At 43.4% G+C, this 243,793-nt stretch overlaps 9 protein-coding genes, 2 long non-coding RNA genes and 1 pseudogene across 38 annotated transcripts; 4 read left to right on the forward strand and 8 right to left on the reverse strand.

Annotated features, from left to right (window-relative positions):
- Positions 1–9,687: 9,687 nt before the first annotated feature.
- LOC119517173 lies at positions 9,688–18,316 on the reverse strand (annotated as a pseudogene).
- A 2,193-nt stretch (positions 18,317–20,509) lies between these two features.
- On the forward strand, positions 20,510–25,132 carry LOC119517858. The gene is made up of 3 exons (XR_005213644.1): positions 20,510–21,806; positions 22,383–22,421; positions 24,112–25,132. It is a non-coding gene; the product is annotated as an uncharacterized LOC119517858 (long non-coding RNA).
- A 1,383-nt stretch (positions 25,133–26,515) lies between these two features.
- On the reverse strand, positions 26,516–33,695 carry AZGP1 (alpha-2-glycoprotein 1, zinc-binding). The gene is made up of 4 exons (XM_037814897.1): positions 33,538–33,695; positions 31,271–31,528; positions 28,109–28,396; positions 26,516–27,185 (listed from the first exon to the last, which is right to left on the reverse strand). The coding sequence occupies exons 1-4, from the start codon at positions 33,611–33,613 to the stop codon at positions 26,890–26,892; spliced, it is 918 nt and encodes a 305-aa protein (XP_037670825.1). The 5' UTR covers positions 33,614–33,695; the 3' UTR covers positions 26,516–26,889.
- A 677-nt stretch (positions 33,696–34,372) lies between these two features.
- LOC119517842 (gap junction gamma-3 protein-like) lies at positions 34,373–35,597 on the reverse strand. Its single transcript, XM_037814905.1, has one exon. It carries the CDS (start codon positions 35,595–35,597, stop codon positions 34,842–34,844), a length of 756 nt encoding a protein of 251 aa, XP_037670833.1. The 3' UTR covers positions 34,373–34,841.
- A 39,569-nt stretch (positions 35,598–75,166) lies between these two features.
- On the reverse strand, positions 75,167–84,483 carry LOC119517841 (gap junction gamma-3 protein-like). Of its 3 annotated transcripts, none has more exons than XM_037814903.1 (3): positions 84,439–84,483; positions 76,772–77,538; positions 75,167–76,440 (listed from the first exon to the last, which is right to left on the reverse strand). In XM_037814903.1, exons 2-3 carry the CDS (start codon positions 77,535–77,537, stop codon positions 76,430–76,432), a joined length of 777 nt encoding a protein of 258 aa, XP_037670831.1. In that variant the 5' UTR covers position 77,538; positions 84,439–84,483; the 3' UTR covers positions 75,167–76,429. The 3 variants fall into 3 exon arrangements, with proteins under 3 accessions (XP_037670831.1, XP_037670830.1, XP_037670832.1); XM_037814902.1 differs by lacking the exon at positions 84,439–84,483 and adding an exon at positions 79,816–79,936; XM_037814904.1 differs by lacking the exon at positions 84,439–84,483 and adding an exon at positions 79,816–79,936 and having other exon boundaries at positions 75,167–76,471.
- Positions 84,484–87,436: 2,953 nt separating this feature from the next.
- Positions 87,437–95,170, forward strand: TRIM4 (tripartite motif containing 4). Its single transcript, XM_037814848.1, has 6 exons — positions 87,437–88,237; positions 88,890–88,985; positions 89,599–89,829; positions 91,782–91,804; positions 91,999–92,096; positions 93,824–95,170. Exons 1-6 carry the CDS (start codon positions 87,452–87,454, stop codon positions 94,408–94,410), a joined length of 1,821 nt encoding a protein of 606 aa, XP_037670776.1. The 5' UTR covers positions 87,437–87,451; the 3' UTR covers positions 94,411–95,170.
- A 23,213-nt stretch (positions 95,171–118,383) lies between these two features.
- LOC119517838 (olfactory receptor 1F12-like) lies at positions 118,384–119,409 on the forward strand. The gene has a single exon (XM_037814898.1). It carries the CDS (start codon positions 118,384–118,386, stop codon positions 119,284–119,286), a length of 903 nt encoding a protein of 300 aa, XP_037670826.1. The 3' UTR covers positions 119,287–119,409.
- Positions 119,410–131,922: 12,513 nt separating this feature from the next.
- LOC119517821 (zinc finger and SCAN domain-containing protein 25) lies at positions 131,923–143,424 on the reverse strand. 3 transcript variants are annotated; one of them, XM_037814860.1, is made up of 7 exons: positions 142,931–143,424; positions 142,314–142,409; positions 140,982–141,410; positions 139,869–140,070; positions 139,144–139,235; positions 137,663–137,789; positions 131,923–134,239 (listed from the first exon to the last, which is right to left on the reverse strand). In XM_037814860.1, the coding sequence occupies exons 3-7, from the start codon at positions 141,366–141,368 to the stop codon at positions 133,392–133,394; spliced, it is 1,656 nt and encodes a 551-aa protein (XP_037670788.1). In that variant the 5' UTR covers positions 141,369–141,410; positions 142,314–142,409; positions 142,931–143,424; the 3' UTR covers positions 131,923–133,391. The 3 variants fall into 3 exon arrangements, with proteins under 3 accessions (XP_037670788.1, XP_037670789.1, XP_037670787.1); XM_037814861.1 differs by lacking the exon at positions 142,314–142,409 and having other exon boundaries at positions 143,057–143,424; XM_037814859.1 differs by lacking the exon at positions 142,314–142,409.
- Positions 143,425–144,461: 1,037 nt separating this feature from the next.
- TMEM225B (transmembrane protein 225B) lies at positions 144,462–167,753 on the reverse strand. The gene is made up of 6 exons (XM_037814908.1): positions 167,380–167,753; positions 158,921–159,005; positions 156,081–156,291; positions 154,125–154,271; positions 153,206–153,343; positions 144,462–146,489 (listed from the first exon to the last, which is right to left on the reverse strand). The coding sequence occupies exons 2-6, from the start codon at positions 158,930–158,932 to the stop codon at positions 146,317–146,319; spliced, it is 681 nt and encodes a 226-aa protein (XP_037670836.1). The 5' UTR covers positions 158,933–159,005; positions 167,380–167,753; the 3' UTR covers positions 144,462–146,316.
- Positions 167,754–172,611: 4,858 nt separating this feature from the next.
- ZNF655 (zinc finger protein 655) lies at positions 172,612–204,343 on the reverse strand. 16 transcript variants are annotated; one of them, XR_005213633.1, is made up of 7 exons: positions 203,871–204,005; positions 202,891–203,053; positions 201,561–201,646; positions 201,019–201,145; positions 199,850–200,042; positions 187,295–187,444; positions 174,127–174,265 (listed from the first exon to the last, which is right to left on the reverse strand). XR_005213633.1 is itself a non-coding variant. In XM_037814893.1 (5 exons), exons 1-5 carry the CDS (start codon positions 204,205–204,207, stop codon positions 195,144–195,146), a joined length of 771 nt encoding a protein of 256 aa, XP_037670821.1. In that variant the 5' UTR covers positions 204,208–204,343; the 3' UTR covers positions 195,109–195,143. The 16 variants fall into 16 exon arrangements, 11 of the variants coding, with proteins under 11 accessions (XP_037670815.1, XP_037670817.1, XP_037670814.1 ...); XR_005213634.1 differs by having other exon boundaries at positions 202,891–203,033; positions 203,871–203,994; XR_005213632.1 differs by lacking the exon at positions 201,561–201,646 and having other exon boundaries at positions 202,891–203,033; positions 203,871–204,343.
- Positions 204,344–209,166: 4,823 nt separating this feature from the next.
- On the forward strand, positions 209,167–214,372 carry LOC119517860. The gene is made up of 2 exons (XR_005213646.1): positions 209,167–209,906; positions 212,510–214,372. It is a non-coding gene; the product is annotated as an uncharacterized LOC119517860 (long non-coding RNA).
- Positions 214,373–224,480: 10,108 nt separating this feature from the next.
- ZKSCAN5 (zinc finger with KRAB and SCAN domains 5) lies at positions 224,481–243,189 on the reverse strand. 9 transcript variants are annotated; one of them, XM_037814816.1, is made up of 7 exons: positions 243,150–243,189; positions 241,427–241,946; positions 236,346–236,484; positions 233,659–233,750; positions 233,225–233,360; positions 228,341–228,937; positions 224,481–226,169 (listed from the first exon to the last, which is right to left on the reverse strand). In XM_037814816.1, exons 2-7 carry the CDS (start codon positions 241,838–241,840, stop codon positions 225,046–225,048), a joined length of 2,502 nt encoding a protein of 833 aa, XP_037670744.1. In that variant the 5' UTR covers positions 241,841–241,946; positions 243,150–243,189; the 3' UTR covers positions 224,481–225,045. The 9 variants fall into 9 exon arrangements, with proteins under 9 accessions (XP_037670744.1, XP_037670745.1, XP_037670741.1 ...); XM_037814817.1 differs by having other exon boundaries at positions 241,427–241,949; positions 243,150–243,165; XM_037814813.1 differs by lacking the exon at positions 243,150–243,189 and adding an exon at positions 242,582–242,733 and having other exon boundaries at positions 241,427–241,949.
- Between the last annotated feature and the right edge of the window lie 604 nt (positions 243,190–243,793).

Here is a 243,793-nt window from a genome sequence, read left to right on the forward strand (position 1 = left end):
TGATATTGGATGTACTTAACCTTTTTATGCCAGAGTTTCTTTGCATCAATGAAGATGGTATTGATATCTACCTTACAAGATTGTTGTGAGGATTAAGGGTAAATGCTTGCAACAGTGCCTAACAGAGGAATCCCTATAAATAATAGGGTGACAGTAGCATTTTACCAAGGACTTTTTTTTTTTTTTTAAATCATCATTTTATTGAGATATATTCACATACCACGCAGTCATACAAAACAAATTGTACTTTCGATTGTTTACAGTACCATTACATAGTTGTACATTCATCACCTAAATCAATCCCTGACACCTTCATTAGCACACACACAAAAATAACAAGAATAATAATTAGAGTGAAAAAGAGCAATTGAAGTAAAAAAGAACACTGAGTACCTTTGTCTGTTTGTTTGCTTCCCCTACTTTTCTACACATCCATCCATAAACTAGACAAAGTGGAGTTTGGTCCTTATGGCATTCCCAATCCCACTGTCACCCCTCATAAGCTACATTTTTATACAACTGTCTTCGAGATTCATGGGTTCTGGGTTGTAGTTTAATAGTTTCAGGTATCCACCACCAGCTACCCCAATTCTTTAGAACCTAAAAAAGGTTGTCTAAAGTGTGCGTAAGAGTGCCCACCAGAGTGATCTCTCGGCTCGTTTTGGAATCTCTCTGCCACTGAAGCTTATTTCATTTCCTTTCACATCCCCCTTTTGGTCAAGAAGATGTTCTCCATCCCACGATGCCGGGTCTACATTCCTCCCCGGGAGTCATATTCCACGTTGCCAGGGAGATTCACTTCCCTGGGTGTCTGATCCCACGTAGGGGGGAGGGCAGTGATTTCACCTTTCAAGTTTGCTTAGCCAGAGAGAGAGGGCCACATCTGAGCAACAAAGAGGCATTCAGGAGGAGACTCTTAGGCACAAATATAGGGAGGCCTAGCCTCTCCTTTGCAGCAACCGTCTTCCCAAGGGTAAAACTTATGGTAGAGGGCTCAACCCATCAAACCACCAGTCCCCTATGTCTGTTTACCAAGGACTTTTATGTACACTAGCTTATTCCAACTAGAGTCCAGGTATCCCAAAATTGATGTCTATGCTGATTCTATTAAACCGTGCACCATTTTTATTTTCAAGAAGCATTGCAACCCTTAAGGGTGGTCAGAAACTGACTACCGTATTTGTGCTGGCACTTGTTATTTGGAGCTTCTTAAACAGAACATAGATTGCATTCTAAACCCAGTGATGATTCAGTATTAAGTGAAGGGGACTGCTTTACCCCACAAAAGAATTTACATGGGCCAAAGGAAATGAAAAAACACCTCCCTGATGTACATCTGGACTACAGTTAACTGTGGATAATAAGACAGGGATGGGGAATGACAATGTCCTATTAGAACTTTGGAATGATATATAAGGCAAGTAATTTGCAGATCTTAGCCACATGTTTGATGTTTGTTCCAGACAGGGATGCTCCTGTGTGGAGGACAGCGAAAAGCAAAAGTCATAAACTCACCATGGATGAGCTCTATTTGCTTGGATCAGAACCGTCTTGGTTAATGGGTTCTGGTCATGCTCTAGACTTTCGCAGTGCTGGAAGTGGAAGAACTTCACTCGCTGTTTTTTCATTACAATTGTATCTTAATTCAAATGGATTTTGTGAAGCAACAACGTAGGTCGCTGGTGCTGACCTGCTTTGTCTCAGAGCCTAAAGCCAAAGCCCCTTTCTCAGGCTTCCTTGCTCCACAGTTCCCATGCCTTTCACCTCATTGAATCTTGCACCCACACCTCCATCCCCTAAATGCCCATGGGTAAGGAGAGAGAGAAAGGGATGTGCTATCATTGGTCACATCAATCATGGCAAATTCCTACCTGATTCTAAAGGTTTGCATTTACAGGTGATTTGAACAGATACGCTGTGAATGAAAGCTGCAGCTATCTCTGTAGTGTGGGAAACTAAAAAAAAAAAAAGATGTTTGGGGGCAGATTAGTGTTTCCCAAATCATTTCTCTTCTGCCTTCTGGAGGAGGTGGGGTTCCTGGTTGTGGAACATTCCATCCCCCCATCCTCCCCTATTATTCATTTAATTTTTGTCCCCATTTTTCTACTCAACTGTCCTTACACTGGATAAAGGGAGTGTGAGCCACAAGGTTTTCACAATCACACAGTCACACTGTGAAAGCTATATAATTATACACTTGTCTTCAAGAATCAAGGTTATTGGGTTGCAGTTCAATAATTTCAGATATTTCCTACTAGCTATTCCAATACACTAAAAACTAACAAGGGATATCTATACAACGCATAAGAATAACTTCCAGAATGTTCTCTCGACTTCATTTGAAATCTTTCAGCCACTGAAACTTTATTTTGTTTCATTTCTCTTCCTCCTTTGGTCAAGAAGTCTTTCTCAATCCCACAGTGCCAGGTCCAGGCTCATACCGGGAGTCATGTCCCACATAGTGGGGTGGGCAGTGAGTTTACCTGCAGAGTTGGCTTAGAGAGAGGCCACATCTGAGCAACAAAAAAGGTTCTCTGGGGGTGACTCTTAGGCACAATTATAAGAAGACCTAGTCTCTCCTTTGCAGTAACAAGCTTCATAAGGGCAAGCCCCAAGATCGAGGGCTCGGCCTTCTAACTTGGTAGGCCCATTGCTTGTGAGAATATCAGTAATTCCCAAGATGGGGAAGTTTAATATTTCCACATTTTCCCCCAGTCCCTCAAGGGGGCTTTGCAAATACAGTTTTATTCTCTGCCCAAATTACTCTGGGATCTATCAGGGCTTCATACTAACCTGTACAAACCAAGCAGATCTCACTCCCTATTCAAAGTTCCATGTAATTCTGTCATTTGAATAAACTGGCCATACATGTTAAATTATTAATGTGCTACAGAAAATAAAGATTTTGCATCAAATAAACATCTTTTCCCTTGGTCTCACATAGAAGTTGAAGTTTTGAAACACCATCAATATTGCCCTTTACCCTTTAGTCTGATTTACCTGATTCCTGACCAGGTCCGTTTTGTTCATATCCCTAATTGAAGTCTGATCTCTTTTTCAGCCTCTTTAACATTTGCTGTATGGGGTAATGCTGAATTTCACAGCTGCTGAACTCTGGCTCTGAGTCTCAGGTGTCACACAGATACCCAAATTTCCAGGGACTGACCAGGTTATATGCAAAGAGCTCATCGTCTCAGAATTTGGAAATAACCATTATAGTTCAGGAATAAATGTAACTGTTGTAAAAGCTTACAATCTAGGAACCTTTACCATAAGCCTTGCCCTGATAACCTATGCTCTCAGATTTAATTCTCAGAGTTTGCACATTATAGTTAGTCCATATTAGTGACGTGTTATAATGTTTGTCTTTTCATTTCTGGTTTATTTCACTCAACATACTGTCCTCAATGTCCTTTCACCTAGTTGCATACCTCAGAAATTCATTCTTTCTTGTAGCTGCTCAATATTCCATTGTGATGTATATGGCACAGTTTGCCATTCCCATTCATCAGTCAGTGTACCCTTAGGACACTTTCATCCATTGCTAATTGTGAATACTGCCACCATAAACACCAGTGTGCAAATATCCTAAATAACCAGCTTTTAATGAACATATTTCCTCTGTGAATTGAGGTGTGCTTCTAATCTCTGTGCCTGGAAATTTGGTTACTTACTGCTATTGGTATTCCAAAACCATTTTCACTCCAAAGGAATCTGTAACTATATACCCTCCGAAGATAGCATCAGAAAGGTTATCTATACTTCCCACAACCCGGAGGTGATGTAGCAATGGGACCCGGTGATGGCAGTGGCCAGCTGTAAATAAGAGGGGCCAAGGGCTTTGGGGTCACCAGTAATGCTTGCTGATGAGCCCTGGATTCAGAACCTGTCCTGGACATCCTAGAGAGACCCTGGATGTTAGAACTGGAGGGACTGTGGAGAAGATCAACTCTTCTCCTTTGGGTTCGAGGAGAAGTGAGGGCTTTTGTGCCTGAGAACTCTTATACCCACCTGCTTTGAGTACTGGGTAGTGATATTGAAGATATTGGTGAAAGATACATATTCTGGTGACATTTGTGAATTTCATGTGTATCCCAAGTGTTCAGTTATCACCCGCCTGTGCCTGCCACATGAGGTCACGTTAGTGTTAATTCCTGTTTTGCAATAAGGCCATGCTGCCACTGCCCAAATGACCAAAATTTCCAGGGTTCCTAAAACTCTCCTGCAGGTTCACAGTGACTCTTAGTCACTGCTTGCCTACTGAGACCTCCTGGGAGGACAGAAACTGTTTTTTATGTGTGTGAATCCTCTAAAATTGCTTTTACTAATTACATCAAGGAAACAGAGCTAAACAACCTTGTTCTCTAAAATCTTAGACTTTAAGTTACTTTGCTAAATGAAATCCTTGCAATCACATTCTGCTCTCGCCTGAGGAATCTGCGTTACGTGAGTCAATTTCACCCAGAGAAGCAGTCTTGATTTCCACCCCAGGTATAGGAAGTCAGAGAGGGGTTTTCAAATACAGTATTCTACGCGTGTCTTTACTTTTTAGGTTCCAAGGAAAGCAGACTGTGATTTCCTAGCAGAAGCTAAAACCATGATTCAACTGGGACATGAGCAAGGTCACATGACCCCTCTCCTTCTGGGTGATGCCTGCTTTCTTAGCAGTGACGCCCCCTGCCCCAGTGTGTTCTTCCCACCTCCTAGACAAAGACTGCTAAGTTACCCAGTTACTAAACTGCTCTTCCTTCTTGCCGGTGAAGGCTTTCTACTCCCCCTTACTGAGGAATGCTACTCGCTCTCATGGTGTGTGGCAACTTGTTGCAGCATGTTGAATACATCTAAACTGTTGGACTGCGGTTGTGTTCCTGGTGATCTCTACCAGATTGGCTTTGTCAGTTTCAGCCTCTCTAAGATATACGCAGGTCCCTGCCTGGTGCCACGTGGCACTGCGGTTTTATGTCAGTGTCCCAGAGTGGCCATAGCCACTAAGACGCTCTGGAAGCCTTGCAGGTACGTGCCTGTCAGGGCAGCCTGTCCCTCACTTGCTGCCAGAAAACAGAGAATTCGTATCTCCTGGCCATCCACTGAGATATGACCCTGCCCTAAGTTATTACTCTTTAGAACATAATAGTCAGAGAGGGGGAGAAGAACAAGAAAATTGTATTCTTTATTCCGAATCCTGGAATAGGCATCTAAGGTAGACATTTCAAAATGGTATGTGGGCATCTTTTTTTTAGGTTTGAGGATCTTATGGCCTTCCTTTAACCTTCTAGGGTGATACCTTCCAGTGTCAAAAATCACTCTGGGGAGGGTGATCATTTCCTCTTCCTTGGTGCCAGCTGCCTGCTAGGACAGGGCTAGAAGCTTGGCACTCTGCATTTTAAAGGAACTTAATGAAGGTAAGTGAGTTCGGAACCCTTGTCCCTAGGCTTTCCTCTCAGTACCACTTAGGTCTCGGTAAACCTATTTATTGTTTTTCTAAAACTTCTTTCCTTTTAAGTATCCAACTTTGTTCTTATATATGTTAAAATTTTTAGAAGTGATGATATTTTGGAGGTTAAAACTTCTTTCCTTTTAAATATCCAACTTTGTTCTTATATATGTTAAAATTTTTAGAAGTGATGATATTTTGGAGGTTAGGATGTTAAAATGTTTAGAATGGCATTTTTTTTTTCTGAAATTAAGTAACTCAAACTGAAATCTTAACATAGACATCTAATGACTGGGAGAGGGGTTGCTACCCTTACCTTAAAGTCTGTGTTTTCTCTGGGATGATAAAATGACTCTGCCACAGAGCATTGCTTTGTTGTTGATGTCAAAGAGGACCGAGAGCTTGTGCAAGCGTGACATAGGTGGCTGTGCAACCTGATGCAAAATCCAGCAAAATAAGATAACTGTGGCTTTTCCATTCTTTCTCTTTCATGCCCTATATACATTTTTGACATAATTTAACTTCTTAATTATAGTGAGTTTGGAGGGTATGTATCCAAGGCCAACATTTCTTAGTATAATATGAATTGATTTAAAAAGTGACATTTGTTAAATTTTCACCCATCTGGTCCAGGTAGGAGAGAAGTTAGGGAAGACTGTAAATTGGAGGCTGGGATGTGTGGATGTACCCTGGGTTGTTTGGAAGTCACCTTGGTGATCAGTACAAAGTGTCCAACACCATCCCCTTCCTCAGGAGCAGGATTTTCAGTTTCTCAGTCTGCTGTCAGCTCCTAGCTGGAGTGAGGAGCATGGCATAGGCCCTGGCCTTGCGAGGAATCAAGAATGAAGGGTTTCTGAAGATGCTTATGCAGAGAGTGCAGGTAGTGGCAGTTGGGGCTGAGCGAAACAGCAATTTTACCAAATTCTGGGTGGGAAGTTCTCTTCGACATATTTCATGGGCTGTCAAGGTCTTGTCTTTCATGAACTCTTGCTGGAGTTCTTTAACCCTTCTTCATACCATCTCTCTTTTAAGGTTTCTCTGTCTTGTTCATCACAATCTCCTGTTCTTAGGTTCTCCTTGATATTTTTCCTTGTTAAAATTTCCACATGTGTCTGATAGGTATCTTTGGTAGAATTTAGATTAATGCCCCCAACCCATTTCTCATTTATAATTATTTATAGCAATCACCTTTCCACCCTTTTACTCCTTTTTATTTTCTATCTTCTGCTCAGCCTGCCTTCCTTGACTCCTTCCTTACCCCTTTACCGTGTCTATCTGTGCTTTCTCTCTCCACCTCGCTTCTTTCTTGGACCTTCTCTAAATTTGCCAGACAATTTTGTAGATTCCAAAGCCTTGTATAAGGAGCAAATTGAAATTTGTATCACGTATACCTCCTCCTCCTTCTCCTCCATCTGTCAGATGGCGGGACCAAGGCAAATCAAGTGACATTGACTCTATAGCAGGAACTCTTACAGGAATCCATATGAGAGAAATTCCAAAGGAATGTCTCCCAAGACTAAGTTTAGAGAATGTTGTAAAAAAGACATGTTAGAGTGATAGGAGGAAACCATTCCTGGAGAAACTTAAGAAATATATTTCCTGCAATAGACATTTCAAGAAATAGAGAGTCATTGATTAAGAAATTCTCACTGGACAGGGAGATAATTTATGTAATGAGCTGGGGAAATTTTTCAGTGTAAACTCCATTTTTACTAAAATCCAAGAATTGTTTTAAGAGAGAAACCTATTAAATGTGGTGAGAGTGCTAACAGCTTTAATAGGAATTTAGATCTTGTCCAGTATGACAGAGTATACCTCAAGGAGAGACCATATAAAGGATGTCTGTGTACTTCTAGCTTTACCTTGGACTGGACTCAACATTGGAGAGTCCACCTTGGAAAGAAGCCCTTAGATTCTAGCGATTGTGTTATGACCTAGTCAGAGCTCCAGTCTCAACCCACATGTGCCAGGTATATAGGAAACATCGAACCAGGACTCAGAAAACCCACAGTGGGGAGAAACATTGCTAGTGTTTTGAAAGTATGGAGAGTGTCAACTTTTTATTAGTCATCTATGGCCAATTAACAAATCACCCAACAATTTAGTGGCTTAAAACACCATTTATTATTTCACAGTTTCTTCGAGTCAGGAATCTGGGAGTGGCTTAGGAGGATGATTCTGACTCAGTCTCTTATGAGGCTGAAATCAAGGTGTCAGCTGAAGCTGCAGTCATCTGAGGCCTGACTAAGGCTGGAGGATACTCTTTTAAGTTTGTGTGGCTGTTGGCCAAAGGCTTCAGGTCCTCACCATGTGGCTCTCTCCCTAGAGCTGCTCAAAATGTGGGTACTAGCTTCCCCTCGAGTGACAGGGCAATGGCGGGGGGCAGTGCAGAGACTGCAGTGCCGTTTCTAACTTAATCCCGGAAGTGACATACCATCACTTCTGCCACATTCTGTTGGTCACACAGACCAACCCAGGTACAGTGGGAGAGAGGACTACATAAAGTGTGACTACCAGGAGGCAGGATCATTGGGGACTATCTTGGAGGTTGGCTACCACAACCTCAAGTCTCTTTCAATACCAGGAAAAACATAATGGGCTGAGACCTTGCAAAGGCAAGGAATATTGGGGGGCTTCAGCGTGAGTTGCCATTTAATGCCATTGGATGATTGACATCAGAATGAACCCTTATGGGAAAGCTTTCTGGAAGTACCTGGACATATGTCTACATCAAAAGATGACACTAGAGGAAAACCCTGGGTAATTCATTTGGGAAAAGTTTTAGCCAATGCCCAAACCTTATCCAGCATCACAAGATTCAGTCAAGTCACAACCCTCCCGAAGGGAATGGCTGTGGCCAAGCCCCAAGGCATTCATTAAGGCTTCTTCCACAACTGAAAATTCACTCTGGTAGAAATCCCTTAAATGTGGCAACTGTGGGAATGCTTTACTGGTCATGACTGAAGCCTAAAGAAACAATAGAAAAGCCATGCTAGAGAGAAATACCTTAAATCTAAAGAAGGTTCAAGTCTTCACTTGATTTTAAACAATTCACACTGGAAGGAAATTTTGTCACCCAAATATGAGAGAAAGCCTTCCCTCCTACCTCAGCTCTTGCCATAGTAGAATGCTTCTACTGGAATTGCAGATTTGTGAACAATTGTTGCATTCCATCTGATCAGTAGGAGTTTGGATTTGGCAATTCTATGCCTTAAGTATCTTCTTTGGTTTTTGATTGTAGTCCTTCTCCCTCAGGACAGTAGCCACATAGCTGTTGAGCACTGAAGATATATCTAATCCAAATCAAGGTGTGCTTTGATGTAAAATACACACTGGATTTCTAAGACTTTGTATTAAAAAATGTAAAATGTATCACTAGTAATTTTTAAATTCTAGAACATTTAAAATTTCATATGTGTTTGCATTGTATTTCCATCAGAAGGTGCTATTTTGGTTCCTTTTGGTCCTTCTCACAGGTGAGTCAGAATGATGATAAAACCTGCATGCTTATTGGTGCTAGACACTTTACATGTATTATCTTTTTAAATTTGTGCATCAGTCTTAGGAGGAAGGTGGTAATATTACCACCCTGCTTACAGCTGAGGAAACTAAGGAGCAGGAGGAGAAATAACTTGCCCAGGATCATGTGGGAACTGGGAGAGCCAGGCTTGGCTGGGGACTAACTAGTTCTAGACTAGCTTGTGTGCTCAGTCACAGCTTATAAGCTGCCTCAGACAGAGTTTCAGTAACCAAAGCCTCAATGCCTTGCTTGGTAACTAGAATGCCAGTTTTATTACTTTTTAGGGAAAGATAGTCCTACGTTGAGAATGGAGATTGAGCAGTTTCCTTTCTTCAGTAGGGAAATCTACCCAGAACACTAAAGTCAGAAATTGTGCTTAATTAAAAATGGAATTCAAGCATGAGGAGGAAGGTGTTTCAAAGGTTTATTTTAAATCAGTACATGTTAGAAGTTGATCTCTCTGTCCCACTATTTCTCACCTCTTGGGTTCTTTGCCTCAAAAGATCTATTGCCTATTTATTAAAGTATTTATAAAAGTATCTGGGTCCAAAAACAGTTCTGGATTAATCCAAGCTCTGCTGTCACATCAGCTTGAATGTCAATGTTTTACCGAATTCCAGTAGGCTCATTGCATCAGTTTGGGTCCTTTGAGGAAGAAATGGCAAGATGCAATAGAAGTGTGTGTGATTTTTTTGAGAAATGCCGTGCAGAGCCCGAGTAGGCAGAGTGGGAGTCAGTCGTGGATGCAGCTCTGCTGCCTATGAAAGGGGAGGGCAGAGTCTAGGGCTCAGTGCAGCCCTGCAAAGTCTTGGCCAGGGCATTGGGGGGGGTTCAGTGCAGAGACTGCCTGTGACAGTGTTGGGGGAAAGGGCTGAGCCCCCCTTGCCATGCCAGGGCATCCTGGGATGCACATGGCCCCGGTGTGGATGCTGCGGTTGTTCCCAAGGGATAGTCCCACTCTTGAAGGGACAGCTGAGCAAGACAGCCCCCAGCTGCCACAGGCAGGCTTTCATTCTTCATTTTAATACCTGCTGCAACTTTAAACCTTAATTTTTTTCTTTATCATAATATCCCTACTTCTCCCTGTACCCACTTACTCCCCCACAATCACATTCCTGTTTATAGAATCCCAGTGGACTAGACCATGTCCTGATTGGATCAAATTGGCTCCAGGGTTTTATTTTGTTCTGTTTTGACCTTGGCATTTTGGATCTTTTAACCTTGTTCCTTTTCCAGCTGTGCTGATAGATCCCCTGGCTCAACTTTTGCAGTTGGAGACTCTTCCTGGGGCTGGGGAAATGTTGGGAAATCATTTAGAGTTTTATTTCTAAGCTAGCCTGAGAAACCAACCAGAAGAACAAATAACCTGAACATATGTCCACCTTTGGGGCAGAGCATCCTAAGTTCTCTTCCTTTAGCAGTTCCAAAGAGCAGGAATTGGGAAGGATGCCCCCAGAAATCACCTGAGGCATTGAGCCCTGGGTGGGTGGAGGGAGTGCAGAAAGGACCTCTGGAACCGGGCACTTTTCCTAAAAGGGGGGCTCCTATTTAGAATGTGGCAAATATTAGAGGAGCTTTCAAAGACTTTTGGTAAGTGCACAGGGTCCCTTGTCTGGCACGGTCAGCCACTGGAGATTGTTCAGGAAGAAGAGATGCCGCTCCCTTGTGGAGTGGACCACCTCGCTGGAGAGCCACCCCAGGCATACACAAGACTTTTCACCTTAACCCAGGATAGCAGACAAGCACATCTGCCCGCATGACCTCTCCCAAGCCTCATTCATTCATTCATTCATTAGTGCTTTAGCAGTTAGTACCATGCTGGCTGCTCAGGCTTTTGGGTGATTTGCGTTGACCAATGACACTATCACTCAGTGGGAGGTGAAGCCTCCACTGTTAAGTTGGAGAAATGACTGGGCAGGATGAAGCCAGCTTGTGAAGGGTCTTTAGTATTCATCTCAACTTCAGAGAGGGAAGTGGCACGATCTTCTATGTGCTTTCAGAGAGATTGAGGGTGATTGGAAAGGAGTGAGCCTCAGGATGACTCTGCAGTACTTGACTGAGGGATAGTGAGACAGGAGCAGTCTGGGTGGAAAAGGGGTGCCAGATTTAGGGCATAATTGGCTGTATGGGATGAAAGGGGGCCAGGAAGCAATGGTTGTAGTTTGGGTGGTTGGGATTGAGATGGGGAAACAAGCCAGGAGGAAGGTGAGGAGCAGGAAGAGAATGGGAGATTTTTGTTTATTTTCTGTGGGGATTGGGTGGGGTGGAGGGAGATTGTGTGGAATTTGGACTTGTGATTTCTGGGGTGTCTTTAGAACATCCGGGAGCAGAGGCTGGGGGGACAGATGAGAAAAAGGAGTGGGACTCTGAGGTCTAGGATACTGGAGTAGATGAGATCATTCGGAGAGGCAGGGACATGAGAGAAGGGTGCTGAAGCTGGAAAATGGAAAAAGAAGTCAAGTGTCCCCTCCACCCACCTAAATTGCTTTAAGGTTGCTTAAAATCTGGGGCAACATATAGCTCCATCACTGTACTGAAGAGAGCCACCTACAGATAAGAGTGAGACAGACTGAGTGAGGCTGCGGAGAATGGAGCTCAGGACTACAACGGGAAGAAACACCAAAGTCAATGACCTTTCCCCAGAAAGGCTCTGCTAAGAAGGTCTGAAACCTCCTTTCTTCTTGGGGCTTGATTTGCAGATCAGAAATCTAGTCTAGCCAGCAGACTCTTGGCAATAGTGTGTGAGCTGACCTCATAATTATAGAAGGGAACAGACAAAGATAGCTAAGAGAAAAGTCCTCTTCCATCCTTTGTCAGGGCTCCCTGCCAACCCCACAGGTTCCTAAAGGTACTGGGAGAATGCCCTGAGGCCCTTAGCAAGATTACATGGTGCTCTCTCTTGGCCACAATTCGCAACTGCAACTGAGCCTGCAGCCTAAGGCAGAACAGCCAAGAGGGCAGCCCAGAATGGAGATCTCCACTGAAGGGCCATCCCCAATCCAACCTCAGAATCCACAGGCTAAATTAGAAACCTAGGCTTCAGGTTTCTGTTCAGCAGAGTTCAGCAGCCACAGTGTGACATCAGGGTTACAGATGGGCAGTTCCAGAAGGGGCAAAGAATAGGTGCAAAAATGAAGAACTGAATAAGAAACATTGAACTCCCCGGTCAGATTTGGAAGGTAAACTTAGAATGATGTGCAGGTCCAAGGGCATCCCAGAGACAGAATGGAGGCAGTACTTATTTTGAAAATATTTAAGCATCACCATAATGTTTCCACTCTTCCTTTGAGCTATCATTGTACATATAGTGTTTGCCAATGAGGCAGCTCTACTTTGAAGAAATGTAGTCTGTCCAGGTGATTCCTGGGCAGCCTTACAGATTAGAAGAAATGTTATTTTTCATTCCTTTCTTAACTTATCTACTAAAGTATTTATTGGCCTCCTACTAGACATTCAAACTCTCTGGGGTGGGTCAGGGAGAGGAAAATTCTTAAACAGATTATATCAACACAATGGTAGAACTATCTACCGGATATTACCATGAAACCTTTGTGACCTTTCACAGTTTAAGCAGCCTATGGAGACTTGGGTTTTTCATTTGTAGAATAGGAATACTTATTACTAGTAGAAAAGATTCTGTTTTGGGCTTCTAACCTTTTTTTACTGCCTCCCGCTTCACCTGGCCCTGTCTTGCTTTCAGGCAAGGCTCCTTGCAGAAGCTTGAGCATTTATCGCAATATAAAATGCAGGAATACCTCAAATTGCGAAATCTGCCTTGTGGCAGGCTATATTAGTTAGCACATAGCATCAACTGTTGTAATTGAGACTCCAAGTAAGTCTCAGAGGCTTAAGCAAGATAGAGGTTTATTTCTTTCACATTTATAAGGTCTGGATTGGCAGTTCTGGGCTGGTTTGGCAGTTCCGCTTTCTGCTCCTCTTTCCATCTCATGGTCTGAGACGGAGCCAGGCGTTGCATCCACATCCCTGGAGGAGGGTGGAGGAAGGAGGACTCACCCCTTCCTTTTAAGGGTCTGACCTGGAAATAGTATCCATCCCTTCTGCTCACATCCCAATGGCCAGAACTTACTCACTTGGCCATACCTAGCCAAAAGGAGGCTGGGAAATGTAGTCTTTATTCAGGGAAACCATAGATCCATTAAAATTGGTGGTCTTATTACCTTGAGAGAAAAGGGGGAGAATGGTCATTGGTGACAGTGAGCCCAAGGGCAGCTTCTCCTGAATCCTGGTAGGGTAAATGTGGAATGAGGGGCTTTTCAGTGTTTCTCTTTCTTTGCATCAGTTCATAGACTGCCTGGGTCCTGGAGACCTTGTCCAGGAAAGAGCTGTTCAAATAGCTTCTGGGATTGTTGACCACTGAAGGTCCTTCTTCCTTTTCCATGGGGGATGAGGAGGGAGGAGAACCTATGTACCCCACACATTGCTCAAAAGTGCACCTTGTCCCCGGGCAGCTGTGCCCTATTTGTCTGGCCCCGGGAGTCCCTCCTGGCTCTTGTTGACATGCCTGGGGCTTGGGAGGCACAGTCTCAGAGAGCCCCACCATGTTTGGGGGATGGAGAGAGAATGAAGCAACTCTGCCAGAAATTCTGTGGCAGGATCCAGGCATTGGTATTTTTTAAAAAGCTGGTGGGGAATTCTCATATACAACCAGGGATGGAAACAACAGAGCCTTCCTCAGCTCCTCCTGTCCCTTGGTGCTCCTAGGGTCCAGGAATAGAAGCAAAGGAGGAAAAGTCTTCGATGACAGAGAAAGATCCAGAAACTGAGGACTTGGCTGTTTGGGGAGGTGACAGGAAATGGTTAAGGCCCGCCTATGAAGCTGTAGATGCTCTCCCCTCTTTTGAGACTTGGCTGGGACAGCACAAGGTGGGCTGGGCATTAGCCCCTTCCCCCTACTCACTGCCACCCAAGACAGCTGATACTCCCGGGAGAATTTGAAACAGCGTGCTCAAGGGCAGACATTTAGGATTCCCACAGTGCGAGTCCCACCTCCCCAGTGTAGAAGTCGGACTCAAATTCCCAGCTGGAGTGTGGGCATGTACCTTGGCTCTGTGATCATGTGTGTCCACATGAGATTTCAGTTCAGAAGGGAGCAAGATGAGTGAACAGACCCTGGGCAGAGCCTTGCACTGTGCAGATGGGGCTCTGACAGAGGTCCTCGGCATCAGGGGCAGCGGTGGCAGCACCAGGCAAGGTCCTGAGGCAGCAGGCGCTGGTACCAGTGGCAAGAGCCATGCCTGACAAGTGAATGAGTGTCTCTCACCTCTTTCTGAACAGCACAAGTGACCTTAGAAAGCTGTCAGTCTGTTCACCATTGCCCCCATCCCACTGCTGCCACTTTATATATTATAGACCAGTATTTTAGTCCCTCTTCCTTTTTAAACCCTCAAATGAGAAAGTATTATTGCTGTTTTATACAACTGAGCAGTTGTTAACAATTTCATTACTTTGGGGGATTATTTTTATTCTTCCTGGAGTATATCCTTAAGAAGTTCCTTTAAAAATATTTGAAATTCATGTAATATAAAAAGACTAATTTCCGTAAAACATAAATAGCTCCTGCCAATCAATAAGAGAACCAAATCAATAGGAATATGGGCAAAGAACATGTATAAACATTTCCCAGGAAAGGAAATACAAATGATTCCTAACTATTTGAAAAAATTCTCAGACTTACTCATATTAAGACACATGTAAATTATAACAATGCTGTGATACCATTTTCCACACACTTCATGGTCAATGATCAAACAGTTTGATAACACAGCATATGAGCAAGGGTGTGAGAGTGTGGGGACTTTGCTGGTGGCAGTGTAAATCAGTAATCCCCTCTGGGGTCAATTTGACATATATCATTTGACCCAAGAGCACTGTGTTAATTATTATATTGATATTTGGTAATGAGATTATCATATCTGTATTTTTATATTATTATATCTTGATATCTGGTAGGAAAGCCCTTCCCACTCCCACTTTATTTCCATTTGTTTCCTTAACTGTAAAACTGGGATAATATTAGGGTTTACCTCATAAGGTGAGGAGTAAATGAATTAATACAGTAGTTTTGAACAGTCCCTAGCTTAAAAAGCCCTTCTTTATCTGACTAACAATGACAATGATAATAATTACTATGGCTCACAATTGTTGAATGTTTACTCTTAGGTGGCTCTAAAGAGTGTTACCTGACTGAATCCTCATCACAGAGTCTGGGGTGAGTCCTAGTATTCCTCTATTTTACAGAAAAGAAAACTGAGCAGAGAGAGATGACACATTATAAGTGCAGAGCTTCCAGCCAAACCCATCAAATCTTACAGCAGAGTCCTCTTGCCTAACTAGTAACCCATATTAATTCGTATATACACATTTTCTGTATCCTTCTTCCTTTTTATTGGTTAATATTATATTAAGAATTTATTCCCCTATCTAAAGACAAATTGTTCTCAAGAAGGATAGAACAATTATTTCAGAAAGCAACTTAGTAATATGTATCAAGAAGCTTTAAAAAAGTGCAGGTGTGAAGATATTTGTTACAGCAGTATTTAAGCCATCAAAACCTGGAAACCAAAGAAACGTTCAACATAGAGAAATGTTTTTGTTAAGTTATGGAACATAAATTCAATGGAGTATTATTCCTGGAGAAAGAGTGCTTCCACAGAATATGCGGTAACCCAGGGAAATAATTAAGATGTAAATTGCACTGGTGAAATTGTATATATGTTTTTAAAGTCAATTATAGAAGAAACAAAAATGTTGAAAATGATTATGTTCAAGTGATGGCATGTTGTCAAGGCTTTCTTCCTTCTATTTTTCTTTATTATGCAAATTTTCCTTAATTAACGTGCAATCTTTTATAACACATTTTAATTTTAAACTATGTATTCAGTAGTGCGGTTTGGTGAATAACTTCATACTTACATAGCCCCAAAAAGTACTTTTTAAATACTTTTCATTTCCTCTTTTTTTTTTTTAATCTTCATTTTATTGAGATATATTCACATACCACGCAGTCATACAAAACAAATCGTACTTTCGATTGTTTTCGATTGTTTACAGTACCATCACCCAAATCAATCCCTGGCACCTTCATTAGCACACACACAAAAATAACAAGAATAATAATTAGAGTGAAAAAGAGCAATTGAAGTAAAAAAGAACACTGGGTACCTTTGTCTGTTTGTTTCCTTCCCCTATTTTTCTACTCATCCATCCATAAACTAGACAAAGTGGAGTGTGGTCCTTATGGCTTTCCCAATCCCATTGTCACCCCTCATAAGCTACATTTTTATACAACTGTCTTCGAGATTCATGGGTTCTGGGTTGTAGTTTGATAGTTTCAGATATCCACCACCAGCTACCCCAATTCTTTAGAACCTAAAAAGGGTTGTCTAAAGTGTGCGTAAGAGTGCCCACCAGAGTGACCTCTCGGCTCCTTTTGGAATCTCTCTGCCACTGAAGCTTATTTCATTTCCTTTCACATCCCCCTTTTGGTCAAGAAGATGTTCTCCGTCCCACGATGCCGGGTCTACATTCCTCCCCGGGAGTCATATTCCACGTTGCCAGGGAGATTCACTCCCCTGGGTGTCTGATCCCACGTAGCGGGGAGGGCAGTGATTTCACCTTTCAAGTTGGCTTAGCTAGAGAGACTCATTTCCTCTTTATATAGGAGTCTGAATGAGTCTGATTTCTGGGAAAGAACAAGTACGATGGAAAAAATACATGTAATCAGAAATTTCTTCTTTTATTTCTGTTTTTTAATATATATATTTTTTTGTCAGAGGAGTTCATAGGTTTACAGAAAAATCATGCCAAAAATACAGCGTCCCCATATATGCCTCCCCTGTTATTACTATTAGTGTGGTATTTTTGTTATAATTGATAAAAGAATGATATTATAATTGTGCTATTAACTGTAGTCCATGGTTTACATTAGAGTTCATGGTTTACATTGTACAGTCCTATGTTTCATGTTTTTTTTTTTTTTCAATATTTATTCAAGAGACATATGTAGAACCTAAAATTTCCTCTTTGGAAAATTCCCTTGGAAAAGTTTACGTAATGTGGAGTGGTAATGGTAGAACAACTTTGTGGAACTGGTTCCACAGTTTTCTTTTTTCTCACAACCCCACAGTTTGATACCAGTGACGTTCTCTGTCAGGAATTGATTGAGAACAAGAAACAGAACCCAGACCAGGTGGCGAGAGCAAACAGGGATGTGTATTTAATGGACACGGGAGATCTTACACTACCCAGGAAAGGAAGGATTCCCTTAGGGGAATGGGACCCAGAAATTGCAAAGCATTTAGCAGCCAAGAAAGACTCCCTTGCCGCTGTCCCACCTCTGTCTGTGTGTCCGTCTTTGTCTGGGCCTGCAGGATCTATCTCAGGTTTCTACTATGCACCTATTCCTTTCTTCTCCCTCTGGGCACACCAGCCTCAACCCCTGCCCAGACATGGGGCAGACACACATCCAGCTTACCCGGCTTGCCTCTCTTCCCTGCTTGTGCACCTGGCAGAGACAGCAGCATTGTTGGTCCCACATCCCGAGTCCCGAATAGAGAATTGGTTTGGCCCATTGGGTGAAGGGGTCCACCCACCTGGCCCTATCCACTGCCTGAGGAATGGGTCTTGCAATCTACCCCTGTTCACGGGGGCTGGGCACGTGGTCTCCAGGGAGGCACAAGAGTGGTTGGTTGGGCAGAGGGGCTAGAGTGGCTAATGGTGGCTCTTGGTAACTGGGGCAGGGGTGTGGCTGGAGGGAAAAGACACACCTAGGAGGTTCCCCCAGGCCCCTGTACCTTCTCCCCAGGCCCAGGAGCACAAGCTCTAAAAGGGTAAAGGAGGACAGAGCCCACTGACCCCAAACATGGTCTTTAGCAAGTGGATTTCTCAGAAGGGCAGGACAGGATGCTGGTTACACTACCAGGGTAGGGGTTTCTAAGGCATAGAAAGACCAAAGGCATGTTGACCCCATACAGATGGTACTGCACCCCCAGGGTTGCCCCCCAAGGGCCAGTTGAACCCCCAGCTGTGCCACATAGGCCCAGAGAAGCCTATGGCTTCTGACAGCATCTCTCCTTCTCTATTCTTTGAGGACCAGGGCCTCCTCCTCCTCCTTTGCCTTTCCTGGTTCTTCCCAGTGCCAGACCACATTGATATAGAGTAAATGCCAAGTAGAGGGCACTGGGCACGGCCACCAGGATGACTTAGAAGGCCAAGAAGTGCAGCAGGGAGAGTGGATGGATGGCATTGAAGCAGACAGCCTTGCAACCCGGCTGCTGGGTGTTACACTCAAATTCACTCTGCTCATTGCCATGGATCCTGGGCCCCCTGGCAGCCAGCAGCATGATGTAATCCCAGGAGCCGGAGATTCTGGGCAGAGAGTCAGCTCTCCTCAGCCAAACCCGCCACACATCCTGTTATTGGGCAGAGGAAACAGGTTATCACAAGCGACTGATGTAACTTCAGTGGATCCTGGGCTGTGGGGATTATTTGGCTTGAGTCCTATCAGGAACCCTCCTTCTCCTTCCAGTATACAATGGGGTATTGGCTTTTGATCCCAAGAAAAAACTGCAGAAAAGACTGCCTCTCTATGCTATGAGGCTTCTCACATTTCTCTCAAGCTATCCAGGTCACCTTCCCTTAGGGTTACCTACAGGGGACAGGTGGTAGGAGGCACCCACCTTGCTGACTGGCCAGACAGGTGTGGCCCCATTCAAGGATGAGTCAAGAGAAAAAATAAGCCCTCTGTAGAATGTGACTGTGACATTAAAAATAGCATTCAATGGCCTGGAAACTGGGAGAAAGCTTATCTCTGAAAACATTTTTGTAAAAACAACAGCAACAAAAAAAAAGGCGAAAATTTTGGAAGACATCTGCTTAATGCCTGTAAGTGCAATTGGCTATATCATCTATTTCATATGTATAGGAACCATAAAAGAAATTCAGACTCAGATGCAGGCAGATATGAACAGGTAGTCTGGATGAAATTTATAAATAGGAAGGAAATCCAGAATGTAAGAATGGAAGTTAGATCCATCTTGGGAAGAGTAAAGAACATGGAAGAAAGTCAAATAGTCAACTCAAGGGAAGGAGAGATAAAATTAAGAAACTACTCCCAGGGCCCCCTCTATCCACCTGGTCCTGGGCTCCCTCCTCCCTGCTCTCTGCTCCTGTCACTCACCTGGAGGCTTGAGCAGGGGCTTCAGTCCACAGGTGGAAGGGCCGAGAAAGGAGTCCTCACACTAGAGTGCACCAGAATCCTGGCTCTTCCCCACGGCTTGCCTCCTGCCACCACCACTTCCTCCTCTTTGCCTTTTCATTCTGGGAAGCTTAGTCAGAAGAAAGAAGCATGGTAGCTGTAGGCAACCGAGCTGCTTATGAATGCAGCAGAATCATGGTGTCCTGAGAAAGGGATGGGCTGGAGAGTTAACTCTTGGAGTCTGCACAGGGACAGGGAGGGTGCCAGGGAAAGATAGCTGGTAGGAGAGCTTTGGCAGTGTTAGGTCTCAGAGCCCAGGACCTGGATGGAGCCTGGCCAGTGTGACGGCCTCTAGTTACCTGCCTAACCTTCCAGCCTTTGCTTCTGAACATCCTGTGTCCTTCTTTAGTCCTCTTCCAGCTACCATGTTCTCTCTTCATCATTTCTGAGCAGAACTTCTAGAGAAATGATCAGTACTGGCTATTGCCAATTCTTAAGTCACCATCATTTTTCAAGCTACTGCAAGTTGGCTTCCTTTGGTTTCCTGGTCCCCACCTCACCCCTGACCCCAAGCAACATCTGGGCAGAGAGGAGACCTGGGTGGGAGGCGCCTTTGAGCTGAGGCAGGAGGATATGGAGAGCCTCTTACTCAGGTTTCTGAAGAGGAGAGGTGAATATTAGGCTAAAGGTGGGTCATTGGTTGCAAAGAATAACCTATCTAAACCAGGACACCAGAGGCTCATGAACTCTGAGGAGAATGTCCATTCATTCTTAGGTATTTTATTCTTTTTAAGTCTATGTGAATGTGTTACTTAGTTCTTTAATATTTTCTGTTTACTGTTGACATATAGGAAATCTACAGATTTTTCTTTATTTGCTTACCATCCACATTTCTGAACTCTCTTGTGTAGCTAGTGAATTTGCCATTGGTGTTCTTGGGCTTTCTAATTAGGAAACTATATCATGTGCTAATAAGTGTTATTAATTTCATTATTTTCAATATTTGAGCTTCTCATTCTCCCTTGTATTAAGGAATTAACTAGAATTTTGGAAATAATATTGAAGAACAGTGAAATAGGCATTCGGTTTTATTCCTAACGCTAATGGGAAGGCTGTAATGTGTCCCTGTAAGTATGGTAGTTGCTTTTTGACCTTGTATCTATACTTTCCCAGGTGTAAGAGGCACTGTTGGTTTGCCTATCAAGAAAACATTTTTCTCCTCACTATTTTTTTTTTTCCTACAAAGCCCCCTCTGATGTATTCAGGAATTGAGAGAAAACTGTTGATCTCAAGAAAGAGGTATGTATGTAGCTAGTGAGATGAAAAGGGAAGTTGGTGGTGTGGGGATTGGGGGATGTTTTGGGGGGAGATTTCCTTCTATAGTAAACTGTTGGCGTTGTCTTACCCTCCCACCCTCTCCTTGCTTCTAGGCTTTGGACACAATTTGTGAGGACATGATACTAAGTGCTGCAACCATTTTGTGACCAGTAGGGGCCCCCCCACAAAATCATAGAGAAACCGGCCCAGAGCTGGTCAGGAACCACATGAGAAAAACCACCTACGAATGTTTAAGCCATCTTTAGTCAGGCCCACCATCCCTTGCAGCTGAAAAGCTTTCCTGATGGACACTTTTTGTCAAGGAAGCATTCTTCTGTCACCAGTTTTCTGAGCTGTGCCTTAAGTAGGCACTGCAAGTTGAAGTACAAAGCCAAATATGGGCCCTTAAAACAGAGCAGGTGAGAGCTAGGAGTATTGGGTGAGAAATGCAGAAATGGAGCAACAACATCATGGCAAAGGGGAGGCTAGTCCCAAGGTGGGAATTATGTTTTCATCCAGTATGATTTGTAGATCAGAGCTTTTTAGAGGTTCATAGAGAAGCAGAAGATCCCCATTTACAAAATTGTGGGAGCCCTCAGGAATGCCCTCGGGAGGGAGCTTCCGTCATTACTTTCTGTGCCACATTTAACCAGGATTCAGTGCATGTTCATGACGCCCAGATGAGAATCTCTGGTCAAGACCTTTTCTTGAGCTCCAGACACAAATGTAGTCACGTTACTTCTTGCTTAAAACCTCAAAGTTTCCCACATTCCTTGGATAAACTATGAATGACTCATCTATCCCCATAAATTCCCAATGGTCTACTTCTCCAGCTCATCTCTTGCACGTCCCCCCACTGCCCTTCCCTAACCCATGAAAACAATCTCAGTTCCCCCAGTGCCCAAGCCCTCTTTGCCTAGCTAACTTCTTCCCTTCCTTTTCCCTAATTCTAGACTCTGAAGCTATTCCTGCTTTATGCTCCCTCAGTTTCCTAAATTCCCCTACCAAGTGATTGATCATATTTTATGGCATTTTATGGCTGCTGGTTCTTCATTTGGTTGTATCCCATCACAGTAGATGTTTTTGGCTTCCTAAACTCCTTTCTCTCTTTCTTCTGGAGAGTGATTCTCCCTCTTTGTGAAGAGTTTCAGGAGGACTGCCAGGCGCTCCACCCGTCATGGAGTGAGCGCAGGGCCCACCCCAGGCTGGTCCACCTCTCCTGGGACTGTGCAGGTGGAGCTGAGCAACCGTGAGGAGCAACAAATGACCAACCGACTGACTGACCGAGGCTGGAGCCCGTTTCTCTGAGCGGCATTGAGGTAAGGAGAGTGCCGATCCTCTCCTGCTGATGCACCCCCCACGCTGCCCTGGTTTCTGCCCCTCAGAGAGTTTTTCCTTTGAATCTGTGACCCACTAAACATTTTCCAATAAAGTCTGTTTTTGGAACAAATGTTTTTTAAAAACATCATTAGTTGCCATTTGCAATCTAAACTCCTTACTGAGGCCTCCAGGGCTGTACATGACCTGTTCTGGCTCCTGCCTACCTTTTCAAGGTTATCTCTTATCACACTTGTCCTGTTCTAGATGCTCCAGCCCCACTCAGTCTTTTGAACACACCCAAGATTGTTCCTGTCCCAGGGACATTTGCCCTGCCTTCTGTCCAGAATGCTCTCTCCCAGATCGTCCCATGAGGGCATTGTTTAGATTGGAACTCAAATGTCATCTCCTTAGAAAGGACTTTTTTCACCTGCTTGTTCAATCACTTTTGGCCTCATCACCCCTCTTTTATTTTTCATAGTACATTCTTCATTTACTTACATATTTATGGCCTTCATCCCTCCTCTAGAAAATAAATTATTTGAAACCAAGAATTTTTTTTTCTTTCTCATTCACAGCAATATCCACCAGTGCTTAGAACAATAATCAGGCCCATGGTAGGTGCTCATTCAATATTTGTTGAATGTATGAAAGAAGGAAGAAGGGGGATCACTAGTGTTAGACGCTGCTGAGAGGCTGAGTGGGATGAGGATAGAAGGAGGTTTGTTGGCTTTGATAACCTGGAGCCCATGTCAATAGATGAAGGCAATTTAAGTTACACTGGGGCGGTTAAAGAGGTAAAAGCAGATGGTGAAGTGGAGACGGTGGCTGTGGACAACTCTTTTGTTGAGTTTGGCTGTGAAGCAAAAAAAAAAAAAAAAAAAAAAAAAGAATGGAGATGGCGTGATAGCTGGAGGGGAAAATGGTGTCATGGGAGGTTTGGTTTGGGTTAGTTTTAAAGTGGGAGAGACTAAAACATGTTCATATTCTGGTGATGAAGGACAGGAACAGAATACCCAGAAGAAGGAGGTCCTTGATTAGGAGAGAGAGGATCAGGTCCAGGATGGGAAGTGGAGGGGTTGTTGAGGAAGGGGAGTCTGCTGGCAGCCAAGTGGAGGGAAGAGTTCGGTGTGTATGTCAGTGTGTTTATAGTTTTGGAGGTGGGAATACGCGAGATTCTAGCCTGATGTATCCAGGTTTCTCGATGCAGTATCAGCGTCCCTCCTTCCTACCACATTGACTCATCTACTCTTCTGTATTTGGGTTCAAAATTTTGCTCGACCTAAGCTCCTTGTAGACGAATATTAGATTTACCGTGATCTAGTGCATTTCCTAGAACATATTCTATATGCAGAAGATACAGAACATTTAACTCTGAGTTTCTAAGTGTGTGTAATCTCCATAATAAAAAATTATGTGATTTTTGGGAAAATTCTATTGTCACTGCTCAGTAAGTGATTTTATGTGGGAAACTAGAGGGTGAGAGTCTTATGAAGATGTGGGGGTTCTGGACCCATCACATTTTGCCTCTTTGGCCAGAGGCAAGTGATTCTGAGCTCTTGTTTTATGGCTAGTTCTGGGTTCCGGATGATATCAATTAATCTCAAAGACAGTTGCCAAATTTGCAAATGCAATTAATTTAAAACCATTTTCATTTAGAAACGAAAATGAGCCACACATCCCTTTACAGTAGGAGATGGGAACATGAGATCTTAGGAAGCTAGACTAATAAAGATGGAGTATTACAGTAGCAGAGATATTGGATATGATAGCTTCAGCATTTATATTCCAGTTATACCATCACAGTTATCTCTACTTTGGGGTGATGGGCTTTCTGCAGGGAGTCTGTCACCCACCCTCTAATCCACTGTACTCATTAATATCTAGCTGATATTCCTGAATCACAGTTCTGATCATGTCATTCTCCTGTCAAAATCATCAGCTGTTACCCTCAGAATAAAGAACAAACACCCCAGCATGGACTCAAAATTCTCCTCAGTTTGAACCCATGCCACCTTCATGACCTTATTTATTATTGTGTGAAATGATCTACCTCTTTCATTTCCCTGTTATATCAACACCAACCTCAGTGCCGTGTCACTGGGAGATGTTCAATAAATATTTGCTGAATGAATGAATGAATGAATGAATGAATGGATTGGCCACAACTCTGAAACAGGGCAATGGGAAAACTCTGAATTGGAATTTAGGAATTGGCAAATATGGTTTCTATGCCCTCCCTACTTTTTCTCTCCCTCTGTCCTTCCTTGTGTTTCTTTACTTTTTTTTCTCTCTTTCTTTTCTTAGGAGAGGAACAAGTAAGAGACTAGATGATTGTGTGGCCTGATAGGAAAACCCAACATGCTTGGATACCATGAAGATTGGCTTCACTCAAATGCCACCTCTTCTTTGTCACCTTCCCTGATATGTCAATATGAACGAAATCTCAGCAGTGAAGAGTACATGTTGGAGGTGGTGATCAGGAAAGGGGTTGTGGGAGGAGGTGGGATTGGAGCTGGACCTTGAACCGTGGATATTGCTTCAATAAACAGAAGTGGGGTGAACTCTGTGCAGGAAAGGGCTGCATCTGCCTTGTTCTGCTGGGTCTCCTGGCCTTATTAGGGTAGTGAGCATAAAGTAAACAGTATAAAATTTTTGAATGAATCATATATAAATGAGCAAAGACAATGGGAAAAAAAACCACTTAATATGTCTGATGAACATAAGGTCCACTTGCCAGGAACAGAGAGTGCTAGTGGGAAATGAGAGCACACATGGAGGGCTCAGCCAAGCTGATGACAGCCTTGAAGCGGGGAAGGGAAGTCCTGGTTAGTGCTGCCTGTGTAACTGAGTGCACTCCACCTATCTGGTGTGGCTGGTGGGCCATTCGCTGAGGAGTCCTTCAGGGAGAGACAAGGTGGTACTGAGGAACTGGGGAAGTGTTAAAGGAGGAGATAATTTTGTGGCAATGAGGCTCTACCAGAGTGGGGCATCCTCAAATTGCACTTGAAGTTGGTCCTGCCTATGGGAGAATCTCGGTTCCCGCAGTGCAGGCAGGAGGTGAGCATGGAAAGACCCACATTTGGTTCTCTTGGACCCTTTCTCCTCCCTGGATTGAGGCAGGGTAGGGCCCATGGCCTAGCCCCCCAGTCACATCACCTCCCTGGTGACCTTGCTCACTGCCATCGCTTCAGAACTTGTCAGGAACGATCTTCCTACCTCTTCTTGGCCAGTTCCTGGGCCTTCACAGCTGCACTGACTGAAGTTCCTGCAGGAAGCTTTCTCTGGAAATCTGAGTGGCTTTGTGTCCCACCCCGCCTTTCTCACACCTGACCTGGCTTCAGGATTTCTGTGGGTTCCTCGCCCCCCTCAGCTCTGCCCCACCTCTCCTGTCCCAGGTGGAGCTGCATCTCACCTCCTAGCCTGCCTTAGCCATGGCCTGTCAACACTGGCTTTTATCGACATGACTTTTGAGTTCCTTATTGATCTGAAATTTTATCATGTTAAATGTCACCTATTTGTTCAAAGTGTCATAATATGAAGTTTTGAAATAGCCATTGCTCTGTTTTTACCTTGTAACTATTTGGTTTTACTTCCCTGGAGCATTCTCAGCGTTCACAGAGGAATTGTTATTAAAAAATTGTTTTTTGTTTTTACCCAGAAGAAGGGAATATGAATTTCAGGTAGACCAAAGAAAATATGTCTCAGTTTTTCAAATTGGATGCAAAGTTTCAGAAGCAAAGATTTAACCTTCAAATTTCAGCTTACAAGAAGGATAAAATGGTCAGCTCAGAATTCTGAAGGCTGGGAATGATTTCCTTAAGGAACTCGGCTTGGAACACTGACTTTAGGGTGCTCTGGAGTAGGAAAGATGAAGACAGGATGTAGAGGAAGTTCTTGTCACCCAAGGAGGAAAAAAACAGTCATAGGTGGTTAAGGCTTAGGGTGAGTGGAGTGAAAAGGCCGATGCATGGGTTCTGCTCTGCCTTTGGGTTTTATTCTGTGAGTGGTGCGGTGACTCAGGTAAAAAATGGATTTGGAGGAAGTCCAGGAACTGTAGGGCCAATTCTTGCTTCCTGAGAATAAACATTCCTGAGGAGACCAAAGCCTCTGAAATAAGCCAGGTTGTTGTGTGGCCCTGAGGCCAACGTACTGTGGGAAAGGATGAGGAGCTGGGCCAGGGAACCAAGGAGCGCTGAGGAACTGAGGTTGGGTTGTATTAGAGAAGTCACAAAGATCTAGAACTTCATGGGTAGAGGGACCAGAGCCACGTCTGTGGACACCAGCAGTGGACACCTGAACCATGCCAGTCTTCAGGGGTCCCTCATCTCAAGATGGCCCGAGAACACTGCTTCCCTTGGCCACACCGAGGACCCAAAGACAGATCATCTACACCCGGACATCATTTGGGAAGGACGAGGGTGAGAGACAAAACCTTGTCAAGGGGAGAAAATGGAAATGTGAGAAGTTATTTGTTGGAGAGTGTTAAAAATGGAAGAGAGGGAAGATATAATTAACAGGCAAGACTCTGTGTTTTCAACCTCTTTTCTTGGAGGCCCAAGAAAACCTGAGTTCAGTGAAAGGAAATGAAGACAGGAACTTTTCTTTTGCACAGCTGAGTTGTAGGGTATAAAATTGGACCTGAGTGCAGTCATATTTGTATCTTGAGTGTCATTCCTGGAGGGGGAATTGCTAGATCTTCACACTGACCTTTGTTTGAAGGCATTTTTATTCTGAGAATTTCAGATGGTCAAATGTTTTGGGGGACAGGACAAATGAACAGATCTAATCACATTTTACAGTGTTGCAGAGTTTAAAAACACCTTTCTAAATCGTGTGCTAGGCAAGGTAATTATTGTTAACTTGATTTTACAGATTAGACGATGGAAGCTGTGGGAGTTCAGCGATTTGGCAGCAAGGGGCAGCTCAGAGCTGGGCACTCACGTCTTCTGTTTCCAAAGCTGCAGCCTGTCCCCTCACACTGCCTGCCCGGACCTCACTGATGATGTTGATGGCGATTTCTAGAGTTTGTCTTTCTCATGTCAGGCAGTAGGGTGGCTACTGGGGCTGAGTCCTCGACTGACTTTAACCCTGAGGTTTCTTTGCCTTGTTCAATGCCACAGTGAGGGGCTGGGCCAGGCTGCTGTGCTCCACGTGGCAGAGGTAGGGGACTGTGTGTTGGGTTGGGACTTCCGCCATCGCCAGTGTCTGGTAAGTGCCGTCTCCACTGGGAAGAACATCTCCCAGTGAATCCCACTCCTGAGCTTCACTGCCTCGAGTCCAGCTCAGAGTGATCTCTTCTGGGTAGAAGGCGTAGACCAGGCACTTGAGTATCGTTTTTTCTGGGTTCACATGACTAGTGAACAATACCAAGGGAGGATCTGTGAAGGGAGAGATTGTGGATAGTGAGGGATTCAGGTGGCCTTCTCCCCACTTGCCTCTCTTCCCATCCCTCTCTCCTTGGATATCAGTGATCTGCACAGAATTAGTTCTGAGCTCTGTCTTTGCTTCCTCCAAGGAAGCTTTTTGAAGAACGGGGAAGGCTGAGGGGTTCCCTGAGCCTTCCCTGCTGGATCAGGGAATGTTTGTGGCTGCTCATTGTCATGCCCCTCCCCCTACCCATCTGTAGACTTCTGATGGCTACAAGTTGTAGAAGCTCCCACAGACTTTTCTATTTGTTTCCCAAACCTCTGAGTAGGTTTTGATGCTCCCTTTCTTCTGTCTGAGCCCAGCCTGTGAGTTCTACTTGAGGCTTTCCGTCGGCCTCTTACCTTCTCCATCCCTCAGCTCTCATCCTCTTTACTTCTTAAATCAAAGTCTCAATTTGCATCAACCAATCCTGCTCACACTTGCTCCTTTTCATTTTTCCATGACGGACATAGTACATACCTGCCTTCCCTCCATAGCCCAGCCAGGGACATACAATTGTGGAGGGGAACGACTATGGGATTGGCAATCTGAAATATGGAATTCGGGTCCCAGTTGTGCCACTTTTGAACAGTGTTACCTGTCTTCTCTGAACCCCAGTTCCAAATCTGTAAATTGGGTAGCATTTAGGGAAGTTCTCCCGTTCAGTCAGTGGCTTTCTGGGCTCACCCTCCCAGATGTGATGCATGTACATTTTGAACCCCACGTCTTGTCCTCCCAGTGAAGGAATGACTCCTAGGAGCTGAAGCTGAAGGGAATAAGGGATTTCTCAGAATGGACTACAGCAGTGTGAGTTGTTTCCCTGAGCTCAGATAGTGACCACCTTGGTCTTTCTCAGCCCAGTGTTGGGGAGCTGGATGTAGGAAGCAGGGGGTACCTTTTCGGTCCAGGAGAGAACCGCCGTGCTTCAGGTACCTCCGCAGCATACTGGGGCATTCCTCCTCCAGGTAGGCCTTGGCCCGCTGCGGATAGACCGCTTCTGCCTCCCATTTCTGCTTGGTGTTCACGGCGGCTGGGTCCAAGGGAACCCAGGCTGGCAGTTCTTTGTTGAATTCGATGAAGTCCTGTCCATCGTAGCCGTACCTCCAAAATGCTCCACTGAGTGTGTTATTCTGGAGCTCACAGCCGAACATTCCCTGGAAGGTGTGAGACCCTGCATCCTCCCCTGGCCCCACAGGAAGTGATCAGCCTGACAGCGGCTTGTTTCCCCACCCAGTTTGCAACCCCTTCGGGGGAAAGGATTTTTTTTTTTTTATCTTCATTTTATTGAGATATATTCACATACCACGCAGTCATACAAAACAAATCATACATTCGATTGTTCACAGTACCATTACATAGTTGTACATTCATCACCTAAATCAATCCTTGACACCTTCATTAGCACACACACAAAAATAACAAGAATAATAATTAAAGTGAAAAAGAGCAATTAAAGTAAAAAAGAACACTGGGTGCCTTTGTCTGTTTGTTTGTTTCTTTCCTTCCCCTATTTTTCTACTCATCCATCCATAAACTAGACAAAGTGGAGTATGGTCCTTATGGCTTTCCCAATCCCATTGTCACCCCTCATAAGCTACATTTTTATACAATTGTCTTTGAGATTCATGGGTTCTGGGTTGTAGTTTGATAGTTTCAGGTATCCACCACCAGCTACCCCAATTCTTTGGAACCTAAAAAGGGTTGTCTAAAGTGTGTGTAAGAGTGCCCACCAGAGTGACCTCTTGGCTCCTTTTGGAATCTCTCTGCGGAGGAAAGGATTTTGAAATCCAAGCATGTCATCTTTTTATCTTGGCTATTGACAGAAAGGAAAAACTCTGGTTTGGTGTTTTTTTGAAATATCTTCCTTCCAGCCAGGAATTTAAGAGATCTGTAAACTCTGGAGAGACTTCCATCCCTTCTGCCTCATCTCATTGAATGAAGCTTATTTGTTGGAATATACTATGAGTTCTTAGGAATGCAACCCAACCAGAATGAAGGGCATTTCCAAGTTAAATAGAAATTAGTTTTGATTTTCTATAGTTTTTGGGAATGTCTTCTATTCTGGCAATTCTGTGTTGTTACTGTCTTTATCCCAAATCTCTAAAGCTCCACCTCCCTTACCCCTTTGTACCACCTCTCAGAGATTGACCCTGGTGGGGCCAGGGGTCACAAGTTGTTCATTTTGGTTCTGGAAAAGTAGATGTTTTCCGAAAGCCAATATGTAGTATTAGCCCAGCTCCCAGACTCAGGCTATCTGGGCTCAAATCCCAGATCTCCCTCAGCTCCACCCTTGCTTGTTGCATGCACTTGAGCCATTAACCCCTCCATACTTCAGTTGTTCCTTTCTGAAATGGGAAAGACAATAGTATCTATTGGAGATGGGGATTGTGAGCATGAGTGTGTAAATGTGTGATCCAGGCCCATAGTAAGTGCTCAGTAAACTCTGTGTACTACCATTGTGTAATACCCTACTGTCTTCTCTTTATGCCTTTCCCCTCTATTCATAATTACTCCCATCAACATTTCTATTCCAGCCAGTCAAAATTTCTTCCAGGGTCTGCCCCAGCCATTTTCCTTATCAGGGCCTCCCTTTCCACATCCTTATGATTTCTGCCTGACTCTTGCCTCCTTTTGGAAACCTTATCTCATCGGGATACAAATTCCATGTAGTTTCTTGGGCAGTTTTGTACTCAGAAGCCCAGCTTTTAAAACCCTCCCTGTAATGATTTCACATCAGCTCCTCACCAGGCCTGAGGTTGGCTGCCCTGGGGTGCGGGTGGTGGCGACCGGCAGTGTGGTTCAAGAGAAAGTGTGCCTGCCTGCCTGGAGGACACCCAGACTCCTGGCTCTGCTTGGCTCTGCCCCCAGCAAGTTCCCCCTGAAGGAGAGATGACTTCTTCTGTACCTGTCCCTCACACGCAGGAGCATCGTCCTGATTCCACGTGACTCTACCAGCCTGTGGCTTTGAATCTGACAGAGACGGCTTTGATTTGTGCTAGGTGTTTCTCTCTATTCATTCAACAAACTTCTGTGCAGAAAGTATTATTGGCTCCAAACTGTCCTGAGCCATGGGTGGGTGGGTGGGGGACGGGGATCTCTAGATAGACTCTACCAACCCACATGGAATTTACACAGATGAGTTGCATTTAGTTTCATTCTCATGAAAGCTCTGGGAGGCAGCCTGAATGCTCCAATTTTTGCACATGCAGTTCAGCAATCAACTTGTTCACAGTCAAACAGTGAGCACCTTGAGTCGACCTGATTTGAACTCAGGTCTGAATAAAGCAGGCTAGAACCGGGAGAAAGGGGAGAGGAAATACCTTGAGCAAGGATGGTTAATCAAGGTCAGGGGGGCCTGTACTGTGCAGATACCCTGCCTGGGGCTACCCACCTACACAGAGCACCAGGCGGCAGGAGACCTGCCCAAATGCACTGTCCACCACCAGGCCCCGCCCTGGAGGGGAGTGAGGGTAGGAGGAAGAGCTCGGAACTAGTAAGGGGGTGGGGGGAGTGGGTAGAGCTAAGCGATGAAAGCAGATTGCCCCAATGCTGCGGGGCCTCTAACCCCTCACGTCTTTCTTGGCGAGGTGCCCTCACGTTCCGCTCACCTGCTTACTCTGTGCTGTGCCGTGCCCTTGGATTCTTCCTTGCAGCATGGACAATAACCTATAACCCTGAATCCGGCAACATGAAGACTCGAAGGCAGGAGCACTTTCCACCCAACTTTCCTGGACAGTGGTGAGCCTCACACCTTCTACTTTTGGAGCCACCCCAGAAAAGTGGGGAGTGGAGCCAAGATGTCAGAATGGGCCTGACTCTGAAAGTACTTCCTGTGGGGGTTGAGGTGGAATGAGGGAGGGGAGATGATGGGGAAGGAGAAGAGCAGAAGTGTTGTGGGGTGGGGGGAAATACAGGAACGCCTGCGGATGTTGGCTTGCATCTGCTGTTCATCCTTTAGGTGGGAACTGCTTTCCTCCTGCCGACCCCTTTCCCTCACAATCGTGGGGCGGTCTCTGGAGCGAGGACCAGCCACCCCTCAGTCCCTCAGTGCACTGACCTCTGTCCTTGTAGTAGTCAATGATGTCATTCAGGGTCACCATGAAGATTTCCTCTCTGGCCTCCTGAAGCTGGCTCTCCTTCTTCCAGTCCTCCATTCCTTCCACCTGGCTCCAGGGGCCCAGGGGCTCGGCCTTCCTGCCTTTGCTATCGTAGTGGAAGAAGGGCTGGTCGTTGAGGTGCGCGGTGGCCTGAAACCTGGGGGAGCCTTCAGTGGGCCTGGACAGCCCAGTGTAGCGAAAGGTCAGAGAGTAAGACCCTGCGAAGGAGGAGAGGACTTTGGGGTATGGAGTCGGCCAGGAGAGTCCCACCAGGGGCAGCAGAGGCCTAACAAGGAAGACCCGGTCACTGGGGCCTCTTCCTCTCCTGCTGTCCCTCCCCTGCTGTCAGCCTCCTGCCACCAGAGGCTCACTGGAGAGAAAGGCTGTATTTTTATTCAGGGGGACATTTCAGAGACCTGTCTGCGTCTGCTCTGCATTATTTCCTCTTCTTGGCACATAGGAAGATATTTCTCAGCCTCCTTGTAGGTACATTAGGACCCGGTAACATAGTAATGTTTTCCCACTTTCCAATATCCCCCAAGTCTTGCAAGTTGTAAGCAATTCTGCACATACCCGCATGTACTCTCTTAGCCCTGTGCCTTTGTTGTCTTTCCCCAGGTTAACTTTGTGGGAAGTTGTGTCCCGAGAGACAAACATTAATGAACAGTTAACTTTGTCAGCAGTCATTGTGTGCAGTTGCTTAATTCGTGCCTTCTTCATCCATCCCCACCATAAAGCCCTGCCTTCCCCTCTGATCAATGCAGACCGCCATAGCAAGGAATTGCTCAATCTCCTCCTGCCACCAAGGATGAAGACCCCATATGAGCCCCCAGTAAACGCTCCATCTTACTCGCCAGGCTGGACTTGTCCGAGTCATTCCTTGGTCCGTCATACCCCTCGCAGATCAGAGGAAGGCGGACTCATACTCAGCCCCTCGCCTCACTCGGAACAGTGGAACAGACCCTGTGACTGAGTTTTGGTGAAAGGGATCGTGAGTGGAAGTGATGTCCTTGTGTGGGTCCAAGGCCTGGAGGAGCTGACTTTCCCCGTCTGTCTTGCTTGACTTTGAGTGATGACCAAAGGCCGCAGGAGGAGACAGCCCAGATCCCCAAGTCACCCTGGAGGAGAGGAAAGGTGCCCGATCTGCACTGGACTTCACATGAGGGAGAAAGAGATGTCTGTTGAGTGAAGTTGCTAAGAGCTTTATGTGTTACTGGAGCATCTTCTGGTCTAAGCTGAGAAATACAGATAGTTGGAAGGTGCAGGATGAGAATATACTAGAAAACCAAGGAAATGACCCAGACAGGCTATGCATAGGGCAAGACAGTGATGGATCTCGGAATTCCCAGGGCCAGATCTTGAATTTGGTAGGAGATGGCGGGTGGGTGTGGGCTGTTTCCTCTCATCCGTAATTAACTCCCGATGGGACTCACGTGGTGCCAACAGGGATTATTGTGGTTGGGGTCAGAGGGCAGATTCTTAGTTCAAGTACTGAAATTATTTTTGCTATTTAGTTTCAAATTGAAGTTGTTATAAAACTAACAAAATGCACATTCAGACAGTTTGTAACTATAACCCATTTTACCCTTGCACAGAGTTTACAGATCAATAGCTTCCAATTATTCTTCTTGAAAATCTCTGCCATAAACAGCCTCATTCCCTGTCCTGGAATTGACCCTGGGTTTCCCCAGCTGCAGCTGCCTCCTCTTCTGGTCACTCACCTGCAGGCCCACTGCAGACCTGTGGGGCTGTGGGGCCAGGACATGTGTTTCCTTCTAGCACCATCTCTCCAGCTAGGCAGCCTTCACATCTGCCCCCTGGGATCACTCTAGGTCCCACAGAATTGCCCAGTGCATGTGAGTATTGGAAGGAGGAAGGGACGAGACTAGGAGACCCTCTGCTTTGTGCTTCCTGCCCTGTCTTGGCTGTAACACCCCACGCGGGTCATTTCACCTCACCAGTCCTTCTTTATTATTTGTTTCCTTCTTCTAATGTATAAACTAAGGGTTTTAGAGCACCGATTCTTTAAAGTCTTATTTTGCTTGAGTTCAAATGCTCCCTGAATGGTTCTAGAAGTGTGTGAGCTAAGTTAGTTGACAGCCTCAGATATGCATTACTACAATAATTACGGATTCCAAGCTGCGTGGGGTTTGCTGCAACCCGTCTAGCCTGTTCTTTACCTTCCTGCCCAAACTTCCCCAGTACCCATCCCTATTTCCCCACTTACGGCCTTGGTTGTCCTGGGGGGCTGTGGAACCCAAGAGGAGGGTCCAGCACAGCAGGACAGGCACCAGTGTCCCCATCGTGCCTGCCCGGAAGGTGCTGGGCTTCTCTGGGTCTTGGAGCTCAGAGCAGATGACTGGGAGCTGGAGCCAGGTGTAGTTACAGGATTGGCTGGGCTTAGAGCCCAGCCCAGGGGAGGAGAATCTAAAGGTCAATGAGTGTGACAGGATGGGCCTTGCACCTGACAGTGAGAAAAAAGAAAAACACCCAACCAAGGGGCGTGTTGGCAAGTCCCCCAAGCCAGGCTGGGCAGGGCTCATGATCAGTGCGTCTATAGGCAGGAGAATTAGAATAGGAGGTGCACCTCAGGGGACATATGGGGCTCAGCTTTCCTCCGAGTGTACTGCAACCTCTTTCTCCCCATCACAATTAATCATTGTTTTCCAAACAGATGGGAAGCTGCCTGAGTTTAAGCAAAGCAAGGCAGCCACAGATGGAGAAGGTCTTTTCCCTCCTATGATTTAGGTAAAATCTCCAGAGAGTGACCAGATGACTCTGGTACCCTTAAGTTCCACAGAGTAAAGCCTTCCCTGCAAGGGCATCTTGTCTGGGCTTCACGAGACTGGATGGCAGCAGAGTGATTGCTTCCCCAGCCAAGGGGATGTCCCGCTTCCCCTCCCAATGCATGCATGTCCTCGTGGTGTGCTGCAAGTCTGGACCCGACACCTGGTTCCATAGTTTCTTTTTTTTCGCAACCCTACAGCTTTATACCAGTGACGTCTGTTAACTGGGAACAAGAAGGAGAGCCCAGTGAAGGTGGGGAGAGCAAATAAGGACGTTTAATTAATGGACACGGGGATCTTATGCTACCCAGGAAAGGAAGGATTCCCTTCCAGGCAGTGGGACCAGGAGTTGGAAAGCATTCAGCAGTGAAGACGGGCACCCTTGCTTCTGTCCCACCTCTGTCTGTGTGTCAGTCTTTGTCTGGGCCTGCAGGATCTGTCTCGTTTCTACAATTCACCTATTCTTTCTTCTCCCTCCGGGCACACCAGTCTCAACCCCACCCCGGACATGGTGCAGGCTCACATCCAGCTCACCTGGCTTGCCTCTCTTCCCTGCTCGTGCACCTGGCAGAGACGGCAGCATTGTTGGGCCCACACCCTGAGTTCCAAATAGAGAATTGGTTTGGCCCATTGGGTGAAGGGGTCCACCCACCTGACCCTATCCACTGCTGGAGGAGTGGGGTCATGCAGTGTTCCCCTATTCACGGGGACTGGGCACGTGGTCTCCAGGGAGGCACAAGGCTGGTCAGGCAGAGGGGCTAGAGTGGCTGATGGAAGCTTTTGGTGCTGCTGGGGCAGGAGTGTGGCTGGAGGGAAAAGACACACCTAGGAGGTTCCCCAGGCCCCTATACCTTCTCCTGAGGCCCAAGAGCACAAGCTCCAAAAACATGAAGGAGAAACAGAGCCAGCTGACCCCAAACATGGTCTTTAGGAAGATGGACTTTTCTGAGGGGCAAGATGGGGAGCAGGTTACACTATAAGGGCAGGGGATTGCATGGCATTCAAAGACCAAAGGCATGTGGACCCCATACAGATGGTACTGCACCCCCAGGGTTGCCCCCTCAAGGACCAGTCGAGCCCCCAGCTGTGCCACATAGGCCCAGAGCTGCTTGCAGGTTCTGACTGCATCTTTGCTCCTCTCCCCTTTGAGGATCAGGGTGTCTTCCTCCTCCTTTGCCTTTCCCGGATCTTCCCAGTGCCAGACCACATGATACAGGGTAAAAGCCAAGTAGAGGGCACCGGGCACGGCCACCAGGATGACCTGGAAGGCCCAGAAGCGCAGCGGGGAGAGCGGGCGCATGGCATCGAAGCAGGCGGCCTTGCAACCCGGCTGCTGGGTGTTACACTGGAATTCGCTCTGCTCGTCGCCGTAGACCCCGGGTCCCCCAGCAGCCAGCAGCGCCACACGGAACGCCAGGAGCACGGGGAGCAGGAGCCGCCCCACGGGGGTGGAGTGCCGGCTCTCCTCGGCTAACAGGCGCCTCAGGAACCCGCCACACATCCTGTTATGGGGCAGAGGACAAAGGTTATCACAAGTGACTGATGTAACTTCAATGGATCCCGAGGCTGCTGGGGATTCTTTGACTTGAGTCCTATCAGCAACCCTCCTCTTGCCTTTTGTATACAACCGGGAATGGTCTTTTGTGCCTTTGTTGCCAAGGATCCAGGGGAAGAACTGCAGAGAAATACTGCCTCTCTAGCCTATGAGACATCTCCCATTGACCTCAGGCTGTCCAGGTCACCTCCCCTTGGGACTTCCTACTGGGGATAGGTGGTGGGAGGCACCCACCCTGCTACTGGGGGTCCTTGAGCCTTGATAGATCTGGCCCCATGTAAGGATGAGTCAGAAAAAATACAGTTCCATTTGAATTTGACTGTGTCATTAAACAGAGGGTTCAGTGTCATGAAAACTCAGAGAAACATATCTGAAAACATTTTTTGTTAAAACAACAAAACAATAAAATGAAAAATCTGGAAGGCATCTGCTTATTGCCTTCAGAATGCAATGGGATATATCATCTATTTAATATATATGTAACTATAACAGAACTTCAGGCTCAGATGCAGGCAGATAGGAACAGGTAGTCTGCATGAAACTTACAAATAGCAAGGAAATCCAGACACAGCAAAGAATGGAAGTTTGATCCATCTTGGGGAGAGTAAAGAACCAGAAAAACATGGAAGAAAGTCGATTAATCAACTCAAGGGAAGGAAAAACAAAATTGAGAAACAACTCCCAGGGCCCCCTCCACCTACCCCGGCCTGGGCTCCCTCCTCCTTGCTCTCTGCTCCCCTCACTCACCTGGAGGCTTGAGCAGGGGCTTCAGTCCACAGGTGGAAGTGCAGAGGAAGGGGTCCTCACACTAGAGTGCACCAGAACCCCAGCTCTTCCCCGGGGGCCTGCCTTTTGCTCCCACCCACATACTCCTCCTCCCCTTTTCATTCCAGGCAGCCTTTGCTGTTTATGAATGCAGCGGAGTCATGGTGTCCTGAGAAAGGGATGGGCTAGGGAGTTACTCTTGGGATCTGCAGGGAGGGTGCCTGGGAGGGGATAGGCGGGCAGAGAGCTTTGACAGTGATCACAGGATAACATCTCTACTGAGGAATCTGATATTGAGGACACTGACTCCTCTCTATCCGGCTCTCATAGACCACCTGATGCCTTCTTTTCTGATAGTGAAGAACCAGTTATTCCTTCTGATATAGAAGCATATTCAGCAGAACTGTTACCTAAAAACACTCAAGTACAATTTCCAAATGATAAAAAGTGGAAAGGCCTTCCTATAATAACTGGTACAGATGATTCCTATCCTTTGAGTCCTATATTAGAAGATGATACTGAACGAGAAGCTAAACAGTTAAAGGAACTGTGAATATTTTCAAGAAAGCAGTAAGGCCCTCTCAACCTTCTTAGATGTAGATAACATGTAGCCATCCAGACCTCTGTTTTATTTTATTTTTTTATTTTTATTTTTTTCCATTTTTTTATTTTGATATAAATTCAAAATTATAGGAACAGTTGCAAAAACAATACTAACCCCATACACAAAATTCCATCGTACCCTGACCCCCCTCCCCTGATAGCTCAATCCACCAACTTTAACCTGCTGTCACATCGCTATTTCTTTCCCTCCCTATCTATCATCCATCATCTATTGCTCTGTCTTCTGAACATATGAGAGCTAGCTGCACACATCCTTGAACATACACTATAATTCACGTATACACTTCCCATGAACAAGAACATTATTTTATGCAATCCCATCAAGCGCAGCTAAGAAGTACAAGAGATTCAACAATGATATGAAGCTTGCATTCTATATTACCTTTTCCTTATGTCTCAACTGTGTCTCTTTGAGCCACCTGTCCTCTATCCTCCAATCCCATCCAAGTTCATCCTTGGCATTCAATTGTCATCTAGTTAGACTGTCTTTTTTTTTTTTCAGTTGTGGAAACATATATACAGCCTAAATCTTCCCATTCCACCCCCTCCCTAGCCTTCCATTAGTGGGATTAATCACATTTAGAATGTTGTAATGCTCTTTCCCACCATCCATTACTAGAAATTTCCCTTCACCTCAGACAGCAACCCTTCACTCATTTCTTAACTTCCCATTGCCCCTTCCCCCATTTCTCTTAACCCAAACTCTACTTTTCATCTCTATGGTTATATTCTCTGATAATTTCTTTGTTTTTACTATGGGGCTTAAAATTAACCTCTTAAATCCCTATCAGTCTTGTTTTGATACCACCTTCACTTCAATAGGACACATAAACTATGTTCCTATACTCCTCCATTCCCCCACCTTTATATAGTTGTCTAAAATTACATATTTTACATTGAGTTCAAAACCACTGATTTGTCATTAGAGTTTGTGTATTTTATATCATGTAGGAAGTAAATAGTGGAGTTACAGTTCAAAAATTATTGACTTCTATTTGTATTCCATTGTGGTTGGAGAATGTGCTTTGAGTATATTCAATTTTTTTTTTTTTTTATTTCTTGAGGCTTGTTTCATGTCCCAGCTTATGTTCCCTTCTGGAGAAAGATCCGTGATCACTGGAGAAAAATGAGTGTCCTGGTGATTTGGGATGTAAGGTACTATATACGTCAGTTAAAATTCTCTATATCTCTTTCTCCTTTCTTTGTTTTTCTGTTGGTAGGGCTCCCTCTAGTATCTGAAGTAGGGCGGGTCTTTTATTGGAAAACTCTCTCAGCATTTGTTTGTCTGTGAAAAATTTAAGCTCTCCCTCAAATTTGAAGGAGAGTTTTGCTGGATAAAGTATTCTTGGTTGGAAATTTTTCTCTCTCAGAATTTTAAATATATCATGCCACTGCCTTCTCGCCTCCATGGTGGCCACTGAGTAGTCACACTTAGTTTTATGCTGTTTCCTTTGTATGTGGTGAATTGCTTTTCTGTTGCTGCTTTCAGAACTTTGCTCCTTCTCTTCAGTATTTGAGAGTCTGATCAGAATATGTCTCGGAGTGGGTTTATATGGATTTATTCTATTTGGAGTTCACTGGGCATTTATGCTTTGTGTATTTATATTGTGTAGAAGGTTTGGGACATTTTCCCCAACAATTTCTTTGAATACTCTTTCTAGACCTTTACCCTTCTCTTCCCCTTCTGGGACACCAATGAGTCTTAAGTTTGGACGTTTTATTTTATCTATTGTATCCCTGAGATCTATTTCAATTTTTTTTAATTTTTTTCTCCATTCTTTCTTTTGTTCTTTCATTTTCTGTTCCGTGGACTTCTAGTACACTGAGATGTTGTTCAGCTTCCTCTAGTCTTGTATTGTGAATATCCAGAGTCTTTTTAATTTGGCCAACAGTTTCTTTTATTTCCACAAGATCTTCTATTTTTTATTTACTCTTGCAAAGTCTTCTTTATGTTGTTCTAGGGTCTTCTTTATGTCACTTATATCCTGGGTGATGTTCTTGATGTCCTTTAAATCCTTTGCCATGTTTTTGTTCCTCGATTGTAGTTCTTTGATTAATTGTGTGAGGTACAGTGTTTCTTCTGATATCTTGATTTGTGTGTTTGGAGTTGGATTCTCCATATTGTCTGGTTTTATCATATGCATTAAGATTTTCTGTTGTTTTTGGCCTCTTGGCATTTGCTTTGCTTGATAGGGTTCTTTCAAGTTGTAAACAAAAAAAAAATACCTATCTAATTTTTCAGAAACACAGTTTGGTGACGTACACTTTCTCTAACTAACCAGAAGATGGCGTCTGTGAGTCACTTATACCCCTCAAGTCAGTTCTCCACCTTGTCCCCGCAGTGTGTGGGGAAATGATTCTTGTGGGGTTCAGCTGGAGAGCTCAGTTTGGGTGTGTTGCTGGAGCCGTCCGCCCTGAATGTGGGGCGTGTGTACGGGTGGCCAGGGAGGAAGGACAGCTTTAATATTCAAATCCCCCAGGTTCCCGGAGATTCAAGGCCACCGCAAGAGTCTAAGCCTTCATTTCAGTTCAGCCCCAGACCCTCTCTCTCACTGTCCCACAAACCACTGGACTTGGCGTAGTGTCTCTGGGTTCTCCGAGCGGGTCCCCCACCCAGCCGTGATCCTCCAGGACCTCTGCCAAGGGAATGCCTTGCTACGTCACCAGTCTGCACCATCCCTCAAGGGAAGCCCCGGGCCGCCGGGCCGTGCCGGCTCACTTTCAGCCTGATGCAAAGATGGCCAAATGGGGCGTCTCCACACCCCCCTCCTTGCACAGTTCCTCCTTCCCAGCTCTGAGACAACTGGTGGGGCTCTGGGCTGTGGGCACGGCCCCGGGCAGGAGTTTATCCAGCCCTCCAGGGATCCAGCTGTTAGCTGTGAGGTTTCTTTCAGCTTCTGGCTCTCCCCTCCATTCCCCTGGCCCCAAGGGTATCTGCAGTGGGCTGTCTTCCAGGCCAGACATCGAGAGGCCAGCCCAGCCCCTTCTTGCTGTGTTTTACTGCGTGGTTCCCACTATCTCTGCTGCAGCCACTCCTGGGTTTTTCCCTTTTTTTTTTTTTTTTCTTTTAAAAGAGCCCATCAGTCTCCAAACACCAAACCCCAGCTTCCCCAGACCGCCACGCAGCTGCAGGTCTTCCAGCCAGCTCACTCACTCGTTTCAGAATGCAGACTCCCAGTTTCACCAAGTATACGGCCCCTTTGGAACTAGCAGACCTCGTCCAGCTGGCACATCACTGTAACCGGTATTCTGGGTCACCCTCTGGTTTTTATCTAATGTTTTTCACGGAGGTGTTTTTTCGCCCTGTCTCACCTAGCCACCATCTTAGTTTCTCCAGACCTCTGTTTTAAGAGGAAACAGGATGGGGCTGCAGTTCTTACTTTGGTCAGAGATAAGTCGTAAGTATTGTAGCAAGGTTGAATACAGTCCTAATCAAATGTATGTTTATCAACATGATGTAATGGCTAAACTAATCATAGAATGAAATAGGAAAATGGTATTAGCAAGTTAGAGATAAGTAATAGTAATCTCTGTTCTAATTTTTAGATTTTATATAAATAAAAAGTATGTTATATTGCTCTTCCAGAAGTCATAGCTTAATTATTAGAAATTTTATCAGTAGAGTTTTATAGGCATTCAAGTCTACATCTCTGAGAACACTGTGGACACCCTCCCTTGATCTGGAACCACTCATGGACCATGACGCTTTGTTTACCACTCGTGGTTCAAATGTAAAAATAGGATATTATTTGATTGAATGTAAATAAAAACTGCTATAAATACTATATAACTCAGACAAGGGGGAGCTCTCTGATCTCATGTCCAGCTGTGTCTGGAGGAGCAGGAGCTCCCAGGTTTGGTAATGTATCCATTAAATTTTACATTGTGTGATGGTTAGGTTCATGTGTCAACTTGGCCAGGTGATAGTACTCAGCTGTCTGGTCAAGCAAGCACTGGCCTAACAATTGTTGTGAAGACAAGGACATTTGTGGCTGGTTAAGAAACCAACAGGCTGGTTTATTAAGTTATCAGTCAATTGGCTGCAGCTGTGACTGATGACTCACTGAAGGGCAGGTCTTCTGCAATGAGAGAACGCAATTGGCTGGATTTAATCCAGTTAATCAGTTGAAGACTTATAAGCGAGACAGATAGAGGACCTTCACTTCTCCTTTGGCTGCCCAGTGAAGCGTTTCCTGAGGAGTTTGTCAAACACATTCGTTGAAGATCCCAGTTCATTTCCTGAGGAGTTCGTCAAAGTTGCCAGTTCGTTTCCTGAGTAGTTCATCAGACATCTTCCTTGGAGTTGACAGTTTGCTGAGTGCCCTACAGAATTTGGACTCATCCATACCCAGTTGCATGAGTCACTTTTATAAATTTATAGTCATAGATATCTCTCATTGATTCTGTTTCCCTAGAGAACCCTAATACACATTGTAAACTTGTTCCTTTTACCTTAAGTGCTCCTTTAATAAAAATATGTTGAGGTTGAATTCTTGTCTTGAATGCTCTTCACTTTAAAAGTATTGTCTGTTCCTATACTCTTACTTGAGTGGGAGGTTACTTGATGAAGACCAAACCGACTGAATCATGACCTGATAAGGCTCAGGCCTTTTCTAACAGAGATCATAGGTTTGAGGTGTAAAGAGACAAACCTGTGACACAGTATCAGGTCTCAGAACCCAGGACCCCGGTGGGGCCTGGCCAGTGTGAAGGAATGTGGCCTCCAGTCACATGCCTAAGCTTTCAACTGTGCTTCCAAACATCCTGTGTTCTTTAGTCCTCTTCTTGCTACCATGTTCTCTCGTCTTCATTACTCAGCAGAACTTTAGAAAAAAAAGGTCAACACTGGCCTTTGACAATTCTTACATCACCATCACTTCTCAAGCCATTCATTCCTAGGTATTTTATTCCTTTTAATATGTTGCTTTTTTCTTTAATATTTCCTTTTTAGTTTCAGCATATAGGAAATCTATTGATTTTTGTATATTTTCCATCCACATTTCTGAATTCTGTGTTTTAGTGAAATTACCACTGGTTTTCTTGGGCTTTCTAATTAGGAAAGCATATCATCTACTAATAATTGATATTAATTTCATTATTTTTAATATTTGAGCATCTCATTCTCCCTTGTCTTAACTAGAACTTCTAGAGTAATTTTGAAGAATAGTGAAATAGGCATTCGGTTTTATTCCTAATGTTTATGGGAAGGTTGTAATGTGTCCCTGTAAGTATGATAGTTGCTTTTTTATATATTGTATCTATGCTTTTCCAAGAGTAACAGGCATTGTTGTTTCTGCTACCAAGAAAACATTTTTTTCCTCTCTCTTTTTTTGCTATAAAGCCTTCTCAGATGTTTTCAGGAGTTGACAGAAAACTGTTGATCTCAAGAAAGAGGGTTTCATTCCAGGGTATATTCAGAGCTAGTGAGTTACAAAGGGATGTTGGTGGGGTGGGGGTTGGAGGGTGTTTCAGGGGAAGTAAAAGGTTGGCATTTGGGGAAGAAGACCATTTGGTCATTATCTTACCTTCCTACCCCCTCCTTGCTTCTCAACTTTGAGAACAGTTTTTGAGAGCAGATTCTAAAACTTGCTGCAACTATTTTGTGAGCAATACGGGGGAGCCCCCTCCCCCAAATCATAGAGAAGCTTGCCCAGAGCTGGTCAGGAACCACATGAGAAAAACTCTTTCTTAATATTTAAGCCATCTTTGGTCACATGTTGTATGTCTTACAGCTGAAAAGCTTTCCTGATGGACATGTTTTGTCAAGGGCTTTCTTTTGTCACCAGTTTTCTGAGTTGTGCCTTAAGTAGGCATTGAGAGCTGAAGCTCAAGCCAAACATGGGCTCTTGAACCAGAGCAGCTGAGAGCTGGGAGTATTGGGTGAGAAATGGAGAAATGGAGCACATACATTGTGGCAAAGGAGAGGCTAGTCCCAAGGTAGGAATTACGTTTCCATCCAGTATGGGTCATAAGTGAGAGCCTTTTGGATGTTCATAGTGAAGCAGAACATCCCCACTTCCAAAATTGTAGGAGCCCCATGGAATGCCCTCAGAAGGGAGCTCCCGTCATTACCTTGTGTCCCATGTTTAGCCGGTAATTGATGTATGTTCATGAGCCCCAGAGGAGAATCTGGTGCAGACCTTTACCTGATCCCCAGATCCAAATATAATCTGGAGCCCTGGAGGTTTCCACTGTTCCAACGGCGATGCCCTTTGGCCCAGCAGTTACGGCCAGTGCCCCTGTCGGTAGCAGCAGTGTGTTTACAGGACTAGTTCATGCTGTAATTTTGACTGTGGTCCTGGTGTCCCAATTCTGAGCCTGGGTTCTCCCTCCTCTCCACTGACTCTTGAGTTATCTGATAAATATATTCATTTCTGCTTAAGTCAGAGATGGATTCTGTTTCTAGCAACTGAGGATTCAAATTCACATAGGAAGTGGAAAAGGATTGTTTTCAGGCAACATTTGCTCAGGGAAATGGGTTGGAAGCTACCTGGGACTGCTTCTCAGGCCAGACAGGAGCTAAAGGAGTGGAAATACAGGTGGTTAGGTACATTCGTGCAGGTTGTGGTATGTAGTGGTGGGTAAAATAGCTGCCTGAGCTATCTCCTGGTCAACCAGCATGAAATGTTCATCGAAGGCTAAATTTTAGGTCCCTGTTGGCTGATGCCATAGAACCATGTAAAGAGCATGAATTCAAGGACCAAGGGGTAGGAAGGTTGAGTCTAAAAGTATTGTAAGACTAAACTAAAAAGAGAGGGAGAGAGAACGATAAATTCAAAAGCAGAAATTATTGACTCGAAGTACAGTCTCAGAACCAAGGAACTTCTATGATGATATGAAAAGAATCTCATCTTTTTCAGCTGCACAGGTGAAACAAAAATCTAATCGTGCAGAGTTTGATCAAGATATTCCTAGCCTACAACTTCATATGATTGGTACTGGTAGTGGATGCTAACAAGACCCTCATCAGGGAACGAATTCAAATCTGGAGGGTATAGGGGACTAGGAAAGACTTCATGAAAAGTGTTGTGGTTGAGCAGGACATTGAACAGGGGTAGAATTTCTGTAGGCAGATATGGGGCAGATTTCCTAAGGACAGGGGTTGTGTCTGTCGTGTTCATTTCTCTGTCCCTAAGTGCCTGTCTCTCTGCCAGCATAGAGGAGACAATCAAGAAATACTTAAAAATAGATCAATGGATAAACGAACAAAGCAAAAAAAAAAAAAAAAAAAAAAAAAAGAGAGAGGGATGGCATCAGACATATTTGAGGGTTATTGTGGCCAATTTGGTGGAAATAGATTTAATGAAGGAGATTGAGGGATTGGGTATGTGGGTGTGAAAAATTCAAAAGGGAGATTGAAGTCAGATTTTGCAGAGCCCCAACCCTGTGTGTTTGAGGAACATTCCACTGTCGTGTCTTTTCCCTCTGCCTGTGTTCTCTGTATGCAACCAGGCCAGCAGCTCTTAACCTTTTTTGTGCCATCTACTTTTTTGCCAGGTATTCCCAGAATAATTTTTTTTAATCTTCATTTTATTGAGATATATTCACATACCACGCAGTCATACAAAACAAATCGTACATTCGATTGTTCACAGTACCATTACATAGTTGTACATTCATTACCAAAATCAATCCCCGACACCCTCATTACCATACACACAAAAGTAACCAGAATAATAATTAAAGTGAAAAAGAGCAACTAAAGTAAAAAAGAACACTGGGCGCCCTTGTCTGTTTGTTTGTTTGTTTGTTTCCTTCCCCCACCTTTCCACTCATCCAACCACAAACTAGACAAAGGGGAGTGTGATCCCCATGGCCTCCCCAATCCCATTGTCACCCCTCATAAGCTACATTTTTATACAATTGTCTTCAAGATTCATGGGTTCTGGGTTGTAGTTTGATAGTTTCAGGCATCTACCATCAGCTACCCCAATTCTTTGGAACCTAAAAAGGGTTGTCTAAAGTGTGCGTAAGAGTGTCCACCAGAGTGACCTCTCGGCTCCTTTTGGAATCTCTCTGCCACTGAAGCTTATTTCATTTCCTTTCACATCCCCCTTTTGGTCAAGAAGATGTTCTCCATCCCACGATGCCAGGTCTACACCAGAATAATTTTTAATGAATAAAATAAAACACTTAGGAGACAGAGGAAACCAGTTACATGGAAACATAAGTCTACTCGTGCATACTTGGACTGTTTGCAGAGGGGTCCCCCGGGTACAGGGTAACATTTTATTGTAAAGGGACAGAGAAGTTTATAAAGGAGGAGAAAATTTGTGACATTGAGGCTCTCCCCGCATGGGGCATCGTCAAATGTCAGATTGCACTTGAAGCTGGCCCTGCCTGCAGGTGAATCTGTCAATGGTGCTGTGTGGGGTGGGTTCAAGCAAAGCAAGCAGGAAGTGTCCATGGTAAGATCCGGTTTTGGTTCTCTTGGACCCCTTTATCCTCCCAGGATTGAGGCAAGGCAGAGCCCATGTGCCCTGCTAAGGTCCAGAGCCTTGTGGCTCTCAGTCACCTCCCTGTGACCTTCCCTCACAGTGCACCTGGGAGGTACAACGTCCTCTCTCTTCTGGACAAGCTTTCTTAGACCTTCACCGCAGCTTTGAAATCTGAATCCCTCCAGGAAGTTTTCTCTGGCATCTGAGTGACTCCGGGCCCTTCCCTTCTTCCTCTTCGCCTGGCCAGAAACCCCCTTCTGCATCCCTGCCCCCTCTTGTTTCCGGGGTCAGGCTGGATCTCCCTTCCAATTTGCCTTTGGCCTGCCCTGTTCATGTTGACTTTTGGGTTTCCTTATTGATCTGGAATTGATCCTGTTACTTGTTGTTCTTTATCTGGTCAAATGGTCACACATTGTTTTGAAATATTTCTGGCTATGTTGTGTTCTGTTTTGTTTTCCTTCTGAGCAGGAAGGAAAAATCTGTCAAAGACAAGACATTCCACATATTGCCTACCCAATAATGTGTAAGAAAAAAAACACTAGCCCGTGAGTGACCTAAAGGACCATGGGGCTAGCCCAGGCTGGCCTCTCCCTGAAGAGCACGGACCAAGGACAGAATCAGAACTCGGGCCCATCCTGGGTCTCAGGAGTGGATGCAATGTCCCTTCCCCTTCCATCCTTACCTCGAACCCGGAGCTTTGGAAAGTACTTTTAGTGGGTCATGTAAGATTCTGAGAAGGACCATTCCCTGCCTCCAAGCCCTCATCTTTTCCTTCCATTGGGCCGTCTACCCTCTTCTGGCAGCTGGCCTGGCTTCGTCTCGTGCTGTACCCATTGCATCAACTCCATCTCTATTTTTTATTTTTATATTTAATTTCACCATTCATGTTATTTTTTCATGTTCCATACTAATTTATTCATGTTTACTTTATAGTAAAGCTGTAAAAACAGTTGAGGCTGGAGTCAAATTTTTGTTTAAAATAAACTTCAGGAGAGGCGGGGCAGGATGGTGGACTGGTGAGCTGTATGTTTTAGTTACTCCTCCAGGAAAGTAGGTAGAAAGCCAGGAACTGCGTGGACTGGACACCAAAGAGCAATCTGACTTTGGGCATACTTCATACAACACTCATGAAAATGTGGAACTGCTGAGATCAGCGAAATCTGTAAGTTTTTGCGGCCAGGGGACACGCACCCTCCCTGCCAGGCTCAGTCCCGTGGGAGGAGGGGCTGTCAGCTCTGGGAAGGAGAAGGGAGAACTGCAGTGGCAGCCCTTATCGGAAACTCATTCTACTGATCCAAACTCCAACCATAGATAGACTGAGACCAGACACCAGAGAATCTGAGAGCAGCCAGCCCAGCAGAGAGGAGACAGGCATAGAAAAAAACAACACGAAAAACTCCAAAATAAAAGCAGAGGATTTTTGGAGTTCTGGTGAACATAGAAAGGGGAAGGGCAGAGCTCAGGCCCTGAGGCTCATATGCAAATCCCGAAAAAAAGCTGATCTCTCTGCCCTGTGGACCTTTCCTTAATGGCCCTAATTGCTTTGTCTCTTAGCATTTCAATAACCCATTAGATCTCTGAGGAGGGCCCCCCCCTTTTTTTTAATCCTTTTTTCTTTTTCTAAAACAATTACTCTAAGAAGCCCAATACAGAAAGCTTCAAAGACTTGCAATTTGGGCAGGTCAAGACAAGAGCAGAACTAAGAGAGCTCTGAGACAAAAGGCAATAATCCAGTGGCTGAGAAAATTCACTAAACACCACAACTTCCCAAGAAAAGGGGGGTGTCCGCTCACAGCCATCATCCTGGTGGACAGGAAACACTCCTGCCCATCGCCAGCCCCATAGCCCAGAGCTTCCCCAGACAACCCAGTGTGACAGAAGTGCTTCAAATAACAGGCACACACCACAAAACTGGGCATGGACATTAGTCTTCCCTGCAACCTCAGCTGATTGTCCCAGAGTTGGGAAGGTGTAGCAGTGTGAATTAACAAAGCCCCATTCAGCCATCATTTGAGCAGACTGGGAGCCTCCCTACACAGCCCAGCAGCCCAGAACTGCCCTGGGGGGACGGCACTCACCTGTGACATAGCACAGTCATCCCTCAACAGAGGACCAGGGGGTGCACAGCCTGGAAGAGGGGCCCACTTTCAAGTCTCAGGAGCCATACGCCAATACCTAGGACTTGTGGGTCAGCGGCAGAGACAAACTGTGGCAGGACTGAACTGAAGGATTAGACTATTGCAGCAGCTTTAAAACTCCAGGATCACCAGGGAGATCTGATTGTTAGAGCCACCCCCCTCCCTGCCCAGAAAACACGCCCCATATACAGGGTGGGAAACACCAACTACACACGCAAGCTTGGTACACCAATTGGACCCCACAAGACTCACTCCCCCACTCACCGCAAAAGCTAGGCAGGGGAGAACTGGCTTGTGGAGAACAGGTGGCTCGTGGAAGCCACCTGCTGGTTAGTTAGAGAAAGTGTACTCCACGAAGCTGTAGATCTGATAACTTAGAGATAAGGACTTCAATTGGTCTACAAATCCTAAAAGAACCCTATCAAGTTCAGCAAATGCCAAGAGGCCAAAAACAACAGAAAATTATAAAGCATATGAAAAAACCAGACAATATGGATAACCCAAGCCCAAGCACCCAAATCAAAATATCAGAAGAGACACAGCACCTAGAGCAGCTACTCAAAGAACTAAAGATGAACAATGAGACCATAGTACGGGATACAAAGGAAATCAAGAAGACCCTAGAAGAGCATAAAGAAGACATTGCAAGACTAAATAAAAAAATGGATGATCTTATGGAAATTAAAGAAACTGTTGACCAAATTAAAAAGATTCTGGACACTCATAGTACAAGACTAGAGGAAGTTGAACAACGAATCAGTGACCTCGAAGATGACAGAATGGAAAATGAAAGCATAAAAGAAAGAATGGGGAAAAAAATTGAAAAAATTGAAACGGACCTCAGGGATATGATAGATAATATAAAACGTCCGAATATAAGACTCATTGGTGTTCCAGAAGGGGAAGAAAAGGGTAATGGTCTAGGAAGAGTATTCAAAGAAATTGTTGGGGAAAACTTCCCAAATCTTCTAAACAACATAAATACACAAATCATAAATGCTCAGCGAACTCCAAATAGAATAAATCCAAATAAACCCACTCCGAGACATATTCTGATCACACTGTCAAACACAGAAGAGAAGGAGCAAGTTCTGAAAGCAGCAAGAGAAAAGCAATTCACCACATACAAAGGAAACAGCATAAGACTAAGTAGTGACTACTCAGCAGCCACCATGGAGGCGAGAAGGCAGTGGCACAATATATTTAAAATTCTGAGTGAGAAAAATTTCCAGCCAAGAATACTTTATCCAGCAAAGCTCTCCTTCAAATTTGAGGGAGAGCTTAAATTTTTCACAGACAAACAAATGCTGAGAGAATTTGCTAACAAGAGACCTGCCCTACTGGAGATACTAAAGGGAGCCCTACAGACAGAGAAACAAAGAAAGGACAGAGAGACTTGGAGAAAGGTTCAGTACTAAAGAGATTCAGTATAGGTACAATAAAGGATATTAATAGACAGAGGGGAAAAATATGACAAACATAAACCAAAGGATAAGATGGCTGATTCAAGAAATGACTTCACAGTTATAACGTGAATGTAAATGGATTAAACTCCCCAATTAAAAGATATAGATTCGCAGAATGGATCAAAAAAAATGAACCATCAATATGTTGCATACAAGAGACCCATCTTAGACACAGGGACACAAAGAAATTGAAAGTGAAAGGATGGAAAAAAATATTTCATGCAAGCTACAGCCAAAAGAAAGCAGGTGTAGCAATATTAATCTCAGATAAAATAGACTTTAAATGCAGGGATGTTCTGAGAGACAAAGAAGGCCACTACATACTAATAAAAGGGGCAATTCAACAAAAAGAAATAACAATCATAAATGTCTATGCACCCAATCAAGGTGCCACAAAATACATGAGAGAAACACTGGCAAAACTAAAGGAAGCAATTGATGTTTCCACAATAATTGTGGGAGACTTCAACACATCACTCTCTCCTATAGATAGATCAACCAGACAGAGGACCAATAAGGAAATTGAAAACCTAAACAATCTGATAAATGAATTAGATTTAACAGACATATACAGAACATTACATCCCAAATCACCAGGATACACATACTTTTCTAGTGCTCACGGAACTTTCTCCAGAGTAGATCATATGCTGGGACATAAAACAAGCCTCAATAAATTTAAAAAGATTGAAATTATTCAAAGCACATTCTCTGACCACAATGGAATACAATTAGAAGTCAATAACCATCAGAGACTTAGAAAATTCACAAATACCTGGAGGTTAAACAACACACTCCTAAACAATCAGTGGGTTAAAGAAGAAATAGCAAGAGAAATTGCTAAATATATAGAGATGAATGAAAATGAGAACACAACATACCAAAACCTATGGGATGCAGCAAAAGCAGTGCTAAGGGGGAAATTTATAGCACTAAACGCATATATTAAAAAGGAAGGAAGAGCCAAAATTAAAGAACTAATGGATCAACTGAAGAAGCTAGAAAATGAACAGCAAACCAATCCTAAACCAAGTAGAAGAAAAGAAATAACAAGGATTAAAGCAGAAATAAATGACATAGAGAACAAAAAAACAATAGAGAGGATAAATGTCACCAAAAGTTGGTTCTTTGAGAAGATCAACAAGATTGACAAGCCCCTAGCTACACTGACAAAATCAAAAAGAGAGAAGACCCACATAAACAAAATAATGAATGAAAAAGGTGACATAACTGCAGATTCTGAAGAAATTAAAAAAAATTATAAGAGGATACTATGAACAACTGTATGGCAACAAACTGGATAATGTAGAGGAAATGGACAATTTCCTGGAAACATATGAACAACCTAGACTGACCAGAGAAGAAATAGAAGACCTCAACCAACCCATCACAAGCAAAGAGATCCAATCAGTCATCAAAAATCTTCCCACAAATAAATGCCCAGGGCCAGATGGCTTCACAGGGGAATTCTACCAAACTTTCCAGAAAGAACTGACACCAATCTTACTCAAACTCTTTCAAAACATTGAAGAAAATGGAACACTACCTAACTCATTTTATGAAGTTAACATCAATCTAATACCAAAACCAGGCAAAGATGCTACAAAAAAGGAAAACTACCGCCAATCTCCCTAATGAATATAGATGCAAAAATCCTCAACAAAATACTTGCAAATCGAATCCAAAGACACATTAAAAAAATCATACACCATGACCAAGTGGGGCTCATTCCAGGCATGCAAGGATGGTTCAACATAAGAAAATCAATCAATGTATTACAACACATTAAAACTTCAAAAGGGGAAAATCAAATGATCATCTCAATAGATGCTGAAAAAGCATTTGACAAAATCCAACATCCGTTTTTGATAAAAACACTTCAAAAGGTAGGAATTGAAGGAAACTTCCTCAACATGATAAAGAGCATATATGAAAAACCCACAGCCAGCATAGTACTCAATGGTGAGAGACTGAAAGCCTTCTCTCTAAGATCAGGAACAAGACAAGGATGCCCGCTGTCACCACTGTTATTCAACATTGTGCTGGAAGTGCTAGCCAGGGCAATCCGGCAAGACAAAGAAATAAAAGGCATCCAAATTGGAAAAGAAGAAGTTAAACTGTCGTTGTTTGCAGATGATGTGATCTTATATCTGGAAGACCCTGAGAAATCGACGATACAGCTACTAGAGCTAATAAACAAATTTAGCAGAGTAGCAGGATACAAGATTAATGCACATAAGTCAGTAATGTTTCTATATGCTAGAAATGAACAAACTGAAGAGACACTCAAGAAAAAGATACCATTTTCAATAGCAACTAAAAAAATCAAGTACCTAGGAATAAACTTAACCAAAGATGTAAAAGACCTATACAAAGAAAACTACATAACTCTACTAAAAGAGATAGAAGGGGACCTTAAAAGATGGAAAAATATTCCATGTTTATGGATAGGAAGGCTAAATGTCATTAAGATGTCAATTCTACCCAAACTCATCTACAGATTCAATGCAATCCCAATCAAAATCCCAACAACCTACTTTGCAGACTTGGAAAAGCTAGTCATCAAATTTATTTGGAAAGGGAAGATGCCTCGAATTGCTAAAGACACTCTAAAAAAGAAAAACGAAGTGGGAGGACTTACACTCCCTGACTTTGAAGCTTATTATAAAGCCACAGTTGTCAAAACAGCATGGTACTGGCACAAAGATAGACATATAGATCAATGGAATCGAATTGAGAATTCAGAGATAGACCCTCAGATCTATGGCCGACTGATCTTTGATAAGGCCCCCAAAGTCACTGAACTGAGTCATAATGGTCTTTTCAACAAATGGGGCTGGGAGAGTTGGATATCCATATCCAAAAGAATGAAAGAGGACCCCTACCTCACCCCCTACACAAAAATTAACTCAAAATGGACCAAAGATCTCAATATAAAAGAAAGTACCATAAAACTCCTAGAAGATAATTTAGGAAAACATCTTCAAGACCTTGTATTAGGCAGACACTTCCTAGACTTTACACCCAAAGCACAAGCAAGAAAAGAAAAAATAGATAAATGGGAACTCCTCAAGCTTAGAAGTTTCTGCACCTCAAAGGAATTTCTCAAAAAGGTAAAGAGGCAGCCAACTCAATGGGAAAAAATTTTTGGAAACCATGTATCTGACAAAAGACTGATATCTTGCATATACAAAGAAATCCTACAACTCAATGACAATAGTACAGACAGCCCAATTATAAAATGGGCAAAAGATATGAAAAGACAGTTCTCTGAAGAGGAAATACAAATGGCCAAGAAACACATGAAAAAATGTTCAGCTTCACTAGCTATTAGAGAGATGCAAATTAAGACCACAATGAGATACCATCTAACACCGATTAGAGTGGCTGCCATTAAACAAACAGGAAACTACAAATGCTGGAGGGGATGTGGAGAAATTGGAACTCTTATTCATTGTTGGTGGGACTGTATAATGGTTCAGCCACTCTGGAAGTCAGTCCGGCAGTTCCTTAGAAAACTAGATGTAGAGTTACCATTCGATTCAGCGATTGCACTTCTCGGTATATACCCGGAAGATCGGAAAGCAGTGACACAAACAGATATCTGCACGCCAGTGTTCATAGCAGCATTATTCACAATTGCCAAGAGATGGAAACAACCCAAATGTCCTTCAACAGATGAGTGGATAAATAAAATGTGGTATATACACATGATGGAATACTACGCAGCAGTAAGAAGGAACAATCTCGTGAAACATATGACAACATGGATGAATCTTGAAGACATAATGCTGAACGAAATAAGCCAGGCACAAAAAGAGAAATATTATATGCTACCACTAATGTGAACTTTGAAAAATGTAAAACAAATGGCTTATAATGTAGAATGTAGGGGAACTAGCAATAGAGAGCAATTAAGGAAGGGGGAACAATAATCCAAGAAGAACAGATAAGCTATTTAACGTTCTGGGGATGCCCAGGAATGACTATGGTCTGTTAATTTCTGATAGATATAGTAGGAACAAGTTTACAGAAATGTTGCTATATTAGGTAACTTTCTTGGGGTAAAGTAGGAACAGGTTGGAAGTAAAGCAGTTATCTTAGGTTAGTTGTCTTTTTCTTACTTCCTTGTTATGGTCTCCTTGAAATGTTCTTTTATTGTATGTTTTTTTTTTTTTTAATTTTTTTTCATATAGTTGATTTAAAAAAGGGGAAAGTTAAAAAAAAACAAGGAAAAAAATATGTAGTGCCCCCTTGAGGAGCCTGTGGAGAATGCAGGGGTATTGGCCTACCCCACCTCGATGGTTGCTAACATGACCACAGACATAGGGGACTGATGGTTTGATGGGTTGAGCCCTCTGCCATAGGTTTTACCCTTGGGAAGACGGTTGCTGCAAAGGAGAGGCTAGGCCTCCCTATAATTGTGCCTAAGAGTCTCCTCCCGAATGCCTCTTTGTTGCTCAGATGTGGCCCTCTCTCTCTAGCTAAGCCAACTCGAAAGGTGAAATCACTGCCCTCCCCCCTACGTGGGATCAGACACCCAGGGGAGTGAATCTCCCTGGCAACGTGGAATATGACTCCCGGGGAGGAATGTAGACCCGGCATCGTGGGACGGAGAACATCTTCTTGACCAAAAGGGGGATGTGAAAGGAAATGAAATAAGCTTCAGTGGCAGAGAGATTCCAAAAGGAGCCGAGAGGTCACTCTGGTGGGCACTCTTACACACACTTTAGACAACCCTTTTTAGGTTCTAAAGAATTGGGGTAGCTGGTGGTGGATACCTGAAACTATCAAACTACAACCCAGAACCCATGAATCTCGAAGACAATTGTATAAAAATGTAGCTTATGAGGGGTGACAATGGGATTGGGAGGGCCATAAGGACCACACTCCACTTTGTCTAGTTTATGGATGGATGAGTAGAAAAATAGGGGAAGGAAACAAACAAACAAACAGACAAAGGTACCCAGTGTTCTTTTTTACTTCAATTGCTCTTTTTCACTTTAATTATTATTCTTGTTATTTTTTGTGTGTGTGGTAATGAAGGTGTCAGGGATTGATTTTGGTGATCAATGTACAACTATGTAATGGTACTGTCAACAATCGAATGTACGATTTGTTTTGTATGACTGCGTGGTATGTGAATATATCTCAATAAAATGAAGATTAAAAATAAAATAAAATAAAATAAACTTCAACCTTGTCACCTCTGATTACCTTATCTTTTGCAGTTTTCCCTTCTGCTTTTTTCCCCGTCAGTCATGTCCTGGTGAAAATTCTTTGCTTAAGAGATTAGGTATTTTTTCAATGCCTGGTATATGCAAAGTCGTGTGGCTTCTTAAACATTTTTCTTTCTTCCTTTTTCGCTCAATGATTTTCACATCTTTTACCTGATTGTTTGGGAAGCATTTCATGTCTCTAAAGAAAAAGCTTCCTGATGTTTCAATGTTAGGCATTATAAAGCCCATTTCCTTGAAGATATCCTTGAGTGATTTAGCCTCTCTTCTTTCCCAACCCCACCACGCACAAGCCCATCTCTCATCATCCATCCTCCTAGCATCATATTATAATTTTGGTTACATCTATATTTATTGTTTTTATTATTATTAAGAGAAGCTCAGAGAGGACTCACAGAAGCTCAGAGAGGAAGCCACTGGAACCAGAAGCTGAAAGCAACAAAACCCAGAGTAAAGGACCGGCAGACGCTGGCCAAGTGCCTTCGCATGTGACAGAGGTGACATGGATGCCAGTAGCCTGTCTTCAGAGTCCACATATCATCCTGTTGATGTCTTAACTGGGACATTTTCATGGCCTAAGAACTGTAAATTTGTAAGCTAATAAATCCCTTTTGTAAAAGCCAACCCATTTCTGGTATATTGCATTCCAGCCCATAGCTATAGCAAACTGATGTCTGTTCATCACTGAGTATCCGTGTTCAAGAGGGAGGGATAGGGAGATGGAAAGCTGGTTTGAAACTCTGAGTGGATGCAGGAGTGTGTTAACTGTAAGAATTGGTATACATATAGCCCATTGCTATAGCAAACTGAAACAGCTTGTAAAATTTTTCTTTTCTCCAGCTTTTTGAAATTTCCTAATGATATGCTTTAGTATGAATCTATCCCTTCTCTATTCGTTGTTTATGGAACTTCTATGTGTAGCTGTTGGACCTCTCAAACTGTTTAATTTTCTTATCTGTTCTCTCCTATTTTATTTTATTTATTTATTTCTCTCTTTTCTTTTCTTTCTTTTTTTTTTTTTTTTCAGTAGTTCCTGGGAGATTTCCTTAGCTATATGATGATCTTTCTAATAAGTTTCTAAAATTCTGCTTTCATATGCTTAATTTCCAAGAACATTCTCTGAGTATTCATTTTTTAGAAAAGTATGCTCTTCTTATTTCCTGGTTGATTTCCCCATACCTTAATCTCTCTGGGTATATTGGTTTTAGCTTTTTTTTTTTTTTAAAAAAGAAGAAATTGTCTTCTTCTTGCATGAACTGCTTCCTTTGTTGCTCTCTGTTTGCTTAGGTCTGTATCGTTCTTGTCCAGCCCTTTCCCCTGATGTCTGTTCATCACTGAGTATCCGTGTTCAAGAGGGAGGGATAGGGAGACAGAAAGCTGGTTTGAAACTTTGAGTGGATGCAGGAGTGCGTTAACTGTAAGAATTAGTATACATAGAGCTGACCATTTAGTTGGGGGAAGCTTCAATGTCTTTATCTGTAGATCTTTTCCTTTTGGGTCAATTAGGTTCCCCAGAGGGAATTCTTCCAATCATGTGCCTGGAAGAGGGTCTGCAAGAAGGCCTGGTGGCCAGTGTTCTGGGGAGCCAGTGAGGAAAGAGGGCTGGGGGCCAAGGGAGTCTCCACATACACTAACTTAGTTTCCCTGCACCTGTTTTCTGTTTGGTATTTCTGCTTTCAGCCCTGCCGGACTTCCCCACTCCAGAGACCCTCTGTTTTACCCCCTCTAAAAAGGAATCTTCAATCTTACAGCAATGTCTTATAGCAATTCCCCAGCTGTTCTGAGATGGGAAATAGGATCTGGGAATCCAGCAGCTTCTTAAACACACTTTCAACTTGTCCTTCTTACTTATCCCTCCTTTTCCCCAGCACTTCCAGAGGTACCTTGTGCTGCCATTTCCTGAGGTATAAATCAGTTTGGTTTTAAGTTTTCCCCATTTTCAGTTTAGGATCAGGTCTCCCAGTTCTGTTAAGTCCATTGCCACTTCCAAAATTGTATTGCTGTGGTCTCCTCATCCACATTCCCAGACCTTATGGGTTTGTGCCTTAAAAAAAACAAATTAACAAACAACCCTTTACTCTTATATTAGTGGGATGGAGTGAAAGTAAATGCATATATTCAGTCTGCCATCTTTATTGGGAATCTCTAACCATTTTCCATTTATAACTCAAATGTTTTTATTGAAACAGATTTTGCTTCATTTGTTTGTAATATCTGGCTTATTATTTTTATTAACAGATAAAATTATTACTATTAATTAAGATTAATTCAATTATCAAAATTATTAATTCAATTCTTTGGGTGAAATATATTTTATTTTTTAAAATCAATTTAGACATTTCTCAGCTTAAGCTAGATTGACTTTCAGAGCTTGGAAAGGCCTGAATTTTCTGTTCAGGCCTTTTATGAACCAAATACACCACTAGATCCATGACCTCCACCATAGAGCCCAGAGTTGTCAGGCAGTGGGAGAGGAAAGTCTTAACTAAAGACAGCAGCATGATGTTTCATCTTCTGTTGTGTTCCTAGAGTTTCTGCTGAACTACTCAAAAAACTTATCCTCATTACAGTGAGCTGTGATTTGGTCTTGCATCATACCAGGAAAAAGTCCTTCAGTAATCTATTTCATCCAAGGTTGCTCTGCTGCTGGGAAACTGCTGGAACCATTTTTAGGCATTACTTCTGCTTGGATCAGGAAGTTGGCTTTGTTGAACTGAGGGGTTTGGGGATGGGTGCACACTGGGAGAAGGCCCTGCTGAGGCTCTCCTGGAGCTTATTAGGTAACTTCTTCCTCCTTCCCTGCTTCTGGTGGAGCAAAGGGAGAGGAACAGGGGTGGGAGGGTCAGAAGGTGGCTGTTGGAGAGGCGATCTGCCACAGGCCTGCAGCTTCCCTTCACCTTTGGGTAGGTGGGCCAAAACTGCAAGCCTTGTCTGGTGGTCCTGGGGCCATTTCTCAGGTTGTGTTTGCAGGAAGCAACCTTGAGGGATGAGGTAATGTACCCCCTTGGCAAAAGGGCAGGCTTGCTTACAGCTCACTGTAAAAGCCTGGACTCCCTGTGCTCCTTGGCTGCAATGCAAAGCCTCCGTGGGCCTGCTGTCATCACTGGGCCCCTCAGAGCCACCCTCTGGGATTTGGGGGACTCAGGGGCACCGTGACCTTCACGACGCTCTTGCTTCTTGCTGTGGCCTGACAAAGGGCCCTTTGCCTCTGACCCAGAGCACTCCTGTCCTCTGCTGACATCCATGAAAACAGCAGCTGGAAGCTAAAATATTATTAGCTTGCAACCAAGGATAAGTTCCAGGCTTGGACAAGCACCTGCCCCATGGGAAGGTCCCACGCCCCTCCCCTGTCAGCTCTGGGGTCCCCACTCGGAGGGCGACTTTGCATGTGAAGCTGATCAACCGTCTGTCTGCGCCCCAGCCCCTCCGAGGAAGGCCAGTGCAATTTCAGGAAACCCCGGTGCACTCCCATGCGGCCCCCGCTGCCAGCCTCTTGGACACCGGAGCCAAATTCAATCCCGTGGCGACTGGAGCCCGAGCCCGGAAGAAATGATATAAATCTGGTCGCCTGGTGGCGCCGGATGGCCGGGGCGCGGCGGATTTGAATGTCGACGCCGGGCAGATAAGCCCTATTTCATCACCTACCTGGCGACTGTTGCAGAACCTGTCTCTGCTCCATCTTCTCTGTGCCCACCATGTGCTCACCATGTGCCCACGCCCAGCTCCTTTTCTCCAGGTCCGGACCCCTCTTGATTACAGCCCGTCTGTCCAGGGAGCCTCGCTGCCGCGGCCCCCGCTCCCCCGACAGCGGCCCGAGTCAGAGGTAATATCACGTATTGCCACAAGGGGGAGCCTATCAGTTGCCTGGGAGAGGAAAATCAGATTTGCAGCCGTTTCTTGCCCTTGGTATTTTATGAAGACTGAGGCAACCAGACACAACAACATTCATAGATATTCCCAAACCATGTAAACATGATTTTAAATCTTACTTAGATTATTTGCAACTTTTCTTTCCTACCTGCCCAGTGGAGTGATTGCAGAGTGATTACTTGCTCTCCTTTTACCATGCTACTATCATCTCCATCCCATATCCCTGATGCCCTGTCTCCACCACTTGCTTCCAGTAATTCTCCATTGCTTTCCCCTCCCTGAACCCCCACTATCTGGAGTCAGTGCAATACCTTCTTAGGGCTTCAGCCTCTTCCTCCTGATTATCTGAAATAGTATCTTCAACTAGAATTTAACCCAATATAGCAAGAGCCAGTTATGGATCCAGATTTTGCAGACAGTGTGCCTGGGTCCAAATCCCAGCTCCACCACCATCAGCTAATTTTGTGACCTTGAGCAAATGCACTATTTCCTCTGTGCTTCAATTTCTTTGTCCCTAAAATGGCTATTATAATACTAGCTTTGTCATAGAGTTTTTGTGAGAATTAAATGACATAACATGTACTTGGTATATGGTGCTTGCTCAATAAACACCATCTAGTATAATCACCTGGTGTCCCACTCTTCGTGTTTTTTGTCTGTCACCCCTTACCCATGGCTTCTAACCATTTTTCTTTTCCAGGCAGTGTCCTTCTGGGTCCCCTATGCCTTAATCATTCCTACTTACAAGACATAGTCCAGGCCATTTTCCTGATCTCTCCTCCTGGAAGTCTTATTTCATTTGTGATCCAATTCTCTGCAGATTTAGGGACATTTTGTTCTTACTCTCTACCTTCCATCCCTTATTCTGTACCTTGATATCAACCACTCACCAGGCCCGAGGAACTGGCCTCTGGTCTTGCTCTGCATCTTGCAGTCAGTATAACCCATGCACATTACTGTTTTGGAGTCTGTTTGCTTATGTGTAAAAGGGCCTGGAGGACCCTACAGGCTCCAAATGACTGTAACAGTCTATGGGAAGGAACCCAGCCCTCACTGAGCAGCTAACATGGGCTATGGACTATGGGCTGTATTTACTGAGTGAGTTCTAAATGCCGAGCCATGACCTTGGCAATGGTGGCACAGAGCAAATCAGAGAGACCCCATCCCCACCTTCATGAGGCTTGCATGAAATTATTAAATTTAATTTTCACAATGGTGAGAGGACCCATTGATGCAAGTGCAGCCCAGATAATTAAGTCACTTGCTTACTGTCAAATAGCTAGTGACTGCAGGAGCCACGAGCTGGAGCCCTTTCCACTCAACATCCCTGGATGGTGGTGAGCCTGACACCTTCTAAAGTGGGAGCCACCCCAGACAGGTAGGGAGTGGAGCTGAGCAGTCAGAATGGGCCTGACTCTGACATCACTTCCTGTGGGAGTTGAGGTGGAGTGAGGATGGAGGAGGTGATAGGGAAGGAGGAAAGCAGATGTGTTTGTTGTGGGGTGGGGGGAAATGCAGAAATGTCTTTGGATTTCTTTGTGGGTCTTTCCTTGATCCTTTGGGGCGCTGATTATTCTCTTCCTGCTAACCCTCATTGCCCACTCACATGGGGGCTGCCGTTTGAGCTTGTGAAAAGAGCGTATCTCTAACTTCCATCCACTATCCTCAGCTCACTGGCTGTCACTTTCCTTGTAATAGCCCTTGATGTCTTCAGGGTCACCATGAAGACTTCCTCCCTCACCTTCTGAACTTGGTTCTCCTCCCACTCTCCACCCCCAGCACCTGGTTTAGCCTTCCTGCTTCACAATCATGGAAAACCAGGGAAGCTTCACCGGGCTAGACAATCTGCTACAGACAAAAGTCAGAGAGTAACACCCTGAAAAAGAGGAGAAGACTTTGAGGTGTTCAGTCAACTGGGGAGTCCCACTGTGGGGCAGCCGAGCATCAAGAGGTAAGACTTGGTCATTGGAGTCAACGACTTCCCACAACCTCCTGGTCTCCAGCCTTCCCTTCCGGTCAGCCTCCCTGAACTGCATCGTACATGGGCAGAACGGCTCTACTTTATATGGTAGAACGTGCAGAAAGGAGTGTGTACTAGAAAATTCAGGTAGTGGACCAAATGGGATCAGCATGGAATGAAACGAATCTGCTGCCTCTGTATTACCAATTCTTTTAAGTTTAACTTGTTGCTAAGTCAATTCTTTTTGATCTAGTGGTAAGAAATGCATATGCTGATGATTTATAAATGTTACAAATTTAAGATCTGCACAATCTTTAAAAAATCATTAGCTTACATTTTTGTTTCCTTCAAATTTCTGTGTGATGACAGGCCTGGGACTAGCTCTAGCTGCCTTCTCCCTGTATCGTGTGAGATCCCAGGCCCGGAGCAGTTGTATTTGACTCTGTGGGGAGGTGTTTCCCTTCTAACTTTGACAGTCCCCCTCGGCTGGCCCTTCGTCCATCCTTGTCCCTGTGGCGCTGGCTCTCCCTCTAAACAGGAGGATATGTCTGGCTGTGGAAAAGAGGGAGGGAGAGGGAGAGAGAGATCTCTGGTCTCATCAGTCTTGGGGTGCCGAGGTCCAGGGCCTCCACATTTCCTTACACTCCTCCACCTCGGGCAACCCTTGCCCCCTGGGTGCCCTGCAGCTCCAGGTCTTGGCACATGCTGTCAACAGATGGCTGTGGGAGGAGGCCCTTCTCATCTGGTGGGAAGAGGAGAGACAAGGCGGGCATTGTTGGCGGAATAAAGAAGTGGAACGAGGGCTCACTGCCCCTTGGGGGCTTCATTCCTGGCACCAATCCTCAGAACGTTATTATGAAAGAGAAGTTTGTCTTGGTGCTTCAGGGTCTTGTCAGAAGCTTAGACATAGTTAGAGGCAGAATCCAGCTCCTCCAGCCCCGAGCACTAATCTTAGCCTCCCGAAACCCACACTGACCCGCGGGCTGTGGACCTGTATAAAGGGACCCATTGAGAAATCTGGAGAAATTCCTGCAGCTTTGAAAAATGCCCCTATTCCTCAGCCCTGCACATCTCCCGCTTCCCACCCTCAACTCAGACATTTAGAGAAGGACTTGGGTCAGCCCCAGAGGGTGGGGTCGCAGCTCTCGGTTTCCAAGGAGATGATGACATGCCTGAGCTAAGATGCGTAGCCACACGTGATTCGGGGACCCCGCTTTGAAAAGCAGTGCTTAGCAGAGGGATAAGTCTGCCTCTGGGGCCAGACTGTCTCGGATCCTTTTCTGCCTCTTCCACGCACCGGCTGAGGGATCTTTGCAAGTGATTTAACCTTGCTGTATCTTCCCTTCCTCACTCATCTATACAATGATGATAATATTAATATCTAGTGCATAAGACTGGAATGAAGATGAGTTAGCATTTGCAAAGGGCTTAGAAAAGCATCTGGCCTGTAGTAAGTTAAGCCCTATTTATATTTTAGCTATTATTCTCTTTCCATTAATACTCCTTCCTGAAGTTTTGTTGTGAAAGACTTTTGGGGGGTAGGGACTGAAAGGCCTGCGTTTAGAGAACAGGCTCAGACCAGTGGAAGGGATATTTTGAAACAGGGACCAGTAGCTCAGGACTCTCAGATGCCAGCGGAGTAGATGGGGCCACTAGCCTTTATGCCTTGGCTTTAATCAGAGAGGAGTTTTAGATTCTCCCTGCCCTTCCCCACTCATCTACCTTCTCATAACTTTCTAGGAAAATCAGGTAACTGAACCCCAGGAGTCATTTCCCATGCTTCTGAAAGTACTTAGAGAGGAATATACTTGGCAGTTGACTAAACCCTCATCCTGATTATTGACCGGTGGAGGAAAGCTATTAACGTGGTGTCACAACCCACCTTAGCCTTTGGACCAAGAACAAGCCAGATCCTCCCCTGGGGAGGTGCGATGGCCTTTAACCTCTGTCCCGGTCAAGCAGGCGGCTATGTGAAATCGCTACGGAGGGGAGGGGGCCCGGGCCCTGGGCCCCCACACATGGCCAAGGCAAGTGGGTAGTGCCCACCTGCACACACACTCGGCCAAGGTAGAAAGTTATAAACAACACTGCATCCCAGGAGGAAGGCCAGAGATCAGGGGCGTCCTCAAAGAATTAAGGAATGCGGGGGGGGGGGGGGGGTCGCCATCATAAGCCCATTTAATTTACCTGTCCGAGCCCTGCAAAAAGAGAATGGATGATAGCAGATGACAGTGGACTGCTGCAGACTTAACCAGAGCCCCGATTTTCAGCTGCTGGGCCAGATGTAGTGTATTTAATAGATCAAAATAATAGTCTTTGTGTGTGGTAACTTTTGCTCTGATTCACGTCAGAAAAATGTCTAATCATTATTATTGATTTTGTGAAAAATTCAAATTTCAACATAAATTCTCTTATCTGTCTGAGTAGGTCACAAATAAGTTTTTCCTTTCCTTAGAGCTTCAAATTTAGGTTTTCATGCTCAGTGTGAGATCAGTAAGAAGCGGTAAATCAACTGGCACTTTCTTTGGTCTTTGATTATTGCACATTTGGCAAGCATTTCTTCTCGTTTCAAGAAAATCTTGAATTGGAATCGACAGTACAGTGAATCTTTGCAAAACTCTCCTGCAACTCAACCAATAAGCATTGGTAAAGAACACAAAATCATTAAATCCACTGTCTTCTGTTTGTTTCAAGGGTTCCACAAACTGGTGATGAGTTAGCATTTTCAGGTATATACTGTATTCATGACACTTTTCTTAGATTCTGCTTCAGAAAATTGAGCACAAACTTTTCAATAGATGTCATATGGTAGAATACAACAAAAGGGGAACATCCATTTCATATTTTAAAACTCCAGTAGATTCAGATTTTAATTTTTTTCTAATTTAGCTAGAGCACAGTCCATCATGACAGAAAATATTAATTTTTATTTCTAGCTGAAATTCTTTGATAGTTGTAAAAAAACAAGGTCTATGCCATGAATTTGATTTTTTTTAAGCCATGAATTGACAACATTTATTCATAAATTTGGAAGTATATTGAGATAAAAAGTACCCAATGTGTTAACTGGGCAGTGTCTCTTCCATCACATGATTCATCTAAAGCTAAAGAAAAGTTCTTGTAATTTTTCAAATTTTGAATTAAGTGATCCTTGGTATTATTAGAAAGGTCTTGGACTATTGCCAATTGTTGGGTGGCTGAATTAATGATCTTATTCATTTTTTGATGAAATATCTTCTTAAGACTTTTTGTTATAATTTTCTAACAAAATTTCCACAAATGAGATTGCAGTTTATTTTACCATCCTTCCATCTAAAAATGGTTTTCTCTTGTGTGCAAGAATCCATGTTGTTTTACAGCTGGCCAAAGTTACAAGCTCCAGTCCTATTTAAAAATCATTAGAAAATTTTGTTAGACATTTAATTGTGATTTTAGATGACTAATTTTGTTGATGCTTTTTTGTCTATTGAGAGGAAACTTCTTATCAAATACACAATGTATTTGCTGAAAATGTCCCTTAATATATAGTCCACTTTATCTTTTTTTTATATATATATACAACAAACAGCTTTTGAATTTTTCTCTGCCACAGCAAATTACAGCTGCCATTCATTGTGAAATATGAGACATACATATTTGCTTCTGGTCTTTTTTTCTTTATTGTTCTTGTCCTAGTACTAGATTTTTTTTTTTTTTTCTTATTAAGGAATAAAGAAAGTATAGAAAGGTCCTCAACATTTCAATTTAGAATTTTAAATAATTCACCAAGGAAATATTGATATTTAGAAAAAAAGGCCCAAACTCCTCTTACATACAGAAATTGGGAGGAAATGTCTTCATTTGGTGGGGATGAGGGGTCAGGGACAGGATAGCATCAGACAGTGTCCCTAGAAAGCTGCAATAACATTCTGACCCCAAGTCATGCCACATGTGTGTGTGTGTGTGTGTGTGTGTGTGTGTGTGTGTGTGTGTGCGCGCTATTTATGTCCCAGCCTCTCTTCTCAGCTGCCGTGGGAACTCAAGGGCAGGCTGGGTTTACTCATCTCTGGGTCTGAGGCTCTATAGAGCTCAGTGACTAGCACATGAAATAGTACTAGATTCTCTATCTCCACTTGATTCTGCATCAGTAGTATGCCTTCAATTTAAATTTTAAAATTTATCCATGCTTACTTTTTTAATCCATAAAAATAATTTTAGTATTTTATAATTAAAATAATAAGTATTTCAATTTAATTTCCCTTATGATTTATTAAGTATCACTGTAACTTGTGCTGTCTGCATAAAATATTCAATAAACACATTCGACATACATTTTCAGTGTGGAGAAAATAAGTTGAGCTGAATCAATCCTTTGACACTGACTAGATCGGTGAGGTGTGTATGTGAATTACTAGGAACATTTCAAACACTGGACTCCTGCACCACAATGCAATAATAGCACATGCAACGCAATAGTTAAAGCAAGTTTAGTCCTACCGAAACAGTAAGTTGTGTTTAACAGGAAAATATTTGACGGGGTTTCCAATTTTAACTTAAAATTAATTATACATAAATAAATTTTAAAATCCAGTATTCCCATTTGCACTAGCCACATTTCAAATGCTCAATAGCCACATGTGGTTGTGGTGACTACATTGAATACTACAGATATAGAGTAAAATAGAAGATTAATCTAGTGATCCTTGGTGATTCATTGCACTCAGTAACCAAAGAAAAACATTATTTTCAAGCATATGTGGAGTATTTAAGAAAACAGAGCAAATGTTAGGTCACAGAGTAAGCCTCAACACAATTAAAGGACTGGTATCATGGAGATTTTGTTCTTTCTCATATCATGATACAATTAATATAAAAAAAGATAAGTAGAAAACACCCATACCTTTGGAAATTTAAAAACATACTTCTACACATCTCATGGAATCCAGAAGAAATAATGATGAGAAATAGAAAATAATTTAAATGGAGTGATAACAATTCTACATATCAATTCTCTATCATATCTTTATGACCTCAGGATAGGGAAGAGTTTCTTAAGACACAGAAAGTACACACTATAAGAAAAAAATGGAAGGATTTGACTATGTGAATAACTTTTGTTCATCAAGATGCTCCACGTTAAGAGTGGAAAGCCAAGTCTCTTGACTTGAGAAGATATTTGAAAAATACATGACTGAACAAAGAATAATACATAAAAACTCCTAAAAATCCTTTAGAAAAAGAAAAACAACCCAGAACAGACATTATACTGGTTTCCTATGGTTGCTTTAAAAAATTACCACAAGCTTAGTGACTTAAAACAACACAAATTCATTCCCTTCCAGTTGTGGACGTCAGAAGTCTAAAATCAAAGTGTTGCCAGGACTGCATTCCTCATGAAGTTCTCCTTGCCTTTTCTGACTTCTAGAGGCCACCAGCATTCCACAGCTTGTGGCCTCTTCCTCACATGACTCCAACCTCTTGCATCTATCATCACATCTTCTACTGAACTCTCTGATCTACTGTCTTCGTCTTACAAAGAATCCTGTGATTATATCCAGCCCCTCCAGACAATCCAGGGTGATCTCTCCATCTCAAGATCCTTAGCTTAATCACATCTGTAAAGTCTCTTTTTCCATATAAGGTAACATTCATAGACTCTGGGGATTAGGATGTGGACATTTTGGGGAGGAGGTCTTTATATAGCCTACCACAGGCATTTTAAAGAAAAGGAAGCATAAATGTCCCCAAAACATGTGAAAAAAGTGGAACAACATCATTAATAATCAGAAAACTGCAACTTAAAATCAAAGTGAGTACAATCACTTCAGTATCTACTCTCCCAGACAACATGTCCATCTTTCAACAAAAATTAAAAGACAAGAAAAAATACAGTCTGAAGAGATGAAGCAATCATTAGAACTAGACATCTAAATGACACAAAATCCCTGATAATTCCAACTATCAGACAGCAAATTTAAGATGATTAATTAATGTAGTAAAGATGCTAAAGGAAAAGGTAGACCATACAATATCAGATAAGTAATTTCAGCAAAGAGATGGAAAGTGTAAGAAATAATAAAATGGAAACTATAGATATAAAAAACATGGTAATGGAGATGAAGATTGCCTTTGATGGGCCCATCAGTAGATTCAACACAGCTGAGGAAAGAATCAGTAAACTTGAAGGTAAGTGAATAGAGATTACCCAAACTGAGCACAAAGGGAAAAAAAGAATGATAAAAACAGAACAGAGCATCAAGAGTGATGGGGAAATAGCAAAGGGTCTACATAAGTGTAAACGGAATCCCAAAGGGTGAAGATAGAATGAAACAAAATAAATATTTAAAGAAATAATGACTGAGAATTTTCCAAATTAGAGACACCAACCCATAGATCCAAGAAGTCAGAGAACACCAAGCAGGCTAAATTAAAAACAAACAAACAAACAAAAACAACAAAAAACCTTGGCATGTCATATTCAAATTGCTGACAACCAAAGACAAAGAGAAAATCCTGAAGGCAGCCAGAGAGAAAAGACACAATATCTATAGAGGAACACAGATAGGAATTACAGCAGACTTCTCATCAGAAGTTATGCAATCAAGAAGACAACAGAGTAACACCTTTTAAGTACTAAAAAGTTCTCTGCTGGAGCCACTTCTGGAACCAAATTACCCCAAAATTTAGAGCTTTAAAACAACAATTAGCATTTTTCATCTCACATGGTTTCTGTGCATCAGAAATTTGGGAGTGGCTTAACTAGATGGTTCTAACTTGGGGTCTTTCATTACACTACTGTCACCTGAAGGCTTCACTGGGGCTGGAGAATCTACTTCCAAGATGACTCATTCACATGAAAAGGCAAGTTGGTACCAATTGGTGGCAGGAAGTCTCAATTCTTTACCACATGGACCTCTCCATAGAGCTGCTCAAGAAAGCTCACACCATGGGAGCTGACATCCCTATCTGTAAAATGAAAAGGTTGAATCAGAAGGTCTTTAAATGTCTCTTTCAACTCTAATATTTTTTGGTTTTAGAAACAATTAAATTAGAATAAATAGTAAGAACAAAATGGTATGGGGAGAAACAGAAATGGATAATTTGAAGGACTGTTTAAAGATCCTGGGAGAGAGAAGGGGGAAAAAGCTGAGCAAATATGAATCATAAAGTACAGGGAATGAGAAGGCAACTTAAATTAGGCACAAAATTATGACTTTATAATTATTCTTGATAGCTAGTGATTTTCTTTGTCAGGAGAATTTACACTGTTTGGGCCCTTTTATTTTGTACATAAATTGTAGATGAGGATTGTCAAGTTGCACAAACACACACACACACACACACACACATTGGTATTGTGATTGGAAAGGCTTGAAATCCCTGGAATGAAGAGGGAAGTACAAACTATTGACTGTGATCAAAGAGAAAATGATAGAAGAATGATAACTGAAATCAGTTAGTGATGTGCAACATGAAGAGAACAGAATAAATGGAACAGGAAAATAGAGATTTTTTTTCATTGAAGAATAATTGAGACTCCAATTCTGGGTAAGATGGAGTAAGCACACTCCATTCTATTTCTCCCACTGAATGCAGCTATAAAACCTGGACATAATGCATGCATCACCTATTTGAGGACTCTGAAAAATAAATAAAAGTAAACAATAGCTGGCAATTAGAAAATAAAACCAGAATTCAAGGTACCACCAAACTGGCATTTTCTTTTCTTTTTTTCTCTCACTAATATGGACTACTTGTTTTCTTAACAGGACTTAAAGCAGCACAGACAGAAAGAGCTCCAGGAGAAGCCCTCTAATTCTGGCTCCAGGAGCAAGAAAGTAGATTTCTAACACTGAAATAGAGAGGGGGAAAGCCCCCATTTTTCTTTTTATTTTCTTCCTTCTCACATACCACAGCAGGTAGACAGTCCTGTGACAGTGGTGGCAGCAGTGGTGGTGGGACGCACAGGTGTCTAAACCTGAGTGAGGGGAAGTTTCCTCCCTGATCTTTAGATATGTGATCCCAAGAGGGTGGGATGAACCTCCATTGCTCTTTTTCCTCTCTCTCTGTCCTCTAGCTGGTACGCCATGGATACAGACATAGTTGCAGAAATGTGCAGCACAGCAGGATAACTTAAGACTTAGTTTTTTTGTTTGTTTGTTTGTTTGTTTTTTTATCTTCATACCACGCAGTCACACAAAACAAACCGTACCTTCGACTGTCCACAGTACCATTACATAGTTGTACATTCATCACCCAAATCAATCCCTGGCACCTTCATTAGCACACACACAAAAATAACAAGAATAATAATTAGAGTGAAAAAGAGCAATCAAAGCAAAAAAGAACACTGGGTACCTTTGTCTGTTTGTTTCCTTCCCCTATTTTTCTACTCATCCATCCATAAACTAGACAAAGTGGAGTGTGGTCCTTATGGCTTTCCCAATCCCATTGTCACTCCTCATAAGATACATTTCCACACAACTGTCTTCGAGATTCATGGGTTCTGGGTTGTAGTTTGATAGTTTCAGGTATCCACCACCAGCTACCCCAATTCTTTGGAACCTAAAAAGGGTTGTCTAAAGTGTGAGTAAGAGTGCCCACCAGAGTGGCCTCTTGGCTCCTTTTGGAATCTCTCTGCTACTGAAGCTTATTTCATTTCCTTTCACATCCCCCTTTTGGTCAAGAAGATGTTCTCCATCCCATGATGCCGGGTCTACATTCCTCCCCGGGAGTCATATTCCACGTTGCCAGGGAAATTCACTCCCCTGGGTGTCTGATCCCACATAGGGGGGAGGGCAGTGATTTCACCTTTCAAGTTGGCTTAGCCAGAGAGAGAGGGCCACATCTGAGCAACAAAGAGGCATTCGGGAGGAGGCTCTTAGGCACAGTTATAGGGAGGCCTAGCCTCTCCTTTGCAGCAACCGTCTTCCCAAGGGTAAAACTTATGGTAGAGGGCTCAACCCATCAAACCACCAGTCCCCTATGTCTGTGGTCATGTTAGCAACCATGGAGGTGGGGTAGGCGAATACCCCTGCATTCTCCACAGGCTCCTCAAGGGGGCACTGCATCTTTTTTTTTTTCCTTGTTTTTCTTTTCTTTTTTTTTTTTTAACTTTCCCTTCTTTTTTAAATCAACTGTATGAAAAAAAAGTTAAAAAGAAAACAAACGTACAATAAAAGAACATTTCAAAGAGACCGTAACAGGGGAGTAAGAAAAAGACAACTAACCTAAGATAACTGCTTAACTTCCAACATGTTCCTACTTTACCCCAAGAAAGTTACATAATATAGCAACATTTCTGTGAACTAAGACTTAGTTTTATGGCCAGTGGACTGAAGAGGGGGAGGCCCAGGAAACTGGAAAATGCTGGGATGATTGTGGAGAGGAAGAAGCTCAAAAAAGTGAACCCCACAGAGTTGTCAATGAATTCCTGGGCCCACCCCAAGTGACACATGATGAATTTAACCCTAAATAGCATACCAAAGACTTTGAGAACTGAACCACACATCGAGTTGTCAGGTCCTACACCACCACCCAAGTCCCAGACTGGCCACTGGGTGGATCTCACATGGGACCCTTGGGAATAGCACCACAGAAACTTTGAAATTGAACTGTCATTGGAACCACAACCCACAGAAGGCGGACCAGAACTTGCAACTTGAATCCAACTGGGTCAATTGCCTGCTAAGAGAAACATCAACATTCCCCATTGGATTTAAACAAGACCCAGAGTGTCATAACAATATTCAAAATGTTCAGGATAAAATCCATTTGAAAAATAGTCAGCAGATGCCAAAGCTGAGGTGTCACAGATGTTGGAATTATCAGACAGACTTGAAAGCAGCTATTCAAATGGAAAAATAGAAAGACTCAGAAAAAAATAGAAGATACAAAGAAAAACTAAATGAAAATTTTAGAACAAAAATACAGTAACCAAAATTAATAAGTCATTGGATGGACTCAATAGAAAAATGGAGATAAAAGAGAAAAGAATCAGTGAACCTATATTACCCAATCTGAAAAACCGAGAAAAAGTAATTAGAAAAAAATAAGCACAATTTCAATGACCCGTGACATAATACCAAAAGGTCTGACATTCGGATCATCAGAGTCCAAGAAGGAAAGGAGAAAGAGTGTAGTGCAGAAAAAGCATTTGAGGAAATAATGGTTGAAAACTCCCCCAATTTAGCAAAAGACATAAACCTACAGATTCAAGCTCAGTGAACTCCAAATAGAATAAACCCAGGGAAATCTACACCCAGACATGTCATAAGCAGCTGCTAAAAATTAAGATGAAGGAAAACTCTTGAAAGCAGTCATTAAAAAAAAAAAAAAGATGTACTTTTAAAAGGAAACACAGATCTAAATGACTACATATTTTTATTATAATCCATGGAGACCAGAAGGAAGTGGCACAACACTTTTAAAGTGCTCAATGTAAAGAACAGTCAACCCAGAATTCTATATCCAATGAAAATATCCTTCAAAAATGAAGGCAAAATAAAGACATTCTGATGAAGTGAAACAAAGAGGATTTGTTGCCAGCAGACCTGTTCTAAAACAATTGCTAAATGTAGTTTTTCAGACAGAAGGAATATGCTACTAGAGAAAAACTTGGAATGTCACAAATGAAGGAACAGCAACAGAAAAGATAAACATTTGGGTAATTCTTTTGGACTACTATTCTTTTATTGATATCTTTAAAATATGTTTCATAGTCGAAATCAAAAGTTATAATGTTCTGATGGATTTCAATGTAAATGGATGTTTTACCAAAAGACAACAATAAATAAAAGTGGGAGGATAAAGGGACTTATGTGGTGGTAAGAATTCAATATTCACTTGACGTGGTAAAATACTAATTCTATGTAGACTGTTAAAAGGTAATTGGGTATATTTTATACTTTGGATTGTAATCCAGTACTATGTTATTTATTTTCTTGCTCAAGTTGCTACAGCTTTGGCCACTGAGAGTCCTTTCAGTTGGCTTCTGTGACCCTTTGACATACCTCCTTCATTGTGGGTTTTTTAGCATTTTCTGACTTCATGGCACTACAAGGAATTCCCTGTATCAACCCTAAAATCAGACATTTTTCCAAAGAGTCCCAGGTCCTTTTATTAAAGGATGGTGTTAGAAACCAAGTTCTGGGTACTGGGTGTGCTTGTTGCTACTGGGGTGTCATTGCTTCTGGGTCCTCCTAGCTGACAGAGCAAGGAAATACATGAGTGTACACTCGACTGTGTTTATCATCATATTTAAAACTAGTTCCCTCTCCCTCTCTCTACATATATCTATACTCAGCTAAATGTGAGTTCACACTGATTTCTCCAATTTTTAACCAATACAACATGTATCATTCTCATCATCCCCTCTTGCTTGTCTGTAACCTCCCATTCCAACAGGGAGAAATCTTCCACCATCTATTTATTTAATTGTTCAATTCCCGGAAACACTCCAGTTGTTTCCCATACCCTGTGGAACAACATTACCAACCAGATCACAGTGCTTTTGTACAGTTCCTTTTGCCATTAATCTTACAGTCTACACACAGACTTTGGAAATAACTTTCCAAAGTTATTTAGTTCAGCAATTTTTCTCACATTCCCTTCAGTGAGGTTATTTCATACATTTGTAACACAGTTAGATTCTTTTGTCATAATCTGTATTCCATCTTGGGATCCCTCCACCTTCTAATTTTTTTTTAAATTTGTATACATTAAGGTTCACTCTTTATGGTGGAAACTTCCACAGATTTTAACAAATGCATAGTGCCATGTATCCACATTACAGTTTCACATAGAATATTTCACCACCCTAAAAAAGTTCCCTGTGCTTCATTTCTTCAACCTTCTTCCCTCCTTAAACTCCTGGAAACCAGTTGTCCATTTACTGACTCTATAGTTTTGCCTTTTCCAGAATGTCATATAAATGGAGTCATATAGGATGTAGCCTTTAAAAATGGCTTCTTTCACTTAGCAATATGTATTTAAGGTTCATCCATGTTTTTGCCTGGCTTGAGAGAGCATTCTTTTTTATCACTGAAGAGTACTGAATTGTGTGGATGTACCAGTACATTTATCTATTCACCTATTGAAGGACATCTTTGTTGCTTTCAGTTTTTGTCGCTTATGATTAAAGCTGATGTAAACATTCATGTGCAAGTTTCATGTGGATCTAAGTTTCCAAATCAGTTGGGTAGGAGCCTGATTGATGAGTTGTATGGTAAGATTACTGGCATAAGGATAAACAAAGACCAATAGGATGGAATTGAAAATCCAGAAATAACCCTTACAATTATGGTCAATTGATTTTTAATAAGTTTGCCAAGACTATTCAATGGGGAAAAATAGTCTCCAACAAATGGTACTGGGACAACTGGATAGCCACATGCAAAAGAATGAATTTGGACCCCTACATCATACTACATACATAAATTATCTAAAACTAGATCAAAGACCTAAATGTATGGCTTAAAACTATAAAACTCTTAAAAGGAAACATACATGTAAATCTTCATGACCTTAGATTTGGCAACAGTTTTTAAAATAAGAGACCAAAAGACAGGAAACCAAAGAAAAAACAGATAAATTGGACTTCATGGAAATTTCTTTTGCGCATCAAAAGCTTACTCAAGAGGTGGCAGTATTCACAATTTGCAATGGATAGAGGCGGCCTAAGGGTACATCAACTGATGAACAGAATGGTGAACTATGGTGTATGCATACAATTGAATACTGAGCAGCAGCAAGAAGAAATGAAACTGTGAGACACACAACTAGGTGAATGGATCTTGAGGACAGCATTTTGAGTGAAGTATGCCAGAAACAAAAAGAAAAACATTATAATGCTTCACTAATATGGACTAACTATAATGTGTAAACTCTGAGAATTGAATCTTAGAGCCCAGCTTATCAGGAGAATGCTTATTGTAATGGTCCCTAGATTGTAAGCGCTTACAGTAGTCACATCTATTCCTGAGTTGTAATGGTTAGCTCCAAATTCTGAGATGCTGAGCTTTTTGTATATAACCTGGTCGGTCTCTGGAACTTTGGGTATCTGTGTGACACCTGAGCTATGAATGTCAGTGTTACCTCATACAGCAACTGTTAAGAAAAGCTGAAAAAGAGTTCAGACCTCAATTAGAGATGTGAATGAAGCGGATCTGGTTAGGACTAAGGCAAATCAGGCCAAAGGGTAAAGGACAATATTGACTGTGTTTTAAAACTTCAACGGCTGTGTGAGACCAAGGGAAGAGATGTTTATTTGGTGCACGATATATATTTTCTGCAGCACACTAAATAATTTAACTTGTATGGTCAGTTTATTCAAACACCATAATTATGTGGAACTTTGAATAGGAAGTGAGATCTGGTAGGTTTGTACAGATTAGTGTGAAATTCTATTACATTCCAAAGTAATTCAGGCAGAGAATGAGGATATATTTGCAGGGCACCCCTGGGGAACTGGGGAAGATTGTGGAAATGTTGGACTACCCCACCTGGGCTGTTACTGGTTTTCTCGCAAACCTTGAGGACTGACAGTTTGGGAGGATGAGCCCTCAATCCTGGGGCTTGCCCTTATGAAGCTTGTTACTGCAAAGGAGAGGCTGAGCCTTCTTATAACTGTGCCTAAGAGTCTCCCCCAGAGAACCTCTTTGTTGCTCAGATGTGGCCTCTCTCTCTCTAAACCCACGCAGCAGGTGATCCCACTGCCCTCCCCCCTATGTGAGACATGACTCCCAGGGGTATAAATCTTCCTGGTAATGTGGGACATGATTCCAGGGGATGAGCCTGGACCCAGCATCATGGGATTGAGAGAATCTTCTTGACCAAAAGAGGAAAGAGAAATGAAACAAAATAAAGTTTCAGTGGCTGAGAGATTTCAAATGGAGTCGAGAGGTCACTCTGGAGGGCATTCTTATGTGCTGTATATCCCTTTTTAGTTTTTAGTGCATTGGAATAGCTAGAAGGAAATACCGGAAACTGTCGAACTGCAACCCTGAATAACTATGTAGCTTACATGGTGTGACTGTGTGACTGTGAAAACCCTGTGGCTCACACTCCCTTTGTCCAGTGTATGGATGGATGAATAGAAATAAGGGGACAAAAACTAAATGAAAAATAGGGTGGGATGGGAGATGGGATGTTTTGGGTGGTCTTTTTTACTTTTATTTATTATTATCATTATTTTTTGAGTAAGGGAAATGTTCAAAAGTTGATTCTGGTGATGAATACACAACTATATGATGGTACACTGTGGATGATTGTAGGGTGTGTAAATATATCTCAATAAAATTGCATAAAAACAAAAGCTCAAGAAAGCTAAATGACAAGCCACAGAATGGGAAAAAATATTTGCAAATAATATATTGGATAAGGATCTAGTATCCAGAATATGTAAGGAACTCTTACAACACAACAAAAAGACAAGCCTAATTAAAAACACAGCAAAAGATTTGAATAGATATATACCTAAGAGATATGCAAATGGACAATAAGCACATACATAGATGTTCACTGTCATTAGCCATCAGGGACATGCATATCAAAATGATGAGATACCTCTTCATAACCACTAGGATGGCTATAATTTAAGAAAATTAAAAAATAACAAATGTTGGCAAGGATGTGGAGAAATTGGAACCCAGCTGCTGTGGAAAACTGTTTTGTCAGTCCCCCCAAAAAGTTAACCATGGAGTTAACTTATAACCCAGCAATTCCTCTTCTAGATTTTACCCAAGAGAATGGAAAGCATGTGTTTTCACAAAGACTTGTATACAAATATTCATAGCCACATTATTCATAATAGCCAAAAAGCAGAAGCAACCCAAGTGTCTATGGCCTGAAGAATGAATAAACAAAATGTGGTATATCCATACAATGGAATATTATTCAGCTATAAAAATGAAGTGCTGGTAAATGCTACAACATGGATGAACCCTGAAGACATTATGCTAAGTAAAAGAAGCCAGACACAAAAGGCCACCTATTGTATGATTCATTTATATGAAATGTCCAGAATAGGCAAATCCATAGAGACAGGCACTGGGTTAGTGGTTGTCAGGGTTGGAGGAAGGGGGAAGATGCTTAATATGGACAAGAGGTTTCTTCTGGGGTAACAAAAATGTTTTGGAATTATATAGTAGTAATGGATGCACAACATCCGAATGTTCTATAGGTCAGTAAATTATTCATTTAAAAATGTTTAATTTTAAGTTAGGTGAATTATACCACAGTAAAAAAAAATTTTAATGGGGGGCATCCATCAAGGAGGGACTCTGAAAGATGGCATTTGCTTTTTCCTTGGTCAACTCCTGCTAGGCTCTGGCTACAGTCAGCAAGCAGCAATTTATGAAACACTTGTGCAGTGGGAAGAAGAAATATTATTTTACTAGTTGTTGCCAACCTGTCCCTTGGGGAACCAAATGTCTTTCCTGAGGAAAGAACCTCCCTAACTCAGTAAGGAATAACTTGGGATTCAGAAGGAGAAAGCAAAACAAGGAACTGCTCTACGTTGAGAACTGAAGGGCGACAAAGAACCAAGAGGGGGTTCTGCAATAAGGGGGAAGAAATGACGGAGAGACTCAGGGAAAGAGAGGCCTGATGTTCAGATTGAAATCATCTGCTGAGTCACACTGCAATGGAGTCAACCTCCATTGCCACTACCCATGAGTCAGCAGTAAAAGTCCACTGCCTTTTCTGAGTGGTATTGCGTTATGGGGTTATACTGAGTTGCTGCTGTGCTGGAGACAGTGGGACAGCTGCAGTGTCTCATGCAGGGAATAAGAATTCAGCAGAAATCAGACCTCTCAGTGGGCACGGGGACATAAGCCCCTGGATTCACAGTAACCTTCCCAAGGGTGGGTATCTGAATAAATCTCATCTAGATATTAAAGGGCATTGGTTTACAGATGCTTGAAGACCAGAGTTCCTGGCTCTGACATACGCTGGAAGGTTGCGGGGAGGGGACATTCACGGGTTACAGGCCTCTATCGGTGGGCAGAGCAACAGAAAAATGGAGTCACTGAGACAGGAGAGAGCACTGTCTTCGGCAACCAGAATGCCAGTGGTCGGTGTCTGCTGAGCAGGGCAGGACAGGCACTGCTTCACCGAGCCTTCTGCTGGTGGACTCTGGAAACAAGCCCCAGAGAATTCTGGTAAGAAGCCACCATCAGGAGCTCTTCAGGGAAATGCCTTAGATAATGTGGACCACCATGGCTCTTCAGAGATCCTTCAACAGCTTCTAACTTGTCTTAGGCGTCAATCCCCACTTACTGGATGTTGGGAAGAAGATCCAATCAGAGGAAACCTGCAGAGGCAAGCCACGTGTCTTCATAACTCTGCAATAGTAGAGAATCAAGCATGAGCTGAGACTTGTTTTAGGTGGGAAGAGACCTAAATGGAAGGGCAAGAGGTTCTCAATCACTCTGACCCTGGTCTGTTGGAAGGAATCTTCAAATTGGTGGGGAAGGGAATTGGAGATAGGATGGGGCAGTGGTCAGAACACATCTGACTGGAGTCTGGTTTTCTATTCCATATCATGTGGAAGTTGTACTTCCTAGAAGGGTGAGGAATCTGCCCTGGGAAGGAGATCATCAGGACAGAGAAGGAAGAAAGAGGGTCACCAGTGTCCATCTCACCTGCTTCTGGGAGCTGCTCTTTTGTTTCCACTACTGGGCATTTAGTTGATTCCTTGTGTCTTCTGCGGCCCTTTAAAGTCAGGAAGAAGTTTAATTTGTGCTTCTGTGTCTTCCACCATCTCCCCAGGCCCAGGAGCACAAGCTCCAGAAGGGTTAAGGAGAGACAGAGCCCACTGACCCCAAACATGGTCTTTAGGAAGATGGACTTCTCAGAGGAGCGGGACAAGAAGCACGTAATACTACCAAAGCAAGGCTCTTTGCGACAAGCAGAGGAGCCAGGCATGTGGACCCCATACAGATGGTACTGCACCCCCAGGGTTGCCCCCTCAAGGACCAGTCGAGCCCCCAGCTGTGCCACATAGGCCCAGAGCTGCTTGCAGCTTCCGGCTGCATCTTTGCTCCTCTCCCCTTCGAGGATCAGGGTGTCTTCCTCCTCCTTTGCCTTTCCCGGATCTTCCCAGTGCCAGACCACATGATACAGGGTAAAAGCCAAGTAGAGGGCACCGGGCACGGCCACCAGGATGACCTGGAAGGCCCAGAAGCGCAGCGGGGAGAGCGGGCGCATGGCATCGAAGCAGGCGGCCTTGCAACCCGGCTGCTGGGTGTTACACTGGAATTCGCTCTGCTCGTCGCCGTAGACCCCGGGTCCCCCAGCAGCCAGCAGTGCCACACGGAATGCCAGGAGCACGGGGAGCAGGAGCCGCCCCACGGGGGTGGAGTGCCGGCTTTCCTCGGCCAACAGGCGCCTCAGGAACCTGCCACACATCCTGTTATGGGGCAGAGGACAGCGATCGTCATAGGTGTGTTGCTCACGGACCTTGAGAGTGAGCTCCAGGCCACCTCTTCACCCCTAATTTAAGGATGGGTCAGGCAAGCCTTTTTGCTCCTCTCCAAGATCTGGCTGATCAGATACCAAGACCGTGATTGATTGCACTACTTGCTAGTTAATCAAATCATTTATGTAAAATAATGATAGTGTGTGGGGGTGTAGGTCTCTGTTTTCTGTCTTTGCCTTCTGGATGCTCGAGTGGAGAGGAACTCGATGACCATCTCGGCATGGGAGGAGACGAGGGTCTGTCTTTTCCTCCTTCCCTCTCATCCTTTCCCAAAGGCTAAATAGTAAGAGACCAGAGTGGCATTTTTGATTACTTGTCCTTTGAAAATCTGCTACCCCAGGTGATGGCTGCCAGGCCTGGGACTACTGCCAGCTTCAGGTACATGAACCCAGTGCTGACGTGGGGGAAATGGGCATTCTCTTGCCGTCTGCTTTTCTCTGTTCCATGCCCCGTGGGTGCTCATAGGTGTGGCTGGGATGCCCTGTGGGCCAGTCACAGAGGCCAGACTGAGACGCAGTGAGCTTTGGGGGCTTAGCAGAGAGGATGTGGATGAAGCAAACAGCAAGTCACAGGGCTTTTTTCTTTCTTTTCTTTTTTTTTTCAAGTCTGATGGTCTTTAGGAACAGCTTAGGAAATAACACTTCGAAGAAACTCAGTGGAGTTTACCAGTTAAGTGCAATGGTGTTTGGAGCCTAAACCAGAGCTGACTGTATAAAAATTCAAAATCTGACTCTCCTTTGCCATCACTCCTTGGGCCCATGTTTCCCTCGCGGTGGGTGAGAGATGACCATGGTCAGGGGCAGGTTTCAGAAATATCTCAATTTCCTGGTCAAAATGCCCTCAAGCCCAAGTTTGCGATCTTCATCCTCATCCTCCTCAGCTGCCTTCCTCAAGCCCCAGCAGTGGTTTCAAGGGTCCCTATTTTGGTGCAAACACTTCCACACCCGCCTCCCCTCTCAGAAGACCACACAGACCTCATTCCACAGAGAAAACAGACTCAGGTGGGAACCCCCTCAGCCTACTCCTTCTTATCTTCATGGTTTCCTTCCTTCTCCAAGATCTTAGAGGAAGAGCTTGTCCAACACCTGTCCATGCCAAATATTCTCCCTTCCAAACCTGCGTCCTTGCGTCTCTCCTTTCCTGCTTCTTCAAGGATTTGGTCCCCAAATGATCATTGCTCTCGTTCAGGCCTGAGCTTCCCCTGTGACTCTGGGTATGTTTAGGGATCTCCCTGTCAACTCTGTTGACGCCAACCTGAATTTCTAAGCCAATGTGGCAGCGAATAAGACATGGCCGATTGGTCTCACGTCAGCTTCCCAATTACACTATCCAGGAAGAGGCACAAACGAATTTGCAACAGGCCTCACTGTTCTATACTACAGATGAGCAGAGACAAACAGATATGCCAAAGCTTAGGCAGAAACGTCACTCCCAAGCAGTCAGAAAAGAGGGACTGAAATGCTTCCAGGGGACTGTTCTAAGGATCTGAATGGACCAGAGAAATGTCGCCATTCGCAACTGGGGGGAGCCCTATTTTGAACCACGGGGAGCCCTTGGTTACTCTGCTGGCACCTCAGTCCCTACCTTCCCAGCTCCACTGCAGACCAAGACGGCTCAGAAGAAGATCATGCCTCTGGAAATCACATTGTATAAAAACGGGTTAAAATCTATTTTTGGTCCCTACAAAGATGCAAAATTGGATTCATGGATAAAGATGGCCAATGAAAGATGCAGAGGTGTCCCCTCAGATTTATCCCCTCTCATTCTCAATACTTGGCAAAAATGAGATTAAAAGGATTTTTTAAATGTATAAACCTGCTACAAATAGGGTAGATGAAGGCTCTGCAGTGGCAGAGTCAAAATTCACCTTGAAGACAATAGAACAGATTCTGAGGAAAATCAAATTGGGGTGCTGGAAAACATACCTGGCAAACTCTTCTAGAACTCGGAGGAAGAAAATGAATAACTGAAAATAATTATAATAGAGAGAGATGACTAGATATGGAAACAAAGTCTGTTTCCTAATTTAAAAATTAAGACAGCAATAAAAGAAAACCACTGGCTGACTCAGCAGCTGAGAAAGCACTTAGAGAAGTGCCTGAGGGGAGCGAGGGAAGTAGTTTCTCAATAAATGAAGTTTTGTTTTGGGGGGGAATTGAGCTCCACAGAGAACAAAAAGGAAGGAATCCCAGTGCTGGTGACACTAACCTTTAGACTCAGGGTTTCTCAGCCTCTGAACTGTTGACATTTTGAGCTGATCATTCTGCGTGGGGAGTGGGGCGGTGGTGGCTGTCCTGTTCGTTGTAGGATGTTTAGCAGCGTCCCCGGCCTCTACCCGCTAGATGCCAATACCTGCTGCTCCTTCCTCACCCCCACTGTGACAACCAAAAATGTCTCCAGATATTGCTAAATGTTTCTTGGGGATGGAGTGGGGGAGGGCAATTCACCCCCAGTCGAGAAGCACTGCTTTAGGGGAGCATTGGCAGTCACTGCTCTGTTCTTGGCCTCAGTTACCAGCGCTGCAAAGCAAGCTCTCCATGCCAGACCATCTCAAGGGCTCTTCCAGCCTTCCATTTGGAGGGGAAATGATAATCTGCCCTGCTCCCCACTTCCAGGCTGGTATCACCCCCTCCCTATACCAGCTCTGCCTGTGAGGGTGCCCGCCAGCCCGGCCTGCCCCATAAATCTACAGGGTTCCTGGACTCAGGGGAGGCGGCCCTGGTCTCCTGGGGAATTACCCCACTAAATGTTAATTTGGTAAATTCTCAAGTCGTGCTCTCAGCCTCATATCCTTTCAAAGTGCAGGCCCTGCACCCTCTAGACACATTTCTGGCACATTCCCAGCAGACCTGGGAATGGAACATAGAGCAAGCCTGGCATGTCTGGCTCCTCTTTCTCTCCCATGTCCACCCAGGCCCCTTGCCAAGACACCCAAATGTCCTTTAGAGGCTCTCAGAGCTGAGCTGAGGTCTCCAGAGGCCACAATGGAGCTTTGAGGGAGGGGGGTCTAAAGCCAGACAAGAGGACTTGCCTGAGAACCTCTGAATCTGGAGCCCCCAGACCTTCCCTGTCCTTTACCAGTGCCTGTTATTTCCAAAATAACACTTATTCTGCACACATTCAGAAACCTTGTGCAGGGTTGGGACAAAGTCGTGCTCATCACCCAAAGCCTGGGGATCAAAGGGAGTTTCCTACATAACTAGAGCAGCACCCACTTCATCCCCTGCTTTGCTGGGACCCTGCGGTCTCCCCCATCTGCTCCGGCCGCCCCAGCCCACCTGCTCATTCTCTGAGATCCACCCCCACGTGGGCCAGGGCGGGTCTGGGGGGCTGAGGCCGAGAAGGAAAGTAGGAGGCTTCTGTAGCCCCCGGCTCAGCACTGTAGAGCCCTGGCAAGAATTTGGTCAGGGAAGCAACAGCTGTGCATGCAAGAGCTGACAGAGGGAAGAAAGCCCAGAGCTTGTGGAGATTTTCAAGTATGTAAGCAGATTAAAAAAAAAAAAAAAAAAATTCAGCATGACTTTGGTAAGAGTTTTTTTTTCTAAGCCTCTCGTTCTTTTGGAGAGAATTTTCAGGATTCCATTGGTGGCAGAATCCATCTCTGAGAGTTAAGGTGGAGGGGGCTTAGAAGGGCTTGACCCAGGCTCATTGCTGCCCTCTCACCCCACCTGGCCTGGAAAACATTCTAGATTCTTCTACTCAAACTGCGGTCCCTGGATCAGCAGCACGGGCAGCACCAGGAATGCAGACTCTCAGGCCGCACCCCAGACTCACTAAATCGCATCTGAACGTTAATGATGGCCCCCAGTGATCTGTGTGCACCTTAAAGCTTGAGAAGCTTCTCCAGAGCCCAGGGCAGCCCCCGCCCGGCGCCCACCAGCCCAGCTGCTCACCCCCCGCACTCACCTGGGAGCTCCCAGCAGAAGTGCCCGCAGCAGGGAGGGCAGCCGAGGGAAGGGCGCTCTCGCCTGGGCCCGCCGAGCCCCAGCTCTTCCCAGGGTCTGCCTCCTGCCGCCACCCACTCCTTCCCCTCCCCTCCTCATTCCTGGCAGCCTTAGGGAAGGGTGAAAGGATTGCCACGGGGCAGCAGGCAGCGGCTGGGGTTAAAGATGGTCTCCGGAGAACAGCTCCGGTCATGAGGGTGAGGGGGCTGTTTTCTAAGTGCAACAGGGACACACGGACAGTCCGAAAGGGGAGCGAGGGCTTCGGTGTGTTTTCCGTTGGGGGGGCTTGCAGGCAGCAACAGATAGAACTTCCAGGGGTTTGGATCTCTGCCAAACCCCCACTCTCCTCCCTGAAGTACCCAAAGTATAGGATTACCCACAGACATGTGTGTGTGTGCGCGCGTAAGGCAGGTATTTTCTCATGTGCAAACCTTGCGCGTAGCTCTAGTGGATGCTGGAGCTGACTGTCTCTGGTCTGTGGCAATGTCAGTTCCTTCCGAGGCCCCCTGCTGGCCATCGAGAGTCGGACACGTGAGTCGGGGCTGGGGATAGAGCCGTGAAGCTGCAGCAGGTCTGTCTTATAATGCAAACTGGCCGATTACTTCCCAAGCACCATGTCCTGTACACAGCCTCCACACCTGATTACATTTGGGCATTGATATCTCATCTGGATTAACTTTGGCAACGTGAGCAGGTACAGCTGATTAAATCAATACTGCGAGGTGGGCTAAGTGGGAGCCGGTTAAACCGCCACCTCCCCGTGGCTCAGTAGCCACAAAGCAATACCACTGCCTGGGGGCATAAAGCAGTGGGGGAAACCTTTGGAGAACGCCATCGTGAGAATACCGTGTGGCCTGCCAAGAGCTCCTGTAACAGCCTGGTCTGGCCTGTAAGAAACCCGGATGGTTCATGGAGGCTGATGTTGGATTATCGGGCACTAAACAAAAGTGTGCCGCCTCCACAAGCTGCAGTGCCGCATATTGCCCAGGAGAGGCTCTGGGCACCTACCACTTTGATTTGGACCAGGCCAATGCGTTCTTTACATAACCGGAGCCCCCAAAAGCCAAGACCAGTTTGCTCTCACAGAGGAAGGAGTCAGTGCACCTTTCAAGCTCTCTGGAAAGGACACCTCCACGGCCCGGCAGTCTGTCATGGATAATATCTCTTCTGAGGAATCTGATATTGAGGACACTGACTCCTCTCCATCCGGCTCTCATAGACCACCTGATGTTTTCTGTTCTGATAGTGAAGAACCAGTTATTCCTTCTGATATAGAAGCACATTCAGCAGAACTTTTACTTAAAAACACTCAAGTACAATTTCCAAATGATAAAAATTGGAAAGTCCTTACTTAATAACTGGGACAGATGATTCATATCCTTCAAGTCCTATATTAGAAGATTATATTGAAGGTGAAGCTAAACAGTTAAAAACTGAATATTTTCAAGAAAGCAGAAAGGCCTTGCCAACCTTCTTAGATATAAATAACATGTAACCATCTAGTCTTCTGTGTAAAAAGAAAACAGGATGGGGCTGCAGCTGTTACTTTAATCATAGATAAGTGGTAAGTAATGTAGCAAGGTTGAATACAGTCCTAATCAAATGTATGTTTATCAACATGATGTAATAGCTAAAGTAATCATAGAATGAAATAAGAAAACTACATTAATAAGTTAGAGATACGTAATAGTAATCTCTTTTCTAATTTTTTAAATTTTATAAGTAAAATATATGTTATATTGCTCTTACAAGATGTCGCAGCTTAATTAGTAGAAACATTATCAGCAGAGTTTTGCAGACATTCAAGGCTAAGTCTCTGATAACACTGTGGATACCTCCTTTGATCTTGAATTACTCATTGATCAAGATGCTTCGTGAATCACTCGTGGATCAGGACGCTTCGTTTACCACTCGTGGTTCAAATGTAACAATAAAATATGATTTGATTGAATGTAAATCAAAAGTGCTATAAATACTCTGTAACTCAGACAAGGGGGAGCTCTCAGATCTCATGTCCAGCTGTGTCTGGAGGAGCTGGGGCTCCCAGGCTTGGCAATGTATCAGTTAATTTTTACATTGTAAACTTGTTCCTTTTACCTGAAGTGCTCCTTTAGTAAAAATGTGTTAAAGGTGAATTCTTGTCTTGAGTGCTCTTTACTTTTAATCTGTTGTCTGGCCCTAGACTCTTATTTGAGAGGGAGGTTACTTGATGAAGCCCAAACCAACTGAATCATGACCTGATAAGGCTCAGGCCTTTTCTAATGGAGATCAAAGGTTTGAGGTGTAAAGAGATAAACCTTAAATAACAGTTCAGAGCCATACAGTTACTACTCAGAGTAACATAACAAATACAGAACCATATAGCTGTTAATGTTTCCGACAGCTACCCAAAAGCATGGAACACCTGCTCTAAATCAGACAGAATGCTGTGTGTATCCCTGACCAAACAGAACACAGGACATGGCCGCGACGCAGGCTAGAATAGGGCACTGTGGGTAGCCAGGGGCCTTGGCCAGTTCAGATGGAGAGTCAGCAGCCAGCCACAGAAGCCAGATGGAGAGCAGGAAGGAGGGGCCGAGCCATAGGGGGACCAAACCCTACCAGCTGCAATAGCCAGATAGAGGGAGAAAGGAAGGGTTAATCCAGGGTGGGGGGGGGGATGGGAATTTCCTGAAGCCTAGCAACAGGCTAACATACGAGACCTGGACATAGCTCAACCGGATGCGGCCCCTCTCTTGGGGCCCGCCGCGCTGACCTCCCCAGTGTGCATTCCTTCTTACCAACCTCTGCTATTTCCCCATGTGTGCTGGCTTTTTCAAATAAACTTGACTGCTTGCTACTATTCCTCTTTCTTGAGACAAGAAAATGAGGCTGCACTGGAGCTCACCTCGGGGGCCACCCGGGTTCTGGCAACAGCAGGACATGTAAAAGCAAAAGATTCACTACGGCACGATCCTTTCCTGGAATGGGGACGCTGCCTCCCCCCCGTACGGCGGCATCTGATGCAGTTGCTGTGCTTTATATTGCTGTTGAGAAATTCTCAGGCAACGTTCCCCTGCAAACCTGACCCAAGGGTAGTCGTGGACAAATGGCAGATCCAATTGTAAGGGTCAACAAGGTGTGCAGGGGTGGAGTGTAAGGCAGATATTTGCTCATGGGCAAAACTTGCAATCCCCTTCCACCCCCCGTTCTTCCTGTTTTCTGGAAACAGGACAGAATGTATTCCAAAGGTCCTGGCCAAGCCCCAAGGAACGAGGGTATGTTTACTTAATTAGAAGGCACCCAGTGTGCAGAGTGGATAATGCTGGTTTAAACTCTGCCCTTTGACCGTGAGGGATGGAGTTGTTTTGTACAAAGCCCCTGCATATGTGCACAGAGAGGTCTCATACATTTTCCTAAATATGACAAACAAGTCTTGTGTTCTTGCACGGACTGGTTGTGTGCCTTCTTTGCTCTTCTCCTATACATCCCCATGTAACCCGTGCACAGTGCAGTGCTATTCGGAGTCCAGCTGCCCCCCTGGACTGGGTACCCTATCTGTAGGCTTCCTCAAATAAATGATTATATGATCCACCTGGGTCTTCTCAAAGTGTTCTCCGGGCTCCTAAGCGGGGCGGTAACACCCTAGAGCCGGAGGCTGTGTTTCTACAGCAGTGCAGTGTGTGCATGGGCATGCGTGTTGACTTCATCTCCCCAGGCAGCACCCAGCCTGTGTGAGAAACAGCACAGCAGGATGGGAGCCTGCTCCATGTCCCCTCCGGATCCCAAGGGGCCCTGCCTGTCTCCACCAGGCCAGTGAGAACTGCGATGCCTGCGCCTCACAGTCACTCCTGTCCCCACTGCTCCACCCAGGATCTCCTCCAGAGAAATGAGCAAGAAGGGGAAGGGCAAGTGGATGGGAAAACACCCCCCTGCTCATGCAGTGTACGGCGGGGTTTACTCTATGACCTGAAACAGCAACCAGAGTCAACAGTGGCCTCTTCGGTCCTCCATCCCAGATGTTGCCCCTGGCTCAGGCACAATGCTTGGTCACAGAACTCCTCTCTGTCCCAGGCACAACCACTTCCTGGGCACATTTGCAGCCCCATGACCCAGGACCACAGCAGGTGTCCACCACCCACATCTCATGCCCTTCCCCAGGCCTTTCCAGGATGCTGGTAGCCTCTTATTTAAGGTCCAAAAGATCTGCTGCCAACATTTGGCTCTTGAGATCCCTGCAGGATTTGAGATGTCCTAATTCTCAGGTGCTCTGCACGGATCTTCAAGAACTGGGGTTTGAGAACATTTCCCAGGCAATGGCGCTCTCCCACAGCCTAAGGGTGGCTGCCTCAGTGGCCCTGGGTAGCCTCTTGTCCTTCCCATTGCTCCCAGAGGAGGGCAGCTTTCAGGGAGTCCTAGGAAAAATCAAGGTGAATCTCCTCCTGGCACCTCTCTCTCTCAAGCAGACAAAAAACGGAGAAATATCATGTCAGGAGAACATCCTGCTAAAACAATGTTGAGAGCTTACACAAATTTTAAGATAAATCTCAATGCACATATATAAACTTGGCAGGGCATGAACAGACCATCATTGAATAGATAATTCAAAGCCTGTGAATGTTCAGTCTGGGTACCAAAGAAATGCTCAATAAAATATAAAAGAAATACTGTTTTTACCCACGGTGTCAGAAGATGCTACTTGCCTGCCCAACTTGCATTCTCTCCTTTTTCCTTGTTAAGGGAACCCTGATTTTATTTCATTTTCTTTAATTAATTAATGTACCCAGTTAACAGACTACATTTCCAAGAATCCCTTGCAGTTAGGGGTGACCCATTAGATACAAGCGAAACTTGCTGGGTGGGATCTCCGGAAAACACACCTTGGACCAGGAGCCTTGTGGGCAGAAGCCATATTTGTGGAATCCTGGGTCCGCAATGTTACTGAGGAGCTGCCACCAGCTCTGGACTGCTCACCTCCGTGTTATTTCATGTGATAGAGGAAAAATCTTATCTTTAAACTATACTTATACTTAAACTATACTTAAACTAGCACCTAGTTTAAGCCACTACCCAACAAAAATCAGCAAACGTTTTAAAATTGTAATTCCTAAAGCTGGTGGGAAGGTGATAGAACATGCATGCATTCATGTAGATTGCACGTTGTGATGCAAATTGGTCCAATCTTTTGATGAATGCTAGGGAAATATTTATCATAAGCCTTAATTATGTTCATATTATTTGAACCTTTAATTCCAAAAATAGATGTGTTCTGATGTACAATTGTTGCAAATACTCTATGAGCATTTGAAAGGATCCTGTGTTCTCTCTTCAGGACACACACACACATACGCTTACACATAGTTGTGTGTGTAAATTAGCTTTAACATATTATGACATTTAGCTCTTCTGTAACTGACTTTTCCCCTTTAATTTTCCATGGACCGAGAAAGGTGAATTAAAGTCTACTTCTACTAGTGTATTTCTATCTATTTCTCCTAGTATCTCCTATAATTTTTCATAATGAATATTTTAACTATCTTATTTTTACAGTCGTGATTCTTATTCATTGTAAATTGCTCTTTTAAAAAAATTATAAAGTGCTCTTCTTTTCCCTCTTTGGTACAACTTGGTCTGATGTTAATGAAACTGCCCAAAACCCTTTAGTAGCAACTTCTCTACTCTGTAACTTTTCCTTTCTGTAACTTCCTTTTGAGTTTGTTTTGCAGGCAGGCCTCGTGACGGAAAGTTATATAACCAGGCTTGTGTACTTAGACGACCTCTGAGACCCCAGGAACAAAAAAATCATCTCCCTGGGAACCAAAGTGGTGTGAATCAAGAGACCCACGCACCCACCCCCAAGCAAAGCCAATGCACGAGGTCCTTCAACGAGGAAAATCCAGTCGGGAGCCTCCTTACCATATATGGACCTGGCCAATCAAACCGTGCGAAATCCACTTCCCCATAGCCGCACGCACCTCCCAGCCCCATCAGATCCCGTAGTCTCCTGGCGGGTCGACTTCCCGATCAGGCTCTTTCTTTTCTCAAAACCCCGACGCCATAGCGTGGACTCCTGTGCGCGTGGGGCAGCGAGCCCCTTGCCCGGCGACACCCTGGCGGAGCGGGAACCCAGCGACCCCGGGCCTGGGGCCCTGGGGACGGCCCACCGCCCACCGTCCGGGGAAGGGCCGCAGCCGAGTCCGGATCCGAACAAGAGAGAAACTGCACGTTCCGCGGCCAGGGCCCGGCGCAACCCGCGGGTGTTCCGCTTCTCCCGGTGCCGCCAGCAGCCGACGCCCGCTGCCGAGCCGAGCAGCGCCACGAAGGCCGAGGACCTCCGGGAGGAGGTGACCTGCTCCATCTGCCTGGACTACTTCGAGGACCCGGTGTGCACCGAGTGCAGCCACAACTTCTGCCGCGACTGCCTGCAGCGCAGCTGGGCGCACGGCGGCCCCTTCTCCTGCCCCGAGTGCCGGCAGCTGTCGGAGCCGGGCGCGCTGCGGCCCAACCGCGCCCTGGCCAGGCTGACGGAGAAGACGCGGCGGCTGCGCCTGGACCCCGCGCCCCGGGACCTGTGCGGCCGCCACGGGGAGCCGCTGCGGCTCTTCTGCGAGGACGACCAGCGGCCAGTGTGCGTGGTGTGCCGGGAGTCGCTGGAGCACCAGGGGCACGCCATGGCGCCCCTCGACGAGGCCCTGCAGAGCTACCGGGTGAGCTGGCCGTCGGGATGCTGCTGTTCCACTTAATTCTCATAAAAGACCCGCGAGGCGGCTCTGAGGCCCGGTTGAAGGATGGAAAAACCTCCCGCGGCTCCAAGAATTTAAGCAGCCTTCGGATCTCTGAGCTGGGGTTGAAACTGGGTTTAGGGGACAGGGTGCGAACCTCAGTAACCATTTGCCGATTGAGTCACCTAGATGTACCATAATTTAGTTATTTGAGCACTTTGCATTGATGGAGAGTGAAAAATGCTGCAGGGAACATTCTTAGAGATACTGATTATTTTTGCTAATGTATTATTGGATAGATTATTAGAAGTAGCATTATGCATATTTTCAAGTTTGTTAAATACTGACAGTTGCCCTTCAAAAAGATGGTACCTTTTTACCCTCCCCCTGTTAGGGTGCTAGAGTCCTCCTCCTTTGCCAATACTAGATATTAATCATCTTAACAATTTGGCATTGTTGCCCAGTTAATCAGCAAACTCATGTGATTTTATGATGATTTCAGGCCAGAAGAGCTGTCTGGTTTAGGCCTTGAGAGTCTTCAGCATTTTCTTAGTCTCACTTCCTGGCTGTTTCCGGTGACTTTTAGAAGCTGCTTGGAGAGATGTTTTTTCTTACTGGTGTCTGTTTCTGCTGGCAGGAGAAACTCCTGAAGTGTCATGTTAATCTAGTGACCAAGATGAAGAAAGCTTTGCAATTAAAAAGCCTGGCGGAGAAGAACACTGCTGATTGCCAGGTGAGAGGGGGCTGGTGGGCACTTCTCACCCCCAGGGCCCTTTGGGTCTGGATCGTTTAGGGGGCTGGGCCGGAAGGAGCTTGCAGGGTGCGGTCATCTGTCAGGCCCCGTGCAGGTGAGGGAGCATCTGTTCCTCAGGACCTGTGGCTTTGGGCGCCTGTGAGTTCCCACCTTTTCCTAAATATACTTCCTGGGTGGGGGTTGGCGTCAGGCTGGAAAGAAACAGATGAATGGACTTTGCTTTCAGGGAGGCGAGAGTCCAGCTGGGAGGTAGGATTCTTCAGATAAATCTTGAATCCTAAGATTTAACAAGCTTAAGGGTAGGCGTTTTGAGGGTTGAATAAAATAATAGATATGAAAATGCACTTTAGTTAAAAGGTATGCAGAAAAGGCGTAGTAGAGACTCAAATATTACAATGAGTGAATTCGTATTATAACGACTATTACAAAGGTATCAGGTAGGTGTGAATTAAGGGGCTGAGGATGTTTGTGGGAGGTCAGGAGGAGGTGATTATTCTGGAAAGGTCTCTAGGCTTTTGGGGAGTCCTGCCCAAGGGACTTAGGAGCAGAGGCCAAGCAGGACAAGGAATGCGCAAATCTCGTGTGGCTGTAGGAGACCATGAAGAATCAGCGAAGGACGTTGAGCGCCGAGTTTGCAAAGCTGCACCAGTTTCTGGCTGAAGAAGAGCAACTGTATCTTCAGAAACTGACCAAAGAAGAAGAAGAGACCAAGAAGAAACTGAAGGAGAACAAGTTAAACCTCGAGCACAAGATCAGCTCCTTGAAGAAGCTCATCTCCGAGCTGGGAGAGAAGAGGCAGAGCTCCACCCTGGAGCTGCTCCAGGTGAGACAGGCAGGGCTGGGGCTGCCCTCGGTCCTCACAGACTTGGTTGATGTCAGAGGCTGGGGGCCTTCTTCTCTTTAGATGCGAACATCCTTCCTGGTGAGCGGGCTTAATAGAAGAGGTGTCTTCTGTTTGTTGACCGTGGTGTTACCACTGCAGTTATAAAGTTAGAGTTAAAGATTCAGCCTTCCAGGAGGCTCATTGACCATGCAGAGGAAATTAACGTGAAATTTGATTGTGCTGAGCCCAGATAATAAGACACTTGAGATTCAGGTGGTCTGATACTTGATTTAGGATCTGAAGCACAGCCTTTTCCATTCATCTTATTATACATTTATAATTCTTTATTAAAACAGTAAAATGCTGTGAGTGCAAAACCACTAAGCAGATCATTGTTTACACGTGCTTTTAAGAGAAATCTGTTCTCTTTCTCACTGATTTTTAGTCATTACAGCCATAGCATCTGCTTCCAGTGGCTTCCTCCTTAAGCATCTGTGGGTTCTCACTTGGCTTCTTCGGGGCAAACTCTGGGCTTCACCTCTTAGCATCTCCAAACATCTGGATCTGTATCGGTTCTGTATCTGTATTATCTCTGTGCATCTCTGAGCTCTCTTCAAAATGTCTCTGCCTTTTATCCCCTCACAGAGGAAGCCAGTGAACTAATCAAGACCCACCTTGAATGGGCAGGGTCACATCTCCATGGAAATAATCTAATCAAAAGGTTCCACCCACAATAGGTCTGCCCCCACAAGATTGGATTAAAAGAAGAATGTGGCTTTCGTAGGGTACATAATAGAGTCCCACCAGCACACTGTTTTGTTTTGTTTCCATTTATTCCTTCACTTTTACCCCAGACCCCATTCCCATTCTTCTTTCCCTTCCCCTACCCTATAGAAAACATTTTCTTGCGTTTAATATTATCCTTTTTTTGCCTGTGCTTTTGCAGAATATGTAGTATTGCTTGGATTTATGTACTTTTAATTTATGCGATGATACAGAGTTCCTGTTTCATTGTGTCTTGCTTTTTACTTATAAGCACTATGTTTTTCAGCTCCATTCTCGTTGCTATGGGTACGTTTAATCCGAGTGTACATGGGCACACTCCTGTTGCTATGGCTACATTTCATCCACCTACAGTCACACACCTGTTGCTTGTATGTTTAATCCCATGTGCAATCTCATGTTTTACTGGTTCCTCTTCTAGTAATCGAGACCTTGTTCGCTCCACACCACTCCGCTACAAATAATGCTGCAATGAAATCATTACTCTCTTCTCTTCTCTTTGTTGTTTCTTTCCTTTTTAGCTCTTAGTTGGTCAATATTCTACTAGAAAATTTGCAGTTATAGTTTTAAGTGAGATGGATCTTTAGTTTTTTCTTATATTGTCCTTTAATGGCTTGGGAAACAAGGGTATGCTGGCCTCTTAAATTCAGTTGGGAAATTTTTCTATTTTTCTCTTCTCTGTCACAACTTAATCTAAGACAGGGATATTTTTAGTTCCCTAAAGTTTAGTAAAACTCACCTGTGTGAAAAACTCTTGAGCCTGTGCCTTATAAAAGTATCCCTTATCATTATAATAAAAACTGATCTCGTAAGACAAATCAAAGGGAAGGATAAGAGCCAAGGTCAAAGCTGGGGCCCCTGGGAGCATGAAGAGCATCCCAGAAGATGACTCTGTGACTGAGAATGAAGGAAGACATGGGAGGAGGAGGTCCAAAGCCGGGAGGGAGCAATGTCATAGTGCCAGGGACACAGACTAGGGCTTCACGGAAGGGACTGGTCAGTATTGTCAGACAGAGGGGGTCACCTGATCGAAAGGACCACACTGTGTCAGGATGAGATCGGACGAGACATTAGCAGAAGCAGTCAGTGGAGAGCACCTGGTCACCAAGTGGAGTCCAGGTCTCGGGGGGAAAGCCCACCACTTACACATTTCTCGGTTCTCTCTGCAGAATCCCAAAGATGTGCTGACCAGGTATGTGGTCCCGCTCTCTTAGGGGAGTGCGTGGGGAGAAGCCAGGTCTGGGCTCCGCAGGTGGATGTGGGCACACTCTGAGGGGCCGGTGGAGGAGGGATGGGGGCAGGAGCGAGCTGAACTTTGGGCTTGGGACCTTGGGGTGGGAGTGGGGTCTGGGCTCCCCAACCTCTCTCCTCCTGTGCTCCTGTTAGGAGTGAGGAGCAGGATGTGGAGCCTGCCCTTGACATGCTGACGGTGAAGACCATGTGCCAGATCCCAGTGATGAAGGAGATGCTGAAGCGGTTCCAAGGCGAGTGGGACTTCTAGGGCTTGAGGCTCCCTGGAAGTCTCTCAGATAAGAGAATAAACAGTGGGATGGAGAAGTCTAGAAAGGAAAGAGGAAACGGCAGTGTTCTGGTTCGCTAATGCTGCCTTTACACACAAGACCAGAAATGGATTGGCTTTTATAAAGGGGATTTATTAGGTTACAGATTTACAGTTCCAAGGCCATAAAAGTGTCCAAACTAAGGCATCAACAAGAGGAGACCTTCACTGAAGAAAGGCCAATGGCGTCCGGAGCACCTCTGTCAGCTGGGAAGGCATATGGCTGGCGTCTACTGGTCCTTTGCTCCCAGGTTCTGGTTTCAAAGGGGCTTTCTCCAATGTTTCTGGGTTTCTGTCTCTCTTAGCTGCTCTCTCTCAGCTCCTGTGCATCTATGGTTATTCTCCCAGGGCATTTCTCTCCAAGCGTCTGTGGGTCCTGTCTCAGCTTCTCCGGGGCAAACTCTGGGCTTTATCTCTTAGCTTTGCATCTCCAAACATCCTTCTTTCTGCATCTCCCAGCATCTCCAAGCATCTTGGCAGTGTTGGCCCCTGAGCTCTCTTAAGTACTCCAGTGAACTAAACAAGAACCCACCCTGAATGGGTGGGGTAGCACCTCCACAGAAATAATCTAACCAAAAGGTCTCACCCAAAGTTGGGTGAGTCACTTCTCCATGGAAACATTCAATCAAAAGTTTCCACCCAAAAAGATTGTATTAAAAGATCATGGCTCTTTTGGGGTCCATAACAGCTTCACACCGGCACAGGCGGCTAACAAGAATGTCAGGAAAACAGCGTCATGACTGCCTAGGAATAAATGCTTCATTGAAGAAGCATTTATTTAACACACACTGTTTGCTACAGGGTACTATTGATACAAAAAGTAAAAGATCTGTTCTCTTCTTTCTAATAATTCATTAGCAAATGGGGGAGACTGACACATATCACTTCCTGTAACTGTGGGATCCGGTGTTGATCAGGGCAGGAGGAAGTTACAACACCATCCGGGTGGGAGATGCCGAAGGCCTCGGACGGCAGTGGCGGTGGGGATGGAGAGAATGGAAAGGATCTGAGTGATAGTTCGGAGGTAGAAGTGCTAGGACTGGGTGATTACTAGGTCATCATGGGTCAGAGGGAAAGAGGAGTGAAAGATAACCTCAGGATCTCAACATTTGCGTATTTGGGCGGAGGCAGTGCCCTTGGACCTTAGAAAGTGTGGAAACCAAGACGCGTGTGAGGGGTGGGGATCAGTCCCAAGAGGGTGGAAGGGACCTCGGGCCAGTGCGTTTGGTCTTGAGCTGTCTGTCGGAGGCTTGTGGAGATGCCCAGTAAACAACTGGAACTGTGACGAGGGGGCTCGACGGTGCTCACATCCGTGCACCTACAGGGAGAGCCGCCTGATAGCAAATCGGAATTTATTAGTCTCTCTCCAGACTTCATGCTGACGCTGAAGGCTTGGCCATGAAATAATGAGCTCTCCATTTTCCAGGTTTCAGGTCTTTTAGAGCAGAAGGGAGAAGACGGGGATCTCAGGGTACTAAAGGCCATGGGGCACCCTGCTGAGAATGAGTGAAGAGACAGCGAGGAAGCAATTTCCCAACAGGACTTGGTGGGAGGAGAAGGAGGAAACAGAAGCTGGAAAAGATGGGGTGTTCCTGGAGGAGGGTTAGGGGTAAGCTGTTGCATCATTTACTTAAGCTCTCATTTTCTCTGCAGTGGCTGTAACCTTCGCGGAAGGCACAGCTCATCCGGAACTTTCCTTCTCTCGGGAAGGGAGATATGCAAAAAACAGGCAGTCATCCAAGCCTTGGCCACTCATTTTCACACCATGGGGCTACTTTAGTGAATGGCGAGAGCCTCAGAGGAACACACACTTTGTGGAGAGATTTCAACACCTTCCTTGTGTTATGGGAAAAAACGTTTTCACCTCAGGAAAATATTACTGGGAAGTTGAGAGCCAAGATAGCCTGGACACCGCTGTCGGGGTGTGTCAGGAGGACGCCACGTGGATCTCTGACAGTTTAAAAATGTGTCCCTGCGTGGGAATCTGGGCCCTTCGTTGGAGCGCATGTGGATATTGTCCCCTAACAGGCTCCCCTGAAACTCCGACCAAGCAAGAGCCACCTCTGCGGCGGGTGGGCATTTTCCTGGACTACGAGGCTGGGGATGTCTCATTCTACAATGCGGCGGATGGAACGCACCTGCACACTTTTTCTTGTCAGTTCATTTCATGCATCCGGCCCTTTTTTTGGTTAAGTCCATTGGCGGCTTTAGTCATCCCACCAGTGACTGACAGGAAATGAGGCAGCTCTGCCCCTGCCCAAGAACCCCTCCCTGTACCCCAGCCTGGGGATGCACACATCTGTGGCTCTCTTCTTCATGTCACACGTACGAATCCTTTCAGATTCAGGTGTCATGTTTTGCCCGCTCCCTGGATGTCCCGTGCACAGACAGGCGTGGCACCCCGCTGTATGCCTTCCCAGTGGCTGTGCACCCTCTGTCATGGGTTTGTCTCTTTACACTTCAAACCTGTGATCACACTTAGAAAAGGCCTGAGCCTCTCCAGATCATGGTTCAGTAGATTTGGGCTTCAAGCATCCTCCCACTCAAGATAAGAAAGAGTGTAGGACGGGCAATGATTTAAAAAGCACTCAAGACAAGAATTCAAGTTCTGTATATATTTACTAAAGGGGCACCTAAGATAAAACAAAGGTTTACAAAGTAATAATGAATGGATGTATTACCAAGCCTGGGAACTCCAGCCCCTCAGAGTCGCAGCTGAATGTGAGATAAGAGTTCCTTCCAGCCTAAATCACGGGATATCTAGAACCTTTGACTAAGACTTTAACCTCAAGCAGGGGAGTCATACTCTATTTTTATGCTTAATCTGTTGAATTTAAGCTCACCCTTTATCAAAATCAAAGAATGTATATTCAGCATTATCAGAGATGTAAACTTAACCTTGAATGTCTGTGATACTTTACTGAAAGTACTTCTATGACTTTTGTAAGAGCAATGTAATATACCTTTTACTTATATTAAAAGTAAAAATTAAAACTATAATTCACTTATTAAATTTATTTCATTCTATAATTAGTTTAACCATTACATCATGTTGATAAGCATACATTTGATGAAAACTGTATTCAGCCTTGTTACATTACTTATGACTTATTTATGATTGAAGTAACAGCTACGGCCCCATCCTGTTTTCTTTTTACACAGAGCACCAGATGGACACATGTTATCTATCATCTAAGGAGGCTGGAAAGGCTTTCTGCATATTTTTAAATATTCACAGCTTTTACTAGGCTCTGCGTGACTGTCTCTCACTTTTCCTTTTCTTGCTTGGGCTGCTTACTTCTCCTTCAGTTACAATTTTCTAATATAGGACTCAGGATATGAATCATCTGTCCCAGCTATTATAATAAAGTTTTTCCATTTTCTACTTGTTTGGAAATTGTACATGAGTATTTTTGGGTAAATGTTCTGTTAGGGAAACGTTAATATCAGATAGACTAATTGGCTCTTCACTATCAGAATGGAAGGCATCAGGTGGTGTATGAGAGCAGCAAGGCTCCACAGCTGTCTGATCCTAACATAGAGCGAAGAAGTCGGCGTCTTCATTTTCAGATCCCTCGGTAGAGATACTGCCCTGCAACACCTGCTTGTTCTTTGCCTCCTGCTCCTCCTAGTTGAAGCCCCTTTGGTATGCAGCCTCTGTGTGCTTTAGGAGAATTGGTCCCACGGGAGGCAATTCTTTCCATACTTGGTTCTTTAAAAGCAAGTCCCGAAGTCCAGCTGACATGCAGGAGCTGGAGAGCCTTAAGTAGAAGGGAGGAGTATATCTCCTTAAATTATTTGGATTTCTTCTTTCTTTCCCCTTCCCTCCTGTTTATTTATTCAGTCCTTTATATCAATGTGGGCTCATGGATATTCATCTTATGCTTTAGATTTTAGTCTAATGCCACGTTAATTATTTTGCTGCTTAAATTGCTCCAGCTTTGGCCATGAGGCACTCTTTCAGGTTGGCACATGTGTCCCTTTAACATGCCCCCATTTCTTTTGTTTTTGAGCATTTCCTTACTTTCTGGCACTAGAAGATGCCCCGGACTTATGTTGTATTTTCCCTGCCCCAGTCCTAGAATCAGTCATTTCTCCAAGGAGCTTGGTTCCTTTTTTTTGGAGAATGGTGTGTAGACAACAAGATCTGGGTGCCAGGGTGGTCACTGCTGCTGGGGTATCATTGATGGCAGACCCTCTCAGCAACAGAGACAGGAAGCAGGTAAGTGTACTACCTGTGTGCAGACACAGCTCTATGATTATTCCAGTTTCTATTCATCTGTATTTATATTCATCTAAACATGAATTTGTATTGATGTCTCCAACTCTAATCCAGTGCCAAGGTGTTTGTTCTGATTGTCCCTTCTTGCTTATCTGCAATTTCCCTCTCTGATAAGTGAGAAACCTGGCTCTTACCACCCACCGTCCTTTTCCTTATTAGGTGAGACCTGAAGGCGAGAGGGGGCTGCAGTGGGAGAAATGCCTTTCCCTCAGGGGGGATAAGGCTCTGCTAAAGTCTTCTCTCCTGGAGGCTAGGCCTTTGTTATGGAGAATGCCCTGGGCATATTTCCCAGTTACTTCTGTTTTCCTCCCCTTGCCAGAGTCTTGAGGATATCTTTCTTGGTTCTTCACAGTGAGAATCTGGTGGGACTCCTGGAAGTAAAACCCCTGAATATGTGCCCCCACAAATCCTGTGGCCCCTACTTACACTTAGCCTACAGCAATTTGTCAAAATCACCATTTAAATACTCCTACCTGTTTATGGCTCCAGTGGATTCTGCTTCAGGTAACCAGATCTCAGCTGTGACTCTGGATTCTCTCGTCTTTCCAGATGGTGTGTGTCAGTTGGCCTGGGACCTCGGTTCCCTGACGGATCAAAGAAAAGTCGTTGATTTTTGTTTGTTCAGCTTTTTCTTGTAAGGATGGGAATGACAGCTTCCAAGTTCTTTACATGTTGGGGCTGAAACTGGAAGTTTTCTATCCTGTTATATTTAAAATGGGTTTCTGGTAGACTACATATAGTTGAGTCTTGCCTTTTTAATCCAGTGTGACAATCTCTTTTGACTGGTATTCTTACACCATTCACATTTAACATTATTATCAAAATAGTTGGATTTAAATCTACTGTCTTGATTGCTGTTTTCTATTTACTGCATTTATTGTTTCTTTTTTCTTCTTTTTCTGCCATCTCTAGTTTTATTGAGCATTTTTAATGAAATCAATTTTATCTCCCCTATTTACACATTATTTATAACTCTTTTTAAAAAATTTTGGTCACTTAACTACAGTTTACAAATACATTTTGAAATAATCTGAGCCTACCTTCATATTCTGTTACGTCACATGCAATGAAAAGAGCTTATAATAGTACATCCCCAATTCCCAGCCCTTGTTCTATTGTTGTCATACGTTCACTTTTACATATGCAATAAAAGCATTGTTACTATTAATGCTTTAAACTCTTAACTTGCTTTGAGTATCTCCTAATGTTGAAAAGTGTAAGGGAGTATGAGATGATTAACACAAGTGAAAAGGAGACATAAGGAGAAGCCTAGGAAGCTGAAGACTCAAAAGAGATTTTGGAAAGATATTTGTCATAGAACACCAAGGCTAATAACTCAGAGCTATAGGCTATTCTCAAGCAGTCAAGAAAGGTTCTCAAGAAAGAGTGCAAAAACCAAAGCTTCTCTGGAGTCTGGATGCCAAGAGTCCAGGCTTCAATTCTTATCGACCTGGGCTCCTTTCAGGGGAAAAAGAAAGAATGCGAGAAATAGGTGGTCCTGAAAGGAAGGTTTTCAGAATCAAAAGGAACCCAGGTTTCCTGAATGGACTTGAAAGGATGGCTTACCTGCTATTCCTCACAATTGGTGTCATAGTGTAGACCAAAGGAATAAAAAGTTAATTCTGTTGACAGATCATCCCACTTTTGGTTTTTAATTTTACCATGACACACACACTTTCAGATCTTGCTTCTTTAGCTATTGTGAAAACCTCTGCCTTTTAATTGACTGTTTAGTCCATTTATAGTTAATGTAATTATTGATATGATTGGGTTTAATTCTGTCAACTTGTTTTTTTTGTTTTTTTTTTTGTTTGTTTGTTTGTTTTTCTGCTTTGTTTTCCCCCCTCTTACACTTCCTGCCTTCTTTGGGGTTAATAAAATATACTTTAGCTTTTATTTTATTTCTTCTATTAGGGTTTTAAAGAGTTATATTTCTTTTTAAAAATAATTTTAAGTGATTTATCTAGGTCTAATAATATGCATCCGTAACTTTTCAAAGCCCACTTAACAGTTAATATTATACAGCTTTACACTTCACACCTGACACTTTTTTCTTCCACTGTATAGTGTCAGTTCCCACTATACACTTCTCATATTTACTATACCTTTGACTCTACACTTCACACTTTTCAAACATATAATTACACACTAACAAAAGTATTATTACCTTTACACATCCTTCCATTGTTTTTTGTGTCAGTATTGTATATTTACTTCTACAAATGGTGTAAACCTTCTCTTTACAATGTTGTTATTTTTCATTTAAACAGCTAGTTGTTTTATAAAGAAACTAGAAGAAAACACATAGTATATTTTATGTTTACCCACTCATTTACCATTTTTTGTACTCTTTGTACTTTCTAGTAGATTTTGTTTAACTTCCAGCATTTTTTCCCTCAATCTGAAAAGCCTTTTTAGCATTTCTTGTTGTGTAGGTCTGTTGGCACTGAAATCTCTGAGCTTTAATTTATCTGAAATGTCTTTATTTCATAAATTGAATTCTTGTAAATTTATTGACACTTTGTTATGTCCCAGAATATGGTCTGTCTTGATAAATGTTCTGTTTACACGTGAAGAAGGCATATTCTGTTAATGTTGAGTGGAGTGTTTTACAAATGTCAATTAGGTCAAGTTAGTTGATAATATTCCATTATTTCTTCAAATATATTTTCTGTCCCTCCTCTGTCCCCTTTCTTTTGGGACTCCAATTATATGTATTTTAGAATACATAAAGTTGTTAACTCACAGATGTTCATTTTCCCCCCACTGGCTTTATTTTGGATAGTTTCAAGCATGTCACTGGAGCTTCCAACTGTCATGTGTCCCCACCATATAGAAATGCCTGTGAGAATGAGATCAACACATAGACCCAAGCCAAGGTGAGAGGTGGAAAAAAAAAGCACTGACAGCATTGAAATTACTGGATCTAATTGATTCGGAGATCAGTTCTATCCCAATCATTTCTGAGATTCCACACCCTTCCCCTAGAGTGGTATAAGTTTAGTTTTATGCTACTTGCATTTGAAGAGTATTAATGAACACAAACCCTTGACATAGTTGGATATATTTGTTTAATTGTTTTAACTGTAAGTCCCATGGGGGATGGGACTAGGCTCGCTTGTTACTCACTGTACATTTGCTGCCTGATACAGTGCTTGGGAAACAGCAGGTGCTTATCAAGTATTTGTCAAATAAATGAAGGAATGAATTATACAAATATCATAGCTGCCTTAAATAGAGAAATAGATATTATATTCTTACAAAAAGGAGAGCACTGGGTAAAAATGTTAGACTATAGGTTTTGAAAAAAAAAAAAAAAAAGATGAGACAAGGAATCTACTCAAAGGGTAAGCAATGTTATTGAGCCAAGACAAGCTCAGTGAGGTGAAACATTTTAGTGTCTGAGTTGAGACAGAGAAACAAAGACTAGCTTAGCATATCTTCGTGAAGGAAAGGGGGGGGCAGGGTATAGGAATGAGATGAGAGCAAATATGGAGATGTAGGGATATGCCCTTTTCTTCTTTTGCTTCTGTATCTGAAATCTCTTGACATGTTATATCAATGTGGTCTATACAATTGACATATGACCAACAGCTAGGGTGGGAAACACTAGTGATGATGGCCTGCTTCCACTTGTTGACTTCTTTTCTACAATATGGCACACCGGAAAATGGGTTCTGGTGGGCAATGGAGACTGGATCTCTCTGTGACTCTGTCTTCTCAAATGATTTGGATGGAAAAGAGCTAGAGAGATCTGGGTTCCAAGGGGAAGCACAAGCCAGGGACTCTAGGAATAATTTCTTTCCAAGGTTAATTGGCCCCTGGAGAGAATATTCCCATGTTATTGTCAGAGCTAGACTACCTGAAATATCTCATTCTCCTGACCCCTATAAACAAACTCCAAGGAAGGTCCTTGGGGATGCTCACCTCAGAGCACACAGCCCAGTCTAATTGGCATCTGGAGTAATGGCCTCCGGAAGAGACCCAGGATGGGGCCTCTGGGCAGGAATCCCTGATGCCAGGTATTGAGTGTCCTGATTGGCCTCAGCTGACATCACAGGTCCTCTGGGTGGGGGGGATGTTTCCTTTCTCACAATCTTGAAGGTGCTCCTCTCCCCTCAAGATTGGCTCAGGTCAGGTCAAGTCTGTCCTGATCTCAAGCCCTGTGATTGCCACTGAGGAAACATTCGCAGTCCAGAAGAGGCTTATTCTAAAAGCACCAGTGCTAGAGCCAAGTTCATATTTATTAAGTAGGGAAGGGGGTGTCAAGCTAGGAAGAAAGTGCCTTGAGTGATCTAAAGAGCAGAAAATCCAAAACATTTTCCTTTGTCTCAGGACACATTGATGATTAAGCTGGTATTAGATTTAGCTTCTTAATCAGGTAACATTAGTGGAAATTCCAATTGCCCAGGCTCTCACTGCCATCTCCGGCTGGAGAAGTGGCTCAGATACATGATCAGAGCCTGAAGGAGCATATGCATGATTCACAAGCCCAAGTAGTGGAGTCAAAGAAGTTCCGTCACTAAAAGTGGCCTGATGTGTCCTGATGGAGTTCAAACTCTGAGTACAGCTCACAAGAGCAGGACAGAATTACATGCACTGTTGTTCCTGCTGACGCTCGGTCGCAGGGATAACTGGTGCAAACATACGATGTCTGCGTCATGGTCAGTGTCCTCTGTGTGCCCCCTCCCTCCCAGGAAATGGAGAGTTCCAGGGTTAGAGAAGGAAGTCTGATGAGACCTCAGAAAAGCCTTGTTCTGATCATCAGGAGCCAATGTGTGAGCTGGTGAGAACCCGTCCTGCCCGCTCACTTCACTGCTCTCCCTGTGCCCACAAGTCTCTATGGGGGAAATTCCAGGTAAGATAACGGCAGGGGCTGTGGTGTCCTGGGAACCTCTAGTAGATTCTAGGGCATCTCTGGCATTGTCAGCTTTCTGCCCATCCCTTAAGTTAGTGGGTGATATCTGGGCAGCCCATGGGGAAAGCCTCCCGAGAAAGCAGAGAAAAAGTCACTTGCAGACCACAAATCAGAATGGGGACCTATCAGGAGAGTTGCCTAAGGGAGGGAAAGAGACATGAGTTGGATGGTGAAAGGCTTATATTTACGGAGAGTTCCAAGAAAGATGCACAGTAATGAGGAAAGAGATAGGGTAGCAAATGGAGATTGAAGCAAAAGGGAGATGAGTGGCTGTCTCAACTGAATCTGATCCTTGGGAAAGTTGGCTCTTGTCTTTTTTACTGACACAAGAAGCTGAGTTTGAAATAGCAGTGTGAGGTAACAGCCAAAAAGATGGGCTCCTGGGCTGCCTTAGTAGAAAGAGGGAGAGATAATAGATGTGATCTCTGTCTTAGTGGTAAAATTACACTTTGAAGAATGCATCCAGTTCTGAGTTCTTTGACATAAAAAGACTTTAGTTACCAATAAAGTATCAATAATGGCTCATCAATTGCAACAAATGTCCACACTCATGCAAGTTGTTACTAATAGGAGAAATTATATGCATGGGTGGGGTGTGTGGGAATGCTCTGAACTTTCTGTGCTATTTTTCTGTAAACCTAAAACTGCTCTAAAAGTAAAGTTTATTATTTTTGTAAAAAGTAAGTAGATAATCTGGAATGCATGAAGTTCTAGGAAGAGATGTAATAATAATAATAATAATAATAATAATAATAATGGAAGTAAATAAGTAATCTGGAATGCATGAAGGAAGAGATGTTTAGGAGGAAAAACACCAAGAGGGAGAGGGTGGATATTTTGGGAATCAATATAGATTCTTGCTTTTGAGTCCTGCTTCACTATGGAGATCAAACTCTCCTTCTGATTAGTGTTCATTTAGGAATTGGATAAAGGGTGGATTGGGAAGTTTGGCTAATGAAATGTTATAATACTAGTTTTATCTGCGTGACCCACGATTTAATGACTCTCAGGTCTACCTGGGGCACATCTCTTGTTTGTCTTTAGGTACGTGCATAGGGTGGCTTTGTTCTGTGCCATATACATCGCATTAAACCATACTTAATCTCCAAATAAAGACAATACCAAAGTCATTCTTCCACCTAACATGATACAACTATCCCACATACAACCAAAAACATGCTAACCTTTTCCCAAAAAGATGATAAAAAACCACACTAACCATTTCTCCACAGGAGGATATAAAATCCTTTTTCTGTCTTCAGGTGACATTCATATATATATATTTTATTTTTCATAAATGTCAGTAAAAAAGACAATGGTTTCTGCCCTTATGAAACAGCATTCTTTAAACATATACATACCTCTCTTTGGTCTGCCTTGGACCTACCATATCCTCAGCATACTAACTTTTATTATTTTACAGGCTGAAAATATCTTTCACTTTTCTGATTTGGAATTAGCCTTGTGATTTGGAATCAGAATGATTTGGATTAGAGTCCCGGATCCATCACTTGCTAATGGTATGATACATGGCAATTCACTTGACCTCTCTAAGCCTCAGTGATCTCAGATGTTTAATGGGGAAAATAGGGTTATCTGAGGTTCTGTGGCTGTTAGTTGTGAATATTAGTCTCAAGCAACAGAAACTGACTCTGAATGATATAAGCAGAAAAGAACTTTATGGAGGGGATATTGGGAAGCCTGAGAAAGGCATATGGCTTCCAGAAGCTGGAGTCCACAGCCCTCAGCTGACAGCAAACAGGGAAGCTGGGACCTCAGTCCTGCAACCACAAGGAACTTAATTCTGCCCCAAATCTGAATGAACAAGTAAATGGATCCTCCCCTACAGCATTCAGAAAGTAACACCGTCCTTGATGTTATCCCAGTGAGACCTGTGAGGGACTTCTGACCTATAGAAACATTAAATAATAAATTCACATTGTTTAAGCTGCTAGGTTTATGGTAATTTGTTACAACAGCAATAGAAATCTAATACAAGAAAAAAGGGCAGAAATAATTAGAATAAGCACACTCATAGAATCAAAATCTACAAATCAGAATCAAGGGACAGGGTGTTAAAGATTAGGGTAGGGAGTTAAAGATTAAAATGTACAGGGTTCCTATTTGGATCAATGGAAAGGTTTTGTAATGGATGGCGGTAATGGTAGCACAGCATTGTGAACATAATTAACAGCACTGATATATATTCTGAATGTGGTTAAAAGGGAAAATTTTATGTTTATATACGGTACTAGAATAAAATTAAAAAAAAAATCCATGGAACTGCACAATACAAATAGTTAACCCTAAGTTAAACCATGAACTGTAGTCAATAGTACTATTATGAAAATATGCTTTCATCAATTGTAACAAATGTACCATTAAATGTACCAATTAAATGCAAAGTGTTAATAATAGGATGGTATATGGGAATCCTGTATTTCATGCATGATTGGTCTGTAAACCCAGAACTTCTCTACTTAAAAAAAAAACACAACAATTTTTAAAAATGAATAAAGGGAAACAGACACGATTGTCTCAATAGATGCCAAAAAATCTTTTACAAAATCCAGTACCTATTCATGATAAAAACAAACAAACCAACTAACAAAACCTTTTGACAGGCTTGGAATAGAAGGGAGCCTCCTTAACCCAATGAAGGGTGTGCTTGTTTGGAGCTGTTATGCTCCCCAGAAAAGGCCATGTTCTTTTAATCCATTCTTGTGGGTGCAGACCTACTGTGGGTGGGACCTTTTGACTAGGTTGTTTCAATTGAGATGTGACCCACTCAGTTCAAGGTGGGTCTTAATCCTTTACTGGAGTCCTTTACGAGGATAAAAGACAGAAAAAGCCCTGAGAGCTCAGAGAGAGAAACACCTGAGAGAGAGAGCGCATGGAGGGAGAAAAGCAAGAGAGGACCCACAGAAGCTCAGAGAGAAGCCACTGGAATTAGAAGCTGAAAGCAACGAAGCCCCGGAGAGAAGGACAAGCAGGTGTCAGCCATGTGCCTTCCCTTGTGACCGAGGCGTGCCGGATGCCAGAGGCCTTTCTTCAGAGTCCAGGGACCATCTTGATGATGCCTTATTTGGGACATTTTCATGGCCTTAGAACTGCAATTTTTTTTTTTTTTTTTTAGATATCATAAGTTTTATTCATCTGGTGGTACTTGATGCTCACAGGGCACCATACAACAAATTTTAAAAATACAATATGAAAAAAATCTAACAGCCAAAGAGATCTATTCCATTAGAGGGCAATGACCCACAGAAAAACCAGCAAAAGCCCACAGAAAAACCCACCCTTGGTCCCCTTAAGAACATTAATTTCTTCCTGTTTAAAGTTTGGCTTTAAGAAACACCAAAAGAAAGTGCAAAAGAAAAAGTCTTTGAAAGAAGACATTTAAAAGTCCACATAGCGTCTTTTACCTAAGTATATCACAAAATGCTTTCCTTATTCAATAAGCAAATAATTCAAACATCTGTGAGCCTCTATTTGGTACCAGTTTTTAAGGCCATAGCCTTCAGTATTGCCCTCACCTCTCTATCCTAAATTATTTGCATCAGTAAAAAGTCACTTAAAGTGTAGTACTCTCCTTTGTTCCACTCTGCCACTATAAAAAATCCGTTTTCCATAAATAGCTGTGGTCCAATCAAACTAAAGCGATTCAACTACCAGAATTGAAAATATAACTAAAATTTCCCAAATTTTGGCTTTGAAATTTCATTGTGTTCCTCAATTCTCATGATCAGTAATTAAAGAAGGTCATTTGACCTCAACTATAGAGAACAGCGAGATTTAAAGTTACATGGAATCTACTATTACGAAAACTTCTAAGAATAGAGAGAAGGTTTTGGACTTGGAATTTGTTTAAATTTTCTGCACACTGACAGATGTTGTCAGAAAGTTATGTCAAAGAAGGAATAAAGAGTTACAGGTTCTGAGTGGAGAGTCAACTACCATTCAAAGTCAATTTTCTAGAAGTCAGCCAATTAGTTTATCATCTAAGCTACCAAAACAGAGCTCCAAGTATTAATAGTATGAAACACAAACTTCCTCGTCCCAGTATAAGCGATTTACTTACAGTGGGAGTCTCGTGTGCTAACACAATCTCATTTTCCACTAGAGTTCACAGAAGTACTAACATAGGGAGACAAAACAAAACACCTATGAATAAAAGACTAAGAAATTTTTGGCCATAAAATTTGGAAAAGCTGAAATATACCTAAATGCCAAGTACTGCTTTAATCTTTGATTCCTCTAGAATTAAATGGTATTTCAGTTTATGCTCAACATTTATAGATCAATTTATTTAATTACTATATGCAAAACGAATCAACCTAGCCATTTTAGCTGCTGCTATTGTGTAATATCACAGGACTTAAGTGGTATGTGACTACTCCCCCTTTTCCATTACAATGCATTTGTCAAGGGTAAGGAGCAAGTCATAGGCACCTTTGCATTCCCTGCACCTAAGCACAGTGGCTTGCATACAGTGGGTGCTCAGCTGGTATTTGTTGAATGCATGGTTGAATATTGGCTTATGACATGGGAAAGTGCCCAAGATTGTCTTCTTATTCTACGAGCATTACCTAGGGAGCCTCACTCCACTAAGTAGAAACCAGTTATGAAGCACCTTGCGCAATTTCTAAACGCACCCTTGTCAAGAGTTGAACACGACTTGAATCATTTCGTTTAATCAAACATGTTTGTAAAGCATTTTGAGAAATCAAGGATGAACTGTGCTATAAGTGCAAAATAATATTTTCAAGACAGTTCAGCAAAAATGCTATTTTTCTATGATGATGGAACAGCTGTGCTAGTTTGTGGTAAATAGTCCCAAGGCTAATCTTCTCACTGCCATTATTAACAGAACAACGGGTTTCTATTACTTTTGACAAAGACGTCATCACTTTATATAGTTAGCATTCTTTTTAGCTACTAGAACTGTAAAATTTTAAACTAATAAATCCCCATCGTAAAAGCCAACCCATTTCTGGTATGTTGCGTTCTAGCAGCTTTAGCAAAGAGAAACAAATGGCATCTAAAAAAAACTCCCAGCAAACATCAGACATAATGATGAAACACTGCATGCTTCCCCATACCATGAGGAATAAGGAAATATGCCTGCTTTTACCACTTCTGTTCAGGTAAGAAGAAATAAAAGGCATCCGGATTGGAAAGGAAGAAGTAAAGCTGTCTTTTTTTGATCCTGTATGTAGAGATCCCAAGGAAAACACACACACATTCACACACACACACACACACACAAATCCATTAGAACTGATTAAACAAGTAAGGCAATGTCACAGGATGCAATATCAATATAAAAACTCAATTGTAGGCAATACTCTGCAAAATAATGTACAGATTACATGCAATCCTTATCAAAATCCCAAATGACTTATTTGCAGAAATTGGCAAGTTGATCCTAAAATTTATATGGAAAGTCAGGGGACCCAGAATAGCCAAAACAATCCTGAAAAAGAACAGTGTTGGAGGACTCACACTTCCTGGTTTCAAAACTTACTACAAAGCTATAGTAATCAAGAAGGTGTGGTACTGGTATAGGAACAGACATATAGACTAATGGAATATGATTGAGAGTCCAGAAATAAACCCTCACATTTACAGTCAATTGATTTTTAACAAGGGTATCAAGACAAATCAATGGGGAAAATAATAGTCTCTTCAACAAATGATGAGACAAATGATAATGAGATAAATGATAATGAGACAATTGGATATTCACATGCAAAAGGACTCTTGCTTCACACCATATTCAAAATGGATGAAATACCTAAATTGTTTATTTGCTTTAATGACTTTTTATATGCATGCTCTTCATTTTAACTCATCAAAGAGTACTTTTTTCAATGATTATTTGTAGGAAGAATATACTATTTGCAAAAAAGGTATGATAATTCTTTGTACTCTTCATTCTTTAATCCTTTTGATTTGTTTCCACAACTCTTGCCTACCAGTTTTCACCTTGTTCCCAGTATTTGCTGCTATGACCTGGGGAGACTGATGGGACTTTTGCTGGAGGAACCCTTCTACCACTAATTATTGCTTTTCCTTATATAGCAGTCACTGCGGTGGTTACACCAACATCCATTATACAATAGTCAAGAAAATGATGGATAATATCATCTAAAAATGCTAAGTCACAGGTTGGGTTTCAAGAGACGTAGACTCGGATGGAGTTTAGTGTGCAGGATGTTTACTGGGATCGATACCCTTGTAAGGGAGGAGTAATAGGAAGCAGAAGTGTGCAAAGGAAAAAGTCAAGCGGGAACGCAGGTCCAGTAACAGCTCAACTGATCCAGTGGGGGGGCTCTGGAGTTAGAATGGCCCTTCAGCATCATTCTGGGTTGGGCCAAGATGACCAGACCTTTGTACTTCTGAATCATCAGTCATTGCATGTGCGCTGCCCTGGGAAGGGGTGTGACCTTGGGCGAAGTGGCTCTCTGAGCTGAGACAATCCTTGAAGGGATTGACAGATGATGTCTACTGGAAGCACTTCTAGCAGCTGGGGTAGCAAGTCCTTTATTAAAAGAGGATCTGTGCAGCACATCACAATATCCATTTATAGACCATCTCTTAAACTCTAAGATCCACTTCTTCATATAAATGCTCCTTATCTCCCTCCTCCACTATGCTAGACTTTCTTCAGATTCAGCCAGCCACTCTGCTGGTCTCAGAGGCTTACCTCATGGTGTGAACCAGACCTTCATCCTAGAGGGATCTGAGCCCTTAATCACCATGCTGTCCTCAAAGTTTGCTGCCCTTGCTCACTGTAGTGGTTTGGAGCTGTATGTACCCCAGAAAAACATGTTCTTAAACTTAATCCATTCCTGTGGATGTGAACCCATTGTAAGTAACCTTTTGATGAGGTTACTTCAATTAAGGTGTGGCCCAGGCCAATCAGGATCAGTCTCAGTGCTGTTACTGGAGTCCTTTATAAGCAGAATGAAATTCAGACAGAGAGAGAAGGCCACAGAAGGAGCAGCCAGAGGCTGAAATCAATGGAGCCTGGAAGAGAAGAGAGAGACCAGAAGAGACCACCATGTGGACTGCCATGTGACAGAGAAGCCAAGGACCAAGGATCACCGGCAGTCACCCCCAGAACACCAGTCTTCTGGAATAACGCATAGCTGTGATGATACTTTGATTTGGACTTTCTTTTAGCCTCAGAACTGTGAGCTATTACGCTCCTGTTGTTTAAACCAACTCACTGCATGGTATTCACTTGAGCAGCCCAGGAAACCAAAACACCTACTTATTGTCAAATTGAACAGAGGAGTACTAATTGTTGCACAAGTGGATTACCTGAGTGCCAAACATATTCCTCCCTTCCTCCATTGTGTAACAGCAGTCCGACCTCCTTCTGATGATCAGGGTCAACTAGGTAGCCTTGGTGAGAGGGAACTTGTGCTGTTGGACCCAGGCAGAGCCTTCATCCTGCCATCTTGACCACTTTGGTTATGTGTCCATGGTTCTAACACTGGGATGTCCAATGGCAGAGGCTGGCTGACATGAGCAGTCCAAGTCATTTTGTCTACTAGGATGTTTCATCCCTACTCCATGGTGGGTGCTAATATGTGACACAAAGAACATCACCCTTGCTCCAACTCCCATCTGTTCATCCACATGCTTCTCCCTCAATCTCTTTTGCTCAATCTTCCAATATTTCTCCTTCCAAGCCTCTGACCAGCTGGCTAAGCCATTTATCACTACCCAGGAGTCCATATATATTCAGACCACTTTTCTTTAGGCTTAGCTGTTTAAGAAACTACCAAGCTATTTTCCAAGTGACTGCACCTATGCATTCTCACCAGTAATGGATGAGGGCACCCATTTCTCCACATCTTTGCCAACATTGCTATTGTCTGTCTTAATTGTTATAGTCATTCAAGTGGTTGACGCAGAGACAGAATAAAGGAGAGGAGTCAAGGGAAGAATGTACACAAGCAGAGTAGGAGAAAACTAATTCAGAGTGCATTGGGTTAACCACCTGAAGCTCAAAGACATCTTTCATCATAATCATTAGAAGTAAAGCATCTTTGTTAGGATAGAATTGAAATTCTTTCCCCCAAAATTCTTGGTCTTGTTGAAAGAAATAAAGTGAAAACAAAACTCATCAATAACCATGTCCCCATCCCTGTAAACACTGGGCTTTATTTTTGAAAAGCAGGCGGGATTGTGTGAACTGCACACTGAGAGTGGAAGATGCAGGGCCAGGAAAAGAAAAATCAGACAGCGCCTCACAGAAATGACTCCGCAAAGTAGAGCCAAAACCCTAAGTCTGTGGAGAGGGGAGGAAGTCAGCAGGAAGTAACAGCAGATGTCTAACATCCCCACTTCTGAAGAAATAAAGTGGAGCGGGTGTCTTGAACCTATATGGAAGGCCAGGACTACCAGGAGTGCAGAGAGTATTTGTAAAGCATTTAGAATTCTAATCCCTTGTTCTGGACTAGAGAGGACTTGGGGACTATTTCTACCCTGAGGCTGCACATCTGAGGCTCTGTGCCTCGATGGAAAAGACCAATGAAAAAAATATGTTTGGCTGTCACTCACTTCACCCCGAGGTCCCACTGCTTCATCAGAGTCCCTGGAAAGCACCCCAAGGACCATCCCCTTTTAGAGTAAAGGATCCTCCCAACTGTGTAAATATAAGCCAAGGCCACGCATGTCTGCACAGACTAATGAGGCTTGGCAGATGTTGCATCACTGGATTCGGGGATGAGATGACTGAGTCATAAAATTTCAGTGTTGGGGATCATCAAAGATAGTTCCAATATCAAGCCTTCTAAAGACCAAGATAGAAGGACCCTGAGAGGGTGCTGCAGCCCTCACATGCTCAGAGACCACAGCGGTCATGGACCTTGCCCTCTAAGGTTCATGAGCTGCCCCTAACCTTCCATGTCCCTTAGAATCACCCACAGGACCATGCAACCCTGCTTGAGGAAATGCAGCCAGGATCATTTCAGGAAACAGTCACTCACATCCTCTTACAATTCAATGGGTGAACATCAATGCAGAAAGAAAAATGTAATCGAGCTTCTGTTTTCTACTAATTGACCCCCTGTTCTACTCCTCATCCTAGTTAGTTCACAGGCTAAGTCCTTGGAAAGGGACTCACAGGGTGACCAACTCATTCCCATTTCCCTGGGTCCCACATCCCAGGAAATCCTTCCATCCCAGACAAATCAGGAATGTTGGTCACCAATTTCAAGGCTTCAACATTATATTCCTTCTTTTTTTTTAGGGAAGCGCAGCCTACACTCTGAGGCAAAATAAATCTTGGAATTCCAGGATGATAATGGTTATGACAATGAACAAAGCTGGATGATAGAAATGAATGATAAGCAAGGCCAGATGGTGAGGATGAGGTGTTTGGTGAGGGTGGATGGCTGAATGAAGAGGAGGAGAGAGAAGAGGATAAAGAGAAGGAAATGGAGGGAGAGAGAATGAGGAGGGAGAAGAATGGAAGAAAGGGGAGAGGATGACGAGGAAGCCAAGAGAAGGAGGTAGGATACAGGAAGTGGAGTAATAACACTCTCTAGTCTAAGGTGGCAAGAATGAAAAATGATGACCTTTTATTGAGCCCCTTTCATTAAAAAGTTAATTTGCATACTTTCATTATTTAAATTCTATTATTGACTCCACAAATATGTATTCTTTTTCTCCATGCCATAGAATAATGAAGTAAGTTTCAATAAGGTCAAATAACTTGTCAATTACAAAATGGTTGAACCAATATTAGAGCCCCTTAGACTTGAAGTAGACCTCTCATTAAACATGTTTTTTCTTCTGCAGGAAACAAGCTTCTTCTAAATTTAGAGCTGAGCCCTGGATTTTTTGGAAACAGCAGATTACTGTTTAGTGTCATAACCCTCATTTTCTTGGTATCAATCGTTGGAGTCTCCAGGAAATTCCTCTAATTTATCGCCCTCAACAGGGATATTAGCTTGAAGCTCTTCATCTTCTCTCCCCTTCCCACTCCGATATCCTATGACAAGCTAATACCTCCCTACCACAAAAATCCTGGTGTGCAAAATGAAGGGCTTCCATGACCACAGACTGGCAACACGAGACTGTGAATTACCATTCCCAGATGCCTGGGTTGGCAGCCATTCTCCTCTTGTTAAGGACATTCTAAGATGCAAAGCCACAAGCAAATAAAATAAATAGTAATTAGGACAGGGACTACATATGGTCATATGAGCACCACCTTGGAGGAGAAAGGAGTGGGAGCAGAGTTGGAAAGAGATTGTGGAGAGGATGATGATGATGGTGAGATGGTGAAGGCTTGGGTGATAAATAAAGCAGTTATGTAATGCACCTGCCTGTCTTTTCACCCACCAGTGTGGTCATTACTCGCATAAATAAACCACCTGTGGTTGAAACCACATTGCTTCCCTTGTGCTGTCTGTCATCATCACTGTGGAGTGAAGTGGAGGGAGCAGAATTGAGGGATGATTAATTTCTTTAAGGCTATTATGGTGATAACAGAAATCTGGGGAAGTTGCTTTTTCTTTAATGTCTTTATTAGACACAATAAAATTTGGCTTCCAAATGCAAATGCCTCCAAAGCTGGGGGAAATTTTTACTGAAATCCCAAAGACTGGGAATTATCAATCTGAGACACAACTGCCTCAGAAAGCAGCAAAATGGAAGTGAGATAGAAGAAAAATAGTAAAGCTAACACATTAAAATAGCCGTCAACTTAAACTTTGGAGTTCAGATGATAGAATAAGCAAGATGAATTCCCTGGACTAAAGTTAAAAAATTGTGACGATTTCCCCTAAAGACAAAAGTAACAAATTAAACCCCTGAAGGCAATAACTTTCCCTTGCAAAACCCTAAGGAGACGATGTGTCTGGAGCCCAGGAGAATGAGGCCCCGCGGGTACCAAGTCAATTACTGCACATTTATCTCTAACAACTACCATAGGGAATTGCAAATTATCCAAGCGGGAGGCCCACATACCTTTTCTGGGAGTCAGGGAATGGACCCCTGCTCTCCTCGCCACCGTATTCACCCAGCCCACACCCCACCCCACCCCCAGCCACACACCAGATTTGCTTCCCATCTTGCTTTCCATGGGCCATGGGGTTGTGTATCTGGCTCCAGCCTGCTGGTGAGCTTTCTGCTTCTCCTTAGGAGAGGAGGAGCAACCCAGGATGGGTCAGGTTCCCCAGATGGGGTTGATAGAAGTCAGACAGGTCAGTGCCCATGTAGGGGCAGGAGGAGGCATTTGTCCCCTAAAACCCCAAAATGTACCAGCTCAAAGACACCCCCTTCTCTTCTCACTTCTCAAAGACAAGTGGAACTTGAGACCCGCAAAGGACCTGGGAACGCCCCAGGAATGTAACCCCATCATTTAACAGAGAAAGCAGAGTGCAGGGCTCCTAAAATCACAAGGATTCAATTCCTGGACAACCTCCCTCGAGCCCTGCCCTCTTTTCCTACCATGGAGGCTCATCCAGCCATTATGGCAATTCCAACTCTTACCCAGTGATTCCAACCCTTTTGAATGCTTTCCCTGGGCAGACGCATCTGAAACACATTCACTGGTGCTAAGACAGGCTCAGAAGCAGAGCGGGTGACTGCCTACAGTGGGCTAATTTCACATTTTGATGCACGTAAGAACGTAGCAGGGAAAAAACTAGTGGAACTTAAACCTCCAACTTTCCCAATTACTCTCCAAATTAACATCTTTTTCTGGGTCTATGTACAAACATTCTGGCATAGATGTCATCTTCCTGTGCCTGCCATCTTGTGTTCTGCTTTAAAATCTATCTCATAGACAAATATCCAGAAATCAACATATTCTTTCATTTTTAATCTCTGTATAGTATTCCCTATCATAGTTTGCAAAGCTATTCTCCCATTGTTTCGAATGTTTGGTTGTTGCAAAATCTTTAAATTTAGGAATAACATGGCACCAAAATAACGGAGAACATCCATCCTTATTCTTTCAGGGAAAAACTTAAGGCTTCTCCAATAAATATAATGTCGACTCATATGTATATATACAGTTTATTGTATTTTTAAAAACACTCTTAATGTCTTCAGAATTTAAATCGGTAAGGAGATGGTAAATTTATCTGAATGCCTTATCAGGCTCTAATTACTTTATTTTAATATTTTGTTTGTGATAAAATAGGTTAATGGAGTTATCTGAATTTAACTGCTAATTCTTTTAATGTGATGTTCTTAGTTTGCAGATTTTTTATTTGGGGCATTTGCCTTTATATGTCCATAAATGAAATTGGCCTAAAATATTCTTTATGTTGTTTTTGTGAAGTTTGACAATAAAATCATATTTGCCCCAAAATGAACTGAAAATAATAATGTAGTAATAATTACAGCCAACATTTATTGAGTACTTACTGTGCAGTCACATTACATATTTTTTTCTCTTATTTAATCCCCACAACAATGTCTGTAAGCAGGTATTATCACTATACCGATTTTAGGAATTAATATGCCATCATTTTCCATTATTCATTGTTTATTACTGAATGAATTATTGGTTCTCAGAAAATTAGAAACATTTCTTCATTGGAGTCAGATGTCTTTTTAGAAACTATTTAATAACTTTTTATTTCTCTATTGGTATTATATTCATGTTCTCTAATTCCTTTTATATCTTTGGCAGATATTTTATATGTTTTTGTAAGTAGCCACCCATTAGTATTTGATGATAAAATGTATTAGCATATCATTGAGAATACTGTTCAACTTAAGTGTGAGTCTTTTGTATTAAGCTATTAAATATGTTTTCCAAATCCTGACTTAATTTTAATTTTCTTTCTCGTTCATTAGAACAATTGTTTATCTTCCCCCCCAAAAAAAAGAATCAACTGTCAGTTTTCTACTGAATTGTTTTTGTTTTTCTACTTGGTTTGTTTTTGTTTTTAGTTTTATTATCTATATTTTGCCAGCACCTTTAATTTGTTATTTGTTTTCTAAATTCTTTGAGCAGGGTTAATTTTGGGTGAGTGGTTGGAAAAAATTAAACATGAGGTTCCCAAAGCCAAAGGCATGCATTCTCGTTCACCCGCCCCCTCCCCTCCCCGGGGCTTTGACCCAGGAGTTCCAGTGCTCAAGATGCTGCAAGCTCCGGAGGTGTGGAGGTCACCAGAGAGAGGTGTGGGACTGCTGGTGGAATGAGAAAACAGGGTCGACCCTGTGCTTGGAGTTCTGAATGGAGGTACGTGTGGCTTTGTGGGGTGCTCCCTAGGTGGGGAGCCTGTACAGTGAGGGGCTGAGAGTTGACACCAGGCGGCTCACAGTCCTGGAGATGAATGGTGTGGAGTCACATGGGGAGAAAGCGGTCCCCTTCTGAGTGCCCTCTCAGGCCTTCCCAGAGAAATGCTCGACTGGTGCTCAGGTTCCCCAACTCCTTTAAGGCTTTACAGTCTCCGTTTTCAACCAAGACAAAGTAGGTTTCAGACTTAGAACGTTCTGCAGGTAATGGTAGCTCGCTAAAATATAACAACTGATACTATTGCTTTCTTATTTATCACAGTGCTCTTGTTTCCTTTTTTTAATAAAAGAATTTCAATGAACAAAGTTAGTGGATTAAAGAAAAGTATTAAGAAAATAATAGTACAGGTGATGAGTAAACATGATCGGAGTTTGGGAAACACTAGGTTGGTATCAAGTTAAGGAGAACTATCACTAAAGTTTCACCCAGTTTTAAAGAAAGAAAGTTGGAAAGCACTGAATGTCTCCTGTAGACCAGGCACAGTTTCAGAAACCAGGGATATAGTGATACATAAAAACAAAGTTCCTATTCTTGTGAGCATATATTCTAGAGAAATAGATCGATAGATCGATCGATAGACAGACATACAGCAAACAAACCAATAAATAGTTCTGAGAATAAAAATAAAGCAAGATAAGTGATAAGACAGAGTCAGGAAGGTGCTTGGCGGAACCCCGAATGAAGAAAACAGTTGAGCAGGACTCGGAATGATGTGAAGGACCCAGGAAAGAGCATTCCAGGCAGAAGGGACACCAAGTGCAAAGGCACTGAGGTAGAAACGTGCTTGATGTGTCAAGGGTCGGTGAGCTGGCCAATGTGGCTGGCCTACGGAAAGTGAGCAGGCAGTGAGATCCGGTGAGATCAGGTGAGAGAGCGGATCAGGTGTGGTCTTGTAGGAGATAGAAATGTGGACATTATTAAAGCCTTGGGATGGATGATAACACTTAAGGAACGAGTTTGAATAGAGAAGAGATGAGGTCTGGGGAGTCGCTGGGGCAGCCCAGCTGCTGGGGGTCAGAAGAATGAGAGGAACCAGCAAAGGGTACCAAGAATGAGTAACTAGTGAGGAGGAGAGGAGCCGAGACAGTGGTGCCCCAGAAGCAAGTGAAGAACGAGTTTCAAGGAGGAGGGAGCAACCAACTGTGCCAACTCCTGCTCGTTAGGGTGTGCTCAGATGACAACTGAGGGCTAACCATCAGATTTAGCAATGGTGGCCTTGACAAGAGAAGTTTCTGGATTAGTGGGGAAGCCTGGAAAAGGGGGTTCTTGCAGGTATGGGTAGAGGGAATTGGAGAATGAGTTTAGACCACGTTGTGAGGACAACTGCGGAAAAGGGGAACAGAGAGATGGGCTGAATGGCTAGAGGGGAAGGCAGGGTCAAGAATGGATTTTCACCACTGGAGATGTCTATGCTGAAGGGAATGATCCAGGAGAAAGGGGAAAGTTCCTGGGTTTAAGTTAGACTCTCTTAGTTTTGGTTTGCATAAAATAGAAGTACTTGGAAAGAGTGTTTTCCTAACAAGTCAGAAAAAGTAACGAGAAAATGTTCTTTTCCCATATCTCTGGGGAAAGAAGGGGGCTGGACAGAAAAGAAAGGGCAGCGTCACCCCTGGGGAGGAGTATTAGTCGAAGACAGCCTTTGATGCCACAAACAACACAGCCCTGTTCACACATGCTTGTCAGCCTCAGAATGTCCACTGGAGCCACACAAACGAGTCCTCTCTCCAGTCTATGCTCTCTCCCTTCCACAATGTCCCTTCCCCATCCAACCTGCTCCACATTCCCTTCCTCCTGCTCCAACCCTGGACACTCCAGGACTCCCTGATCCCCAAGTTAATTTTACTCAATTAAAATTAAAATTAATTTAATTGTTCTTCAGTCTTTTTGAGAAAAAGCAGTGGATTTGAAAGAACCCTGCTTTGAAACCAGACTGAACCAGAGTCAAATCCTGGTGTCTTTGGGGGGAAATTATTTAAACCCTCTAAGTTTCAGTTTACAAATCAGTAAAATAAGAATAATAATGTCCACCTTAGGTAGGTTGTTGTACATGAAATGAAATGCCTGCAAAGCCTAGCCCAGGTGTGCACACTGGATGCTCAATGAAGGCCTGCTTCCTGGCGAAAGGGCTGTTTTCCTATGTAGAATTTTTACATTCGACTAGAAGCTTCCTGGGAATGACAAGATGTCCTTTATTGTTTTCTGATCTCTTACACCAACTGGCAAAGAGCTCCTGAAATCAGGACTGATCAGGTAAAGATCTCGATCATGTACTTTTCACCAAATAGATTTCTCTCCTCTTAGGCTCCTGCATTTCTAGCTTATGGTTGCCCTACCCAGAGAGTCCTACCCTTGTATCCCCAAATGTTTGAATCCTTAAAAAAGAAATCACCAAAACATTAAGTCAAAATGAGTCATCCATCTTCCATACTAAGGAATAGCTCACAACACAGTCCAAGATCTCCACTAGGGCCTGTGAGGCTGAATTCTCCATCCCTATTATACCCTGCCCAATTGCACTGGTAAGTTCCTTTACTTCCAGCATGCTCTACCTCAGCAAAATGGTGGCATGAGCAAAGCCAGCCTCCCAAGATCCCTTTCCTCTTTTTGCCTCCTGCCCAGTTCCTAAGCAGGCCCAGAATCCCACCTCTAGAGCTCTCCCAGACTGATTTCCCCCAACCCCCATCTCCATCCCCCATCAGCATGCTAACTCCAGTCCTTTCCTTCTTCCCTTCCTCTTTATGGACTCACATTCTCACAGGACCCAAATCCCAACCATGTGTTGTGAAGCAATAAAAAATAAATTACAGTACTGCTAATGAGGCTTCTCACTGAACTATTATGAATTCCAGTTGAGTGGGGTCCCTGTGTTGCCCTGCTGCTGTCTGTTTCATTGGCCAGTGTGACACCTGTAGTTTTTCTTTGTTATCTGCAGGGACAATTCTTCCCCATCTCTGACCACCCTCCAGAGCAAGTCCCTTCCTGGGTAAGCCCAGACAGAAGGGCTGGCTGAGCTGTGCCAGTCGGCAGGCCCTTCTGCCCAGGCCTGCACTGACCCACTCCATCCCCAAAGCATCATCGCCAGGACCAAGGCGTCCCAGAGTCAGAGATGAGTGGCAGCCAGAGCCCCCTGAACCCTGGACTCTACATGGTGGGGGGAACAAGAGAGGAAAACCATCTGGAGGGGAAGGAGTTCTGTTAGGTACAAACGATACCTGCTGGTCCTATGGCATGTGCCTCATAATTCCAGAATTCTGTATTGGAAGGACCTGTGGGTGGCAATCATGTTGGAAGTGGGAGGGGATACATTTCTATAGCTCTTTATTTATTATTGAGACAACATCAGTTACTCATATCAAAGAACATGAGTGTGATGGAAATTAGAAGGGTTAAAACACCCTAAGCCACCCCCTCTTTGTTGCCACCACTGAGTGTATGGCCATTATGTTACAAGGTCTCTTCTTTCAGGGGTGGAAGACGGAGATTTGTGGGGCTCAGGATCAGCAGCATTTTTGTGGTGAAAGAGTTAAAACCCTGGTTTTGGGGTCTTGGGGGCCACAGGACTTCTTGGTTGAGGCTTTTCCTTTGATGGGTGAGGAGCCTTCATTGGGGTTTGTACAAAATGAACATAGAGATGTGAGCAGACATGGGTTGAGAAATTGCATGAGGGAAGGAAGGAACCCCATCCCCTCTGTAGTCTGTGACTGGCCTGGATCTCCCAGCAGGACCAGTCAACCATGGAAATTGGAAACCACACAAGTGCCCCTGAGTTCATCCTTCTAGGGTTCTTCAGTCAGTCAGAGAAGCAGGAGCTGATCTTCGGGCTCTTTCTTGTCATGTACCTGGTCGGCACAGCAGGGAACTTGCGCATCATCTTTGCCATTGGCTCGGACTCCCATCTCCACACGCCCATGTACTTCTTCCTCAGCAACCTCTCCCTGGTGGATTTCTGCTTCATCTCCGCCACAGTCCCCAAGATGCTTGTGAATATCCAGATGCAGACCCAGTCCATCTCCTATGGTGGCTGCCTCACCCAGATCTACTTCTGCGTTTTGCTTGCCAACCTGGACAACTTCCTCCTGACAGCAATGGCTTATGACTGTTATGTGGCCATCTGCCACCCCCTGCCCTACTCCACCATGATGAGCCTACAAATCTGTGCCCTGACGCTGGGCAGCTCCTGGCTCATCGCCAACTTCCACTCCCTGCTGCACACTCTCCTTGTGGCCCGGCTGGAGTTCTGTGCCAGCAACGTCATCCCTTACTTCTTTTGTGACCTCGTCCCTCTGCTCCAGCTGTCCTGTTCCAGCACCCAGCTCAACCAGCTCACAATTCTGCTGGTGGGGGGCTTGATCGTCCTCATTCCCTTCCTTGGCATTCTCGTCTCCTACATCTACATTGTGTCCACTGTGCTCAAGGTCCCATCTGCCCGGGACAAGCAAAAGGCCTTTTCCACCTGCAGCTCCCACCTCACTGTAGTCATTCTCTTCTACGGGACCATCACAGGGGTCTACCTGAGCCCCTCATCCTCCCACTCCGTTGAGAAGGGCTCACTGGCTTCGGTGATGCACATGGTAGTGACCCCCATGCTGAATCCGTTCATCTACTGCCTGCGGAACAAGGACATGAGGGAGCTCTAAGGAAACTGTTCAGCATGAAGGTTTTATCTTGTGGGTTGTGAGGCAGCACGGTTGCCCCTCAGGGCCTTTGTGCTGAGAGAGGATGAACCTCAGAGATAGGCTCCACACACAGAGGGTGAGAAGAACGCACGCCTCATTGTCCTAGATGGTCAACATGGCAGGGGAACCCCTCATTGCTGAAATAACTAGAGAATTTGTAGGTTCCTAACTTCTTGGTCCCTGCCCAGGCTACTAAGAGGGAAATGAACTCTCCCCCTAAAGACTCAGAACCCTGTAAACAGATGCAAATTAGCTTTGCAGCTCTCCTGGAGGGGGCTGGGAAGGTTTTACATTCCACAGGAACAAGGTAAACTCACAGGAGCCCATGACCTGTGCTTACAGCCTGTGCCAAAAAGATGTCTTCTGAAAGTTCTCATACCTGCTCCCCCACAGTTCCTCAAATCCCTTAACTATCATGCATCACAATATTCAAACTGGCACACGTGACTTCTACCAGAGATGTTTTACTTCTTCTGCACCCCACCTCCCCAGTAACCATCTTCACGTTCAGGGTTGAATGTGTCTCTGGAGACAGGCTTGATGGCCGTCCTTGAAGCTCCTCCACTCTTGGCCTTGGATCCTGCTGGATGGGGCTCGATAACCCTAATACTTGTATCAGGAATACCTTCAGTGAATGTCTCACCACTGACTCAGCTGAGCACCTGAGAAGGCTCCCTGCCCACACTGTCCCACTTAGGTGTTTTAGGTTTTCTTAGGAAAGAAAGGTTGCCATCCACATGATGAGATGAGACGGGAGGCCAGACCTAGAGTTGGTTCCCGAGATATGAAGACTATAAAGGAGATGGGCCATAATACCCCTCCTCAATATGCTTCTCTACAAGTTCACTAAGAGAAGGAGACAAGGGATAAAGGCCTCATAAAAATGAGTTTATGGCTGGAGAAGTTGTAACTGTCCAATAGGATAATGTCCTAGGCTGCCTGAGATCTTTGCAAGGGGTGTGGTAGAAGAAACAGCATTCCACAGAAAGTCATAACCACTGGCTCCTGGTCCAGGCTCCTCCAGTTACTAGCCATTTGACTCTACTCTAGTCAGTCAGAAACTCACCTTTCTAAGACACACACTGTGATTTTAGCCCCTTCTTATGTTATTCTAGCAGACCCATCTTGCCCATTTCTATTGATCCAAATTCTGCTGATTCTTCAGGGCTTAGATCAAATACCACGTCCTTCATGGAGCCACCCTCAAGTCTCCACTGCTAAAAGAAGGTCTTCTCTCCCCTCTGGAACGCCACAGAACTTTGAGGGGTGGCAGACGGAGATCTGTGAATTCTATTACATCCCTTTTCATACTCTGCTTTGCATTATTCATGTTCACCCCCAACTCCACCCCAGTCAGGATTGTTAGGTCTTCTAAGTTGTATAAAAGATCCTGTTCATCTTAATAACCCTCTCCCTAGAAGAACCTATCACAGTATCTAGTATAAAATAATGACCCAATAAAAGTAGGCTGCTTAGATGTTGCTGATGACAACGATGATGAGGACAATAATGGTGATAGCAAAATTGGAGAAAAGAACACTTAAGGTCTTTCTCCTCATGATTTTGCCTTAACATATTCCTTTTATGTCTCTCCAACCCCATCCAAGGACAAAAAGAGTTATTTATATGGTTGGACAGAGCCCAAGTAGTTCATTGGCCCATATTTTATGAAGGGCAGGGTTACTGTGCCTTGAAGGCTCAGGATCCAGGGATAAAACTCCCTTCCTTCCAGCCTGGTCCGTTCTAATCCCACATGGCTGGCTGGAGTCCCCACTTGGTATCCAGTTACCTCTTTCTCTCTCTCTCTCTACACACACACACACACACACACACACACACACACACACACACACACACACACACACACACACCTGAACAAGCAGGTCCTCAATTCAGATATGGGGTGAGAGTGGGGAGAGGGCAAGCCTAAACTATTTTCCATCCTACCTTTTACCAGTGAGCCCAGTGATGGAGGATTTGGGCTGTGGCTCACATACTAATAAATGGTACCTTGACCCTCCCTCTGTATTGTCTTTTGAGCATATTGTTTACCTCAGGAGTTGGGATGATTGACAGGGCAGGATTCAGCCTTTCCTGGGTCTCTAACCATAAAACCACAAAAACAGTAACAAAATCTCATCTCGAACCTATAAAAATGATGTGGAAAAAAGTTGACTTCAATATGGGGAAGAGATCTTTCTTTAATATGCATTTGCTGTAATGGTGAATAATGCAATGATGAGACCCCAAGGTTAAAAAAAAAAAAAAGGAATTGGACATGAAATAGAAGAAGCAGTTTGAATAAACATGAAACACCTTCAAGTGACCTTGCCCACTGGTGAGCTGAGGCGGCTTTCTGGCTCAGGTCCTCTCCCCGGCAGGGCTTAGGTAAGGTAGTTCTTCCCTCGTGGCCCTAGTCCTGGCCTGGAGGCTGAGGGGTTCAGGGGCTGGAATGTTCTCATCCTCATCCTGCACACAGTGCATCTATACAAGGTGCAGAAACTCAGTGGCTCCTACAGACTCAGAAACTTAAAAAGCAACCCCATGACCACACCAGAATTATCATTTCTATTTTAAAAATCAATAGTTTTAAATGAAAGAAAGAAATGAATTAGTTTCATTATCCACATCAAAAAATAACATTAAGGATCACTAGTAAGGAAGAGGACGCATCTTCAAGAATAACGAGGATTATAATAATAATGATGATGACGATAATAAATAGTGTGTGTACAGTGAGTGCCAAGTCCTGTAACATTTTCTCTCCAATACTTTTTCTGTTAACCTCAGGTGCATCCTCCATACCACAGGGCCAAAGGTACATTCATTTAACAAAGATAATTTGAACTCAAGGGTCTATTATGTCCCAGGCACTGGACACAGTTTCCACTTTCACACAGCTGATGTTCAGGGAGTACGGAAGGAGAGCAGAAAAATAAATAAATAAATAAATTTCTAGTATGACATATCTAGGTGCTCTAAAGAAGAATAAATCTGGGTGAGGGAATCAGGGATTGATAGGAAGTGTTGTGTACCAGTTACCCACTGCTGCGTAACAAACCACCCCAAACTTACTGGCTTAAAACAACAACAATCACGTATTTTTACCTCCCTCAGTTCTGGGGGTGGCGGGGCTCAGCCAGGCAGTTCTCTCTCACACGGTTGTGTCGAATGAGGGCTGGGAACTGGGGTTAGCTCAAAGGATTCCTCACTCACTTGTCTACTGGTTGACGCTGGCTGTCAGCTGGCACCACAGCTAGGACTGTGTCTGGGATGTGTGACCGGCCGCTGTGCCTTGGGCTTCCTGACGGCCTGGTGGTTGTGTTCCCAGGGCGAGCATCCCGAGCATCTCCCGTGATGACCAGCCTCAGAAGTTACACAGCATCACTGCCTTCACATTTTATTTGTTAGAAGTGAGTCCCGAAGCCCAGACCATATGCAAGAGGAGGGGAACTGGACTCCATCTCCTGATGGGAAGAGTGTCAAAGAACTTGCAGACATGTTTTAAAACCATCCCGGGTAGTTAGGGAAAGTCTGTCAGAACAGAAACTCAAATGAAGAGAGGGAGAAAGCTGCATAAAGGTCTGGAGGAATGTGCCGGTTTGAATGCATTTTGTCCCCCAAACGCCATTATCTTTGATGTAGTCTTGTGGGACAGGCTTTTGGTGCTGATTAGATTTGCTTGGAATGTACCCCACCCAGCTGTGGGTGGTGGCTCTGGTGGGATGTTCCCATGGAGGCATGGCCCTGCCCATTCAGGGTGGGCCTTGATCTGGGGAGCCATATAAACATGCTGACTCAAAGAGACTGGACAGAGTGCAGCTGGGAGTAATGTTTTGAAGAGGAGCAAGCTTGCTAGAGAGGAACGTCCTGGCAGAAAGCCGTTTTGAGGCCGGAGCTTTGAAGCAGACGTCAGCTGCCTTCCTAGCTAACAGAGGTTTTCCGGACGCCGTTGGCCATCCTCTGGTGAAGGTACCCGATTGCTGAGGTGTTACCTTGGACGCTTTGTGGCCTTAAGACTGTAACTGTGTAGCCAAATAAACCCCCTTTTTATAAAAGCCAATCCATCTCTGGTGTTTTGCATTCCGCAGCATTAGCAAACTAGAACAAGGAAGAATATTCTAGGCAAAGAGAACCACAAGAGCAAACCGTGAAGCGGGGCATGCTTGGCATGTACAGCAAAGAACTGTTAGCTAAGTAAGGACTCTGGCTTTTACTCGGAGAAAGGAAGACTTTGAAACATTCTGAACACAGAAGTTAAAGAATCCGATTTATATTTTTAAAAGATTGTCTGTGGAGAAAGGCCACTGGCATTTGGCAAACCTTAGTTAGCTGGGAAGGCATGTGGCTGGCATCTGCTTACTCCAAGTTTGCATTTCAAAATGGCATTCGCCAAAATGTCAGCATCAGCTTTCAAGCGCCGTCTTCAGGGTGTCTCTCTCAGCTGCAGCACTGAGTTCCTTCTGTTTGTCAGCTCTTTTATAAGGCTCCAGTGATTCGGTTAAGACCCACCCTGAATGGGTAGGGTAACAATTCCATGGAAATTATCCAATCAAAGGTCTTGCCTACAGTTGATTGAGTCACATCTCCATGGAAACAATCAGTAGATTCCAACCTAATCAACACTAATATGTCTGCCCCCACAAGATTGCATTAAAGAATATGGAGTTTTGGGGGACATAATACATCCACATCAGCACACTAAGCTAAGAGATGAAGCCCAGAGATTGCCTCAGAGAAGCTGTATTAGTTAGGGCTCTCTAGGGAAACAGAATCAACAAGAGATCTATAAATATAAGATTTTATAAAAGTGTGTCAACAACTGTGGGTATGCACAAGTCCAAATTCCATAGGGCAGGCAGCAAACTGGCAACTCCAATGAAGATGTTCAAGAAACTCCTCAGGCAGCCAACAGGCAATTTCAATGAACGTGTTCAATGAACTCCTCAGGAAACGAACTGGCAACTTCGATGAACTCTTCAGGAAATGCTTTGCTGGTTAGCCAAAGAAGAAGTGAAGGTCCTCTGTCTGTCTCCCTTAAAAGTCTTCGACCAATTGGATTAAATTCAGTTGACTGAATTCTCTCATTGTGGAAGACATACCCTTCATTGATGTAATCAGTCACAGCAGCAGCCAATTGACTGATGATTTAATAAACCAGCCTTCTGGTTTATTAACCAGCCACAAATGTCCTTGCAGTAACAATTAGACCAGTGCTTGCTTGACCAGACACCTGGACACCATCATCTGGCCAAGCTGACACATGAACCTAATCATCACAGTAGCTAAGAGAGAACCCCTCAGATGCTTAGAGAGAAACGCCCTGGGAGAACAAACAAGGATTCACAGGAGCTGAGAGAGAGACGCTAAGAGAGACAGAAGCCCAGAGATGTTTTGGAGAAAGCCATTTTGAAACCAGAACCCAGGAGCAAATGACCAGCAGATGCCAGCCACCTGCTTTCCCAACTGACAGAGGTGTTCCAGACACCACTGGCCTTCCTTCAGTGAAGGTATCTCTTGTTGATGCCTTAGTTTGGACACTTTTATGGCCTTAGAACTGTAAATTTGTAACCTAATAAACCCTTTATAAAAGCCAAAAAAAAAAAAAAAAAAGATTGTCTGGTTCTATTTTCATTCCTGTGTACAGTACCTTAAAATTACAGTGATTAAGCATAACCTAATTGTTTGTTTAAATTATTGAAATCCATTTGTACCCTGTAAGGAGGGACTTAAAAGTCCATGTGTGCAGAAAGTACACTGATTGCTCCATCATAAGGAAAAAGCCCAGTGAACACGGCTGTGGGAGGGGAAAGAGGAAACAAAGCTAGTCAGATGTGAGTTGTATCTGTTGTAATAAAAAAAAGATTATCTGGTTCTAATTGTACTTAATGTGGTTATATAAGTTAACATCCTTGTTTCTAGTTAACTATACATGAAAATATTAAATGATAAAGGAGCATGATATATGCAACCTACTCACATATGCTTAGAAAAAAGATAAATAGGTAGATAGATAGATAGATATAGACAGATATATAGAGATGACAGAATGATACAACAAATGTGGCAAAATGGTAAAAGTTGGTAAACATGGGTATCTGGGTAGGGGGTATATTGGAATTTTCTGTATTTTTTTTTTTTATGTTTACTTGTTTCCTAGAAGTTTGAGATTATTTCAAAATAGAATTTTTTTTAAGATTATCTGGTTCTTCATTGTGAAGAGGCTATAGAGGGAAAGAACAGAAGCAGGGAAACTAATTAGGAAGTTAATAAAATTGTCCAGGAGAGAATATGGTGTCTTGGACCTATCTGAAAGTTTTGGAGGTAGTGAGAAGTTGCCAGAGTATTTATTTTGAAAGTAGAGCCAACAGGATTTGCTGATGGTTTGGATGTGGAGTATGAGAGAGAGGTATCTAGGCTTTTTGGCCTGATCAACTGGGAGAATGGAGTGCCCATTCACAAAGACGAGGAAAAATAGATTTCGATGATGGTGAGAGAATGAAGAGTTTGGTTTTGTACGTGCTAAGTTTGAGATGCCTATTTGATAGTCCAGTAAAATAATCCAGTATAAAATCTTCAAGTAGGTATTTGTGTACATGAGTTAGGATTTCAGGGAGAGCAAAAACCCATTAGAATTTGGCTTCCCCTCATTAAGCACTGACACTGCTCTCACCAATGGGTATTTTCCTATTGTTATGGTATATCTTCAGAATAAATGCATATATATGAGGCTACACAAGTTTGCATTCCCATCAGCAATACCTAAGAGTTCCTGTCACCCCCACAACCTCACCAAGAGCGTGCACTGTCAAGTTTTAAAATTTTTGCCAATCTGACAGGTAAGAAATATCCCAGTGCAGTTTAATTTGCAGTTCTCTTATTATGAGCAAGTTGAACATCTTTTCATACGTTTAAGAGCCATTTTTATACATTTTTGTGAATTCAAGTTTTGCCACTTTTTGTATAGTTTTTGGTCTTTTTTTTTGGATTATTTTTAAAAAGTTACTTGTATATTACGGATATTAACCCTTAAATTGTGCTATCTATATGTTGCAAATATTTTCTTCCAGTCTGTCATTTGTCTTTGCTTATTGTATTTCTTGCTATGCAAAAATTTATTTTTATGTACGAATTCATTACTCTTTTCTTTTATTGCATCTGGGGTTTGAGTCAGTTTAAAACCCTTTCCCTACATCCAGGTTATGGAGGACTTCATCCATGTTGTCTTCTAGACTTACATAGTTTCATTCTCACATTTAGATCCCAGATCCATCTGGAGTTTATTTTTGAATACAGTGTGAGAAATGCATCAATTTTTGTTTTTTTCCAGTTGGTTATCCAAGTTATCCCAACAGCACTAAAAAAAATTGATTTCTGCACCAGTGAATTAAAATATCATCTTTAAGTCATACTAGATTTTTATTTGTAGTTGGGTCAATTTCTGAGTCTTTCATTTTATTCCACTGGTCTATTTATAGGCTAGAACCACATCGTTTTACCTGTTGTTTTTTTCATCACTTATTTCCCTTTTCTCCCACCCACACCTTAGTCTGGGCAGCAGGAACACTTAGAAATGAAGCCTAGAAGGATCTGGTGAGAAGACTGACTCTCAGTGACACGCTACTTATCAGTCTACTTTTCCTGTTCATATAACATGCCAAGCCCTTTGACTGAAGTCAGTGAACTTTCTAAATGATATAGCTTGGGTTTCCCTCAAATTTTCACAGCCGTAGAGAAAGTATAGCTCCGAGAGGTGGGAGTCAAAGAGAGAAAGCAAATAAAGACTTCTACCACCTCTCTTCTCCTGGTCTCTATCTAAGACCTAATCCACCACCTTCTCAAGAGACTGCATGAAGGGAGGACACACGTGGGAAGCTCTCAGGTTTGCCACCATTGCCCAGTCTTTGGCCACTTTAGATGGTGGTGCTGCGGCTGGAGCACATGGCGGAGACGGCAGTCATTTCACCGGAACCTACGTGTGCTCCCAGAAAACCAAACTGCTTCCCTTATGTCCCTCTGCTTCTTCAGCACAACACCTGCATCACCCAACCCTTTCCATCCTCACTCTCCTAGCAGCTTAAATTCCCACAAACACAATGAAGAATATTGCCTCTCTCTAACCCCAACCCACACACATCATAACAGATTTTTATAGGAGATTTTACTTGTCAATACTGGGGACAGGTTGGACAAGATGGATCTCTTGAAGTATGTGCTTTACTGAGATAATAAACAACAACAAAAAGGCAAGATAAGAATAAGAAATTGCAGGAAACCAAGTGAGTGGCTTGTGGAATTCTGATAAGTGGATTCAGTATAAGTGCAATTGGTGGCCCAACAGCTAGAGACAATGGCCAGAGGGGAGAGGCAATTGGGATGACTCCTAGTGCTCTTTCTTTCCAAGGCACTCAAATGAACGCCTTCTAAGTATGAAAAAAAGGTAAAAATCCAAGCCTTTCATTCATTCAGATATTTGTCTGTGTGCCTTGAAGACCTCTTAGCATGAAGGAAAAAAGCTTGTGAGGCAGGATAGAATAGGGCATCCGGGCTGTGGTCCCAAGTCTTCTATCCCACTTCAAAAGAGTTAATGCAGAGCTGAGAACTTCAGCCAAACACCTCATGGGACAACAATTTCCCCTAAAGCTCGGAAGCCTCCCCAAACAATAAAAGTTTGTAAAATCATGGGCCCAAGGCAAATTCCTACTTAATAACAGAAAGCATGGGGTCATAAAGGTTGTTATACATCCGCCCAAAGACAAATTTTAGACATGCAAGAGCAGGTCACAAGTTCTGATAACTGTGATAACTATCTCCAACTAGAACAAAGAAGACACCAGGTGTTCAAAGGTTGAGATAAGAAAACCAGTGTAAAACTTCCCTTCATAACAAGCTAACCCACTGCCACTCAGTGCGAGCTTCTCCCTTGAACACATCCACTTTATCTCTTTAATGTGCATTCTTTCTCTTTTTCTTTAATAAACTTTACTACTTATTCCTACTGGCCCCTCGTCTCTGAATTCTTTCTGTGGTGAGAATCCCAAACCTGGAATGGGGTTCTGCCTGGCACTGTCACCAGCAGGGCACCGGTTACAGTTGTACCTGGTTGTAGAGAGTTTAAGTGGTCCCCACTAAGCATGCGTGTTTCTAGGGAAGATTAATTTAGGCCCCAAGCAAAAGCTCACTGTGACGGACAGGCTTTGTGGCAGGTTCTTGCCTGGAGAGGGACTTGTACAGTGGGTTCCCAAAGCAACGGTGCTAGAGCTGGTTGCCTACATAGGAACTACCCTAAGTTGTTTGTTATAGCTTTCCAGGACCCCATCCTGAGATTCTACTTCAAGAGCTCCTGGCCCTGTTTGGAAATATTACATTTAACTTAAGTGATCTAGGCTGGGGTTTTAAGCTTAGCAGGAAACAGCTTCAGTCCTTGGAATCCGAGTCCTTTCTTTCAATAGCTAAATCATCCAGCTCACGTCAGATATTATTCTGATAGCTAAGAAAAGTGGTTCTCAGCCTGGGCCGATATCCACCCCCCACCCCGTCCAGGGGACATTGGACAATGCCTGGAAACATCTTTGGTTGTCACTTGTCACAACTGGGGGGAGGGGAAGGGTGCTTGCTACCAGCAACTAGTGGATAGGAGCCAGGGATGCTGCTAAATATCCTATAATGCACAGGACAGCCCCCACAGCAAAGAATTATGAGGCCCAAAATGTCAATAGTGCTGGGGTTGAGAAACCCCGGCAGAATTTAAAAGAGCATAAATGCAAGAGAACCACATTCCTGCCAATTATTTTCCCCATCTCAGAAGGGGATAAAGTCAACCTTGTGTTGCAGGGTGGAGAGGGATGGGCTTGAAACCAGCTTATTTCCTAAAAAAAGCAAAAGTTCTTCTTGTTCCTCAGCTGGGATAAAACAGATAAGGGGATATTTAAGAATCAAAGTAATACCTTAACATTCTGTCATCAACAGTAACAAATGTACCACACCAATACTAGGGGTCAACAATGGAGGGGATAAGGGATTATTATTTTGGAGTAGTGACAATGTTCTAAAATTCATTGTGGTGATGATTGCACAACTATGTGATGATACTGGGAGCCACTGATTGTATACTTTGGTACTTTGGATGGATTGTATGGTGTGTGAATATGTATCAATAAAACTGCATTTAAAAAAATGCATTGAATGAAAAAAAAAAGAAAAAGAATTGTTAGCCTGCACACAACTGTCATTTTCAGAGGGAATTAAACAAAAATAGCTCCCCAGGGAAAGACTTGGGCAGAAAGTTTCCTGGCTCAACCACTACCCAGAAGAAAAGAACTTTCTCTTTCCCAGGTCATATCTCAGGAGGGCCAGCCTTTCCCTCTCCCCTTTTGGGGCACCTGCCCACCCCACCACGGTAGCAGGACTGAAGGGAGTTTCACAGCCGTGTGAAGGAACTGTAGACCTGCAGGCGCACCCAAGTGCTACACACAAGGTGACCAGATGTCCCCGCTTACACTGGAGAGTTCCAGTTCACACCATTGACCTCGCATAATTAAGAGCACCCCTTTCACTCTGAAAAGGGGCAGGAAATGTATGAGATGAGCCACGAACATCTTGTAGCAGAAAGCAAAGAAGCTGTCCAAGATGACTAGGGTTGTGTCAAAAGGAATCAGCCAACTCTAAGAGGCTCCCACTGGGCAAAGGAGAAATGCTTTGCACATCAATAAGAACAGTAACTGCAATGGATTGATTGTTTTCAAATGTTTACATCCATGAGTGCATTATGATTGAAAAAATAATCGCTGATCACCTTTCCAGAAAGCAAAGCAAACTACTCATTATTGTGAAAAATGGTAAATACAGGGAAGGAAGAATCAAGCACTTCTCCTGCCTTTCCTGTATGAACCATATCTAAGGGTAACCCAATAGTAAATGAGGAAAACTTCTTACAAAAGTATTCCAGCTAGCAGTCATTCACAGGATTAATGAAATAAACAGCTCTAGGCTCCTAACAACATATAAAGAGAAACAACCAGACATGCCAACTATAGTGTGTTCTTGCCAACAGGTGAAACATGAAACTGGGTACACGTCTGTAAGTTTTTAGTTTATATAGAGGAAAGAGAAACATGTCAAACAATGTCCTGGGAAAGCAAACAGCGAAAACTCCACAGAATAATCCAGTTCTTTCCATGAGTTAATTTTAAGGGGAAAAAAAGGATGGGAACTCTAGATTGTAAGATCTGGAAGACAAAGCAACAAATTACCATGTATGGATCTTATCTCGATCCTAATTCAAAGAATTTTTTTAAATTATGTTTTTTAATAAACAGCAATAGGATATTTTGACAATAAGGAACTGTCCATTTTTTTAGGTATGGTAACAGTATTGTGGTTATTTTAGAGTCCCTGCTTTGCAAAGGTACACACTGAAATGTTTATAAAGAAACAACATCTAGGATTTGCTTCAAAAATACTTTAGTGGGGGAGGTAGAGAGACGGGGTGAGACAGAAATGAAACAAGATTGGCCATGAGTTTATAATAAAGTTGAATGATGAATTCAGGAAGATTCACTTATATTTGCTTGAAATTTTTCTATTATAAAAAAATAAAGAATAGAAAAATAAAGAAGACAATAAAATATTTGTTGGCGTTTTAATAGCTGCCAAAAAGTGTCTTCCACAGGTCCAGAGGAAAAATTCCCTTTTAACTGAGGCATTTTTGAGAAACTGTTCAAAAGCTGTAGCCTCGAAGCAGAGAGAAGAGTCCAAGTGGGAAAGAAGGCAAGGCCGGGGCCTGACCGTGGCTTCTGTGAAGAGATCCCAACTGGGTGAAAACCCAGAGTCCTTTTTGGCTAAATGTGGGTCCAAAGAGAACCTACTGTTCCATCCAGGAAAATAGACCACTGAGGAGCAACTCCCCACCTGCCGTGCCCGGTGACCTCCCTGCCTAGCCATGGAACGTGGACCTCCTCAGAGAAGGCCAAACTCGGGCCAAGGCAGCCCCGACGAGCTACAGCCCAGGAGCCAGACGCTTAGGGAACACAACCCATTTGGGTCTGCCTGGCACTTGGCTGTAGGCCTTGACTGGTTTCTTCAGAAAGTGGGAAAAAAGAGCTGATTTGGCACACGGACCTCAGCACCACTGAGGAGTGACAAAAGCTCTCCGTGGATGTCTCAGATACACTTAGACCCCGGGTTCTGCAGCCTAGTGGGGGCAGCTGATCGACCAGGAGTGTCATTTGCTAAGGCAAAATTAAATGCAACGGGGGCTGCCAAGAAATGGGTGGTAAAATCCTAAGTGCCCAAGCGGACTGAGTAATACAACTCTGTGGTAAGGTCATCACTCTATCTTATTTACAATGGAAAATGGAAAAAAGTCTCAATAAAAGAAAATAATATTAAGCAGTACCAGAGACAAACCCCATCTTGCAACCATATAGCACACTGTCAAGGAAAGAAAAAATAAAGAGTACTCAGGAGCCAGTGTCCGAAGGCACAGCATTACAGCGACGCTGAGGCGCAGTCCATGCTAGATACACAGTTCTGGAACTTTAAGCAGAAAGGGAAAGTCTTCAAGTGGCGGTAAAATAATATAAGGCTTAAACACAGTTACAAATACTGCATCTTCCCATTTTTTAAGAAATGCATATATATTTTTAATAGCTACAAATAGTTTGTTTTTCCTGCAAAACAGGAAAACACTCATGCAAAACAGGGTGCTACCTCCCCAACGTCTCCAGTTGGTGTCCAGGACTGAGACTGTCCCGATGATGAGGGTGTGGGCACACCAAGGACAAAGACCATCCAGGAACAAGGGGTAAGTGCTGAATGCATCTCAGGCAAGAAGCTAACAGGATCAGGGATGCGACTCGGATCCCAGGTCTAGAGGATTCATGGGGCCCATGGGTTCCACCGTGGGTCCTGAAGATCAAATCCATCCGCTAATGTGGACACTCCATGAGGGCAGGGATGTTTCTCCCTGTTTTGTTCGCTGATGTACCAAGCACCTAGAGGGGTTCCTGGCACAGAGTAGGGCCTCAATAAATACTTGTAGACTGAATCAAAGGAAAATACAGAGAAAAGCATTTTATATACTGTAAAGTGCCATAAAATGTAGGGTGTTAATATTCATTCATCGTTCAGACTCACTTGATTAGATCTTTTTAAAGGATTGTTTTTTTTTAAAATACTCTCATGTTTATCCAGTCACCAGTAGCAAAATATTCATTTCCTAATAGTTGATGTGTTGACAGGCTGTTATAGTATGAGAAATAATGGGACAGAGGAATTTTACAGATGAGGGTCAAGTGTTAGTCAGGGCAGAGGGAGCTAAAAATAAAGTTAAATAAATGAGGCTGCCTGAGAGAAGATCCCAGCTGGGGAGCGAAGGATCCAGCAAATAGCAGAGGGTCTGGGGTCAGGGCAGAACAGGCAAACACAGCACCATCACAAAAATTTAGAATCCTGCGATTACGTGTTTCCCGTCTGTGTCCACTGCGACGACAAAAGCTCCGTGAGAACCAAATCTCTTTGGTCTCATTCACCACTGTAGCCCAGTGCCAGGCACAAAGCAGGTGTTCAATAAATATTTGTTAAATGAAAAAGAGAGTGGGGGAGGAAGGGAGAGAGTCTGAAGCTAGCAATCTTGCAGGCAGGATACAGCCCCTCCAAAAAATGAGGTTCAAGCTGCCAACCTGCGATAGAATTTTGCGTTTATCACCAGGTTTCCTCAGGAGATTGAGATAAATGTCACACTGGAGGAGGAGGAAGTCCTCAACCTGAACTGCCCCAAAAGATAGTAAGAAAAAGTGTTAGCATCACTTGCATAAGAGACGTGAGAAGCCGTGCTCTCCGGAAACTCTAAATAAACCAGGACTTGCCCCTTCCTCTGTTTGAGAGTGGGTGGAAAGAAAATGGGTCAAAGTGCCTTCCTGAACCCTTTCAAGCCCCACCCCCTGCCAAGCCCTTCAGTGAGTAAAGACAGATGACACCCTCCAGTGAGGTTTCCCTCCACTTGATGGTCCTGCCTTCTCCAGTACCTTCCGTGAACAAAAAGAAAAAGCTGGGGAGGGGGCATTTCAGCAGGGTGCCCTCACTGCGCCTGGGGTCTCCTGGCGATGCTGAGTTTTCTGGTGCCGGTTGAGGATGGACCTCTGGTTGAAGCTTCTCCCACAAGCAGGGCAGTGGTAGGGTTTCTCTCCGGTGTGGATCCTCTGGTGTCTGACCAGGCGCTCCCCTTTACTGAAGCGTTTCCCGCACACCTGGCACCCGTATGGCTTCTCCCCTGTGTGCGCCCGCCGGTGCACGGCCAGGTTGGCGTTCCTGCTGAAGCTCTTGCCACACTCACAGGTGTAGGGTTTCTCCCCGGTATGAGTTCTCCGATGCACCTGAAGATGCTGCCTCCGACTGAAGCTTTTCCAGCAGTCGCTGCACTTGTAGGGTTTCTCTCCTGTGTGACTCCGCTGGTGGACCTCGAGGTGGTGCCTCTGACTGAAGGTTTTCCAGCACTCGCTACATACATAGGGTCTCTTTCCCAAGTGGGTTCTCTGGTGCTTCATGAGGTACTCTCTCAGGGTGAAGCCTTTCCCACACTCCACACAGCCAAAGGACTTCTCTTCTTCATGGGTTCGCTGGTGTCTGACAAGATTTGAACTCCGACTGAAGCCTTTCCCACACTCAGGGCACTGGAAAGGCTTCCAGAAGGAGCTGTGGGATTTGAGATCATCGGGCAGGGGTATGACGCCATGCTGAGGAGGAGGAAGCCCCGGCAGGTTTCCCGCAGAGCTACTGGGCTGCTGCTCACAGGTTCTTCCAAGCTCAGGGCTCTGGAGAGCGGCTTCCCCAAACCTCTCTGACGTCATTCCAGCAAGTGCCCCTTTAAGGTCTTCCTGCTGGGCTTTCACCCCCTTCTCCTTGCTCCCAAGGCCTACAGGGAGAAAGGAGATTCAGATTGGCACTGCATTGCTCTGAAAGCCAATTTCTACATTAGAACTTTGCTTCTAAGGGTGTCCCATTAACAATTCCTTCACTTTCACTGACCCTAAGCTTGGCTACCTTTCATTTCTTTCCATCTCCACGACTTTCTACAGAAGTGGCTGCCAAGTTTTAATGTCTTCCCACTTCCTACTAATTCAGACTTTTGTTTCCTTCAAAATCTAACTCCTGTACACCATGGATGATTGTAAGGTATGTGAATATATCTCAATAAAACCGATTTTAAAAAAAATCTAACTATTTCCTCCAAGAAACATCCTCTGATAATTCTGATTATTCCCTTACCCTGAGTCTCTTTGACACTTACATATCCAATAAGCACATTATTTCATTTGCCCTTATTTATATGCAACCTTCTAAGTGCTAAGTTATATGCATCTTGCCTTTTCCAACTGATTATAAATCTATTCCAGTAATGATGAACTACCTGCAGCAACCCGTATTCTCCATACGCTTTCTCAACCCTCTGTCCCTGCTCACACTGCTCCCTCCGCTGAACCAATCCGGGGTTCCCGGGAGCCTCACACAGGCACTGGCTCAGGGCTGATGCTCATTACTCTGGATGAATGGATGAACCCAGTTTGTCGCCAAGGTCCCTGTACCACGTGCCTCTGGAATAGCTTAGTTATTGGGGCTGCAATGACCATAAACATCACTGAAATGCCCCAACTTCACCCTTCTGTCTTCACTGTGATCCCTCTTATACTCTCTCTAAATTGACCAAACAATTGTTTATAGAAGAACGTAGGAAAGAAAGGGAGGAGAGAGGGATAGAAAGGTATTGGGGAGCAAAGAGGCCAAGAGGAATAAAAAGAGAAATGACAGTCAGTGCTTAAAGTTGGAAAGAGCCCTTTCGGGCAAGACCATCAGAAGACAAAAAGAAAGCCGACATGATAAGCTTCCCGATTTGATAAAATATGAAGTATGCAGCTATCACGTATGATTTACTTTTGGGTTTAATAAACTTTTCATGAAAGTAAAGGGTACAAAACATAAACACAGAGCTCAAAGAATTTTCATCGTGAATACAACCACGTAAACAGCATCCAGTTCAAGAAACAGATCATTACCAGTCCCCAGAGGTCCCTGGCCCATCCCTCCCAGTCCCTACAACCTGCTCCAAAGGGTGACACACTCCTGACTTGTAGTGCTGAAAAGTACTTTTTGCCTGTTCTTGAATTTTAGGTAACTGATTCATACATTGTTTCTGGCTTCTGCTGTTCAATGTTACTTTGGTGGTTTGGAGATACATACTCCAGAAAAAACTTGTTCTTAATCCATTCCTGTGGGTGTGAACCCTTGGAAACAGGAGCTTCTGATGGGTCTTAATCCTGTTACTAAAGGCCTTAGAGGGAAGGTCAGAGTGGGAAAAACCACAGAGGGAGCAGCCAGAAGCCGAAAGTCAACGGAACCCGGGAGAAAAGGGAGAGGCCGGGAGAGGCCACTGTGTGCCTCGGCATGTAACAGAGGAGCCCAGGAGCCCCAGGAAGCCAATCTCCAGGAGAAAAGCACCTCCTTGTGAAGCCTTAATTTGGACTTCTCCTAGCTTCAAAACCATGAGATGATAAATTCCCACTGTTTAAGCCAACCCACTGCATGGTATTTGCTTTAGCAATGAGGAAACTAAAACAATTATTCTTGTAAGATTATCCATGTTGTATGTATTATTTTACACTGATATAAGAATATATCACAAGCTATTAATTTGACTGATGTTCATTTGAGTAGTTTCCAGTATTGGGATGTTATGAATAGGGAATTTAAAACTAAATGTATGTGGAAATGTAACCCATAACATTCTCTGACATTTGCTCTATAACTACTTGTTAAATCGTACTTTGGAAAGTTATCACTTTTATGTATATATGTTATATTTCACAATAAAAAATATTGTAAAAAAAACAAAAAACTAAATGTAATGCATGAGCCTTAACTGGACCCAGAGGAAGTGTGAATATGTGCTAGATGTTATACATTATGGAATTCATGTTTATTTTCTTAGGCAGAACTATGATACTGCGGCCATACTGAGAATGTCATTTCAGAGCTGCAGGAAGTAGTTAAGGGTAAAAGATGAAGGATGATGATGTCTCCAAGTTTCAAATCACTCAGAAACACACATACTATTAATAAATGAAGTAAATATGGCAAAATGTTAACGATTGTTGAATCTAGATAAAGGAATAAGTGTGTTCACTGTATTAGTCTTTTAACTTTTCTGTATGTTTGAAAATGTTTTCAATCAATGTTCAGAATATAAGGTTGGGGGGAAATTTTAAATAAAAGAATACGTAGGCACAAATAAAGATCCCAGAAGAAAGACGCATTAGTAGAAAGAGAATGGAGGAAGGAGTCAGAGCTCTGGTTTTGAATGTGGGAATGACTAAAGAACAGTTGTGTGACCATGGAAAATCAAATTAACCTTTCTGCATTCTAGTTTCTTCATCTTCAAAGTGAATTATACATTCGTCAAGGCTGTTGTATGCAAGAGCAGGAGTGCAATGGCAGGTGATATTATTTCAACCCTCAGACCAGGGACCTGATTTCTAGCTACTTCCGATGATCCTCTGCTTGGATATCAGACTCAACAAACAGAACCCTTTATTCTCCCTCTCTCCCTTACGAAAAATTTTCCCTTCCTTTCTGTCAGCAGCACCAGCATTTTGAGTACCCTCGCCAGAATCTTACACTCCTCTTTGACACTTCTCCTTCCTTTCCTTTGACAAGTCTCTGACCAAATCTTCATAGTGACTAGTAGAATTCTGGGTACACAGTAAGTGTCAAATAAATATTTTGGAATGCATAAGTGAAGGTGAAGAGCCAAGTGCATGTGATAATAATTCATCATGGAATAATGGAATGGGCCCCAGGGTGGGGGTGGCAGGTTGGGGAACCTGGGTCCAGTGTGAAGTGCCCCAACAGAAAGCTACTACCACTACCAAGGGGCCTGCATGCAGCAGGCGCTCAGCAAATACCTGTTGAATGAACACGGAGAGGTGATACATCCTCTGCTGTTTTTCTCTTGCTCTCAAGCCCTCAGTAAGCGTCAATCATGGACACAGAGTGGGTGACAAAGAATCCTAAGGACCGACCTGTCTCATTTTGACCCAAATAATGCCTCATGTTTTCCTGCTCACTGTCTGGTTCTTCTCTTAATTCAGGAATGCATCTGGCCAGCTCCTTATACTTCTTGGTCCATGTTCTTTCTTTCGGGCCCATTTACTCCTCTGTCCATGAAATCCCCTTCCTTTGTCAGCAGTAACAGGTTCTGAAGTCTCTGGGCTATGACAAGAACCTGATCTGTGGCTTTTTGAACTCCTTGTTTCTTTTCCGTGGGGTGAAAACAGAGTCTTACCTGGAGATGAGGCCCCACAGGCCTCTGGCTCCACATATTCACCGAAGCAGTCGATCTGGGCTGGGGTCACATGCCTCCACTCCTCCTCGGGGAAAGCCAGGGCCATATCTTTAAATGGCCCAAGCCCCTGAAACCAAAGGAGCTTGCTATGGATAAAGAAATAATCCCCAGTCCAGATGCAGAACACAGGGTTCAACATTCTAGGGAAAAGCAGAACGTGAAGGCAGAAGCAACCTGGGTCCCTGGATGGCCTTGGGAGCAGAACTGCCTCTAGGGAGTTTAACAGGAGGAGAGACTTGATTGAGCCTCGTATTTCTGATTCTCCACTGCAGCGGCTAACTACCACCAGACCCAATTTCCACATTGCAATCACCCCCACTCAATCCTCAAGCTCGATGGAGCCTGGGGGTGCCATTTATCCCATCATCTAGAATGGATTTTCCCTCAAGCTAAGTAAACATGTGGGCAATGCTAGTCTTAAAAATAAGTGCATTCTTCCTCTTCTGGAACTGTTAAATAATTTACAGATCTAAGTAAAACAACAAATATCCTTCCAAAAAAACAAAAAACAAAAAACCAAAAACCAAGTGCATTCTTGTTCATAAGACCATGAATAAGAACTATTACAGGAGAAGGGGAGGGTCTGACCAAATTTAAAAATGCTTGATATCTTTGTCATTCTTCATCTCCTCCAAACCACATACCTGGAAGAGAAGAATGGGAAATGACACTGGCACCAAACCTTGCTCAAATACTGCTTTAGCTATGTTAGATTCGACTACCTTCTTTCTTCTGCCAAACTGCATCTTTTCTCCTTCAAGGAACTCTTCAGTTTGAGACTCATCCCCTTCCAAAAGGCACCCCGCTGGAAATCAGTGAGCACCAGCTCTCGGGTTATCCTGGAGATAACCTCACCCCTCCCTGGTAACACAGTCGGCACCCCATGGGAGAGATTTAACCTGCGGCAAGAGTGCCCACCCATGTTTTGGTTACTCCCACTTGTGGCAAGGAGACAAATGCTAACAAGGCCCAAACTCCCGGGATGGCCAGAGGACAGGCCGCTCTGCCCAGCGCGCCTGAGTCAGCCACATTCCTGCTGACACCAGCTGGGTGGGGGGATCCAGAGGAGGAGCCGTGGCAGAAGCATCCAGAAAGGACACCCAGAAAGGGTTATTTATCTCCTGGCCCACCACCAAAGTGGAGATCCCACCTGTGAGATTATCAATAGTCTTTCTCCTCTCAGTTATAAGAGTAACATCAGTGAGTCAACCTATGGCACAGGGTCCAGGCATAAGGTCAATGAAAATTAACAACTGAGGACAGCAAAGTAGAGAAAACAAAGCAGCCATGTGCATCAGAGCTAGAAAGGGAGAAGGACCCAACCATGTGCCTGGCGCTTTGTTGTGCAGAGAAATCCTGGGGAGGGGGAAGCTCACTCAAAGCAACATCACGATCTCCGGAAAGGCAGACTCACGGCTCACCTGGGATCCAGCGGTAAGGAACCCAGCTGCCAGCTCTTGGTCTCTGGTATTTACAGTGGGGAGGCCAGGACCAGCCTGAAGGAGAGGCAGCGCTGAGCAGGGGAAAAAGCATGAGAACAATTAGCTGTGCTCTGCAGTTTGCTCACTCAAAGGTGTCCACTGCCTGACACACAGAACCAGGGACCATGAGGAGACACCAGCCAGCAATCACTCTGATGCATCCTTTTCCATACCCGTGGGTTTGGGTGTCCCCTAACCCACACTCAGCTGGGAAGATGGCCCCAACCCAGTGTGCCATATCCCTTTAGGACTATTCATGCTCCCAAGTCACACTCTGGGGAGAATGCTTTTGAGATTCAGTAAAAAACAAAATCACATCTTACTCTTAAGGCTACGGTTTGTCTGCCTACCTTTAAAATTATCCCTTCATATGTCAGCTGCATATTTCCTGGTGATTTCTAGAAGTGATGTGAGGGAAAGGAGAGGAGGGGAAATGATAAGAGAACATGATCCCAGATATCCCTGTAAAAACCAGGGAGTCAAGGGATAGAAAACAATTTTACTTCATCTGTTTCCTACTAAAGTGGAGGGAGTAGCCAGGAACTCGTAATTATACCTTTCAGGTAACTTAGCTTATTAATTGGTGGGTTTCCAAAGGAAAAGGGGTGGGGAGAGAGCAAAGCAGAGTTTTCTGTGCTCTCACTTCCTGACTGCTTGCATCTTACCCTGGTCCTGGAAGGCCTGTGGCCCATCTCCAAGGTTCTGGCTGAGCTGCTCCTCGGTGCCTGGGTCTAGGCTTTGAACTCCTTCCCCCTGGGGCATCCCCCACTCAGGCTTGACCTCCACTGGCTCCAGGTGGACATCTGGTTCCCAAGGGCCTCTGCAATGTGCTCTCTCCTCCTGCTGTCCTGGCACATGGCAAGGAACCTAAGAACAGTTCCCAACACTATTAGAATGAGGTCTGTTATAGAGGGAGTTGAGTTAACACCTAATGAGAGAATCAAGAAGAGAACCACTCCAGCTACAGGGAGAGGAATGAAAAGCAGGCTCAGCTCTTCCCTAACATCAGTGAGGAGGCATCCAAGAAAAAGAAGCTAATCTCTTAATCAGGCTCTGAGCAGCTCTTCTCTCTCCATGGCATTTTATAAGGACCCCATCTGCCTGTCTTGACACTGATCAAATTCCACCACAAATAACATCATAGGGCTCAAATATTGTTTGGTTAAGGGGAACTTTAGCACAATGCACACAAAGCTGGGGGAAAACATTTTCCCAGTTGGAGAGGCTAAAAGTAAAAGACACAAAGGCCAGACTCTCTGCTGTGAAAAAAAGTTGCTCTGAAAAGAGCAAGGAAAATTCAGAGGACTTTCTCACAGAGACACACTCACATAAACAAGAACCTTTCTGGTCCATTTTTTAACTCCTGAATTAGGAATAATAAAAAATAATAATAACAATAAATCCCTTAGGATTACATAGGAAGTCAGCAAGGGATGCAGTGGGGACAGTGAGCATCAATGAATCTACAAGGGACCTTGAAAACAATCACAGCTACCTTCCTTGGGCCTGAGGCCCCCAAGGAAAGCAGGGCCGAGCCTCTGCCCTGATGACCAAAAATGAGCTAAACGCCCTTCCACACCCCCGCACCTTCCCTGGGAATGAATGGCTTTTCTTGCTGGAAACTCTACAACCCTCCAAATAACACCTCAGGGAGTCTGGGAACAGAGGAGACAGACTCTACACTACATCCACTCCCAGTGCTTCCTCAAACCTTTCAATTCCTTAAAACCCCCTTCCCACACGGACAAAACCAAACCTGGAGACCCCTCCTCACCCACCGCCTTGGCCTCCAGTGCTCTCTCGGTCAAATCCTCCATCATGGTCACCATGGCCCTGCTGCTCTCCGGGCAGTGCTCCCGAATCCAGGCATAGAACTCCCGGGGCAGGATGGTCAGGAACTGCTCCAGCACCAGCAGCTCCAGGATCTGCTCCTTGGTGTGCAGCTCGGGCCGCAGCCACTGGCGGCAGAGCTCTTGGAGCTCTCGGAGAGCTTCCTGGGGCCCAGCCGCTTCCTGGTAGCGGAACTGCCGGAACCTCAGACGAAAAGTCTCAGGACTAGAGTCGTCCCTTCCCCTTCCCCACAGCAATTCTTTCTCCAGTTTCACTACAGGAACACTCATTTGCTGTTGGGGGTCTTCAGCCATCCCTGGATGCTCTTTAAGCATCTTCACGCTCCCTCTGAGAAGACTGAAGATCTGTTAAAAAGACTGGACAGACAATGATAACAGCATAAATGACCCTTTTGAGAACACAAAACACCTGAAAGGTCAATCCGTCCCAGTTCTGTCCCTACATTTATGACTAATCAGCTGGAGAACACGGGAGTTACCCTCTACGAGTCATTTCCAAAAGACTGAACGTATATACCGAGTCATGTCAATTCAGTTAGTATTTTCTAAGTACCTATTACATGCAGAAGGTAAATTAAAAATGTGTAGGATTTGGCTTAGGATCTCATTGGGGAGACAACACATCAGAAAATGGCATAAGATGGGTTATAATTTAGTTAGTCACTAGGACCGATTCTTCCCACACTAAAGGAAATATATATCCAATGCATATATATGCCAGGCACTCAGAAGCTACAAATATAGTAGAGAACCAGACAGACACAGTGCTTGTCCTCTTGGAGCTTATAAACAAGTGCAGTAGACAGAAACAACAAATGTCAGCAAGTAAATAAAAATTATAGATGGGGATAAATTCTAGAAAGAAAAAAAAAATGGGCTGCTCTGTTATTGGAGGATGATGGACATGAGAAGGCTTTTCTGAGGGGATGGCACTGAGCCTAAGACCCAAAGGATGACAATGAGCCAGGCACTCAAAGAGCATCCCAGGCAAAAGCCTCAAGGCTAGAAATTACTTGACATGTCTGAAAACAGGCTGAAGTCTAGGTGCTTCAGCATCGTGGTTCAGGGGCAAAGCTGCATGAAAAGATGGAGGAGAAGCAGAAACCAGTTTATCCGGGACCTGGGCTACAGTGAGGGATTATGAACTTTCTTATCTCTTATATTAGTAAGAAGCTGCACATGAACAGAGAATAGATTAGAGGGAGCAAGGAGGGAAGCAGCACTCAACAGTGGTCCAAGCAGAAGATGAAAGGGGCTTACTTAGATTAGGATGGTGGCAAAAAGCAAAGTCAAGACATATTTTGGAAGTAGAATTGACAAACGTGCTGGTGACCTGGATGTGATGGTGTGCTTGGCCTAAAGAAAACAATGGAGCGACATACATACCATTATTACAATTGACAGAAACATTGTGAACTTGTACAAGCTTTATCATTTAGAAAGCCTGTGAACACATACTTTCATTAATACTTAAAACAACTCTGTATCATGAGTACTACTCCTGCTATTTTTCAGATAAAAAAAAATTGAGGATGGAAGAGGTTGGATGGATGGCTCAGGTCTGCCTCCCAAATTACATGGTATAGATAAGAAACACAGGAAGAAAAAAGATTAGCGTAGGTCCAAGTATTCACGAGAAAGAGAAGAGGGTTGTACTAGACTGCAGGATGAGTACAATTTACCTCCGTGGTAGGGGAAGGAGTACCTAGGCTGGTGAGACAGACTGGAAGCTGAAAGGAAAGAGCCTGCAAGAAAAGGGAAAGAGAACCCTAATGGAAACAGAATGAGAACTAGCAGGAAGTAACAGAGAACTAGCAGGGGGCACGTCCAAAGCGTCCGCTTAATAGTCTATTGGGGGTGTGTGTGTGTGTGTTTACCTATCTATTTATATTTTGCAGTCTATTCATTCCGTCTGCTGCAGCGATTGAGATTTCTCCTTCATGCTTTTGCAGCTAAACATAACTCTGCTACCGCATTTATCACACTCTAGTGCAAACGTTTACCAACGTGTCTCCATCGACCAGATGCCCAGAAGCAGGAAAGGTCCTCATTCATCTTTGTCTCTCTGGCCCTTGGCAAAGAAAAGGTGCTCCGCAGTTATTCTTTAAATGAGTGTCCTGCGCCTCGTTCTAAAATGACTTCTTTCACTTTTCAAGGAGTTCCGCTCGGCTTCGGGATTCCCTCGGCTTGGTGACCGCCCGCGTGAAGCCGACCCCGGCCGGGCGGGATCAGCGTCGCTCCTGCCTGGGCCTGCTGCGGCGCGGCCCCTCCGGTTCCCGCCCCCGAGGGCCTCCGCGCCGGGAGAGGGGCTCCCGGCTCTGCTCCAAGGGGTGCCCCCGCCCGTCCCCGCTGCGCCGGCCGCAGCCCTCACCCGGCTCTCGCCCCGGACCCCACCGCACGGCCCGGTTCACCCGCGCCCTCGGTGGACCGGAAGTGAGCCGGACGCTGTCAGGCAGGTTTGTCAGGAGAGAGCCCCTTCCGTTTCCTCTCTAGGAATCCCGGAGGTCGGCGCGTCTCGGTGGTCGCTCGCCCCGCGTGCGGTCGGTGCGTGGCCGGGGTCTCTCCCCGCCGCGGCGCACAGCGGTCCCCGAGACTCTGGGCCGCCGGGCTCCTTCCCGCCTCCGCGCCGCGGCACCTGCATTCCCTCCGTTGCAAGGACTCGGGTACGGGCTCTCCCTGTAGGTGCTTCAGACGCCAGGCAGTCAAGTGTTTGTTTCGCGCCTCGGGTGCAGGGTGAGGGAGGGAAGCACCGAGTAATGTGGGGTCTCGTATGCAGGGCCTCGACCCGGTGGAGCGTGTCTATGTGTGTTGTGGGGATAGGGTCAGGGAGGGCTTCCTGGAGGAGCTGGCGCTTGGGCTCAGTTTTGAAGGGTGGACCAAAAAGTGAGCTGAGCGTCCCCAGCAGAGCAGCGCCCGGAGCCCGGCGCGGGAGGAGGAATCCAGGGCGTTTCCACACGGTTAGAGCTACCGGGGCAGCCGGGCAAATTAGGGGTTTCAGATGATACCCCAAAGCAAAGTCACTGAAGGGGTTAAAGGTGGGAAGTAACATTTTATAAAGATTCTTCTAAGAAACCTGCCAGAAACCCTGAGGAAGAGGGGAGGACAGTGAGGAAAACGAAATTAAATAGTGCACCCCAGGAGAGAAAGGATGAGACAGAACTGAGGCAGGCAGTGAGAAGAGGGGGGAGTGCGAGGAGGGTTTAGATAGGGAAACTGGGGGGTAAAATTGGCAAGGTTTGAGGATTGATTAGACTGGAGAATGGAGCAATTAGTAAATAACAAAGGCCACATCTCATATCAATGGGAGAAGAATGAAATTTTGAAAACAGATAACTGGTTATCTGGAAAGAGAAAGTTGTATTCATACCTTATACCACATACGGGGGCAAACTGCCAATGGATCAAAGATTAAAATGTAAGACATGAAACATTTATTAAAGTGGAATTCTTTTACAACATCCAAATGGCAAAGTTCTAATTATAACAGATCCAGGAGGATACTGTGGAAGGGGAGTAAGGTATGGGGAGTACTCTCGGTGTCCCAGTGCAAGGGCTCCTCCTGCTATTGCTACAGGGATGGATTATGTGTAGTTCCCATATGGCTGGGATTCTGCAGAGTCTCATATTCTAACTTGGTTTGGAGGGGCTCATACTACCATCCCTTCCTTCCTTCCATTCACCACCAGTCATTGTTATCAAGGATATTGCCATCTGCCTTCCAAGGTGATCTTCCTTAAATCTTCCACTTTATGGCCTGTCATGTACTTTCCATGCCCTTCTTTGCCTCCCCAACTCTCATACCCCACCATGTTTGTTCCCAATCCTGTTCGTAGCCATTCCTTCTGAGGGTGGGGGAGGGTGTGTAGGTCCCTCCAAACTTGTTAATATTTGCTAATGATTTCTGGAAATCTTCCACCACTAGAGCCCCACTTTATTCTCTGAACAACCTCACTGTATCCACCATGCCAACCTGCCAGTTGTGACTTCCCATACGGATTCTGCTGGTTTGAGCGTGATTTGGGCAAAAGAATTACACATTTTGGAGCTGGCAGATTTTCCAGATTTTCTCTGATCCCCCTTTTACTGCTGCTTGTGGGCTCCAGTATGTTTTTTAAGGAGGAGGGAGATTTAGAACTAGGCTGTCACCATGTCCCTGTAAGAAACTCCCAAGATAACTTTTGGCGAGAAATGTAACAGGAAACTCCAAAACGTCAAAGTAGAACACCTGGTGGGTGTTAGTTTTTCAGGTGTCTGTGTCTTTGGTCCCAAGCTTGGGTGTGAAGATGTGGAGAGCAGGCACTGATTCTGCTACCTCTGTGTACCCCATAACACCCCCCATGGTTCACTGCACAAGCTCAACCTTTAATGAGCACTATTTAACAGTGATGGCAGAGCGCACTTGACTCTAGCCATACCCATCACATCCCTTCTCCTCCGGGACATACATGGCTTAGGATCCAAGAGTTCTTTCCACGTATGTGTTCTTTAAAGGAAGTGAGGAGCCATTGTTGCTTGGTGTCTTTGGGATGGGGGTGGATATGAGGCCAACAGAGTGCTTGGATCACTTTTCTAACCTCTCTCACTGCCCCAGAAGCATCTGGACTTCTCAGCTACTGTCATCCTAGCTGGCAAGCTGAGTGCTCCCCAGACACTGTGAGCAGGAGCACCTGAAGGATGGTAAGCCCACATGCTGATGGGCTAGCTCACCTGTGCTTTCCCTAGATGCATGATCTCCCTGGGCCAAGGCTTCCAGACCTGGGAGGTCAATTCTGGGAAAGCCTTCAACTTTAAACACCCCCAACCCCTCCCCTCAACATACATTTAAGAAAAATTTCCTGCAATGAATCAACATTTTTTGTCTAGAGGCATCACTTTTTTTTTTAATGTTGTTTATTCAAACACTTTATGCGGTGGCTGTATCCTGTCCAGTTTTTGTTTACAAAAGCTACTTTACCTGATAGTCTCAGAATATCCCTCCACCCTCCCCTGCTCTCCAGGCTGGGTTTTTGAGGCATAAATGTAAGAGAATGTAAGAGTAGCCCTTCTTTTCTTGAAAACACCAGTTCCCCCTCCCCCCCATTCACTCAGAAGAGTTCAAAGAATTTTTAACAAATATCGGGTAAGAGCAGGTATGGGGAAGTGGAGGGTTGAGCTGGCACTCAGGAAGCTCATCAAAGGTAGCAGAGACTGGGGGTGGGGGGAGCTACAAATACGCACGCACACGGGCACTCGCGCTACTTGCGGAGGGACAGAAAGGCCTGGGCTAGATAACAGTTTCTTCCTTCAGTAGCGTCTCCTTTTGTATAGAGCTCAGTTCTCCTCCCAGACTCTCCTGCGTCTCCAGGTGTGGGATCCCCCGGGTCTCCTCAATCCTCTGGGAGATGGGCAACAGATTGCAGCTGAGGCAGGTCACTTCTTCAAAGAGGCAGATGGCACCTCGGCAACAGCAAAAGTTTGGGTCAGGTCAGAGAAAGTATTGAGCTCCATGTCCTAAAGGTCAGGAATTCTCTCCTCCAAGGTGACTTCCTCTGACTCTGAACCTGCTCTCCCTACTTTTCCCCTCCAACCCAGAGTATCACAGAGACACAAGGGAAAAGAGATTGCTTCAAAGGACAAGAAATACAAATAGGTAAAAATCCCAGAAACATCGCCAGCACTAGAAGGAATCCTAGCAATTGTCTAACCCAATAATAGGTGAGAAAAGCAAGGTTTAGGGAGAGGAAAGTTACATATAAAGTTCAGGTCTCTTTATGCCCAACTCAAGACTCTCAGTAAATAAAGAGAAGGTACAAATAGCTAGGGGAAAAAAAAAACAGAAGGACACAATTACAAAGCTTTTTGAAAATCATTAAAGAAGACAGAAAGAAAGAGGGAGAAAATACCATGTCCATGGATAAGAAGTCTCAATATTATTTTTTTTCAAATGCAGCTTCTCCCTAAATTGACCATAGAGTTAGTGTAATTACAAACAAATTTTTTTAATGAAATATCACAACCTGATTCTAAAATTTATATGTAAGAACAAAAGGCCAAGAATAGCCAAGATACTTTTGAAGAACAAGTGGGAGGGTTTTTCCTACCAGATATCAAGATATTTAATATTATAAATATTATAAAGCTACTGTAACTGAAAAAGTGTGGTTTGGGCACTAGGATAGACAGAAATCAATGGAACAGGGAAATCTGCTTACTGTCAGAAATGGCCCTGCAGATCAGTGCCAAAAGGATAGACTAGTCAATAAATGGGACTATGACAACTTGGTGTGCATTTGAAAAACAAAATGAAAATGGATCCCCACCTCACACCATAAGTCAATTCAAGATGGATTGAAGATTGAAATATGGAGGGCAAAAACTACAAAATTTTAGAAGATGATATAACAAAATGTCTTTAAGATCTCAAAAAGAAAAGATTTCTTAATATGCAAAAAATAAAGATAAAACCGTTTAAATGAAAATATCAATAAATATAACTACAGTAAATTTAACAATTCCAGTTCCTCAAAAGACCACATAAAGGAAGTAAGGAAGAACACCTACACCTAACAAAAGAGTAATATCTAAAATATATGAAGAGGGGAGAGGATCTAAGATGGCGGCATAGAGAGCAGTGGACTCCAAGTAGTCCCCTTGGAACAACTGAAAAAAAAAAAACAGAAAAAACTAGTAAATAAGCCAGAATAACTGCGGGGGGGACAAACGTGACCGTCCACTCATCATACACCAACCTGAATTGGGAGGAATGCCCGAGATCACAGCATAAAATCTGTAAGTAAAAACTGTAGATCTGGATCTCTGGAAGGTGGCGGTAGGAGAAACAGGACAAAAAAACACCTCCATGAAAAATACTAGATAAACACCAGAAAGTCACCCAGAATACCAGTTCCAGTGATGCACCAGCTGGACAAGGTTTGCTAAATCCACAGGGACCGTGCACTTGGTGAAACTGGGAGTCTGCGTTCTGAAGCGAGTGAGTAAGCCTGCTGGATATCCAGCAGCCATGCTGCAGTGTGGGGAAACCATGGGTTGGCGTTTGGAGTCAGACTAGTTCTTTTTAAAAATCCAAAAGCAGCTGCAGATATGGCAGCAAGAACCGCACAGGGAAGCTCAGCAGGAATGACGTCTCCACTACCTGTGAGTACGCCTCAGTATCTGGCATCGACAATAGCCTTTTGCGCACCCACTGCTAATTGTCTTGGAGTGAGGCAGGCAGAGGTTAGCCAAAAGGGGAGAAAAAAACATGCCCTTTATAGCCATCTTCCCAGTGGGCTGGGAACACTCTTGCCCGGTGCTGGCGCCACAGCCCAGGCTGCGCCAAAAACCCAATACGATGGGAAATGTTTACAGCAGTGCGCACACATGCCACAATATCTGGCGTGGACAATAGCCTTTTGCGCACCTGCAACTAATTGTCCTGGAGCTAGGAAGGCAAAGCAGTGCTAAAAGGGAAATTAACACACCCCATTCAGCCATCCTTTCAGTGGGCTGGGAATGCCCCTACAAAGCCCTGCAGCCCAGAACTTCCCTTGAGGGTCGGCACGCACTTGTGATGTGGCACAACCTTCCATCAGCAGAGGCCCTAGAAGGGCACGGCTTGGAAGAGGGACCCACTCGGAAATCCCAGGGACCATACACCATTACCAGGACTTGTGGGTCAGCGGCAGAGACAATCTGTGGCAAGACTGAACTGAAGGATTAGACTCTTGCAACAGCTTTAAATCTCCAGGAACACCTGGGAGGTTTGATTGTTAAAGCCACCCTCACTCCCTAACCGCTCAGACACACACCTCACATTCAGGGTGGACAGCACCAAGTACACACACACAAAACTGGTGCACCAATTGGACCCCACAAGAATTGGACCCCCACACACCACAAAGACAAAGTTGGGGAGAACTGGCTTGAGGGGAATAGGTGGCTCACAGATGCCAGCTGCTGGTTAGTTAGAGAAAGGGTACACCACCAAGCTATAGATCTGACAAATTCAAGAGAAGTCTTTGAATTAGCATACATATCCTAAAAGAACCCTATCAAGTTAAGCAAATGCCAAGAGGCCAAAAACAACAGAAAATTTTAAAGCATATGAAAAAACCAGACGATATGGATAACCCAAACCCAAACACCCAAATCAAAATATCAGAGGAGACGCAGTACTTGAAGCAATTAATCAAAAAACTAAAGACAAACAACGAGACCATGGCACAGGATATAAAAAAAACATGAAAAGCCTAGAAGAACATAAAGAAACTGCAAAAGTAAATAAAAAAAATAGATGAACTTATGGAAATAAAAGAAACTGTCAACCAAATTAAAAAGATTCTGGATACTCATAGTACAAGACTAGAAGAAACTGAACAACAAATCAATGACCTGGAGTATGACAAAATGGTAAATGAAAGAACAAAAGAAAGAATGGGGAAAAAATCAAAAAAATCAAAATGGACCTCAGGGGTATGATAGATAAAATAAAATGCCCAAATATAAGACTCATTGGTGTCCCAGAAGGGGAAGAGAAGGGTAAAGGTCTAGAAAGAGTTTTCAAAGAAATTGTTGGGGAAAATTTCCCAAACCTTCTGCACAACATAAATACATAAAGCATAAGTGCCCAGCAAATTCCAAATAGAATAAATCCAAATAAACCCACTCTGAGACATATTCTGATCAGACTGTCAAATACTGAAGAGAAGGAGCAAGTTTTGAAAGCAGCAAGAGAAAAGCAATTCACCACAAACAAAGGAAAAAACATAAGACTAAGTAGTGACTACTCTGCAGCCACCATGGAGGCAAGAAGGCAGTGGCATGACATTTAAAATTCTGAGAGAGAGAAATTGCCAACTAAGAATTCTTTATCCAGCAAAGCTCTCCTTCAAATTTGAGGGAGAGCTTAAATTTTTCACAGACAAACAAATGCTGAGAGATTTTGCTAATAAAAGTCCTGCCCTACTTGAGATACTAAAAGGAGCCCTACTGACAGAGAAACAAAGAAAGGAGAGAGAGATATGGACAAAGGTTCCATAATATTAGATGAAGGTGCATTTTTTTAAGCCATGTAGTAACCACTGAATATAAGTTTGGCTTTATTATCGTCATAGTCATCATAAGACACAACCCTATATTAAATTATTTTTAATTCCATATTTCAGAGAGGAATAAACAGACATTGCAGAATGGTGACATTATGAAGGAGAAAACATACTTGGTATCACATCCTATTCCATACTACCATTTCTTTCACTCTATTTCAAATGGATAACTCAGGTTTATGGTATGGCGTTCTTTCTGAAACACTAGAAGTCAGAAGATGAAGATACTTGCCTCACTTTTCTGACTTGCTGATTGTAAGTGTGGTCATCTCACTTAACTCGTAAGATGACTGTTAGTTTCCTAATTGATAAAACAGGAATTAGACTAAGAATAATTAAAAACTTTTAAATTTAAGTCTGAAAATATAGACTTCTTTTGAAAATCCAAAGGAATACTCTTATCCTTTTTGAGACCATTGAAAAATGTGTATTCTCAATTATGTTTTATTGGTTGGTGTAGATTAGATGCCATTGTCTGGAGATAGGCATGAGATATATAGAGCAAAAGCATATAGGGAGCAGTGTTGGTGAAAATGTCTATTTATATAGGAGAGACATCTGTTATGGTAGTCATTGAACCACTAAATTTAAGTGGCAATTATTAATTTCTATTTCATACACTGAAACAAAAGAACATTAATTATGGACCCAAGATTTGCTATTTATTGTATAGTTAATGGAAAATACCGAAGCATTTTAGCTTCTGAGTTCAGATAGAGGGTTTGGCAAAAAAAAAGTCTATTTACTCTCTGATCCCTAAGCCTGTATAGTTTACAGTGAGAATTCCTATAAACAAAACAAAATTATCTCAATGGATTTAGTTCCTTGCTTCAGATAAAAATAATTTGAATAGCAAGGGTTATGTGTAGGCATGTTTGTAAATATACAAAGGAGGAAGAAGGGGAAGTATTGATCTGCATTCAGATTTATTCTGCAACCTATGTATGGTGAGAACAGTGCAACAATATCCTCATCTGTAAAATTTATAACACGGCCACTATTTTGTGATATCAAATAAGATGACTATAAATATCTGAAAATTAAATACTATTCTGAAACTTTAAAAAAAATAATAGGGGGCATATAGGGAAAAAATATACCTATTGCAAACTAATTACAGTTAGTAGTATTTAACATTCTTTCATCAACAGTAACAAATGTACTATACCAATACTATGAGTCAGCAATGGAGGGGGGTTAGTTAGAGGTATGGGAGGATTTGAGTTTCCTTTTTTTTGTCTGTATTTCTTTTCTGGAGTAATGAAAATGTTCTAAAAATTGAAAAAAAAATTGTGGTGATGGATGCACAGCTGTGTGATGGTACCAGGGCAATTGACTGTTTGATTGTACACTTTGGATCTTTGGATAATTGTATGGTATGTGAACAATCTCAATAAATAAAAAAATTTTAAATTAAAAAAAAAAGAAAATATATAAAGAGCTCCTACAAATCCAACATGAAAAATATTCAAAAAAGTAGGCAAAACACTAAATAGGAACTTCTTAGAAGAAGAGCTTCATAAAAGATGTTCAATCTGATTAATAATCAGGGAAATACATGTAAATACCAACTATGATTGGCAAATTTTAAAAATCGGACAATTTCATGTGTTGACAAGGAGATGAAGCAACAGGAACTCTTTTGCCCTGACAACAGGAATGTAAATTGTTACAACCTCTTGGGAAATCTATTTGGCACCATCTAGAAAACTTGAAAACGTGCAGAATCTAGAGCCAGCAACTCCATTCCTAGGCCTATGTCCCAGAGAGCCTCTTTCACCTGCGCAGGAGGCATGTATAGAAATGTTCACGGCAGTGTTATTTATCATACGAAAGAAAAAAATGGAAACCACCAATGTCCACTTACAGGAAAAAGAATAAGTTGTGAAATAGTTAGACAATGAATAGGTAGAAAAAATAATTGAACTTCAGTTCCTCTTTTTAATATGGAGGAATCTCAGGGATATAATGTTGGGCAAATAGCAAGTTCCAGAAGAATACATATAGTATGATTCCATTTATATAGAGTTAAAAAGCATGCAAAACTAAATAATGTATTGTTTACAGAAAAGGTGTGTATGTGTGTGTGTAGTAAAATATAACTAGCATAAATTTCAGAATAACTGGTTATCTCTGGAGGGAAGGGGAGAGAAGAGGATAAGATCAGGAACAACCACATGAGAAGGGGGCAGTCTTCAAAGATACTGTAATGTTATAACATATTTCACTGATTTTAAGAAGCCAATTTTGAGCATGTGTCTTACAAGCTATAGCATCTTAGAATTATACCTGGCATCCATTTTTCCTTCTCAGTGGTACATAAAATAATGGTGTAATGAACAAACAATGGATTTGATGAAATATGGCTGGTTCTTAATCTACATGGTGGAAATGTGGGTGTTGAGTTTATTTTTTAATTGGTTATATCTCACAGATATGTTATAAATATTCCTTTTTATACATTCAAGGTATAATAGAAACAATTTAAAACAGAGTCTGATCATTATTCAGGTTAATACAAGGGGGAGAGGATTAGGAGTGGGGACAAAATTTGACAAGATTAAGAATTTAGATGGGATGGTATTTAAAGATAAAGGGGTCAGGGTGAGGAATAAGATCATGGATTTCAAGATAAAGATAGAGATAGGAATAGATGGCCTTGGGAACCTGGATGGTGCAAGGCAGAGTAGGAAAATTTGGAAAAGAGCTTGGTTCTAAAGTCGAGAAGGATAAGAATGGGAAGAACAAGGGTGGGAAACAGGATTGGGGCTCCGGAGCTGTGCTGTCCAAAAGAACTTTCTGCAATGGTGGAGATTTCCATGTCGGCCCTGTCCAACGTGGTACCACAGGGCACACAGGGTTATTGAACACGTGAAATGTGGCCAGTGTGACTGAGCAATTGAATTTTTTATTTTATGTCCCCTGAATTAAGTTTAAATAGCCACAAGTGGCCAGAGGCTACGGTTCTGGGCAGCGCAGCTCTGGAGAGTCCTTGGAGAAGACATCACGAGAGAGGCTCTGATTTGAGACGGAGGGCACGGAGAGGGGCTGCAGCCCCCCGACACTCACCAGCCACCACGAACAGAAAGATGCCAAGACCCAGGGCGTAGTAAGGCCACTGCACCGAGAACTGCGGGGGGCTGGGCTTCGTCCTCAGCTCCCGCATCTCCAGGGCGTGCAGCAGCAAGGCCAGGAGGGCACAGGCCCCTGTGGGGTCACAGGAGGTGCCCTTGCTCTCTGCCCACGATTCACGCTCTCTCTCCCTGCTTCCTCCGGTTTATCCCGACAGAGCCACTTGGCCCAGAGCCCGTGAGGCTCCTGCTGGGAGCCGGTCACTCCACCCCACACGCCTGTCCCTCCCTCCTGCCCAATCAACTCAAAGCCCATGTGCCTCCTCGCCCAGGCCCCCGTCTCCTGAAGTCCCCTCCCTGGACACCCTCCGTGACTGTGCCCAGGGCTCACTTCAGGCTGGGCCCTCTGGGTTGGTGCTTTGGGTGAAACGCAACCTGATTTTCCCTCTGTGGGTAGGGAGCCTCCCAGGGTAGGGCTTGGTGACCCTCTTAAAGCTGAAAGGTTCCAAAGGGCAGGGATGGTCTCCTCTATTCATTCATTCCAAACGTGTTTCTATTCCACTGTTCTATGCCAGAGTCGATGCCGGTCACTGGGAGAGATAGTGGGAGGGAGACCCCCACAACTGACCCCAGCCAGTGTGGTTAGGGCTGTGCTGGCTGGATGTGGGAGTGCTGGGGAGACCCCCCACCCCACCCCAGAAGAGGGTCCGTAAACTCTGAGAGGGCAGCTGCGGGGTGGGTTCCTTGGGAAGGGGCTTCACGGGGCAACCGAGGGGAGCGGCCTAAAAAATGTGCCTTTCTTGAAATCCTTGACATGGCCACAGCCAGGGACCCACCACGCGCCTTCCTGGGACCCCTCCTCAGGCCCCTCAGGAGGGGGGCGGCCCCAGCACAGGGCCGGCCTGGCTGCCCCGCACCTGTGAGGAAGCTGACGGAGGCTGACACAAGATGGTGCTTCCGGATCCTCGGGAAGAGCTGAGACGCAAAGGACACCATGAGGAAGGTCGTGAGGCAGGACAGGATGACGGCGGAGAGCAGGAAAATCCGGCCAAGGAGGATGTAAACTGCAGGGGAGGGAGAGCCGGGGCTGGAGCTGGGGACCCCGACCCGCGGTGGGGCAGAGCCCTGCAGAGCCCGGGGTAGGGACAGCCCCTGGGGCCTCCAGCACCCACAGCGCCCAGAGCAGAGCCTCGGAACCAGGGTTCTCACCCTGCTGCTTCACCCGAGAACACGCTAGCCTTGCCATTGCATTCCCAACAACACGGAATTACACGAGAAAAAAAAAATGAGGTTGACCGTTTTAGATGCTGAAATCATTCATTGATTCTTAATAAATAATATGAAATGCATGTGTTTGTATCAAACAATTCACGAGGGGAAAACAGCGGTTTTAATAAACAACATAGAATGAGACCACGTGATAAAACGTGGTGCACGTGAACAGTGACGAATCACATCCACATTGGTTATGCTCAAAAAAAACTCACCCATGAAAACCCAGAACTTTGTGAGGCCAAATCGTTCTGAACTCAGGGAATTTCCCATGCCCTTATTTAAGTTTTCTGGTTAATAAAAGGTAATGGAACAGATGGGCCCAAAATAGCAGAGCCCCCAATCTGTTAGTGGGGACTTATTCTCCAACTGTTGGCCTGACTCAGGCTCATGTTAGAATGAGTTTGCACGTCCACCTGAGCAGGCAGCAAGGGACAGCTGGGGTGGGACACAGAGGCAAAGATGTTTGTGGTTAAAGGGGGAGGACTTAAGTTGTGTATCTGTTACTAGAATAAAAAAAAAATTTTTTTAAGCCATAGAACTGTACAACACAGTGAGCCCTAATGTCAACTACAGACTATAGTTAATAGTATGATTATAATATTCTTTCATCAATTGTAAGAAAGGCAACACACTTAATGCAAGGTGTTAATAATAGGGAAAACTGTGGGCAGGGGAGGGGCAGTTATATGGGAAGTTGGTATTTTCTGCACGATTTTTCTTTAAACCTACAAGTTTTCTAATAAAATGTTTTTTTTTAATTTTTTTAAAAAAGAGGTGTTTACAGAGTCACGCCTTGCTGAAGACCCAGCTATTCTAGAATCCATCCAGTGGTTCTTGGCCCCCACAGGGGTCATTTGGCAAGTCGGGAGATATTCTTGGTTGTTGCAGCTGGGGATGGGAGTGCTCTTGGCATCTGGTGGGCCGAGGCCAGGGATGCTGCTAACCATCCTGAAAGGCACACAGCAGCCCCCAAAAGCAAAGAATTATCTGGCCCAGCTGTCAGCAGGGCCAGGGATGAGAAACCCAGGATTAAACTAAAGTCACCCGGGCTGGCCCATCCTCCCCAAGGCGGCCCCTCCCATTACCAGGAGATGCCGCTACATCTTTTCCAAGGAAACATCCTCACAACCATTAAAAGTTCCTTGTAAAACATGGTTTCCAGAACCTTCACGGTCCTTGGAACTCATGCACTTGTGTACATCCCTTTAAAATATGGGACCCAGGTCTGAACACAGTGTCTGCAAAGCTGCCACATGTAGTTGGACAGATGTGTGGCCAGGGGGACAAGTGGGGGGCTGAAATCCAGCCTCCAATTTGCTCACTGGACTGTTTTCCCCGACGAGGGGCTGTGTCCACCCAACAGGGTGCTGGCTAGAAATAAACTGCACCGCCGACGGGGTTTGCCCCCGTCTCCATCGGTCAACCTGACGTTACCAACCCCTTGCCAGTCTCCTACTTTTTGCAACCCCCGAGGAGCGGAGACTCAGAGGAAAAGCCCTCTCGGGCTTGTTCAGTTCTCTCCTCTCTGCCTCCAACCCGTCCCCTGTCATCCCCCAGACCCCAAGCCTTCTCCCCACCCCCTCCTCCATCCTCCTTACTGGACAAGGGTCGAGGCTTCCAGCACTTGATATGGAAGCAGTTCTCAAACAGGCCGCTGAAATACTCTTCCTGCGACTCCTCATTCATGAGCCGCACCCAGAAGGGGAAGATGGAGACCAGCAGGATGAGCAGGTAGCCCAGGGAGGTCAGGGTGGGGGCTATGGCCCAGGTGCATCCCTTCAGGTCCCTGTCCTCTAAAGTCAGCATCACCTGTGTACGGGAAAAGGGGTCGTGATTTAGAGAATGCAAAGACAAGCCACAGACTGGGAGAAAGTATTTGCATAGCACACATTTGGCAAAGGACTTGTATCCAAAATATACAAAGGACTCTTAAAACTCAATGATAAGAAAATAAACAAGCTGTGCCAGTTTTGATGTATTATGTCTCCCAAAACACCATTATCTTTGATGCAATCTTGTGGGGGCAGACATATTAGTGTTGATTAGGTTGGATTCTTTGATTGAGTGTTTCCATGGAGATGTGACTCAATCAACTGTGGATGAGACCTCTGATTGGATAATTTCCATGGAGGTGTTACCCCAACCATTCAGGGTGGGTCTTTATTAAGTCACTGGAGTCCTATAAAAAGAGTTTACAGAAAGAAGGAGCTGAGAGCAACTGAGAGTGACATTTTGGAGAGCAGCTGCAGCTAAGAGAGGACAAAACGTCCCAAGAGCAACATTTTGGAGAATGCCATTTTGAAACGCCACCTGGGAGCAAGCAGATGCCATCCACGTGCCTTCCCAGCTAACAGAGGTTTTCCGGACGGCAATGGCCATCCTTCAGTGAAGGTACCTGATTGTTGATGCCTTACCTTGGACACTTAATGGCCTTAAGACTATAACTTTGTAACCAAATAAACCCCCTTTATAAAAGCCAATCCTTTTCCGGTGTTTGCAAAATAGCAAAATTAGAAAACCGGAACACAAGCCAATTACAAAATGGGCAAAAGACCTGGACACCTCACTGAAGGAGAAATACAGATGGCAAATCAGCATATGATGCTCATATATGTCATTATGGAATTGCAAATTAAAGCAACAGTGAGATAGCACTGCTCACCTATTAGAATGGCTAAAATCCAAAACACTGGGAAGACCAAATGCTGGCCACGTTGTGCAGCAACAGGGACCCTCACTCACTGCTGGGGGAAATGCAAAAGGGTCCAGCCATTCTGGAAGGCAGCCCAGACGGCTAAACAGGCTCCCCATACAATCCGGCAAGTGCGTTCCTAGGTACTGACCCAAAGGAGCTGAAAGCTTTTGTCCACACAACAACCTGCAGACAAATGTTTACGGAGGTTTTATTCTCGATTGCCCAAAGTTGGAAGCAATCAAGATGCCCTTTGATGGGTGAAGGATAAACAAACCATGGTTCCCCATATATTGGAGTATTGTTCAGTGATAGGAAGAAATGAGTTATCAAGCTATGAAAAGACATGGAGGAACCTCAAATGCAGACTGCCACCCAAAGGAAGCCAGTCTGAAAAGGTTACAAACTGTATGATTCCAACACTATGACACTGGGGAAAAGGCAAAACGATAGAGACAGTTAAAGGGAGCTTGGGGAAGTTGCTAAAACTCTCGGGACCTTGGTTTCCCCATAAGGAAAAGGTCAGCTAAAAACCTTACCATGAGGACTACTTGAAATCATGGCAGGGCTCAGGGGCTTAGGGGCTCTGTTAAAGTCGGGGAGAGGGGCTTCTCCTCAGCTTAAGGGCAAATTTATTCAGGTCGTCTGCTTTGCCCTCAACCTTCGCTGAGCCGGGCAGTCCTAAGGAACGAGTTTTCTGGAGATGGTGAGTGAGGAGCAGGGAAAGGGGAGGAGCTGGTTTGAAGCTGGACATGCAGATGAGGGGCACCCAAGACAAGAGCCCAAGGGGGCTGTGCCAGGCAGCACCCAGGTTTTCAAGCTGTGCATGGTAAGTGCAGAAGACAAGACACTGGGGGTAAGGGGCGCTTCTCTCTCCTCTCCCCACCCCCTGAAAACACCCATGCCCAGTGGGGACATGCACTGCAGCTACGGGGGAGGGGAGAGCTGCTGATCACCAGCAGAACAGGCCTAAAGACCAAGGGCAGGAGGTGTGGCTCCCCCTCCTGTGCCCCCCCCCCATATGCTATTTATAAATGGGTAAATACTGTTCCTCTCTGAATGCTACCCGAATAATGTGGAAATATTCTAACGCACTTTCTCTTACCTTTCCACCATTCGCTGGTTTCTCCCCTTCCCACCCAAAACCCTTTCTCTTTCCCTGTCTCTACACCTCCCTTTTCCATCTTTCATCCACTCTCCAGGCCATGCCGATGAGTCCCCCAATGTCAGGGCCTCAGTTTCCTTAGTTTAAACATGACGAAGTCAGTTGGCCCAGAAGGCACTGAAGGGCTCTTCTAGCTCGAAAACTTAGGAGTCCTGGCTCCACCCTGGCTCCCACCCCTCGAGGGGATGGAGCACGCCGGGCACTCTCAGTCCAAGGTCTGTACCTGTCCTAAGTTCTCCACCTGACCTGTCTCCAAAGGACCTCAGCTTTGTCCCAGTTTCAGCCCTTCCCTCACTCACCCAAACTCTAGATTTCTCTTTCTTTCCCACACTTCCCTTTCATCACCCTTCTTCATCTTCTCAGTTCTTCTTTCATTAAGTTCCCCAACCATCCCTCCTTCCCACTCCCACGGCCACCACACCTGGAACCAGCCCCCCCCCCACCTCCACGACCTGGCTCCTCCTCCTGGTGGACCCTCTCTGCCCCTCAGCCATTTCAATCCCACCTCTCCTGAAAAGGGCAGCTGTCCCAAGCCACCAGCCATCATCCATCCCCTCAACCAAAATTAACTGTGCACTTACTGGACGTGCCATGCCTGGAAGATGCTGACCCCGGGGGACTCAAGGATGAAAAACCAAACGGAAGCGTCCTAGTTCTTGGTAACTTCTGGGGGTGGGGGAGAGAGATACACACAAATGAGTCACAATAGAACAATGCCTACCCCCCTGGGGTATTGTGGTATTGACTGCCACCAGGCACAGGCCAGGGCTCCACATCCTGCCTTTCGCCACCTGCCCATCACACCCTCCAGTGATGACTCTTGCCCTCCCTTCTCCCCACACCAGGCCAAGGCCCTGCCGGGAGCAGCCAGCGGTGCTGGTCCTGGACGGCTGTGCCTCCAGGGTACACAATTTAAAATCCACACTGACAGAGGCCAGAAAAGGATCACAGACACTTTCAAATAAAAAGGCATTTATAGATCACTTTGTACTGATGAAGAAATGGGGACCCAGAGAGAGGGAGTGACTGGTCCAAGATCACATAATTAGTGAATACCTTGCAGGGAGGAGAACCCTGCATTGCTGCATGCTCGGTTCCCCAGCTTCCAGGGGCCAGCATTTCAGTTCAGTGGAACCAGTGAATTTTTCTAATAAATATGTGTGGGTGCACATGCAAGAAAAGGAGAGAGAATTGAGGGGAACACAGGATTACCAACTTTATATTTTGCCAAAGGCATTCAAAACAAAACAAGAACAATTTCCAGCTACTATCTAATTATTATTTTAAAAGGGACATATAGGCTCTAGTCGACCAAGATGGCAGTGTAAGATGCTTTAGGGTGCTGATCCCCACAGAAGCTTTCAACAATGAGAAAAAAATGGCCTAGTCATCTTCCTCATAACTCCAGAGAACAGGTGAAGGATTATAGTAACTAGGTGAGTGCCGAATCAGGAACACACAGCTTTAAAACAGTAGGAGGAGAGCATGGCACCCTTGCCACCACCACCCCACTGTGGCACAGTGTGGAGACACCCCATGATCCCACTGTAGGTCCCTGGCCTTGTTCTGGAGGGAGAATAACCCCTATGTGTATACTGGGTGTCCATACACCAGTGAAAATACACCTGGCGGCAGCCCGAAGGACTGAACCAGGACACTCATCTCTGGCTCACCATCCCAGAACTTGCCCTGAAGGCAGAAGCAGTTTGAAGATAGCTAATGCAGTGTAAGAAATACTTGTCGAAGAGGTCTAAGGCAAAGAATTCCCAGCTTTAAGAAATACAAAAGAGCATCTGGGGCAGGGGGAGGGGATCTATTCCATAGGCAGTAGAGGGGACATTAGAATTTCTGTAAATGTGAAAATTCCTAAGGCCACCAGGGAGCACAGGCCTAGGACAAGACTTAGGATCATAAAAGGGAGTGACTCTGTACTTCACCCTCACCTTGTGTTGATCTTCTTGATAGAAGGGTTAAACTCTGAGGGAGAACACCAGCCAGCTCAGGGCCAATTTGTAGAGGCTGTAAAGGGTGTTTCTGTGTGTTGGTTTGTTTGCTTTTGTTAGCTCCTGGCACTCAAGGAACTCTTCATCATATCATACTGAGTATACAAACTTGAGGAACAGACAGCTAGGGAACCAAATCCCAGAGTTAACACTTTAAAGTATTACAGTGTACAGTATGCAACAAAAGATTACAAGACAAACAAATGGGAAATGATGGAGCATTCAAAGGAACACACTAAATAACTAAAAAACCATCAATGATGAAGACCTAACTTTGGACATACCAGACAAAGATTTTTAAAAAATGATCTTCAAAATGCTCAAGGAGATATAGGACACCATGTAGAAAGAACTAAAGGATATCAGGAAAACAATGAATGAACAATATGAGAATCTCAATACAGAGATTGAAATTTTTAAAAGGAACTGAACAGAAATGGTGGAACAGGAGAGCATAACAATGGAAATTTTCAAAAAATTCCCTAGAGGGTTTAACAGCAGATTGGACTGGCCAGAAGAAAGAATCAGTGTATTTGAAGACAAGATCATTGAAATGATTCTGGCTGAGGAGGAGAAAGAAAAAAGAATGAAAAAAAAGTGAACAGAGTCTAAGAGATCCACGGGACAACATCAAGCATACAAATATACACATTACGGGAGTCCTAGAAGGAGAAGTGAAAAGGGGAAGAAGGAATATCCAAAGAAATAATGGCAGGAAACTTCTCAAATTTAACAAAAGACATGAATATATACACTCAAGAAGTTCAGTGGACCCAAAACAGGATAAAGTTAAAGAGAACCACTCTCAGACACACAGTACTCGAACTATCAAATACCACGGACAAGGAGAGAGTTCTGACAGCTGCAAGAGAAAAGCAACATGTTATGTTAGAGGGGTCCCAATAAGATTAAACATTGATTTCTCATCAGAAACCATGCAGGCAAGAATGGGATGAAATATTTAAAGCACTGAAAGAAAAAATTGCCAACAAAGAATTCCGTATCCAGTGAGAATGTCTTTCAAAAATGAGGGACAGATAAAGTCATTCCCAGATAAACAAAAGCTGAGACAGTTTATCACCACTAGATCTGCACTACAAGCTATGCTAAAGGAAGTTCTTCAGAATGAAAGGAAAGGACACCAGACAGTGGATCAAAGTGGCATAAGGAAATAAAGAGCTCCAGTAAGAAAACCATAGGGTAATTATAAATACCAGTACTACTGTATTGTAATTTTTCGTATGTAACTCCATTTTTCACTTCTTACAGGTTCTAAAATGCAAATGCACAAAAAGTAATGATAAATCTGTGATTTTGGACATACAATGTACTAAGATATTGTGGGAAAATGGCCTGAGCTTGGAATGTCCTTGACATATTCAAGGGTGCGGACATTGGAACACCAAGTCCTGCCCGGACGGAACCCTGTCCAGGGCAGCACCCGCATTGTTTATGCAAGCAGCATGCAAGTCTCGAATGGCGTGTCCCTGGCTCCCTATCTTGCTAACTTCCCTATCTTGCCTTCTCCGGCCTGTTAGCAACTCCTCTATTTCCTGTGATAAAACGAAGCTAATAAATATGATGTGGAACAAGCAGAGGCACTTTTTGCCAGCTAGGCTCTGAGTCCCCTGCTCCCATCTTTCCTGCAACTGTTATTCTGTTTCTTAAATTCTGCGTTGCCTCCCGACAACAAGATATATTTTGTAATATGTACAACAAAAAGGTGGAGGGGTAGAAAGATACAGGGAAAGTGTATGGCTATGCTATTGAAATTAAGTTGGTATCAAATCAAACATGATTGTTATAGATTTAGGATGTTAAATTTAAGTCCCACGGTAACCATGAAGAAAATGTATGAAAAATATATAGAGAAAGAAATGAAAACAGACTCGAAATGGTACAATACAAAAGAGCAAATAAATTTGAAAGTAGGCACTAATGGAAGAACTGAGGAACAAAAAAAGGTATATGACTTACAAAGAACAAATAGAAATATGGCAGAAGTCCTGCATTATCAGGAGTTACTTTAAATTTAAACAGATTAAATTCTCCAGTCAAAAGCAGAGATTGGCAAAATGCATTAAAAAAAAGCACGACTCTTAATATATCCTATATACAGGAGTCTCACCTTAAATTCAAAGACAATAGGATGAAAGTAAAAGGATGAAAGAAAATACACCATGCAAATAGTAACCAAAAGAGAGCTGGGGTAGCTATACTAATGTCAGATAAAATAGACTTTAAATCAAAAACTGTAAGGAGGGACAAAGAAGGTCACTATATACTAATAAACGGGTCTATTCAACAAGAAGATATAATGATTATAAATGCATATACACCACTTTCAATAATGCATAGAACATTTAGTCAGAAGATCAGTAAGGAAACAGAAATAGAAATAGAATGATACTGTAAACCAACTAGAACTAACAGACATACACAGATCACTTCACCCAACAGCAGCAGAATAAACATTCTTCTTCAATGCATATGGATCATTCTCCAGTATAGAAAATATGTTAGGTCACAAAACAACTCTCAATAAATTCAACAATATTGAAATCATACAATGTGTCTTCTCCAACCACATTGGATTGAAGCTATAAATCAATAACAGAGAGAGAACCAGAAAATTCACAAATACATAGAAATTAAACAACACAATCATAAACAACCAATGGGTCCAAGAAGAAATCACAAGGGAAATCAGGTAATATCTTGAGGAATAAGAAAATGAAAACACAACATAAAATTTATAGGATGCAGCAAAGGCAGTGCTGAGAGGCGAACTTATAGCTCTAAATCCTTACATGAAAAAAGAAGAACAATCTCAAATCAGACATCTAACCTCACAATGGGAGGATCTAGACAAAGAAGAAAAAACTAAACCCAATGCAAGCAGAAGGAAGGAAATAACAAAGATTAGAGATAAATGAAATAGTGAACTAAAAAACAACAGAAACAATGAAACCAAAAGTTGGTTCTTTGAAAAGATCAATAAAATCAACAAATCTTTGGCCAGATTGACAAAGAAGAAGAAAAGGAGAAAGGACAAAAATAAGGAAAACAGAAATCAAAGGGGAGACCAGATAGCTTTGCCAGACATTCCAAGAAGAATTAACACCAATCCTCAAACTTCTCCCAAAAAATTGAAGAGGAGAGAAAACTCCCTAAATCATTCTATGAGACCAACATCACCATGATACCAAAGCCAGATAAAGATACTATGAGAAAAGAAAATTACAGACCAATATCTCTTATGAATATAGATGCAAAAATCCTAAACAAAATACTACAAACCAATTCCAACAGCACATTAAAAGAACTATACACCATGATCAAGTGAGATTTATCCCAGGTTGCAAGAGTGGTTCAACACAAGAAAAACAATTAATGTAATACACCCCATTAATAGAACAAAGGGGAAAAACACACGATCATCTCAATTGATGCAGAAGAGGCATGTGACAAAATCTAGCAATGCTTCTTAATAAAAACATCTAGAAAACTAGGATAGAACGAGACTTTCTCAACACGATAAAGGCATATATGAAAAACCCACAGATAACATCATATTCAATGGCAAAAGGCTGAAAGCTTTCCTTCTAAGATTAGGAACAAGATAAGCATGCCCACTGTCACCACTGCTATTCAACATTGTATTGGAAGTACTAGCCAGAGGAATTAGGCAAGAAAAAGAAATAAAAGGCATCCAAATTAAGAAAGGAAAAGAGTAAAATTTTCCCATTTGCAGATGTCATGATCCTAAACACAGAAAATCCTGAAAAAATCACAACAAAGCTCCTATAGTTAATAAACATGTTCAGCAAAATGGCAAAGTACAAGATCAACTTGCAAAAAAAATTAGTAGTGTTTCTGTATACTAATAATGAACATTCTGTAAATGAAACAAAGAAAAAATTTCCATTTACAATAACACTTAAAGAATCAAATACCTAGGAATAAATTTAACCAAGGATATAAAAGACTTATAAGTGGAAAACTACAATACTCTGCTAAAATAAATTTTAAATTACCTAAATAAATGGAAGGACATTCCATGTTCATCAACTGGAAGACTAAATATTGTTAAGATGCTAATTCTACACAAAATGATTTACGGATTCAACACAATCCCAATCAAAATTCCAACGGCCTTCTTTGCAGAAATCAAAATCAAATTTACATGGAAGGATAAAGAGCCCTGAACAGCCAAGACCATCTTGAAAAAGAAAAATAATATTGGAGGACTCACACCTCTCTAATTTAAAATTTATTACAAAGCTACATTATGTTAAAACAGCATGGCACTGGCAGAAGGACAGATGTATAAATCAGTGGAATCAAATTGATAGTTCAGAAAAAGACCCTCACATCTATGGCCAAGCGATTTTTGACAAGGGTGCCAAGACCACTCAATGGGGAAAGAATAGTCTCTTCAACAAATGATGCTGGGAAAACTGGATATCTATATGCAAAAGAATGAAAGTGGACCCCTACCTCATACCACATACACAAAGTAACTCCAAATGGATCAAAGACCTAACAAAAGAACCAAAACTATAAAACTCCTGGAAGAAAACATAGGGAAGTATCTTTGGGACCTTGTTGTCAGGCAATGGTTTCTTAAACGTTACACCAAAAGCAGAGCAACAAGAGAAAAAAATGATAAATGGGAGTTCATCAAAATTAAAAACATTTATTCATCAAAGGACTTCATTATGAAAATAAAAATTCAACCTACAGAATGGGAGAAAATATTTGGAAACCACCTATCTGATAATGGTTAATATCCAGAATATATAAAGAGATGGTGCAACTCAACAACAAAAAAAACGACAAATGTTTCAATTAAAAAATGGGCAAAAGATCTGAATAGATATTTCTCCAAAGAACATATACAAATGGCCAAAAAGCCATGAAAAGATGCCTAACATCAATTAGCCATTAGGGAAATGTAAATCAAAACCACAATGAGATACCATTTCATACCCACTAGAATGGCTATACTATTAAAAAAAAATGAAAAAATGGCAAGTGCTGAAGAAGATGTGGACAAAAAGGTGTACTTGTTCATTGATGGTGGGATGTAAAATGGTGTAGCCACTGTGGAAACCTCTCTGATGTGGTTTCTCAGAAAGTTGAGTATAGTCTTACCATATTACCTGGCAATCTCCCCTGTAGGTATATGCCCAAAAGAATTGAAAGCAGGAGCTCAAAGAGATATTTGTAAACTGATGTTCATAGTAGCATTATTCACAATTACCAAAAGATGGAAGCAACCCAAGTGTCCATTGCCCCAAGGGTGGGATAAGGAAGGGATAAGCAAAATGGAATATTATTATCCATAAAAAGGATTGAAGTTCTGATCCATGTGATGATATGGATGAACTTCGAAGACATCGCATTGAGTGAAATAAGCCAGACAAAAAAAGGACAAATACTGTATGATCTCATGGACATGAGATAATTAGAATAAGGAAATTCATAGAGTCAGAAACTAGAATACAAGTTATCTGAGGTGGTAGGGGTAGGAAATTAGGAGTTAATGCTTAATTGGTACACAGTTTCTGTTTGGGTTGATGAAATGGATGTTGGAGACGGTAGCACAACACCGTGAATGTAATAAACACCACTGGATAATATATTTGAAAGTAGATAAAATGGGAGATTTTAGGTTGTATATATGTTATTAGAATAAAATTCTAAAAAACAAATGCAACATAAAATGGTACAACACAATGAACCCTAATGTAAACTATGGACTAAGGTTAATAATATATTCTTTCATCAATTGGTAACAAAGTGATCACACTAATACAAGGTGTTAACAATGGCGGGGGTTGAGGGGCATATGGGAACTCTGCTTTCTACATGTTTTTTTCTGTAAACCTACAACTTTTCTTATAAAGAAAAACTGAAACAACCATAGGACCGTACAACACAGTGAACCCTAATGTAAACTACGGACTATAGTTAATAGTACAATTATAAAAATGTTGTTTCCTCAATTGTAACAAAGGCACCACATAATACAAAAGGTTAATAATAGGGAAAACTGTGTGTGTTAAGGGCGGTATATGGGAATTCCGTATTTTCTGCATGATTTTTCTGTAAACCTACAACTTCTCTAATGAAAGAAATTAAATTAAAAAGTTTTTTTTTTTTTTTTTAAGTAAAAAGGAAAAAAAAAACACAAAACTTTAAAAGAGGTCTACAGAAGATATACAGCATTTGGGAACCACTGGCTCAGATGGAGAGCGCCTCAATCCCAGGCCCCACAGCAAGAGTCTCCTTGAAGTGCCCTTCGGCAAGCTGGGCTGCAGCACTGTCACCTCCAGAAGCCCCGCGCACCGTCCCTGCTCGGCTGGGATCTGCGCCCGGGATGAAAGAGGTGGGAGACGGGAAGGACACCCGGAGGGCCCTTCGAGGCCCCTGGGAGCGCACACCCCCCACTTTTCCCATCAATAACTTGAGGCGTCTTAGGCTGCGGACGATGCTCAGACGTCCCTTCCCGCCGGTGGCCCACAGCAGCCCGGGTCCCCCGAATGCCAGGACTCCGACCCTGACATTTTCAAAACTCAAAATGAGCCCTAACCTGGCCATCCGCCCCCAGACCCGGCCCCACCCGTCCTAACAGCCACCAGATTAAGCTTGGCGTTGGGGGGCGGGGGTGTCTCCACGCCCCCCTTCCCTCCGCTCCCCAACTACTGCCTCCTCCCTTACTGCCCCCCCCCCACACACCCCCATCCTGGGGCGCCGTCGGGTCTCTCGGTCTCCGGGACAGGATCTCCACCTGGCGCTCCCCTTGGTGGGGGAGAGGGGCTGGAGAGCCCCGGGCCCCTCCTCCGCCCCTTGGGACCCCCGAGCCGCCGTCCCCGGGCTTCCGTTGGCCCCGGAGGCCCCGGCAGAGGGGTCGCTCCAGCCCCTGGCGGAGCCAACTCAACCCTCCGGCCCCCAGGGCGCCGACTCCGGGGGTCCTGCGGCAGGAGGGTGGGGGGCTCCCTCCACCCCGCCGGCCGCCCCCCGCCACTCACCCGGAGGTCTGCCGGGGCCGCCCGGCGTTAGGGCTTCCTCGCAGCGCGGCCTCGCTCACACGTGGGCGCACGGGGTGGGGGCGGGCGTGGGGGTGGGGGGCTCCAGCCCGGCCATCACCCGCAGGATGACTTTGGGTAAGTTACTTCTTCCCAGGTCTCAGTTTCCCCATCTGTAAAACGGGAACAGTAAGAGGACCTGCTGCTGGGGGACTGCTGAGAAAAGGCCCTGAGACGGCGCTGAAGACACATCAGCTGCGACCCCGAGCTTGGAAGAAAGCCCGAGGGTCCCTGAAAACTCGGACTTGCGAGGACGCGGCGGGTCCACCCCGGACCCCGGCCGGGAGCGCCCTGCTCGCCACCACCCCTCCCCCCGCGGCCGGCGCGCCCCGCCCCGGCCCCGCGCATGCGCCCTGGACCCCCGCAGGCGCCCCGCCCGCTCGCCGGGGCCGCACCCCTCACCCAGCCCCAGCCACACCCCGCCGGGGTGGGTGCACACTGGGGAAGGCCCTTCCGAGAGCCCGGCCCGCGGCGGAGGCACGGGCTGGCTTCAGGCCCCGGGGGCGGAGGGGCCGGGGGCTGGATCCAGGGACCCGAGAGGCCGCACTTGGTGTTGGACAAGTCGTCAGAGCCCCTCGTTCGCGTCCATGCTCGCCAGGGAAACGCATTTACCACGCGTAAGATTTTAAAAGGCCAACTCCCCGCACCGCTCGACCACCCAGATCCCCTGGTGAACACGGAGTTCGACGACAACAGGAAAGGATGAGCGAGGAGGGACCACTCATTTATTGAATCGCCTGTCACCCGAGAGGCTCCGACAGGCCGCTGTAAGGTTCAGAACCCAGTTTGTGAGAACTTAGGCAAAAGAGGGCCCGGAAGGGCTTGGCTGGGGGCTGGGACGGAGCACAGCTGGAGGCGCCTGGAGGAACCCGTCTCCTCCTCGCCTCTCTGCTCTCAGAGATTCAGCTTTGACACACACCCACCCACCCCCGGCTTTCTCCAAGTGTCAGGGGAAATAGTCACCAGCAGCTTGCAGGCTCACATCCTCACCCTAGGGAAGGAAAATGTTTCCTCACCCCACTCCCACCCAACTCAGTTAAAAAATTCCCAGGGAAGCATTCTGATTGGCCCCTCTTGTGTCACATGTTCATTCCACGTGGGCCAAAGAGATGAGAGATGAGGTCTGACACCCAGCTCAGCCCGAGTCAGCTGCCCCCCACCGGCTTCTCAGTGAACTTGTCATTGGGACTTGTCTGGAGCAGGGTAAGGAAAACTTCCTTAAAGAAGGGGGTTGATGTTCTCAGAGAAGGGAAAAATTATGCAGACCATGGGAGCATTTTCATATACTCTATATAATGCTTTTATATGTCATTACATAACAATTGCAAAAACAGGCAGATCATCCCCAAATGAGCGGTGAAAAAATTGTGTCTCACATTAAGATCCTTCTCAAAGGATCATCAGTGGTTGCTAAAAGCATTAGGCTATGGAGGAATAGACAGATTATTCCGATGGTACTAGAGTTTATCATTCTCACAAATTACTAATTGCAAAAAGGAAAAATATCTTTATAGTGTTAGATCTGGCAGCCTCTGCCTTAATGAACAAATGGCACTATTTAGGGTGGAATAATCTGAAATTATCACCTCCTGATGTGATGCAGCATGAAGGAGACATCACCTCTAAAGTATTTTGGCCACAAAATGTTTAATTAAGGCTCTAAACCTCAATCCAGTTTACAGGAAACACAGGGAGCAGAAAAGGAAGTTAAACATTACCACAGGGAAACAGAAATCAATTATGTGGAAAATTCTAACAGAAAACTGTTCTCAGCTCTTCCAAAAGTAAGTATCATTTTTTTTAAGTGGAGGAACTGTTTTAGATTAAAAGAAAATAAAGACACATAAAACCAAATGCAATGGATGACACTTGATTTTATTCTGGTTTGAAATAAAACAGCTATAAAGTACATCCTTGGAGCAGCTAGAAAAATCTGAATATGGACTTCATTTCAGATATTATTGTGGAATTATATTCTTTTTCTTATGGCTGTTAGCAGTATTGTGATTAGGTAGGAGAATATCTTACTTGTAGAAGGAACATGCCATAGTTTTTATATTTTTCTATATTTCATAGAGGTGAAGATTATATCTGAGCCTACTTTCAAATTATTCAGAAAAAAATGTATAGAAAGCCAAATGAACATTTGGAAAAATGTTCATTGTTGATCTAAGTGGAGGATATATAGGGTGTACATTATATTCTCATTTCAACTTCTCTATTTGAAATTTTTCAGAATAAAAATTTAGAAGAAATAGAGAACTTGTCCAAGAGCAACACACAGCTGGGACCTAAACTCAGACTGATAAGTCCCAGTAGCCAAATAATAAATGATAATTTGGCTACTCAATATTGTTGTACCTTTGCACTGCCGGATGTGAAGCTGGGTGTCCAGTCCCAGCCCTCACGGAGCTTGCCATCTAGCACGGAGGACAGGCAACCCAATAAGCCTTATTTTTTTAAGTGACCACTGGGGGCAGGGATGGGTGAATGAGACCAGTGCCTAAAAGAAGTGTAGTATGCTATGGGAATCACAGAGCAAGGATAATTTAGTGTAAGGGAAGAACCACCAAAGAAGTGCCATTTAGACAGAATCCTGTTGCTGAAAGGCAACTGTATTGTGCAAAGGCCTAGAAGAGGAACAAAGTATATTAGATCCAGGTTTCTCAAAAGATTTCAACTGTCTCTACAGCAAGTATACACTTTACTTTGACATACACACACACACACACACACACACACACACCTTGAACAAAAGGTCCCCTTTATTATTTGCATTGTACACTGATGTTTTCTATTCCATTCTAATCCTGCTCACTCTTATTTTCCCCCTTAATGCTGGTTGCAACTCACTACAAGATATTTTATGACCCACAAATGTGGTTTTGACCTACATTTGAAAAAGACTGCATTCAAGGGCCCAACAAAAGTTCATCACTACTGGGAGAGAGAACAGCCACGAGAGGGCCGAGAGGTCGGTGGGCAGCACTGGGAGGTGAAGGGCCCAGCAGGATTTCATCAGGATTAAAGCGGTCCCTTTGGGGTGCTAGTGCCCCAATTCACCTTCCTTCTCCCACCCCCTCCTCAGCCAGAACATAGAGAATGCCTGGCATCCGGTGGGGCCCCAGACTGCGAGGGGCTGCAAGGCCAGCAGGCCATCTAGGAGCGGAAATGCTTTAGATGCGTGCACAAGTTTAGGTCGTATCTTCCTCTGGAAGCATTTTCCTATCTTCCCAGCTCTAGGGTAAAGGAATAAGCAAGGCAAGAGGCAGCGACCTACTGGACAAAGGAATGTTCATGAACAGGGCTGGAGTCTGTAGAGTTCTGACTTCCCTCAGGCTCTGGGCTTTGTTGGTCCAGAGATCCAAACAGAACACCCAGTCCCCCCAACCAAGGCTTTACTGAGTAACAGTGCTGGGAAATGAGCAGGCTTCTGCTCCTCTGAGTCCCGGCTTCTGCCCTGGGGCAATCCCTGCCCACGGGCAATCTGTCTCATGGCTGCAAGCCCAGTTCTTGCTAGCCCTCAGTGACTGTGCCCCCAGGCCCCATGTGGCCTCTTTGTGGTCCCCTCTCAGCAGCTCTGATGAGCAGATATCCTCTGCTGAACTGATTCTCTACCTTGTGGCACGTTAGAATAATCCGGGGATGTCCACACCTTACTCCACACCAATCACATTGAATCTCCGAGACTGGGAGCGAGGCATCAGTCTTTTTTTTAAGGCTCCCCAGTAATTCCAATATGCCACCAACACTGAGGATTCCTGTTTTGCTGGGTCTTGTTGAGGAGAGACAAGTTAAAGGAATGGCTCTGAGTGTCAAGTGGAGTAGAAGAGCACACGAGCTCAGAGCACAGACTTGAACTAACAGAGAGGAGGTGCCTGCCCAGCACACCCAGAGAGCAGGACCATCCCATGGCAAACGTGACCCTTATTTAGTGTCGACAGTCACCTCCAGGAATGGTGGAGAAAGGAAGGTCAATAGGTGCAGAGAGGAGAATCAAGACTAGCAAGAGGCTTTAGTTTCCAGCAAACACTTCAGCAGGCCTCCACCAAGCCCCAGCCCAGGCATGGAGAAGGCTATAGGGTAGAGGTAACTTTTCATTTCAGGAGCCCCCCAAGTAAGTGTAATTTGTCACTGGCTTTTAGATAATCACTAATCCAAACTAACTGGAGGAAAAGTCTGTTGTGGGTTTTTTTTTTAACCAAAATATAAGTGTTTGCAACAAATGCAATATTCTCAGATATCTAGAATAAATCTAGCAATGTAATTCAGGCACTTTGGGAATTTATTTTAAAGCTCAGCACATTCATGATACATGGGTGTGCAAACTTCTTCATTAAGGGCTATATGGTGGTAAAGCTCTGCCTCAGGTTAGAATTGAATTTTTGCATTTGTGAAATTTTTATGTTTTGTGTTAGTACCTTTTTCTGATAGGAAATCTTGAAAATTACTATTGAGTTTCTTTTTTTAAGAAAACAGCCAGAACTGATTCCCTCCACCTACAATTGAAATAAATGTGTATTTGTCATAAGGAGAGTAAACATGTATCCATCAGGTTCAAGCAGAGAAACAGAACCACTGGAAGACATTACAAACATGTATGTGCATGTTATATGGACACACACACACACAGGGATTTGTTACATGGAATTGGCCTTAACACAATGGTTGGAGCTAGTTAAGCAGTCTCTGTAAGGCTGTTGTCTCTACATCTCAAGGAGCTTGAACTTTACAGGGAGGCAGTCAAGAAGGGAAGATCACAAGCAGTTCGGAACCCACAAGCATGAGCTGGAACCCACCAGGACAGACTGAAACCCAGGTCAGTCCTTGTTGTCTCTGACCTTGGTGTTGAGGGTATCTTGCAGAAGCTTGGACCCTCCTTCACAGAACTAAACTCACAAACACACCTGGCCCAGGGAAGGCCAAGAAGGTGCCAGGTGAAATAAGAACAATTTACTTGGATGCCCAGCTGCTGTTTCATGCCATGGAGGTGAATCAACAGAACAGCAACACGTGTGTGAGCTACAAACTCCTGTTGCTTTGCTCCTGCCCTCCACCTCTCCCAACAATCTCCCTTGTGGCCCACCTGAAGTGAAACATACGAGAAAGAGAGTTTGGACAAAAGCAGTTCAATCCAGCCAAGTTGACAAATAACAGAGTCATCACCATGTGGCATACTGAGAAATTCTTTGGTTTAAAAACTGTGCCCATTTATTGAGTGCATTTATGTCATATAAAACAAAAGAGATTCAGAAGTCCACAAGACATTTGAGAAGTGAAATACTGGTCCAAGGTGACCCAGTAGCGACTTCCATTTACAATTACAACGAACAGGACAGAGGAGACAGAAGGAAAGCTACTGGGGTCAAAGGTCACCCTACTGCTTTTTCTGATCTAGGAATGGAACCCCAGATTCCCTGATTCTTTCTCCTTGACCTAAGTGACTCCATTTTCAGAGGATGAATGTGGAGATTTGGAAAGCAAACCACAGCATCTCCTTCTGATATAGATCCTCAATGTCAATTAAAAACTAACTAAAGGTTCCACTTTGATCATCACCATTATACAACTGCATTAGACCCCCTTCATGGAGATTCTCTAACATGTCAGAAGGGTTTCTGAAACAAGGCTTCTGCCCTATTCACCATTCCTCCAAAGTGCACTCGATGATGTCGAACAAAGTGGCAACTCCATCTAAACCATGAGGTTTGTCCACTGTGTGGATCTGCAGGGGCCTGAAAAGAGCTGAGCTAAGGCTGAAGGCCTTCCCAAACTAACTACACCATTGGGTTTCTCCTCAGTGTGAATTCTCTGATGCTCCATCCAAGTCAAACTCTGACCAAAGGCTTTGCCACATTCACTTTGCTCATGGTTTCTCTCTTGGATGAATTCTCAGGTGATTGGTTAAGGTATGAAGTATACTTGAGGGTCTTCCCACTTTCTTTACATTAGTAGGGTTTTACTCCGCTGTGAGTTTTCTGATGCTGAATAAGGTGGGAGTTCCGACTAAAGGCCTTGCCACATTCAATGCATTCATATGGCCTCTCTCCAGTGTGAATTCTATAGTGTTTAATAAGGAGTGAACTCCTACTAAAAGACTTCTCACACTCATTACAATTATAAGGAGTCTCCCCTGTATGGACTCTCTGATGTTCTATAAGGTGTGACTTACGGCTGTAAGTTTTCCCACAGTCAATGCACTCATATGGTCTCTCTCTGGTGTGAACCCGCTGATGTTCTATTAGATTCGAGCTCTGGCTGAAGGCTTTCCCACACTCACTGCATTTGTAGGGTTTCTCCCTCGTGTGGATTCTCTGATGGCGAATAAGACTTGAGTTCCGACCGAAAGCTTTTCCGCATTCATTACATATATAAGGCATCTCTCCCGTGTGAGTGATCTGATGCTGGATGAGATGTGAGCTCCGCCGGAAAGTTTTCCCACACTCGCTGCATTCATAGGGTTTCTCTTCAGTATGGATTCGTTGATGCTGAATAAGGTTTGAACTATGGCCAAAGGCTTTCCCACATTCATGACACTTGTATGGTTTCTCCTGCAGGTGAATTCTTTCGTGCTGGATAAGGTATGAGTTCCTCCTGAACAGCTTTCCACAGATGTTACACATTTGAGATTTCTCTTTAATAAGAATCTGTGGCTGTTGGATAAAGTTTGGGATGTTACTGAAGTTTTGTCCATATCCATAGGGTTCCTCTCTATTAAGGACCCCCTCATGTTTCTTTTGTTCACAATTATCCCCTTCATGTAGTCGTATCCCTACTTCAAGAGCTTTCTGCTTTATAATTAAATGATCCTCAGTCCAGGTCTCCCCATCTGACAGAAAATATAAAAAAAAGATAAATGTCACAATAAAAACTCCTGATGGGAAACAGGATGATCATAGTATTCCAGAAACATGTGACTCAAAAATGGCCTTGCCCCACAAAGATATCCATGCCCTAATTTCTGGAACCTGTGAATGTGTTATGTTACATGGCAAAAGGGACCTTGCTGAAGTAATTGAGCCTACAGACCTTAAAAATAAGGAGATTATTTTGGATTTTCTGGTAGAGCCCAATCCAATTATATGAGCCTTTAAAAGCAGAGAACTTTCTCCAGCTAGAATGAGAGAGAGGTGGCAGAAGAGGGAGCAAGAGAGTTACTGCAGAAGGGGACATTGAAGAGATTCAAAGTATGAGAGGCTTGAAGGAAATGGGACCTCAGTCCCACAATAGCCGATTACCTCAATGGCATAGGAAGCGGATTCATCCCCGGAACCCCCCTCCCCCCCAAAAAAAGCCAGCCATGCTGACACCTTGATTCCAGCCTTGTGAGACTCAGGGGACCCAGCTAAGCCACACTATACCGGGTCCTCTCACCTCCAGCACGGTGAGATAATAAATGCGTGTTACTGTAAGCGGCTAAATTTGTGGTCATTTGTAACAGCAGCAATAGGAAACTAGTACAGTATGGGGTAACCAGTGGCAAAAATATAGAAAACTGAGCCAACAAACAACAAACAAAAACTTCATTACTCTTAGGGAAAACAGCAAGTGGTGCAAGAAGGGGAAAGCAACCACAGAGTACCACCGGGCAAGGCTGTCCACAGTGTTTCTGTGGTCACAAAAATGTAAACACTGAATATTGATCTAACTGAAATTATCATATAATTATTTTGAAAGGATGCATGTGGAGGGGAGCAGGAAGTGAGCATTTACCTGGTGGATTTGGAGGGGCTGTGTGTGTGTGTGTGTGTGTGGAAGAGACCTACCCTTCCTACTCCATTAAGGCAACTCTATAGATAATGCTAAAAGTAAGAAAATGAGGGAATTGCAGTTAAGCTTGTTATTTTGGGTTAAATTGCAGAAAGTGGTTGTTTAGAGAAGCACGATATAGGGAGGGGAGTTAGGGACTTTTTTTTTTTTTAATATAACAAGCCTTGTAGAACGATCTTCTTCCTTTAACTATGTGCGTGTTTAGCTTTAAAGAGAATGAAATTTAATGTTTAAGGCAATTGTTAACTGCAGGGAAAACAAACAAAATACTTTTCAAGCAAGAAAATACTATAGAATATAGTATAAAATAAAATAAAATAATATAATATAATATAATATAATATAAATAACATAATATAAATGATTATATTGGGAGAATGATATAGTGGTACATGTTTAAGAGGGTGAGACTTCCACAGGAGGAATTCAATAAATAATGTCCAATATTGAAAACTTAAGAGCTCTTTGTTTATTTTTAAAGAAACACCTGTATATGCATTATTTAGAAGTTGGAGGCAAGTAGCAGAACAGCTAAATGAATGGAAAAGAATTGCCCCTGCTGAGGGGCCATCAAGGGGACAATGGGCCAAGGGACTGCCTTTTTTCCACAATAAGAACAGAACTAACTGGAAAAAAAAAATGGCTTTGCAATATAGGGAAAAGATGGAAGTAAGTCAAGCAGATTTGGAGAAAGAGGAGGGGAAGTTAAAGTTAGGACTGACATATGAAGTAGCTAACCAGAACAGATGCACTGGGATGAACACAAAAGGAAAGCAGATGCTCACATGCTCACACACAAACACAGACACACTCATACCTTACATGCACCTTCTAGAAATAGTGCAAATTGGGAGGATTTGATAAAGGAAGGGGATGGGAAAGAATAGGAGGAAAAGTTGCTTTTGAATGAAGCCTGGGGTAGAGAGACATATTTACACATGTATTCAAACTATTGAACACGGAAAAAATAATTCTGTATCCTAGCTGCACCCATGGGAGAAGATATAAAAACATTCCAGTTTACTGTAATATATTTCTCCTCTATGTTTCACTTATTAAAAATGGCTTGCTGGAGCTAGAGAGGTTGTTTGGCAGTGATTAGTAGAAAAAGTAGGCCCTCTCCTTACAGAGATCTTTCCGGAAGAAAGAAGGGCTGAGAAGGGACTGGTGAGCTGTATGTTTTAGTTACTCCTCCAGGAAAGTAGGTAGAAAGCCAGGAACTGCGTGGACTGGACACCACAGAGCAATCTGACTTTGGGCATACTTCATACAACACTCATGAAAATGTGGAACTGCTGAGATCAGCAAAATCTGTAAGTTTTTGTGGCCAGGGGACCCGCGCCCCTCCCTGCCAGGCTCAGTCCTGTGGGAGGAGGGGCTGTCAGCTCCAGGAAGGAGAAGGGAGAACTGCAGTGGCAGCCCTTATCGGAAACTCATTCTACTGATCCAAACTCCAACCATAGATAGACTGAGACCAGACACCAGAGAATCTGAGAGCAGCCAGCCCAGCAGAGAGGAGACAGGCATAGAAAAAAACAGCACAAAAAACTCCAAAATAAAAGTGGAGGATTTTTGGAGTTCTGGTGAACATAGAAAGGGGAAGGGCAGAGCTCAGGCCCTCAGGCTCATATGCAAATCCCGAAGAAAAGCTGATCTCTCTGCCCTGTGGACCTTTCCTTAATGGCCCTAATTGCTTTGTCTCTTAGCATTTCAATAACCCATTAGATCTGTGAGGAGGGCCTTTTTTTTTTTCTTTTTTTTCTTTTTTAAATCCTTTTTTCTTTTTCTAAAACAATTACTCTAAGAAGCCCAATACAGAAAGCTTCAAAGACTTGCAATTTGGGCAGGTCAAGACAAGAGCAGAACTAAGAGAGCTCTGAGACAAAAGGCAATAATCCAGTGGCTGAGAAAATTCACTAAACACCACAACTTCCCAAGAAAAGGGGGGTGTCCGCTCACAGCCATCATCCTTGTGGACAGGAAACACTCCTGCCCATCGCCAGCCCCATAGCCCAGAGCTGCCCCAGACAACCCAGTGTGACGGAAGTGCTTCAAATAACAGGCACACTCCACAAAACTGGGCGTGGACATTAGCCTTCCCTGCAACCTCAGCTGATTGTCCCAGAGTTGGGAAGGTGGAGCAGTGTGAATTAACAAAGCCCCATTCAGCTATCATTTCAGCAGACTGGGAGCCTCCCTACACAGCCCAGCAGCCCAGAACTGCCCTGGGGGGACGGCACTCACCTGTGACATAGCACAGTCATCCCTCAACAGAGGACCCGGGGTGCACAGCCTGGAAGAGGGGCCCACTTGCAAGTCTCAGGAGCCATACGCCAATACCAAGGACTTGTGGGTCAGTGGCAGAGACAAACTGTGGCAGGACTGAACTGAGGGATTAGACTATTGCAGCAGCTTTAAAACTCCAGGATCACCAGGGAGATTTGATTGTTAGAGCCAACCCCCCTCCCTGACTGCCCAGAAACATGCCCCATATACAAGGCGGACAACACCAACTACACACGCAAGCTTGGTATACCAATTGGACCCCACAAGACTCACTCCCCCACTCACCACAAAGGCACAGCAGAGGAGAACTGGCTTGTGGAGAACAGGTGGCTCGTGGACGCCACCTGCTGGTTAGTTAGAGAAAGTGTACTCCACGAAGCTGTAGATCTGATAACTTAGAGATAAGGACTTCAATTGGTCTACACATCCTAAAAGAACCCTATCAAGTTCAGCAAATGCGAAGAGGCCAAAAACAACAGAAAATTATAAAGCATATGAAAAAACCAGACGATATGGATAACCCAAGCCCAAGCACCCAAATCAAAAGATCAGAAGAGACACAGCACCTAGAGCAGCTACTCAAAGAACTAAAGATGAACAATGAGACCACAGTACAGAATACAAAGAATATCAAGAAGACCCTAGAAGAGCATAAAGAAGACATTGCAAGACTAAATAAAAAAATAGACGATCTTATGGAAATTAAAGAAACTGTTGACCAAATTAAAAACATTCTGGACACTCATAGTACAAGACTAGAGGAAGTTGAACAACGAATCAGTGACCTGGAAGATGACAGAATGGAAAATGAAAGCATAAAAGAAAGAATGGGGAAAAAAATTGAAAAAATTGAAACGGACCTCAGGGATATGATAGATAATATAAAACGTCCTAATATAAGACTCATTGGTGTTCCAGAAAGGGAAGAAAAGGGTAAAGGTCTAGGAAGAGTATTCAAAGAAATTGTTGGGGAAAACTTCCCAAATCTTCTAAACAACATAAATACACAAATCATAAATGCCCAGCAAACTCCAAATAGAATAAATCCAAATAAACCCACTCCGAGACATATTCTGATCACACTGTCAAACACGGAAGAGAAGGAGCAAGTTCTGAAAGCAGCAAGAGAAAAGCAATTCACCACATACAAAGGAAACAGCATAAGACTAAGTAGTGACTACTCAGAAGCCACCATGGAGGCAAGAAGGCAGTGGCACGATATATTTAAAATTCTGAGTGAGAAAGATTTCCAACCAAGAATACTTTATTCAGCAAAGCTCTCCTTCAAATTTGAGGGAGAGCTTAAATTTTTCACAGACAAACAAATGCTGAGAGAATTTGCTAACAAGAGACCTGCCCTACTGGAGATACTAAAGGGAGCCCTACAGACAGAGAAACAAAGAAAGGACAGAGAGACTTGGAGAAAGGTTCAGTACTAAAGAGATTCGGTATGGGTACAATAAAGGATATTAATAGAGAGAGGGGAAAAATATGACAAACATAAACCAAAGGATAAGATGGCTGATTCAAGAAACGCTTTCACGGTTATAACGTTGAATGTAAATGGATTAAACTCCCCAATTAAAAGATATAGATTCGCAGAATGGATCAAAAAAAATGAACCATCAATATGTTGCATACAAGAGACTCATCTTAGACACAGGGACACAAAGAAATTGAAAGTGAAAGGATGGAAAAAAATATTTCATGCAAGCTACAGCCAAAAGAAAGCAGGTGTAGCAATATTAATCTCAGATAAAATACACTTTAAATGCAGGGATGTTTTGAAAGACAAAGAAGGCCACTACATACTAATAAAAGGGGCAATTCAACAAGAAGAAATAACAATCGTAAATGTCTATGCACCCAATCAAGGTGCCACAAAATACATGAGAGAAACACTGGCAAAACTAAAGGAAGCAATTGATGTTTCCACAATAATTGTGGGAGACTTCAACACATCACTCTCTCCTATAGATAGATCAACCAGACAGAAGACCAATAAGGAAATTGAAAACCTAAACAATCTGATAAATGAATTAGATTTAACAGACATATACAGAACATTACATCCCAAATCACCAGGATACACATACTTTTCTAGTGCTCACGGAACTTTCTCCAGAATAGATCATATGCTGGGACATAAAACAAGCCTCAATAAATTTAAAAAGATTGAAATTATTCAAAGCACATTCTCTGACCACAATGGAATACAATTAGAAGTCAATAACCATCAGAGACTTAGAAAATTCACAAATACCTGGAGGTTAAACAACACACTCCTAAACAATCAGTGGGTTAAAGAAGAAATAGCAAGAGAAATTGCTAAGTATGTAGAGACAAATGAAAATGAGAACACAACATACCAAAACATATGGGATGCAGCAAAAGCAGTACTGAGGGGGAAATTTATAGCACTAAACGCATATATTAAAAAGGAAGAAAGAGCCAAAATCAAAGAACTAATGGATCAACTGAAGAAGCTAGAAAATGAACAGCAAACCAATCCTAAACCAAGTACAAGAAAAGAAATAACAAGGATTAAAGCAGAAATAAATGACATAGAGAACAAAAAAACAACAGAGAGGATAAATATCACCAAAAGTTGGTTCTTTGAGAAGATCAACAAGATTGACAAGCCCCTAGCTAGACTGACAAAATCAAAAAGAGAGAAGACCCATATAAACAAAATAATGAATGAAAAAGGTGACATAACTGCAGATCCTGAAGAAATTAAAAAAATTATAAGAGGATACTATGAACAACTGTACAGCAACAAACTGGATAATGTAGAGGAAATGGACAATTTCCTGGAAACATATGAACAAACTAAACTGACCAGAGAAGAATTAGAAGACCTCAATCAACCCATCACAAGCAAAGAGATCCAATCAGTTATCAAAAATCTTCCCACAAATAAATGCCCAGGGCCAGATGGCTTCACAAGGGAATTCTACCAAACCTTCCAGAAAGAACTGACACCAATCTTACTCAAACTCTTTCAAAACATTGAAGAAAATGGAACACTACCTAACTCATTTTATGAAGCTAACATCAATCTAATACCAAAACCAGGCAAAGATGCTACAAAAAAGGAAAACTAGTGGCCAATCTCCCTAATGAATATAGATGCAAAAATCCTCAACAAAATACTTGCAAATCGAATCCAAAGACACATTAAAAAAATCATACACCATGACCAAGTGGGGTTCATTCCAGGCATGCAAGGATGGTTCAACATAAGAAAATCAATCAGTGTATTACAACACATTAAAACTTCAAAAGGTAAAAATCAAATGATCATCTCAATAGATGCTGAAAAAGCATTTGACAAAATCCAACATCCGTTTTTGATAAAAACACTTCAAAAGGTAGGAATTGAAGGAAACTTCCTCAATATGATAAAGAGCATATATGAAAAACCCACAGCCAGCATAGTACTCAATGGTGAGAGACTGAAAGCCTTCCCTCTAAGATCAGGAACAAGACAAGGATGCCCGCTGTCACCACTGTTATTCAACATTGTACTAGAAGTGCTAGCCAGGGCAATCCGGCAAGACAAAGAAATAAAAGGCATCCAAATTGGAAAAGAAGAAGTAAAACTGTCATTGTTTGCAGATGATATGATCTTATATCTGGAAAACCCCGAGAAATCGACGATACAGCTACTAGAGCTAATAAACAAATTTAGTAAAGTAGCGGGATACAAGATTAATGCACATAAGTCAGTAATGTTTCTATATGCTAGAAATGAACAAACTGAAGAGACACTCAAGAAAAAGATACCATTTTCAATAGCAACTAAAAAAATCAAGTACCTAGGAATAAACTTAACCAAAGATGTAAAAGACCGATACAAAGAAAACTATGTAACTCTACTAAAAGAAATAGAAGGGGACCTTAAAAGATGGAAAAATATTCCATGTTCATGGACAGGAAGGCTAAATGTCATTAAGATGTCAATTCTACCCAAACTCATCTACAGATTCAATGCAATCCCAATCAAAATTCCAACAACCTACTTTGCAGACTTGGAAAAGCTAGTTATCAAATTTATTTGGAAAGGGAAGATGCCTCAAATTGCTAAAGACACTCTAAAAAAGAAAAACGAAGTGGGAGGACTTACACTCCCTGACTTTGAAGCTTATTATAAAGCCACAGTTGTCAAAACAGCATGGTACTGGCACAAAGATAGACATATAGATCAATGGAATCGAATTGAGAATTCAGAGATAGACCCTCAGATCTATGGCCGACTGATCTTTGATAAGGCCCCCAAAGTCACTGAACTGAGTCATAATGGTCTATTCAACAAATGGTGCTGGGAGAGTTGGATATCCATATCCAAAAGAATGAAAGAGGACCCCTACCTCACCCCCTACACAAAAATTAACTCAAAATGGACCAAAGATCTCAATATAAAAGAAAGTACCATAAAATTCCTAGAACATAATGTAGGAAAACATCTTCAAGACCTTGTATTAGGCGGCCACTTCCTAGACTTTACACCCAAAGCACAAGCAACAAAAGAAAAAATAGATAAATGGGAACTCCTCAAGCTTAGAAGTTTCTGCACCTCAAAGGAATTTCTCAAAAAGGTAAAGAGGCAGCCAACTCAATGGGAAAAAATTTTTGGAAACCATGTATCTGACAAAAGACTGATATCTTGCATATATAAAGAAATCCTACAACTCAATGACAATAGTACAGACAGCCCAATTATAAAATGGGCAAAAGATATGAAAAGACAGTTCTCTGAAGAGCAAATACAAATGGCCAAGAAACACATGAAAAAATGTTCAGCTTCACTAGCTATTAGAGAGATGCAAATTAAGACCACAATGAGATACCATCTAACACCGGTTAGAATGGCTGCCATTAAACAAACAGGAAACTACAAATGCTGGAGGGGATGTGGAGAAATTGGAACTCTTATTCATTGTTGGTGGGACTGTATAATGGTTCAGCCACTCTGGAAGTCAGTCTGGCAGTTCCTTAGAAAACTAGAAATAGAGTTACCATTCGATCCAGCGATTGCACTTCTTGGTATATACCCAGAAGATTGGAAAGCAGTGACACGAACAGATATCTGCATGCCAATGTTCATAGCAGCATTATTCACAATTGCCAAGAGATGGAAACAACCCAAATGTCCTTCAACAGATGAGTGGATAAATAAAATGTGGTATATACACACGATGGAATACTACGCGGCAGTAAGAAGGAACGATCTCGTGAAACATATGACAACATGGATGAACCTTGAAGACATAATGCTGAGCGAAATAAGCCAGGCACAGAAAGAGAAATATTATATGCTACCACTAATGTGAACTTTGAAAAATGTAAAACGAATGGTTTATAATGTCGAATGTAGGGGAACTAGCAATAGAGAGCAATTAAGGAAGGGGGAACAGTAATCCAAGAAGAACAGATATGCTATTTAAAGTTCTGGGGATGCCCAGGAATGACTATGGTCTGTTAATTTCTGAAGGATATAGTAGGAGGAAGTTCACAGAAATGTTGCTATATTATGTAACTTTCTTGGGGTAAAGTAGGAACAGGTTGGAAGTAAAGCAGTTGTCTTAGGTTAGTTGTCTTTTACTTACTCCCTTGTTACGGTCTCTTTGAAATGTTCTTTTATTGTATGTTTTTCTTTTTTCTTTTTTCTTTTTTCTTTTTTTTTCTTTTTTTTCCATACAGTTAATTTAAAAAGGAAGGAAAGGTTAAAAAAAAAAAAGAGAAAACAAGGAAAAAAATATGTAGTGCCCCCTTGAGGAGCCTGTGGAGAATGCAGGGGTATTGGCCTACCCCACCTCAATGGTTGCTAACATGACCACAGACATAGGGAACTGGTGGTTTGATGGGTTGAGCCCTCTACCGTAGGTTTTACCCTTGGGAAGACGGTTGCTGCAAAGGAGAGGCTAGGCCTCCCTATAATTGTGCCTAAGAGCCTCCTCCCGAATGCCTCTTTGTTGCTCAGATGTGGCCCTCTCTCTCTAGCTAAGCCAACTTGAAAGGTGAAATCACTGCCCTCCCCCCTACGTGGGATCAGACACCCAGGGGAGTGAACCTCCCTGGCAACGTGGAATATGACTCCCGGGGAGGAATGTAGACCTGGCATCGTGGGACGGAGAACATCTTCTTGACCAAAAGGGAGATGTGAAAGGAAATGAAATAAGCTTCAGTGGCAGAGAGATTCCAAAAGGAGCTGAGAGGTCACTCTGGTGGGCGCTCTTACACACAATTTAGACAACCCTCTTTAGGTTCTAAAGAATTGGGGTAGCTGGTGGATACCTGAAACTATCAAACTACAACCCAGAACCCATGAATCTCGAAGACAATTGTATAAAAATGTAGCTTATGAGGGGTGACAATGGGATTGGGAAAGCCATAAGGACCACACTCCACTTTGTCTAGTTTATGGATGGATGAGTAGAAAAATAGGGGAAGGAAACAAACAAACAAACAGACAAGGTACCCAGTGTTCTTTTTTACTTCAATTGCTCTTTTTCACTTTAATTATTATTCTTATTATTTTTGTGTGTGTGCTAATGAAGGTGTCAGGGATTGATTTAGGTGATGAATGTACAACTATGTAATGGTACTGTGAACAATCAAATGTACGATTTGTTTTGTATGACTGCGTGGTATGTGAATATATCTCAATAAAATGAAGATAAAAAAAAAAAGAAAAGGGGCTGAGAAACATCCACTGCAGCATTTCCACTAGCAGTGAAAGCCTAAAATGTGCAAAGTCCTGATTTTATTAGATAATAGTCATTGCCTTTATGGGATTAATAATTAAATATGCTATCTTACCATAGAACCATATTTACAGTTGCTCTCCAGCCCAGATATGCCCTTTTCTGTACATTCAATGTGGATACTGGTCCAGTGTTTTACATCCCCTTGCACATGTTTTTATCTTGTATCGGACACAGATTGCAAGCTCCCAGAGGGCAGACACTAGGTCTAAAAAAGTAGGTGTTTAACGTCTGATAAAGGCATCAATCAGGTGTAAATACTGGCTAGGCAGGCCAAATCTTTTCAGCAAGATGCCATAATGAACTGATACAGAGCTACAAATTCCAAGCGCTTACAGATGCCGAGGACAGCAGAGTCCAATAGAGCATTCTGTGGCGATGGAAAGAAATGTTCTATATCTGTAGCATTTGTGGCTAGCGCCACTAAGGAGCTGGATTTTTAATTGTATTTCAACAGAAATAGTCACTTGTGGCTTGGCTACCCTGTTGGACAGCACAACTCTCAAGCTTTCCAGATCTGCCAAATCTCTCCCACAGGGCTTGGGGCACCTGAACTTAGAAGCCCTTCAAAATTGGATTCATTAAATAAGATGAAACACCAGACAGAGAAGATAACAAGGGGAAAATCAATCATCTGGGCAGGCTGCTGTTTGGATTTGGATACTTCATAAACAGTAGACTTTTCCTTCTGAGCTGGTTTAGGCAAATGTTAAAATGAGCGTTTCTTCTATATCTACCATGAGCTGGCCCCTACCTGCCTTTCTGTCTTATTCCAATCTTCTCCTCTACACAAAGCTTCTTCTACTGTCTGCTGAACCACTCTATTCATTATCACCCACAACATCTGAGACTTAAGATGTTCCAGCCAATGTGCCTTTTGCTTGGGCCACTGCCAGAGATTTAACAGCCTGCCCAACATAGTCAAGAACTCCTACTGCTCTCAGCCCTGTTCAAATATCATCTTCTCCATGAAGCAGATGGTGATCCTTCTCTTACAACTCTTGGAACACTTCTCACCTTTGGAGTCATATGATACTTTTCACATTTACATTCATTCAGTGCATTTTACTGAGAACCAACAACATGCCAGGCACAGTTCCAGGCTCTGAGCTACATCCACAAACAAAACAGACAAAAATCCTGCCCCCCTGAGATCTTTCATTTTAGTGGGGGAGATGGACAATAAATTATGTAAATTAGACACTATTAAAAGGTGATAAAAGTGCTATAGAGGAAAAAAGCAAAGAAGGAGGATTGATGTCAGGGGAGGGAATGGGGAAAAGAGGTGCAATTTTAAATACCATGGTCAGAGAAGGACTCACTAAGAAAATGACATTTAAGCAAAGACCTGAAGGAGAAAAGGGGATAAACCCTACAGCTATGTCGGCAAAGAGCCTCATACATAAAGGAAATGGTAAGCACAAGGCCTGGATGTTCAATGGAGAGCAAGGAGGCAAGCGTGACTGGAGCAGAATGAGCAAGGGAGAGGGTAGTAAGAAGTAAGGTCAGAGAATCACAAGGGGACCAGATAACGTAGGTTTGCTCTTACTGAGTGAGCTGGGAAGTCACCAGAGGGCTTTGACCAGAGGGTTGGCATGATCTAATGTTTTAATAGGGTCACTCTGGCAGCTATTCTGGGTAGAGACCATGGGGAGGCAAGGATAAGGGCAGGAAAACCCAGTTTGCAATTACCAGGCAAGAGATGATGGAGACTTGGACCAAGATACTGGCCAGAGAAGGTGGTAAGGAGTACTCAGATTCTAGAAAAAATGTTGCTAGTCGAGTCAACAGGATTATTGACTGAAGGACATGGATATAAAAGAGAGGTTTCTCTCTGGGTTGAGTGCCTAGAAGGATGGTGTTTCCATCTACTGAGATGGGAAATATTTATAAACCAGCTGCAGCACCTCCAATAACCTGAAAAGAAATTTCCACTTGGCTCTCCTACCAGTCTTGAGATTGACAGGTCCCAAACCTGCTCTTCCTTCTGGTATATGAGTATACATTATAATATTCTTGCAGCTTTTAAACAGCCTGAATAAATTTCAGAATAAAAAGTGGGTGGGAGAGGGGCCTAATGATCCCTGTCTACCTTCTGTGCCCCCCACCCACTCAGTAAGCTTCTATCTGTAACAGACTTCTTGATTTTGTCCTGGTCGTCCTGTTCTCATATCCTGATCACCTCTCATCAAAGCTTCTGAATTATTCTCCATGTGTCAAATGTGTTGCCACTCCCATACCACACAAAGCAACACTGTCAGATTGTTCTTCCTTGATATACAATGCCTATCTGCTATCCTCCCGTGTAAGAAAAGCCAGTGTACCCCAATATCTATCAAACAAAATCTAAGCTCGTTGGCCAGCATTCATGTTCCACCATCTTTGTCTACCTTTCTAGCCTCATCTCACATCACTTCTTCTCTATGATACAGTTAATCTGAACTATCAGTTTCCTGAACATTTATGTCCCCAGGCATCTCCTTCTCCACTCAACCTCCTCCACTTGGATGTCACCTATCAAAATCCTATTCATCCTTTAAGGCCCAGCACAAACACAGCCACCTTGATGAAACCTAACCCTGCTCTAATCTCCAGCAGGAAGTGATCTCTTGCCTTTGATTATCATGGCATACAGTTCCTGCCTCCCGCAGAGCAGTTTAACTATATAGTCTGTCTTTGTGCCCCACCTTTGAAGTATTTTAAGTTTGGTACTCGGTTGGGTTCATTCACTTATTTATTCACACAGCATTTACTGGGCTTCTCCAAAGGCCCAGCAAGTTCACAGGGGCTGGAAGGACAGATCTGCGTGACGCAGTGCTGTGACAGGCTGCTGCAGGCTTGCTCCACAAAGTCAGCGAGGAAACACAAGTTCTAGGCGTTACTTACCCGTGATGGAGCTTTAGGCTAAAAAAGAGCAACAGCCTCGCACCTGGCCGATTCTGAAAGGAAGGTTAACCTCATCCATCTGACCTGAGACCGGGGGTGGAAGGACACAGTTAGACACGGATAAAGCAGTTAGGTCTGTTCCTCACCCTTGCTCTTCCGAGGCTCCTGCTTTGGGGATGGACACACGGACTCCGGGGACATCTGCTCAGACAACTTCTCCATGGGCTGCGTCCTTGGTCTCCAAGGCCAAAAGCTCTAAACATTCTCCTGGACCGGTCTCAAGGGACGAGCAGTGACTTGAGGAAAGGAGGGGAACAAGGGATTAGACAGAGGGAAAACGGTAGGCGAATCTTTCCCAGGAGAGGCTTCCACCCGAGGGAAAATTATTCGACGGTTCACTCTTTCCCCAGAGGGGTTGGGAGAAAGCCCTTCCCGGGGTGACCGCTCGCCCCGGCCGTGCCGGAGCCCGGGGAGCGCCTCTGGCCCCGCTCGGCGCCCTGTGCCCCCCGCCCGGCCGCCGCAGGCTCCCGCAGCCCCGGCCCGACCCCGACCCCGGGGGCGCCCCCCGCTGCCTCCCAGGGGCGCCACCAGACACTCGGGGTCCCGGGCGCGCTTCCGGATGCGATGGCGGATTCTCGGGGAACCCCTGGGGAGCGGGGCCGAGGTTCTCCCCTGGGGCCGCGGGCGCGCTTGGGCGTTTCCCTCCCCCGAGGAGGAATGGAGGGAAGACGGAACAGATTTCTCTTCTTGCCCTTCATCGCCTGACATCTCATTTGACGGGTGTCTTCCTTACCCCGCGCCCCCGCCCCGTCCACCAGGCAGCTCCACCGCCCTCCGGGACACCGGGCAGCCCTCGGCCAGCTTTCCCCTGGTCGCTTCCAGCCAGCCCGTCTGCCCTCGGGAGACGCACCGAGCGGCAAGAACATGATGGAACAGCCCCAGGGAAAGGGCCTGCTGCCCCGGGGGGACCCGCTCGCCAGCAGGCGGATTTGATTTGGGGGTTGTGGGCTGGGCGCTCAAGAGATCAATAAGGGGAGCTTCATGCCAAACTCGGAAATAACAGCTTCCAGTTGCTGAGCAATGAAACTGACAGACCTCATTAACCGTCACTCAAAACCACCGCATGAAGCTGGTACTTTTTACCAACTTTTCTGCCAGAGGCTGCAGTGAGCAGGCGACAGAGGCAGCATTTGAACCCAGCCCCGTTCAAACCAGAGCCACCACTGCGGCCTGTGGAGTGGAGGAAAATGGTGCCATTTGTGACATAGGTAACTGAGGAAAAAGAAAAAAAGACGCTTGTAATTACGCCCAAGTTGTAAATTTATCAACATGAATGGAAATACAAATCTAAGAGGTTAACAATTTTCTAAAAGTGAAGAGAGTGAATGGAAAGTGTCAGCAAAAAAAAAAAAAAAAAGGAAAAAGAAAAAAAAGAAAAAGATCGTGGGAGTATTTCTTTTCCTATTGACTTGCACACAGCACCACCTAACATCAGTCTTGGTTCCTTCCTTTGCTCACATTTTGGAGGGAGTATAAACTGGGATGCCATATGATACTGGTTAGAATGAAACCGGACAGAAGACACACTGCTGATGTCAGCAGGGAGTGCCCCTCAGGCCTGCCCGGAATGCCTGATCCTTTCGCTAGTCATACTTAAGTTTTCCAAATCCAGGGAAATGCTAGTCCCAAACTGCTAAATACTCGCTCATTAATCCTTGTTTTTTGGGTTTTATGTTAACCATCTCTCTTAGATTACTATTGGCTTTTATAATGTTACTTTTATATTAACAGTAACTTTTTGAGCACTTACTATGTATACAGAAACTTTTACACTGTTTCACTTAATTTTCATAATATGATTACATTTTATAGACAAAGACATGAAAAAGGTTAGGTAAAATTTCTAAGGTCATGCAGCCAGTCAAGAGCAGAGCACAGCTCAGACATAGTTAAGTCCAATTCCAAAGTCTCTGCCGTGGCTACACTCTGGTCTGTTTGGGTCTTTAGTCAATGGAGTGTAAAGCACTGATTAGGTTAACTACACCCACTGGCTGCATGGATGGATGGGGTTAGGTTTTTCAGATGTGGGACTCCCATTGTGCTTTGCTGAGATGATGCCCCAGGAACTTTGACCTTTGTTCTTATACCTCCTAAACCATCCAGGTACTGCTTCCTAGGGTGAGGCTTTTCTCCAGAGCTCACCTATTCATTACCCTGGAGATTCCATACTCACCTTCATCTGCAGGCTTCTGACAAGCATTCCCTTTTGTCTACTCTCCCTGCTCCTCCAGTGTTCCTCCTCTCCAGTCTACCGCTAGCCACCTGTCTTTTGCTCAAGACAAAAACCTGGAAATCAAACTTGATTCTTCCCATTACCCATTGCTTTGTTCCACTGCTGATGTAGAAATAACCAGAGGTAAATCTTGGTAAGGATGCATGTCCAACAGAAAATTCTAGTCAGCAGAAAAAATTAAGAGCCCAATTCCGGCATATGTTTAAGGAGTGGTGGTGGTGGGGATCTTGGCAGGAAAACATGGATTTAGGAGCTTCATCTTCTAGCATGTATGGTCTCAGCCTGTTTCAAGGAGGGGCTGTGATCATAAAAAAACATCTACATGTTCTAGCTGTTCTCACCTGGCAGTCCAGAGAGCTCTGGAAGCATTTGGGATCATTTAGTAAATTGATATTGAATCCCTGGGGGTGTAATATAGGAAATGAAGAGCTATAAACACGTCTCTGCGTTCTGGTATGTGTCTAACAATATTATGATGATGACAGAAAATTTTGGAATCAAACAAATCTGAATTGGTCCCACTAATTTGCTGTGTGATCCTAACAAGTTCTTTAACCTCTCTACACCTCAGTTCCTCTATAAAATGGAGAAAACCCCTTTGTAGAGCTGTTGTGAGGATTAAGTTTGAAAACGTCCTCACACACATGTAGGGGTAAGTAGGTAAACAGAGAGGTAGGTAGCTTAAATAGATCAGGTGCTCCTCGACCATTACATTTCTTTTCTCCTTCAAACATTTACTAAGAACACAAACTCGTATTATATTGGATCAATTAAATATCAACTCAAAGAGGCAAGAACCTTGCCCTTAAGGATTATTGTGGTTTTTCATTTTTTTAAAATATGCTTTTATTTATTAAGAAAATACATTCTGCCTAGTTCCACTGAAACCTCAAGCTATGTGCTCCTTCCTATTTTATATACTGTCAACATCCCAATCAGAGAAACCTTTAAATCCAAAACATTCAGTTTCTGTTTCATAAGTTTGTGAAAGAGTAAGCTTTGCATCAGTATGAAGAAGAGCAACCCACTCTTTTCAGGGGGGAGCTGAGTCACAGGCAGGAAGGAGATTCTAAGATTCCCAAATGCTTCTGGCTGAGGCCTTCAGATTTTGTTTGGAACAGATTCTCAGAATATCAAACATACCTTTATTCAAGTGAAAGTACAAAAGCATATTCTTAAACCAAATGAATACACGTGCCTTTATGTTATCTGCTACTTAGGGATAACTTCATCCTTGTTTCATAGACACCAGAGGTGACTACTGGTCTCCGTAAGGGTACGTTTACCCATAGGAAAAAAAACATGCATTTTTCACTTACCAATTTCATTTCAATCCCTACCTTGCTCTTAGGAGATCCTATGCTTGTTGAGGGCAGAGATAAAATATAGTGGCAGAACTGTCCTTCAGGTTGGCTGCAAAGGTGTGACTCAGCAATAAATTTTTATATATTTATTGAGGCTCTCTAGTGAGTTATTAAAATAACATCTGAACTCCAAAGGCCTCATTTTCTGGGTTGACAACTAGAATTTCAAGTAACCCCTGTCTTAGTTACAAAATGTTATTTAGCTTAAGATGGAAGAAAACAATAAATGCTTTGACACTACCTAAAGAAGCATGAGCTCTTACTAGGTACAGGACAGTGACTCTGAATTCTGGAGCCAACATCTCTGATCACATGTTCTTTTTATAAGGCCTGTAGATTCCAGTAAAACACACACACACACACACAAAGTGATAATGAATAAACAATTATACACAAAGCTGCATACTTCAAATACTTGTCCTGGATCGATGAGAGGAAGGTTGGGAGGAAAATCCAAACAGATAATAGAGCAACCCTAATGGTAAAAATATTACCAGCGACAGACTGTAACTCACTTGAAATATTGTTTCTAGAGAACATTACATAAGAATAGCAACATCTTTGTTGGAAAGCTGCATTCCTTTATGAAGCTCTCTGGCTTTTTGCATGTTCTTTTTGTTTTGCCCCTCTAAAGCAGACCTGAGCATTCTGCTGGTCTCCAGTAGAAGCATATGAGAGAATCCTGAACTTCGGCACTCAGAACAGGTACTGAATGAATGCAGCTGGGCCACAAGGATTCTTGTTGGCTCCCTGACGTCCTTATCATCTCTTTTGGAACACTGTGAATACAGCCAAAGCAGCTAAGAACTTGGGCGTCACTTGAAAATGTTTTAGCTGCCTGCTGCAAACTCAGGAGAGACAAAAAAATTCTTCATATTCACGGATAGATAATTGCTGTTTTCTAATAAATGACACCAGAATAGCAATATCAAGTAGGGATAGTGTACCTGCTGGTGAAAAGCTTAAAACTAGGAAACTATCTTTTTAATCTACTCAAGAGGATGGAGAAAACAAGAACCCATGTGTTGTGGCTGTAAAGGAATAGGATGTAGGGTCCTCAGAAAACAGCAGGACTAAAAGTCTGTTTTGGAGAAAACCTGGGCTGAGAATAGCAAAAAAACCTAAAGGAGTATATACTTTCCAGAGGTCTATATTTTAACATTGAGGCATCAGTGATAGCTTAGGGAAGCTGTGAACATTAAGAAACAATTTCAGGAAAAAAAAGCTTACACACCATATTAAAATAAAATAGCTTCAATGAGTCCCATAAATAAAATGAATATACTAACACAACACCTGTTATATTAAATAGGAGAATACCATGAGAAAACAGCACAGCATTTACCAAGTCACTCTTCAGGTTAGATTCTTCTGCAATGATTAAAATTGGGACTGTATATTACAGATTTCATTCCAAATAACCAACAATTTTCTGTCCAATATGAGATTTTGTGTTTACTAATATGAAATATGGTGATAAATTTTTCCACTTGCATTACATCAGATTCTGGTATGGATATTCTGATGGTGTAAAGGACTGGAAACTCTTAACTGGAAGATTTGCCATTTACTACACTCAGATGACTTCTCTTGGGTATAGATTCTTTGATATTGAATAAGGGTTGAATTACGACTCATCCCTCTGACACATACACATTTATTGCATTCAAAGGCTTTCTGCATGGCATGAATTTGATGCTGAACAAGTAGTTGCTTTGACTGATGGCTTTTTCACATTCAATCCAGTGATGGAATTTTACTCCAGTATGAATTCTACAAGTGACTAAGGTATGACTAAGGTATGATGATAGCATGAAGCATTTACCACATTCAACACATTCATAGGTTTTCTCACTGGTATGGATTTCCAGGTGTTGATTAAAAGTTTAACAGTAACTAAAAGCTTTCCTACACCTCTCACATTCGTAGGGTTTCTCCTGTTGTGAATTCTCCAATGCTGAGTAAGTGCTGAGCTAGGACTGAAGAACACACCACACTGAATACATAAGAGATTTCTCCCTGGTGTGAACTCCCCGATGTTGAGGCCTGGACTTTGAAGAAACGCCTTTCCACATTCATTACACTCAGGTTTCCTTTTGATGTGAATTCTTTGCTGTTGAACAAGGTGTGCTCTTTCCACGTGCATCATAAAGACATTTTCTCTGGTGAGCAACTTCTTGTTGCATGTTAAGACCTGAGCTATAAATGCAACTTTCCTTATAATCATTCCATCCACATGATTTCTCTTTCCTGGGATTTTTCTGATGCTGAATAAGGCATGTGGTTTGACAAGAAAGCTTTTCCACATTCCTTACATTCATGTGTTTTCTCTCCTGTGGTGAGTTCTTTTGTGCTTAATGAGATGTGGACTCAATCTGAAGTCCTTCCCACATTCACTACCAGTATAGGGTTTTTCTCTGAAATGATTCCTGATGTTTAAAAAAGTCAACACACATTCACTGCACTCACAGGCCCCTCTGATGTTCAATTAGGCATGAGGTAGGGCAGAAGTCACTGCCACATAGTAGAGAGAGAGAAGGCCTCTGTGAATTCTCTGATGTTGAGTAATATACACACAACAGCTAAAGACTCCCAGTTGTTAAAATACTAAGATTTTACTCTGATGTGAACTCTCTTATGCTGAATTATTGCTGAGTTCTGACTACAGGATTTATCACATGCATCACATTTACAGGAGTCCTCAAGTAGGAATGCTCTCACATTTATTAAGATGGGAGAGAGCCATTAAGCTTCCCTTATATTCCCCTTTCTGCAAGTTTTGTGTTAGATTTATTTGTTCATGTTTACCAGGAACTGAATTCTGGTTGAGGCTCATGTCTTACTTATCATTGTCATCAATATTCTGTAATCTAAAAACTCTCTGATTTGTATCAAAGTTAGAGGCCCTACTGAAGCTTTTTCAGGTTCATTACATTCACTGATCTTCTCATCAGTGCAGGCTTTCTTGCTGATTGTTATTTGCCTAAACTCTCTTACTAATCTGTCCCCAGGTTCATACACTTCTCTAGTCTCAGGAACTTGAGCAATAACCTGTTTGAGTCTTCCTACTCTCAGCCTGTGTGAGTGTACATCTTCAGAGCTTTTCTGCTTAGGAATCAATTTGTTCTCTTCTCTGGTCACTCCATCTGATACAATACAGAAATAGAAAATGCAAATGTAATCTGTACCCTGTGCTCAGAAAAAGAAAACTAAATAATTTAGTATATACCAGGATAAGAGAAGTCTATTTGCTTTGATATCTGACACCTGACATCTCAACAACAGAAGTAAAGGTATGGAGGAGCAGTGGGTAAGGCAGGATCCTAATGGTTGACTGTGGTTGGAACAGCATGTTCAGCTGAGTAAGAAATAACCAATAAGGTGGTTCAAAAGATGTAATAGAGTAGTTCAAAAGGACTGCAGATAAGCAACTTGAAAGGGAGGGACCTAATACAACTTGTAGGGTAGAAGGGGAGAAGGAAGTAAAGAAATGGAAAGGGTCAATATAACCTCATGGGAAAAGGAAAGAGCTCTTCATTCCGGGACTCCAACAGAGCTCTTCATTCTGATTGTCAAAGAAGCTAAAACTTGGCTTAACAGTTGGACTTTCCTTCCCTACCAATTCCATCTGACTGATTCTGCCTTACTCACCTGAGCAGCCATCTCTTAAGACTTCTCTATTCTTAGTTTCCAGATCAATGACCTGTACATCTTGTTCCAGCTGGGAGATCCCATCAGGCTTGGAAAGTAGAAATCCTACTCACAGAGAAGAAAATGGCATGTGGCAATTTATGCCCAGATGCTACATCAGCCACTTTTTCTTTTACCTAATGGATAATGGGAGAGAGAAGGTAAATCCTTAGAAGACATTAGGAAGGCCTGGAGAGTGAGAGGGGCAAAGAGCCTCGTCAAGGGGTTCCGAATTTGTCTTCTACAAAGAGGTGTGTTAAGGGCAAGTTGATAACTTGGGAGCATAAGTATTCATTTAAACATTATGCAGGCAAAGGAATTTTTGAATGGATGCATACCTGCCTCCACAGAAGTTATCATTACCACTCCTCATCTGCTGCTTAAAGATCAATCATTGTATTAGATCTGGTCTACAAGTATCAAGATAGAGATCATCAAAATATAACTTTGCTAGGCTGGAGAAAGGTGAGTACCCAAGCACCTGTTGTATGGTGAGCTAAAATGTAGCAACAGAAGCAATGAAGGCTGAATAAATATTTCAAGAACCAATCTCAAGAAACAAATTAGCTTCAGTGCACATGAGGAAACAAAGAATATGACACATCCTTACCCATTAGGAGCTTACACTCTTGTTTATTCAACAAAGATTTATGGAGTGTCTCCCACATGCAAAGCATGTAGGTATAAAGAGCCCAAGCAGATAATGGTCCATCCCCTCAAGGACTTCGAGGACCTTTCACTCTGTAGAAACAGAAACAAACAACTAACTATAATATGGTGTAGTGAGAAAAGGGCAATTGATGTGCATCTTCACATAACATGGCCTTTCTATAGCTTGCAGAAGATATCTAAATTTCTTTGAACGCAAAAGCAACAGATTGTCTGTTTCTGAGGGCACAGAACTATTAAAGCATCAAAGGGCACTTCTGATAAGTGTTCAGCCCACAAAGCTTCCAGTAGCTTCCAGCAGCACTAGCTCAAGCCCCTCATCTCCAAAAAGCCTTTCTCTCCATTTGCTGAAATGTCTATAAAATTTATTATTTGTTCCTCTTATCCTGACACATCATCACAAAATGGAGTTTATAGCTTTTTAAAAGTTGGGTTCAGGTATTACTGTCCTTACTTGATCTATAAATTCTTTGATAGCAGGGACTATGTATCTTTTACTTCTTTGATTCATTTTACTCAACACTTACTTATGGAGTGCCAACTTTGTGCCCAAGTGTCACGTAATGGCTACTCAATTCTTTAAAAAGGGCATTGGGCTTAGAAAATATGATTAACCAACAGGATCCCATAGGGAGAACCTAGAAGCAAGGCAACCCTAACAGATATAAGGGAAGCATTTACTGTGTTTCTGAATTCCTGCTGGATTAATAAAGTCAAGTCTATTTTGGACTTTCATTTAGCTAAAGTCCTCCAAGTCAAATAAAATAGTTTTGCAACTTAAAAAAAAAAAGTTAGCATGCCACAAAGCAGCATTGTGCAGTATTGTGCTCAGAAATGATAACACAATTTGCAACTTTTAATTTTGATATACTTATTAAGGTGTTTCTAAGTATTTGATAACTGAAACAAATTTGGTTATTAATTACTCTATATTTGCACTTAAAACACATACGTACAACTAAAAAGGCCTTCATGTGGGATGAGGGGTTGTTTGATTTTAGACTTGTCTTTGAAGTAATGTAGGAAGGTGTAAGAGAAAATGCCTTACAGGCAGTTAGAAATATAAGATGGCATTTAGAAGCGGGGAGAGGGTTTGAGATAAAGGTTTAAAGTCACCTGTATCATCAATATCATCAAATATTGAAGTAAGGTCTAGTGAGCACTTGGGAGATGCCAACTGGCAGGCCAAGAGCTTTATAAGGTTTCACTCATTTGATACTCACTGAGCTTTATGATACAGGAACTATTATTGTACCCATTTTACAAGTGGGAAAACTAAGATTCAGAGAGGTAAAGTAACTTGCCCAAGGTCATAATAACTGGTAAAGACCAGTTAGGACTCAAACTCAGTCAGTCTTGTTTTGGAACCAGGCTTTTAAATACTCTACTGGTAACAAATATGTAAAGATTGTGAATGAAATCCATCTGTCCCTCCAAAAAATGTACAGTAAGAGAACAGAAGGCCAATATGCTAACAACGAGTAGAAAGTAAAAAATAAAGCAACAGACACGAACAAGTTTGGTGGTCACTGCCTAGACATCCCTGAAGACTGAGTAAGTAATTAAACTAGAGGGAAGGGGCAGCAACAGACAAGACAGAATTTAACAAAGGATTATGAATACCAAATCTCTATATAATTTTCTTCTCCTTAGTTGCTAGGGTATTAGAATAGCTAGAAGGAAAGAACTGATATGGTAGAACTGTAACCTATAGCATCCTTTGAAATTTGTTCTACAGCTACTTGTTAAACTGTACTTCGAAAGTTATCACCTTTTTGTACATATATTTCACAATAAGGAAATAACTGCAACTATGGTACTATAACTCGTAACATTTTTGGAAATTTCCTATATAACTACTCGTTAAATCATACTTTGAAAGCTACTACCTTTTTGCATATATATTTCACAGTAAGGAAATAACTGAAACTGTGGAACTGTAACCCACAACATTCTTTGAAATTTTCTAACTACTTGTTAAATTGCACTTGGAAAGTTATCATTTCTATGTAAATATGTTATATTCCACAATAAAAAAAACGATTGAAAAAAAAATAAGGCAACAGAGAAAAAGTGATTAGAACAATCCTGGAGAGAGAGGATCAAAGAGATTTTGAGTCACAGAAGTTTTAACTAAAACGGAATGAAGAGATTATTTAGTGTCCACAGATAAGAAAATCTCTTTACAATAAAAATCTAACCCCCTAGGCAACAGACAACTGGAGGAAACCCCAATACACAGAAATAATTTGGGATACTATCCTAAAATGTCTGTTTGTATTAGAAAATGTGGTCTATAGCTCATATCACTTGCTATCCTTTCTAACACATATAAATAACTACTTCGAGCTACATACTTACATACATAATCTAACCTAATCCTCAGCACAACTCAGGCAATTACTTTTCACATTTTATAGACGAAGAAATGTATAACTTTTGCAACATATCACAGCTGGTAAATGGAACCCAAGGCTGATTCTAGAGTCTGTATTCTTTCCAATCCATCATACTACCTCTTAGAGAATGCATTACTGGCGGATTTTCTTTCCACTACCCTGTATACCTTTTTCCTAATTTTAACTCAAGACTCTATGCTTTCGACATATGTATTTGCTTTAAAAATTTCCTAATTGAAGTTACTTTATTTAAACCTTGACAATTTCCTAATTAGATGTATTTTTAACTTAATCTAACTTTCTAAAAATAAGCCTTAAAATTTTTCTTTACAAAGATTCATTACTTGGTTTGTCGCTTGCACCAGCCTTTGTGCTGTAGATAACTGTTGTACTGGAATTCATAGCTAGAGAGTTTTATTTCTTCCTGAATGTATCTGCTTTCTGATCCCAAGCTGTTCAGCCTTGTGCCTATCTCTACAATTTATCATGGCCGTTTTGAATTTTTCTTGTTATCAGAGTACAAGCAACCCCCCCCCCCCCCAAAAAAAGAAAAAACAGGAAAAACACCACACTTGGTTGCACAAATTGTCCCATAGGCACAAAATATGATCTGGGCCCCAACCCTCACTCTGACCCTCTGTGATCACTTAACTTCTCCGAGCCTCAGCTTCCTCAGGTATAAAATAGGAATAACAATACCCGCTCAGAAGGTTATTGTAGGGATTAAATGAGATATGTTAGTACCTAGAACATATTGGCTGCTAAATAAATAAATAGATATGGCAATAAAAGACATTCTGTGTGAAATCACTGTTGTCCTCTATGACATTGACTTCAAAAAGCAAGGAATACATGCCAAACATTTCTGATTTATCAATTCACTTATCAACAAGAATTTTGATAAGCATGTTCCTATACCTTCATCTGATAGGGCACCTGCCACCCTGACCCATTATGAAATACAACTTAACATCCACACCTAGCTCCCTTTCCCAGTCCTAATCACCAGCACTAAGTCACAGATAACCTCTCTTTGGGTAAGACCCTCAAGCCAGTTACTTCCTCATCATCAATAGGACATGCTTCTTTTAAAATTCGGTAATGACAATTAAGAATTTTAAGTCTTTTTTTATTCTTTTACTCAGTTGTTCACACTCTGTGTATTTACTAGTATAGAGCAGAAGCACGTACTCAAAGGACCAAAACTCTAACATCTGTGACAAATATTATCACCGCTCCTGTCACGGGAAAAAGATGTGAAGTATAGAGTGGGGCTGCTAATTCAGGGACTGAATTATAAAATGCTACTTTACAACACTAAACACTATGCTAAATTGATAACCGTGTAAAGTTCAATTTCAGGTAGAGTTTGCTGAACCCACCAACATGAAAATGACTTCCCACGGATTGTAAAAATAGTAATTCCTAAGGAGATGCTGCTGACTTGGTCACAAAAGCAAACTGGGTAGGAAGATTTCGTGTGTGTGATCAGTCGTGTGAGTGTGTGGTCCTGGGTGTGCAGAGATGACAGAGGAAATGGGAAAGTTCAGTCTAATAGCAGGCTGTGCTATTAGACGGCAGTAAAGTGCTAAGAGATTTCTTTACTCCAAGAAGAAGACAGGTTAACTGTTGGAAATTCTGTAATTATTAGGTAAAATTATCAGTAGTTTACAATTATATATCTCTTTACAGTTTACAAAGTTGTTAAATTTACATTCAATTTAATACCATGAAATAAAGAAATGTAGCAGATTAACTTTTTGCCCTCCCATTTCCCCTCCATCGAGGGCAGAGCTAAGGAATGCATGATCAGGAAAGGAAACATAAATGCATCCATCCGTATAGCACCACAAAGAACAAAGGGTAGGAAGGCAGGACCTTGGAGAGAGCCATTGGGATTTTAAAGGAAGGAGGCTAGAATATTACACATGACAAAACCCCAGGGGCCACAACGGAGTTAGGCTATGTGAGGGGCGGGTCATATTCACCACAAAAAAGGAGGGGCATAGAGAATATGTTCCACATTCTAAAATAACATGGAAAGATCATGACTGAAGAGTGGAGTTGAACTTCATGGTTTCTTGGAACCCAAGGAGCTGACCAGCAACTGTGGTTTCTGAATACACCGGGTTCAAAATGCATCTGGTAGCAACCAAGGGCTTCCTTGGCCTTTTATATTAGAAATTTAACAAAGATCATTTGAGGATCTGCAATTTTACATAGTGGAGGCGACTGGGGTGGGTGGGGGGGCGTCATCTATTCCATCAATCACGTTTATTATCTTACAATCCTGGCAATGGAGTTTCCGAGCAGGGACGAGCAATATCGATGGGAAGCCGATACTTGGGCCACCTCTTGGAGATTCCTGCTGAAAGGACTGCAAGTGTTTTTCCAGAGAAAGCACTCGCCTGGGTATGACTCAGGGCCGGGCAGGAATTCACACTATGAATCCGGATGATGGGAAGGCGGAGAAGAATGCCTACAAAGATCAAAGAGCCATGGATGGAAAACGCACTAAAAATCTTCCCAGTGGGTAGGCTGCCTCCCCAAGGGAAAGTCCTCTTTAATGCTGCACTAGGACAACGCCCCAGATGCCACCAGCACAGGATAAGCACACACACACACAAAAAAAAGCACGGGGGGAGGGCAAAAAAGCATGATTAAATAAATTAATCACTAATTAAACAGCGGAAGCAGACATAGGCAAAACAAAACAAAACAAAAAAGCAGAAAAGGAGCCATGCCCACATCATGGGAGGCACCAACAGTCCCCGCTGATGCTTCTCAACAGCGCTGTAGGCTGCCCAGTCTGGGCAGACCTCGTTGAAGGCCCTGATGTGGGGTGAATGCCTGAACCTTCTGCTGCCCTGGGCAGGGTTACTTTGGATGAGTGAGGGGGTGACTCACTCCTGGCAAGTCAGGCCTGCGACGTCTCTCAAATGTGGCCTGCTTGAAGATGAATTTGGGGAGCTGAAGAGGTTAGTGATTATTCAACAAGAAGGGTTTAACCCATCTGTAAAAAAAAAGGCATTTTTTCTTCCTAGGAAAAGGGGAAATTCTTCAGATACCGGGGCACCAAGATACTAGGGAGGAAAGTAACTGTCTGGGAGCCGGGAAGCCCTGGAGTCTGTCTTATAAAATGGGAAGATGGGGAAGGTGAGAATTTGGGTAAAGCAAGCAAGGTGCTCTTTTCTTACAGGGAAGAGGTCCCACAACAGAGGAAACATTAATTGGGGATAAGGAGTAGGATGTCTCTTATTCAAACCCTAAAGGAAGCTTAATTAGCCCACTCCCAGATGAGATGACTCTAAAGACAAAGTATTAGGAGATTCTGAGACCTGACACCTGAGCCACCCTCTTTCTTAGAGACCTCATACCCACTCAAAAACAAGGAAGCAACAAATTCCTAATAGTAACAAAATCCTAAATTGAATAATAAGGAAGATAGTCCTTACCCAGTGAGACCACGTTCCCAAAATTCTCTAACATCACTTCTCTGTAGAGATCCCTCTGAACAGGGTCCAGGCATCCCCATTCCTCTCGAGTGAGGTATACAGCCACATCCTCGAATGTCACAAAGTCCTGAAATAACACATCCTGGCTGCTCCGGGGAATGAACCCACTACAGCACCATGGCTAGAGTATGAAGGAGATGATACAGAGAGAGGGTGTCCAGTGTGCACTTATGTGGGAGAAGAGATGAGGACCTAGGGAACAAATCCCGTAACCCTTTAACATCTAATAAGCAAGTGCCCGTCACAACATCATGGATGAAGAAACAACACAGGGAAGGAACAGAGTTCGGCTTGTGCTGCTGGGGAGATGGAAGGTGGTTTGTGTGAAGTCCAGGTTTCTGAAGATGATATGATCAGTTCCCCAAACCGGTGTCTGCTACTGAAAAAAATTCCGGGCAAGGTTTACGGATGGGATGAGGGAGAAGCCACATTCAATCAGCAGCAACAGTCCCTGAGGAAAAGTAGAGGGGTCCTCAGCTCACCTGGTACCTGGCTGTCAGAAGTGCAGCTGCCTGGTCTCCTGGGCTTCCCGCGTGGGGAAGAGCAGGCACCTGGGGAACAGGTGGAGCTGAGGGAGGAGAAAGGAGTCAAGAGTGAGAGGGGACCTTCTCCAGGACTCCCTTACAGAAGAGGCCTCTCCAGCCCCAGGGGAGATGGTGGGACCCTTCCTCATGCCAACATCCTAGTTACATCAGTGAATGCTTATCAGGTATCACGTGTCTCTCCTCTGCTGCTTCTCAGCTCTTGCATGCCATACGTACATATGTTTAGACCTACCTGTTATACAGGATTTTATTATGAAATCTCACATTTCACTGTATTCTCATGACTTGACATTCCTCTCACAGAGGGGTAAGCAGTATACCGGTTTTGCAGATGGCCAAAGCACAGCACAAAGACTTGCAGTGACTTGTCCAAGGCCATGGTCATTTAGTAGATTCCTAACCCATTCCCATTTATTGTTCTGTAAGTTTCATTAAGGCTTTCTCTTGTGAGTGGGCACTGTCTCTGCAACCAGTTTGGAAGGCCTCCAAGAACAAGGAACGCTCATTTGTTTCTTTACAATCCTTCTCCACACTCCCACAATGCCCCACAGCACTCTATGCACCTTGACACTTGACCTTCGTGGCTGACACACATTATTGCGAGCTCTGGAATTGGCCACAAGCAATCTAAGACACAGTTCTTAAAAAAACAAAGGAAAAAGACAGACCTACCTATTTATTACAGGACATAAAAATGTGATTCTATTTTCCACACCTAATGTGTATACATTCATTCAGGCATTGGGCTCAACCAAGGAATTAAATGGTTGGTTGCTTGTTTGACCAAAATTAGATTAGTCACAAATACAGCAGCTGCAATCAAATGGCAGGTGGTAAAACATACAAGTTCACCAAGGAGAGAAAAACTAAGTGAAAGGAATAGGACCTAAATCCAAGAGGAAGTGAGGAAAATCTGACCCTGAGGGCCAGGCACGAATTATGAGATATGGCAAAAGCAGCATGTCTTAGGAATTGTTCTGAACATGAAAAGTTGGATGAAGTGAAGGGTGTCTGGAGGCAACACAAAGTGAGTGACCACTCTGCCTACTAAAGAAAGATGAGCTGTCCTTAACAGAGGGGCCCACAGTCTTATTTGCGGGGTCCATGCAGGGACTGAAATGAATCACATTTGTTCTCCCATCCAGACCTCCATCTAGGGGCCATCTTCTTCCTGAAGCTTCTGGCCTTCTCAAACAAGGCCCAGGACCCCCTGAGAAGCCCCTCTTCACTCCCATTCTCCTGGATGTAAGCACCTTCTCTGCCTTACCCCCAGTGAGTCCCTGTTCCGTGTTGCTCTCCTGCATGAGCTGAGGCTCTGGAGACAGACCCTCAGCTTGAGTCTCCAAAGACTGCCACTGGACCCTTGGCGATCCTGCTTCTTCCTGGGTGGATATTTCCTCCATCCCTGTTCTGGAGGACAAGGATCATCACTGCAGGGTGAGATTAGGAGAAAGCATTGTAATCACGTTAAAATACCCCCTCATTTATATTCTCGAGACTTAAAGTATATTACACCTTGTAGACACTTAATAAAAAAATAGTTGCTAATGATTAACCACCCAAAATAAACAAAAGAAAGATGGATATTATTCAGTTTCAAATACTTAGGAGCCAAATCATATGGTCCAAATATGCAAGCTTATTTGAACTCCAATAATTCAGAATTTGGGATATTTCCAAAAAATTCAAGACAGTGCAATTCAGTAGTGTAAAGATTTCTGTGGAAGGTTTAAAACATTTAGAGTTTAAAAGCTTCTTTCAAGGTTCAGATTTGCACCCAGAGAAATACATTAATCATGATTACTCATCTATTTTTCAAAGTAAGGACCCCCTAAGGACTTAATTGGTGACACTGTCCGCCCGCTTTGAATTACTAAATGGGCTTGACTGTAATAAAACTCCTCTTTTGAGAGACAACTCTGCTAACTCCGATGGGGTGGGCAAGCCTTCTCCCACAGTCTCGAGAGTAATGGTTCAAAAAGCGCTACGGTTCAAACAGGTGTTACCTGTGCCCTTCACACCCAAGGACCGGCTAGGGTTCCGGCCGCCTTCACAAGCTCAGAAAGGGCCCTGGCTCGGCTCCCTCGCCCGGCGCTGCCCTCCTCCCACTTCCCTTTCGGGTGAAGACACAGTCCCAAACGGGTGAAGCGGCCCAGAGGGCCAGCTCACAACACTGGGGCACAGTCACCAGGTCCTGACAGCGGGGCGTCAGGCGAACCCGGGCTGAGGAGAGACAGTCTCGCTCACCTCGGCTTCCGCGCGCCCCTGAGAACAGGAACAGCAGTCGGCGAAGGTCCGCGGCCGCCTCCTCCCGGGAGACCAAACTAAGGGTCCGCCCCCGCCGCGCACTCCTGCCCGGCAGCGGGGGGCGGGGCCCCAAAGCCGCTTCCGGGTGACTCACCTGCGCAGAGGGCCGCTCTAGCCCGCCTGGTGGCCGCCGCTTCTCGGTGGCACTTCCGGTGGTGGCGCCCCGGAAGGCGGGGTAGTCGGGTTTGTGCGCCCGACCCGCGGCGGCCGCTGAGGTTGTTCTTCTGCCTTCAGTCATCTCCGAGCGACCCTGGCTGCTGAGGCTCTCTGTCTCCATGATACCGGCAATGACTGCCTCGGCCCCGGACGTGGGGCATGCGCCCGCGCAGGCTCTTCTCTGGCGCCACCGACCCTCCAGATTCCCCGCGGGGCAGTGTCCAGCCCAAGTCGGTGCGGATGGGGGGCGAGGGGGAATGGCAGACTGGGGTTCGACTTTCTTGAGTCTGCCAGTCGGGAACTAGCACAGTGGTGCTCGCGCAGTGTGCAAAATACAATGCTTCATTATAATAATACCATAATCATGATTATGTGATTAATATAATGATTAAGGATTGCAAGCCCCTCGGTGATAGGAAGACCACAGAAAGTCGGGGGATTGGAATCTAAAAAGGTTCTTGGGGAAAGGTCAGGAGGGGGTGTTGAGCAAGTTGACTTTGCCGAAACAGAGATAGGGAAGGCAAGTTGTACTGGGACAGAAGGCAGAGTGCTAGGACAGAAGTCCTTAGGGCACTGTGACCTCCTGGTGTTCTTGGATCCTTAGAAAATGTGATGTCTTGTGGACAAACGAGTATCTCAAAGAATCAACAAGGTAAGATTTGGAAGGGACTTTAGATATTAGCCACCCTCACAAATCAAGTGGTATCCTTTGATGTTATTTGACATTTCAAATTAAATAAAAGAAAAACCAAAAATGTGGCATTCTATATGCTTTGTTGAACTACACCAGTCTCTCCAGAGATTCTAATATGATTTTCCTCTTTTTCCTCCTTGAAAATCATTGATCTAATCCAACTTCCTACTCACTGATACAGTCCTCGTCTACTGTATCGCCATCCCAGTGGAGTCAGCATCAGAGATAGGAAATGCACTGCCTATGCCACTGCTTGCTGGGCAGCTCCAGTTAGAAACTTTTTCTTGTGTTGGACAGAAGTATACCCCCTGGTGATGTGTAGCCATTGTTCTTACTGAGGTCCCTGGGACAACAGATGACACATTCTTTCCACCTTTTCATAACAGCTCTTCTAATATCCTAAAATACCGAAAAGCTTGGGGCTCTTTCCCAAGTTGCCATTTTCCTACATCACACCTCCTCACAGGTTGTACCTACTAGCACAGGTGGGAAACCATTTCTGCAGCAGAGGTGAGCAAATTATGGCAGCATTGCACATTGTGTCCAAGTTTTAGCTGCCTCGGGCAGTTTGCTCCAGTGAGAAGACCATAGAAGGCACCCATTTAAGAATCCACTTCTGACCAATAGTCATTGATCCTAACAGAGTGGTAAGAAGCGTAAATTGTTTTGCTTTTGAGCAAAATTTTCTTTAAACAGTGCTCCAGTGACATGCGTGGAAACAACCAATTCATGAAATTTGTGATTCCTAACTTAAACTTTATTGCTTTAAAGAAAATTTATTTGCAACTGTTCCCAAGGTATTAATCTATTCCATATTCCCACTGTTGCACTAAGCACCAACAAATAGAAAAGAAGTAAGATACCACATGTCTGCTTATATGTTCATAGCTTGAGACTGAAGCCCAAGCATGTGTACTTAAAACTAAAATACATAGATAAATGCTGAAGAAATGAGATAATTAGAACAGATTGGGACAGCTTCGTGGAGAGGAAAGTTTTGAACTAGAACCTGAACAAAGTAGTGGACTGCTACTTTAACTGGACCACCAGGGAAGTGAAGAGTGGAGAAGAACGGTCACACATAAAGACACAGAGAGAAATGAACCTGGTAGGTACAGAAGCTAGCCAGTGGGTCTCAAAGTTTGCTGTGCATTAGAGTCACCTGGGGAGATTTTTAAAATCCCTAAGTCCAAGATTGCACTTCATACAATTAAATCAGAATGTCTGGGAATGGGAGCCAAGCATGCGTGTCATTTAAAGATCCCCAGATGAGTCCAAAGTGCAGCAAAATTTAGGGGCCTGTGGAGGCCAGCCAGCCTATAGAGTAATCAAATGAAAGGGTAAGGTTAGTGGTTGTGGGTGAGGTCATTTCCAGGAATGGGGCAGACAGGGTTATCTGGGTCAACCCTCACTCTGGATAAAAGACTATCAGATTGGATTTTTTAAAAAACAAACAAGCCCAAGAACCCAATGATATATTGTTTCCAAAAGACACAATTTAAATATGGAAAATCCTAAGGAATCTACCAAAAGTGAACAAAACCAAGAACCTACCAGAAGTGAATTCCCTGAGTTGCAAAACACGAGGTCAAGGTGGGCGACAGAATAATTGCTCCCCAAAGATGCGCAGGTACTAATCCCCAGAACCTGTGAAAATGTCCCTTACATGGCAAAAGGGACTTTGCAGATGTGATAGGTTAAGGATCTTGAGATGGAGAGATTATCCAGGTGCACCCAAGTGTAACCACAAGAGTCTTCTAAGAGGGAGGAAAGAATGTCATAGATTTGAGGGTGCTACTCTTCAAAGATGAAGGGATCAGGAGCCAAGGAAGGCAGGTGGCCTCCAGAAGCTGGAAAGGACAAGGTGAAGGATTCTCCTCTAGCCTTCAGAAGGAACCCATTCCTCCTGACCCATTTTAATCTTTTGACCTCCTGAACTTTAAGACACTAAATTTGTGTTGTTTTAAGCCCCTGAGTGTGTTATAGCATTAACAGCAAACAATGCAGTCATAACAAAAACCAATCATCTTGTTCTGTACTAGCCACAAACAACTGGAAAATCAAATTTAAAAAATACTACTGTTTACAGTAAAATATTAAATACATAGGGATAATTTTTTTTAAAAGATGGACAAGACCCTGATGCTAAACATTGCAAAAGAATGTTGAGAGAAATTTTGAAAGATCTGAATAAATGGAGGAATACAACATGGTCATGGATTGGGAAATTCAATATTGGCAAGATGTCAGTTTCTCCCAAATTGATCTATACATTCAATGCAATCCAACCAAAATTCCAACAGGCTCTTTTGTTTGTTTGTAGAAACCAACAAAGTGATTCTAAAACGTAAATGCTAAGGACTTAAGAATTGCCAAAACAATCTTGAGAAAGAAGAATAAAATGGGGGTACTTTTGTTACCTGAATTTAAAATTTATTTTAAAGGTATAGTAATCAAGACACTGTGGTGTTGGCATCAAGATAGGCAAACAGATCAATGGATACAAAAGTGTGGAAATCCAGATACATACATTAATTTTTGACATTTTACCAAAATAATTTTCCTGCAGCTGGGCAAGTTGAGCTGAAAACTTGGCCTAGGATCTGTTTGGCAGAAATGCAAAGGAGACTAATTGTGCAGTCTCGGCAGGTCACAGGAGTCAAGGTCAAAATCAAGGCCCATCCAGAGAAAGTGGGATCCTGGGACCTCTCTATCACAGTAAAGTCCACAAGGCACTTGATCATCTTGACCAGCATGTTGATTCACTATATTGATAAAAAAAATGCCAGTTGCACCCAGTGAGCAGCAAGTGGCAGGGATCCTAGATGTCCTAGTAAGACATCTTACTAGGGTAGTGGATAAACCTCATAAAGATTCAGGGGCTGTCAAATTGATGGAGTTGGGGTGGGATCTGGTGGTCTGAGGCATCTAAGGACATCGCCCTAAGGTAAAGGACATGTTGTGGCACCTGACACCCTCTTATCCCAAAGAAAATGGCATAGTGCTTGGTGGGCCTCTTTGGATCTGGGAGACAGCATATGGTACTTTGTGAAAACTGCTCCCGCCATATATCAAGTGATCTGGAAGGCTGCCAGTTTTTAGTAGGTTTCATAGAAGACAGAACTGGCTCTCCACCAAGTCCAGGCAACAGATAAAGCTGACTTGCAGATACAGTGGTTCCGAAAGTATCTGGTAAGCCCGCATAGGTGAGTCGCAGGACAGATACATAAGATTCTGTGCTCCAGTTTAAAAAGAGGTTCTGCATGCTACTGGGCTTCACAGACACTAAGCACATGGCTTGGGACAGTTCCTGGCTATGCCAACTGAGCTGCCCATCATGAACTGTGTATGTTTAGATACACCAAACATAAGGCCCAGCAAGCGCAGCAGCAATCCACGGTGTGATGGATGTAGTACGTTTGGGATCTGGTTTAAACAGGTCCAGAAGTCTCAGATAAATTGTGAATAGGTGGCCCAGACTCCCATGTCACTTACCTCTGCTCACTGCCACCTCACCCCAACCTACACCCATGGCTTTACAGGTGTTCCCTACAGCTAACTGATGCAAACAGAAGAGCCTTAGGCCTCTTCACGGATGGGTCAGTGTAATATATGTTGGCATTGCTGAGAAGCAGATTGCTCCTGCATTCCAGCCCCACTCAGGAGTGGAGCAGACTGACGAAGAGAAATTCTCTCAGCGAGCAAAGGTGGGAGTGGCATACTTGGTCATCCAAGTCACATTCTGAGGGAGGCAGCCTAAGGCAAAGAGGTGCACTGACTCCTGGGCAGTGACGAATGGCTTAGCTGCCTGATCACAGCCAAGTGCTTATGCAAGAGGCTGGTGAAAGAGGCCGTGGTGGCAGGGATGGAGGCTGTGCATGGGCCCAACCATACGGGCTACCTCCCAAGGCTGGAAGAGCTGCTACCACTGCTGTGTGTCCACCCTGCCAGCACTAGAGACTGACATTGACCCCTGGTCCTGGTTGAGGACACTGGACACCTTTTACTTTGGAAGGGACAACAATTTGCTCTTACCCAAATTCATTCGTGCTCTGAATACGAATTTGGCCTCCCTTTCTTCTGTGCCTACACATGCGCCATCATCTGAAAGGTTACAAGCTTAACCACTGGCATACTTTAAAACAAGAAGCCTATTTTATAGCAAAGGAGGTGTGGCAATAAGGTCGTGACCACCAATTCCACGGCGCTTACTCACCACCCAGAAGCATCTAGCTTGACAGGATGGTCTGTTGAAGACTCAACTAAATTGCGGGCTGAGATTCGGAAACAGAGACGCAAAAACCTCCCGACCTCCTAGAGAGGCCCCTGAAGTGAAGAGCAGTACCGGAAGGCGAGGTGTGACGCACTTCCGGATTTGGTGACTGGCTTCTGTCGATCTGTTAGTACAGTGCGAAGTCCAGTCTGTCCCCAGTCATTCCCCCTTTTCTATCCCTGCACCCCAGGCTTTTCCGGGGTTCATGGTGAGACGCGGGTCCGGCCGGGGAGGCTGGGCGGGAACAGGTGACTGTGTACGGCCGTGTTCCGCGACCCCCGAGCGGGCTGGAGGAGGTCCTTGTCCCTGTCCTTGGTCCCAGCGCGGGCGGCAGGAGGTCCCTGGAGAGACATCCTGGGGCCGGGCACGGAGGGAACCGAGTGTTGGCATCGGGACTGGCACGGGGTGCTTCTGCGTGCCCTCCGGGGCCCCTTCACCCTCGGTGTTGACCCTAATTGAGTTTCTGAATTCCAGAGTTGTCGCCATTTGTTTTCCTTCTGCTGAGGACTTATTTTTCTGTGTTCCTCGGTACCCCGAGGTGTAAAATGCGGAAGACCGTAGAGGATATCAAGCTCCACGGGCCTGTTTTCTTCTTTCAGCTTGCAGGTTTGATGTGCCCTCATAAACGTTTGTGGCTCATCTGTTCACCCCCACCTCAAACCCGCTGCTCCCCCTGAGGTGGTAGCGATTCTAGAGTGTTCGAAGCCTAGTGAGTGAAGAAGAGGAAGAAGGTTACATACACCTCACCCTTTCCTTTCAGCTTTTGGAATTTCTGAGGGACTTTTAGATGCGCGATTTCGGAAATTAGGTGGAGTTTTCAGCGGTGGGAAGTTACTCTGCCTGACTTGGAGGGGTGAGTAGCGAAGGGAGTGTGGAGGTTGCCAGGGAAAGTGGCTTGGATCATTAGACTGCTTCCCGGTGTTCTCTGCCATTGATTACGAGGAAAAGCTGGGACAAAACACATAGACCCAAAGTTTCAAATTTGCGTAATTAAAATAAACTAGATTATCTCAAAGGGCTCCTCCAACTTTGGAACTCACTGATAAAGAGAATTTAACTGTGGAAAGCTCAGCTACAGTAAAATGTCCTTCTCCTCCTCCCCCCCTTCCAACTTTGGAATACAGGGATATAATGAATTTGTGAAAAATTCAGCTAGAGCAAAACCTAATGCCTTGCCTTTTTTTCCTGCAATGCCACAGAAAGAGACTGTTAAGTGGTAGAGGACTGAAGAAAACATCCATTACACAGGCCAGTCCTAGGGAGATCACATGCAGTCAGTAAATAAATTGTAGAGAATGCATTGTAATGGGAGACATTAAGTAACTCACCCATGGACACATAATTCATTTCTGTGTTTTAAACCTGTGCTGCTATCACTGCTATGATATTTCTCTCATTCTTATTCAGATGTTTCATAAACAATCAGACAGTTGGAATATAGCGAAACCTCTTAATTTATAAATGTCCTGCCCTTCCAAGTATTGAGATGCCGGGCCTGTACCGAATTTATTGAACTTTCTACACATGGGCAGAAAAGAAGGATATTATATCCATTCAAGCAAATATTTCTTAAAAATGTCTACTGGTGGCAGTGAATGATATTAAATGGTTTAAGGGCAAAAATGAAAGTAAAAGACAGTTTTTACTTTGGAGGAGTCATCTAGTTGAGATATGGCATGAAAGCATTAAAAATTCAATTTCAGGGTAAGAGCTACCAAAATGTTAGGTCCAAATCAGTGGGGGAGACAGGGAGTTTAAAGAGAGAACTGGGTACTGGGATCATTCCAGAAATAAAAAATAAAACCCAGTCTTTCCACTGCTACTTGTCCAGAACAGGAGCCAGAGAACCTTCCAGGGGAGAGGAACTCGGCTCCTGAACTCAGCCCTGTCTCTCCCCCTCCTTGGACTCCCTTCATCTTGAGTTTTGTTGCCCCTATGCAGGAGACTTCTAGGAGTGTTTATTCCCCCTCCTCACCTTAGAAACTTTGACCCAGGTGTCAAAAACCAAGATTCTTTTTTCTTGATCTTGAAATATCTGAGACAATGGAATTTTTAGAAGATGTATCACTAGAAAATGAAATGAGCAAAGAAAATGTAATCGTCAGAAGATGATAGGAATAGCAATGCAAATAATGTCAGAATATAAATGCAAAAAAAAAAAAAAGTGGTATCAGGAAAGGTTTAATGGGTTTCAAGAAAGGGTAGAATTTTGAGAGATAGAGTTGGTGAAGGAAGTTGTTCCAGGCAAATGGATGAAGATGGGAAATCACAGACAAGTTGAGGAACAGTGAGAAGGCCAGTTTGACCCAAGCATAGCATCCATGAAGAAGGAGGAGGTAAAATTTGAAGAATGTCATGTTATAGAAACCCTTGAATGGGGAGATTTATGCTTAGTTTTTGAGGGTAAAGAGCTACCTGATCAGGGCTATGTTTTAGCCATACTGTTCAGACCCTATTATGTATTTGATCTGGAAGAGGGAGAGGTTGGAGCTAAGGAAAGCAAACAAGCTCACTGCAGTAATCTATGCTGGAGATAATGAGGGCCTCAATTCTGAGTATTGAAATGAAGACAGAGGGAAAATGAATGGAAGAGACAATCTTTCTAATGCTCCTCAGAGATTAATGAATAAGAGAATGAAATTAAGATTTGTAGGAATTACATTAGCTTCTGGTTAATGGAAAACTTAGTCAATGGAATGAATCCTTGGAGCATCCTTCTCCCTGTCTTTGAAATCCAGTCCATCCTTGACATACTTGCCAGGATTTCTTTTCAGGAATCAATTAAACCATCTGACTAGTTTGCAAGGGTTAGTTTAGTAAAACCAGATAATCTGTAAACCCACTAGACTCACAGAAACTGTAAAGTATCATCATATCCTAAAAGCAGTCAAATAAGTGAGGGTGCCACTATTAAAACCCACGTGTTGTGGAAGTCACATTCCTCTTCCAAATTAACCTGTAGAGCCTATGTAACTTGAGATGTTCCAGTGTTCACCTTGTTATTAATAAAGCTTAATTTGTTATTTTAAAACATAAGTAGAAGCTCCAGTTTTTTGCCCTGTACTGCAGTGGATCACTTTATAAGAGTGACCAGATCACTTTTTCAGAGTGAGCAGGTGACAGTGCAGCAGCATAGTGAGGACCCAGGGCTTCAGACTTGGATTTGCGTCCTGGTTCAACCACACTGACTAAATGTTGTTAGACAAATAACTCCATCTTTCTGAGCATCTTTTTCATCTATAAAGTTGGAAGGACAATCGTGCAAGCCTCATTGGGTTTCTGTGGCTATGAAATGAGCTGTGTGTGTAAGGCACCAAATGTTCCTGCTACCCAGCTCACATTAACGGCTGTTACTGAGCATTTGCCATGTCTTCATGAACAGTTACAAGAGGCACTGGCACCATAGCAGCACAACATCGTTTTTTAATACCGCTATTATACTTGTCTACCCTGCAGGGATAACGGAAACCAATCTTACTGAACACCTACGACAGAAAGGACAGCCCTGCAAAGCAGATCCTGTTTGGGTCAAGTAAGCCAGTTCCGTATAACGGCGGCTCAGTGAAACCTGTAGGCAAAGGATACTACAGGTTTGTCTCCCCAAGCTCCCCAGGAGATGGAAGGTATAGTGATAGGGAAGGTGGAGGAAGAAGACAAAGATGAAGAAGACCATTTTCAGAGAGAAAAAAATAGCCTGGAGTTATCACCATAATTTTTTAGTCGTTCTACAACTATGAATGAGAGAGCCTTGCTGTCATCGTATTTAGTTGCGTATCACGTGGCAAAAGAGAAAATGGCTCACACAACTGCTGAAAAAATTATTCTTCCAGCATGTATGGATATGGAGTGTACCATTTTTGATGATAAATCAGCTGACAAATTAAGAACTATACCTCTTAGTGATAATACAATATCTTGTCGGATCTGCACTATTGCAAAACATTTAGAAGCAATGCTTATTACATGGTTACAGTCTGGTATAGATTTTGCACTTCAACTTGATGAAAGCACTGATATTGCCAGTTGTCTGACACTCTTGGTTTATGTCAGATATGTGTGGCAAGATGATTTTATAGAGGATTTGTTGTGTTGTTTAAATTTAAATTCACATATAACTGGCTTAGATTTATTTACTGAATTAGAAAAGTGTATTATGGGTCAATATAAATTAAACTGGAAAAATTGCCAAGGAATTTCAAGTGATGGAGCAGCAAATATGACTGGAAAACATAGCAGAGTTATTGAAAAATTGCTAGAAGCAACTCATAACAGTGCTCCTTGTAATCACTGTTTTATTCATGGTGAAGCTTTGGTATCCAAAGAAATTCCACCAAGTCTGATAGATGTATTGAAAAATGCAGTGAAAATTGTTAATTTTATCAAAGGAAGCTCATTGAATAGCTGACTTCTTGAAATATTTTGTTCAGAGATTGGAGCTAACCATACTCACTTATTATTTCACACAGAAATTCATTGGTTGTCTTGGGGAAAAGTATTAAGCCGAGTATATGAGCTCAGGAATGAGATTTACATTTTTCTCATTGAAAAACAATCTCATTTGGCAAATATCCTTGAAGATGATATCTGGGTAACAAAATTGGTATATTTAAGTGATATTTTTGCAATCCTTAATGAATTAAATTTGAAGCTACAGGGGAACAACAATGATACATTTCAACACCTTGAGCATATTCTGGGATTCCAAAAGACTTTATTGTTGTGGCATACAAGACTTAAGAGTAATCGTCCTAGCTACTATATGTTCCCATCATTGTTACAACACACTGAAGAGAACATTATTAATGAAGACTGCTTAAAAGAAATAAAATTAGAGATACTGTTGCATCTCACTTCTTCGCGTCAAACCTTCAATCATTACTTTCCAGAAGAGAAATTTGAGTCATTAAAGAAAAACATTTGGATAAAAGATCCATTTGCTTTTCAAAACCCAGAATCAATAATGGAGTTAAACTTGCTACCCGAGGAAGAGAATGAATTATTGCAGCTCAGCTCATCATTCACACTGAAGAATTATTATAAGACATTGACTTTATCCACCTTTTGGATTCAGATTAAAGATGAGTTTCCATTGCTGAGTAGAAAGAGTATATTGCTGTTATTACCATTCACAAGTACCTATTTATGCGAACTAGGATTTTCCATCTTGACACGATTGAAGATGAAGAAAAGAAATAGGCTCAATAGTGCACCAGATACGCGTGTAGCATTATCTTCATGTGTCCCTGACTGGAATGAACTTATGAACAGGCAAGCACACCCATCACATTAAATAAAATCTCTACAAAATTTTGTTTTTTACCTTTTTTAGGAATTTTTTGATATATTCTATTTAAATATTAATAAAGTCATATTTGGATTGGACCAGGTTTTGAATGTTCCCATGTAGGAACATAAGTATTGTTTCAGGAAACTTGTTTCAGATACATGGATACATGTGTGTATGTATATGTACGTATACAAGGTTATGACATAAGATACATTTCTGTGAATTGTCAAGAATTTTGAAAAATAGTGTTCTTGACAATGTTAATTTTATTCTAAAATTCATACCCTTTCCCAGTTCTGCTGTCTTGCTTCTTCCTTTCTGTCAGAGCCTTGTTCACATTCAGTTACCCTCTACATGCCTGTGTGCACTTCCCTTTTTATTATTCTAGGAAGTGAGTCTTGATGCTGATTATGGGTTACCACTGGTCACCTTTAGGCATGATTTATTTAGGCACAGGCATGGCTATAATTCTAGCTAATGAGAGTCCTAGATCAGTCTACTGGGATATATCTGTGAGGTTTCCCTTAATCCAAAAAAATACCACCACTCTTTTGAAAAGATAATGGTGATAGTGACCTAGTTTTTTAATCTATCTCCCCAAATTCCCCCCTTAAAAACACAGAGCAACTAGGATAGCAAAATCAAAATCCATGGACAGGATCTACAACACAGGTGACAGGGTATCCCCACAAACCCTAAAATATGATTGGTGAGGACAAGCCACCAAGAGCTGCAAGGCCAGCATGGTCTCCGCCCCACCGAGGTCCTGAGCCCCCAGCCCCCGGGCTCCTCTCCGCTGCAGACCCCCGGAGTTCGGGTCCGCTCGCGAGTCCGCCTGCCTTCTCCACCGCCGGCTTCAGTGTCCCTGGGTAGCAGCTGTCGCAGTGGCTGACACGCCAGAGCCCAGGTCAGTCGTTGCAGGGAGAAGACCCCCACCCCACCCCGGGGATCCCGCCCGAGCGGCGGGTCTGGCGGGGTTTATTTAGGTCGCGACTCCTGCGTTTGGAGGCAAGCGTGGAGAAAGCGCGTGGGGCGGTGCGTCCGGACAGCACGGGCGCCCCGCTGCCCCCTCCACCGGCCCCTGCCCCCCAGCGCCCCGCGGGCAGAGGGGGAGCCCTGCCCTGCGGTCCCGACCCCCGGCGGCTGCGGGCAGAGGGGGAGCCCCGCAACAGGCCCGCGGGAAGCCAGGCAGCGCCGGAGTCCCGCAAGAGTGGCCCCGGCCTGGAGACGCTGCAATTGGAGATGGTGGCACAGGACAGTTGGAATCTGCCCCTCACCAGAAGGCGAGTGATGGCGGAAGGTCCCACAGACGAACTGCCACTCCCTTAACTGAACACGCCCAGGGTGGCCTATAACGGTGTTTTGCAAACTACCTCCATGGAAAGGTGTAATGGTGATGATCATCGACAGCAGACACTCCGTCCTGGGGTTCTGCCATCTGCACAGCCTTTCTAATCCTTGGGCGATTGTTTCTCAGATAGTGGTGAAGAGGGTGTAGCAGCGGGGCATGGGATTGCAAGAGAGGAGACTGGTTTCCAGCCCCGTGTGGTCTTCAGATGACTGTCCCCGCTCCAGGTGGTGTGGGCCCAGGGAATTAGGATACTTCATTTAAAAGTGATCTTAATTGTTAAATTTCTTCATTTTGTAGGTGAGAAAAAGACCCACCAGCTAGCATTAGCACCCTCAGTTGTGAATGCATCTGGTGTTCTTCCCTCTATATTAATCTAGTATTTTAAAGTTGACCTAAATACGATATAATCAAGAAGGAAAATCTCTGGTTAAAAATACATTCCAAAAGTAGCTGGAAACGGATTTTGGCATAGCCATTGTTTTAGGATTATTGTGCCATCAGTTTTCCTCAGCTGCGGCTGTAACTCAGCACAATCTGCTTTATTCCCAAGGTGGATGTCCAGGCATGGCTCTTGGAGGGCATGGCCTTTGCCTAACAAAGGGCCAGGAGTGGAGAGAAGAGCCTTTGGTAAATCAAGCATGGACCAATCACAGATGGCCTAACTTCTACGGGCTAGGAGGCCACTGGCCTCTCCTGCCTCCCCAAATATTGTCATTCCCAATGTCCCTGTCTGGCTCTTGCCCTCTGAACCTCAACAAGGAGTGGGTGGGCAGGTGGGCAGGAGAGTTGGTGAGGAGCAGAGAGCCTCCAAAGTGCTAAATAGTCCAGGCATCAATTTGGGACTCCTGGAACCCACTACAGGCAAGCTGTGTTCAAAGCTGCAGGGTCAGCCAAAGGGGACCGAATTCTACAATTTCCATTTGGTTCTTAGTCATATTTTTTCTCTCTTTCTTGAGACTTTCTTTTTCTTTTCTTTTTTTTTTTTTTTCATTTGTTTCAAGTGTGTTTGTAATTGCTCACTAAAGCTTTTTTATGATGGCTGCTTTCAAAATCCTTGTCAGATAATTTGAACATCTGTGTCATCTTGGCATTGACATCTGTTGATTGTCTTTTCTCAGAAATTTTCCTGGTTCTTGGTAGGATGTATGTGTTCCCTTGAAACCTGGACATTCTGGGCATTATGTTGAGACTTTGGTCTTCTTTACACCTGGTTTTGCAGGCCTCCTGTGACATCACTCTGGCAGGAAAGGGGGTGGGGTTCTACCTCGTTACCAATGGGTTGACATGCATGCCCAGGTTTCCCACTTGGCCACCACTGAAATGGGGTTGGGGAGGGACTCTTCATCACTGCTGGGTGGGAGTGGGAGTTCCAGCTCCCCACTAGGCTCCAGTGTTACCATGGAGGTATGGCCTGACTCCTGCTAGGATCCAGTGACATCGCCCCAATGGAGAAGGGAAGGGGTGCCTTGTTACTGCCCAGTGAGGGTGGAAATTCATCTGCTGATACCAGTGGAAGTCTCAGCTCTGCACTCAGCCTTTGCTGATGGGGATGGGGATGGGGCTGTTGGATTTTTTTGTGGTATTAAGCTAAAGTAAAGCAGTCACTGTCTATAAGTTTTCTGACTTTGCTAAGTCACTCCTTCTTTGCATGATTTTCCTGTGGCTTTTTAAAGTCTGTACGCATTGGTATTTCCCAGTTGCCAGCTTCTCCAGCACTCAGTATGGCATATACAAAGCAAAAAGAAAACCCAGGCCACTCATTGCTATGTTGTTCCTTGGGCTCCAAGATCTATAGCCAGTCTAGCTTTCTTCTGTCTACTTTTCAGAGTTCTTTTATTTTTGTATTATATGTAATGTCCAGGCTCTATAGCTGTACTTAGAGGGAGGAATAGGGAAAAGTTCTCCATCTTTCCAGAAGTGGAGGTGCCCAGAATCCCACTTGAGTTTCATAGTTATGAATTTTAAATGAGACCAGACAGCAAGGGGATGTCACTTTCAGTGACCGGAGTGCAAGGACAGAGTAGGCAAACGTTGGATTTAATCATGATTGTGATTGTGTTTGTGTATGACCAAGCAAAAGGGGGACTGGGAGCTGAGTGATTATAATGATTGAAAGTGGACATTACACCGGGTAAGGGTTGAGGGACAGCAAAAACATGACAGCATCAATGGATTGGAGATCCTGGCAATGTGGAAAGGTTGCTGAAGTCAGGATGTACTCGAGAGAAGGAAGGTGGAAAAGTAGGAGGTAGTGGTCAGAGAGTGGGATGCATGAAATTGAGTTTCAGGTAATGACAAAGTCTGAAGTGTGGCTGTGGGAGGGTGTGACTGCAGTAGGATGGAAGACAAGCTCATTAGAGGAGAGGATCCAAAGAACTGAAAGATCACGGTGTAGAAGAACAATTTATGACAACAGTGACATTACCATAAAATAAGACAGAAGTAGTTTTAAGGAGAGTGATGGTGAGCCAGGAGCTAAAATCCAAAGAGAAATAAAAGGGAGTGACAGAGAGGCTAGGAAAATATCACAACAATGTGGGGAGAGGGGTGATAAACTCTGGCCATAATCCAACATCTTCTTTCCTATATCACAGTGGCTCCCAATGCCTGTCAGCTGTCTTGTTGCTTTTGGGAAAATAGGGTATTGTTATTCAGTGTACAAATTGCAATTTGTCTTCAGTCTTTCTAGTCTTCAAGGCAGGAACTTTGGCTTTCTCCCTCATAAGGGTCTTGGTGTTGGTTAGGTTCATGTTTCAACTTGGCCAGGTGACAGTGCCCAGTTGTCTTGTCAAGCAAGCACTGGCCTGTTACTGCAAGGACATTTTGTGGCTGGTTAATAAACCAGAAGGCTGATTTATTAAATCATCAGTCAGTTGATTGCATCTGTGGCAATTATATCTATGGTCAACTAGGGGAGTGTCTTCCGCAATGAGAGTATACAATCAGTTGGATTTAATTCATTCAGTTGAAGGCTTTTAAGGGAGAAGATAGAACTTTCACTTAGTCTTTAGCCAGTCAGTCTCTCCTGGGGAGTTCATTGAAGACCTTCATCGGAGTTGCCAGCTCGCTGCCTGCCCTATGGAATTTGGACTGCTGCATCTCCACAGTTACATGAGACTCTTTAATAAAATCTCATATTTACAGATATCTCTTGTTGGTTCTGTTTCCCTAGAGAACCCTGAATAATATAGACATTACCAGGGTCACCATGCAAAGTAAGAAAAAAAATGTTCTCACTTGGTTAAGGTTTATGGCTTGTCTAGACCATGGCCTGAGGGTTTCTGATTCAGCCTGACCCTCTGGGTCTAAGAGGGAAAGCTGAGTCACCATTATGGATTGAGGAACGAATCCGCAAGAAGACATTTCTCTAGCATATTTCCTCCTGGGACATATGGGATTCCCCCCAGACTAACAGTCTCACTACTGACACCCTATTGTCGGGATCCACTCCCTAATCAGCTGAAGATGAGGGCAGAAACAAGGCAGCAATGGGTGCACTTCTGTTTCCATAAGGGAACAGACTCAGAAAACTGAAGGGGCACAGCCATGGGAGAGCAGGAGGGAAGGAAGGAATCTTACATTTATAGAGCACCTTCCATTGCCAGCCCTAGAGAGAGATTTTTCATTTTTTGTTCTCACAGTTACACTGTAAGAAGCTGACATTTTTCTATTTTTACAGATGAGGAAAAGGCTCAGAAATCTAAGTAACTTGTCTATTGTCATATTTATTAAGTGGCAGAGATAGGATTCAGATCGAGGTCTATCTGACACAAAAGCCTATGCTGCATGGTGATGAAGCACCTGGACAGCACAGCACAAAAATGACCAGGGAATCCATAGTGATATGTGTAAAATCACATTGCAACCATCTTTTAGACCATGGCGCCTCTCCAGGTTTTTGTTAATAGCACAGTTCTGTTGAAGAAAATACTGCTTAGTATAAGAGAAAAATCAATTGGGCTTATTACTATTTTCAGTTCTATCATTAAAATAAAAATAAATCACCAAAGATCTGATCTCTACAAGTACACTTATTCATAAGCCCAGTCTTTTCCCCAACTACTCTTTTCTGCATGAGGGAAAAATTATCTCTGGATAAATAAGCACAGTCACATATTTCATGTCTAACAGCCCTGCGCAGGATATGCAAGCATTTCCCATGCAGGGAGGGGCACTAGGTAGAAATATAAAGAAATTGGTATAAGGAGACATGCATAAAAATAAGTAGGAAAGTAAAAGAGAAGATATGGAGCTTTAAGGTGGAGAACATTTAGAAAAGTGAGGAAGACTTTAGGGATTTCAGGTTGATAGAAGAACAAATGACACTGTGGCCAGTTCACAGTTCCAGATCTTTTAGGAGATGTAGGACTTCATGATTCCTTGACAGAATAAAGAGAGGGCCCTTCGGCATCTCACTCCTCAGAAAATAGAGTAAGCTGGGCTCCCAGTCTGGGGTTGCCAGAACCAGCTTTGTTCCATGGTGCCTGAGTTTTCATTTTCAGAGAACAAGAGACCATCTATTCTTCAACCAATTTGGAAGATACTGCGCTCTTCATTTTAAGCACTTAATACACCCCTTTCTCTAGGGTTTCTGAGAATATATATTTGGGCTCTATGAAGAACTCACAGGAATCACAGAGCATGATCATTGGTTTTCAAAACCTTCTTTCTAAGCCTGAGAGATCAAGCACACCCAAATAAGTGGCTTGAAGACCAGAGACTCCCATTCTGGGATGGAACCCCGGCTCTGTCACACATACTTACCTTCTCTAGGCCTCAGTTTTCTCCTCTATAAAACATATATATTGAAACCTACCTGATAAGGGCACTGTAAGAATTTAATTAATTAATATATGCAATGCACTTAGATGAATGCCTGACATATAGTAAGCACTATACATCATTAAATTTTGAAAACAGGATTACAAATGAGTAACTTCAACTAAATGAGGGATGATGGAGCAGAGGGAAGTGAAATCAGTCAATAAAGTCTTCAGAGAGGAAGTGAAAACAAAACAGACTGTAAAATGAACATCCAGAGCCAGTTCATACGAATTTGGCCTATGGAAAGACCTTGCCCAGGGCTTGTTTGGACAGACACCCACCCTCATGTCTCCCATCTGCTACCCTTGCCTTTGAGCTCTGTCAATTCCCTTATTTAGAGGAATTGTACTTTAACTTAATCTAATCAAATTGTTCCAATTTTCCTTTTCACCAGTTCCAAGTCCTATTTCAAGATTAACACTTTCACTCTTTTTCCTTCAGATTCTAAAATGAGGAAAAAGAATGAAAAGGCTTCAAAGTAGGAAATGGTGGAAAAAGTAAAACTGACAGACATTATTAGGAGAAACACAACAGTAGGCTGGCCATACCCATGATGGTGGGTAAGGCCAGGAAAGGAAGTGTCAGTGAGTAAAGCAATATGGAGACACTCACAAAGATGCCTGGGAAAATGACCCCAGAAAAAGGTTCAGATGAAAGTACTGATCTTGCTATTGCCATACACCACACAGGGGAGGGGGACCAGAGAAAGCATTGAGTGGAGGGCAGTCTCAGAAGACCCATGTGGAGGCAAGCCCTACTAGTGTAAGGAATGTTTCAGAGCAGAGCTGGGGTGCACACCCAGGAGAAGCTCCAAATGTGGGGCTACTGCAGGGAAAGCTTTAGCTCTAGCTCGAGCCTCATCATGCACACCAGAGAAGAGCAGTATTACTCCCGATTATTTGGATGTGCCATTTGGCCGGTGCATTGGTGAATCCTCAATGAAACAAAACCAAAAAATGGAGTGGGAAAAGCTTCAAGTGGATCTCAGCCCTCATCACTACTCACTATCCCTGCAGAGAAACTGTTCCATGATAAGTGTGGGAAAAGCTTCAGGTCAAGCTCAAGCCTCACCATGCACCAGAGAATCCAAATGGGGAGAGACCTTCACAGTGCAGTGGGTGTGAGGAAGTTTTCAGCTTCAGTGTGGCCTTTGTGGTGCACAGGAGAGGAGCTCTACAAATCCTCAATGTGTGAAAGTTATTATTACATTATAGAAGCCCCCTGCAAGAGAAACTTAACCAGTGTCATGCATGTGAAATCTTTGGTGGCAACACTCATCTTTTAAGACAGAAGATACCCACAAGCTCAGAAATGGTTTGACCAGGGAGAAGTTCTAGATTAAATTTCCTGGGTCATCAGCAACTATACCTTGCAAAGGAGAGAATCCACTACCCCCATATGTGACTTGTCTCATGAATAAAATACCACAGGAGCAAAGCTCTCTGAGGTTTTCCTTTACCCCAGGATTAATTCGGTCTTCTCACTTTCAATTTCCTATATTTACATTTCAGTCAATGGAAAAAACACCAAGGAAGGGTCAAGGATATTGAGTTCAGGGCAAGAACACAACCCTTAAAATTTATAATAGGGTTATCTCATCCATAACCTCTGATTTTAGGATGATCTCTTGAATTTTCCCTCACTTTCATCCACCCCTCTTTGGCTTTATTTGGGAAATATTACCAAGGTTAACAACTAGTCTCAGGTTTTTATGAAATAAAAATGCTTTGTGTAATACTGTTGAAATATTATTAGGTATAGAATATATACCATCAAAGCAAAAAAAAAAAAAAAGATAAATTCTAATTTCCTACTCTTTTTTGTTTTACTCCTTTTGGCTGCCAAAGTACACTCTTCTGCCTACCTTTTTACTTTTAATGCCAACCCCATAAACTGACCTTTTCTGCAACATCTCTACACACTGGAATAAACACTTGGGATCAGACACTGAGAGAAAAGTTCCACACAGTATACTTCTGGGAGAAGAAGAGGATAAAGAGGGGGACATGAAAAGCAATATTGGGAAAGGAGGCGGCTGGAACACGCCATCTCACTGTCAGGCACTGGGCATCTCCTGTGACAAAGACATGTTTTAGACTCTGAGGAGGGAGAAAGGAAGAAGACACCATTGGTGAGCACTCCACCTAAGGGTGAAGACAGCATACACAGGCTCACAGGAAAAAAGAGATTTACAAAAGACAATATAAATAAAATAAATACTAATGTTATTACATGTTATGGAAACCTGTGTGAAGACAGTTCAAGGCAGTGGAATCAAACTAAATTATAAGAGACATTTTATTAACACCCCATTTATCCATCCCCATTTAGTCCCTGAACTTTTTGCAGAGCCCTCTTCCCCAGGGAGAGGCTTATTGGGGGACCCCCTCTGCAGCTTCCCAAGTGTTGTGCTTCTTTCTCAGTAATAAAAGTTGGGGGGTGCAGTAATGTCTTTTACTTTGGAGGGGATGCTGCAGACCACTGGACCCCTAAAAGTTTCACCAATGTAGCAGGTCCCTGAATCTTTGAGGATGTATCTCCCACCTCCTGGAGTGCACTTATTTTACCAAAGCTCCCAGAGAACTTGCCACTCCTTACTCATCAAGTTCAGTGAACAGAGTGGCATCATTGTAATGACCAATTTGATGTTCTGCAGAATGCTCAGACAGGCCAGATCCTTTTGGACTATATTATGACACAGAGAAGAGTTAACATAGCTTTGGGGCAAGGAGGTGAACGTTCCTAATGCTATTCCATCTACCATCAGTGATGGCCTCTTCCCTGCCTCACAGTGAGTTTCCAAGTCCACAATCCTATCCTTACAGTCTGCTTTCTAGCACCACTCATGGTGCCCAAAGTCTTCAATCAGATTCCCTAGAAGTAGAGCCTGAGACAGAGATTCATGACCATGTGATACATTGAGGGAGTGCTCTTCAGGAAAAGCCTTTAAGGTAGGGAATTAACCAGGAGAAAGAAAAGAGCTGAGCATGGATGTAGACTGAAGTAGTATAGCCTTGGCCCGATCCACAAGGAGAAGCTTCTGGAGCATAAATTATCCCACAGTTCCCCACCTCGACTCAAATGAATCTGCCTTTTGTACCCTATATCAATAGATCATTGGCTGTGAGGGTGGGGATAGGGTAGTGGGGAGTTGCCTAACTTTTGGGAGAGGCAGTTTCCATCATTTGAGGGCAATTCTCTAAAGTCTCTGGAGAACAGGGAAAACTGTGGGCATTTTGCAGCCCAAACTCAGAGAACTAAGAGATGGCTGTGCCAACTGGGTAAAGGGAATCCGGACAGGACCCCACAGTGTACAATACATGCATTCGACAAATATTTATTGGGCATTTATGGTAAGCCAGGCAGTTAGCAGAAGCATGTCTTCAGCAGGGCTCAGAAGCACTTTGGCCTTCTAACAAACAGGCTGAAGTCAACTCTCTTAGACATGTCATTCTTCCCCTTCAAACTCCTAACCAGACTTTTTTATAAGGTAGAAAGTAGGCTATATCTGTCTACTCCTAATTACCATTTACTTTAGATTCCAGCTGCAACTCGAACTGAATGAAACTCATTGTACGTGACATTGCCCTATGGTGAAGTCTATTACCAGGGCAGTTGGGAATCATGTACACACTGCTTGGGCCAAGGGCCTTAATTCAACTTGGTCCAATTCCTTCTATGCACTTAACTACCCTCACTCTTGTGGGTAATTTAATATAATCCAACCCACAGTTTTGCCTGTCTTCTCTTTTCTCCTAAAGCCCTCTCCCTTCTTCTTAAGATCTGACTGACTAGCACAGTTTCTCCTGAATTTACAAATTTAACTCTTCTACCAGCTAACCTTGATGCTAGTAGAACCAAAACAAAAACAAGGCGGAGTGTGTTTCAAGGAGAAGTTATAGACTGAATGAGGCAGTATACCATCTGGCCCCTCACTCCAATGTTGCCAAAATATAAATACCTTGTCAATTTCTTTTCAAAGGGTTTAATACTCAAGTTGGGAACAATGACTAGAACATTCTAGTGGCTGGAATAATCATTTCTAGAAAAGGTTCATTGCTGAGGTACCAAATCGGATATGCTGAAGAGTCCACACACTTTCATGGTGCTCCTCCCTGAATAGATAAGCTGTCAAGCAAGGTAGAAACTACAGGTGAAGCCCATTTCTACAGCATTCATGAAGTTCTTCCCAGTGTCAATTTTCTGAGTTTCAAAGACAAATGAGTGCCATCTAAAGGTTTTCCTTCATCTACCATATTCAAAGGTTCTCTTTCCTCTAGATTCTCAAGCATGAAGGTGCCAACCAAAGCATTCCTCAATGTTGAAAGCAAACAGGTAACTATTCATTGTGAATTCTCTAATGTTCCTAAAAGGCTGAGCTCTAATGGAAGGATTTCGACACATCTGTAGGTTTGATGGTTAAGTTGGAGAAAATGCTTGAAGTTGTTTTTACATTCATTATAGAAGTAAGGGTTCTCCTTCAGGAAGGCTTCTCTAGAACTAATAAGAGCTATCCCCTAACAGAAACATTCATACACTTAAGGTATTTATTGGATCTGTCCTCTCATGGCTTCTCAGATGTTTAAAGAGGCTACAACTCCAACTGAAACTCATTCCACATTCTTTACATTGAAAGGGTTTCTCACCAGTGTGGATTCTCTGATGTTGATTAAGATGTGACTTCAGAGTGAAGCCTCTTCCACATTCATTACAGTGATGGGATTTCGTGCTGGAACAGATTTTTTGATGTTGTCTTAGATGAGAACAGTGGCCGTTTCCTCTGCATAGATCACATTCATAGGCTTTCTCTGCATTGTGAGTTCTGTAATGCTGAATAAGGTCTGAACCATAACCAAAGGCTTTTCCGCATATATCACACTTATAAGGCTGCTCTTGTAACTCAATCTTCTTATCTTCAATCACTGTTAAGTTCCAACTGTATGCTTCCTCACAAATGCCATTTTTGTCATTTTTCTGGCCCATGTGGAGCACTTGATGCTCAATTAAACTAACATACTGAAAAAAGATTTCTCCGCATTCATGACACTGATGGGATTTCTCTCTTGAGTGGAGTCTCAGATGGCCGGCAAGGTGTGAACGCCTCCCAAAGCCTTTCCCACATTCGTTACACTTAAAGGGTCTCTCCCCACTATGGACACTCTGGTGCTGAACAAGGTGGGACCTCACTCGAAAAGCTTTCCCACATAGATGGCAGGTGTAGGGCTTCTCACCAGTGTGTACTCGCTGATGCTGAGTGAGGTGCACACGTTGATTGTAGCTTTTCCCACATTCATCACACTGAAATGGCTTCTCCCCAGTGTGTATTCGCTGATGCTGAATAAGATGTGCATTCTGAGTAAAGCTTTTTCCACATTCATTACATTTATGTGGTCTCTCTCCCAGGGAGGGTTTTTTGTGGACATATGTGACTTCATTGAAATTTATCCTCTTTGAAGGGGACTGTCCTAGTATCTCTTTTATGGGAATTCCCTGTTTTCTGTCCAACTTGCCTTGGTGTTCACAGCCTTCTCCGAAATCTTGAACTTGAGAAATATTTCTTTGGATTTTTCCTGACAGTTCAATGTCTGCTTTTGAAAATTCTGAAATTTTCTTCTTAACATTCAATTTTGTATTCCTACTTCTTTTGTCACTGCCTGAAAGAATAAAGAGGAAATGCAAATGTCATCTTTTCTTTTTCAGCAAAAAAAAGGGGGAAAAAAAAGGATAAATAGATGAAAGTATTATGTAATAGGAATCTCAAGAGTGGACCCATATATTTATTTGATACCAATGGAAATGCAAAGAACAAAAAATAAATAAATATAAAACTTCTGGTATTTAACTAGTGAAAAAAAACAAGACAAAGAAGAGTATTAAGGGCAGAAAGTGATTGGGTTAGGCAATAATAGGGATAAGTAAAAACTCATATTATATGGGAATGAGCTAAAGGGATTCTGAAATGGGAAGGGAGACAGAAAATGTGGAGGGGGTCACTACCCCAACATGATTTAGGCAGACAGAATGAGGTAGAACAAGAATAAACATTTGGATGATGAGAATTTACAAAACTGGAAGAATGAGAAGCAAGGGATTATGAAGGGGATATGGAGTTAGGAGAACACCAGATTAGGAGGAAGGAAGAGAGAAATGAACCAGCAAAGAAAATACTGTCAAATGGATAGGTGATACGTCAATCTCTGTCCTCTTCTTCAGCCTTAGCCAACTGTAGTTTCAGGTTCCCTTCTACAACATCCCATACTTCTCCTTTAGGAAAGCCCATCACTTTTAATTTCTGAGCCCCACACCCCACCCATCAGCTTCATGAGGGAATGAACTATCTCCCTCGGGTTCATTGCCATATTCCGAGCACCCAGCACTAGAGGCTCTCAATAAAAATGGCTAGATGAGCAAATTGAGTGTCCCTCCTTTGATGTCCCTCAAAAAATGGGGGCAGGGAGGTGAGTATTAACTGAGAAACCAGTCATAAGAACAATTGGGGGGAGTATATTATAGAAATGATACTATGTTAAAGTAACTGCTTTCCAAGTCCAGAGTGCCACCAGAGGGTTTTCCCCAATGCGGCAATCACCAAGTAGAAGGGACCAGAACTGGCCGAGGAGCTAGCTCCACTCAACCCAGAACTTCAGAAGCTCCTAGTCCACGGCGGGAGAGGTGGCGGTGTTACTAATCTAAGCAACGAGTAGCTGTGTTTGGGGACTTCAAAAGCACAATTAAAAAAAATTCTCTGGCCAGAGCTGTCCAAAGAATTTTTACAAGAGCCCTTAAGTTCATAGCACAGTCACCATAGGGTTTCATGTTACTTGAATAGGTAAGAAAAAATCAGAAACAAATAAGAAATGACCTTATTCAAAACCAAATTAATAAAAATGGATACAACGAAGAATCATCTTTTGCTGAGTTAATTTGTTAAGAATTTTCTTTTTAAACCTGGCAAAAAGTTAGTAAAACCAATACTCTCATATATGCTACAATTTGATCATTTGTATCCAAGTCATGAAAATATTTGTATCCTTTCATCCACTAATTCCACTTCTTGGAATTGATTACAAGAAAGCAATCCCTAAATATAGAAAAAGTCATAGGCATAGGCACAATTATCAGGACAAAAGAGCAAAAATTAGACAGAAGAGCAAAAATTGAGTAAACTATGATGCCTCCACACCATGGCAGGCGATATAGTAAAAAACAATAGAGAAAGGCTGGGGAACACTGGCAACTGTGTACGTCTAATATTTCATCATGCCCTAGGGGTACAACTATATAAAGATTGGCTATGAAAAAAGATAGAAGGAAATATACTAAATAATAATAGTTATATTAGATAGGATGGTGGGATTATGGGTAATTTTTTCTCCCTTTTCCCCTGTACTATTGTTATTTTATTATTTTAAAATAAGTGAAGTAACTAAATTGGGAAAAGGGGGAAGAGGGAAAAAAGCATGTAAGGGAGCCCAAATCCTCATTTACTATAATAGAAAGTCAACAGGTAATGTCTACAATGGATCGGCCAAGAAAATGCAGTATTTTTTAAAACTGTGGAATTACCAGAAGAAACAGAAACAAAAGAGCTGAAAGAGGTACCTCTAGGGAAAGAGAAGTTGTGGGGGTGGGGTAGGGGTAATGGACACAGGGTTTTGTTTATTAATTTGACAATTAATTAAAAGTATAAACAAGAACAAAATAAGCTGTTATCTTTGCCCCTTTCTACAGCTCCTTGGTCTCAAAACCCATCTGTTGTTTTGTAATAAAACAATTTTTTTTTTTTGCCTCCATTTATCCCCAAATACGAACGCCTCGTGCATACATCTTTGGGATTTCTCTCTGACGTGGCGTTTCAGATGTTCAATCAGATGAGAATGCCGACCGAAGTTTTTCCCACATTCATGACATCCGTAGGGCCTCTCTCCGCTGTGCACGCTGTGATGCTGAACAAGATGTGAGCTCACCCGGAAAGCTTTTCCACACACCTGACACTTATACGGTTTCTCACCAGTGTGGACTCTCTGATGTTGAGTGAGGTGCACACGCTGGTTATAGCTTTTCCCACATTCACCACATTTAAATGGCTTTTCTCCAGTGTGGATTCGCCGATGTTGAATAAAGTTGGAGGCTTGAAGGAAAATTTTACCACAATCATTACATTTGTGACCCCTCTCACCACCTGTGTTTTGCCTGCGGTTACTGTCTGTGATATCACCAAGATCTTTTTTCTGAGATGGGTTCTGCCTTGATTTGTTCATAGTGGGGTTGACCTGCCACCTTTCTGCCATGCCCCCAAGGTCATTAACATCTGCAAACTCTTTGCTCCTTTCTTTGCTTCCTGATGTCATCCAGTGTGATTCGCCTGCATCAGAAATCTGCTTTACTATGAGTTCCATATTATCATTTCTGGGTCCATAATCTGAAACAGCAGAAGAAAAATGAAAAGTCAGCTCTTCCCAGCATTAGATGAAAGAAATTGAATGAGGAATATAGGATAATTAAATGAAACCAACATGTGCTAGGAATGCATGACTTTGCAAAGTCATCTACAAAATGACTACAATGCAGGGATGGGATAAAGAATATTCAAGCAGAAAACTGGGACAGGTCTTAAGGAAAAGCTGGCAAGAATGGTTCAAAGGGATGAGACTGGGGGACCAGTCTTCCTACTTCCTGAAGATGCCATCCTCTTGGTATGGTTCTTACATATAGGACTTGTTGTGAACACCTGTGCGGTATTAACGATTCTTAATAAAACTTGATATTGGGTTATGCAGCTAACCCAGTCTGCACCTTCCTCTTCCCGTTTATTCTTAGCCTGGAGAAGAAAGAAGGTCTTTCCAGCCTTTTCAATTCCCAAAGGATCTCAATTTGGTATAAATTAGTCTAAAGAGAAAAAAAAAAAACATTCTTTCCATACCCAGAAAAGAACCAACTGCTGTCAAGAGCTAGTCATTGATGAAAACAGACATTCAAGTGACTGCAATCAGTTCCCTCATGTAACTCTATTAACAACATACACTTCACCCATAGCACTGAAGCACTACATAGTTCATAGAGACAAATTTTCAGGAGGTAACAAAAAATAGGGAATACTATTTTTTTAAATGCTAGAGAGAGTCTCATAAGATTTATTCTGTTAAAAGGAAAATAATTCTCAAATGATAATGGAAATAAGAGCTAACATTTGCTGAGGGCTTATTATGTGCCCTGCACCATGCCAAGTGCTTTACAACTTTACGGCATTTAATCCTTACAATGACCCTTTGAAGTAGGCACAGCTACTATCCTTTTCGACATAGCCAGACATTATAATTCTTATAGCGTGAAGACAACTTTAATTGTATTTTACCTTATAACTATTTTTACTGAATTCTCCTCTTCCTACAAAGAATTGTTAAAATTCTAAAATTCTAAACAGACGTATAAACAAAACAAAAAAAAACCCAATCACAAAACCAGACTTTTTACATTTTTTCCTCTCCCATCTAACTAGGCAGGGACTTCCAGTCAACACAATTTATTTCTTTTCCTCTTTTATTCACACCTACTTATGCTCACATGTTTTATTCTTATTAGAATTCTCTCCCATTCAATGAATCAAACAAGCACATGGCTTTCTTTTTCTAAGGGTGACTTTGGAAAAAAAAATCAGATTAATCCAATGCACCTCTTCAGGGCTATTAACAATTGTCCTTTTCTAGAGAAGGTAATTATCCAGTTTATACCACTGGCTCATAGGTGGCTATGCCTGGGCCTCAGAGCAATGTAACAAGGGGTACAAAACCCCCCATCAGGCAGATTTGGAGCATTACAAATTCATGATCTTCAACTTCACTGGTGTCCGTCTGGTAATTCTGTTTCCAAGGTTGGTTCTTTCCCCACTCATTTTTTTGGCAGTTATATAAAACGTCTCCATCATAGAAGAAAGTGGATGGTTTGCCATCACATGAACTTGTATATACACAGGCTCTGTCTAGAAATGTCATCATGGAACTGCTGATAGTCTCTGTGAGGGAGACAAGGGGCCTGAGGATCAGGGGCAGGTGACTGACTTTGTATTTTATACTCTTTTGTACTTTTGGGATAGTTTTTACCAAGTGCATATATAATCAAAGTTCTCCACTGCACTCAATTCTCCTCTACTCTACTCTGCCACCTAATTGCTCTCCATAGGCGACTGACTCTATTTCAGGGAAAGTCAAGCTATCCAGCCAAGAACTTCTTGCATGTCCTACAAACATACCTAATACTTCACTAGCAGCCTTATTCTTTCATCCTCCCCTCTCTCACAATGGAAGATATGTTTCTTCCTACCCAAGATCCATCCTTCTTTCCTCCTGTACCTGTCCCATCAGGGCTCCCTACATAATTTATCCACTCTTCCCTGCCCAATATTCCAAACTCACTCTCTTCTCATTCTTTTCCATTAGCAAACCTGCTTAAGCCTCTCACATTAAAAAAAAAAAAAAAAAAAAAAAATAGAAAATCAATCCATCCATCTAACCCATGTACCCACGCAGTGATCAGCCCTCTCTCTCTTTCCCTTCACAGAGTTCCTGAAAGTTTGTCTACAATAGCTTTCTCAAATTCCTCTCCTAAACAATCCTTCAAAGAAACCTTCTCTTCTTCCCCAGTACCCTAACCACTCCATGGGGAACACTGTCTCCAAGATCCATTCATTTTTTTAAAAAATTCTGTTTCTAAATCTGACGGATATTTTTTAATCCTGACCCTCTATGATGCTGGTAGGAATCCACAGGCATGAAAATAATGCAACGTGGCATTCCCAGAGAATTAAGGAGGCGGCAGCTACGACCATGTTCTAAATGTAGAAGAGTAAACGGAAGTGGTAAAGATGTTGTAATGAGGCAATGGATAATGAGGAAAAAAAATCAGAAAGCAAGAATTTTTAAACTGCTTGGAGAACAGTATAGAAAAGAACTGTGCCAAGAATCTCCAACTCTGAAGTCCATTAAATGTCTTTAAAATGATTGAAAAGAGAAAACAATACTAACAGACTGAAATTAGCCAAGTGAGCTACCTGAAATTAGTTTTAAAAGAAGAGAAAGAAAAGAATATTTGTATTATATATGATAATATTTGTACTATACAAACAATCACCACTAAGGTTCCAATAGCTGAATGAGCAAAGGGCATGTACAAACAAATCAAAGAAAAGGAAATAAAAATAAATATCAATAGTAATAAAAGAAATGGAAGATTATAAAGGGCAGCAGCATAAGGTGGACACCCCTTTTCAACATGAACAGGTTAGGGTGCTCACTGCCTAAACATCCCTGAAGATTGGGAAAGTGATTAAACTAGGGGAAGGGGTAGGAACAGACAAGATGGAATTTAACAAAGGATTATGAATACTGAATCTTTATATAATTTGCTTTTTCTTAGTTGCTAGGTTATTAGAATAGATAAAAGGAAAGAACTGAAATGGTGAAACTGTAGCCCATAATATCCTTTGAATTTGTTCTATAGCTACTTGTTAAATTGTAACTTGAAAGTCATACCTTTTTTGTATACAGGTTATATTTCACAATAAGGAAATAACTGAAACTATGTACTATAACTCATAATAACTTTGGAAATTTCCTGTACATCTACTAGTTAAATCATACCTTAAAAGATAGTACCTTTTTGTATATATGTTATATTTCATAATAAGGAAATAACTGAAACTATGGAATTGTAACTTATAATACTCTTTGAAATTTGCTGTCTACTTCTTAAATTGCACTTGGAAAGTTATCACTTCTATGTATATATGTTATATTCTACAATAAAAAATATATGAGAAAAAAAAAAAAAAGGGCAGCAGCCAGTTTTGCACCTTTAAATAGAAGCCTTTGAGTAACTACACTCAGACAATGTTAGCTGGTGTAACGCTTTTCAAAAGAAATTTGGCATTATGTTACGTTTCATCTGTGCTCTGCTGTTACGCTTTGCGTAGGGCATACATAAAAGAATACATACATAAAAGAATTAGTTCAAAAGAAGCTAAAAGTCATAAGCTCAAAAAGGGTTGCTATAGCACTGAGATTTTGATAATTGTTTCAGACAGCACAATCAAAGATTTGCTTCCAGGATAATAACTTAATCAGAATAAGAGGTTCCAAACCTCATCTGAGGCACAAAATTCAAGAAATGATATGACACAGGAAGGGATGTCAAGGTGAACATTGTAATTTAAATTCTGGTGATATGAAAACAATAAAGGACAGTGACAAACAGCCATCCATGCTTTGGAATGAAGGAAAATTAGAATTAATGCTATTGAGATACAAGAATAACTTCAATAATAAACAGTTACTTAGCCAAGTCTGGGATGTTTTCATAACAGTAAGAAGTATCAGAGTAGAATACAGTGACCACTAAAATTTGTTAAAAAACAAACAAAAAACCCAAAACCTGTTTTTAAGTGCTCTCTTTTATTTTAAAACAATAAAAAGATGTTATTTTCTGGATTGCAAATAATTATGCCCAAGATACTATCAGTCTTCAACCATACCCTTATTATGATGGAAATAATAAAAATAAGCTGAATAAGGAAAAAAAAAAGCTTGATTCATTTTTTCACAGAAAAAAAAGTCGTAGCAGTTAAAACATTCATGCCTTTATAAGATGTGCTAGGAATAGTCTTTATAGGATAACAGTTAAGATGTCCTAATCCATGCAGACAAATAATTCTTACCCATGGAAGTAATACTCCCATAATTCTCCTTCCTGTCATCCCTATAAAGGTTCTTCTGGGACTGGTCCAAATGTCCCCATTCCCCCAGGATGAAGGATACAGCCACATCAGCCACATCTTCAATTTTCACCAACTTCTGAAACATGAGAGCTCCACTAAGTTCCCATTCCTTCTGTCCAAATATGGAGTGAGGGGAGGAACTCGGAAGATTAAGGAGGGAAACAGGGAGAGGGCTCACGCCTCAAAGAGGATAGGGAAGATTGAATATTGGATAGAAAGGAAAAAGACCAAAAGGGAATTAAGTACCAACCCAAGATAGGTCTGGTCTCCAGTTAAAGAAACGGAGAACTCCTAATAAAGATCCGGAACTGAGGCAGGCAATTGTCAGAGGACAGACATGGGTCCTCGCTGAGGGCAAAGGGATGCCAGCTCACCTGGGACCCGGCTGAGAGAAGTGATGCTGTCAGCTCCTGGTCTCTAAGGCTGTCTGTCAGGGGGAGGGAAGGAACTTGGAGAACAGGAAGGGCTGAAGGAGGAGAAAAAGAGGTTAAAGTGTGAGTACCTTTGCCCCGTGCTTATTGTCATCATGTTCCTCTTTTGCTCAATAATCTACAATGGCTCCTGGCTGCATAAAGGCCCTCTACATTCTACTCTAATATTCCACCCCCACCCCCCAAAAAAAATATTTCCTGCTTTGGTCAGAATCATTTCTGCAGCTGCGCTTTAGACTGTGTTCTATCCCCAAATACAATACACTTTGCTTTGCCAAAATAAATTCTCATCTTCTCAAAGAGCAACAGAAGTGCCGCCTCTTCCCTGTAGCAGAAGCATTCCCCACAGCCAGTGCTTCTCAAGTTTTAATCTGCAAACATATACCTGCAGATCTTGTTACAGGGCAGACTCTGATTCAGTAGGTCTGGGGTGGAGCCTGATACTCGGCATTTCCGACAAGCTCCCAGGTGATGCTGATGCATCACCAGTGTGCCCTCAGGACCACACTCTGATTAGCACAATCTTAACCCACATTCCCTTCAAGGAATTACAATGGGTGGTTTTACATTCAGTCAAGAAGTGTGTATTAAGTCTGCTCAGCGCCTTACAGGAAGAAGCAGATAAAACAATTTCTGCCTTTAAAAACCTTACTGTCTCATGGGAGGGCAGAAATGTAAAGAGGGCAGTGTAATGAGCACTACAATTGAAGTTCACCCACGTCCCAACAGGAACACAGAGGAAGGAACCCCTACAGAGTAGAGAGGGTGAGGGGCACATGGGGGTGGGGGGTGAGGACATTTTCCAGGCAGAGTGACCAGCGAGCTCAATGCCTGGAGGTTCTGATTTCTGGATGCTGATGACCATCTCACCCTCTGATTATGCAATAATGAAATCATCATCCTTCTTCACGATTATCACATCGCCCCAAGAATTGTATTAAGCTCCAAGGAATTATAAAGGAAGACCGCTGACATCTGCTTTTAGCTTCCATTAAACATGGATGAAAATGCAGAATTCTTCGTTTCCTGCCCATATGGGCAAAGGGAAGAAAATTTGCAGAGGAAGACGTCTCATTATTATTAGACAAATCAGAAGATGAATGCAGAGAGAAAGATAGCAGCATCTTCTCTAGGGATGATGACAAAACTGAGAGTGTAAGTGAAATCTTAGCGTAAGAATCTTCAAATAATAATACCCTCGATGGATTTCCTCAAACCTAAGAACTGATAATGAATAAGGTATTTTTTATTTCAAAATGGAAATACGGCATTCTCTCATCCAGTGAGTCACTCACTAGGAAGGACTTCATCATGTAATATTTTGTGACAAAATCCTGGTCGTGTGACAGTCAGTATTCTTTCATCTTTAAGGTGTTTGTGCACCAAAATGTACTTGACACAAAGAGGTTTAATTCTTATTACACTGTCTAAAAAAGCTGTTTTTTTAACTATCTTTTGATTTTTACTTCTGTAAATTATTCATAAAATGACAAAAATACAAGAAATAAAAAGGATGCATTAGACCTAGATGGTGAATGCTCAGGACTATTTTTCCTGATACACTGAGGGTTAAATGAGCTTATACAGGTAAAACACAAAGAGCTCCTGATACACAGTAAGGGCTGAATCAGTAACAGTTGCTGCTGCTGCCGCCGCCATTATTATTACTACTATAATGAAAGGAAAATTGAACAAGGTTAGGGCAATGGGGCATATCAAAGGAAAGGCCTGACTGTACTAAAGGGAATGTAGAAGAAAGCTTGGGGCAAAAGAAAGACAACACAAGTCCATACTCCCGAAACCCAAAAGCTCTAAACACCAAAAGTTTTTTGTTTTTTTTTTTCCTTTCCATTAAATTTGGCACTGAATTAATTTGACAGAAAAACCTGACCTAACCTGATGAAGTCATTTAAAGCCTTTATTTAACCCACTACTGTAAATATGCATACAGTTTCAGAGCAGAAATATTTAGGGGTTGATTAGAGGGTGCTACCTCAATCATATTACTTTACAAAGTCTGAAAAATTCTGTATTTTAAAATATATCTGACACCAAGGGTTTCTGATTAGTGACTGTGGACCTGTGGCCATATATCATAATAAATATGATAATCAACTGTTTTCTTCCTTGATGTACCTAATACTGGTTCATAAAATTTTAAAAACACAAGAAGAGAGAGAATAAATGCTCTCAAAGTCGCTGGGAAGCACTGCTTCGATTAAGGTTTCATGGGGAATGGCTGACCAGCTAGGAACGAATGCAGTTGGGGACTGGACAGCTTTTTTCACATAAGCATCAAGACAAGAAAATCTATGAGGTAGAGTAGAAAGAATGTTGCAAAACAAGCATGATATTTTGTAGATCTTTAAACAGCACCTGTAGGCAGATCTGCCATCATCTGCATTACTGCTTCTGAAGAAAAGCTGTGGCACAGTTCCAAGCCACCCTACAAGCTGACTTCTCTTTTAACACCACGGCCTCACTCCAGGTCCCCAGCCCTTCCCAGCTGCAGCCCCGCTGGTTACAGAGATGCTGCCCCAGCCTAAAGGCTCTCTGACAGGCACCCCATCCCACGTGGCCGTGGCTCCAGTTCCCCAGCCATACTGTTTCACAGGATCCCTGATGCTCACCTTGCTCCTCCAGGAGACGAGGCTTCCTTGGCTCTCGGTCAGGCTGTGTGTCCGTGGGCAGGAGCTGGTGACCGAGGGGCTCCTGCACGGCTCCAGGTGGCACCATCTTCTGAGGAAGCACTTCAGGACACACAACAATCTAACAACCACAACCACAACAAACCACCACAGGTTACACAGAGGAAGCAGTGAAAGCGTCTGGTAGACCTGACATTCTTTCAATCATTCCTTTGCCAAATATTTCATGTGCGTTGACAATGAGCCAGATGCTGATTCTGCAGTGGTTTAATAAACACGGTTTATGTCTAGTTTATGAAGACTTTCATTAAACACATCAATGCACAAATAAATACATAATTACAAACTGTGTTATACGTTAGAAAGGAGAAGAAGGTGGGGCCACAAGACTGAACAGTGCATGAAACCGACTTTAGACTGGGTGGTCAGGAAAAGCTTTTCTATGGAAGTGTCACTTAAGCAAGCACCGAACAACGAGAGGAAACCAGCCAGGAGACAAGTTGGGAGCAGAGTCCTGGGCAGAGAGAACGACAGAAGCCAAGACCCTCAGGCAGGGAAAGTTTGGCATGATCAAGGGATTGTAAGAAGGCCAGTGTGGGTAACATTTAATGAAGAGGAAGAGAGAGGTGAGAAATAAGGTTGGAAAGGAAGTTACAGGGCTGAAGAAGTCACACGTGGTTCCCTAGTGGACCAGGTTCAGGTAGGGCATACCAACAGCACGAGCAAAGTTACCCCACACCCTGAGGACCACTGCTCCCCATCTTCCTGTTCTTAGCTCTTGCTCAACCCTGAGTACACACAATTCCTCCACCACAGCCACTCTTTACAGCCTGCGTATTTTGGGCAGTCCTGGGCCAGTGGCACACTGGCAGGTAATGAGATCCTACGTTGAGACAGAGCTGCCAGACCCACCCACCCCACTCTTCTTATGTTTAAATTTTAACCCTCCTAGTACCGGTAAAATCTCACACAGAAGTTACATTAAGAGACAGCTGCAAAACAGTTGTGGCACATATCACTCTGTTTGGACGTTTGTGTGTCCTTGAGTGCTTGTAGACGCACTTAGAAAAAGAGTTAAGATGATTCCAAGTATGTCAAAGGGCACCTGGGCACCAAAGCAGCAAAACAGCCTTTAAAGTCCACTGAGACCAGGACAAGAAACCAAGGAGGGGTAAAAAAGATATGGAAGAGACAAGAACTGCTCAGAGATAAAGTTAAGGAAAAACGTAGGGGACACCAGAAGGTAGACTGAGAGAAAGGCGAGCAAAGTGATCTGTGGCAGGCCCTTGGGAATATCCTCTAGATGGGCTTGAAGTCCCTGACTCCCACCAGGAAATGATCTTTCCCGGGGCCCTTTGAAAAGATGGGCTGTATTCTGCAATGAGAGAAGTAAACAAGTAATAAGTGCTAGAAATCCTCAGTGGAAAAAAATCCCTCTTGTTTTAAATTATGCTTTTGAATATTTATTTCTGTAAAATAGTTTCCCCGTTAGTGTCCCAAATTAGGTCAAAAAATAATAATAACTGGGTATTATTACAAACCTTTAATTCCTTCCCTGATGGAAGTGATACCAAGGTCCAAACATTCCCATCTTCAGGGCAACTTTCAGCACAGCTGCAGGGTCAGAAGCACCCTCCTCTGTTGTCTACGTGCATCAGAGAGTGAGCAAGATCAGTTTAAGAACTTGAGGTTGTTCCAGAATACTGGAGCATCCCTTGCTCAGAGAGGAGGGACAATGAGACTAGTATCTTACATTGCAAAGCAATGCAGTTCTAAAGAATGAGGGAAATTCCCTACCCAGCTTCAATCTCTTATAGTCCTATAATCGCATGATTTTTGTTTCTTTGCTTTAAAAAATTAAAGTTTAGGAGAGTGTGAGCCTAGCAGCAAGAGAGGTGGAAGGTCTAGCTACTGATGAGTATAAGAAAGGCTTTGAAAAAAACTTTCAGAAGTTCTTCTTCTTTTAATATTTTAAGCTTCAGAATCCATTTTATTAAAAAAATATTAAAATATGTGCATGTAAACATGAGACCTCTGCAGAGTAATTCAATTAGCTTTAGTCCCTCTGATAATCCACTTTTATGTGCATCTCTAAAACCATGGAGTCGATTATGCTTACAGGTGGAATCTAATTAAGAAGGTGTTTGTAGCTGTCAACGGGAAGCCACATTTAGTATAAAGCTGGAGATGGGCTGAAAAGTGGGACAACATAAAAGATACCATCAAATCTCTCAATACACAAACATTTGAGTGGTAAATACCACTTGTAATAAAATTCAAAATCTTATTAAGGTTTTGATAGAATTTTTGATGAGTAAACTAGTAAAACAGCTAATCAGAAACAGTCAGAAGGAAGGAAAGATAGAGTGTAGAAGAAAACTCAGGGCTCCCCAAACCATTCACTGGGCCTAACGTAAACTGCTTGGATTAAGCCATTTTGAATTTTGAAGGTTGCAAAAGGATGTTATTGGGAACCTTAATTTAAGGCCTCAAAAAGTCCTGGCATGGGATTTGGTATAAACCTGTAGGAAGTAGATGAAAAAGGAAGAAAAGGAAGTTGAGAGAATCCTATAGAGATCTTTCCACTGGTCACAGGCTCAAAGTGTCCTCAGTTCCCTCCCCCTGGTTCTGGTGCAACAGCCACTGTGCACGTATGTGATGAACACTTGGGTCAACTTACTCAGTACCCACGAACCAGATGCCTGGAGCAGAAGCTCAATGCCTGGAGGGCTACCAGCCATCTTTTGAGTTTGAAGACCAAAACCAAAGCTAAGGAGGGTGAAGCAGGTCCCAGAAGGAACCTGGTTCCCTCGTGACTTCTGAAAAGCTGCGCCAGCTGTGGCCCGCCGACCTCAGACTCTGCTTGGGGGGTGGGGGGTGAGTGGGGGGTAGGACTTTCTGTTACTTCCCTCTGAAAGCATTCCTATTTGGACAATGTTATCTCATTCAGCATGTTCTATCAATCCTATGAAGTAAGCAGACCTTCTGTTTTATAAGTGAGGGAACTGAGGTTGGAGAAAAAAACTAACTTGCCTGTGGTCACATAGTGGGTTAGTGGGTACGCTGCTGCCACCCTAAACTACAGCGCGGAAAGTGCCCTAGAAAGTTGAAAAAACTCAGGGTCTTTTCCCAAGAGCGGAAAAAGCTATATGTTAAAAACCTCAAATGCCCAGGAAAATCAACTGAAAGAATATTCCAAACCATAAGATAACTCACTAATGGGGCTGAGTAAAAATTTAATATTCAGAAAAGAGCCTTCAAATAGTAAAATAGAAAAGGGTATAAAAGAAGGAAAGACCTCACTTACAACAGCAACAATAACTAAAGGAAAAGTTAAAATGCTTAGGAATAAAAAGTACATATGCAAGATCTATATGAATAAAACATCAAAATGCTTCAGAGGGACACACAAAAAAAGACTTAAATGGAAAGGCATACCATAATAATGAATAAGAAGATGCAACAACATTAAGATTTCAATCCTCCTTAAATTAATATATGACTTAATGTAATGTCAACAAAAATACCAACAGAATTTTTGGTGTGGGGGAAACTAAACAAGTAATTCTAATGTTCATAAGAAAAAGAGAAAATGCTGGAAAAAAAAATTGAAGGGGGAGGGGGTAGCCCTACCAGATACCAAAACATTTGAAAAAGCTCAAATAATTAATACACTGATACATGAACAGATAATAAGATCAATAAAATAGAATAGAAAGTCCAGAAATAGACCCAAATATATACCATAAAAGCATCTGGGGCAACTGGGTAGATATTTAGAAAAAAAAAGTAGTAACCATACCAAACATTTAACACCAAAATAAATTCCAGAAGGACCAATCACTTAAAAGTATAAAAAACAGTGGAGAAGAAACTATGAGAATAACTTCCATAATACTGTCGTAGAGAAGTCCTTTCTAAGTATGGCATAAAATAAAACCCAGAAGTCCTAAGATAAAAGATTTAAACTGAGTGCATAAAAATAAAAAAAAATCCCTGCAAAACAATAACCTCCATAAACAAAGACAAACAACACACAGGAAAAGTAACATTTGCAACTCATATGAGAGACATAGGGCTTATTTTTTCCTAATAGGTGAAGAATATAAACAGATAATTCACAAAAAAAGGATATACAATTAGTCTTAAAAATATGTACTGTGGTCAAACTTACACATAATAAGAAAAATGCAAGTTAAAATTGGGACAGAAATGGAATATTTCATCTTTCAGAATAGCAACAATCAAAAACTTTGATACTATTTTGTGTTATCAGGCTGAGAGCAAAACAAAAAAACCCTCTCATACTAGTGGGAATATAAATAGGTATAACCTCTATGGAGGCAAACTTCAATAGCTATCAAAATTATAAATGCATGTGGTTCTGAGCCAACAACTTGACTTCTACGATTTCATGCCACAATTAATGATGTATGCAAAGGATATTCGTGGCAGCCAAGTTTGTTATGGTTAAAGACTTAGAAACAATCTAAAAGAACAACCTAAATGTCCTCCCATAGAAGTCAAAGAAATTATGGTACATGCAGTCAATGATATAACAGTTTCAAAGAGTGAGGCAGTTCCATTTGCATTGATGTGGAACAAATCAAGATATAGTAAAAGAAAAAAGCATATAGTGGCATAAGAACATCTGTGTGTGCTTTTAAGCATGTCATAGACATATATACTTATATTTACTGACTATAATATATCTTTATAATGACACACAAGTACCAATGTAACAGTGGTGAGGAGAACTAGGGAGCGAGCGGATTAAAAGGTGGGAGGGAAACTTACTTGTCATTACACCCTTATGTACTTTTTGAATTCTGTAACAGGTTATCCAAAAAATAGAGTAAATTTAAAAGTAAGTAAAATTGCAGACTGTCTTCTCCAAGGTAACACACTGCCTTTGCTGGAGAGGCAGGAAATCTCCACAGTGCACCAGGAGAACAAAGGAATAAGAATGAAGCACCCAGAAGACTAAGGATCCCATCAGCTCATCCCATCAGCTGTTTCACTCTCCTTTCTTTTTCCTCACTGCTCGTATGTCTTCCACTCACCTGCTGTCTGCGTTCCTCAAGCTCTCTCTGGATATTTTCTACCACAGCCACAGCCTCTTCCCCGCTTTCTGGGTGATGTTCTCTCACCCAGCTCTGGAACTCTTCGGGCAGGATGGTCAGGAACTGCTCCAGCACCAGCAGCTCCAGGATCTGCTCCTTGGTGTGCAGCTCGGGTCTCAGCCACTCGCAGCAGAGCACGCGGAGTTGGCTGAGAGCCTCCCGGGGTCCCGACGCCTCATGGTACTGGAAATGCTTGAAGCGCTGGTAGAACGTCTCAAATGTTGGCGGATTGTACTCCTGCATCCAGGTGCAGTCTTCTTCTTCCACTTTCACTATCAGGAGGTCTTCCTGCTCCTGTGACACCTGAGCTGGAGGGTCTAGGTCTATAACTTCCTGGGATTCTGTCATTATCATTCCAACTCACGAGGGAATTCTCTCCAGGGTAGCGCTGTGTTAACACTGATCACAAATTTCTTTTCAGCTATTCAAGATCTTCCAGACACTTTCAATAACGAGCAACCTACTGACATAATGGAAAGCATTTTTAGCAAAGCGAGATGACAAGGGTCATGTATACTATCGATGACCACTCAATAGGGTGGTTTACCTAAAACTATGGGCTACAAGGCAGCCATCACTTCACCCACAAAATAATTACTAATAGAGGATACTGCCGACATCTACAAAATGTAAAGGAGAGCCATAAAAATCTGACATCGGACCCAACACAAAACACAATTTTAGAGGTGAAGAACGTTTAGCTTTCATACAAATAAATGGGGCAAGACTTACTAACTAGTCCAGACGCAGCTGTTCCTTCTCTCTACAAAGCAAACTTAAGTCAGAACAGGGATCAGAACCCTGCAATGGTCAAAATCAGTCGTGTCCTTCACGCCACAAGGGCCTGACAGACCAACGGGATACTTCACTGGTCCCAATGAGGAGCAGGATAATAGGTACAGATTTGGACCTGGACCCCTTGGAATCGCCTCTGACCCCGAGACCCGCCAGGTCAAGGTTAGGGACAGGATCCCCCCCCTCCCCCCGTCCGGACACAATGCCCCGCCCCCTCCCATCAAGGCCCCAGTCCGGGGTAGCTCCCCTGGAAGGTCATGTGCCTCATAGCCGAGGCTGGGAAGATGGATCTCTTCTTACAAACGGAGAGAAAAGCGAAGCCGACACTCCCCAACACTTCCTCGCCGGAAGTAAGCAAGTCCAAGCCTGTCCAACTGGGTTGAGCCATAATTCCCACGTCCGAGTCCTCTCTAGGAATCCCGGAGGTCTCTACCTCGCAGCAGGCCAAGGCCACAGCCCCGCCCCGGAAGGGGGCGCGGACCAATCGGCGAGGAGGGGGGCGTGGCCCGGGATGCCAAAGTTTACCGGCCCTAATGGTGCCTTGCCCCGGTCCACCGAAGCCGCAGATGCAGCGTCACTGGAGTGTGAAGAACTGAGCCAGCCTCCTCAGCAATGCCCTTTAAACAGCCCGAGCTCCGCCCCTCTCCTGGGAACGGGAGCAGGGCGTGAGGGGCCTCCCGGGTCGGAGTGGTTGCTAAGGCAACGGATATTCGCGTCTGATTGGTCCCAGGACTTACTCCTCCTCTGCGCCGCAATTTAGGAAGACGCGTTTCGAAGACGAAACCTCCACCTACCTTTAGTTTTGGACCCGTCTGTTTTTGACCCCAACCCTCACCAATCCCCGCCCCCTCTCTCCAAGCACGCTCACCTCTTTACTCCCGCAGTCAGTTTGCACGGCCGAAATCTCCAACGTCAGAGCAGCGAGTCGCAGGAACCGGCAGCCCCTAAGGCCTACATCTCCCAGAAAGCCCCGCGTGGGCCGAGCCTGCCAGCCAATAGTACCGCGGATCTCTTTGCAGCCTCGCTTCCGCTGGCGTATCAGAATGCGGGAGGGCAGGGAGGCGTGCCGTCGGCCACCTCGCGCACCTAGGGAAGAAAGGTTCGCGTGGTGGTGCGGGTTGTCCCTCCAGGTTGCCCCTGATGGCCGAGACCTGGCCCGAGGCGTGCAGCCGGAATGGGGTGGGGGGACCTTAAGGAGTCCGGTCGCCGGAACTGAGCCTTGCGGTCAGCGGGCCCGCCCTTTCACTTCGCCCCCAAGTCCTGCACACTTTCCCCGCGTTCCAGAGAGGTCCACTCTTCCAGAAAGTTCCGAAGAGGACTCCTCCAGCCTTGTGAGAGACCCAGTCTTATCGACACTGGCATTATCGCTTCATTCACCTGCGCCAGACTTGTAGCTGATAAGTGGGATAGCGAGTGAGATCACTAGTGAGGTTGAGCTTTTATTCCTGCCTTTTTTTAAAAACCATTTTTGTATGTACCATGAGTTTCCTGTTCATATCCTTTGCCCACTTT

This window comes from Choloepus didactylus, chromosome 21 (assembly GCF_015220235.1).
Source record: "Choloepus didactylus isolate mChoDid1 chromosome 21, mChoDid1.pri, whole genome shotgun sequence".
Taxonomy (NCBI): Eukaryota; Metazoa; Chordata; class Mammalia; order Pilosa; family Megalonychidae; genus Choloepus; species Choloepus didactylus.

Coding starts and splice junctions, on each gene's coding strand:
- AZGP1 (XM_037814897.1), bottom strand. CDS start 33,613: ATGGGGACACTGGTGCCTGTCCTGCTGTGCTGGACCCTCCTCTTGGGT. Junction 31,529..33,537: donor CCCCCAGGACAACCAAGGCC/GTAAGTGGGGAA, acceptor CCTCCTTCGCAG/GGTCTTACTCTCTGACCTTT. Junction 27,186..28,108: donor TTCTCTCCTGGACCGAAAAG/GTACCCCCTGCT, acceptor CTCCCTTCACAG/ATCCTCCCTTGGTATTGTTC.
- LOC119517842 (XM_037814905.1), bottom strand. CDS start 35,597: ATGTGTGGCGGGTTCCTGAGGCGCCTGTTAGCCGAGGAGAGCCGGCAC.
- LOC119517841 (XM_037814903.1), bottom strand. CDS start 77,537: ATGTGTGGCAGGTTCCTGAGGCGCCTGTTGGCCGAGGAAAGCCGGCAC.
- TRIM4 (XM_037814848.1), top strand. CDS start 87,452: ATGGACCTGGCCAATCAAACCGTGCGAAATCCACTTCCCCATAGCCGC. Junction 88,238..88,889: donor AGGCCCTGCAGAGCTACCGG/GTGAGCTGGCCG, acceptor TTCTGCTGGCAG/GAGAAACTCCTGAAGTGTCA. Junction 92,097..93,823: donor GATGCTGAAGCGGTTCCAAG/GCGAGTGGGACT, acceptor TTTTCTCTGCAG/TGGCTGTAACCTTCGCGGAA.
- LOC119517838 (XM_037814898.1), top strand. CDS start 118,384: ATGGAAATTGGAAACCACACAAGTGCCCCTGAGTTCATCCTTCTAGGG.
- LOC119517821 (XM_037814861.1), bottom strand. CDS start 141,368: ATGCTTAAAGAGCATCCAGGGATGGCTGAAGACCCCCAACAGCAAATG. Junction 139,236..139,868: donor ACAGGCCTTCCAGGACCAGG/GTAAGATGCAAG, acceptor TCCCCTGCTCAG/CGCTGCCTCTCCTTCAGGCT. Junction 134,240..137,662: donor CTGTGGGGCCTCATCTCCAG/GTAAGACTCTGT, acceptor TTCTCCCTGTAG/GCCTTGGGAGCAAGGAGAAG.
- TMEM225B (XM_037814908.1), bottom strand. Junction 153,344..154,124: donor CTCCGTCAGCTTCCTCACAG/GTGCGGGGCAGC, acceptor GTGACCCCACAG/GGGCCTGTGCCCTCCTGGCC. Junction 146,490..153,205: donor CTTTCTGTTCGTGGTGGCTG/GTGAGTGTCGGG, acceptor GCTGTTGCCGAG/GTGCCATCTGCCTCTTTGAA.
- ZNF655 (XM_037814887.1), bottom strand. CDS start 187,370: ATGGAGAAGTTGTCTGAGCAGATGTCCCCGGAGTCCGTGTGTCCATCC. Junction 174,266..187,294: donor GGAGCCTCGGAAGAGCAAGG/GTGAGGAACAGA, acceptor ATTTTCTGTCAG/ATGGGGAGACCTGGACTGAG.
- ZKSCAN5 (XM_037814816.1), bottom strand. CDS start 241,840: ATGATAATGACAGAATCCCAGGAAGTTATAGACCTAGACCCTCCAGCT. Junction 233,361..233,658: donor TTCTCTCAGCCGGGTCCCAG/GTGAGCTGGCAT, acceptor CTCATGTTTCAG/AAGTTGGTGAAAATTGAAGA. Junction 228,938..233,224: donor TGGGAGTATTACTTCCATGG/GTAAGAATTATT, acceptor CTGCTGTTTCAG/ATTATGGACCCAGAAATGAT.